The sequence below is a fragment of the Labrus bergylta genome, chromosome 21, assembly GCF_963930695.1.
Source record: "Labrus bergylta chromosome 21, fLabBer1.1, whole genome shotgun sequence".
NCBI lineage: Eukaryota > Metazoa > Chordata > Actinopteri > Labriformes > Labridae > Labrus > Labrus bergylta.
The window spans coordinates 5,729,462-5,950,980 of record NC_089215.1 but is presented as its reverse complement, the minus strand read 5'-3'; the positions used below and the strand labels follow the sequence as shown (position 1 = coordinate 5,950,980).

Genomic DNA, 221,519 nt, shown 5'->3' with positions numbered 1-221,519 from the left:
ATGTTCTTTTTTTTTATTTGATTGTAAAGAGAGAAGAAGAGACATCAAATCATGAATAGTGAAAGCATAAACATAGTTTCTGCCAGGGGAAGGAGTTCTTACATCCTCCTCCGTTTACTGAAAGCTACAAGGAGAAGTTTTTACTGGTCAAGCCTCTTTACGACCTACTAAACGTACCAAAGTATCGTAGGATCAATAATCATTCCTGTAAAATTATTTTTAACGTCATCACTTTCATTTGTTCTCATTCTGATTTAGCCATACCCGGCATGCAGACCCAAAAGAGCCTTTGATCATATATTCCCTGGCAAAGTTCAGCATTGAGTAAAAAGTTATACAAAGTCAGGAGGAGGGGAGAATTCACTGAAATGCAAATAAACTTTTTTCAGTAGACGGGGAAAAATTGGGGAAACAGGAGTAAGTGTTCGGTCACTAATCAGGATTCAAAACATGTCCTGAGTTTTCCCTTCGTCCTTAAGAAAAGGTATAAAGGATTGAAAGACACCATTGGCAGGTCTATCTATCTAAAGACCTTTATCAGTTGTTTCACTACCTTTTGACTTCTGCAGATGTGATCAATCGCTCCAACAACTGGGCCAAAAGGAACACGATCATCTGTTATCAACTCCTTCCATCACCGAGACATTATTTAAAGATGCTTTTTTTGGGGCCTTTTTTTTTAAGCCTTTATTGATGGAACAGCTGATAAGAGACAGAAAATGTGTGGAGGAGAGAGAGGGGTGGACTTTCTTCTAGGGGTGAACTGTAGCCTCTGGATATGGAGCACCTGCCCTGCAATGCATCATGGGATACAATGGGTATCATCGACTACATCCATGCTTACTCAGAATTCAAAACGACGCTACATCCTCGCTCTTTATGCTAGGTCCCGTAACTTCCTCTAATGCCTTGTTCCTCCCGTAACTCCTAAACATGGTCTCTCCACAATCAGCTGACTTGAAGGTAAATTAGAGCCCGACTACCTCACAAGATGCTCCAGATGACAACTCATTACGGCTGGTGTGTTACAGTATAGGATGTCTTCAAAATCTTATCCTGTGATTCTGAGGCGCTAGCTTGACACATGTAGACAAACAGCGTCCATTGTGATTGACAATATATATTCAGAACCTGGCTCAGGCGGAGTGATACAAGGAGTTAAAAGTCTGTTATACGCTGCATCCGAACCCATGGAATACTTCTTGTCCAATCAGAGCTGCTCAGACACCTTGGTCAGAACTAACCGTGGTACAACAGAATTGAATCTATTTCATTTTCTGACCAGCTAAACCTGATCCAAGTTTCCCCCTGTGCAAACACTGAATCTGTTATGCTTTCGTCTTCAGGTGGCTGAAGTGGCACAGATCCTGGACTTCCTCTCCACTCAGACAGCTCTGCCCATCGTAGGCATCAGCGGCGGCTCTGCAGTCGTCATACCATTCAAGGTACCGTCAAAATAATGAGCCCAGGCCCCCTCAATGACACTGGAGCTGAAGTCTGAAGTTGTCTGCCTCTTGCTTAGCCATGGTCATGGCACCAAGGCTCAGATGTGTTGATAAAACATTTTCTGTGACGAGTCGTTGAAGTAGCAAAAGGAAAAGACTGTAGTAAGAAGATGAACCTGTAATGTAAACCCTGTCACCAGCAGCAGCAGCAGCAGCAGCAGCAGCTCCTCTTCTTAGTCTCCTGTCTTAGTCAGAACTCTTCCTCACTGGCGTCATTCAGCTTAAAACAACTTAAGTAGGTCAGAGCGGTGAAACCTACCCGGCAAGCAACTCTCTGCATGCAAATATTTGGGAATGAGCCATACAGATGGGTGAATTATCAGCCATCGACCCTCATCAGCTCCTCTAATCCCGGGCTGGGAAAAAAAAAGTCAGAGTCATGCGGAGGAAAACTCTGCTAAGGGCGATCTGCATCTCAATCAATCATCCCCCAGCAGCACTTTAGGAGCAGCAGGTTTTTTTTTTTTTTTTTTTTTTCCTGCTATGATTTAGCATTTATCTCATTGATGAATAGAGATGAAGAGCAGTGAGCTGTGCCGTTAGATTGTAAAGAGATTGATGACAGCAGAAGGATTCTTAATCTATAATTTTTCTCTACTTAGCTGCAAAATGGCTCCCGTCCCCTTCTCCCCCCCCCCCCCCCCCCCCCCCCCGAACGCTCCGTGCACGTCTTCCCCACCTCTTTCTTTTAATAGCTTATCTCCCATCATCAACACCTCGTATTTATAGACGCAACTCTCACACATAGAAACGCACATGCAAATGAACACGGTCACACGTTACATTGTGCCCAACACACACATACACAGCGTAATGGGTGCATCCCAACACTTTTCCACTACAGGCAGCATCCAAAGCGAAGAAGAAAAGTAAGTCTGCGAGTTGTGGCTTTCACCTTCAAGCGATGTTTTTTTCTTTTTTTTCATTTTAAAACCATGGCATGTTGTCTTTATCAGCTCCTGCTAATCAAAAGGTATCTGCAGATGTCTCGTCATAGATGAGTTTTTTAAAACAGGAGGAGTTGTAGCTGAAGGAGGGCGATTGATTCGCCGTGTTTTGATGGCAGAGCGTAAAAAAGGGGGAAGAGTGAGTTAGTGAAAGACAGCGAGAGGAGGAAAGATGCTTCGATGAGACTCGGCTGACAGCTGCCTCGAGGCGATGTTTTACTGTTTCCATTCCTTCCTTTAAGTCAGATAGTTATTCTTGTTTTTTTTTTTTTTTTATACTTCTTTCTTTTCATTTCCATTTCAATTCTGCTTCTTTTTTTTGACTTCCCCTCATCTTTTCATCTCGTCTCATTTCCCCCCCTTCCATCGTTCCCTCCATCACCCGTAATTCTTTGACACATTTGGAATCCAGTTTTTTTGGGGGGGGGAGGGCTCTGTTGTGCTCCGGCTGAATCCATTAAGGTTGTGGCTTGAAGCGAGAGGCCTGCACTCCTTTCTGCTCTCCAGAGCTCCAGGACCCCATTAAACTGTTAATTAGATCCTTCAGGAGTCTGACACCCCCCCACAGCTCCTATCTTTCATCCCAAAATCAAAACCTCCTCACTCTTCTCATCCTTCTATTGTGCTCTCTGTACCTTTCGTAACCTTCTTTTCTTTCAGTTGCTTTTTCACCCCAAATTTATAAAGAGGAGTTCAGATTTCTGCAGATTTTGCTGTTTGATAATTATTATTTAAGCAGTAGCTTTTCCATCCAGTTTGTGATCTGGGGGAGCTATATGAAGAGCTGGATAGTTTATGGCATGTGCTTATACATTTTGATACAACAACCATGACAGATACTACGACTGAAAAATTATATTAAGATATCCTCAATAAACTTAATGTACAATGCAAAAACAATTAATTCACCCCAGTAATTTTGAACTAAACAAATGCGAACAAAAAGTTTTTGTCATCAACCAAAAAAAACAGCATTGAAATCAAAGACTCCACCAAAGGCATTTTAAAAAATGTTTCAGCTGTGAGAAAAACTGACTGTGGCGTTGAGTTGAATACTCAGAGATTAGGCAGGTGCATCTACAGGTAACCACAACTTTTGCCCTCGCTAGCCAGCAGCTGCCTGCCGGCTCTAGCTCACGTCGGCCTCATAGGCACCCAGCGCATGACAGAAGTAGTTTGTTTTAAGCTCACTACACTTGCTAACACTTTTAAAAAAGGTGCTGTGGTAACAGTGGTTAGTGCGCGTGCCCCATGTATTGAGGCTGTAGTCCTCAAAGCGGACGGCCCAGGTTCAAATCCAACCTGTGGCTCCATTCCCGCATGACATTCCCCACTCCCTCTCTCCCTGATTTCCTTCTCTATCCACAGGACGTCTCTCCATTAAAGGCACAAAAAGCCCAAAAATAAAACTTCACTCACTTTCACTCAAAAAAGAAGCCCTCCTCTTCATTTTCCTCATTAACTTTAATTTAGGACAATATAAAATCCAGTGTTTAAGATGCACTTTTGATACCGATTTTATCATGATGGTGCATTTAAAGCAAACGGTAGTATTCTGTTCAGCAAATAAACCTTGTGTAGTGGTATTCTGATTGAAAGACTCCCATTTTAACATCAATGAGTGACCATAGAAGGTAGGCAGAGAGACTCACGATTATCACCGCAGGCAGCTCAACTACCGTACTGTAGCTAGTAGGAGTGCAGCATCCACAAGTCTAAATCAAATGGTTATAAAAGAGCGACACAGCTGCACAGACTCTGCCCGTTGTGGACTCTCTCTCTGAACACAATAGAAATCGTCACGCAGGAAGACAGTGCAAACCTTTGTCCTCTCTGGGGGACCCCCACAATCAGACTCTTTCTTATATACCGGTGCAAACTATATTTTATTGTAATTAGCAGCAAGTGAGCTGCTTATTACGAGCAATTCCCGTAATAATAGAATGAAGGGATTAGCTGTAACACATTTGAATGTACAAACTTTTAAAGTATTGAATTTTATGCCGTTTCAGACATTTTTCCCGTTCTTACACGATTCTTATTTTCATGACAAAGCTGAGAGTTGGGTCTTTGGGAGGATGTCTTGGAGACGGTTTTAAGGCCTGCTCCGCCCGAGACCTTCATGACTTATCATCCGTCTCTGGTTTTTTTAACAGGCAGACCTGATCAGCCATGGTTTAAAGTTATTTAACCTCTCTGGTTGACAGTGAAATGCACAGATCAAAGGTTATCTATCGGACTAAGCGGCCGTTTGTTTTACACACCCATAGCACTGAGTGACAGTTCTCTGTATAACACAAAGAGTAAAGCACTCTCCTCTGAGGTCTGCCTGTCGAAAGGCCTCACTCAGCCCTCCTCTTCACTCTCCCCCTCGGCCTCTTCCTCTCTCTTATGCCCTTTTTTTGTTGTCAGCCAGGAGGGGGGGAAAAAAAGCTTGTCAGAGGTGTCTGGCACAATGGGACAGGTGGATTGGATGGAAAAAGACTTATGTGTGATTCTCTGAGGTGATAAAAGAGCTCAATAGTGCTTGATTATCAATAGCCTGATGATGATGATAATGACAATCTTTGATGGCGGTTTTTTAAAAAGAAGCAGCACCCGCCCGGGCTGCCTATTTCTGGTTCCTGTCTCAGTGATCTCTCTATGGCAAACAACGAGGAAGGAGGGAACGAGGCGAAGATGAAAAGACCGAAGGGAAGAGAGGAAGTGTGTCTTTTGTCAGACAGAACACACATCAAGCGAAGGCGAAGAGGAGGAAATGAGAGAGAGAGAGAGAGAGAGCGAGCGAAGAACGGCGGAGACAAAAAGGCGTAAAGACTGTTGAATGGGGCCTGCGAGGGAAACAGGAAAAATATTGCAACGTGTCTCTCGGAGGAGTTTGAAATCAGAGGTTCAGTGTGTTTTGTCTTAATGTATGTGTGTGTGTGTGTGTGTGTGTGTGTGTGTGTGTGTGTGTGTGTGTGTGTGTGTGTGTTCTTGGCTGGCTGGTTGTGAGTCACTGCAGTGTGCTGGGTGATCATTAGAGGGTGCTGCATCCAGATGTTGAGTCATGGGAGTAGTAGAGCAGGATGAAGAGGGAGGAGGATGAGAGGAGTTGGGGGGGGGAGGGGGGGGGGGGGTATGCTCTCCTCAGAAACAACAAGAGCTTTACTGATAACAGAACTTTAAATTATTCTGCACTTTATTTTACTATCTGATGAACGACTTTTCCTGTTATGATAACAAGAAACGATGATGATTAGAATCCTTCTCAACGTTTGCAGAAACTCTGCATGGACTCGTGTGTTGGCTCTCCCCCCTTTTTTTTTTTTGATTGGTCAGTGAGGGAGAAGTGTGACAATGACGTGCAGCAGTTTTCCAAAAGTTGAACTATCTTCAGCTGAGAGCGCTGTGAGTGCAGCGACGAACACCAGCGGTGGGGTTGTTTTTCTTAGGGCCAATAAACGGCATTGGTGGCCCTTAAAGGCGTCACAGGGCCTGTTCTCAGGAGGTAACACCTGAAAAACGTCAATCAGTGTGAAAAGGCTGCTTGGAGACTAACAATAACTTGAACTTTCTGTGTGAGTCTGACTTGAAAGAAGTGGTGAAGATCATTTCTACTGGCAGCAGGGGCTTTACCCTAACCCTAACCCTAACCCAGATCCACAGAAAACACTTTCAAAACACGCTGGACTGTCTTACAAATAACATACAACCAAAAGCTAGAACATATGACTGAGTGTTTGAAAAAAAATGGTGGTTTAACGGTTAAATAAATGTGCCTCGCATTTGTTAAAACAAAACTGCTGTTAATGAATGAGGGTTAAGTCAAAACCGCTCCAAATGAAGAACGGGAAAAATAAAAGACTTTGGGGATCCGTCACTTTGATTCAGTAGAGACTGAATGTTTGGATCACTCACGAGACGGCTCTTATTCTTCAAAGGTTACTGACATGAAGTGATGAGTGTTTGTGGTTGTGGATGATGATAAAGTCTGGAGTAAACAAAGCTGACAGATTTACGTGTTTACCAGTAAACATGGAGCACCTGAGTTTCTCTTTTTAAATGTGCAGATTATGATGATGGATTTTTTTTTTTGAAGCTGAAGGAAATGATGAGCTGGAATATTCCAGCACACAACATCGTTTATTACGGTTTGACGCTGTCATTAGAGGATTATGTTTCAGGAGTTATAGTCTCGACTCAGACTTTGTAAAATTGGACAGATTTGATGCAATAAGCCAGTGGTTTTTTTTAATTTTTTTTATTTCTCTGCCTGACTGACCTGAATTCTCTGTTTTCTCCTTCTGCACTTCTCTGGCACACCCCACCCCCCCTCCCCCCGACCCCCCACTCTTCACGTCTGTCACGCTCTTCAGGCCTTGTGGTCTAGAAACTCCACAAACAGGTCATGATTGCTGGGAATGAAAGCACCCTTGTGGCCTCCTCCCAGCTTCACATTACGGACAAATAATTTGGGCAGTCGCTCAACCTTACCAAATGCTTTTGAGTTAAATGTCAAAATTAACTCAGGTTATATACCTGCTGCTGCCTTCCAACCCTCCACGGTTGAAAATGAATCCCTTCTGCGACTGTTAGCTTTGACCTATGCTAAAATCTGGATTGTTTTTAAGGGTCACTATCCACACAGCCATAGAAATTATTGTCTCCAGATATTAAATCAACACTTTAGCAAAGATCCACAGTAATGTACAGCTGCTTTCTGAAGCAGTTAGATTAACTTTTTCTAAAGATGACGCACAGCCTTTTTCTTTACACAAAACATATATTACGTTTCTGGATTGTGTCTTTGTACGCAGATCCTAAATACACAAAGTAAGTTTTGAAACAAGAAATGTGCTCGTCAATAAAAATAGTTAGACCAGAAGCATCAAGCAGCAGAAAGCGTCAATACTTAAACGTTAACTTCTTTAAAATGCTGCTTATGAGCTGTACGTCCCTCCACAAGAGACCGAAGTTCCCGTTTGTCGACTTCACCACAGAAATGTGAAACGACACACTCTGCACACACACACAGATAGACGTATATCGAATTCTATTTGTGAGCGAGCATCTGTGTGTGCGACCTGCTTCCTGTTTGACCCACACTTTTTGTCTCTCAGCACGGAGGGGGGGAGTGGGGGGGGCGGTTGCAAGCGCTGTTCTTCACCCCCCCTGTGGGAGCCGAGCAACAACCGTGTCCGTCGTCTCCCTGTCACATTACCATACGCTCCTGCAGCGGGACTGCTAATTACGCCTGTGCGTGTGACAGCCGCACCGCCAAGGTGGTGCGAACAAGAGAGGCGAGGAAGGAGCGGACCGGAACGGAGGGGGAGGGGTTAACTCTGTTTGATTTCAGTGGAGAAAAGTAGGAAAGTCAATGAAGGTTTTTAATCAAATTGAGTCAATGTTGATGGCTGATGAAACATGCGTTGAACTTTTTAGAAATCGGCATCGTGATGAAGACGTTTGCAAGACCTTCATCGCAGCTAAACTACAGCAACGTCTGTGTGTTTTGGGTTTGTGACACTGAAGTGAGCCAGATTTCAGCTTGAGCTTTGACAAAAACGAGTATCAGACAAAGAGCAACTATATCCCCAACCAGAGCTGCCAATCCAGAGCCATCTTTTATTTATTCACTGTCAGCCTGACATGCTTTTGTACTGCTATTTTTATAGCTCTTCTGGTGAGCAGCCCAGTCAGTGGTCTATGAGAGTTTCAGCCTGCGGAGGTGAGTCTCTCTCTCTCTCTCTCTCAAACGGGCTCAGGCGGAGATAAAAACCGGTTAAAGTGAGTGAAGGAGAGAAGCGGCTGTGATATTCCTGTGGTACTCCTCGGGCTGAACGTCTCTCTGGGGCTTTGCGGGGACTCTGAGCAACAGGAAGGAGGGATGACAGTCAGTCACCTCAGAGACTAGAGGATCCAAAACCTGGTCCCAAGAGGCTCCTGACAGTTTAACACTATCTCCTCGTCTCTCTCTCTCTCTCTATATCTCTCACACTCTCATCTATCATGCATGACTTTTCCATCTTCATACATGTGTGACGATTGAGATTTCACAGATTTTCTCCATCCACTTAGTGAAGTGTGCTGCGGACATATTACCCTGATCATCACCCTCTTGCACCAGCTCCATGTCCATTAATAAATGCAATTAAAAGATTTCTACATCTGGTGAAGGCCTGCATGGTCTTACTCCTGCTTACATCACTCATTCAGAAATACAGGTCCTTTACATTTCCCTTTTAATGCATCCAGTTTTACACAATTCCAACTTAAAAGGCATGACCAGGAAATCCTGACGGCACAATAAATTTGGTGAAATGTTGAATAGTTTTCGAGTTTTGCTTTTGAGTGCAGCCTATGTTTACTATGTGTACTGTCCTTATGCAGTATGTGCACATAAGGTACTGGTGTTCCTGTGTGAAATGAAAGGTTTTGGTCATTTAAAGGCCCAAAATTGTATTTGAAAGCCTCCTTTAGACCCATAACCAGCATTTAAATGACTTGATTTCAACATGTTGTTATAGTCTATTAATAAGATTAAAGACATCCATATGAAGACCATTGTAACAACATCATAGTTACAACTCATTTTCAATTCAAACCAAATTTTACCCAGTTACTTTATGTCATCAAAGTCTTTTCCTGTCAGTGACTCAAACATCACGCGGTGTAACTTTTACTCCTTGATAAAAATGTATTGTGTTGCTGACAATGCTAGCTGACCCTCCCAGTTGAAGAAGGCTGATGGTTACGGCTAACCAACACAACTATTTAGATTTTTCTTTCTCAAATAATTTTCTCACAGCGTCTGTATCTGGCCCTCTCACTCATCACTAGACCACCCCCCCTTCCCCATCCCCCCACAATCATTGTAGCCTACTTTTTTCGAATGCTGTATGAAGGACGCGGGTTCAGCAGGCTGTGATAACTTCCATCTTATCTGTCAGCCAACAAGAACACACAGTATGCAAATGTATGCCCACACACACACACGCGCGCGCGCACACACACACACACACTGTACATCACTGGTCCTCCCCTTCTTGACAGAAAGAGAGCAGCAGGACTGAGTCTTTGCAGTTTGAAGACACTTGCACCAGCAGATCGAGGATGAATAAGGACAATCAGAGCTACATTGTGACATGTGAGAGACAGTAAAGGTGATAACTGGGATATAAATATTCATCAGCACATTTTCTTGTGGGACACATCACTCTGCATGTCTAGGTATTGTTGTAGGGAATAAGAGTGTTTTGGAAAGCTGCAGCAATGTTGTTCATTTTGTCCATTTTTCAACTCTCAGTGCTTTAAAGGACAAAGCAGATATTCATGAGGATTTTTTAAACATTGCATAAAGCCAATTTAGCTGCAGATTTCCCAGCGTAGCTCACGGAAAATGTATTCCTTTGCTTTTTTTTCCCCCTTTGTCACTTCTCATCAACTTAATTGGTGGCGGTTCCGCTGCGTTGCTTCATGACTTTTAACAGAGATGTTTTTTTTTTTTTTTAAGTAAAAAAGTATGCTTATAGAACAAGTGGACAAATTATTATGAAAGTGTACTGTCCTTGCAGTGGCAAAGTTTTATTCAAATTCCAATGCTCTGCAGCAGTAACAATGTTAGAGCAGCAGACTAGTCAACCTGAAGAACCCTCGTGGCTGTTAGCTTCTATCGTTTCAGAAAGTTGAACAGTGAATTTTGGTCAGCGGATTTGTCCCTGATATTTTACCTGACCTCATTCTTAAAAGAGAGAAATACTTTACCACAGTTTTTGACAGCTGTATAATGAAATTCGTTGTTTTTACGATGTTGAAACTCAAGAAGGCAGCTACTGTAACAGCAAACATCCATTCTGCTGACTCATCGTTGAGTCAAACCGGCTCTGCAGAAGTTTTTTTATCCACCTTTCCCCATGAAAAGACTTCCCTTAGAATCCCTAAATATGTCTCTCTCTCTTTCTTTCTGTCTACAGTCGGAGGGGTCGTCCTTCTTGCAGATGGGAGCGTCTCTGGAGCAGCAGGTTATTTGTATGTTCAAGGTAAAGAAACATGTCTACAGTGTCACAGTACCAAACCTCGATTGAACAATGTTTCAGGTCAATCCTACCAACTGGGACTCCTCAAGCAGATCGGCAACATGTAGGGACATCTTAATAATCAGTAGGATACCTGATCTGAAGGACCAGATTCACACAAAGAAAATCTGTTTTTGTTAGTGTGCCAATTACGAGATCAGGGGAATTTTAGTTATTGATGCTTTGGGAGTCAATATGAGAATCTGAGTTAAATCTGTTGTACTTCATTGTGTAGTGGATACCTTGACAGAAACACCCAGTGGGAAGTTGGAAGGAATATGTTTTTTTCATTGATTCCTCTTAATGCACTTGGCGGAGGTTCAGAGGGACCGAAACATTATGACATTTCTTTTCTGGTAGGTTGGTGATGCCTAGCAAGAGCAGTGTGCGGGATGGTTCAATGTCCTACGCACCTACTTCATACGAAAGTTGGATGTGTGAACACCTCCTTTAAAACATGAATCCCTCTTAAAAAGGCGGAGTTCGTGCAGCCCGTGTACAGTACGGAGGAGGCAGTCCTTGAAGTGGGCGCCCCAGGTTCCACTCAGACCCTCGGCTCCTTTCCTGCCCGTCATCCCCCACTCTCTCTCTCCCCCACTCTCTCTCCCTCGCTCTCTCTCAAGTGCAATGTTCAAAGACGTAGTTCAAATATCCTAAAACCTTTCGGCAACAATTAAAATATTTGATTTTAACATTTATGCCTGCAGAATAAATTTGTAGACATAATATCACAACAATTTGTCCTCTCATGACGTCCATGTGTCAGACTTAAGCGACTGGTTTCCTCCTGTTTCTGCTCTTAATGCTAAGCTAAAAGTGACCGCGGAAGCCGGATGTTGAAGTCTTATCATCACCAGTCCTTAACAATATATATTTTGTGCCCACCTTTTATAACCAAACTACCTTGGGTACCTTTTGATTTGACTTCCTACTTCCTGTTTCAGCTCATGGAGGAGTACGACTGGGGCGAGTTTGCGGTGATCACCAGCTTGCTGCCAGGCTACGACACCTTTGTGGATATCGTTGAGTCCTACACGGATACCTCTTATTTCCTGTGGAATTTCCAGGATGTCATGTCTCTGGAAATGTCGGTCGGGGCAAATGACGTGAGGACCAGGCGCATGCTTCAGCAGGTGCAATAAGACATAGAATCCTTGGGTTTTTGTCGAACCAGCTATTCTCTAATTCATCTTTTAGTTGAAGTTCAAAAGCAAACAATTCTATCTAATAGCTGATTTCAAACAAGCTCTTTAAAAAGTTGTGTTTCACAATAAAAGCTTTAAAAAAAAACAGATGTTCTGACTGAAGCTATGCAGTTACAGCAGTTTAGCATCACTAACTTTATAACTGTCAGGCCCCAAACATATTTCTCACATAACAATCAACAATCATTTCTAAAATAAATGTTTGACTCCGATGTTTTTATAGTTGTCTACATGGGTAAACGTGTTTTATCTTCATTAGCTTTCTGACAAAGATTATGCTAGCACGGTCATGTTTTCATTCTGTAATGGTGTGTATTTTACAAAAAAATCTATTTTAAATCTTCCAGCTTTAAATGCTTGAAGGTAAAACGGAGTTGTCAATGTAATGACACACATGTCCATCAAAATACATAGTTTACAGTTTTATCTCGACAGGAAGTTCCGGTTAGCTACGTCATTTTGTCCAGAAAACAGTTAAGCTAGCAGTTACTTAACGTTATTTTCTTTCTTTTTTTAAATGACTTAGGTCGAAGTAAGGACTGGTGTGTGTGAAAGACGGTATCAATTTAGTGTTTAAATTGTTTTATTTTAAATCTGGTGTTAGCAAAAACATCAGAACTAGCCCTGAGTGTGAACTGAGAAACAGCTAGTGTTTTCCTGCTCCTGATAATCTACAACTTCTGTTCATGTTTGCGTTGAGTTTTTTGCCTCTCTCTTTCCTGTGAGTCATCACTGACAAAAACTTTCCTGTCTGCAGGTGGACTCTCAGGTACTCTTGGCGTACTGCTCCTACGAGGAGGCGCAGTACTTGTTCCGTCAGGCGGGTGAGGTGGGCCTGCTGGGGCCGGGCTACATCTGGATCCTCCCTAGCCCGGCCGTCGGCAACCCCGACAGCCCCCCACCTGCCAGCTTCCCTATCGGAGTTATCGGCGTCATTACGGACCAGTGGAGGAAGAGCTTGCGGCAGCGGGTGAGGGAGGGCGTCGCCATCGTAGCGAAAGGAGCCGAGAGCTTCAAGAAGCAGTACGGATATATTCCTGAGGGACACGGAGACTGCAACAAACCGTCGAAACAATCTGTCAACATCACCCTGTTCAGGTGAGGGCTTTTGTTTTGTCGGCCTCAACACAACTCGTTATTGAGTTATTGTTGCTGATGCATGGAAAGAAGAGCACTTTCATGCGATCTCACGACCACAAAGCATCCAGTTTTAAGTTTCAACGTTTCAGGCGGACGTGATCTGAGAGCAAATGAAGTTGGATTAATTATGTACAGCCAAATCTGTCATGGCTGTATATCGTAACAGCCAGAAAATCACTCAGCAGGAACACGTTGCCCTCCACCAATCAGCCGCCTCAATCATTCCCTAATGAGCTTCTTCTTGTCTCCCACGTTACCCCCCCCCCCCCCCCCCCCCCTCCCCTCCCAGGGGAGCTTTAGGCTTAATTAGGAGGTGATCATTGTGTGTGTTTATCTGTGTAAATGAATATGCTAATTCTCTTGTCCTTGGTGGCATATTTTGCATGACTTTATGTTTCTATGGGGAATCAGGCACATGCTGAACGTGACGTGGGAAAGAAGAGATCTGTCATTCAACAACCAAGGCTTCCTGTCCAACCCGGCCATGATCCTCGTCGCTTTGGACCGGGAGAGACTCTGGGACAAGGTAATGAGCGACCGGAAACTGAATAACAAAAAAAAAACCACAAAAACAATACTGGCTCTGATGGCACGGGACAAAGAGATGTTTGATCTCGTGTATGCTGGCTCACTGCATGACACAGAGTACAGAGTAGTAACAACTGTACAGAGGACTGGCATGAGCTGAGACGATCAACCACAGCATAATAAATCTGACAAAGATCAAATGCATGAAATCCATTACGGACTCCCAGATAACTGACGCTGTTGGCTGCATTTGCAAAAAAAATATTCCAACACAACCCAGTAATCTCACGAATCTAGCCTTACATATGTCCATGAATCAAAGAGTAAAACCTGGAATTTTAACTTAAAACAAAGCTGACCTGACTTTTAGTAACAATTTACCTTTGAAGATTCTGAAAACCTGTTTACTCCTCCAACTAGCTGCCTTAGACTATATACGTGATATGACTTACGACTCAGAAGTGGAGTATGTTATTTTGATCAATATTACTACAACCCTGCGCTAAGGCTTTAAAGGACCTTAACTGATTCACTTAGCTGTGAGTCACATCGTTCGCTGCAGCGCCAGCTGTGCAGTCTGTGTTGGTTGATGTCCAAAATCAGCAGGACAAACTACAATGACTAACTTCCCGTTGTTTCTAAATCACCGGCATGCCCTTGTCGTCTCTCTTACCTCACAAATCATGTTTTGTCTCGCACCTCCGCTCTGGAAGCACGGAGCTTACGCCTGTTGCAATGGAGGTGTCGAGATGCATTCAAGTTGGGGGGAAAAAAAGGCGAGAAACAAAGTGGATTAAAAATGTTACAATTGATCATTAAACAAATCCTATCATACTCTGAACACTGTAGATATCATTTCAAATCAATAACATTGTTTGTCTGTGTTTCCGTTGACGCAGCAGCTTCCACTTCCTCCCATTTCATCATCAGGGTGCCGTGCAATTTTCTTCAGCATTTTCAGCCCCCCTGCACACACACGCACACACACACACACACACACACACTCACACACTTTTCAACGCCTGAGGCTGTGTTGAAAAAAGTGCGCCTAAACAGAGGGACCTGAATGTAATCTCACAGCTACAGTTGAACTCATTTATTTCTACCCTGCAAAGACCAACCTACTTCATCAATGTCGCCTCCTGGATGCTGTGTATGTATAAATGTGTGTATGAATGCGGACATGTAATTGTGCTGAAGTGGGGTTCAGGTTTGGATGTGTGTGTTGATCTTACAGCCACAAGCCAACCTCACAATCACCTAATCCATACATTATGTATTCATGACTTACAGACTGGGTGTGGATGTGTTGCTGTTGCTTCCACTCAATTTTAGCAATCAGGCCCCGTGTCCACCTGGCGTTCTTTCCGGGCAGAAAAGCGCTGACTGTGCGCTTGGGAGCTCTCGTATGAAGCGTTTGTGCCCTGAGAATAAAAGTGCTGGGCGTCCGTGCCGTCTCTATGACAACAGTCTGTTGACGACGGCTGCTGTATGACCGACACGGCTCCGTTGCTTTTTACTGCATGTGTTATATTTGAGATTGTTTTTCTCACGATCAGACACGGAGCAAAGAGGATGTGGGTACAAGACACGATCAGTAGGAGGCTAAAATATGGGGAATATCTTCTATTTTGAAAAGAGTGCTGGTGAGGTCAACAGCGCCTTTTCTGAAAATATTTTTTTAAACTCGAAACGCTCAGAGCGGGCGCACAAAAAAGGCAAAGAGCTGCGCTTTTTTTCAGGTGGCCGACAGCTGCTTCAAACACTCTGTATTTATATAAAAACTATTGAAAAAAAAACAGGGCCTAAGACACCACTTATACGTAGAAAGATACTCCTGAGCGTGCTCCATTACGACCTGCTCAGTCATCATTGTCCTCCTCCTTTTCTTCAAGATGTGTCTCATCATAGTGAAGACAGGAACTGGTCTATCTGCTCTTTTCATGTGTCTCTCCTCCTTTGTGCCACTGACAGTTTAACATGATGTTGTTTCTTATCACTGTCTGAAGAGGCTTTTGGGTGACAGTCTGGAAAGTAAAGGTCCCTTTTTCTGCTTGGCCACTTGGGTCTTTTCTCCTTTTTTCACTTTGACGTACCTCAGCTCTCCCACCTGTGGATTAGACACAGAGAACGGTTTCTTAAATGGGGCTGCTGTGGCTCAGTGGTTGAGTTAGTCGTCTGTCGATTCCCAGCTCATGCAACCACGTGTCCAATGTGTCCTTGGGCAAGACACTTAATCCCAAGTTGCTCCTGCTGCTTTGTCAGAGGCGTGTGCATATTTATGGATGGGATTTTAGTTACTGATGGTCACTTTACAAAGCAACCTCTGCCATCAGTGTGTGAATGGGTAGGTGAGACCTCTCAAGTCAGAAGACTAGAACATAATTTTACAAGCTCAAGTCCATTTACTGTGTAAAGCTGCAGTCAACAATGTTGAAAACATTCAGACGATCAGACGATGGTGTACCATGTGCTTGTCATGAGGAAGCTACAAAGATGTATCACCTGTCTCTGCATCTCTGTCCCTCTTAATTGAGTATAGATTTGACCAGAGAGTTTCTTTAAAACTCTTCTGCCAGAGCATCAAAGCAACCAATGATCAAGTATTTGGTTGTTTTGGCTTTCTGCTAATTTGGGTGTCTACGTGTGCTTTCACTACTCTGATTAACCTCATTTCCAGCAGGAGCTCACAGCAGTTTTCAGAGAAAAAAAACAAAAAACAGACTCTGATAAAGTGTCTGCATGCTGATTGCCCAGCACCAGACAGCAGACAGACAAAATGAACGACTTGTCTGTGAACGTGGTGAAGCATGGAGTGCCAGATATTTGCCCGGTGAATTGATGGAGACCAAAAGCAGAGCTAAAAGAAGAATCTGATTTAGATTCTTCATGTGGACAGAAAAATCACTTTTAACGCTGATGTTGCAATCAGTGTCATAAATGAATGAATTTCCACAACCAGAACTGTGATATGACATTGCAGATGACATATATTTAAAAAGATTGACAGGATTTTCTCTTTAAGTTTATGGAAACAGACAAATAAAACAAATAAATGGCTCTATGTTAAGTTTTGACCTTTGCTCATCATCAGTCAGAAGTTGCTTGACAAAGTTATATTTAATTGCAAAGTGGTGACAGCAGCAGCAAGTATCTCAAAACATCACAAACAGAAATCAGCTTCTTAGCTTCATAGGAGGGGGAATCACTCTTTCCATTGGGCCTTCATGAGAGAAAATGGGTGCTGAGCTCGGTCCTGTTGTTCCAGGTGCTGGCAAAATGATGGAATTTAATCTATAGAAATTCAATTCAATTCAAATAACGTTATTGATCTGTTAGGAACTTCAGTTGTTAAAAGGTATCGGTGTGCACGCAGCTCATATGAATGACAGCACAGCACAAAAACAACAACATATGACATCAACATTCAAAGTGCAAAGAGTCCTGAGTGAGTGAAGCTTATAGATCTATGAGTTTTTGCAGATTGTCAGACGTTGCTCAGCATTTTTATTTACATTATGAGAAGGATTTGGCAGGTCTAACAGTTATCATGCTGAAGGTTTCTATGTAGCATCCTTTAGTGTTCATGGATTTGTTTGTGAATCCAGAAGTGGACTTTGATTGTTTATGTGTGCTGCTGCGTCAACTCTCTCAAGACGAGTTTCTCCCAAAGGAGACACTTATGGCCAATTTGATGTAATCACTGTTATCCACCAAGAGTTTGCTCTGGCTCTGCTGCCACACATGAAGGCAAATGCTGAGTCAGGTTCGGCTATTTGCTCGACAGCCGGGTTGTTTGTTCTGTCTCAGAGCCGCCTGAGTTGCTATCATTGCTACCTTTACAAAGAGGAATGATTGAATAATGGGTCTTCTGTTTTCTGCCCCGACTCGGTCCAATTCCACTGGTTTGTCATCAGGAGGTTTCAGATTGTATTCTATATTCAATTGTGTTCAAGGAGAATTACGAGAGGTGCATTCGAAACATGTAGGAGCAAGAGCGTAATGTCATCAATGAAGTCAGAGTGTCATCGTTGAAAATATTTTCAGTTTTTTGAGCAAAGCTGTTGAGGTGAAGTCTGAACAAGTGTCTCTGTAGCTCATGGTAGTGATTTGGCTGTACTGACTTCAGCTTGGAGCTCATTTATCCAATGTGACGCCAGAACAGAGGAGAGCATTGACCGAGAAGGAGCAACCACAGGTTCGTCTGAGTATTTTGACAGCTAAAAGTCTGAAGGCAGAAGAACTCAGTGGTGGTAGCCGTGGTGTAGAGGGTTTAATTATACCTTGGAGGTATGAGGCAGTTCACCCATGGTCAGTGGCGATTCTAGAGTCTGTTGGGGTCCCAGGCAAGACATATTTGGGTTGGTCCTACAACCTGCATTTATTACCATTATATCTGCCATTGTCCCCATGCTCACTCTGCTTCCTCTTTCTTCCTGTTTCTGTTTTCTCTCCTATCGACGGATAACTCCTCTACATTTTCCACTTTCACAGCAATGCTGCATGCAACGCTTAGCAAGGCAACAAGAGTGAGTGCTTTCAAATGGGGCCTTAGGGATCAGGCAGGAATAAAGACAACAATGTGAAAACGACAGGCTACCTCGCCTTTCCGAGTTGATTTGCTGTTCATTTGGTGTCTTGTCTTGATATACTGCGATGGGTTACACCATCAGGAGTCTGTACGATTTGTGTTTAATCTTTAAATTGACAGGATTACCCGTCCGAGTCGATCTCCTCTGTTGAAAAAAATAGACTGGCCATGTATTTAGAGTGGAGCGGCACTTCTGGCCATCCCAGAGACAGACTACGACACCTGCAGTGGAAACACAAGCATTTACTAGAGAGGCCACGATGTCTCCATGTTGTAGCTGTTTACAGAATTATGCGGCGGGGCTGTTTTTACTGACAGGTTTACCACAACTTTACCTCTTTGCCTGTTTCTAGATCCATCACAAGTTAGGTTGTACACTGTATTACCAACCAATTTTCAAGAATGCATAACAATTTGACACCTACCAAACAGTGTGTTAAGTTTGACCATATCCGGTAGATGACGGTGTCTGCTCAACATGCTCTGTGAGAGAAAAAGAAAAACTGTGAGAATCCCATAAAAGACAGATTGAAATGCACGATGATTCACATCTCTGTGTCTTCAGTCTGTCACAGAAACAAATCATCGCCTCACACTTCATACTGTACCTTCATGCTGTCGTCTGAACCATCCAAGTATGACAAAGTTAGAGCGCTAGTGTAAGTGAGCAGCAGAACAAATCACCAGTCGATGTGAAAAAAGAGGTTCTCATGATGCTGTGAGGGAGCGAGTTTTACATGCAGTAAGTCGGCGCTGGCTGAGCTCAGTGTGGCTCATTAGGTTCGGCTGACGTGACGAACAGCGCTGGCTCTCACACAGAGTTTCGCTGAGCTTGGTGGCAACATCGAGGGGATTACTCCTTGTGTGGAGTGACATTACTCAGTGCTTCTGGTCCGAAGTAGCTAATTCTGACATGAAAACAAAATAAAAAATACTAATAATCAAATTACTAACCAACATTTTGAAGCAGCGTTTATTTCAAATGCACACGCACACAAGGAAAACAAAGTAGCACTGATCACATGAGCAGTTTCTATTTATGAACAGTGACATTTCAATTTGTCTAATCAGTTGAAAAAAGAAAATGAATAATTGAATAATCAACAACACATGCTTGGATGTATAATTAAATCGATGCTGTCAGTTTCCCTCTTTGTTTAGTCCATGGCTTTTTTTTTTTGTCTCACTCAAAGACTTTTCCGTCTCCTCAGTATGCATAAATCAACTCTGCTGCTCTTTGATCTTCTAATCCTCTTCATCCAGGTCAGCACATGCTAATCTTCACAAAATAAAAAAAAAACGTCTCCCTGTAAAGTGTGTACGGACGAGACAGGTGAAGCGAGAGAGGGTTGACATGCGGGAGGATATCAAAGCTGAGAGTTTAACACTGATGCCATTGTGAAGGAAATGTTTAGATATGATACTGAAGTAAAAGTTGTCAAACAGCAGGGATGATGTAGTAGGTTAGAAGAGAAAGTGTTGCTTTAAAAACCTCACAGTAGGAGGCGTAAAATGTTGCTTTTATGTGTTTGTAACTGATAGCATCCCTGTTGAAGGTGGAGCTAAAATCATTTAAAGGTCACATATTATCCACCTCCAACAAGTTTGAAGTAGTCTCAGAGCTCCCAAAAACATGTCTGTGAAGTGTCTTGTTCTAAATCCACTCTGATCCTATATTTGATCATGCCTATAAACCCCTTTATTTCAGCCCTGCTCTGAACAGGCTGTTTCTGTGTCTGTACCTTTAAATGCAAATGAGCTGTGTCTGACCACGCCCCTCTAAAAGGGGATGCGGCTTAGACGTTCTTGGACCATGCCAGATTGGTTACAGTGAGTAGGCACATTTAGAGAGCAGATCAAACACATAGTTTTAGGAGTGTCACCCACCTAGGGGAGGGGTTACTGCCCTTTGTGATGTCACAAAGGGAAAATCTCCAAACGACATGTAAAAACTAAATTACTGACTGCAAAAATGACTACTCAAACTTTGTATCATTTCTTACCTTTCCTCTCCAGGTGGGTACGTATGCTCGAGGGATCCTTCAGGTTCGTTACCCGGTCTGGCCTCGTTACGGCAACTTCCTGGAACAGGTGTCAGATGACCGGCACCTGACTGTGGCCACGCTGGAGGAGCGTCCCTTCGTCATAGTGGAGAACGTGGACCCGGACACCGGCACGTGTGTCCGCAACACGGTTCCCTGCAGGCGCCAGTCCAATCAAACAGAGAGGTACAGACGGCAACACAAATACATGTCCATCTCGATTCATCTGCACATATAGACGAGGGTGGAACATAAGAACCAACATTCAGAAGGAGATCCGGCTGTAACACCGACCATTTCAAACAGTCAACGACCCAAAGCCAGCAGGAACTGTTGGTCAGGTTTATTATCGTATCCAAATATTAGCCGTCAAAAGGATTTCAAAAGACCATTTAAGAGTCTAAATAAAATCACTGTGATGTCAAGCAAACAACAACAATCCCTTCCAGACGATACTCCATGCTTAAGTGGAACACTTGTTTATTTATTTCTGTTGTTATGTTCATACATAACTATAACATTAGCGATATAACGTAAAAAAAAACATGGCTCAGCCTATCAGACATTTCTGCTATGCTTCTGTAGCTGTAACCACAACTCACCACTGGTTAAACTAAATGCAGCAGCCATGAAATAAGATAAAGTAAAAATAAGGATTAGGTTGGATGATTGATCTTAAATTAAGATGGATGGATGGATGGATAAGTGGGTGGATGGATATGGATAGATAGATATGTAGATAACATATAGATATAGCTATAGATATAGATATAGATATCGATATAGCTATAGATATAGATGGGGGTAATTCAAGTTAAATACTCAGCTGAGAGTCAGTGGTGCTGATATGTAACATTTACTTGACATCTCCTCTAAAAGTTGCGTATTATACCTTTAAACACTCTTTATTAAACCATAGGGTCTCTGCTTTTCAAGTTCCACTTATGTTTCCACTCAGCTGTGGCTTGCCGGCCTCTATGCTAATGCTATGCTAGTAACATTAGCCTAGCTGGCTTTGAGTGTGCTGGAATCTGAAAACCTGAATGTAGCTACCTGGAATGCTCACGTACAGTACTATCCCAGTCAACTCAGAAATGACTGTTTTTGCCATCCAGAGACTAAAGTTGAGTTAAGACGTTTCTGTAAGGGGTTGAACAGTCAAATGGGGCACGACGTCTGAGAGGGCGCCGGTGGGTGAATGGTTAGCTTTGCCTCCCATGTACAGAGGCTGCAGTCCTCGAGGCGGTAAGCCCAGGTTTGAATCTGACCTGCGGCTACCTTCATGCATGTCATTCCTAACTCTCTCTCTCTCTCTCTCTCTCTCTCTCTCTCTCTGCTCCATCCACTGTCCTGTTTCTCTAAAGGCAGACAAAGCCCAAAAATAATTCTTCAAAAGACATGCCTGTCTGAGTGTTTCAGCCTTTCCTGGAGCTTGAGCATTTTTCATTTCAAAAGACGAGCCCTTTTCGACTTAACGTGGTATTGCTATCAGTCCTGCTGCAAAGAAAAACCTTTTGTAATTGAAGCGACATAATAAATTAGGTCACCTTAATTTGTGTTTACTTATTAATAAGCGAGACGGTGAAATCAGGACAGTCATAGAACTTTTCCCAGTCGTTGTAAAAACACCTCTCCTGTGTGGAGTTGATAAAGCTGAGCTAACAAAGAGCTAGTACAAAGAGGATACTAGTTCCATAGGTGGGCACATTTATGTAAGACTTTTACCTCTATTGTCTGTGTGTAATTTGAACATAATGAAGACGTTGTGCATCCCTGACTAGCACCAGTTGTAGGTAGACAGAGTTAATAGCTGTTTAATGGCTGTTTTCCGCCATGCTGCGATCTGTGTTTGACACCGGAGGTGTGTTTTTAAAGTGCTTAGACACTCAGCACACACAATTACGGCGTGTTTAATGAAGTGTGGAGGTTTGCAGAGACTACTCAGTTCTAAACTAGGGCAGAGAAACGGAGAGGGAGGGGGCAGATGTCTGTTTGCAGGACTGAATATCATATCACATTTTCCCACAGCTAAGTTTTTGTACCCATACAAAAATGTTACCTCACTTTATTTATATAGAAGTGACTAAGTATGATGCCTTTTTTAAAGGTTTATTTTTGGGCTTTTTATGCCTTTATTTAAGAGACAGGATAGTGGACAGAGTCAGAAGTTGAGGAGAGAGAGAGTGGGGAACAACACGAGGGGAAGGAGCCACAGGTCCGACCTGAACCCAGGCCGCCCGCCTGGAGGACGGCAGCCTCTATTATGCACTTTATAGACTATTTGGTTTGTTTCTCAACAGCAGACAAAGCTCTGAAAAAGTGTTGTCAACATTAACAGCACAACAACTGTAGCTTATGAAATCTGTCTAACATGAGCCCCTTTTCCACTATTTAAGAGGACACAACACAACAACATGCTCTTCAGGCCTGTGTCATCACTTAAACCAAAGCTTCTCTTTGCATGGACCTTAAGCTGGCTGTTTGACCTCTGCTGTTTTTGATTCAAGAACTAATTGTCGAGCTCAACTTTTAGGTTGAACTAAGTTTGCTGATGAAATGCTGATATTCATACAAGAAAAACACAGCCTTCCATATATCTAATGATCTATTAAATAATCTGTTAATTGAAAGTTGAGGACATACACATGTATTTCAACAAATAAAAAGATCCTAAAAGACTCACATTAACATATAAAATAATTTGTTGCTTGTTCCGCACATGTTAAACTGGTTTTGGAAGAAAGTCAGACATCATGTTTTGATGTTTCGTCTGTCAGTGACTGACAGCTTACCTGCCACACCCACCGCACCTCGTCTCTGACTTTGTCACTTATTTAAAGGTCTTCAGGTTCACATTTGCTCTGTATGCTCGAGTTTTGATGTTGTTGCTGTTGGCAAAAAGACTCCTTCACCTCAGACTTCACCTGCAGTTGCTCCTCTCTGCACTCAGGAGGTTTTTTTTTTTTAACCAAAATTCTCCCTGGAGGATTTCCTCTCTCAGCCATGTTGATGATTATGTGGCTACATATTCATTTTGCTGTGTCGTTGACCTGCAGCGACGAGCCTCTCCAAAAGTAAAATAACACACTCTTTAAAGCCACAGTAGGATCCTCCTGACTTTATTGCAAAGAAAATGGCGTTACAGTTACACATCACAGATCCCTTTACTTATTTAACAAAAAAATAATCTGCCTGCAAGCACCCCCCCCAAATCTCATTGGTTTCAATATATTTCCTTGAATCTTTTCAAATACAAAAGACACACAAGTTAAATAGCTGTTTCCCCTTGTTTCCAGTTCTGATCAATCAATCAATCAATCTTTATTTCTACAGCACATTTAAAACAACTTTGATTGACCAAAGTGCTGTACAAGCATAAAAAACACAATATAAAAACAACAAGTAAAATAACATATAGAATTAAGCACAATAAAAACACAATAAATAGGAGAATTAATAATATGTCAAAATGTCAAGCTCAAATTGCATAAAAAGTTTTGATGCTAAGCTAGGCTAACTTTCTGTTGGTCTGCTTTTAGCTAACATAATTAATTTCTCCGCAACAAAACAAACTAATAAACATCAACTCCAACAATGTGGAACCACTATATTAATCAAACTGTTTATACAGTATTTGGCCAAGCTCAAAGTCTACAAGCGCCACTGTTACTTGTAAATTCATTAGCATACATAAATTATAGATCGTTGTGCTTCAATTAATTAGCTATCATCAACGGGAAAACAGAAAACGAACAATACAGCAATTAATGCCATGTTCGCATTCACTCTATTAACACTGTGTGTGTGTGTGTGTGTGTGTGTGTGTGTGTGTGTGTTTGTCTGTAGTTATGTATCTGCTCTGCAGATTGCAGAGATGACCATGGCTGCCACATTAATTAGGGTGATATGTAGCAGCCGTTGTTGGGTGCGATGGCACATTGATTGCCAGTAAAGAAGATTTATCTCTGGGACATGGGGACATCTGTTATAGCATGGCACAGTGTTATCCTGTCCTACCCTCTCTCTGTTTCTCTTAAACAATTTCTCTCTCCGGCTGGCATGTCGCATTATTTGGACTCTGACCAACACTGGGGGGGGGGGCGTAAAGAGGGAGAGAAGTCTGCCGCTGTATAAATCAGTTAATCTTGGTGTGTGGTCGGAGCAGCTTCCATGCTGAGCAGATGTTTAGCATGATTAAAACTTGTTGTGTGGCTCATTAAAAACCTGTTCTTTGGACGGATGATGACTTCTTCTGAGTGAGCATCTATCTATGCGGAACAAATCCGCACTGAAACCCAATATTAAAATGGTTGGCTGTTCGATTAAGCAGTACAACATACGCTGAACACATGCTGTCCGTTCCAAATGTACTGAACTGGGTACAATGGCGTATAAAGTGGAACAAATTGCAAAAAGACCAGAAACATAATGAGCTGCTCTCATTGGATGCTTTTAAGAGGATCTTAAATGACGTATGTGCGGCTGCTCTTTGTTTGTCAGGAACTGTTAATTCTTCTGCTATCTGGCTTGGCCAAGTCACTCTTGAAAAAGAGATTTTTAATCTCACCAAGTTTTTATTCTTTTTTTATAAAAATGATGATGAATCCATACAATTGTTAAAACAATCTGAGGTATTTCCTTCTGGTTGTTAAATATTTTTGTTTTTGTTAAAGGTCACATATTAGCCTCCTTTTCAACAACTTTAAATAAGTGTCAGAGCTCCCCTAAACATATCTGTGAACTTTCTTGCCAAGAATCCATCAATCCATGTCTATAAACCCCTCTATGTCAAACCCTGCTCAGAACAGGCTGTTTCTGTGTCTGTAGCTTTAAATGCAAATGAGCTGTGTCTGACCACGCCCCCTCTGGAAGGACGTAGGTGGTTTGGGCTTTGCACCATGACCAATTGTTTACAGTGAGAAGTCAGACTCAGAGGACAGGACAAACACCTAGCTGTGGGAGTATCACCCACCTGGGGGAGGGGCTACTGCCCTTTGTGATGTCATGAAGGGATGCATCGCCAAACAGCCTGTTTGAGCACACATTTTCTGAAAAGTGGAGCAGGAAAAAGACGGAGATGATGGACTTTTCTCATAATTGGGGGGTTTGTAGACGGACTAGGGACACATATTAGTGTCATGTTAAACTGTATTTTTCACAATATGTGACCTTTAACCCGCTATTTGGCAAATGGATGGAGACATATTTATTGTCCAGAATTTATAAGTAGAATATTGATGTTGTAAGATAATTTACAAAGCCCTTTTTTTAAAATATTCATATTCTGGATATAATTGGAAACACTGTTACTGGGGTTAAGATAAGGAAAATAGCTTTGTTGATGGCATGTTAGTGATGTACAAATCCAACCAATGACCTACCGTGGTCCACAAGTTCCTGCAAAATTCCCATTAGATTATGTGCTGAAGTTTCATCCAGTATCAGGGTAATTAAAGGGGATACCGTGCTGGTTTTATTTGTGTGCACTTCATGCTCCAGGGCTGTTTTGAAAGGTTTGGGTCCATTTGGATTAATTAAAGTAAAATATCAAGTTACAGCTCATAAGTATTCATAAGTATTATTTAAACAAAAGCTTTCTTGTATCTCTGGCACTGGTTGTGGGTTTTTTTTCTTCACAAAGCATGTCCTTTAAGGTTTTAGAGTTTTCTTCAGTGGACTCCACAGAGTCCTGACCTCAGCCCTTTTTAGCACTTTTGGATTGAACTATGAGTCAGACTTGATCGCCCGAGATCAGTGACAGACCGCACTAATGCTCCTTTTGCTGAACAGGAGTAAAATACCTGCCACTTGGTTCTAAAGCCTGAAACCACAAGATCAGAGGCCGTATTAGATTGCTGAGGTTGTGACGTTATGTCTCTGTCGGCCTCTGTTCACCAGCTCCTGTGAGTCACTACAATCTCTCATTCAGCATTTCTTTGATTGACAAACTTGAGCATGTCTTTGGGTTTGCTTTGCATATTTAAAGATACATTGGAATCAACTGAAAGACATGGAACATTAATACAACATTTCTGGATTACAATAAAATCACAAAACAATGATTTTAAATCCTCAAAGAAAAACTACATCTCCCATGAGAACTGGAGTGCACGTACTTATAAATCATCCTTACTTGATTCATCTTTATCCATAAAAATTCACAATGTAAAATTATTCACAGACATTCTCCTATTCCCCTGCGGTCTTATTTAGAGCATAATGTTTTCTAAATTGAAGGGCTTATGGGAACTGGAGTTCATATACTGTAGGTCAATAAATAAACCAAAATATTATATAACTCAATGGTATTTTCTATAACAATTCCATCTATCTATCCATCCATCCATTATCTAGACCGCTTTTTCCTGTTCTGGGTTGTTGGGAGGCTGGAGCTGATCCCAGCAGTTATTGGGTGAAAGGCGGGATACACCCTGGACTGCTCGCCAGTCAATCACAGAGCTTCTCTAACAAATAATTTCCCCAATTTTGCAAAGGAACCCAGATGTTGTGCTTTTACTTTGGTTTTCTGGCAGCCTTTTAATGCCCAAGCTTTGGAATAACATGTACACCAATGAGATACTGTCCCAATCTTTTAGTGATCACATACAGCTTTCTTTGGGTTGGGATTTTTAACACATAGATTTAAAATAGTTCCTGACAGCAAATGTTGCTCAGTGGCTGATACTAACATCCCAGTGCTCATGATCACAGTGGTGATCATAAATGTTATCCCCCTCCTCTTCCTCCTCGTCCTCTTCTCCTTTTTCTTCCTCCTCCATCTGTTCAGCTTTTTTTTCTCCTGCCCTCCTTTCCCTCCAATCTGAAGCTGCAGCCCTGTCAGGCCTCGTCTTGTTGTTCGCCGTGTGTTTCCTGTCTGCCGTTCACCTGAGAATCCTCCTCTCTCTCTCTCTCTCTCTCTCTCTCTCTCTCTAATTCGCTCTCTCTGGTCTAAATCCCTCATGGTGCTTCCCTCCACGCTGCACTAGTTTCTGGGCATTTTGTGAAGAACACACACCACACCACACCACACCACACAACTGCTGCTTATCCTCTAAGGATACTGTACTATATGTGTGCATGTGTTTGTGTGTGCGGCGGAGGGAGACGGCCCAGTTTAAGTGTGCTTGAGTGTGTGTGTGTGTGTGTGTGTGTGTGTGTGTGTGTGTGTGTGTATTGTCAGTGGAGAGTGTATAATGACGACAGGTGGCCGGCTCCTGCAGCAATTAATTAACGCTGCGTTTATCGGAGCTATTGACTCCTATGAAAGAAGCGAGGCTTTCAGAAACGCTTAAAATTCCCCTAAAATGAAGTGTTGGATAAATGATTAACTTGAATGTTAATTACTCACTTGACTTCTTTCCATTCAATCTCCTGCTCATTTATTCACTCACATGCTCTTTTTTTTTTTTTTTTTTTTTTCCATCACGTGTCGGCTTATATGCTGACTCATTGACATACTGCAGTTATCTCAATCACACACCCACAAGCGCACGCTCACACGCAGACGCAGCCCCTGTAGATTTCAGGCCTCCAGCTGCATAAATTGAAATAGTTTTACTTAAAAAAAAGTTTCTTGACTTCATTTTCAATCTGTTTGCGTTTGCCTTCGCTGTCCTATGTTGCTGCGTCTTCTTCACCGCTCCCCGCCCCTCCCGTCTTCTACACCCCATTAGTCAGCGAGGCCACGCACAGGAAGTGATCGTCCCTCACATGCTACACACCTTAATGGCCTTTTATTAGAGGCCATCACAGTCGCTCAACCATCTACTGTCACACAGCCTCTTTATGTAAGTGTGTGTGTGTGTGTGTGTGTGTGTGTGTGTGTTGCTCTTTCTAGTCATCTCCTCCGTCTCCCTGACAGCCGCCTTGTTAACACACATTGATTTTAGTTAATGAAGCGGCCATCGCCTGCCCTTCACTCTTCTGCTGTAGACGATGGCCACTGTGAGCGTGACAGATATTTAGCACTCACTCCCTGAAACAACAACTTAAATCCAAAAATAACAACAGTCCCAGAGGGCTGAGTAGAGAGGGTTTACTGTATTATAGTCGCTTCTTTTTTCCTTCCTTTCACGCAGCATAATCGGCCACTCGGAGTCCTACACCAAACTCTGCTGCAAGGGCTTTTGCATCGACATCCTGAAGAAGCTCTCCCGCACCATCAAGTTCTCCTACGACCTCTACCTGGTCACCAACGGGAAACACGGCAAGCTTGTCCGGGGGACTTGGAACGGCATGATTGGGGAGGTGAGACCGACGGTTGAGTTATTCAAAGAAGGATAAGTCCCTGAATGCAGCAGCTGGTGATGCTGTGTCGGCCAACTGGAGACCATGTTTTTGAATAATGTTTACAAATATTCATCCACAGATCTTATTTAAACGAGTGTTAGCTTTGGGCTTTTTTCAGCCCCCTAATCACATAAATGGTTATTTTTGTGAATCATGCTGCTGAAATGAATGCTCAGTTCAGTGTTACAAGCTGCATTCAGTGACTATTTTTAATTCTCTGTTCAGTGTATTTAAATCAATGCAAGCAAGGTTAGGAATTAATTAAAAAGGGGGGAATTAAATCACCTATTTTTTTAAGACGAGTAATCTACTGTATTAAAAAAAGACATAATTAAAAGATGTATTACAGAAAACATTTAGGATATAACCCATGAGTTAGAAAAGCGACACAATTCACTATATTTACATTTGGCAAGCTCAAGAATGTAACTACAATGCTTCTGTTTTTGCTCGGTTTGGTTCTCCACCAACTCCTGAGAGAAATCTATGGATGTTAGCATGAAAATGCTCCAATCTGTTACCAAGTTAGTCCCATATGCTGTGCAGTGCTGGGTTGGTAAGGTCCAGTGAACTGAGACAGTAAAGTTATTAAACCAAAACAAAGAGCTGAAAGACGCTAACACACTTTATGTAGCTAAGAGGAACGTACAAGGTTGGCTAATGATTCTCTTTGTCATGACTTAAAATGAAACCTTCAACATTCTCATCTGATGTAACCGTGACGACCAATTCCCAAATGAGAGTTATTCCTGTCTGTCTTAGTTTATTTTTGATTTCAAAGAGATTATAAACAGCTGATTGACGTGCCTCAGGATGCTACAAAAAATCAGACTAACAAAACATGACGTAGCAGTTAGCTGCTAGGCTAGGTAGCCAGTTTTAGAGTTGAATTCTGATGAGATCTAGGAAAACAAATAACAAAGAAGTTTGGCTTGACATGATTTAGGAACAACCACTGTATGTAGGTAAACTGAACTCCTGCACTGTTCATTTTGTTGACAAGTGAAAGTGTTAGCGGGTAGCCAAACAGCCAACGTGGTTGTTAACCACTACTTTGCTCTTCTATCAAAACAGACCTTCATTTGATAAAACACAGTTTCCAACCTGAATAACAGCGAAATGTAAAAGCAATCTGAGTGTGACTGGGGCCAGACGCATCTGCCAGACCAAATATAAAAATGTCTAATAACCTAAAAAAAAAAAAAAAACGGAGGAAAAAAAGTGTTTATGCAAATGCTCCTGAATGAAAGAGTCAAACATGAAACTTCAATAACAACAAAACTGCCTCCACCAGATCCTTCAGTTTAATTTCACAGAGAGCAGCCTCCAAATCTTTTAATTAGTTTCAGATCATGACTCATCAAAAGGATATAGCGTGAAAACTAGTTTTTGTTTTTATACGTTTCGGATCAGTCAAAGAATAATTTACTCCGTTTCCTACTCGGTTCTTTGACTCTTCAAATCAATGCTACTCAAACATGGCTGTGTTCTCCTTGAGTTCCCAACTGATGTGAAATAAGCTTTTAATCCATTGACAGTTCCATTTTATCACCCTATCTCATTTTTTAAATGTAAAATATAAAGTCCTTCCAACAACTGACTGACATAATAGTCTGAGTATCCCAAAGCTGATCAGAAGGCGGGCTCTTCAGTACATCCCTCTTTAACTCGTCAACAGTTTGGTGCATATTGTCTTAAGTGGCACTAACATTGCGTGGCAGGTCGAGTTTCTTTGACGGGCGCTTTTCTAGGTCAGTGGTGTGGGGCCATGCATATACATATGGAGCTAATAAACAGTTTCCTCCCACACACGCAGCCACATCAAACACATGCTGCATCTCAAAGTAAAACGACCCCAACAGGTGTTCCTCAGGAGAGGCCTTCGAGCTTGTGTTTCTGTGCCTGCAGGCGCTTTGCCTTGTCTGTAGCCCAGTGTGTGTGTGTGTGTGTGTGTGTGTATGTGTGTGTGCTCTATTTATTAAAAAAAACCTCTCTGCAAAATTCCTGCTTCTCAGAAAGGCATGCTTGGATATGAGCACTCCTGAGATGCAGCTTTCTCTCTCGCTGGATGCTCCTAATGATGAGAAAAATATGTTTCCTCATCTCTGCAGACAGCCATTATTAGAGTCATGCGTTACGATAGCGCTTGCTGCGTTGTGACATCAATGTTGAAAAAATAATTTGCGCTCAGCCTTTCCTTGGGGACACTGGGAAGCAGATTTTGTTGTTCCAAAATACACCCATTCAGGTCTACTTTGAAGGATTCTACAGAACCCCCAAAAAATATCTGGGTCGAAATGCAGGACAGGATGTGTTTACACTTCTTTACAATCAATGCGTCACTGTGCTTGTACTGTACTTAACTCTATCGTCTGTCTTTCATCTCCCAGGTTGTGTATAGGCGAGCCGACATGGCCATCGGCTCTCTTACTATCAATGAGGAGCGTTCGGAAATCATCGACTTCTCTGTGCCGTTTGTAGAGACGGGCATCAGCGTCATGGTCGCCCGCAGCAATGGGACGGTTTCCCCATCTGCCTTTCTTGGTGAGAAAAAAAAAACAACAGCTTTCTCTTCATCCATTTCGGTTCGATATCTGGTCGTACTAAATCCATCATCCTGGAGTTGGATGTACAGTAATTCGGCCATGTTTCCATCTACTTTCTCACCGCTTTCCCCCCCAGGATGGCCTACTTAAACAAGTTCCATCTCTGCAGACGCTTCAGGAAACTTCCCATTAAGCTTTCATCCCGTCGATAACCGTGGCCTACAACAAAATCCCTTTACTCGCAGCAAACACACACACACACACACCTAAATCTCCTTTTCCAAACCCCCAAACAAGAAAATTCAGCACAAAATCCCAAACAGTGAATTTTCTGTCTTTGCATTTTCTCATCAGTCGCCTCTCCTTCTTCTTCTTCCGTCCTGCTGCTATCCTCCTGCCACATATGGCGACTCTCATCACAGGCTGAGGTTTAAAAGCAGAGAGCACAAAAGAGACTAACTTTAATCCCTCATGTTTGTTCCTTCTCTTCTCTCTTTCTTCTCCAGAGCCCTACAGCCCAGCAGTGTGGGTCATGATGTTTGTGATGTGCCTGACTGTGGTGGCAGTGACGGTGTTTGTGTTTGAGTACTTCAGTCCTGTCGGCTACAACCGCAGTCTGGTCAGCGCCAAAAGTGAGTTCCTAACCGCTTTGTTTCACTATAACTGCTAGAGCTGATCCTTCTTCATTAAAGTGAATAGTTTAGGAGTGAATAATCAAAGAGGAATGGATAAGAAATTGGACATACTCCAGTAAAGTCCATCTTTTTTTGCGCTTGGGAGCTCTTGTATGAAGCGTTTGTCTGCGGCACGTCTGTCCTGTCTCTATGACAACAGACTGTTAACAACGGTCGCTGTATGACCGACAGTGCTCTGTTACTTTTTACTGTATGTAAAGAAAAGAGGAGGCGGGTACAAGACACGATCCGTAGTCGGCAAAAATACGGGGAATATCATACATTTTAAAAAGAGCGCTGGTGACGTCAACAACGCTTTCCTAAAAAAAGATTTTTAACTTGAGCACTCAGAGCAGCTGCGCATAAAGAGGTGGAGCGCTCAGAAAAAAAAGACACTGGGCGCTGCGCTCTTTGCCCGGGCAGCCGCCTGCCTCTTTTCTCATTGAAAACAATTGGAGAAAAAAAAAGCGCTAGGTGGACAACGGGGCCTTTCTCAAAAACAAATGAAGTTCATGCTTTTACATTAACTTGCATCATGAGATTCCTGGGAATACCGGTTGCTGTATTTTGTGTCACTTCTTAATGTTTCAATATGAAACAGTACATTTTGCTCCTGTTATTTCCATTTCCATCTATATTAAAAAGGCAATCATCTTCTGAAAAGGTAAAGGGGTACTAATGGATTTGAAGTGTCTAAAAATGTCAATTCTGGTTGGCGTTTTTTGTTTTGGATTTTGAAAATTTCAAAAAATCAGAGAATCGAAAAAGACCCAAGTACTTTGAGTTTTCTGTTGTATCTTTCATCACAAGAAATACACTGATTTACACAAGTCTGGTTATTTTTTCTATCGACATTTGTACCATTTTTTTGATACTCAGTAAAGACACTCTCTGGTTTCTGAAGAAGCGTTATGAAGCCCAACGTGTTCTCCATATTGGAAATGCTATCGCCACCTAACTTTCGATCAGTTTAGTACCAGGGACCTTGAGCCTCATGGCAAGCAGCTACAATGTGATCACAAGTCAGTCAACTCAGCCATCACCCTAATTATCCAAAATGTGCAAAACTCTTTGCCTTATTATAAATAAACAGATGAGTTTTACTAAAAATTCTCCCCATGTATATTTTTTCAACCAAGCTGAGCTATAGAGACCAAGCGGTTGAACCAGGCTGTAAACATACTTATATCGGATGCAGACACTGGCATCTATAATGGGACCTGATGGGGATTCATTGGCTTTTGGAGATAAAGCCCCTTCTGATCATTTTGAGGAACTGCAGATTTTTGCGCTTCCATGTTGGCATGGAGGTTGCTGCTTGATCAGAACATTTTTTTTTTTGTATTCCCACCAAAGTGAGTTTCTAATTTTGAAGACACAGTTCTGATATTTATCACACAGACTCTTGTTAGTATCACATTTTGTCATCCCTAAATATTTTGCCATGTAACAATGCAACAAAAATGAATAAATACTTGTTTTATTTGATGAATAAAACAGCCACAAGGTTTGAAATTAAAGACCCATGAAAGGTCCTTCGTTAGCATTTTATATAAAGCTCCCCTCACATTGAGCCCATGTGCGTGCCGCTAAATCCACACGTTCTGCTACGTTTTGAGTTCCGCAACAGGATTTTGGGGAGAGGGCTAATCAATCCCAGAAAGCTCGTGCTGACAGAGCGTGCCTCGTCGCCGGGTCCTAAAGGTCATTTTCCTGTTTTAATTAGCAGTCGTCGCTGTGCTAATCGAAGTGTGATTGATGTCGGCGGCACCCACCGCTGCTGCACATGAGCAGACGGTGGCAGAGAGCGATTGGAACGGAAGTGAAGATGTGAAGCTGTTGTTTGGAAGGCAAGAAATAAATGAAACGCTGAAAAAACAGGGTGACCTTATTTCACTTTTAAAAAAACCCCAAAGCTATTCACATCAAGCACATCTCAAACAAAAATTGTTTGTGCAATTTTAGACGGCGTCACCTCCTCTGCTCTCTGAGTCTATCAGAGGCATGCATGTAACTTTTGCTACTTTATGACGTCCTCAGCTCCTGGCGGTCCAACGTTCACCATCGGCAAGTCGGTGTGGCTGCTGTGGGGCATCGTCTTCAATAACTCGGTCCCCATCGAGAACCCTAAAGGAACCACCAGTAAGATCATGGTCCTGATCTGGGCTTTCTTCGCTGTCATCTTCCTGGCGTCTTACACTGCCAACCTGGCCGCCTTCATGATCCAGGAGCAATACATCGACACCGTTTCTGGGCTCTCCGACAAGAAGGTAAAAGACTGCAAAAACATCTCTTTGTACTTTGAAGAATAACATGATTATAACGTTATTGAAAGCCGGCTCGGACATAAAGAGAGCGGGCTGTTTTTTGTGTTGCTGCGAGATATGGAGGAAAAAAAACGTCTCTGCGTTTGAATCCAGCTCACGTCGTCTCGTCTTCACTCTCTCTCCATCGACTATTAAACCTCCGAGAGGAGACAGACAAAAGACTCGCGGAAAGCTTTTAAAGTGAAGTCAAGTAAAAGGACTTTGCGGTGAACATCTTTGTCCTTTTCCTATCAGCAGGGGGGGGGGGGAGGGGGGGGAGCTCGGTGGCATGAGTGACTGATCGATCCCTTCGCTCCGTCGATACAGATGCTGTCTGAGTCTCGACTCGGTCCGTCAGTATTTCAGTCCGTCCATCAATATTACTCCTGCGCCGTCTCAATCTTTCCTCTCGCTCGCACTGTTAAAACAAGATCGACAAATGTCAAATGATTCAAAACAACGTCAAGCCACAGAAGAAAACAGCACCCACGCTTTCCCTTCACACACACACACTCATTCAACCTGCAAACAGGGCCTCAAAGGAGCTTTAGACGAAGCCATTTCATTCGTCAAAAACAACCCCCCGGCAGGGATCAACGGAGCCACACCAGTGATCTATGGTTGAATTAACTGATTATATTAACTTTATGCAGATGCATTATGTCCCAGCAATATAAATTAGCCTGCACAACCTCAGCTGCCCCTGAATTCTGAGCCATGTGACAGAGGATGAGGTGGGTTCAGGACGTAAGCTGGCTGAGGTCACACATCGCTGCTTTGTATATATACTGTTTAAAATGGGTCATAGACTGCTGTGAATTGGCTAATACGATTTAGGAAATCAACCAACCAGAGTAAAAAACGTCTATCGGGTCGTCGGCCCTATGCCCCGTTAATGGTGGGGAGCTACAGACACATTTACATCATCAATGTCCGTTTTGATTATTGTGCACTGTCCAACATGAAAACACTCCTAGAATGAATTTGATTCTGAACGAGGGCCAACGTTAACTTTCAACTCTCACTGGATTTATTTTGGATCAAGTCTGCACGTTTGATGAACTGTTCACGTTTCTTCCAAAGTGATAAATACAAGAAGCTATTGGAGAGGTTACAGGACAACCCTCATTTTTTTGAGTTTCCTCAGTGATGTGGGGTTTGGCTTTCAAACAGCTGATTACTAAAAAGAGAAACTTTGCGTTGCATCTCAAGCCGAATCCATTCCGGTTGCAGCTGAAGACTGATGTTATTTACACACACGCACTCACTCCCACTCACATGCTCACATTTTGATTGGCCCATTCATTTCCGCTCGTCTCAGAAGGTCAGTGCCGTGACCAAGATGAATGGGCCTTTTTCCTGTTTCCAGTCTAATTGAGCTCTAACGGACGTTTTTTTTCTGCTTCGTTCTGCATTACGACGTCAGCGCGTGCAGTGTGATCTTCGATCGGCACAGATTTAAACTGGATCAGGATCATCTGTGGGAAGTGAAATGATCAAATTATCACGTTCAATCAAAAACTGAGGGGAAGCAGAGCGGTCCACTCGCACAGCGTGAAGTGTTGAGGAAGTCATTCCAGTGTAAAAAAAATGTATTTCTTTTAATTGTGAAGCTCTTGGTCCTCGTTTCAACCTCATTTCTCCATTATGGTCCCATTTTTCTCCTTACTTCAATTACTTCTGCTCTTCTTCTTCTTTCTCCTCCATTATTTGTGTTCTTTCTCTTACATTTCCTTTCTCTTTACTCTATTTGTTCCTGTCTCTACAAATTCTCCCATTTGTTTTCCTTCATCTTTTTTTTACCTTTCCTTTCCTCTTTTCTCTTTTGTTTTTTCTCTTCTTTCCTTTTCCTTTTTCCTTCATCATCTTCCCTTTACTCTCATTTCCTCCCCCTTCCTAACATTTCTTCCATTTCTCCCCGTTTGTCTTACCCACCTCTCTCCACTTACTTCCCCTTTCCTTCCCCTCCACTTGTATCTTCATATTCTCCTGTCCTTTTACACTTTTCATTTCATTCCAATATTCGTTCCCCATCACCTCCCATCTCTCCTATCCCTTTCTCTTCTTGCCCCTCTTCTTTCTGTCTACTCCTCATCTCTTTTCCCTCCTCTCAGTCCATCCCCTCTCCTTACCTTTTTGTTCTTTTCTCCCTTTTCTCTCTCCCCACGTCTGCTAAACCAAACCTCTGCTTTTCTTGTCTTCCTCTCCTCATCTCTCATATCTTCTCCCCGCCTTTCTCTTCCTCTCCTCCTCCTCTCTCTCCCCACAGTTCCAGAAACCGCACGAGCATTACCCCCCTTTCCGCTTCGGGACGGTCCCAAACGGGAGCACGGAGAGGAACATCCGCAGCAATTACCCGGACATGCACACACACATGATGAAATACAACCAGAAGGGGGTGGAAGAAGCGCTAGAGAGCCTCAAAACCGGGTACAGTTTTATTTGACATTTAGACTATATTACACGATTATATAACCGGTTGATTTCAACAGATCCTCCTGTCAGTGAAGACATAAAACAGCATAGTAACAATGATCATATTTTGGGTGATGCAGCAGAGATTTGATACTCTTTGTGTTGCAGCTTCTATTTGTGATTTAGGCCGACATGACGGCAGTATTTTTAGATGAAAACACGTCTATTGTAGCTCAATTTGTAAAGAGAAAAGGGCTGTCAAACATCCGTGCTTTAAAAAAGAACCAGGCTCAAAATACCTGAGTTAATTTTGCACATTTTTAAACTTCAAACTGGGTTTAGTTTAAATCTGAGTTGTGCCAGTGCAGATTAAAAATAACTTTTCAGAGACCTGAAACTTGTCTAGGGCAGTTACACCATCAGTGTTTATGACCTTCATTTAACTCAGCAGCCTGGCTCTTGAAGGTGACGTTTGGATCAGACTGAAATAACTCAACTAATATTACATCAAGTGGGGGCACTGGTGGCTTAGTGGTTAGTTTGTGCGCCCCATGTACAGAGAATACAGTCCTCAGAGCATGTCATTCCCCACTCTCTCTCGCTCCCTGATTTCCAGCTCTATCCACCGTCCTATCTCTGTTTTTAAAGGCATAAAACGCCCCAAAACAAAATACAAAATATTAGATCAAGTGAAGGAAAAGATGGTGATGGCGTCCACGTTCACCAGAGGATGAATTCTGCTAATTAGAAGATTACATTTTGATACTTCTACCTTTAGATATATCTTGTCCACAAAATGGATTTGCACAGAATCATTGACTCATGAGGGTTTGAATTTGCTCACAATTTTGTTTGGTGTAATAGTTTTTTAAATCACCCAATCACAGCTTTACTTGGGAACCTTTTCAAAACTCCTTCTGATAGGATTAAATACTACTCTGTTTACAAAGGATACTATAACATGATATCTAACTCTGATGAGAAATTTAAAAAACTAACTGTCCGCTTTGATTGATTAAATTGACAAAAAAAAAAAGCTGTTTAACAAAGTATTTATTTTGTAATCCATTTGTATGTAGGAAGCTGGACGCCTTCATCTACGATGCTGCTGTTTTGAATTACATGGCGGGGAAGGACGAAGGCTGCAAGCTGGTGACCATCGGCAGCGGGAAAGTGTTTGCCACCACAGGATACGGCATCGCTCTGCAGAAAGACTCCCGCTGGAAACGGCTTATAGACCTGGCACTGCTGCAGTTCCTCGGAGACGGTGGGCATTCCCCCCCAAAAAATATCTGATTTCATCAGACACACAAACCACACCTGGACACACACTGTTGAACCTTCTTCTGTTTTATATGTTTGTGTGAATGGCATGTGGACCAGGAAACTGGCAACAGTCCAGTTCAGCGTGTGCTGCATCAGCAGGGAAGTGGGATTACAGGGAAGAGTTAATATCCTGCAGGACAGCAGGGAGTGTTAAGGATGTGATTATCTCCATCACCCACTCACAAATCCATCCTACCTATACACACACTAACACACTCGCCATGACGGCCGCCGGTGTGGAGTTAATATCCTCTCGCCTCTGAGAGCTTAAGAGCATACCCTCACCACACACCCACACTCACACCTACGCACAAACACACACACACACACACACTCTGGGCTCTCCATGATGATGTAATAAATAGTGTGTTTGTGGGCAACATACGGTAACTGAGTGATAAAACACGCCGTGCTCCCTGGAGGCGAAGCAGCTCAAGAGGTGGCCACCTGTTCAGAGGCCTGGAGGTGTAGCTTGTGTGGTAATGATAGCTGAGGAGGGTCCTTAAGAACTGTAAATTCTTCTCAATCAAACGAGGCTCTCTTGGCATACAGAAAAACGTAACATCACATTGAACTGCATGCATACCGCAGCTATGAAAATGAAGTCATGTCCACATAATGCATGAAACTTTCAAGAGAAAGCAAACATCACAAAAAAGCTTGCAAAAGGTTGATGCCAAGATACGCAAGGCTCGGTTTCTATCATCGTTCGGTTAAATGGTGACCTCACCTGTGCATTTCAAGAAATGGGTCATGAGGAAACTGGGAATATTGAGTCTGTCAACATCCTTCTCCCTGGTGGGTAACATTTTCTACTGTTATTTAAAGCTCATATGAGGAACTTTTAAGTTTGATTTCGGTGTCTCCTGTGGACAAAAGGTAACATTACATCTCTTTGCTGATCTTTCATTGTACATGCGTAAGTAGTGTACTGACAAAAAACTGTCAACCTGCTGTCAGTCTGTTAACAGTCAAACATATGACTTCCCTTTGAAAAATAGAAAGTCTGATTTTTGGCATTCTGTAAATCACTTTGATTTAAAGGGGGATTTAAGAACTCACTTTCTTATGAAGAAAAAAGTTATTTGGCACACCTCCACTAAAGGCCTTTAATACAAAGCACCACACTTCTGTTTCTCTACCTTCAAAACAAAAGCACCAGATGCTTAACAATTTGCAAGGGGAACTTGAAATTCAAGGATCAGAAAAATTAAGAATTAATGGATGTAGACGGCGAGCGTCTGTTGCTCTGTGATACAGAGTGATATGACACGATGTCGTTGTTACACCCAACATCAGTTCATAAATGTCCTTTTCCTCCACCTCCGTTCTTCCAGGAGACACCCAGCGCTTGGAGACGGTTTGGTTGTCGGGCATCTGCCAGAACGAGAAGAATGAAGTGATGAGCAGTAAGCTGGACATTGACAACATGGCGGGCGTCTTCTACATGCTGCTCGTGGCGATGGGCCTCAGCCTGCTGGTCTTTGCCTGGGAACATTTGCTGTATTGGAAACTACGACACTCTGTCAATAAGTCCCGCAAACTGGAGTTCATGTTGGCCATCAGTAGGGTGAGATGCACTAATAAGTCATTTGATTGTTTTGTGTCCATGTTTGGAATGCTCATTAGATCATTCGTTTGATTACTGATTGCTTGGTTTACAGAAGTGGCTTTTTGCTTCACTGGTTTGTACATTGGTTACATTGATTTTTGAGTTAGATGACTGGTTGGCTGGCTGTAATTGGATTAGTTAAGTTGCCTCTTGGTTGAATGATTGCAGGATTGGCTGCTCATTTGACTCTAAGTGGTTCATTTTCAGTGCATTATGCTGTTTTACATGAAGCACGTTGCTTTTATGAGATGAGAAATTAATACAAATTGGTGTGTACTTGCATGTCATTAACTTAAAGGGCCTTTTTGTATGTGAAGCTTTAATGGCAGTGCATTCTTTTTAAGCGTGAGAGGAGAGATAACAGGAAAAAGGAGCACTGATTCTGGTGTTTAACTTTGATTGCTTAATGTTCATTTACAATTAGCCTAAATCAGTACCCAGCTTGTTGATGCTGTTGTGTAGGAATGTGGCTATTGAACCTAGAGCCAGTGAGGTGTCTCTGGACTGCAGCCTCTGTGCACTTCAGCTGGGTAATTACAGCACCGCGCCTGCATGTGGGTTTTTATCAGATTAAGGGCTAAATGACCTAATCTAATCATTAATCCGTGTGGGACGGCCCCAAGGGCCAAATTAAATTTGGCTCTTTCAGGATCTCTCAGCCGACTGTAAGGAGAGAACCGTCATGGGATTTAGTGTGTTTGTCCAAACAGTTTGAGACGGTTCTACTGCGGCAGACTTGAGGCGCGAGTGTGTCCATTTATTGGGGCAATCCTCTCAGCTTAAACAGTTTTTCTTTGAGTCCCGGGAGAATGCATAATGAATTGGTGACTAAGTCTTGCCTCAGTGATGAAATGAGATATTAATGAAATCAGTTTTTTTTACTTAACTGCCTGTGGGCTTTTTTATTAGTACAGAGGTAGATCGTCTCCTTGAGATTCACAAATGGGTTGTAATCTCATCTATGAAATTGTCCCTTAAGGACCCATTGAGGTTGATTCCAGGTTAAACAGTTTATGGGTAACTATTGATCTAATTACAAATGATTAAGTACTTCATACTCGACTCCTCTTCTACCATTACTAATTCTCTGTTCATTCTTCTTTTGTCTTCCTCCTTCCATTTCTCAGGGTATTTACAGTTGTTTCAATGGAGTGCAAGACACTGGACACAAATCAGGTCTGGCTAAACCCGATCTGACCTCAAACTACGCTCAAGCAAACATGCTAAAGATGCTTCGCACTGCCAAGGGCCTGGTCTCCACCGCCAATGTCGAGACTTCTCTGGACCACGCCACCAAGACCATAGAGCAGTTGAGTCGTCATGGTGGGAGTTTGCCTGTCCGCATTCCACAAATGGCGATGGAAACTGTACCCGGAGGATTTGCGTACATCACAGAGAATCACTGCCCCCTTCCCCAGCGTTCCCTAACCCCTCCTCTGAGTGCTGTGAACTCTCTGAAAGTGCAGCGAGGGATGACCAGGCCGACGCCGCTGCGCTACACGCTACCGACTCATTCGTCCTCCTGTCTGTATGATCGGCAACTTCCTGTGTCCAGTCTCAGCAGCCCTCACCTCGCTGTAAGTGAACCGCTTCCGCATCAGCACCCGCACAACTACCAGACCACTGGGAGACTCTATGTGGACACTCACTCACCCTTCATCCCTTACAACGACCTACAACTTCCTGACATCTACACGTCTCACCCGGTCTCCTCGTCTCAGAACCACAACGTACATCCCGGCTTCTCCAGACGGAAACGGAGGTCCAAGAGTTTCCAGTATGACGAGGGGGATTCAGAGAGGAGATCACACAGGGACCAGGACAAGAGTGACAGGAGTCCGGTCTTTTTGAGTGAGCTCACAGCAAACCACCTCCAAGAAAACCACATCTCTACCCAAAGCAGTGAAAACATCTACCCCGGAGAGGGGGTGTGTCCTCGGGTAGAGAACTATGGCTCTTGGCCTCCAGAGGACCTCGCGGTACGAGGGAGACGCAGGCACCGCCGTCCCTCTTTCCTTAAAGCGACTTGGGGCAACGAGCAGATGCGCCAGCTCGATGAATCCCAGTCATCCTTGTCCAGCCAGTCACCATCAACCCTGCCAGACCTGTTCCCGTGCATTATCACACCGACCACAGCTACAAAGCCCTATAACCCTGCCCACCTTCGAAACAACCTGTGCCTCCCACGGAACCAGGCCTACCTCCACATAAGGGAGGACCAGAGGAGGTCCAGTGGGCGTAAGGGCCAGAAGCTGCGCTACTCCCACTCCACCTACCTCCCCACATACGGGGAAGCGGTGCGACAGGGGACAGGGTTAGGACGGGGGATGGTACGTAGAGCCACAAGCTTGCTCAGCAGACAGTACGCCCACTACCTGAACTCATACCCTGGACTACCTTTCTACCATGGTCCCTTGGACCTACAGCACCACAGCCAGGCTACTAACAACCCAGTGTGCCAGCTGCTGGCTTGTGGTGGAGGGGGATGCGGAAGTCAGCGGGCTCTGTTGTACCAGGACAGTGTCTATGGGGGCTACGGGGTCTATCAGGGATCCCAGACTGGATCAGAGGTCCAGTCAGGTCAGGGAGCAGGGGTACAGCCAGGGAGCCCCTGCGTACTCCGCCCCTGGCGACGGGTGTCCAGTCTTGAGTCTGAGGTCTGACAGAGAACCAAAGGGACCTTGTAGGACTGATACTGTGGAGTAAACATGAAAAGACTTTTGAGAGGGATTAGTGGTTAGATTTATGTAAGGGGGATAAGTTATGACTTGAAGTAATTGTGGAATTTCTGTGACTTTGTGCAGTGAAGATGAGACATTTGGGTCTACCAACTTACTGACTTATTTGATGTACACTACGGTATGAAAATGACTTCACTGTTATCTTGGGTTAAGCTGTGGAAAGCTAGAGTTTGCAGGTTTTACTCACTTGCTACTTTCCTACGACAACGCCTGTCTGTTTGTTGTGCTTTAACGTGCACTACGATTTACAGCGGTCCACGGTGTCGGCGCATGGTTAAACTATAACCAGAGTTTTCAAGCTGTGTGTTTTTGTGTATATTTAATTATGGATTGGTCGGAAATTCAGTCGTGGGTGTTGTGGAGTAGTGAAACGTTTACAGCTTGGGAGAAATAGTGAAGGAATCTGGGTTCGTGTCCTTACGAACAGCCACCAAAAAACTAGTAGCAACTGTAGCAAGACGTGTACAGACAGCTGTGACGTACAAGAGAAGAGTTTAATTCCAAAACGAGACATTCAATATTAAAACACGTTGTCTCCAGATACAGAAAGAGCAGCAGTTTTTTTTTTTTTAGGATGAAATTTTGAGACATCTGTTAATGAATTTCAGGTATCTTCTTTAAAGATTTACAATGTTTTGGAGCTAAACCCTTCAAGTCTTGGTAATTAAGTGATGAGTCAGAGGAAGCAGAGACTTTGGGAAAGGAGTCCATATGAACACAATCTGCAAAATGATGAAAGTATTGGAGCAGCACTGTCCAGCACAAGGTGTCTTAATCCATGGATTCTTGTTCCTCCCTGGGTCTCGGTATGAGGCCACAGTACAGCACAAACATCACACAGGGCCTCACATTCATCCAACTCTGCATCTTAAAACTATATCGATATAGAAAAATGTGTTACTTCAGGCTGGTTAGTGTCATATTCATGTATTCTGCATATGATAAGAATTTATAGTCACTTAAAGTTTTCTAATCACACTTCATGCACATTTCTCTTTTTCTGTTAAGCTGTTGCGGATTTACTGAAACATGTGTTATTACGCTATTAGCTCAGAAAGATTGGCCTATATTCAGATGGCCTATATACAATTTTCAACACTTTCTCTTTTCCACTCTTTTATATTCCCTCCCCATTCCTTTTCTGTTCAATGATCAAAACTAAATGAGGTAATTGAAAGCTATTCTAGTATCTATATTACCCGACTCCCTCACCCTGTAATAAATCACTTAGATCAATTAAAGAGCCTTTTTGGATGAACCTGCACGTGTGTCTCTTTTTTCTTTTTTTTTTAAAAATCTTTTCATCAAAACCGTCTTTGAAGCAATAAAAGTGATTTGATTTTTTAAAACTACTGATGTAACAAGTTCAAACATTTTAAGAAATACACTGTTTGCCTTTTTATTACCAAGAGTTTGGGTCTCTTTTGGAGCCAAGTGGCCACACAAGGAACTGCAATGTTTGCGCTTTTCCATTGGCTTAATTTTTTCAAGCATTTATTTATTTTAACTGCATTTATTTAATTCTTAGAAAACCCAAAGTTTAGACAGTTACTTATATAGTTATGGTTTATCAGGATATGTATAAGAAAACGCCTCTGAGAGGTGTGGGGGTCTTTTTGTTTTGCTACAGATTAAAATTCAGGTACAATATTTGTTACTCATTGATCTTAGAAGATGCTGTTAGTTGCATTTCGTTGTGGTAAGCTCAGAAGCCTTGATTTAATTCATTATGTTTAGCTAATAGGCTGTACCTCCATATACTGCACGCATGTGAGGGTGGTATTGATCTGTTAACTAGATAAGAATATTTCAGACGGCTAAACTTTTCTTTTGTTGATGGGAATAGAGGAGATAGACAGGGGGAGCAGCATGGGAGATGAAGACGACAATTTGGTTCCTGATCAAAACCTCGCTCTCTGATCTTGTCATATGGAGGTCAGTCATCTGCTGTGGCATCCTGGAGGAATATCCTTCTGGTGTCTGGGTCACATGTCATCTGGTGACTGACACAAATACACTGCAGAAGAGAGACTCGTGTCAAGTGGAAGTGATTTCATTCTCCCGATGTAAACGTGCGGTCACAGTCTTAAACTTGTCTTTAGATTCCCTGCAGCGTTTGCCTGAAACAACTTTTAGGTAGCGATAAACTACTCTCACTGAAGGTGACCTGTTGCCATGGCAATTACTCTCTCTTTCGCTCTCGCTCTCTGTGCTGTTGTCATGACCAGATAAGACTCCATTCAGGAGGCCAGATGAGTAATGTTGGAGAGCCCAAACACTGAGAGCTTTGATTTTTCCATTACTCTCTGCTTTGTAACTGGAGCGTCACCTTAGATTGGACCGTAATATTGATTTAATCCTCAGCGCGGCTACAGATCACATATTTTTGGAAGTCAAGGTAATTTGACTTCTTTTCAGCCCTGAAGAGCAGAAAAGGGCTCAGCATGCCTCGGTAATTATGTAATTAGGACACGCTTGTTGGCCTTACATAGAGCGCAGTAAAAGGTGGACAAGATGTTTTGTAGTTTTTTTTTACAAGTACCTTCTAATTTGTACAAAATAGAAATAAGAAGTTTTTTCTCCATCTACGTAACAAAGCTGTTTTTATGAAAGTAAACTGGGACATCATTACTGACGTTCCCTTTTTGTGTAAAGTGTAAAGAACAAAGACTAACAGCAAATCAATAGGAACTGTTTTTAAACCTGCTATTTATAGAGAGCTACAAATAAATATGTCAAACTGAATGTGACGAGACTAACGTTGCACTCAACATTTTATTTTTGGAAGAAAACATTTTCCAAAATAACTATGGGGCCCAACTTTCCCCAAGAGTCACATACATCTTTAACTTTGCCTTTTTTAAATTCAGTTTAAACTGGGGCTGCCAAAGATAACATTTTTGATTTCAATTTATCGCCAAATTTCAATAACTAATAGTGATTAATCGCATGTTTTATATGTCATTATTTGATCATTTAAAAGAAGAATGTTTGGGCTTTTATTTTGAATGTTTGTACTGTCTTAGGCTGAGACTACTTCACTTGCTGTTTGAAATCAACCACGCTTTTATTCTGAAATAAAGTAACTTCCTAATTAATAATTCAGGTAGATTAAAGGTTACAACATCGACTTGTTGAACTTACGCCTGAAGTTACACCTTGAATTCTAAATGAAAACAGCTCAAAGGAACGGTTTAAAGTGAAATATTTGATGTCATAAAGTGGATATTAGACTCTTCGGCTGAGCTGTGTAGGAGGGTTTTTTTTGTAAAAGAGACATTTAAAGATGCAGAAGTGTCGTTCTTTTCCATCACTGTGACTACAGGGAGACACTGCGGAGGCTTATCTACGGTGCGCCTGAAAGGACAAATAGCATGCGATTAATCGATTAATTAAAAAAATGTCAAAACCCCTGCTTGCTGACATCAAAACTTGATGTCAATAACCAAAGTCTAGTTGATGACAAAACACAAAATCTTCTCAGTGACAAAACGCATAGGTTTTTTTTTTTTGTTGCACTTTTTATGCTTTTATTTGAGACACAGGACAGTGGATAGAGTCTGAAATCAGAGAGAGAGAGAGAGTGGGGAAAGACATTCGAACCTGGGCCGCACGCTACGAGGTCCACAGCCTCTGTACATGCGGCAAGTGAACTAACCACTAGGCTACAGGCGTGCCATCAACATGCATAGTTGACATACTCAGATAACATCTATGTGAAGTAAAACCCAAACTCCTGTTGACATCAAAACCCAAGGCCTACTTGATGTCCAAATCTAACAGCTAGTTGATGTCAAGACTGGACGTCTAAAAGGCATCAAAACTCGATGTCCAGTTGGCGTCCAAACCCACTGTCTTTGTGACATCAAAACACAAACTGTGAAGTCAAATGATCAAAGAAACGACTCCTGCACGTCAATAGAGCACCTGCGACAGGTTGCAAACAGGACAAACACAGAGAAGCGTGCACATAGGAGTAATCCGTCTCTAACACGGTCCACCTTCAAACATACAAACTCAAACAAAGTCTCAAACTCAGACAAAGACAAAGGAGGTGGAAAGCAAATGAGATGAAGAACAATTAGTCCCCTTTAGCAGCGTGGGGATTTAATATTCATGTCAGGAGGACACAGGAGTCTATGAGGACCACCCTCCAAGCTGAAACATTATTCATTTATTCACTCAGGCACACGTCCCTTTATCATTTCCCACCAGGGGTATTCAACCCTTTAATCCAAAGTGTGCATCTGCCGGTTGAACTTTTAATAAGATTTAAAAAAAAAATAATCCAAACTAGTGCTCCAACTGGTTTGTGAGCACACGGATGCTGTTCATGTGTGTGTAAACAACAACCTTCACAGGGTCGTCGACCGGCAACATTGTCTGGAGTCACCAGAGGGCCAGAGTCCAGTCTCCTCACACCTCCCGCCTGCGAATAAATTGCTTCACATATCGCCGCTACGGCTCCAGATGCTCCGAGTCACCTTGAGACAAAAAGGCCGGCCCGTCTGCCCTCCCTGATAGGTGAGAGAGGGAGAAAGGAGGGCGGCGATAAGAAGACAAAAAAAAAAAAAGAAATGTGAGGAGAAGTCAAGAGGAGGAGGAGGAGGAGGAGGAAAAATATGTGGGACAATTGTTGAGGAGGCGATAGTGATGGCCGAGAATCGTTAAGGGAGGAGAGAGAGTTACAGGAGAGGAGGAGGAATGCAGATGAGAAGGCTTTGAGAAGAGATAAAGAGAAGAAGAGAAGGAAGGAGGAGGGAAAGAGAAGCGGTAGCGGCAGGAACATATTAGGACAGATTTGAGAACAGGTAGGAAGAGCGGGGTGGATTTTTGTGTGTGTGAAAAAAGGATTATAATATGCACTGCAGGAAAGCCAGGAAAATATCAGGGAAATAACAAGTGACTATCTGACTGAAAGCCTTATTAAACGGAGATACACAAACCAAAAGACAACATCATTACTATTTCACCGACATGCATGCAGAAACGTGACGTAAATGACAGCCACTCTACTTGTTTTGACTTCTATTATCACATTAACTAAATCATCAAAGCAGCGCGGCATCCTGAGCGTGACAGCTGTCTGTGCATACGAGGACACATTTCATTGTACGCAATTAAACTTTGAATTTGAGATTCTGTTGTGTGTGTGTGTGTGTGTGTGTGTGTGTGTGTGTGTGTGTGTGTGTGTGTGTGTGTGTGTGTGTGTGTGTGTGTGTGTGCATGCAGCTCCTTTTCCTATCCGAGAGCAGACGATTGGATCTGCCAGCCAGCAGGAACGTTAATTACTTCGCCAATCTTCAGGCTCACTTCCCACAATCACTAGCATCTCAGCGAGGGGAATGAGCTTGGCCATTCAGGAAGCCCGAATCCAGAACCACGGCTCCGATTCAAATCAGTTTTGGAGGGAAGAAAGGAAATCAAACAGGCAGAACAATACAGATGGAGTCCAGAGCTTGTTCGCTCAGGGAGAGTTCTTCTTCTTCTTGCTCTTAAAAAAAAAAATGAATTTCCCTTTTGGCTTTCCTAAACAGCTGGGACAATGCTGGATGATAAATGCTTTTATGTAAATGATTTGTTCTGGGTGTAAAGTGAAACATTTCGGCTGTCAGGATTTTTTAACCAGAAGCTAAGTGACTTAATGAGACAGATTGTATCTTAATTAACAAGTCGATGCTTTTGTCAATGCTTTTGCATTTAAGCAAGAAAAACAATACTTTTTCTGTTCCTTGTTTAAACAATTTAATCAGAACCAAACTCCTATGGCATTACTCTGAAACAATTTTTGAGGTTTTCAAAAGGGGAACTAGAAGGTGTGCGGTATCACACTACTCAGAATACAGGGAGATTTTTTTTCCCCCAGGAAAAAGCCGACTTTTGAACATCAGGTAAAGAAAAAATAAAATCACAATCTTTACTGGCTGTGGAACAGCGGACTCACGTTCTACCCATGTAGGTTTGCAGATTCAGAGAAGGCCTGCGTTGGTGTCCTTCTCAGAGTCCTGTGCAGGTAACTGAGCGAGTTTGGGGTACAGGTTCTATTACAATGAGACATCTAATCCTTTTACAACCAAAGTGAGAGCTGTGGATGTGTTCTTGGTGGATGCTGACCTCAGCCCCGTGATCTCTTATCACCAATTCTGTCTGTGGTTTTCATGGACAGGATCACAGGGCACAAACTGTGGGGAGGAAAGTGCCCGGTCTGGCCACCTGAGAGTTGCATCTTGAAGTGATTGGGGTGAGGGTCGGCACTTGCAGGTCTGAGGTCATCTCAACTGTTTTTTTTGTCAGCCATAAAAATTGGGTAAGGAGCTCAGACATCCTCAGTTACTGCATCTACCTCTTGAAGTCCCTTGTTGAAATTTCGGCATCTGACCAGGAGACTCTTGATGGCCTTTCTTTGGTGGTTTTTGCAGACATTTCCAAATGGAACTTGGAGAACCTTAGTTCAAAACATCTTGGAGGGATTATATATCTTGTCTGGTTTGGGATTGCATCAGCCTAAAGCAGAATGAGCTAGAAAATCTTGTTGGGCAGTAGGAAATCTGAGCCAACTGGCTGAGTCTGCTGCAACAGTGACATGGCCCTAAAAGCCTGTATGGAACAGGATGGATGCATGGTGTTTAAAAAGGGCAAATGACTGAAGAATCGAACCGGGTCTCCTACAAATCATCTTAATGTACCACAAATTTGTGAGAGAAAATCTATCTAGCATATGAATGCTGAATTTACAGCTGGGGGACAAAGGAAGCGTTTTGGTTTGTATTAAGGGTATAGTCCAATGGTAGCCAATCACCTTTGAGCAGGTCAGATCATACTTTAACTCAACAAGGCTCAAATCCTTAAATATCACATCTTGACCCTATACAAGATGTCTGGCCAAATGACTCAGTTTCCGACCCCGTCCTGTGTATGGTATGAAAATGTTGTAATTTTCTTTGCAAAAAAAAAAAAAAAAGCTGAAAATTATATGATTCTCAAAATTCACCTTTGCATCATTCCCTTGACTTCAGGTTGATAAGCCATGTTTGTCATTCCTTTCAGACTATCACATACCTGTTAGACCACTGACTACCTGTTAGACCACTGACTCCAATCCAGAGACACGGGTTTCCATGGTGTAATTTCAATGTAGCTCAAGATGGTCTGTGTTGGGTGCACACATCTTATATGTCATCAGTCTAAGGACGCAGAGGAAACTAGAAACACAGAGGACCCAAGTCATTTCCCACTTTGCCTGGCTTTAGAAAGTCTTCATCTCTGCGTGAGAACAGGCTGTAGGTTGTTAAATGAAACTTGGAGCTGTGATTAGCATGTGTCGTCCCTCTGACGTTCTGTGAGCGACACCGTAAAGCTCACGCAGCTGCCTCTTCTCTTGTCCTTCCAAGGTGACGGCTCCAAGGGGGTTTTTGGCAATGATTACTTTGACAAATTAACAGAACCACACGATAAAACAAAGCCATGGCACACATATACACACACACACACACCATATTGTCACAGAGAGTGAACAGACATCCTCCGGGCTGCCAAACAGACACATACACACATGCATACAAACACATTGTATGCTACTGATGCCAACACCATAGCCCTCTAATTAACCAGACCCACCCTACTGACCCAGTAGCCAAGAGCAGCCGTATTATCTGCCAGATCTTCAGCCCGTCCTGAGTCGTTTCCTGCCCAGTTTAAAATGACTTTTGAGCCCTCTGATATCGTAACAGAAGAACACCAAATGGGAAGAGAACAGAGACAGTTGTTATTTAGGATGTTATAAAGGGAGACCTGTTGTTTTCAGAGTTGTTGACCTGTTTTAGCACATCAGTGGGTGATGGATTCTCAGTTGGAAATGGAGCAGCTTTAGCAGCAGAGTTTGCAGACTGACTTTATTTATTTTAGTATTCACAATTATGAGTATAGACAACTGGAAGGGTTTGCTTCTTAGTTGGCACCTTGCTGTGGGGGAGGAAGTCCAGTGTTCCAATGAGCAGTGTCATGCCCCCCCCAATCCCCCAGCCCGAGAAGTACTGTGTGATATATACAGGCACATCAGCGTATCCACGTTAAAAAAAAGAATTATGAGACTGCAGGGCAAAAGACAAAATTAAGTTGTTTGTGAGAATACACTAAATTAAGTTGAGAATTACTGAAAAGTTTCAAATTAATTTAAAGACATTTTTGTCTTTCAGATTTAATCTGAGTTACGATGGTTAATCACCCAGAACAGAAAAAAAGCTGTCAGCTACAGTCTGCAACTATATAGCTGATGACCATGGTTGTATAACGTCTTGTCCAACTCCTTTAGTCATGTATAGGCTATATAATCATTTAATCATTTCCTGTTTTATTTTGTGTCACTCACCTCACTTCCTGCACTTTTTACCTGTGTGTTGTCTGCCTGTAATTTGTTTCACCTGTGTATTGTTAGCTCACCTTGCCTGTATACTTCCCCTGTGTTTGATTATTTTCTAGTCCACTTTTTCTTTGTCCTCCATTTCAAATCTTCTAGTAGTTTCTATAAAAGTTAGTGGTCTAGCTAGTTTTCATGATCTCGGCCGGCTTTTGGTCTCACCCTTTGGAATTGTGTGTTTTGGATTTGCTGTCTGGTTCCACCCTTGTCTTCCTCACCGTTCGGTAAGCTTTGTGTCACTACTATTTTCAGTGAACCCATAGAACTTCACCAACTCTGTAATGCTGTTACAGTGTGCTTTTGTTTCCTCGCCCGTGTTGTTTTCACCATATGTGAAATCACAAACTGGCCTGTAAAGGACCCAGTCGCTCCATGTTTTGATGAACTATTAAAAACTGATTTCAGGCCTTATATGCACGAAAATGTGAAGGTATTTGAATATTTGCGCAAAAAGCTATTCGTCTGACTTGGGCACAGTAGAACATTTTTCTCTTAGTAATGATTCAAGTTACCTTAGCCTGTGTCCCCGTCCTAGTAGCCTCCAGTCTGATGGCTCCCAATCAGCCAGAGCAGTTAGCATCAGCTTGCTAGTTTCCAGTTCGTACCTCAGCCTTCTAGCATCCAATCTCACCTACAATACAGCTTGATATCGTTCTTTCTGCACCTCAGCCTGCTGGCATTGATCCTGTTATCAATCCTGTTAAAAAAATAATAATAATAATAATAATAAATAATAATAAAAAAAATAAAAAAATAAAAAAATAAATAAAAATAATAATAATAATTAAAAAATAATAATAATAATAATAATAATTAAAAAAAAATAATAATAATAATACATTTATTTTTTATATGTAAATACATGCTGCTGTTTTTATCCTGCACTACAATGGGCCAAATGCAACGAAATTTCGTTCTTATCTAAGTTTGAATGACAATAAAGAAAGTCTAAGTCTAAGTCTAAGTCTAAGTGTTAGCTCTTTGTCACTAGCCTTCAGCTTGCTAGCCTCATGCTCTCTACTCAGTTTGTATAATTTTCCCTTCGATAGCTATCCTGCTAGCTAGCTGTTCTGTCTTCTTTCCCCTTAATCTCTTTATTTCTTTCCCTTTTAGCAGTAAATTAATTGTCTGTTAAGCTACAGTGACGTCTAGCAGTCAGATTTCACATACCTGACTAGCCTAAACTATGTTTTGTATTTGTATTTTTGTTTCTCTCCTTGTGCTAGCATGTCTGTGTTGCGTGTCTCAAATATTCCAAGAGTTTCTTTGTGTTTGTGTTCCCTATATATTATTATCTCTTTGCTTGCGTGTCTGGATCTGCTTATTGGTGTGACCAACCCTTGCCTGCTGTTTTCCTTTTCTTCTTCTTCTTCTGTGGTTTAATCTGAATTGTACAGACTCAGTCGTTGCCGTCTGCTTTCGGCGAAAAAATTTTGTGACTACTTTGGTGTGTAGGTTAGCACAGACCCTCGCTATCTCAATGTATAGATTGATACATGCCTGTCTTTTGTGGCCCAGAAGTGACCAACAAATATATTATTGCAGCTTAAAGTATCATATACGAGGACAGTGTTGGAGCAAGAAAAAAAGAAACAATGAAATCCATTGACCCAGTAGAAGAAAATTGTGGGTGCAGTCAACAGGCAGATGATGAATTGTGTTCGCAGACAAACTATACGAGTCTGGTGAGGCGGCGCTTAAAGAGTACCGATAGATCAGAGAAGAAAATAGTAAGAAGAAAAAAAGTCCTGATATATTCTGAGTTGAGAAAAGTCCATTTCAGTTTTTTCACCCAAGGAAACAAGCATGGAAGCAGCGACTATTAGAAATTTGGAATGATGATTCCAACCCAGTGGGTACCTGGACGCAGCGACCTTCATCGCACACACACACACACTGATACACTCTCTCTACTCGTCCTTATTCTTGATAGGTTTTTCAGGTATCAGTCAATAAAAGGCAGGGGGAAATCTGTTGGGTTGTTTTCTTGCTGAAACCGACACAGAAGCTCAAAATACAAACTCCGGCGTTTCAGCGGGTCTAAAATCAACCTAAAACACTCTTAACCTCCGGGTTTGACGTTGATTTTTCTGTTGCACTATGTGTTCCTCAGGACACCAGGATTCATACTCTTAAAAATATAACACAAAGAGTGGTTATGAAATTCTTCCCTCATGTATCAATGTTAAGTGCACACAGTCCACCACAGGGGTCATTCTCTGCTGCAGAGACCTGTGACTTTTCACATACATTCTCACCGTGCAGCCTCCCTAATGTGTTGATTCATCATATACTCTGTGAAAGTGTTAAACTGCCCTGTGAGAATATTAAGGTGGACCTCACATTCAATCTATTTGCAGCTTTTGAAATCCTGGTCAAAACGTATAAAGATGTAGGCTGTACTTTTACCAAATTACCTCATCTTGCAAATAAAAAGCCTACGTCAAACCTTTTTTCTTGACGACAGTAACCTAAAAAAGTATAGAGTGAAGCTCACTGTTTCTTTTTTTTTCATTTGTTTTGCGATTTGGCCGGCTCAGTGTGGACTTGAACCAGCTGACCTGATTCAAACTAAGTTGCAGGAGTGTGTCTGTGTGTGGTTTAAAGACAAACTGAGAAGGAGGGAGAGGTGGTGTTCAAACCACAGGCCTGAAACTCACTCTGGAAAAATAACCTGTCTCTTAAAGCAGTGATACTATCTTACCTCTCTATCTCACCTCTCACTACACACACACACACGCACGCACGCACACACACACACACACACACACACACACACACACACACAGTCACAGGTTGAAAATTCTATCTGTGTTGTCAGAGGTGGTTTGTGCTGACTCAGATAAGGTACCGTCTTATCGGCTCCCTTTAAGTGCAAACTTGTCTCCATTTATCGAGTCTGCTCTGATATCTCTCTCTCCCACAGTCACACACACACACAATCACACACATACAGTCACACACACATACAGTCATACACACAATCACACACATACAGTCTTACACATACAGTCATACACACAGTAACACACACAGTCACACACACATACATTCATACACACTATCACACACACACATACAGTCATACACACAGTAACACACACATACAGCCACACACACATACAGTCTTACACACAATCACACACATACAGTCACACACACATACAGTCTTACACATACAGTCATACACACAGTAACACACACATACAGCCACGCACACATACAGTCTTACACACAATCACACACATACAGTCACACACACATACAGTCATACACATACAGTCATACACACAGTAACACACACATAGTCACACACATACAGTCATACACACTATCACACACACACACATATAGTCATACACACAGTAACACACACATACAGCCACACACATACAGTCATACACACTATCACACACTCACACACACAGTCATACACATAGTCATACACATACAGTCATACACACTACCACACACATACAGTCACACACATACAGTCATACAGAGTCACACACAGTAACACACACATACAGTCATACACACAATCACACACATACACACAGTCAGTCACATATAGTCACATATACAGTCATACACACACATACATACACAGTCACTCACACACACACACACACACTCACACTCATATAGTCAAACACACATTCAAACACTCATGCTTGTGTAAGAATTGACCTCTTCTTATCACCTCTTATGTACTGAAAGCTGTCATGTCTGGATGTGGTGTGTATGTGACTTAAGGGGATTTTGGAGCCAGTCTCAAGTGGACACTCGACAAACTGCAGGACTTTGCACTTCCACATCAGCGACAAGCAACACCAGAGGTTGCTGCTTGTTGTCAGATGAAGTGATTTACAGCGTCTTTCTGAAACAGCCTTTTTTACGTCATCCACAGAACAGATTCTCAGTTGATAATATATTTAACTAACACTGAGTGATAATTTACCAAATTCCAAAGCACTCCACATTGATCTGTAATTCAAACCAAATTTAACTTTGAAGTTGCTGGAACAAAACGTCTGACGTCTCACTTGTTTCCCTTGAAGATAGACACTACAGGTCATTTAGTTGCACAGATAATTGTACAAGATTAAAAAATGCAAGCGATGATGTTTGATTTATCAGCGTGGCATCTTCTGTGATTCTGAAGGATGATGCTTTGCTGTGTTGCAAATCATTTTTTTTTTTTCCGGGTGAGCCTCTGTATCGGCGTCCCTGCTGTGCAAACACAGAGGCCTCATACAAATGAATGAGGAAGCTGTGTGTTCTCATGCAGCGCTATTGTCAGGCTCACTGCGAAAGGAAGGTCGAAACACAGACAGCCAGACACATTTTCGGATTTAAGCAGCGTAGTGAGGTCAGTTTCAACAGGTGCTCTACTTCATATATGCAGACTTTTTGTTCCTTAACAAGGACACGTACTGATGTGTAAAAAAAAAAAAAAAAATCTACTTTACTCCACGTTCAATTTCCTTTGAGTCATTAAAAGAGACGTAGACTCAAGTCATTTTGTGTCTTTGTCCCTCCTGGTTAGGCTTTAATCTCTCTAACACACAGAAGTTGTTTTTTTACTTTCCTTACACTCACATGTCCGCATGTTCTCACCTATTCACTTGCATGGTTTGGTTCCCCTCTCTGTTTATCTAAGCTCGTTCATTCACAGAGGGAAGAAGACTCTCTGATTACTCTGTCTGAGTCGTCGGGGCGAGGCGAGGACGTGAGTACCTGTCAGCGCTCGGGGGAGAGAGATCACCATCAGGAGAGCACACACTTGTTCAGGTGTAATAAGAGGAGAGGAAACAAGGACTGGAAAGGTGGTAGAGAGAGGGGGAACGCTCAGGCTGGAAGAGAGGGAGAATATGAGAAAAGGTGAAAAAGAAAAGAGGAGCACAGACAATGGGGAGTGTCTAGGTCTAGGACTTAAAAAAGGAAAATGGAGGAGGGATGGAGTGAGATTGAAAAAGGGGAAAGGAACAAGTTTTAATAAGAAGAAAGAAGGAAAAACATATGTGGATGATGAATGAAAGGCAGAGAGGAGGACAAAATGAGAGGAAAGAAGGGAGGAAGGTAACAAGAATACATGAGGAAGGAGAAAGGACAGAAGCATACAATAGGGAAGGAAAGGAAGAAGAAAGTAAAGAAGAGAAAAGGAAATGAATGAAAAAACGAGCAGAAAGCAAATTAAAATAAAGAAAATGAAAGGAAAAATGAAAAGGGACAGGTAAGGAGATAAAGGAAAAGGAAATAAAATAAATAAAGAAAGGTGAAAATAAAGAGAGAAGAAAAAATATAAAGTAGAAAGAATGAAGGGGACGGCAGTGAAAGCAAAAAGATGAGAGGAGGAAGGTGGAGAGAGAGACAGCTGTACACATGTCGTCTGTGACGCACTGACAGATCAACACACTCCTCTGTAGAAGTGCACACTTTCACAGCCTTTCATATGTCTAAATGCCTTTGACTGTGTGCATGCGTCTGCCTGATATCACTGGTGTGTGTATTTCTGCAGAGGGACTGTCTGCACTGTCCAATCAGCCATGCTTCATTAGTCCCTTTGCATGCTTTTTGAATCTGTTTATGCCTGAATTAGCAGCGCCCAGTGATCCGTGCCCGAATCGCCGCCTCCGCCAGGACTCCATTCATCCTTACCTGTCTGCTGTCACCTCACACCAATCGACCGCTAACCTGATACAACAACACGCTGATAACAGGGGCCGATTAGAAACAACAGGGGATAGAGAGAGAGAGAGAGGGCGAGCGGACAGAGGGGGACTTCAAGTGGATCAAACTCGCTGAAGAAGGAAAGCAAACAGAACAAAAGAGAGACATACAGTGAATGAACGGAGAATGTTGGTGAGCAATTGAGAGTGAAAAAGACTTTAAAACCCCAACCAGACAAACGCACAAAGCGATTTTTCTCATCTGAAATCGCTCATCGTCTGCTGCCCTTCTCTTGTTAATCAACAGTGGATCGAAAAAATGGATGCTGCTTCTATCGATTAATGTCCCGCGAGCAGGCTTTTGTCATTTTTTGGCAACCCGACTCCACTTCCCTGTCGCCTGATTTATTCATGCTGATTTTATTTCTGATGAGAGAGCCATTCGCTTCGCTGCGTTTTAAATAAATCCTGATATATTCATCTATTACAAAGACTCGCACAGTAAGGGAGTAATTGCAGCACAGCATTTAATACTCTTTAATTCACTGTAATCACATTATTCACTGCGGCTATGTCTGGGGATCTTTCAGAGGCCGTCTTCTTGTTTATTTCCTCTGACTTTTTTTTACTTCTTCCCAAGGAATTAAGTAAAGAAAAGACTTATCCAGAAATCTTATTTATATGGGTTTATATCTCTGTTGTTTGACAGATGTTGACAGCTTTATTTTTTCTGTGGGCGTCTAATTGAGACCTGCATTTTTTTTGGCAAAACGTGTGGTAGCACCAGGCTTGTGAAAGGGACTGGGCCTTCAATTGGAATGTGCTTCTATTTGAAGTTTTACAGTAATCAAAATGACTTCTCACATCAACCCAATCACCAAAGATCCACAGACCATCAGCTCTCAAATTTTTTTTTAAAAAGCTCTCACAGAAGCACTGTACCTAGGTAGGCTACCAAACAGTAGAGCACATTAAAGAGCTGAACATTTTCCCCAGCAGTCTGTCTGTAGGGACCAAACAGAGCTAAAAGAAGATTGGAATTTCAGGTGTGTGTTTTGCTTTTCCCCCCCCTAAAAAGGAAGAGAGGGTCAAGAAAAAGAGAGAGAAACAGCAACAGCACCACCTCATTAAAACTGCTCTAAAACAGATTGAAGAGAAAACATCTCTGTAGTTTTGCCAACATGTAACTTATGGTGGTATAGTTATGCAACTTCATGCTGTGGTGGAGACGAGTTTGAATCTGACTTTAAACGGGTTAGGCCAATTCCACTCATATTATATTTGGCACGATTGCATACAGTTGAGGCATTTTCATCAACAACCAAGATGACTGCTGCTGCTGATTAAAATGCTGAATCTGCAAGTTAACTGAACAAAAAGACAGAAGTTCAACAATTTCTCGTAAGGACAAATATCCAGCCCTTAAAAATATTTCAAGACACACAATTATTAAAGTCAAATAATCAAACTTGTGCTGTATTCATATTTAATTCAGCTTACCTCTGTACAAACAGCAGGAATACATGTTGTTTCTGTGAGAGAGTAGATGGTAGTAGGAGAGGAAATGAATATCTCTGTGAGCTTTGTAGACTGTCAGTGAGACTCCCAAACCCACTTTAATGGCTTCATGCTCTACATCCCTCCACCATCTCTTGTGCCCTCCAACCTCAGGAACAAAAAGGAAAAAAAAATAGGTCTGTGCAATAGCTAGAAAATGAAAGTCAAACTAAACCCTGCCCAGGAGGGTTCCTATGATACACCTGGACATTTCTGTATAAGATTATGTATGTGCATGTGTGTGCGCTTTCTTTAGAGTTATTATAACCAGTTGTCTGGGGACAGCATGTCTAATTGGGTACAAAATCAGTGTCCCCATTTGAATTTGACTGCTGCTACATTCAGCAGAATGTAAAGTGGTTTCTGTCTTAATTGTCAGGTTAAGGTTAGTAATTGGGGTTAAGTTCAGGTTAACAGTCCAGGGAGAGAATAAACGTCAGTGCCTTAAAAGTATGTTAAACCAAAGTGTGTGTATGTGTGTTTGTGTGTCCTCGTTTGTTGTGATGTTTTTTTGGGCATGAAAAACTAAAGGCTGTGGCTCTGTCGTGGAGCTGGTTCTCTCTCAAGCTGTAGGTTGGGGGTTCTGTCCCCAGCTCCTGCAATCACATGTTGAAGTGTCCTTGGGCAAGACCAAAGCCAGCACTGTGAGAATGCAAATGTATGAAATAGTACTGGTAGGCAATTGGGCACGTCAAGTATAGCAGCCTCTGCCATCAGTATGTGAATGGGTGAATGTGAAATGTAGTGTAAAAAGCTTTGAGAGGTGAGAAAAGTAGAGAAGCGCGATACAAGTCCAGGTCCATTTACCATTAGCCATCATTCCTTTAAAGCAAGCTGAAATCTAATGATAAGTTAAGTCCAACATGGCAGTAGAGAACAATCATTGAGATCAATTAAATATATATTGAAGACTAAACAAAGATTGTCAAAGATTAAAATAATCACTCAATTTGTCCATTATTTACCACTATTTAAGTATTGGAAATTAAATGTTTGGCTAAAGTTTTAAACTTTTGGATTGCATAAGTAACACAAATGTTGCATGTCGGCTTTATGCAGATGACATTGTGATGTTTGCCTCATTAGACTGGGACCTTTAGGAATGTAGGAGTTGGACTGCACCTTTGTGATGAAGCTGAGCCAAAAGGAAAAGCTTCAAATTCATCCATTGATCTGAGTTCCAACCCTCACATAGGATCATTAGCTTTGAGTGTAGTAACTAATAATGCACGGGGAAAAAATCCTATAAATATAAAATAAATATTGGAGATGCTTTTAAAAAATGGACAGAGGTTAGAAAGCAGAGAGGTTTCAAGACCGATGTAGTGCTGGCTAAACACTGAAGCTTCATTGTCTGCGACATGGCAACCTGTGTGTGCACAGGCAGGAGGTTCTACTATAGGTAGGAGTGTTTTGAATTTGGATTGCAGTACCCATTTTAAACACTACATGTCAGAGTTACATATTGCTCCTTTAAACATTGGCTTCACAAAAATGTCTAGCTCCATCCACCAGATAGTTTCGAACTACGGAGGAGAAGTGAAATGTCTCCAAGACCTTCAGCTAGTCCAGTCATCTTTGGATCAAGCTTCACAACAGAAGTTTTTTTTTTTTTTGACCCACACTCATCAGTGATGAAATAAAAACACATTTTATTTGCCCCACATTGTTCCTGCTGTAGTTTTGTTTTTTGAGCTTATCACACAATCTGAACTATTTCTGATGATCACCCTTTGGTCTCTTTTTTTAACAAGTCTTTATGTCTACATTGTTTTTCATTTATGCTTTGACAAGGCCATGAAAGTGAGTCATTCAACAGATCCACTTACTACAAACGGAAATAAACATTTCTGCATAATTGCCTCTAAAAATAATAAATGGTTTGAAGCTGTTTGACCTCGACACCTCCCGCTTTAAAAGCGCTGTCTGCACACTGACTGACTGACATGGAAAGCCTTTTTTTTTTTCTTCATGAATACGATCCACTCTCAGGTGTATGTGGCCCCTCAAGAGCTACTTGTCAAGCCAATCAGAAAGGTTTGACAGTATCGCTTGAATCGTCGTCCTTCAAGACGCCTTTCATCTGTCTTCCAGTCGTGTCTCGTCTCTGAACGGGATATCAGAGATGTGAGAAAAAAGGCAATTAATTTCTCACCCGCAGGAGATTTGGATCACATTTTTCTAGCAGACTCATAACATAAAAAAACAATAAATTCCTACACCTGCTTGAAGACATTAACTGTACTGTACATGGAGTGTGTGAAATGAAATGTTCCTCTTATTTTCTAATGTTTCCTCCTCTGGGCAGACCCAAACTATTAGTACTCACCTCTTCTCGTCCCTTCACAAATGTACAGTGGTCTATTACAGCTTTTCTATTCTCCTCCAGGGCTCAAATGAACAGAGTAGTAATGGGAACATCAGTCGTCCATCCTTCTCCTCTTCCTCTCTTTCTTTCAGGGGGGGGGGAGCTAACTGGCTGTCCTGTTACATCAACATTATCTGAACACAATAAAGAACACTTTTGGTGTTAAAGAAAACAGTTTAGTATCAATAAAGCATCAAGAGTATCTTCAAAACATTCATTTAAATAAATGAAATTGAAATGATACAAACGTCATTGTGTCTTCAGAAAGCCTGCAGAGAATATTCAGAGTCTGCACAGAGGAGAGAGTTATAAAACATCTGCTTCAGTTTACACCTCGACCAATTGTAAAAAGACCTCAAATATCCTGTTTGTGAGCAAACGTGTCCAAAAGTTATAATTACAGATAATTATTATGTGAGAATCTGTCATTTGTTCAGAGTGCTTATTAAACTGGGACTTGCACCTGCATAGATGCCTGGTGTTGTGGTAACAGATGCAGTGATAGCCAAAGTTTAGCAGAATTTGGAAGGTTCGGGAGTGTTGATGTTTTTGTACCCTGATTGGTAACACTGTATCTGGACTCTTTAATGAAATATTTCACATCTGTATTATTTCTGGCAAAAACGATTACTGTTGAGTTTATGTGGAAAATCTGTCAGAAGTTAACTATGGTCAGTGGCAGAGAGTAAGTGTTTGAATTTGAATGAAATAAATATTAGTATGATGACATTGGTTCACAGGTCTAAAAACCTTGATGAAGAAATATTTTTAATCCAATAGACTTTTGAGTCAGCAAGTTGTTTGTCAAATACTTTGGTGCAAACTGAAAATTTTGCCACTTTTCATGGATTGCAAAGAAATTTGGTCGAACTTTTTTCTTTTTTATCCAATAGTTTAAGTTCTGTATGTAAGCTTTAATATCATCCAATGTCAGGAAAGCTTGGCTGTTCAGTCTCAGCTGACTTGGTGTCAGATATCTTATTGAAGAATAGTTTTGTATTCATGTTAACTGGTTCTGCTCTTGCCCTGAGACTGACTTGAGAACAGTTCAGGGTGTACCCCGGCTCTCAACCAATGACAGCTGGGATCAGCTCCAGCCCCCCCCTCGCAATCTCAAACGGGAAAAGCGGTATAGATAATATAATATATAAGTAACACATAGGTGTAAACGAAAACTTAAAGCGCAATGAATGAAGTAAATGAAGTCCTGCTGAAATATACTAAATCCAACACAGTGTAGTCGACAGCTTAATAAGCATCACACATTAGTGCAGTTATTAAGGTTACACTAAGCAATTATTTTTTATATTAAATACATATTTTCATGAATAAAAAAATACTCCTTAAGAACTAAAGCATAATAACTCTTTACAAAATCTCAGTTCAAAATAGGTGTGAGGTCTGCCTAGACATAGAGGCAGTGGTAAAGTCAAGACAGGTGTTGACTTAAGCTCCACAGAGGGTCAGACACATTTATAACGTGTGGATGAACTGCCACAGGGTAGCACTGCAGGGACAGCGTCTATGTTTGCAGGAACAGGATTGAAGCAAGATCACAAAGAGATCACAGGCTGGCAGGCTGATGTGAGAGACGATGATGATTTTCAGTGTAAGAGAAAAGAGAAGCTGTGGGGAGGAAGAAGGTGGAGGTGAAGATGGGTTATTTATAACCCAGCCGTTTGGATTTCATGAAGGATAAGAGTTATTCATAAAAAAGGCCCATGGCTGATCTGACTCAGTGTAGCTGTTTATCAAAGACCCGCCTTAGTTGCAGCTTTGCCTGTTGTTTGGCTGATTCAGGTGATAGGTTGAGACAGCATTCCCAATATGGGGACCACCATCCATGGGCTTCAAGCGCCCTTTAGTAACCAATGGGTGACGTCACCGAGGCTTTGTCAGTGTTTATTTACAGTCAAAACATAGTCTGTAAAAACAATGCACAGCACAAGAGCTGCTAAGAAGTGAAGCCAAAAGTTTTGAAGCTCCCCCTGCTGAATGGCTGCAGTACAGGTCATAAATGCATCCTACATTTCAACAGATGGGACATGGGTCAAACTATAGAATTAAAAAAATAGGTCAAATACATTTTTCTCAAACATGTTTTCTGTCATTATCATGCTAATTTTTGACCAAATGTTAACTTTTCTGAGAAGTCTAGTCTTTAAATTAATTAAATTAAATTTGAAAAACAACATGATTGACAGTTCTGTTGACGAATGGGGCTCCTGCATAGTTCTTTACCAGATTAGCAGAGTAGAGTAAGGCGTTTGGGATCTTTGATATTTTATCGACAAGCTAAATGTCGCAGGAAAGGGCGGGGCCTCATTTCTGCGGCTCCAACAGATCCCTTCTGTGTGTGCCTTGACTTCCAACGAAGTCACCAGCGCAATATGTCAGCCCCTGTCGGAGGGGTATTTTGGCTTCATTTTATTTTTACAGGACATGGAGACGGAGATGTGTTGTCCATATTCATATAGAGTCTATGGGTACAAACCACACCATCCTCACCTAGCAATCAAAGACAGCAGAGACGAGACAGTGTGTTGCCAGCTGCCCAGCTTTTCTCTTTGGCAGATCTGCTTTCTACAGACTGCTTAAAGCCAAAACATTTCCTGTGCTGCCAAATATTAGAACTCTGAGACTGCTCACCAAGTACACAAAAAAAAAACATGTTCGCACACAAAGTATGTGTAGCGTTGTTAGTTGTACCGAGAGGTGAGAGAAAAAGGCTTATCACCAGTTGTCATGGGTTGGCTTGCAATAGAGGTCTCTCAATTCACAATTCACAATTCTTCTGCTTCTGGGTAACAAAAGCTGTACAGGATCTGCTCCCAAGGGGGGCTTTAAACCGGATGGATGTGAAAAAGGTATGAGAACAGCAAGCATCTTACTTTCAATTTTCAGTCGACTCCCAAGAGTCAGTCCCTTGCGGTTGCCTTGCTTGTAGTGTGTCAAGAAAACTAAGCCGTGAGTGGCAGTGGAGAATTAGGTGATGAGAATGTATATATCAAAGGTTTTAGCCTCTTGGGAAGATGGTTAAGCTCAGCAAATGTCGTGACAAACTGCGTATTAGATTAAATATCATGTGTGAAAATGGAAAACTCTCCTGAGGTGACGCAAGAGGGAAACTAATGAGTGAACCAAACTTTAAAGGGTGTTCTACCAGAGAGAAACAAACGGGGTACTCTATTTCCTGAATTTGTGTCACATTGGTGATGATGACATTAAGTCTATTGACTGGAAAGGAGGAAGTTATTGGGAGCACAGTTGTGACCAATTTTTATCCCATTGTCCCACTTATCTCCTGAACATCCTGACATGATATTGTATTTTTCAGACGGAACAATAGGTATATCATTGTCTCGTCAAGATCGTCACCACATATTTATCTATTTCAAAGAGAGGTCCTGCAATCAATGAACCTTCAGTGCAGACAATGTCTTTTTCCAATTGGAGAGAAAGAAATGTTGAGGGATTTGTAATTAAAACCCTGAGTCAAAAGTTAAAACATTATAAAAACAATTCTTTGCTCAACAAAATAATTATTCATATTGCTTGTTATGAGTCAGATTTTATAGAGTGTCTTTGTTTCCTCCATTTTGGGAACAATTTTAACAGATAGGGCAACCTAGACCATTTTCTGAGTACAACCTATGGCAAGGGATGCTTTAGGGACTATTTTTGTTTGAGTGGAAAATTTGGCAAATAGTTGTTTTTTTTTTGTCTTTAAATATTTATGTTTGGCCTTTGCGTTTATTTAAAATAACAGCTGAAGAGAGACAGGAAGAGAAAGTGGGAAGGACATGCATCAAAGAGCCAAGGAATCAAACCCAGCAAAGAGACGTCCTTCTCAACTTTAGTGGAACCCAAAAAAATGGACCCAAAGACAAAAAACAAACAAAGTTCTTTCAGGACTTACACAGGGTCATATACAGTACGTTTCTCCTTGGCTTCATGCAGTGCGATGGAGTGTCAGTCCCGTTTAGGTGCTGTGAACGGAGAACAGGCGCAGTAATCATTCTCCCCTGCCTCCTAAATAAAACACAATATACCTCAAATATGAACCTTCTGTGCACTTGCTTTCCCCTCTACTGCTATACTCTTAAAAACTACCACGTAAAAGTCGTAAACGTAAATGAACTTCTTAATAACGTCTCAAAGTAATCTCTGCTTTTGGTTAGACTCTGTTAAGACCTTGGTTTTATTTTACCATAAGGGATACAAAAGGTTACAATAATCTATTACAGTTTTTAAAAATGATATTTCCTAAACTCATTTTGAATAAAATGAACTGATCACAAACAAGCAGTACTGTCTAAATGGAAACTTGGGCCAGGTCAAAGATCAGAAGGATTTGAGTATTTCTAACGTCAGCACCTCTTAATGGTTGCCCTGATTTTTACATTTTTTTTTTTTTTTTTTTACTTTTTTCATTTATTTGGACAAGCCAGCTGTAGATGGAGTGGAAATTTGTGAGAGAGAGAGTGGGGGATGACTTTCATCAAATGGCGCCATGATCAGGAGTCAAACCTGCACTTATAGGAACTGGCACCTTGAGCTCCTCTCTCTCTCTCTCTTCTCTCTCTCTCTCTCTCTCTCTCTCTCTCTCTCTCTCTCTCTCTCTCTGTGCATATACAGTACATCATATTACTGCATGTATCTATCTGTAACTCTCAGTCACTAACCACCTACTTTCCTGGGAGCTCTTGAGCTCTCTTAGGCTCCTCAAGATCGTTGGTTGACGGCCTGCCAGTACAACCCCCCCCCCCCCCTGTGGCCTGCTGGCCAGGCCTGTGTAGGGGATCCGGCCAAAGATTTCTGCCTTTTAATAAGGCAGTTTTTTCTTACCACTTTAACTTTTGCTGCTTTGCTAAAGTGCTCATGATGGATAGGCCGGATCTTTGTAACATAGCAATAAGTAAGGTCTTTTACCTGCTCTTTTGTAATGTTAACAGACAAAGAGTAAGGTATTTTACCTGCTTTTGTAACATAACAATGAGTAAGGTCTTTTACCTGCTTTTGTAACATAACAATGAGTAAGGTCTTTTTACCTGCTCTTTTGTAATGTTAACAGACAAAGAGTAAGGTATTTTATCTGCTTTTTGTAAAGTGTCTTGAGATAACACTTGTTATGAGTTGACGCTAAACAAATAAAATTGAATTGAATTGAATTGAATAGGGCCTGTGACCACATACTTTCCTTTTTTAAAGTGTTGAACCCAACTCGCTGCATGGTGGAGCGCTAGCATGTTCTCCCTGTGCATGTGTTGGTTCTATCCAAGTACTCTGGCTTCCTCCTTCAGTCCAAAGACATGCTCGTTAGGTTAATTGGTCAGCCCTGTGATTGACTTGAATAGTCTAGGATGTACCCTGCCTCTCGCCAAATGACAGCTTGGATTGGCTCCAGCCCCCGGCAGTCTAGATAAAGGATGGTTGGATGATCCCAACTCCTCCACTTTAATCCAACGGGTCAAAAGGAAACTCAAATTATGAATTGATCCCTCAGTTTTTTATTTCTGTATGTCATTTTCTTGACATGTTAGATCTTGAACTAACTTAAAAGTAATGTGAAAGTCCTTGTTTATAACATTTTTTTAACAGATAAAAGGGTTATTCATGCATACATGTGGTATGTTGTTGTTTCTTTTCCCGATCTTTCGACAACCAGTGATATTTTTAGCAGCTTTGGAACTGGTTATATTGGGGATTATGTTTACATATAGTACACACAGTCAGACACTCATTGGTCAAACAGATGGAAACCCAAAAGGGGTCTCCATGAAACAGAATCCCCACTGACTGTCCTTATACATGACCTCCAACCTGGAGCGCACCACAGGGCCAATGACTGATTGAAGCAGATGGGAGAGCTTTAAATGACCATACTGGTGATTTAGCATGTTCCAGTCCAATGACCACAAAATGACATGCTAAGCTATGCCACTGCATTACCTTGTGGTTATTTATGTTCATGCCGGCATTTTGTCCTACATGTAGACATTTTCCCCCATCTTGTGTCATCCACTGACTGTACAAGGCAGGGCGGGGCTGCTCTGTGTGACCCAAAGGCAAACAGGTCAAAATGTACGTCTATCATACAATGCACCCCAAGGGCGGACAGTCATAAAGTAAATCTCTCACTTTCTCCTTGTCCTTTCATACATGACACTATAAAGTGATTAATGTCAACTTCAAGATCAGACACCAAATCTTGCGGTCCCCAGTGGCCGAACAAAACATCGACACTCTATCACACATGGATACAGCTCGAAGCACAAACAATAACAGCCAAAGAAACACTCACCGGCAAGGTGAAAATGACTGTTTCCTGTTTATAGGACAGGACGGAGAAGAACGCCTATACAGACAAAACAGTGATAAAAAACAACAACAATAAAAGCCATAACAGAGAAGGGCTGCTCATCCCAGAGGACAAGACTCAATCATTCAAACTGTCACATATTGCCTCACTGACCTTGTTTGGTTGCTTATGTACAAGTTCTAATGCACCAACGTTTAAAGTCCTGACTGACATTTGTCACCATATTTCATGTCATCTATCAGTGATACAAAGAACATAAGCGTTTTCTATTGGACACCAATATGGTTCGGCTTGGCTTTTAAAAAAAAAGAAATATTGTTATATAGTATAAGCAGTGTGAATATTGTTCTTTAATATTGAAAAGTAGAAAATGGAGGTAGTTATACGCACATCACGTAGGTGTAGGTTCAAAAACAGCAGATTGAGGGAGAAGATATGTCCGCACATTCGCTCCAATGCCACCAAACGTTTTGATTCATCACAATCACAACATTTCGACCAGAGGTCTTCTTCAGATTTTTTAGATCTCAGACAATTTCAAAGTTAGGACACCCTCTGTTCACTGTAATTACACACTGGACTCGTAATTATCCACGAGTGATCTTAATCAGTGTTCTTCTTGCTCTGTAGTCTACACTCACAGCATCAAGGTTCGACCCCACTGTCAGACAGATGGGAATCCAAAGAGGGAGGTCTTCTAAGAACAGCACCCCCTGTCTACCCCCACCTGTCCTGATACATGACCTGCAACTGGAGCTCACTAGGGCTGACGAGTGGCTCTGAGACCACTGAGATCAGGATGAAGGAGGTGTAGAAAGGAGGTTAAAGCAACAACTCGGCCAGTTTTGCATATTTAAGCACAAAATTAAAAAAGAATGTGCATCTGATATTTAACTTCTGTGCAGGCTGTGGTTTCACTTCCAACAGCACAGGACTGAAATCTGCATACAGAGTCCTGAGAAATGCTTTAAGGTTGACTTTCACACAGGGAGTTATTATGTTGTGTGTTTTTCATATGGTAATCCATTCGTGTCCGAGGGCTATTTTTCCAATTCTTGCTTTTTTTTTTAATTCACCAAAGCTCTACCATTACATATTCAAAGCTACTTTGTTTGTTTTTTGGCCACTAGAAGCAGGAACATTTTTCAAAACAAGCTGACTGATACATATCCCCAAAACTTACATTAGATTTCTATGGTGAACATACATTTACGCATCCCCAAGACATGAAGCAATATTAGCCTCAATACTGAGTTGTATTCTCTCTGCAAACAGTGGATTCTCCCCCTGCTGGTCATTAGAAGATATGCAGGTTACAGGCACTTTGACACTGGCTTCACTTTTGAAACTAGAGTTCCACTTCTTATGGACACTAAATGTAAATCCTAAAACGTATTGTGTGATCACTTTTGAAAAAAATGAAATCAACAGTGGGGTAAGTCAAAAAGATTTAGCAATGAACTGGTAAAAACATACGAAAAGATTTGTGCTTTAAGGAAGATATGTGGGCAGCAGATTGTTCAAGAAAGAAGCAAGAAGATGAACCTTGATAAGTGTGGTTGGAGGGGCGATCATGCATGACAGATGTTTGACACTTGTTGTCATATAGGTCATCCAGCAGAACGATGACTGACTGCAGCCATTCATACATGCTGAAAAGGGGCATCTTCCATGTGTGCACTCATTTACTCTCACAGATGAGACCAAGCTGTCAATTCATTCTAAAAGTGAACAGGAAATAAGCCTCTGCTCTATTAGCTACGACACCTCTGCAGCTTCTATTACACAGCTCTCCGTACAGGTGTCCCACAACCAGCCGTCAGACAAACGGCCTCATCGGACGCACGGCGAAGGTCAGAGTGTGACAGCAGGAGATGAGGTGTTGATCAAAGTGACAGAGTTAAGTAGAGTAAGATAATAGGGTAGTAGTCCATGAACAGGGAGCCACAAAAGGTGTTTCTCGAGTTAATTTACCACCAACTAAACCATGGCTGTCTTTTTTAGTCTTAATTTACTCACAATAAGGTTATCAAGACCAGTATACAAAAGTCAATTAAAGGCTGATTTAAATTGGATGATTAGTCATGTAGTCATATTTGATCTTAGTATTATCAGTCATATTTGGTCAGATTTTTTTGTACAGATTGTTTTGAGCGGTTTCTTGTGTATTTGTTGTTGATTTGGACGTATTTTAAAAAGCCGAACAAGGAACGGGCATTGCAAATGAGCCTAGGCGGTATACAAATTAAGGAGAGTCAGAAGTCAAAGACTGAACATGTAGGTGTGGTAGTTCTTAGAAACAGGCGGTGCATAATAGTAAGGGTGCTCCATTTTCCAAGTCTGATATTGATTGTTTAGCTCCAGTTTTTACAACAGATACGTAGTAAAACTAGGCGTATATTGGGGATGCTTCTGAAAATGGACAGAAGTTAAAACGCAGAAAGGTTTCAAGACCAGTGCAGAGCTGGCTAAACACTGAAGCTTCAGTGTCCGCGAAACGGCCACCAGCATGAGCATTGTCTCCATGGAGGAGGGGGCGGGGGAGTAGATCGCTCCAATGTTTTGAATTTGCAGTAGAACTCTATGTGTCAGAATTACACATTGCTCCTTTAAATATAAAAAGAGAAGGGCACACACGTATGAAAAATAAAATAGACACCTTTTCAAAACTTGGGTTCTCCCCCACTTCTTGCAATCCTCCTTTTTTCACTGAACGAGCTTTAGTCTGCGTCCACCAGTGACGTATTTGTTGTCCTAGAAACGACACTTTCCAGTCCATGTTAACGTCCCTCCACGTCTGCTGGATGTTTAAAAAGACAGCCAGTATAACTTCTACAACTTTAGCAGCCTAAGGTTGTGAAGTGTCACCACATTTATTTCAGCTAGTTTTCCAGCCCCAGGCACATCAGGTAATACCACCTTAACTTACTGATCTGAATATTTCTCTACCATCGTCGCACGCTACAGATATTTAAAATGTTGTTTACCTCTCAGTGCTGTGGGACAACTTTCAAACTCCTCTTCACTTTGATTTTTTTTTTTTTTTTTGTAGAGATTTTTGTTTTTGCCAAACTCTCCAACATCAAAGCATCACAACAGAACATTTACTGTAAAGTGGATCTGAGCCGAACACAAGCTGCTGCTGTTTCGACTTCACACACACCCTAAAGTGTTCTGCATATGGCTGCTGCACCACCTCAGGACATGTTACTCTTTTATGATACTGTTTGTACATGAATATTATACACAAAACATATGCTTAAGATGGCACACAGGAATAATATTCTCACTTCAACATTAATAATAAGCTGTTTTTTAGAGGTCTGCACCTGCCTCAGATGAGCTCTGTGGGCTTGTTTGGCATCTTAAAAACATCTTTTTCTGCAATTTTCTGTAAGTTATCCATATTTATTGTGTTATTATTAAAGTTGAACAGCACTTTTACTTCCATAGAACTCTACGAGTGAGTTTGAAGTTCAGTTTTTTGCACCAGATGAACCAGGAAATAATAAAGTATCATTAAACCTTCAAGGTCTAGATAAATTGTCTAAAGAAGTTGACAAATTGTCTAAAAAATGTTTTAAAAAATCAAGCCCTAGGGGTTCCTTGGTAGCCTTGTGGTAAGTGCGCATGCCCCTTGTTTCTCTAAAAAAGAAAAGGCAGCGAGCACTTGTGCTTGAAAAATGTGTTTCTTTACTATATTTGAAAGGAACATGATCCACCACTCACAAAATTATTCAATTGTATAAACATTTTCACTTTTACTTGTCACAAAAATAACTCTAGTATTGTATTCCCAACATAAACTCTGATAAATAAACGAAGCTGCCTGTGTACTAAATCAAAATCAGCCAGCTTTGCATCAGGGAATAAATATTTCATCCAGTGCTCTGTGTCTGTGTTGATATAATGAAGCAAACCGCGGACATGAATCATTTCCGTCATGGCAGGAATTACAGTTGTGAGCCTCTGGCAGTACGCCGTGATTGATAACTCTGATGATTACACCTCGCTGATGGGAGAGAGGAAGAGCAGAAGGAAGAGAGGAGAGGAAGAGGCATAATGACACTAATGATAAGTACAGAAATGGTAATACCTGAATCATTAAAGAAGTAGCTGCAGCCTAAGTCAGAAAGAAAGTCAGACATACGCTTTAATACAGCAAATATAATTTCAGTCTGATAAATATTTGATGACATTAGATCTCTGTAGGATGGATAGTGATTTACTTTCTCTGAGTGTATTTGTTCATATTTATTACTTAAAAATGAAATTGTTGCAAATTGTATATCTAACTAGCGATGTTAGTGTTTTGCTGACTAAATAATTACACATCACCTGCACTAGTCAGCACCACAATAACTCGTTGCTTAAACTAATATATTTGTATTTTCTCAGGCCCACAATCCGGGTCAAAAGTTGTGTGTAAGCTGTAACGCAGACGCCACTAGCTAGGGATGTAGCTCCTGCAGTACTGCCATACTTGCATATTGCTCTACTACCTGGATGTAAACCAGCACAGTGGACAGAATGCTCCACGTAGCCGCCGCCATTTGAGCATATTTTGTTTAAAAAAAAAAGGGAGCTACAGCTGAATTTGTCCGATTAAACTGGCATTATTATGGCACAGGAAGAGCCCAGGCTGCAATGCTAGCACTGCTAACGTTAGCCACACTTTCCATTGTTTACCTGCAGACACTGATCAGTGTTTAACAGTGTTCAATAGATTGTGTTCAATGAGTGTTTTCTTACCTTTAGGGAAGTCGATTAGTCTGAATTTAAATTTGCGTTTAATTGACAGTGAAATAACAGTAGTGGCAATGAACATTGCTACATCTAACACATCTTTATCGTAGGTTCTACAAACATAAATAATAGTAAGCAACACCTCCTGTTTCTGGTTTGCAGCATTTGCTGTCACAGTTTGTGTGGCCCGTATACAACCATGCATGTCTTTCATGTCAGCCTCCATTAGCAGGACAAATTAGCCTAATATATACAGTATATGCACCACATGTCATAGAAACATATGGCTGTTAATTTATGGATGATGCATTTTTAATGATGACAGCCCCTTCAGCTACCTGCAGCTGGACCTGTGAGGATATATTTTTTCTGCGCGATTGTGCATGCACATGTCGAGTTACTTAAAGGGATAGTTCGGTATTTTTGAAGTGGGGTTGTGTGAGGTAATTGTCGATAGTAAGTATTAGCCACAGGAGATGGCGGTCAGCGTGGCTTCTTGAAGAAGAGACTGGCCGGAGTGTTGACATGAAAGCTGTCGCTGCAGACAGATCATCAATTTTTGAGAATTCTCAGTTTTAGCATTACTTTGCCACACCACATACCTCTTCCTCCCCCTGCGGCTCACCACATATGCAGGGATGTTGTCAGCGCAGGGGAGCGGTTTGGGAAATGGATGGTAATGTCAAAAAGAAAAAGGCTTTAACGAGAGATTTATTTGTTTGTTAAATCCAAAACATGATCTTTTCATAAGACACACAAAGTACTTCTGCCTGTACCTAACCAAACAGCAATGGCTTTATTTACCAGATGCTCCAGGTCCCGTCTTACATGTGTTGATTAGACATTGAAAACTGATATTTGGTGTGGTTTAGGGGTGATGTGACGTTTTCACAAAAACAGTAGTCTGGGGAAAATTAAGGAAGTGGGGTCAAGTAGTAATTTTTTATGGGTTTGACACATTTAGCAAAGTATGACTCAAAAACCTCAGAATCATAAGAACAAGAACCTTTTTCAATATTTGTTGATTTACTGTACCTTTAATTTTTGTTCTTCGGCTGCTGTACAAACTGTAACGAGTTTGGAAAAGTGATGCCAACAGTTTTTTTCTAAATTTCGCTGCCTCATGTTGGCACCTCTGTCCCAACAGTCTGCACCTCCAGCAGCTTGCTCCTCACTCGAGCCGGGCCTGACTCTCTCAAACTACAACCCGACAGTCTTCAGTGGCACACTCAAAACTTCACGGCAGCAAAAGTATGTAAGAGAAAACCTCCGGACGGTGTTCCTAAAAGCATCTCGTTTTGTTTATCGTGTGTACGCTGGCTCCTGCGGATGTTGTCAACATGTTCAGTAAAGGTGAAAACTGCTCACCCTCAATAAGCTCATGGTTAAACATTTACCTTCTGCCTGGCTGAACGTGGACAGAGCAGGTTTGGAATGAGCAGACAAGTGTGTGTTTGTGTGTGAATGTTTTCTTAGCATATTTGTTTACAGCCTTGTTTGCATGTGTTTTACCACTGAATCAGCACTGTGAGTATTTAAGGACAAGCACCTGCATGTGTTTACTGTTGTTGCTGTTGTTGTTGTGTGTCCCTGTGTGAAAGACATGTTGCTACCTGCAGAGAGAAAGTCTGTCAGTCACAGTCCAGGGCTGATAATCACCTTCCACTTAGCCAGTCTTAGCCCCCCCACTCCGCCCCACATACACACCACACACCACACACCGATTTCATGAACATTTCATGCTACAACACACTTTTCAGAATTTTATTCCAAACTCCTGTGTCACCCAGCTTTAAGGTGTCTCCAAGAGAGAGAAAAAATATATTTTGATGCATTTTCAAGTTTGACTCAAACTGTTTTCCCTCCTGAATTTACAAAGTAAGAACAGGTACAGTATAAGTCAGCTCAACAACAACTGTAAATGTTGATTTCATTCATTTAAACAAAAAAAACAAAAAAAAACAGTTTTATCAATGTAGAAATGAGCTACAGAGACAAACAAAATTCAACATGGTTACAAACATACTTATTCCTTCTAAAAATAATTAGCATTTTATTATCAGACCTAATAGAAATAGTTTGGCTTCCAGCCTCAAGTAGACTCACTCACTTCATGCACTTCTGCAATCACTTCATTTTTCAGTCCCAGAGGTTTCTGCTTTGCTTAAAATGTCCTCCTTCTAAACATTAAAATAAGGTCTTAGAAAATGGTCAAGAAAAAATATTTTATCTCCAACCCCCCACGCACACACACACACACACACACACACATTTTACATTTAAAAAAATAAATCTATTAAGTTAAAACAGGAATCTTTTTCACCTATTTTTAATTATTAAAACTGGAGATAAACATTGAATATCAGATTTGGAAAATGGATCACCATTACTATTTTGTACCGCCTGTTTCTAAGAGCTGCCACACCTTCATGTTGAGTCTTTGACTTCTGACTCTCCTTAATTTGTATTCCAGAGGCAACCAGCTAAGACTGCAATGATAGAGGAGACAGAGAAGACAGTTTAATTCTGCAGGTATACTTTAGCACTCGTGGGTGTGCAAAACACCCGCAGCAGTCCATATTTTCACTGAGATGAATCAATAGAAAAACAGTGTTAACCCACCCACCTGTTTAAGAGGGTGAGTAGGAGGTATAAAGGGAGTAAATAATAATATGAATATATAATATAATACACATATTTGAGCAAGGAGGAAAAAGGTTTCAGAAACAGAGGTGTATAAGTGACAAGAAGATGTAAAAAGAAGAATGGAAGAGAAGAAATAGCTGAATGAATGAAGAGGATGACTGGGAAAAGAAAAAAACATTGTTAAAACAAGGTCAACAAGTGAGGTGAGCTGTGTTTTGGACCAGTTTGTGCCAGATTTTCTCCGACCAGTGCCTCTGTTTTGGCTGGCAGATGGGTCCTGTCGAGTTGCCGCCTGAAGGATGGCACGCCACAACGATGAGGTAACGCACACACACACAGTGTTCTCATTCAATTTCACTACCTTTCTTGCCAGCGTGGCCGCCGAGCTGACAGATTGAGAGCAAACAGGCAGACAGGCAATCAGCTCAGACACCTGAGAGCGCCCTGAGGACCCCCGCTCTCGCTGGCAGGCGGACGGGACTTCTGGCGACGCTGCAAAACACCAATTAAGGCCTCCATAAAAAGCTCCATTCATAGACCAATTAAGGAGTGATTAGAAAATAATGAGAAAAGTGGTACCTGTTAGCTCTGAATACCAAAGACTCAACACCTGAGCAGTGCAGGTTTATGAGACAGACACATTCGAGACGTAACGCTCGGCTTCTGAGGATGTACTGACAGCTGAACGGACCTAACAGACAGCCACAGGTTAACATGCATGTTGACCCATGACATCACATTCACTTAAAGCTGTATCCGTTCTTCAGAGGATGGCAGGTAAAGATGTCAAACCTATCCATCTGAATCATCAGTTCAAGTTTAAAGCAACTTGAAACCCAAATCCACTGAAACCTTTTAACTGTGCAGTTAAGGATCCTATATGTGCATTTAGTAAGAATCTAAATAATAATAATAAGTCCAAATACAAACGTGAATATGTTGTCTCATTAGTTTCTGTAAACTCCTGATATTGGGTTGGAATTGGGAGTGGTTATGCCCAGATGTTTATTTAGCTCATTTGTCAGTATCACAAGAGTCAACACTGCAACATCAACAGCTGGATGGTGAATGTCAGTGAGCGGTAACTGACAGCAAAAGTTAAGCGTTGTGTGTGTTGTTGACCATCTTTTATTGATGGAGAGTGTTGAGCATCATTAGAGGCAGTTTAGCTCCATAAAAATGTAGCACTAGGTTAAAAAGGATAGCAGTCATTTGTGTAGCTTTAGGAAAGAATTGGGGGATGTCAGCTAATGTAGCATGTGCATGCTAACTGCTAACAAGACAGCAAATAATTTTGCACATAGTGGTGGATTTAATGTTTAAATTTGGTTGAAAACAGGCTGGAATGGTTTCGATCCATCCAAGAAGTCTAAATAAATACGGTACCAACATCAAGATGTCAGAAAACACTCCTTTGTTTTAAAATTGTGATATTTTCTATCATTTCAGTTTTTAAAAAAAATATGAAAATGATGATTTTGAGTGGTGGTGGGTCCCATATTACTTTTCTTTAATGATTTAATGATTTCATAAAGAATATTGCACATGCACAGGTACGTAGGCTGTACAGCTCTGACTATGAAGACAGAAAGACCCCTGGGTGCTGACTTAGTTGGTGGCAAGTAGATCGGGAAATATCTCTGTGGTTGACGATGACAGTGAGCTTGCACCATGGCACCATGGGATGCCATCTGACATGTGAGCACATCTTTTTTCGGTTGGTGACTGTGATGTACCACACAGTAAAACAGCCCTTCATCTGCAGTGTAAGTGTGAATGTGAGACAAATCTGGGGACAGAAGCAGATTTCCTGGTGAAATGTGGTCTACACAAAGATGTTTAATCAACATCTTCTAGTATTCGGTGGAAAACGGTTCATTTTTAAACCAGTTTTTAGACAAAAAAAAAAATTATTATTATTAAGATTCTTGACTTTGAGATAACATATGCAATTTTTAGCTTTGAAATTTCCAGAGGCCTTTAAAGACGGCTTATAAAATGACCCATTTTGACATATAATGGACCTTATATTCAGTGGAACAAAACTGTTTCCTGCAGAACATTGATAAAGTGAGCTGCCACTGAATTCCCCTCTCAGTCGTTTAAATACAATGGACTTTATAAGGGCACGGCAAAGAGTAGTTCTTAGACCTGAAGACTGAATCGTCTAATCACTTAACTATGTGATTACTCTCCATTTCTATCCAGCGATGTGGCCTCTCTAGATGTGTGTCTGAATCCGCGTGTAGGTGTGTGTGTGTGTGTGTGTGTGTGTGTGTGTGGGAGGGAGAGAGCCCAAGACAGACGGAGACAAGTGTCCTTCTGCTTGATATCTCTGCCCCCATCAGGACCAATCAATACAATCCCTCAGAATTACTGTCACAACAGAATGGATTACTCTGTCATGCACAGAATACACAAACACACACACACACCCACACATGGACAAACACAACCTCTGTATGCCATTCACTCCTACAGCCACACACTTCCATTTAGTAAGTATTTATGCCCTAACATTTTGTCTTACTATAGTTTCATTTTATTGAACAACAAAGTAACTGAACGACAAAAGAGACCACAAAGGAAGACAAGGCTCATTAAAGGCATTTGAGGGTTTTTTTTGTTTGTTTTTTATAGCTCCGGCCAACGTCCTTACCATACGTACTAACAGTGTACTTTCCCTTTAAGTGAAATAACTGCTGCTATAACCGTATATGGTCACCTTCTTAGTACAATGATGGCCAATATCTGGTAATGCCTGGTTTAATACTTGCAATGACAATGTTAAAGGACCAACATGTATGATTTCTACTGGATTAAATTATAAAATTACCTTACTATATCATCAGACATTAAGGAGACATGCTATGTTGAAGTGCTGGCTTCTCTGACAACAACACAGCAGCCAGTATGTCCTCCTTCCAAGTTTAGATTCTGGTCTGGAATGGTCTGCATTTGCTTTGATTAGAGGAAGGTTGGCGGTTTTAAGGCACCACATGTGACCGTTTTAGGACACCCCTCTGTATGTCAGATATGAGACCAGTTATCACGGCAAACCAACAGGTGTTGTAGCAATGGAAGCGTGCAAATGGACTGGTAAAAAATGAAATAATTTTTTTTTTGCACCAGGCTGTCATCAAGTGTTTTTATTCTGTAAAAATTATATTTTTTTCATAAACTCACTTTTAGAGCTAGCCTCAAGTGGCCACTGGAAGAACTGCAATTTGTAGCACTTCTGTCTTGGCTTTCATGGGGAGGTATACGTGGTGTCTTAGTAACAATTAAAGAAGATTGTCTTGATTGTCTGAAAATGTAAACCTAATGAAGTGTTAGATGGAATACAGTAGGGAGCCAAGGACCAAGCCTTGGGGGACTCCGCATGAGAAATAAGCAGGAGTTGATAACTGTGACTGAGAAGTGCTGTCTGTTATGTTATATTCAAGCAAGGGCTTTTTCTTAGACCCTAACCCAGTGACGCAGACAGTCAATTAGTGTTGTGTGATCCACTGTGTCAAAATGCTGACATCTAAGAGGACCAAAATTGAGGAGAGGCCGCCATAAGCTAGTGCAAGAGGGACATTTGTTACTTTCAACAATGCATATTCTGTGCTGCGATGTGCTTGAATACCTTTCTGAAAAAGAAATATGTTGTCACTATTTAGGAAGGTATCTATGGACCTATTTTGTTAACTATTTAAAAATACATAAATAGATCCACAACTGTGTAAATACATATTTGGAAATGGGAAGAGATCTGTATGCATTTGTGGATCTATTCATTCATAGTTTTGCAAATATAATGGCTCAATAGCTCAGGTATGTATCAGCTGGGATTGATGTGTAGAAAATATTTCTGACATTTTGTTTTTTCTTTCTTTCTCCCCTTCCCTGTTCTCTGTCTCCACCTCTCTGTCCTTTTGAGTGAGGATCTATCCTCGTTACATGGTAGCAGATTGACTTTGGCCAGGAAATAGATACCCTCAATCCATGGGGTCACATTTGTCTTCATAGATTCCATTTTTAAGACGGAGAGAGAGAGAGGGTGAGAGAAACAGAAAGTGACACAGAGATGGTCAATAAGTAATAAATAGAGAGGACAACAAGATTGAAGGAGAGTTGAGGACAAGATAGGAAGAAACAGGCGGAGAAATAGGACACAGAAGGACGAGAGAAAAGAATTAAGGAGACGTGAAATCCAGAGACATAAAAAATGATTTCTCGGATTTTGGCTGGCTGCTGTGGGCATCTGGGATGGGAGGATGAAATGGAGGATAGGTGCGCGGTGATTAAAGTATTGTGTCGGCCTGACGAGGAGAGACAGACTTCGTATCTCCTCTCAAATTGCCTTCATCTAAAAAACGCCATTGCACACCTCCTCCTTTAGTCTTAATCCCATGAGACCACCATGAAACAGCTGGCCTCAATATCACCGGTCTGGGATCTTTGGAAGGATACAGCAAGGAGACAGATGCTGATAACTAATGGCTGTCATTATGGACGCAACATTTACTGAAGTCTAGGTGTGTAGGATTTGAAATTAAGAGCTTTATATATGCATGCTTGTTGCTTATATCACCCCCTGCAGAGAGTTGAAGTGAAACTGTGTCTTCCAGGTTTTCTCTCAAAAGAACCAGAAACCTACGTTGAAATCTGAAACATCTGCAGAACACATCTACAATCAAAAAACCTTTTTAACTGTCTCTTTATGTCAAGATAGGCTTTATGTGAAAAGATCATTTACATAGCGTTGTCTTTAATTTCTTATGTCTGCAAGCAGAAAACCATTTTCCCTATACACAGACACCATTCTGTTTGAGGTTTGCAATTTCTGACATTTTAGTGATTCCTGAATGAACAATTGAAAATGCAATTAGAGGTAAACACCTTGCCACGTTTCAAGTGAAGAAAAAAACAAAAACTTGATAAAATGGTAACAACAGCTAGCAGTTGAGTTCAAACTAATTCTAGCTAACAATCCCATTTGCTATCGAATGTATATGTTGCTAGCTTGTAGCCCTTATTTTGTAGACCAACGTGTTCCCCCTGATCCGCCTTACCTCCATGTTGTTATTGCTACTGCTATAAATATTCTTCATTACATAAAGGGAGGCGTGGGTTGTGTGGGTGGTGGTTGTATGGATGGGGGCTTTAGAGAAGATTGTGGAGCTAATTATGGTTGCACATAAAGTATGCGGCTTAATGAAATAGTTAGCTAGTCATGTTTATCTATCGGTTTCTTGTAATAAAAACGTATGATACTGTAGGTTAATAAAATGGATGCACTGACTGTATATGTTTAATTGCTTTCGTGCATGCAAACCATGAAAACATACATGCAACTAAATTTGATCAGCAGTTCATTTTCCCTCATCATTAAACAAACGTCAAATACATCCAGCAAAAAAAAACAAAAAACAACAAGCACAGACTATATAAAAGCTCAGCCACACACCACACAGACACACACAAACATTGTTATGTGAGGATACACAGACAGACCAAGGTCACTCAGAGCATCTGTGTGAGCAGCAGTGTTGAATGTTTGGACGGGAAACTGCACTTGATGCCACTTCAAACAGCACACCAAACAATTGTCATCTGTTTGTTGAGTTTACAGCTTTTTTTTTTTTGCTTTTTTTTACTTGTTGTCAGAAGAGCTGCTTTTATTGGCTGAAGACAAACTGGAGCAGTGACCAGCAGCATATTATTACCTTTGTTTACAGGAGAATACTGAGAGCAGCGGAAGAAGACAGAGTGGACAGACATGATGTAAAGGGAGGAGGAGGAGGAGGAGGAGGAGGAGGAGCATTTTGGTGAAGATAGAAGATAAACTAAGACAGTAGGGAGGGAAAGGGAAAAAGAGAAATTCAGTCAGCAAAATATATTAAGAATAACCTTGACTACAGTATGCTGCTATAAGTACATTACTCCTAAAAAAAGCAGGTCCAGACAGTCAGGAACAACAGAAATAGTGATGCATTAATGCCGTGCTACATTAACATCAGTATTTTATATGTATTGTTTCTACCTTTTAGGACTTTACTTATCTTCATAACCTTGTTGTGTAGGAAAAGGTTGGACGTGCATCTATATACAGTAAATATGACCGTGGTGGAAGGGGAAAGTACGAAAACCCTAACAGGACATGCATCCATACATTTTATTTTCCTCTGCTTTTCCAAGATAACATTTACACTTTGTTTATCTTCTCAAGCTCTAAACTAACTTGTATTTTTATCTCTGGATAACAACGATGGTTTTCCCCTGATAAGGAGTTCATTTTAGACGTTTTCTTGAGATATTGAGAAATTAACGCGTTGCTGGGAAACCAAGCATTGTTTTCTCGAGATAACGACATGAGCAAGTTCAGATCTCGAGAAAACAATCAGATGACTTCTTTTTTTTTTTTTAAAGGGAAAACTGTATGGATGCATGTCCCTTTGAGGCTTCCGTAGCATGGAGATGGAAAGAAAACAATAAGAGCAAAGTAGTAAGTATGATAACTGTTTTTTTGTACCATGTATTGTGTTAGGTGGTTTTCAGTTTTTGATCTATAGACAAATCTGTATTATCTTTCTTGACTCACATTTTACATCTTCTTTCTACCTCTTCAAATCGAGAATAATTTGACTTCGTTTTATTCGACTTCAGGCTCACACAGTTAATTTTATATAAAAACTTTTTATTTTTCAAAAGTCATGCTTCAAACAGGAGTGGGGCTACGACAGCATGAGGCATCGTTTGTAACTTCTGATTAAAGCAGAGGTGTAATTTTGAAATTCAAGGTCAAACCTCTCCCTGACTATTAAAATATTTTTAAAACCACCGGTTGTATTGCTAATGACTATGTGAGGAGGGAGGCTTTTTAATCAGCAGAGATATTCCCCTCATGCTTCCCCTGTTTGAGCAGAAATGGGGCCTCTCCTCATTTGCAGTGTGACGGCTTTGTTGCAGGGGGGTGTCCCTGCCGGCTGGAGATGACGGCTGCAGAGAGGCTGAGGAGTGACTGACGACTCGGAGATAGTCCTTCTGTCAGACAGAGTGATGGCTGGGAGACACTCTCTGACAGATCGGCCGAGACGAGGAGAAATAAAAAGGAGAGGAGGAGGAGGAGGAGGACAGGAAGGGTAGGGAAGCCTGGCAGCTTTGTCTTTCAATCGGAGGAGATATGGGAGGCTGGGGACTGCAGGGAAAACAAATTCAGAAGTGCTCAAGTGGATGAGCAGGAGGCACCTTTACTTGTTGATGATGTTTTTCAAGAGGGATCAAAGACTTGAAAAATGGGCTCCATTAAGCTCCATTAAGCTTGTATCTGTCCCATATTGTTCAATGATATCAAAGATCTCATGCTGCCGGTGTGAAAGCTCTTAACCCGGGCAGACATAATGAACAGCCTCATCAGAAGAGTCTGTAATCAGCCGGGTATCTTAATTAGGCTGAAGAGAAGCGACAGCCTGGCCTTGATCAGTCACACTTTGCCTGGAAGATGAGATTTATTCATTTTACCTTTTGATTTAAGGCTTGAAAACAGAATGTTTCCTCCAAAGCATGACGCTTCATTGGTTAAAATCACCCTTTACATGGTTCTAGGAACAAGAGGGACCCTGCCTTTTTTTGTTTGTTCAAACAGCATAAGGAGGAACAATAATAGTTGTTATATTTAATAACAATATACGTTACAATACGTTGTGATGTGTTGCGTTACGATACGATCAACAATCCACAATTAACCAGAGGAGAAAATACAACATCTTCCATCACCCAAGTGTTACTATATAGGTTGTGCTAACACCAACAAGTTAAAAAAATACTTTGAATCAATGGATGATTGTCGTAAAGGAATTTCTCTCTTTGGATAAATTTTCACTTAACCAGTTAAAAAGTTGACATGGTCAATAATGAAAATATTTGAGCTGCTACATGCTAAATAACTCCAGTTTTGTCATGCTAATTAGCCAATGCTAGTATTCTAACTCATGTCATTGCTTATGTTAATATTTCATCTGAAAGCATAGCTGTGCCTCCAGTCTTACAAAGCTAAAACCTTTCCTTAGGCGTATACTGTAAAGGTGTGCTGATATGGCACAGGTACAGTAGTTGTGTTTATGTGTAGGTGGTTGGGTAAAGGTGACCATATACTGACAGGTCAGGCAATATGGTCACCTTTAACCTAGCACGCTATATTCTGCTGCTGCCAGTCTTGGCCAGGACGTTCTTGAAAAATAGATTTTTAATCTCAACAAAACCCGTGTAGATAAATATTTAATTTAATTTAATTCACAACAGTATATAATTGAATTAAAATTGTCCGTCTATGTTCTGTGACAGTCTTACACTCTTTCAAAGCTAATTGTCCAATTTGGTCCAAGTTGAGTTTGAACCATGCACTGTGGAAAAGTTAAATGCATTAGCATATTCTTGGCTGTGGAGCAGTCAATCATCCCAGTGTCAGGCAAAGTGCTTCTCAAGGGGTCATGAGTGGGTTTTTGCTCTCAGGTTTGCCTCCTCCAGGCCCCGAGATAACCAGGACGAGGAGCAGCTCTGAGACACATATTAGCATAAACCCTGCTCCTCTCCCTCTCTCCATCTGCCCTTCACACTCTCACTAACAAATCCTGTTTCCTCCGTGTTGGAGCTAATTGGCCCCCTTCAGAACCGAGCCTTTACAGTCGATTACCTTTCCCTCCTTTAGTGTAAAATAAAAACACAGTTGGTTTTATGTGCCACAGAGCCTCTAGCTTCGGTGCTGAACTCCTGGTGAGTCATTCCTATCCCAGGAAGGACTCGATACTTCCAAAACAGATGTGTGTCAGCTGCTTTTAGTGATCAGCTGCTCTGTGTGTATTTGTCAACTGTAAGTGTGTGTTCATGAGGAATATTGTACAAGCAGGTTATCAAATAAAAAATCAATCCTTACAGGGTGATGCAGTTCTTGTCTTACTGTTAGTGGTTTATTTCTGATATGATGACCTCCTCACTGTACGTTATATTTACCAATACCAATACTTACCAGAAAGATCAGGATGGAGGAGATTTGGGGTAGCCCTGCAAGACACTTTTAAAGGTTTACTTCATTTTCAACAACCAGCTCCGAGGTCATGATTTTAAATTTGACTTTGCTCCATACTAGTGTTGTGGTTCTGAAAATTGGTCTTGGTCTCAAGACCGGTTTCGAGACTACTTTTTGAAGGTCTCGTCTCGGAATCGAAAGCATTTTTACTCTGTCTAGTTCTAGGTTCTGTCTGGGCGGACTCATGATTTTAAGTCAAGACCGGTCAAGACCACCACTGATGTCCACGTTATTAATCTGAAAAGAAAAACGTCCCTTTCCAAAACAAAAAAGAACTTCAATTCATTTGTAGCGGGATTTGGTTTCCCCCCTTGTTAAGGCCGCAACCTTCCCGGTGTTACAGTCCAAGTGAGTGACACGCCTGCTGCACACAAGATGATGATTTTTCATTGATATTTATGGCCTTGGTCTTGACTCGGTCTCGAACCCTAAATGTCTCGGAGCCCTCTGGTCTTGGGTATGTCAGTAAAGCATACTACGATGACAGCCTGTGACTACAGTTGAGACTCTGTGGGGTCTTACCTACGGTGTGCCTAAAGGGACAAAATAGCACGCGATTAAACAAATTAATGCTTTAATTTCAGACCTTAATCGCAATGGATTAACACGTTAATGCTTTCAGCCCCAATTAAAACACATTAAAATGGAAACTAGGATAAAAATGTTGCACCCAAACCTAGTCAGAGAGAGAGAGTCGAGGAGGATCGAGCCTGTCAGAGGAGCTGGCTGCTGTAATTTTGCAGCAAATTAATATCCATGCTTACTAATGCTGTCATCACAATACAGCAGAATGACAGCAGCTGATATTGCACTGCAAACACACAGGCTGCACGAAAGAGAGATTCTGTACTTTACTGAAACAGAAGGCAGAAAAGTGAGTTGAGAGACAACATTGTAAATGGAGAGAAAACAGGGGAGCTTGAAAACAAAGTTCGAGGATCATTTTGATGTTTTCTTTGTCAAAGTCTCTATTTTCACTCCGTCTCTCTGCTGCTGCTGCTGTCGTCTTTCATTCTTTTGTGTTTGTTTTGTGTGTGTGACTCATCTTACATTCTGCCTCTATCTTTGTCTTTCAGTCTCAGTCTGTAACTGTCTCTTTAGTTGTTTTCCTCCTTGTCAGCCTCCCTCACACAGACACAAACACACACACACGCACACGCTCACTCATTGCTGTCACTTTATCATTGTTTGAAGAACGTCCCAGAGGTCTCAGCCATAATAAGCTCTTAAAAATGTTTATTAAGTCTGCAGTCTGCTGCTCACAGTGCTGCCACTGCACACCTCCGCAGGTCTGCGGCGGTAAACACACACAAACAAGAACCTTTACACATGGACACACACCCTCGTCGAGATCAAAACTGAGATTCCTTCTCTTGGGACAAACATGGTACAAAGGCAGAAACTCAAACAAACCCAGAGAACCAGTTCAACAGAAAAAAAGTTGCATTGTTGGGTTATCGCAACAGAAGCTGCTCCAGGCCTCTAGGGGGCACTGATTGCAGCAGCTTGAGACATTTCAATGGGAGAAAGAAAGATCAGCTACTAAATTTAGACCCCATTAAGACCCCCATTACGGTGGACACAACTGGAGAAGAGTGCTGGGACTAGGTGTAAACAATATAACATTTAAACGTTTATGGAAAATGATTTCTAACAGCCGGATAGCCTTTCTAAAATAACCACTGCTGCCATGTGCTGTTAGCTAGTTAGCTTAGTAAGGTCTACAGCTAGCAGTACTATTAGCTTACTCTGCTAGGGGAGCGAAAATATTGCAAATCAGCCCAGGAGCTTCAACCCCAAAGAGATAGAGTTTATCAGGCACAGTGCATGATGGGAAACAGCGACCCCTGCGATTAAAAAAACATCCTAGTCCTGTTGTTCCTGCCGTCAAAGTGACCTCTGTTAGTCTCAGGAGCGATGTTGGTCCTCGCTAAGGCTTGACCTATATCAAAAAGCTCCCGGGTAAATTATAGTTTTATTAAGCGCCACCTAAAGGCCCGGTTGGACTTCTGTCGTTATGACTGGATTAGCATAGCTTTTTCTGTCGCATTAGCTTTCAGCGTTATTAGCTCTTCATTGTCGATGTATTAGCAGAGAATCAGCTGTGAACATGTTTTGGATTTTTCAGCGAGATTCTCGAACACACAGCGAGTTTTGACCCGTGATGGACTTTTCTTTTTTTTTTGGAGAGGCGTCTTTTTTTGTAATCATGAAACGTTTGGTTTTTGAATGATTTATGCTGCCTTAAGTCTGGAATACACAATCAAGTATAAAGATCGCTGATTGGTAGTTCCAACGTTTGTGCGTCACTCTCCCATCACCTAATTGACTTCCTGGTGTTCCTTCCCACGGTGATAATCTCCAATCAACCATCTGCCGTGTCATCTTTCTCGTTCTGTTTCTCCCTTCATCCCTTCACCAAGTTCCTTCCTTCCCCCCCCTGCTGATTATGGCAAAAAAAAATGCAATATTTCCTCACAAAACAAAACGGGGGGAAAGTAAAAAACAAAGTCCACAATTAGTCCTGCCCTGTTCTCTCTGACACCACCTGTAACCACAACATCTATGAGATTTCTTGTACGTGTGTTGTCTGTGGAAAGGGCCCACCTGTGATGGAGGTAATAGGCCAGGACAGATGGCCTCGTCTCCCACCGACCCGCTCACATTTACTGGCTCACACACACACACACCAGCCTGAAGTGCAGCCTCGGTGTTTGGTCGCGCTTGTTGTTGCCTGTTCCAGTACTAGCCTTATTCTGTCGCTCAGAGCAGCAGGAGAGAGATACATCTGTGCCGTGTTTGCTTTCTGATGTCGGTACAGAAATAGAAGTAAAAGCAGTCAGCGTTTGAACCGACCATTCAGCTCGGTGACATCTCCGAGTAAAAATAAGCAGTCTGTCTGGGACGAGCTGGGCTCTTTGGTGTTTGGTGTCGAGTCCAAAATCTGCCCGTCATAGCCTGGTACGCAATACGCCGTGACATGGAAAACCACAGGTGTGCCAGCAATCAGACAATCTGGATGAGATATCGACTGATTTCAGGGCTGTCATATTCAGAGGTCGAGTTCGATTTCATTTCCTTCACCGTGATCACATTTAATGTCGACATCTAAGTGGCACCATGAGCTAAAATAAATGAACTAATTCAATGTGTAATGTTATAGTAGAATTGGGATTGGCAGCACAATAAAAAAAAACAATGTTTTGTATTTAAAAAGATTTAAGCTGAAAAACTGCAGTTTGCAAACTTAAAATTATTATTTTTTGTATCCAAAAGGTATACGAGTCATCACCATGTAGGATTATAGACTCCTTTTGTTGTGCCTTCAATGACGTCTGTCTGGCCTTGTGCTATTTTCAGGAAAAAAACACAGACAGTACAGAGAGTACAGCAGGTGAATGTGATCAAAGCTTCATTCAGGTAGGCAGCCAGGAGAAAAACAACATGATGTTGCACGTCTTCATCCACCTTTAGTTCTGCTTAGTCAGTCTCAGATTTCAGGCCTTGTGTGAAGAAGGTTAAGGAAACAATGCTTCTGTTCTTTTCAAGGCAAATTGAGCGAATGATAAAAGGGATAAATGGTGCTGCTGCTTGGGAAGTTTAGTGATTAGAATTGAAATTTTGTAAGAGTATTCATTGAGGAAAGCTGAACAACTTCAGTGGTTGAAGTCCAAACAATATGAGGCATCGTCTGGCTTGGCTTAATTGAGTACGATCAATTTTAATAGAACAAGGTTTTTTTTTTTTTTTGCCAAGGAACAGATTTAATCTGCAGGAACATTTGTATTTATCAGGTTCCCCTCATGGTCAGACTTTTCAAAGTATCCAGCATGGGACAATCACAACAGTTTAGCTATCATATCTAGGGCATGTTTAAGTGCAGTTCAAGCATTTTTGTAAACAACAAAGATGGCTGCCGCTGATGGAGAACTTTCTGGATCTGTGGTTGTGTCACTATTAAACCAACAGGATTGTAGTTAATATTCTTTCCAAATAGTTGATGTTGGCTACTAAATCACGTCATGCCAAACGTCTTTGTATAGTAAAGAAGTACAATACAAACTGGATTCTTGAGCTAATGACCTAGCATAGCTGCCTATTGCTAAAGCCAGAACGGAGTACCCGGAGAGAGGACCCACGCATGCAAACTGCAACTTGCAAGTGTTCTGAAAAACAGAAAACTGTCAGTACCAGGCACATGCTGTGTTTGTATCAGCTGATCATCTTCTGTAAGTTCTGTGAAAACTACATGTGTATGAAATGCAGAATATTGTCGCCCCAAAAGGAGCCCATGAGACAAGCTGTTGATTTCACGTTCCCCTTGCTTTCCTCACAGTCTTTCCCCACTAAGGTCAAGACCACCATTGTCCTCTGCAAGGCTGGCGCACAATACAGTGGAGAGGATCGGGCCCAAACACTCAGCGGCACTTGACAAAGGCATCGATTGGTAAATGCTAATCCCGACTCCCGGCTGATGAGAGTTGCCATCGACCTGCGACAGAGGTCGGAGGTTTGGTGGACTGCAGAGAAAAAAAGTGGTGTCGAGGGGGCGCTGAGAATCAGGGGTCCATTATCTCATCTGTGTGACAATCAGAATTTAAAGCCACAGCGGGACACTCTGAGGAAAAATCTATCAGAGTGATTATATTTGGTGTTCCTTAAAATCAAACTTGTTTGTGTGTTTGTCTGTTGAATCATATCGTTCTCATGTGTTTGTGTTTTGTTTCTTTGTCCGTATCAAAAAAAAGACAAAGATTGTGTTGTGAGTCACTGAGGTAGATCACTGTTGTCTCTCGCTGGAGCACGCTACAGGCGAAGAATAATGAAGGCCACAATAGAGAAATGACGAAAAGCCGTAATTAGAGCCTGTGCGCTATGGAAATCCTAATGCAATTACATGGAGCTGTTTCTGCACAAAAACAACAAGAGGATTAAAGTTTAAATGACTCATTTGCAAAGACAAGCAATAAAAGCGTCTTCAGCCATGTTATCTGGGACTGAGGGCATATAATGCAGACTTCGTCATGCATTATTAATGAGTGTTATATTAAAAGTAATATATGCAAGCTTCCTGCGTCTCCCATTACAGAGAGGAAGTGAGGCTATTGATTAAAAACTTTGTCTGACGCATCACAGGTTTGTGCAAAGACTGAGGCAACAGATACGTCTAGAATATATTTTCTTCAGAACGTGACAGTAAGATGTCATGAGGAGTTTCTGCTTTCATACAAAGTTTAACTTTAAAGAGTTCAACAGTAAGTAAAGAGTGCACAATACTTGAAATGAAAAAAAAATGGGTTATTTGTTTTGTTCAATACAGTATGCCTAATGCAAATCTACATTTGACTTCTCATGACAATGAAGTCATCAGCAGTATTTATTTTGAGCTACTAGCCAGTCAAGCAAGTTAGCTCCGATTTTAAAGCAACAATTAAGCCGTTTTCACATCTGCACTCCAGATAATATCGAGATAATTACTGGAGGACTTCTACGGAGATTCTCCCAAACTAGCCGTTCACATATGCTCCTCACAGCAGGGGGGACTTTCCCTGTCAGAGGGGAGGGGCCGCGGGGGATTTCCCGACGTAAGACGTGACGTAAATAAACAACGCGGACGTAGCGGCCGTAGCAACAGAGTCCGCTACACGACGTTATAATGAGAATATTTGCCTTTATATCATTGCTACGTGTAGTCCAATGGAATGACAACATCCACAAAAGAGTGAAGAACAACATACTGACGAACAGAAAACATAATGCAGCCGTTTAATTACGTGCATGGAGATCGTAGTGGTCGCGGGCAGACACTTTAGCTGGTCACTATATATAAACATCATTCTCTTCCCATTTGCTCGAGGTGAGCTCGAGTTGAAATCTCCAGAGTATATTTGGCCGCGTTCAGACATCAGCTCACTCGGATATTCTGCAGATAAAACACTAGGGGTCCAGTCCGCGCTAAAAATGCGGCTGTTTGCGTTCACACATGGCCTAAAGAACCTCCGGGTAGCCAAATCTCCGGAGTTTTGCAGGAGTTTTCCGTATGTGTGAAAAGGGTTTATGTAACTTTTTTCACCTTTAAATTGCAGTTTATGAAAGAATGAAACTTTGAAACCGAGTAAAATCACAGTTTTATCGCAGTGTGTGTATAAATGAGAATGTTTGTTCAAACAAGGAATTGTTATTGGTGTCATTTGTGCTCACCAAGCCTTTGAGCTCTGCATTAACAAGCTCCTCACTTCTGGTCACTGTTTCCAGACCGACTGTCAGAAATAAACGTCACCAACTCAGATGACATCTTGTACCTTTAATTGATCAGCATCGCAGACAAATCTTATCCTCATATGTAGCAGAAAATTATTTTTTAGATTCACTAATGCATTACTCACCTCATACACCTCAGGTTAATATATATGTATGAGAGGGGGGGTTTTGCGGCTTTTTTTGCGGCTTAATTTGTAACAAATGTTTCATGTCATGTACGTCTTGTAACCTGCTACTGGATGCTTTGAATTTCCCTCGGGATCAATAAAGTATCTATCTATCTATCTATCTACAAAGCTAATTTTGACGACTGCCGCCTATAATAAGGTGGCTTACCTTTTTTTTTTTAATCGCTTACAGAAGTGCAGAACAGACTCCCCCAGAGGACAATCAGGTTAATCAGAAACAGGTGAGAGCGTCGACTTGTCTACCAGTAAATACTTCTAAAGCCTCTTCTCAATCACATGAAATATTTAAGTGGCTCCGGAGTAATAAAGTTAGGATTGATTAGACGACGAGGCCCTGCGTTGGGACGCCTCGAGCTGAATGGAACCAATAAGAGAGGTAATTAGAGGAAGAGAAATTAAAAAAAAGAAGACGGTACTCTTGTGTCTATCTTCTATTTAACAGATAAAGAGTCAAAGGGCAAGAGCTCTGTTTAAGTAAACACACTCTCACAGGTAAGGTAAACCAATGAAATCTGTTTAAATATCTTTGAATATCCACTGACATGTCAAAGCTTGTTCTGTCCATGTGTGGGCTCGTCTACAAAGTCACAATCTGGTGTTCAATGTCTTTAATATCACCATGTACAAAGACGACAGACGTTTTACAAAACACATCACTGCCATCTAGTGTTGAACTCGGGTGATTCAGGTGATTCAGCAGACAACGTGTGTGTAAGTGAAAATAAGACGGAAACATTCAGGATGTATTTGCATGTTTGTCACGTGAAGCACATTTTATAATGAATCAAGCGTTAAAGGGGCCTGTGTCCCTGTAACCTTCAGATGTTCCCTGGAGCTAGAGAAAACCAATTAAACCAGTTTACAGAGCCCAGTTAGAGGAGAGAGGGTTGTGGTGTAGGTCGGTGGTTGGCAAAGTAAGGGGTCGGGGACTATCAAAAAAACAAATACAAAATGTAAAATCATTTTTTTTTAAAAGTTGTTTTTTTAAATAAACAGAGGAGCTCAAATTCAAATGAAACCATCCTTAAGTGAAGTGTAAAAATGTGTTTCTCTGATGTACGACCACAACCACAAATAAAAAGACTGGCTGATTTATTATTTAAGGTAACTGTCAGGTAAATAAAGCCAAGTGTTCAGTATAGTTTGGAAAAGCTGAATTGGCTGTAATGGAATCTGCTGCGCTGCTTTGAAGAAAAGAACACGATCAATACTGCTGCCACGGCTGTTACTTCAAGCACTTGTGAACGAATCGACACTAATGACATCATCATGGCATTCATGTTTAAGGTTGTCATGTTTCTAATACATCATTCTCAATGATTTATAATGTGTTCCTGTAACACTTGTTCACTTATAGCTAAAGATGTGGAGAGTATCCCAAGGCATAGAAGCCCGTGATGCCTGGATCTAAGAAATGATCTGTGATCGACTGTTTTCCCTGAAGTAAAAAATCCTATTTAAGAATAAAAACTGTCCTTTTCTAACAATCAGAGTGAAAAAAATGCAAACACACATTAAACACAGATAAGATATAAGAAGATACACAAGAGGCATGAGGGGACATTTGTAGTTTGAACATTTCAGCGTGTGCATGTTCAGGTTTGTAGAGTTTAAAGAGCGCCCTGATGTTCTGGCCGTGGTGTCTCTTTAGTGAAGTTGTGTTTATAGCGGCCATGTTTGCAGAGTTTGAGCCGTCAGAGTAAAGTGTGAAACACGCGAGACCTCAGGCTTTTAGTGCGGGGGACTTTCTTCAAGGAGAACTTGATCACCTTGTAGAGATTTGAGCAGCTCCCCAGGCTGGAGAAGCGGAACCAGCTGGCCCGCTGCTTGTTCCCGTGCAGGCTCCAGAAGGAGGAGGAGCAGCGCTGGAACACCTCGATTTTGACCGCGTGCTGACCCGGCGCCCACTGAGACACGCACACCAAGATCCCCGAGGAGGCGAAACCACAGGTGTGAGGAGAGACGCCGTGGTAGACGCACTCCCCGGGCCGCACGGACGCTCCCCGCTCCCACGTCATCCCGGACTCCTCTGCCACTCCCATGCCGCTGACGTTGCACAGGGCCTGAAGGCACACCTCCTCCAGGGCCTGCTTATTGGGGAAACGGAGCAGAATGGCGACGAGGCGAGGAACCACTCCTCGACGGAGCAGCAGCTCCTGCAGCTTAGCTGGAGGAGACAGAGGGACGGACAGACGTAACAAAAAGCTGTTAAAACATCAGTACAGTGAAAGTTTATGTTACGACTATCAAGTTTCTTTTATAATACATGAATCTGGAAGAAAGCTGAGACCTTAAGCAGGACTTTTTTTTTAAAGATTTATTTTGGGGCTTTTTGTGCCTTTAATGGAGAGACAGGACAGTGGATAGAGTTGGAAATCAGGGAGACAGAGAGAGGGGAATGACATGCGGGAAAAGGAGCCACAGGTTGGATTCGATGTTCATGTGTTCGTTCTCATCCAAAATCATTTGTATGGGTTAGCTTTACTTACAGCTGTCATAAGACATGCGTGAGATTGCTCTTGCAGCGTAGATTAGAACCTCTTGGTCTTGACTGGTCAGCACAGACAGAAGAGCAGTGCCCAAACCTGCATCGCCAAAACCTTTACGGATAACAGCTGACAGAAAACACACACAAAAACACTTCAATGAATGAACACAAAGCCTCACTGTACAACTTTTTCAGCACTAAGAAACTCTTTACAGCACCTCAGAAAGTCACAGGCTCACCTCTGTTACATCCTAAATTACAAAACAAATATTTAAAGATGATATAATAACGATAAATCAACATCTGTAAGTGTGAATTACTTACATTCCTTGGCGAGTTCAGCCACCAGTTTGGTCGTCAGTACTGTGAGGGCCCCCCTGGTCCTCAGAGAGAGGGCCAGGATGGGCAGGATGCCACTGATCACCACCTGCTCAGCAGCGCCTTTATCTGGACACATGTGGAATGACACATGTTCATAAAACAGCAATACAAATTCAAGATATTGATATTTATTCATCATTTTATTTATAAACAGTGAATCACATTTTAACAATAAATCCAGATATGTGGCCCTCTATTGGGCCTTTTAGGTACTGCGTGCAGACAGTCGTTGTAGGTCATTTACTTAAATAAAATACTTAGTATATAATATAATTTTGAAGTAAAAATTAAAACATGAACTTATTTAGTTTTTTAACGAACTGCTTAGTATATATGGATTGATTATTCATTTTTCATGCTGTACCGTTGGCACACTTTCACATATTCTGTTTTTTTTAAATCACAAACTTTTGTTTCGAGTGATTTGAGTTGTGTGAAAAGAGGAAAGGACGTTTTGGTATTTCAAATTAAAACATCGCAATGTAAGTTTGGGAGTGTCTGCTTTATAAGTTCAGAGTCAAAGAAACATTTGGTTCCTATATTACGCTTTATAAATCATTGAGCAGAATGATCCTGAATTGTATATTTAGTGTGATTCAGCCTTTGCTTTTTACAAGATCTCTCTCTTTAAACCTTCTTTACCCCTCCTGCCTCCTCCATTTCCCCCCCCCTGTTGCTCTCTCACTCGGAGACACAAATGCAGCTTAGCCGTCTACAGAGGACTTACCTCTGACACACACCTGATCCCTTCACAGCCTCCCAAGCTCAAGCCCCCGCCCCCCCCACCCCTCTGGTTATACTGCAGGTTTTATCATTTAACATGGGGAGCTGTTTCAATATGCTGCAACAGGGTGTACTGTAGGAGGTCTGATGTCTTAAGGCACACTGGCATGGATACATAAATATTTAAATTGCATGTGGCAGCAGGGCTGTTAATTTGCAATTCAAATCACCACAAGTAAAAAGCAAAATATGACATAAAATATCACCCTGAAACATCTCATAACATAAATAATAGGCTTTTAATGTTGTCTAGAAGGTTGTTATAGCTGTTGATTTAGGGATATATTATTATCTATTATAGTATAGAAGGGTTGAAAGGAACTCACTCCTCTCCTTAATGTTTGTCAGCACTGTGTTCAGATGTGGTTTGAGTTCGTCCTCAATCAGTTCCAAACCAAGGACTCTGATGGCACCCAGCGCATTGTTCAGGTTGTCTGTTTGAGAAATGTGGAAAAAACACAGAGATGTTAGGAGATGTACACTAGGGTACAAATAAACCCAGCAGGTTCGGATGCTTTATGTTCTCAGGAAGTGTGAAAATCCTTTTAGTTTGGTGAAAGACAAGTGTGGGGGTAAAATCTCAGCAATCTCAACATTATGAACAGAAGTATCAACTCTTCCAAGCCTACATTAAGTTAAATATTTTGATTAAATGTGGAAAGACCATTTACGCCAAGACTACCGTAAGTAAATCATCCGGATGTTAACCTATTATTCTTCCTAGTCCAGACCATAAAGATTGTATAAAACATGGACGTAGTCTCAGTGACATCATTGGTTTATGAAGCAGAATTTTGAAGCCCATCAATGGCGGTTGCCATATTAGAAATCTGGTGTCAAACTTACTTATCGATCCACCTGTTAACGGGCAAAGAGGTGGAGCTGTTTATTCATTAAATTAACTAACTGTTACCAAATTGCACAAAAAGAAAATGTTTTTGCAATTATTTGATCATTAACCACCGTAGGAGAAATTAAATAGCTGCATCCTTATTTAGCTGTAAATGTGAAAACTTGAGGGGTACATGAATATCTGTCCCAATATTTAGTGGCAGTCACTCAACGCTACACTCAAAACCAAAAAATCAGGGGATCATCAACATCCTGGTATGACAAATGTCTAAAATGTAGTGATATCCAGTTATTAAGTTACTTTAGTGTTACCCAAAGACTGACCAATGTACAGACAGCCTAATATTGCCATCTGTCCCCTTCAACCCTTAGTAACAATTTTACAAATAAATGATCTGGATCAATAACCCTGTCTTTCATTATTGGCTCTGGGACTCATTCCAGTTATTGAATAGACATCTCCAGTGGATTTAATGAATTGATTTTATATTACAGCTGGATATGAGCTCCTGACCACAACAATATAATCCTGCCAACCTGCCATGCTCAGTGGAAGAGCTCGGGTCATCATCAAACTATCCAAATCTTTTGGGCTGTCCTTGACTCGGCCACTGGCACGTACTGATCATTTAGCCGAGGTCAATGTTTTACCAGCTTTTACTTAAGCCAATCGCGGCAAATTAACTTAAGGGAGACATTTAACAGGGAAGTTATCCCTGTAGTTGCCAATTTGCAACAAGTCATCTTAACCATCACGCAGAACCTATTTGAAAACTTATCTGCAGTATTTTGACAGACTTCAGCTTTTTTTCTTAGCCATTGTTGTCCATTCATTTCTGCAAGATACAAAAGTAACATAGAGGACTCTTCAAACCTGCCTATGTTGCTGATTTATTCCAGGTAAATGCATTTAACTTTATAGAAATCCAAACAATAAACTTGAACAGTGATTGCAACTCTGAGGTCTGCTGTAACGTACATATTGTACAGATTGTACTTGGAAACAATGACTTCCTGGAAACAGTAGGAAAAGAACGTTGAGGAATCTAAAACAATCAAGGATGCATTGAAAATATTTAGTAAGAATATCAGATTTTTTTTTCCATATAAGAAATAAGAGTCTTGCTCCGGCTTAATTGTGTACAAATTAATTGCTCAAAGATCACAAGTTGAATATCTTTGGCTGCTTTAAAAGTGTACAAAGGAAGCATTTTCCATTCATCAAAAAATGACTTCTAAGGTGCTTTCAAAACAAGACAGTTGACCCCTTGGCCTGTCGACTTAAGCTGCTCAGTGGCCGACAGTTTCCCCTTGTTAGGACGTGAGGAATCAGCAATACTTAAACCTAGTGGTTCTATGAATAATTAGAGGTACAACAGCAACAACAATGATGTACAAATTGAATAATTCACACATTATAAGACACAGATTATAACTTAGTTCCACTTACCGTTAGGTTGGTAGGGTTCCAGTCGACTAGGTTTGTGTTTTTTCTTTTGGGGATGTGTGTAAGTGTATATGAGCGGCACATTTGGGTGTCCCATTCTGCCAGGTCCTACCGTCTCCAGACAGCTGGTGGTGAAACTTTGTCAGGGACACATCTTCATGCAAAACACACAGAATATCTCTCAACTCGCCCCAGATTTCTTGAGTCATTCGCCTTAGCTTTTCAAACTCCTTCTTCAACTTCACCTGCAAACCATTTTAGGTCCACTACTGAATCCACGATCCATCCTGCACTGTGATTTTTTTTGTTGGCAAGAAAATTAACTGTTGTCTGTGTATGAACACGACTCTCTAACGTGTGCTCCAGCTGGCTCTCTTGTCTCCTCTCAAGGGGTTAATAATCCTCTAAAGCTGTTTTCTCGCTCTCTCTCTCTCTCTCTCCATTGCACGTGATTATATGCGTGTGTGTAGTAAAGGTATTACTTCTTGGCTGACTCTGCTCAAATCACTAGAATGTTCCACGATTCACCTCTGAGAAAATCCCTATCAAAACAACAACACAGACAGGTGAGCATCTGGCACACGCTTTCTTAGAAATTGTATTATTAGAAAGCATTTCATCTAAATGCTAAATGTGGAGCAGTGTTTTATCTTTGTATTTTAAATGTAAATATCAATCTCAACGTCATCATCCTATTTTCACTTTGGGGCAACTTTTGCTCCAATTGTGTCACCTAGAACACGGGTTCCCATCTTTTAAGCCGCAATGGTTTTAAGCATTTGACGTTGCGCATAGCTGCACGCATTATCCAAACCCCGGCATTAGAACAACAAAAACATGTGTCTTTGTGCATCATGTTCATTTTAGCCCAAACCTTACTGAGGGACTATGGCTTTATTTTAAATTGAACTTCAATTTTTGTATATTAGTTCACAATAATCGGTAAAATTTGCTGTTTTAATTCATTTAAAGGTTTTACTTGTTTTTTTAAAGGCATCTTGCGACCCCCCCCCCCCCCCCCCCGCGCTTCGCTCACTTTGGGAACCACTGACCTAGAATACACAAAAACCGAGTCAAAGCAGTTTTTGAAAATTACTTTTTTATACTTTACTCAACTCACAAGGTTCAAGTAAAAACAGACTTCTGACAACAATGTAGTATGGAACAACGTTGAAATGGAAATCTATATGTGAATAAATACAACGAGAAAACACCAGCAAAAATAGAATCTAGACCTCTGATATAATCTATTCTACCTTATTGGCCTGTGTAGGAAAAGATTTTCTCAGTGTTTGAATTCATACAGACAACAGTGAGGATTTGTGTGCTGGCTAAAAACAGCATAGAAAAATATACTGATCCAGTAAGACGACATTCAACATGAAACCTGCTTCTAGAGAAAAAAAGGGAGTTAGACATTGTGTGAGAAACTCTTGATTGCCTTCTTGCCAGGCTCACAGAGAGCATAGATACCACTCTTCTGTCTATACAGTAAAAACTGCAGCAGCTTGCTTTACTCAGCATACACTAGAAGACAGAAGAAAACATTTGAAACACTCTGAGGATTAAATCCAGACATCCTGTCACATCACAAGGCATGGATCACAGATTATAGAATTCTGCAAATACTGAGTGTTTCAGGTTGTCTGTGTGCAAGTCTACATCTAGACACACAGCTGCACTTGTGTGTGTCTTGATGTACGTTACCTGCTGCTGTTGGCGTCATAAAATGAACTTAGAACAGCATTAAGTTAGCAAAGGCCTTCCTTTCTGTCTACCTTTAGCTTTCATTCCTTTGTCTAACTTGGTCTAGGTTACACCGTGTCCTTACAGCATGGGATCATCCATACGTCCCGTCACGTTCAGTTAGAACATGGTGACAGCAGCTCTGCTTTGTGTGGCGGCTTGTGTCTCTAGAGTCTCCTACTTGTTTGCTAACTAAGCTGCTTTGGAGGGAACTAACAAAATGTTGATGACAATCGTTAAACTTTAAGCTCATGTGAGAAACTTTTTGGGTTGTGTGGATTTTGGCGACCCCTGTGGACAATGAATCACTTATCGAGAATCTTGATAAAATCGGCTGTTTGGTCAGCATGCCGATAATCACCTCGTCTGACATCAACCACTGGAAGCTGTTTTAGACTTTACAAATAACTTTGTGTAAACAGTCAATCTTCTTCCCTTTTTTTTTTGCTTGTGTAGGTCCTGAAGAGGAATCTGTTTCCATTTTAGTCTATTTCATGACAATCTGAAAAACTCCTCAGTAGAGCTTTAACTGCAGTGTTTGCATGAGCTAAGACTTCAACACGATGAAAAATACTAAATGTTTGAGATGACCACATCGTGCTGAAACTCATCGTTTTTATTCTGCCATTACGAACGTGTATTAATCAGTGAAAATGTTTGATTGAAGGAAATGTAACTAACATACCTACACTAACTCTGAAGTGTATTTAGAAAAAAGTCAAACTCTTCCTATGATTAGCTCTAATGTGTAACATAGTACATTGATCCTGGACTCCTACAATTCTTTTTAAAAAAGAGTTATGACCGGCTGAGTTGTGTCCTTGATCCATCGCTGAGTGTCCCTTTAAATAGGACCATGTTTGGTTCATAGACCATTCATGTGTTTCAAACAGTTCCAGTTGTGTTGAGCCCAGTGGAGACGGCTTCATATCCAACAGAAACCAGAGTGAGGACATTACTCTCCACGTCGTCCGGCTTACACTGTTCTGTATGTGTTTCCACGACACCAGTAGATCCAGTTTCCTGTCGTATCTTCTTCCTGACTCGGCGTGCTTTACCTTTAGAGATGACCTTTCCCTGTTCTTTGACCCCTCCGGACACCTTGTGAGGCTTCTCACTGTCATTCAAACGGGTCTTGCGGTGTCGCCTGCGGATACGCCGCATCGGTGGACCCGAGTCGGCCGGGTCTGACGCTGCTGCGCCCGACAGGATCCGGATCTGCTGATCTATCACCATGACAACCATGTCCAGTGCCACGTCCAGCATTCCCAGGCCGAGGCCATGCGTGACGTTATCAAACGCACCGCTGTTCACGGGGTCCCTGAAACATTTCCTCATGTCCTCCAGGTGGTTTCTGAGAGAAAGAAGACAGTGGTTATTCCTCTGTTCGTGAAGACGACTATCTTAAAAAGTCATGTTCCTGCATTACTTACTTAGTTTCAATAATTTTAGACCAGTGTTGAACTGTATTTATCTCGGGAATGAGCTGTTTTGACATGTTGCCATAGTCAATGTAGTCATGAGCAAAATCCTTCAGATCATCGCACAGAGCTCCAGTGTCGCCTAAACACACAAACAATAAGCGCACAGTTAGGTTTTCTTTAATCTCTTGCACCCGCTTTTATTGAATCACATCAAAACACTGCATGACTCAGTCAACCTTCTGTGAGTTTGGAGAAAGACGAGGACACAGAGGTGGTCGTGCTCGGTGTCAGGCCGAGGACGCTGAGCGACTCCAGGAGAGTTTTCTTGCTGGCCGGGCCTCTGCTGACCCGAGTGTAGGCCGCCAGGGAGCGCAGGGACATCTTCTCCGGGGCCTGCAGCCGCCGTTTGATCTCATCGTACGAGATGAGGTACTTCCCTACAATGAGAGAAAGATCCAAACACATAGCTGTGATAGAGTTCAGTCGCATTTCATCAGGACTGAACATTGAATTTGCTTAAAAACAAAAAAAATCTGGGTCGGTTTTTATATTTAGGTTAAACTATGAACACTTTAGCATGTTTAAAAAATAGCAAAGAAAATACATATGCAACTGAAGAAACTGAAAACCTTAAAGTTCCCATCAAATCAAAATAGATGTTTAAGATGTTTTAATCAAATATGTAATGCACCAATGAACAAAAGGGTATTTTTTGGTCTTTTGTTTCCTTTGTTAAAATTAAAACTTTTGCTCAGTGTCCATATTTCTATAACAAAACTGACACTGAGATCAGTATGCTAATTTTGCATCCAACTGTGCCCTTTCTTTAATTGCTATATCATCCCCCCCCCCCCCCCCGTGCAGCACTGGACCTCCTTTTAGCAGGTTTTTATAGGTTGCTGCTGTCTGTCTTACATCCAACACTATTGGCTGCTACTGTAATTGCCACTCAGTTAAGGTCCATCCCAAGCTTCCTGGTTTCAAAGGATACATATCAATATGCAGATTTAATTGCACTCTGCTAACTGTTTCACGGGAACTTTAATGAACGTCTTATTGCTTTTTTTTTAGTAATACATTAAGATAAGACTTACTTGCTTTCGATCCTTTCATGTTCGGATCCAGGAGTGACGACACCTCCGCAAAAGGCATCTGAGTAGCCGACTCTGTAGTTGTGCTCGAGTTCGATGGAGGGTCCTGATTCTGAGACACATTCTCTATCTGTTCTGGGGCAGATACCTGCATCTGGGTGTGAATATGGGGGTGCATATGAGTCTGTATGGTTTGCATTTCCACCTGGTTGTGGTCCAGCTGTGAGTGTCCTTGCGCTTGCGGGAGGATCAGCGTGTTTTCAGATAAAGACTGAAGGCCCATGCTGCCCTGTGCCACACCTCCTGTTTGATCTGAAGACACCTGAAAGATGCCCATTACAGGTTTTACCACAGTGAAAACCATGTTCCCCTGGGCATCCAGACCCACCACCCTGGTAGATGGGTCCATACCTTGAGTTTAACTTTTACTTGTCCAGCTGAGGGAGGAGGCTCAGGCGGCTTTAATGATCAGATCAGGTTACCTCAGAGGCCCATGTAGTGTGACTGTATACTCCTCTTTTCTTAAACGGTTTTGCCTCGAGATGACCTGACAAAAGGGAGAACGTAAGCTGACTCCCCCTCTTTGCAGCGAAGGTAAAATGCCCCACACTGCCACTGTTAGAACAGCTCACTTTCTTTGTACAGGCTCATAATGAGTCAAGACAACAGCACAGAAGAAGTTTCATTCTGAAAGAAAGACAAAACATGGATAGTAAAAAGAGTTTAGCTTCACAAGTAGTCCTCTTAACACTTAAAGTAATTTAAACACGTTTAAAAATATATTAAATACATTATTTACAATATAATACAATTGCAAACAAAGTTATAAAAACATATTAAAAAGTCGTACAAATAAAGAAATTAAATATATTGACCCTAAAGTAAAAAAAAAAAGAAATATAGCAGTACTACTGATCTCCCCTGAGAGTTACACTTGACTCATATAACAAAGGTTATAACTGCATAGCAACACATGTAGGGAAATTAAGTTAATATATTCTATTAAAACATAAGATAAGATAGGATAATCCTTTATTTTATCCTATATTGTTACAGCAGCAAAGAGCAAAGATTGAAAACAAAAAGTGAACACAGTAAAATTTAAATTAAAAAAAGAAAAATTAAGAATGTAGAAAAAAAAATAGATATTAAAAAATAGAAAAAAATAAATACTGCTGCTGCAAAACATAAAGTTTCATTCTCTGGAGCAAAAGTTGGACTGTGCCACTCAGCCAGCAGACTAACAAATGTGCAAAAACATCAGTTTACACTAATGGGAAAAATCTCAAAGTAGTTACTGGCATAAATCCAAACTGGTTTCAAGGTTTTCTCAGAGTTTAAACACAATACAATATGCTTCAACAGGCATATTTTAATGGTCTACTTTGCATATGCAGGCTTTAAATACAAAGCCTTTCCTAATGTAGACATCTGTTGTGAATTAATAAAACTTATCCATCAGGGTTTCAGGGGGGAAAAGAAACACTAGATGAAGGTGTCAACAATCACCAGTGCTGTTTTCCTGCAGTTTGGACAACACGTAGACACACAATGTCACTCTACTTCATCTAAAACAAGTGTGAAGCGTCTGTTCAATTTAATAACTACACTGTAATCAACTTGTGGTTGATTTTCAAGTGTTGCATTGAAGTTGCTACAACAACTGTGATACAAATGTATCAACACTGCTGCTTTTATCGTTAACAAACATCCATCATGGCTGCCAGGAGCGACTGTTGCTGGGTTCTTCTGTGCCAGCAGGCCTGACGCCTTTTAAAAAATTTAAAAAAACAGACAAAACCCGACAGAGGACTGACTAAAACACACCGCTAACCTTGATTCAACTAGTGACGACTGTCCCCTACTCACCGAATCGCCGTCAGATTTTTTTCCTAAAAGGACACTGATCCTAGAACGGTCCGCGTCGGGGACATCGACATTTTTCCTCCTTCGCCGCTGTTGCTTCGGCGGGTTGCAAATCAGCCGTACTTACACTACCGCCAGAGAGCTGTAATCCCTTCGCTCATTGGTCCATCGACGCGTCACTCAAGCAGGATGAGCGGTGGGTTGGTCAAGGAGGCTGGCTGTAGAGCAGAGGAGGCGGGATTTCCGGACCAGGCTTTCCCAAATACAGAGGGAGTGAAATATCGTCTTGTCTTATTTTCTTGGGATGTAGTTGGCCTTAAAGTTTTTTTTTTTTTATGAAGTGAAGTATGGGCACACAAGAGAGTGAGAGCCTTTACAGTTTTATACTCAGGTATTTAAGGCAGAGAGTAAATTGATTGCCGGGTCCAATAATATATCTTGACTAACTTAACAAAAAGTAATTAAAGGATTTAACTCCAAATATGTATTCATGCTAATGCAATTTTTATAAGGATGAGTTTGAAACATCCTTAAAAAAACATTTGAGCCTGTAATACACTCAAAGTAGTCTGAACAAAATGAGTAAGAAAGATTAAATAAACAGAATTATTATAAATATAATAATTGTTCACTATTATTGACAAACCCAACACAATTCTCGGTAACAAATCGTGTTATATATTTTGTATTTTAATGTCTTATTTTTTACTTAATGTCATATTTCTGTAATTCTTTTGGATCTTTTTTTTTTATATTTATTTTCATAATTGATCTTGATTCTTAATGGTTTGTTCAAGTGATTTAATGTCTATGTTAATGTTACTTTTTCATGTCTTGATGCTTTCAATGCAACAATTGCCTTGTTTCTGAAGTGTGCTATAAAGATAAACTTGCCATGCCTATTAAAATAATGAATCCCTCTTATATTTCTTTTTTAGCTGATATGTTGTCATTAGGGAGAAAGTCCACCAGAGGGCGTATTGTAGCTGTAGTGCTTAAAAGTGAATCATTTTATTACTGAAACGTGATCCCTGGACATCACTGAGTAAATATCAGAGATTCGACCACAGAGATGCATCATGGGAAGTTGCATGATTGGATTAGTTTTAGTTTTCAGAATGGGTCTCAAACTATGTTAACGTTAGTAGTTTAAGCGTTCATTGATGTGTGTGCACAGATGCCAAACTGTGCAAAATCGATTCCTTTTATTTAAGCCCTGAAAAGCTTTTTTTTTTTACCGCCTGCTGGGCCCTGACTGAGGTTATTTATTTAACAGTGATGATTGTGTGTATGCACAGGAAAGGAGAGACACTTTCAGCTTATCTCCTTTGAATTTATTTGAGAACAAATAAAAAAAAAGTACAAAATAAAGCATAGAAAGTATCAATTATGAAAACAAAGCCAATAAAAACAAAATAAAATAAAAGGCAACAGTTAAATAAATCCTTAAAAATACAGCAAGCTAGTCTGAAAAAGCAATCTGTGGTACTCTACATCAACGCAAAAAGACATGACCATTAACAGTCACGTGTTGGTAGGAAAAGGCAGAGACCGGGGTGTGGGAGAAGAAAGCATTCAGTTTGAATCCATGATTGCTTGACAGTCAAGACAATGGCGGATTTATGCTGAATTATTTGTGTGGGGTTTAACTGAAAAAACAAAAAATAAATTTGACAATAGGCCTTTTTTTCATACACAGTTTTTACACAGCCATTAGTGTAATATCCTCAGTGACATTCAAGGGGAAAGCTCTATCAGACAATTCCCCATAAACATCCCATATGAGCTTCTTTTTTCAGTTTCTCCCTCAGTAACAAACACTGAAAATGACCAAATTCACGGTAAAGCACAAACATTAGTACCATGTTGCATTCATGGGGGGGGGGCTTGACACCATCCTGACTTAACGATAACATAGCTCTGAACGACAGCAAGCTAAAGTGGAAACACTTGACAGGACCCAAACACTGTACATCTAACAATCTTGCCTCTTGCTCAGTGTGCACAACAAAAGCAGAGAGAGAGAGAGAGACCTGTGTGGAGGTCTCAGTCTGTTTCCCTCTCTACCATTCTGCCTCACAGTCTTGCCTGATGTCAGCCACTGAGGGGGTTCACTGTTCCATTTTAATGATGACGACTTTCCCGTGCAAGTTTGGCTGGCGTGGATGTTAAGTGCTGGTGTTGGGAGATAAAGGTGTGTAGTGGCTCAGTGTCTGCGTGTGCGCTGGCCCCCGGCGCCTGACGTGGTGATGTAGAGGAGGGGCTGTGGTTGACGCAGCTGAGGCCCTCGCTTCAGATTATTCATGTAGGCTGTGGAGGACTCTGCGTTTGAGCCTGAAAGCACGGGACAGGGGGGAAAAAAACAAACAAAGTTCAATAAAGCAATCTTTTAAAGAGGAAGGTGACTTATCCAAACAGGCAGTGACAGCTGTGTTTACCTGAATGCTGGCTGAAGTGGGGAGCCCTGACTTTGGCGAGGGGAGGGACCCCTCTGTACTGGGGGCGGAGCATGGGGGCCTGGGGAAGGGTGTTGTTGTGGAGATGGGGGTCTGATGTGCTGTCCAGAGGGCGAAACCTCTGAGCTGTGGTCGTCTTGGTTTGAGGCAGCTGGAAGTGAGACAAGGATAAAATAACTCAAACAGGTGCTGCTACCAGTCCTGGGAACCAAGGATCCATTGTTGAACTCACTACACATTGTTATATGATATACTATGACAAGTGTTGCATCACAACATGCTGCAAACACACAGCCCTGATCGATCTCTGGGCTCTGATGTCAGACTGCACGGTGACGTTCATGACAAACGGCATAATGAAAGTTTGATTTGATGACAAAAGAGCAGAACTGAAAATAGACATTAAGCAGTTCTTCTTTGTATCCTGTGTCAATAATAAGACATCTTTCAAAGAGGAATAAAAAGAAACGTGATACGCTGATTTAGTACATTTTTCTAAAATACTCACCGCTTGCCCGGTGACCTCAAAGGAGCGTGAGCGCCTCTTCTTCCGACGAGCCTCAAAGTCCACATCCCGCGGCGTCTGGTTCTTGTTGCTGACCTGGCGGTTGCGCGGCCGTGTCCAGGTCACCTGAAGGCTGGACCCCTCCCCCGTGCTGCTGGACAGGTTGTCGTCGGAGGTGGCGTGCCTGAGCTCGGGGCTGGGCTGCCTGCCGCGCCGCATCGGTAGACCTGCGGGGGGAGCCTCGCTCAGAGAGAGGCTGCTCTTCTGCTTCTTGGGGTCCAGAGGAGAGGGGGGGAGGTGCAACCGTAAGGCATCCACCTCCAGGGCTTTGGAGCGCCTACGGGCCGCTTTCACAACAATGTTCTGGACCCCCTTTAGGATCTGCTGACGCTCTTTAGAGAAACAGAGAGATGTTTGATACCTTACTTTATTCACTCTCCTTACATACTTAGATGCAGGAGATGGTAATAAAGTTAATTAAAGAGCTACTTCAGAATAAAGAGGATACTCATAACCATTATGTTGCGGTTTAAGTTGATTATAGGAGAATAATCCAACGATTATTTTTTATAATTAACTGTTTTAGTCATTCCTCTTACCGTGTCTTGAAAGAGGGATTTCAGCCCCGGCCTCGCTGCTCTCGGGCGATGAGTCCAGGTGGCTGCTCACACTGTGGCTGAGGTGGCTGTAGCTCAGGGAGCCTTCAGGAGCCAATGGCTGCAGCTACAAACACACGATGCAGAGTGCTCAACAAATAGAATCAGACATTCACTTTTAGCCAGGCTCACATTTGAGCGTCATCGTTATCAACTTTGTATTTCGTTTTTTTTTTAGGCACCCAGATCGTTTCTTAATTCTGAGTCCTACTTGTGAATGGGGTGCAATTAGAGGGAAAATCTTCATCAAAAGGCATCGATGAAGATTTAATGATGCTCTTTTACACATTTGAACACTGAAAGCTGAGCTGAATACAGCAGCTGAGCGTTACTTCGAGTCTGGAGCTGCGTGAGTTGAAAATGAAACAGCTCTAACAAAGTGAAGTATCTGGTTGAGTCATACGGCTTGAAGCACCCGACTAGACTGCATTAGCTCACAGCATGAGGCCCCCCCCCCTCTCAGGAGTACGTTTTTGAAGCACAATGAACCAGGGGGGAAAAAAAAGAGAGTCTATTAAAAATGTCCTCACCTCTCTGTTGCCCTTCCCGTTGATGTGAATCGGGGGCGGAGTCATCACAGCCGAGTTTTTCATCTGCCGGGCGTGAGGGCTGTTCTTAAACACCCTGTTGCTGTCCCTGCCACACACAGAGAGACAAAACATTGTATTATTTCTCTAAATGGATTCATATATAATGAGTATCACAAGTACAAGATGTCCTCTTACAGCTCCGGCTCAGGCAGAATGGGGGGTAAAGTGTGTCTGCGGGTTTTCGTTTGGCCTCGTCTGTTATCAGAGTGCATGTTGCGCACGCTCTCCTGGTCCGAGTCCATGTCCTGTGTGTTATCACGACCCTGACCGGGCAGAGTGATCTTGGGTAGAGAGCCCTCCTGAAGAGCAGAGTGCTTATTAGGAATGCTGTGTGGTAATATTCATACAGTTTCTGAATGTGTTTGGTCCTGCAGGGTTTACCTTGATGGTGTGTCTGGTGGTCACTTTGTCCAGGGCCATGGCTCGGTCCAGCTTCCTCTCCTCCAGCTCCCTCATGTACATATCATACAGCTCCTGCAGGTGTGGAGGCACTAACAGACTGTGATCTGCAACACAAACACATGCACACATACAAATCAGAAAACCAGAAACGCACTGTGCTTAAGGACTCATCATGTATGTCACTAACAACCCCCCCCCCCCCCCCCCCCCCCCCCACCCAGAGACCAAAAATCACATCTGCTCAACCTCACCATCAATGAACTGCCTCTGCTGCTGGATGATCTCGTCGCACAGGTGTCTGTGCTGCTCGAAGCGCTGCACCACAAAGTTTTTGTGCCTGATGACGTTGTCCTTGAGCAGCGCGTGAGACTGCATCTCTGCGTTCTCAATCTCCAGCTCGTGCACTTTACAGAGGAGACCCAGCACCTCCCGCTGCTCCTCGGAGCTCACGCGCCGAGGGAGCAGCTCCTCGAGTCGCCGGGCACGATCCCGCAGCTCCAGGAACCTGCGCTCGAGCAACGCCTTTAGGTGAGAACAGCATGGTTTTAGTTTTAAAAAGTATAAAAAACACCATGAAGAAAAAAACGTTGATGAAGAATCCTACCTTCTGTTTGTTGATTCTTTTTTGTTCAGCCATGAGGGTTACGAGGTTTTCTCGGGCCATCGCCACCTGCTGCGTCTCTGTGCTGTCCGGAGGAGACTCAGGGGAGTCCGAGTCCTTCTCGCTGTCGTCCTTGTTGACACTCTCCTTCCTCCTCTCAGCCCGCCACTTCCTCCTGCGCCTACTCTTCTCCTGCTCCCAGCTAGAAGAAGAAATACACAAAGACTTTAACTACCAGGATTATTTATAATAATACCTGTGTCTAATTAAGAGCGTGGTGCAGCTTTGCTTTAATCTATGTCTTCTATCAAATTGTTTATTTTTTGAAGTCAGTCAAACACACGGTAAGGTCAATTAGCAGACAATCTGAAGAACTGTTACTAAGATAATACACCTTAAACACTTCTTTAGATTTGACGCTGCTTAAGCTTTTGCTTGGATGGTATAATGAATCCTCTCAGACTCATTTGAGTTTCACAAACAAAGATGTTCATTTAAAAGCATCTTGTCAACAAACTGGATCATTGAGTGTTATCCAAAGGATTACAGATTACTGTGAGTGTGCTATCAGATCGGAGAGGAAAGATATATTTTAATGTAAACACTGACTCTGCAATGGTGAGCAGGTGTTTTGAGGTGTCGATCTGGATCTCCATGTTGCTGTTTTCCAGCTCCATCAGGCTCCTCCTGATCTCCATCTGTTGGCGGAAAGCATCCAGGAGCTGCTCCCGCAACTGGTCCATCTCCGCCCGGCTCTGCTGGCTGGAGTGAGCCTGGACCTCAGCTACCAGAGGAGAATAAAGGGAATATTAATTACAATAAAAAAGTAGAACATAAATACGAAGACGCGGCTTCATTTGGCAGATTTTTTTACGGGAGGAGGAGGTGTGGATGAGGGTTTACCCTGAACATGTCGGATGTCAGTGCGGTCAGAGTTGAGCTGGCGGCTCGCCTGATCCGCGATCTTCTGCTTGAGCCGCTGGATCTCGCTGCGCAGGTCTGAGATGATGTTTGTGTACTGAGCAATGTGGTACGACACATTTATCAGGTTCTTCTTCACCTGGAGCACAAAGTGAGGAGACGGAGAGAAGAATATCCAGATATTTGATATTTAAAAGCTGCTCCACAAAACCATCAAAAGAGTTTTGGATCTGCTTTCATTGACAGCAAAGTCCAAACAATTTGTAGAATGAATCACACACAGTTTATTTTTTCTGATAAAGAAATATTTGCGGTTAAAGCTACAATAACAAAACAAAATGTAAATTCACTGCCATGTGCATATAATGTAATAAAATATCTCGTTTCATCATAATCTGTCTATTTCAGTTCTAAACAGAGACAGATAAGAGGATTTAAGATGAAGTGTGATCTGAGCTTACCCGTGTACGGATGCTTTTGGCACGGTCGGCATACGTCAGCGTGTTACGAGACTCCTCAAACGCCATAGAGGCGGGGCTAATGTGGGCGATCATGACCGTCCGGCTGTTCCCGCCTAACGAGTCCTGTCAGTCAAGGTCATTAGAGTGAAAATAGCGCATTAATAACACCTCATTTATAAAGTACAGTACGTTCATGCAGAGCCAGTATACACTCTGAAGTTGTTTCACCTTTAGTAGTCGAGTCAACTTGCTGTCCCGGTAGTTGACGTACTTGTTGCCGTTTTTTTCGCTCAGGGCATTGATGCAGTTTCCCAAAGCGAGGAGGGAGCGGTTGATGTGAGCCCCCTCTTTTAACCGCTGACCCCGATTCTGAGTCTGAACACAAAACAAACACAAGACATGAGTGAGAAAAGTAGTCAACAATAGACAGCTGAGACTGCAGAAGTAAGGAAATGTAGAGAACGGGAAGGGTCGGAAAAAATTGTGTACAGCTCCTTTACAGACACTGCTGCAACTGAGCGACCAATCAGTGGAGAGCATCGCCGTCATCACAGCCTTCAGACCGGGAGCTAAAAAAGGAAAGAGTCCTCTTTCTATTTTCCTTGTTTATTCATTTGCTCAGCACTATTCTGCCCTTTTTTAGTTTGCCTCACTTTTGTTATTGTTTCACTGTTTTACTTTTTTGTGAATAAATAACTTTATTTAACCAAAAACTTCATGTGTGATGTTACTCCTCCTTCCCTAATGAGCTGGGTCGTAACAAACACAAATGAATGTGCTTGGCTTATATTCCGTGGTAGTTGTCGAGTTTTCCATTTGTCCAGCAGATGGCGCTGCCCCCCCACCTTTTGGTCTATTGACATTAGTGTGAACTAAATCATCTTGAACAGACCCCCTTTCACTCCTCAAATGTCACCTGCTGCCTCTCTGTTGGCTCTGTGTTCTGCTGGATTCCTAACCGAGGCCATGCAGTATGTTTGCTGTTTATCAGTAGTTTGAGTGTGAAACCTTACAAACTGTCTCCGTGGTAAATAAATGCTCTCACTCATTGACTGCATGTTGCTCGTGTTCACGTGGTCGACAATGACAAAGCTGCTCCGCTTGACAGAGAGAAAAGACTGAACTGTCACAAGTTGCTGCAACAATCTGGACAAAGGCTTTTCAAAACACGCACTTGCCTGATTCCAAAAAAGATGTTCAAAGTAATAAAAACAAACGTGCATAGAGTGTTCTCTTTCTGTCTGTTGTACAGCCCTGCTGTTCTTCACATTAGTATTGACTAAGCCGGCGTGATACTGGAGACAATGTTCCAAACAGAGCGGCTAACAGCGTGTAACTGGCTCTGTTGTTGCACCATTTAATGGGTTATTATGAAACTGCTTTTTATCTTCATGCTTTTACCATTTTGAGTTCTTGTTTCTTAGTGAAGGGTTTGATGTTTGAAGCCCTTTATATTTCATGTTTTTTTTGATTGTCTTTCTTTTCATTGTTCCTTTCATGCTGGTCCGAAGCTCGTGAAAGGTGAAGCCAGCACAGTATCCATACAAAAATGAAGTATTATAGAACTGTTTCTTATTCTGATTCGGTCTCTTCAAGAGATCAAGCTCAACATGTTTTAAGGTTCATTTTTGGGCTTTTAATGCCTTTTATTTTTTAGAGGTTCAAACCTGGGCCGCCCACCTGGAGGACCGCAGCCTCCGTATATTAGGCGTGCACACTAACCACTTCCCTACATGCGCCCCTCAACATGGTTTTTTTTGCATGTAAAACTCTTTCACTTGACAGGATACCAAAGCTGTCAAAAACAAGTGAAGGAGAGTAAGTCGTAGCATAGACACTCAAGTAAAGTGAAGCTACTCTTCTCCATGTCAGTGTCTCACCTTCGACCTCTCTTTAGTGAAGCTACAAAGAGTTGTGTTGCACAATGAGATGATCCTATTTACCAAAAGGTTGCTGTATTTCTTTAATAAGCTGCACAGTGTGCTATAATAGCAGATATAAAGAGGCTTTCATTAAAGTGTCGGCATGTTTATGAGAGCCTCAATCCTCCGGTCTGTTGTAAAGATTCTCTGCCAAGCATCCCCAGTGAGCCAGCAGCTGAGTGCAGACACACTCACAGAGCAGAGCATTGTATTTCTGAGTCTATTCATGTGTAGCGTTTGGGTAGAGGCTGAAAAAAACTGGCGTGGTTAGCCAAGTGTTTGAGCTTGAAGTTGAGTTTGTCAGAAAACTAGTTCAGTAGTGTCAAACTATCAATCAAACATCATTCCTGCCATTTGAAATACAGCAGAGCAGCTACACACACACACACACACACACACACACACACCTGTGCTGCTCGCTCGGAGCCGGCGAGGTCGATCATGAAGAGGCGTGCGAAGCGGACCTCCTGCAGGACTTCTCGACACCGGCTCTGCTGCTTGACGGCCACCTGCAGCACGGCGTGGGAGCGAGATGACGTCTGATTGGCAGCTGTCGGCTCCTGAGTGCGCTGTTTATTGCCCCTCATGAGTAATTCCATGATCTAAAAAAAAAAAAAGTTTATGATATCACAATCATCTAATATTAAATTCTTTAGATGCGATTTTTTTTGATCCAGCACATGTCGCATGAAACCAAAACGACTCGCGCTGCATTGTTGTGTTAGCATGCTAATGTTAGCGATCTTTATTATGCTCGTATCTTCACACTGCATGTAAATTTACCTGAAATGAGCGTGATCTAGAAACACAGTTAAGCAGTGAGTACAGTATGTTATTCTTCTTTTCTCTAGTCCCTCAATTAAACAACTTTTATACACAAGGGGAGGAGCCGGCCGGCCGGCCGGGCGATGTAAACAAACTGAAGATAGGACTCGGAAAACTCATCACAGACAGCGGGACTCGGATTTTACACCCGTTGTAGACAGTCATGACTCACAGAGTTATTCTCAGAGGATGTACTTGATTTATATTATATTTAAGTGTGAAAAATCACATAAAAAGCCTTTAAACGAGAAAGAAGTCTTTCCCGGTTAGGCAGCTTGTCTTACCTCTTGTGCATTGATGGTAGAAACTTCTGTGATGCCGGCAACCTGGATAACACCTTTGGAGTCTTCTCTCAGGTCCAAGAAACCAGACGACGGGTTTAGCAAGTCCCTGATCATCTCGTTGTAGATCTAAAAGACACAGATATACATTTAAAAACACCAGAAAAAGCTTGTAAATAGAGTGGAAGCCGGACAGAAGCAACAATCCATGTATCTTCTTCGTATCCTAAATTGTTGCCACTTGGAGAAGCTGACATGAGCCAACTTGGAAACGCTTTATGAGCATTCAAAAGGCTCCATTCAGTTTTTTCAGGCCACCTACACAGGCCCGAACATGGTACAAAAACAAAGTTCTATATTTTCAGCAACCTGTCATTTAGAAACCACAGCTAGCTGGGTGGTGGCGGTCATCAGTAGGTGTAAGTGCTCCTCTTTCTCTAGAAGAAAACTCAGCAGTTTTGACTTAGACATAGAAGCTCAGAGCAGGAAGTGACACCTGGAAAAGTGACCACTGGACGACAAACCCACAGGGAGGTTTTGAGCCTTCATGACAGTTTTTTTTTACTTTTCAAGCGGACTTCAGCCACAGACCCTGAAAAGGGAGGAAGCTTTTACAAACACTGACAGAGGGATATTTGTTTTTCCATTTTTACTCTTTCATGCGTGGAGAGAGTTTCAATGAGGCCTCTGTGTCCAAATATGCGTTCTAACAATCTCTATTTTGAGTGCAACAGTAGGTTGACAATCATGGAAACATGTTTATTTCTCCACTGAACGGAAGAAGCTGTCACATGTTGCCATCATCACATTTCTGGTAAATGTGTACCAGCCCTGGTGCACACCATACAGTCACACACTGATGGTCGAGGCTGCCACTTAATGTAACCATCAGTATCAGCTTATCCCATTCATATACATTCACACGGTGGTGAAGCAACTTGGAGGTTAAGTGTCTTGCCCACATCAGACAGGTGACTGCAGGAGCTGAGAATCGAACCTCGACCTTCTGAGAGACGACGACTCCAGCTGTTATCTGTCATAATCGTCTGAAGGTTATCGAACAGCAGAGAGACATTCCCATCATGGAAGGAGAAACAGTTGTAGCTCCTGTTCACTAGCGTCCATGAAGGCTAAATGTATTAGAGGTGTTTGTTTTATAAGTACAGTGCATTTCTGTTTGTGTGTCTGTGCGTGTGTTTAAAGAGACCGACACACATGAATGAGAGTTTTATTTGAAACAGCAAACGAGCAGATGTGCACCCATGGCTCAGTCAGGCTGTAAAATGGAGTTTAACCTCTTTGTGGCGAGGCGGCGGTGGCAACTGATTACTCCTTGGAAACAGCAAACACACACTTCACACACAGCCTGGTGTCGGGACTCTTCCTGAACGCAAGCCAGAGAGCTGCAGCGCTCTTTGATAGGCAATTTAATAAGAAAATGTTCCTCCCACCTACAGAGCCATTAAAGAGTAAGGCTTTAATGACATTGTCAATCACTGAACATAATTATAGGGTTGTGAAATGTAATTTTATCGTCTGATGTTAGCCCTTCTCTCTCTTTGTACCCTAAAAGTGTCTTTTTCAGTCGGAGATTGAATCCGCTTTTCATAATAAGCCTTTTTTTTTTCAGGTTTTTCATCGATCGTCCGCCTCTTTCCTTCCCTCTTCATCTCTGTCTTCTATTTCTCTTCATTTCCGTCTCGTTTCCTCTCCTGACATGAAGTGCACTTTGAATAATTCTGACTCACTCCTCTTTATACTCACGCTGCAAAGTTTTTCAAAAGGAAGCTACGAGGGACCAAATGTTCCCCCTGAAATCATAAAACCATCCTGGATGTCGTTTCAAGGTTCATCTGATATTATTCCTGTATTCCAAAAACCAAGTGGCTCCTGGATGCAAGGCAACAATTGTAGATGGATTAACTATAAAAATATCAGAATCAGTATCGGTACATGTGTATCGGTTTGGAATTGAAAAAATTGGATCGGTGCATCTCTAGAAAAAACTGCTTCATCGATCCCTCTTACCCCACACTGACTGCAGCCAGCGCTTACATAACAGGTCAAAGACGCCAAATCATGAGCAACAAGAGGTGTTCGAGCAAAAGAACTGCCAGTTCAATATTGGTTCTTTAATAATATTATCATGACATCTCGTTTTAGACAAATATTTCCTAAAAATGTACTCTTCAAAGTTCCTGTGAGGAAGATTTGGTTTGTCTAGATTTGAATGCCCCCTGTGGCCAAAGCAGGCCCTCTGACCACTTTGCTGATTCTGTCCTTTACATGCATGAGTCATGTGTTAGGACAAAAACATCTCATCCTTAAGGCAATTATTCACTTTTGTCCAACACTTACGCAGCAGTCTGGTGTGCTTTTCTTTTCTCTGAACGATACGTTACGATTAACTTCAGGGTGTCGAATAGACAGAGGAGGTCGATTATGTACAGCACAAAAGGTGACGTGAACTCATTGTGCTTTACATGAAACACAGGGATCAGCATCGGAGCCAAACACAAAGCCTTTAAAAAACACAGACATGCACGTGTGGAATCAACGTGTTCTGCAAAGTTCGCTTGTGTTTGAGGATGCCAGCAGAGCTCATTTCGGATGGAAACGAATGCGGGCAAAAGGAAAAGGACACCAGTCGTAATCTGCCTGCAATTGGCATCAGCTAACAACCTGAGATCTTATCGGTGTAAAGAGACGGCGGGCCAAATCAGAAGATCTAATTGAGATGCTGACAGATACACAGATAGAAAAAAGAACATTTAAAAGTGAAGAAATCAGACAAATGATCAAAGCGAGCAGTAACATAAATGGCGGCTAGCTTTGAAAGATGGGGTCATCACTGTTGCATTAACCAGATGCGTTTGGAGATACTAGTGTGAAGATAAAGTTGTAGATAAAACACCGACCTCGAGATAGGACATGGAGACGCTGTACGACATGTCGTCACTTGTCTCCTCGATGGCACGGAACAGGTCGTTTAGCGTCCTGACGTAGATGCCTGGCTCCTTGTCGGTCCCCAACATGGTGTAGGTCTTCCCACAACCTGAGAAAAGAAAAGGAAATTTAGCCAAAAATAATGTTGACTGCCTGTTGTGTTTAAAAAAAGACATCAGGCTGGTTAAAGGGAGGAAAGTGAAATACCTCAACTACTCTTTGCACCTCACAGAGTGGTGTCATAACGACTTGTTTTGAGGCTCATCGTCCTATTAGCTGAAACTTGGATTAACATCTACATATATAAATCTCTAGAGTTTGGGTTGTCTTCAGCTGACCTAGAGATTGTATTCTCTGTTATTTAAAGACTGGAAGAGAAAGAAGAAAATAAGATGTTATCACTTTCTGGTTGTAAATATTAAATCTCCTGGAAAAAAAAACAAGTTTTTGCTATTTTTAATGCTAATGTACACAAGGAGTTAAAGATAGTAAACCTCAGGCTGCCCTATTTCTAAAACCAACAACCAAATGATAGCTAATTCTAAAGCTAAGAGCTAATTACATTCTGTGTTTGTAAAATTGAAATGTGCTATTTAAATTTGTTATTGGCTTTCCTTACAAAACTGACAAATAAAGACATAAACACACACACACACAAATACACGGTTTAAAGCCTGTGTTTACTTCCCCACTAGAGGAGGAGCCAATGAGCTGCGATTGTCTGAGACAGATGGACAGACAGAAGGCAGATGAAGTCAGCGAGACAGATGGGAAAGTGGACGGACAAGCAGCGTCCAACTAGTGCTTGACAATCTGTCACCGGCCACTTTTAACGAGGGAGGTGAAGCGTGACTCATTTATAATCACACCTGGACTTAAATTAGACAGCAAAGCAGATGAGAGTAAGATGTCTCACTGTTTTCCCAAAGTGTGCACATGACTCAGAAAGAGGCTAATGAGAGAGATAACACACACACACACACACACACACACACACACACACACACACTCTCACTCTCTTTCACCCACACAAACCTGTGGGTCCGTAGGCAAACACGGTGGCATTGTAGCCTGATATGAGGCCCTCGATCAGCTCTTTGGTTGTAGCTCGATACACTTCGTCCTGCGCAGGAAGGAGAAAAATACACTTTCAGAATTTGAGGGACCAACGACTTTTTAGGACAACAAATTATTTCTTTTTTTTTCTGACTGACCTGACTGACTAAGTAATCAAACGCAACGTCAAACATGTACGTCTTCTCCCGGGAGCGGTTGGCACGCAGGATGTCGTCAGGGTCCTCCATGGGGTCCATCAGAACCACCATCTGATGATGGGAGAGGAGGGAAAGAGGAAGCAGGGGAAGAGAGATTGACAATTAAAGAAGAATTACGACTTTTAGATTGACATATAAACAGCCAGTGAATTTTATCACATGATGCCTGTCATTTTCAAACAATGTGGCAGACTAAGCGAAACAGGAAACGAGCCCTTAATTCAGTGACGTATGATCAAGCCTGAAACTACGGAAAAGTAAGGGACCGAAAGAGAAGTATAAATGTTACTGGAATACAAAAAGACCCTCGTACTGATATTCCACTGACAAACTAGAACATGATACTTTCCCTCTGAGCTTCCTTTACATAATTTAGTATATTATTATATGTTTCACACACAGGGAAAAGGACAAACCCAAACTAAATTGGTGAAAAAACAGACCTCACAGCTGGAGAATCAGCTGTCAGAGATATCTAACACAAAAAGCAGATGGCTCTCCAGCTGCTGCAGAGGTTTTTTTTTTAATTAGTTTGATCATTGCAGGAAAAATCCAAACACAAGAAAAAGTTTTCGGTATCAGCTCAGAAAAATATGGAGTCAGTTATAAACTTGTGGCTGGTTGAACACTGCAGAGACTTTTATTTTGAAGTGAACAAACGGCACTGAAGCGTTTTTAGAACTCGTTAGTGCCCACCTCAAACACAATTTTGAAAAAAAGTCTCTTAAGGCGCGATGGGTTGTGCAATTGCATCCTGGTGTTTTTATCTTTTTCTTATCTTAACCTCTTATTTATGTTTTTTCAATGCAGACCTGGTGGAATATGGATAATGTGTAATATATGTTGTTTGTGGTTTATGTGCTTCTATGTTTATTATGTGGACAGTTGTTTGTCTCTACTGCTCTTATTTATTGACTCTGAGGAGATAGATTTACGAGTGCAGCACGACGAAGTCAAACAGATATTTAAAGAAGTTGATACTTTAATGTATCGGTCTCTAAATACCTGTTTACAAGCGTTTACACAATTACTATGAATGCAGGTCACATGATCTGAATCAGGTTAGTGGGGCGACAAGTTCTGTTCATTCATCTTATCGCTCCAAGTACTTAATTAGATACTGTGACAAAACACTCGAGATCAGCCTCACTGCACACTTTTGTAATCTTATTTGTGTGTTTATTTCCCCACTAGAATAAAAGATACTTCCTGTGGGAGCACTGGGATGCATCATCAGTCATGTTTCCTGGGTTCATTGGGTGTTTTGGGGTGTATGGTGTATAAATTAAGTATGTGGCTGAAATCTTACTTTTACCAATTATTACTCAGTAAGCTGTCTGGGAAACACACAACTACCTTACAGCCCAAACATTAAATAGTGAATTCCACAGCGAAGAAAAACATGAAAAACAAGCGATTCTTTGCACAATTTTGGTAAAAACAAATGTATCAAATACATTTTCTACTTTCATGTTATGTTTTACCTTCCACAATCATCATCCATAAGCTTAAAAAAAAGGAAAAAGTCAATGAAAGATGACTCTTAAAGTGCACACCAGACCGTCCTTGAGACAAGAACAGCACCGGCACAATTCATGTTTGAATGCTAATGTGAATCTACACCAGCCATCCACCATACTGTAAACATTCCTTATAGAAAAGAGTGAGCGAACCAACAGCCCACAATTCAAGGACATTCACACTGTGGCATCTGGAGAAGAGACTAAGAAGAAGCATGTAGTGAAAATGTCTGAGCAGTTAAACTCTTTGTATGTGGAAACACTGAGGGCTGAGATGACAAAGCTTCCCTGACAATCATCGATAAATTACAGCTCTCTCAGAGGAACATTTCAGGGACAAATTTTGAACGGACTGACATCAGAGGAAAGTATTATAATTGTGTTGACAAATGGCTTAATCAGAGTGGGTGAAAGCGGCTTGACAGGCTGTCAATCACTACAGGAAAATTAGTCACATAACAGAGTTGTGGGTTTACTTTTTCTTGCTAAGCATTTGACAGAAAATTACAAAAAAAAAAGTACAAAAAGAAACAAAACAGAAAAAGGAAAATGAGACAAATAAACATTCAATCCACGTCTTAAAACCAGTCCTACTTCTAGACAGAAACGGAGGGTTTGCAGATTGGTTACAGACTTCACAATTCCTTTTTGAGATAGTTCAAAACTTCCAAAAGTTTTTTTTTTCTTCCAATATTCTCAATTGGACAAGTTTAAGGCATTTATGTTTTTCAGTAAAACCATAACTTTTACTATGTAGTATTGAAAGTATCTAGAATACATACATAGAAAGTAAACTTACTGATAACATGACACTGATAGATACGGTATTTGATTCTAGCTCAGATTAAAAAGCAATTTCTTTGTCATCGTGTATACATTCAACACATTACAAAATATTGCTTCCTTGCAAGGCTTCCTCTATTTAAGGCATGTCATATCATTATTTAAAAAATGAGTTTTTCTGTGTCAAGCAGGCCCAGGTTGATTTCCTCATTGAAAATGAAGCTCCAATCCGAAAAGAAAACGATTACTTGGCTGAATATGACAGAAAAAGTCTTTATCATTGGCAAAATATCGCAAAGTTATGGCCTAAAATCAACACGTGGCTGACGGATGGGAGAACCCTGAGGTTTACATCAGATTGGACTCTACAGAAGCTTTGTTTTGGTTGTACCAAGTTCCTCCGCTGATCAGCACCGTTCAGAGCTGTGCCTGGAGAGTCCTCTGAGGCCTGAAACACTGAAGCCCCCGGCTCGTTTGATGACCCCCTCAACCAGTGAGCCGCTCACTTTGAAGCCTCTCAATTGAAATTCAAGAGAGCAGAAAGGAGGGAGGGGGAAATAAGAGAGACTGCAGAGATACTGTTAATGCAACATGTTTGTTCTTTCGTGTTAATGTGTCTGTTTTTATAAGGATTTAATCTTTGCATGCATGTTGAAGACGAGGAGCGTAGTAGCGCAGCACTCGATGCACTTTTCTATGCGCACCCCCCCTCCCATCCTCTTAACTTCCTGCTTCTCCTCTAACCCTGCATGCCTTCCAGCTTCGGTGACGTGCGACTTCTGATCGCATTTCACAGGAAAGATATTGTGAACAACCGGTTCCTTCTCTTTCTATCAGCAGCACTTGAGGTCAGAGCCACTTAAGCCACTTACACTCGGCCGTTCTATCGACCTTCAGCAACAAAAGGAGTCAGGAGAATCAGTTTGTCAAGAAGAAGCAAAGAGACAGAGTGATGTGCAAACCAATCCAAGAGTTTGTAGGCTCGCTCTGTCATGTGTGTTCTGCTATCGTCATTGTCACCTCTTACAGTGCATTTGAATTCATTTTTAAATGTCGGTATATATTTTGCTTTTATCCGTGTTATATGTGAACAAACTCCTTCAAGCTGTTCATCCCTTGGGCAAACATGGTCAGTGTATTGAGAAAACCTAAACAATGAGAAGCCTTTTAAATATATTGGTTAGACAAAAGCTCAAATTCACACCATGAAACACAAAGTTACCTTATCGTTCAAATTTCCCATATTGGATAAAAGGACAGGCTGGAGTAAGGTTTAGGTGTCTCCATTAATCTATCCAATTTAACTACAAACATACTAAAATGTTCTTGTATCTTTCAACCTTGTTAGCCACTGTTCTTCTAAATTCTGACACAAGTAAGGAACACAGCAACAAGTATACCAACAGAAGTAATGGTAAATAATGAAGACACAGAAACAAGCACTGAAAAGGTAGAGCTCAGGTTTTTGTTGATATGTTAAAAAAGGCTTTTATATCAGATTCTAGTTCTGTATCAACACAGCAGAGAGATCATGATATGTATATATGCCTAATAAATACATCTGGACCCACTATAATAAAGCAGTATGTGTCTTAACTGCTGCCTTATGACTGAACTAACAGAAGCCCTGATAGGAAGTATCAACCTTCATCTGTTAAGCAGAAACTGTTCTCTGAGCAGTTTGAGTAAAACTCTGTTACCACCTCGTGGTAATAACAGATAATCTACATGATGTCTAATATTGTGTTTCAGTGAAGCAGACATTTTTATTTCTGTGTTTTATTTGTCAGACTGTGTTAGTAATATGAAGCTATTGGATTACGGTTCAAGGTAAAGACGGTGTATGAACCTAGACGGCCATCAATTCAATATTTGATGTTGACTTTGTCCAAGGACTTCATACACATCAATACAAGCAGAGCTGGAATCAACAGAGAAGTAGAGACTTGTGATTTCTACATACCATCCAACTGTGCCTGTGAATCATGCAAAATGACTTGGTGGTCGTTTTTCTTTTTATTAATATGTCAGTGTCATATAGGACAGTAATTTGATGTAGAAAATACTCTTTATGAAAGGCTAAACCAGATAGATAATTAAGTAAGTGTGAACATCACTTGCTGCTACAGTCATACTGTTTGCGTGTGTTAATTGTGTTCCTAAAGAAAGCTGATGAGCCTGCAACACTACTCTTACATAATTGCATGTACTGTATAGTAGGTATCAAATAGTGCATGCATCCATGCACGGTTTTGTTCGTGTGAATGCACTTGGGAAAATCATTAAGGCTCGGGGGTGTTGATAACACCTCTTGTCCCATCTGTCATCTGTGTTTCTTCAGTTACAGTATGAACGTCCACACCCAGCAGCTGCTGCTTGAGGAGATTCTCTACCTCTAATTTTCTTAAAGTCTCCTGATAAGACTGTACGCTGCTGGCTCTAATGACAGCACACCGTGTTGATGTCTGGGCATGAGCCTTGGCAAGTGTTTGGATGCCAGTAATGGAGTACAGGTAAACCTCCTGACCCCACACTGTGCCAACATGGACTGTCCACTGTCTGTCTAAGTTAATTAAGAGTTCAGGTCAGTCTGAGCTGTAACGTGTTGATGTTTACTGTACAAAACAGGTCAAGGAGCATTTGGCAGTCTCATGGAAACCATTAAATCTCCCACACACCCTCTCTTCCAACAGTTGCGTGGAAACATATAGTCACATACATAGCAACTAAGAAAGCAGCGTTTCATGTCCTCTGCAACAAGTAAGTCTGTGCAGGCAGGGTGGCAGGAGGCATGACTGACCACACAAACTGAGGCCAGACTCCCACACAGCGTGCTGTGACAAAAGCATGAAAAACATTTAAGCAGCGACAACGCTCTTGATCTATACGTATACGTCGATGATAGCATGGTTTTATTCTTAAACACTGGTAAGACACGCATTGACTTTATTTACTTCAGAGTTCACACAAAGCATTTCAATATCCAAAGTACATCAGTTGTCAATAGAACTGCTTCGATAATTTGAAAGAAAATATTAACATTTTTCTTTTGATTAATTGGTTCACTTAGTTTTCGAGCAAAATTGCAAAAAAAAAAAAAGAAACAATTTTTTTTTTTTTTTAGTAGGTCCTAGATTTAGAGAATCTGTTGTTTTTAGCCTGTGTGAATGTAAATATACTCGACTAATGGTTTAACCCGGCAGCTAAGATCAAAAAAATCAGAAAATGTTTTTGATAGTAGTTCTACTGCCTCAGTTATCTTTCAAGCAAAAATGCCAAAAATGTTCACAGTTTCTAAAGTTTTGGAGAACTTGCTCATGTCTTTGACATCGTAGGACATTTATTATCTCTGGAATTTGGACCTTTGGTTGTTGACATTTTTTAAGACATTTTCTTGTATCATCTTGGGCTCTTGTCCTTTTTTAGTTGATTTGAATTCTAATCTAGACTAAACATGTAGACAGTAAAAATCTACACAATAGCTGATGGATTCACCCCTCTTATGTGCTTTACCTGAATCATGAATTAACTTGGCTGTGAGTCACAGCAACAACTCTACCAACACAAGTGGCACAAAACAGCAACCAAACAAAACCTGATAAGATTAATAAGAATAAGCGACTGCTTCTGCTTGGCTGTTTATAAAACAGTAGTGGGTAAGCCGTTACTATGCCAATGATGATTAATAACTGGAACACTGGCTTCAAAGACTCTGACTCACTCTTTTATCAGTGTATCTGTGCAGACTCTTCTTGAATATGGCCCTACATTCAATGGTAAACCTCAGATGTTAAAAGTCAGCAGGAAGACAATAGATTGATCGATAATGATGTGACTTAGCGTGAGTTTCAGACGAGTCCTCGGCATCATGTTGTTAATTCTATCTGACCTTTAGCTTCAATATCTGCTGTGCTATAAGAAAAGGAGTAGCTGGTTCACTGGTTCCTCTCCTGATCCCCCTGCGATCTGGAGGGATTAAGATATGAGTAGACAAAGAGCTCTGTAAACTATAGTCCACTTCAAAAACACATCATGCGTTAAACAATGTCACAGTCTAATTTTCCACTGGTGTCCATTGGGTCTTGTTGATCTTTCAACTGGAACCAATCAGTTAGTTTTTTAATTCATGTCAATTTTGAAACAAGCTGGACAGAAGCCCAAGAAGAACAACACGGGGTGAAAAGGAAAGCAATTTCCTGGTCGACAGCGCCTGTAAACATGGTGTCATTTTTAGCGCTTTTAATCATGCTGTCCTCTTTCACAATGGACACAACAAGCGATCGTCACTTTTCAGTTGGCTACGGGGCTCGAACCTATTCAACTTGACTCCTGGTGGCTGACAAAACAAACTGCCTCAGTGTGAATTTACACACTGCGTCTGTGAAAAAAAGGAGCCTCCTAAAATATTAATATCTGCACAAGGATCAGCCAAAGTCAAAACAACAGCTTGCTTATGCAGTGACATGAAACCAATTAGCATGATGGAGTTATCTAAACGCCATAAAAATCAGCAGGGTGTGATGGAGCACCATTGACCGCCACCTCCTTTGGCTGATGGGTTTTCTCATCAACAGGACCTGCTGGGGTGGTCGTTAAAGCAGCGGGGTTGTCTCGGTTGGCCATCTCGCTGATTATGGCGCCGCTAGCTCCCACCGTGGATCCATAATTCAAAGCCTGGATGTGGTTCTGTTTCACAAGCCAGGCCTGCCCTGTTTGGATCGGGCTGACTCGCTCCACTTCAGTGTGCCAAGTGACAAACGCTGCCAAGATGGGCAACAAAAGTCAGCAGTCCTGTAGAAATCAACTGCTTTTAGAGGTGGTGGTTTCATTTCACCTGAATAGTGGCTCATATATAAGCAATAAAATTACAAAAAATAACAATTAGACATGCTTCCGTTCATTTTCATAATCTTATACTGTAAAGGCTCTACTTTTCACCTCTCACACTGGAGGAAAAAGTAGGTGTTATCTTGTCTCAAAAGGAAGCGTTAAGACTGAAAGAGAATCTTGAATAAAGATCTTTCTTTTAAATTCAATCACAAATGGGCTCTGAATCAGAGGGATAGGGTCACTACCAACTAAAAATCCTTGCAAAACTTTGTAACTGTAAGTGACAAAAATAGAAATAGTCACTTGAAAACAGAATGAGCAGCAGCTACAAGCTAAAAAAGAAACTTAAACCGAAGAGATTGTCCTTTATTTTTTTTAAATGAAAAACTTGAATGTGGACTCAGCTCAGAGTGATAAGAGTCACACACTGGAAACATATCTTGTAAAACATTTTAAGTGTAATGAACAAAAAGATAAATTAAGTCCATAAATAGAGCCACAGCTAAATAGAAAGACTGAAAAAGAAGCGATGATCCTTTTTTTTTAACACAAACAGGCACACGGGGTCTGAATCAGAGCGATAGGGTCGAAGCACGTCACAGCACATGCACACACTGGTGTCACGTTTTATTGCTTACGTTTGTGTCCCGTCTTTATTGCTCTATAGTTTCAAAGGTCAAAAGGTGATCGAGTACCTAGGGTTGACCACACATGCATTGGAGAGATTAGGAGCACAGCTTTTATATCTTAGTGTCAAATCTAGATTGCATGTCATTCAACGAATATTGTTTTTCTCAGTCACCATCCTCACTCCAGGCTTCACGTGACATTTGTTGTTTCCATGGAGACGTGCCTCCATTCATTTTCAAATGCTTTGTGAATGAATGTGCCACTGAGGATATCCACCAAGGATTCATTAAGAATGTAAAATAATGATCATAAAACATAATGACCATTTTTTTAAGAAACCTCTGCCTTGATCTTAATTTGTATGAAAGTAAATCTGGATATTGGTGATTTGTTATTGGATGAAGAAGCACTTAACAAATATAAATTTATCTTTGGGCAAACGAGTGAACCGAAATTCCTCTACATTTTGTGTTCCTTTATTTTTTAAAGCTATCCTTGGGACTGTGTCTTGGGGAGGAGAATGTCCTTTCTTATTGTCCAGAACACCAATTTGGTCCTTACTGAAATATCTCAACAAGCATTGAAAGGATTTCCACTAAATTTGTCGCAGACTTTCATGGTCCTCGGTTGAATCCTCCTGAATTGAAGTGTACCCTGATCTTCTCTTAGCATCAAGAAGTCGACAGGTGAGCTTTATATTGAAAGCCTCAACAACAACTAGATGACTGCCATCCAATATGTCATGTCCTCCTTGAGATGAGTTGTAATAACCGTCAGATTACTGTACTATACATGATTTAAAAGAACTTCAGCATCGTCACAATGAGCCAGTTGGCATAATAATTGTAGCATTTAGCCCAAGTTATAGCAGAGCAGCTACCATGGCTATAGGTTGTAGAGATGCAACAAATCTTAATATAATATTGAATCGTCGTCTGATTGTTTTGTGTCATCCCTAATAGACTGCATGTCTTCTAAATAACCTGTTTTCCGGTAAACTGACGAACAAATAAGAAATGATACCAAGCACAATAATAATATGTAAACATGTAAAAACAAACATAGGATAGTAATGCATAATCAATAATAAGTATTCATCAAACAGTTAATCCATTATATGATTTTTGTGGCTGAACAGAAGACAGCAAATAAAGCTCAACGTCAGACAAAAATATCCTCTTACCGTATGGTCGACATGTACTGCAGTGAATTATATCAACGACTCAACAATATGTTAAGAGTCTAAAGATGAGGACCACCTACACCCGGCCTTGAATACTCTCTTTTCATTTTTCTGCAAACTTTTATCTCTAATGTAACAATCAACCTCAAAGGATCCATACAATTACAGTAGAGTGTGTAAGTGTTTGTGTGTAAAAAAAATAATAAAACAGCTTGGCTCTCTTCCCTTATCTTTAGGTTGCACACTGAGAGACGTTTAACAATGACATCAGTGTGTCGCGTCGGGAATGAAGCAAAGAACAAAGTATCAAGATCACTAAAAGAAAGCAATCAGGTCCCAGCCCTGACCTTTACGAGGCGACCTTTCAAGCTGCTCTTTCAGAAACGCAACTGAAGCTTTGGAAAAAACCAACGGGCACAATTGAGTCTGGTTATCTGATAGAAAACCTCAGAGCTGCCCTCTCTGCACCCCAACAATGCTACTGTAGATCCCCTTTCAGGGACTCTGGATGATCGCAGGTGTGTGTGTTGGATCACAGTGTACTTGATACAGGGTGCTTGATGGCAAGGCCTGCTCTTCATTTGATGTTACATAAGACGTCTGGCTGAATTGAACATCTATACAGTGAGACGAGGGTGGCTGTAATTCCGACTCCGACACCCATTGGAGCACCTGCAGGCCAAAGCACCTGTTGGTCCTTGCAATAGGAATCCTAGTCTAGTACGCAATGCAACAAGAGATCTTGAAACGTCTCTTGATGAGACCTTAAAAGATCAAAGATCGTTCTTTCTACCACCTACCACTTTTTTTTTTTTTTTTTTTTATCTCTAAGCTAATTTTCTTCACAATTTTAGCTTTTAGAACATACAGCAGCACAGATGTATATTGTTGAACAGCAAAGGCACAGATGGTTACAAATGATAAGGGGAACAATACAGCAATTTGTCATCCATGAAAGCAAGTCATTGAAGCTCCAGATCTCAGTAAAGATGTGGAGGGACTACAACACCGATATAAAGCTGCTATTATTACCCTTGTCATAAGACTGCAAAAAATATTTCAACGTCAAAGTGCTAGATTTTACACATTTTAATCAGACACTAAAACTAAAACTTTACTGTCTTTTTGTGTTTAAAATTCTCGTGGTATTATTCAAATGTTTTGTTTCTGAGATATTCAGCAAAGTAGGCAATGTGGATGTCAAAATGTTCAATAGTTTGATATTTTTAGATACCACAAGTTTTAAACGATACAATCTGTGTAATTTCACTGACCAATAGTATCGAACAGTACGCTTTATAGCTAAAGAAAACAGATGTTCAGTCATAACATTTACCAAAAGCTGCCATGAGTGAAGAAGAGAAAGCACTGTCTAGTTTGCAAAACTATGTTGGCTACATATTTGTGCAAAGTAGGAAGTGCGTGTGATCTGCTTGTAATGTTTTTGCAATTTATAAGAAGAAAGGATCAAATAACACCTGCCGAGGTCTTTTATTTTTGTTGCAGTTCTCTAAAAACTGTACTAGTCTATATCTAAGTTTAAAATTCTGTGATAACCCTATGGTGCCCCAGACAGCACCAAATGTAACAAATGTAATCAGGTCTAATACCAGCAAAGCTATTACTTATCCACTTGGCACTATCATCATCCACAAAGATCCAAGAGTAGATCAACATGCAGGGAAGCTGGATGCCAGAGGGCTGTTAAAGGTCAGGGGTAGCCTGGAGGCCAGAGGCCAGAGGCCCAGTACTACACACAAAAAGAGGACAGGCACCAATTACCCGGACAACAACACAATTTAAGGAATCAGCCGTATGTACTCTGTGGATGAACAGCTACGGGCCCGGTGTTTGGGTGCCAGAGGAACAACTTAAGAGTTCAGAGAAGTTTTCCATCTGTGTCTTTGGCATAAAAAATGAGGACAAAGAAGGAAATCTCAGGATTAAAATCAGGTCAAATGGTAAGTTGATGAGAAGCCTGAATTGTTCTGACCCATATCTTTTGGTTTCTGCTTCAAAACTAAGCCCAAAATGTAAATTATCATTTTAAAATGTCTTATCCCATGTAGGTAGTGATAATTCTATAATATTAAGGCAGTTACTCAAGAACATAGGCTTAAAGAAACCGCTTACTTTGTAGCCTCCTGTAGTTGCAGCTGTAGTTAAAGCGGGACCACCGTGATATTCACATAATGGCTGAATGCTGGTTTTATGAAGAACAAACAATCTAGGAAATGAATGATTATGTCAACTTAAAGCTCCTGTGAGGAAGCCTAACTTTGTTGATTTTCATGTTGCCCCCTGTGGCCGAAGCAGTATCTCTAATCTTTTACTGATCTTGTCCTGTACACGTCTAAGAAGTATTTTCTGATAATAATAAAAAAGTCTCCTCCTGCTCTCTTCCAAGAGAGAAATATATATCACTCAATGTGGATCTTTGCTGTGAAAAACGTCAACACCTAGCCGGTGGAACTTGTTAAAAACATTAAAAACTACTGAATTGAAATAAATCTTGTTGCTGAAGGGCATCCCCCCCCCCTTTTTAGGCCAAATAAAGCCCTCAATGTTAATTATAACCAGTTTCATAACATGCTAATGACTTCCTGTAGGAGCTTTAAAGAATAATTTTTTACTTAATTTCAATCTTTTGCGAGAATCGGCGAATAATGAAGCTCTTCTACTCTTTGAGTCATTCTTAATTCTTAAGTTATTACAACAGAGCAAGAACATGTTTTTGGATTTTTAAACCATGCATAAAAAATGGGTTGAGATGAATCATCAATATTAGATTCACTTTTTTCACACATATTTTCCTCTTTTTAAAAGAGAACAGACTGTCCTGTACTAACCCAGTTCTAGTACTTGTGAGCCGACCTAGAATCTCCTCTTTTGTTGTTCATTCCCCACTGTGTTGATCGTGCATTGACACATTATTATTAAGATTGGCTGAATCATCACAAGCTGTGCAAGGGTCCATTTCCTTTTGTGTCAAGTTACCTTCACACCCACGCTTACCTGTAATGATGACAGCCGTAATAGCAGCTATTTCAAGCGTTTTTCATCCGTTTTGCTTTCATCAGATATGACAGGGCGGGAGATGTCCCTCATGTGAAACAGGGAAGCAGCCATTAGTGTTTTTCAAGTAGTCATCTGTGAAATGAAAATACACTGACTCTACTCTGGTTTTAAGATGAAAGATGTGGTGTAAACTGTTTCAGATGAACAGACTCCAGGTAAAACTACGATCTTCATACTGACACATGTCTTTGTTTTACATCAGACAGTTTTGAGTTAAATAACATTTCCAGATGTAAAAAAAAAAATGTCTATCTGAGCCCTCTGTCTCTGATAAGGTTGGGTAAGATGACAAAGTTCCAGCTTTAACTGGTGCTGTCATTTCCTTTAAAGGCAGTCTCCAGGGCGAGCCTTAGCAGACAAACAACATGTTGGGACTGGGGTATTACGCTGAGGACGTCCTTGGAGACTTCTTCCCTCTACAGTGGAGGACATATGGGAGATGTTTTCTGTGTGAAGGACGACCTACAAATTGCTCTGTCCTCACTGAGGTCTGTCCTCGGTGCTGTTGTAGTTTGAAAGGTTGAATCATCACAGAAACACACAATCTGGACAGCAACAGGCACAAACCAATAGTTATCTAACCTCTGAATTTAGCCAGGTCTTTTCCTCTTTTCTCTCTGTCCTGAATTTCCCCCCGACCCTCGTTTATCCACCTGTTGCTCTTCTAGCTCGCCACACTCCCACATTCCCCCCCGCCCTTCATATCTCAGTGAAGAAGAAAAATGCTTGGCTTTTGACCTGGACTTTGGCTGCTGCGGGAATAAACTCTTCACCGTCTAGCTACGTTACATGTCAGTACTGTATATCCTGCCAAGAGCCAATTAAGACTACACATCGATGGCCCTCGACTGCCCGGTACTTCCTGCTTGTGTAAGAGGTATTAGGTAGCCACAGAGCAAGCGGGAACATTGTACTCCTGATTGTATTACACAAAACACACATACACAGACAAATGCTACTAATTAGCATATAATCATAATACAACTTTGAAGAACAAGGACAAGAAGAGGTTCACTTTTTCTACATAGAGCATTTTTTCAAACGGCAACACAACAACTGAAACCCACACAACAGAAAAAACACAGAAGAGAAAAGAAAGGAGGGGGATGAAAGATAAGGACTTTAAAAGAAGCTACATAAAATATAATAAAGCATTTAAAGAAAAAAAACTTCTAAATATGAGCAAAAAGTGTTGATCTGATAACTATACCAGTGTCGGTATGGATACAGCTTAACATGAAGTATCTGGTATCAGCAAGTATGCCAGTGAATGTACTGTTTCAATACTATGACCAATTAGCCAAAAACAAATATCTTCCAGTTTCTGGTAACACAGGTGTGACTATAATAACATTAAAGGAGGCAGGTTGTGTGCACATTATGTCGGTACAGGGGAATTAAATGAACAGCACCCTGCACACTTACTCAATGCCACAAACTGTTCAAAAGTGGAAACATTTCAACCCACTGGTCTCGGTCAAGTGAGATCTTAACTGTCAGGGTTTGCAAAGTCCTGTGCTGGCACAGAGCGTAACGTTAGGAAAAAGTGAGTGAAATGTCAGCTATCAGGGTTTTTCATACGAGGATATAGGCAAAAAGAGTCAAAACACTGAAAGCAATATGAAGCAATTCTGAGGTAGCTTCTTCCTTTCATGACTCGGAATCCTCCACATCATGTTGAGAACAATGGAAACCTGCTACTTTATGACTTTTATGATGCAACAGCTGGATTGCATAATAATATTTTTCAATCAAATTGCTTAATGAACTCATTGTGATTCCTCGATGCTCCTCTCAGAACAGGCCTCACAGGACAGGCCTCACAGAACACCCTGAGTGGTTCGTCTAGGGAAACGTGTGTTTACTCGAGAACTCCAATCTGTTTAGAAGAACAAACTGCCGGCCTCTTTAGCATCTAGTCTCCTTCAGAGGCCCTTTACGGCGAGCTGCCACGCCCTACCCTCCTCTCATTGAGATTAGGAGTGGGAGAGGAGGGCAGTGGGGATGGAGAGGGATCACATACAAACATGAAAAGACTGACCCACAATAGCCCTCGTTGTAAAAGAGGCTTGTGAGAAGGAGGGAGGAAGGGAGGGAGGGAGGGAGGAGGAATCAGAGAGAGTGATACTCAGAAGCCGTGAAGGAGAAGTGAAGTTGAAGTTAAACGAAGAAAGCAAAGATTATCCACTCCCAGGGGTCAGACGGTCCTATTTGCGTTGACATATTAACCTAGCTTTGCAAAAGTAGGTCTACCTTTCTGTTTGTGCGGCCTAAAATAAACTCCTGAATGCTTCTCGGCCATGTTTGTGTCTGTCTGCTGTGCTGCTGTTGTTGCCTCAGGTTCAGATCTCGCTCTTGACTCTGTATCCATGGGGAGTTAAATCTTCACAGCCAAAAAAAAAAAAGACATGACTGTTTGTAGATCTTGTCCGCCCTCTTGTCTAACTGGAGAGCTGTTTAAACACAGCCTCGTAAAAAACAACTCTGGATGGACAAAGTGTGCTCTTTCTAGGCTCCACCTCAAGATTTTCAACTTGTCCCTTATTCTAATGTGATAATGTGTTTGAGGGTTTGAGGCTTGTATTATTTCTGATGCATGTATTTGTCCCAAAAATATGCTGTTTAGTAGAGCCCGACCGATTAATTGGCCAGCCCATAGTATCAGCTGATATTTGCATATCCAGTGACTAACAATATTGGCTATTTTTTTTAGCAGATATGCAGCGATATTACCAGATTTATTCACCAGTCAAATAGCATTTCATTGGAGTTTCATTGTACTACACTAGCAGTTCTCTTTCTGGCTGTCATCGGCAGAGTGTGTTATATGGATTACAACAATATTATCACCCTCCTCAACATGATCAATTTGATTTTGTATATCTATATCTATCTATCTCTACAGTTTGAAGGTCGATGTAAGACAGATATCGGCTGATATGTCGGTACGGGCCCCAGAAATCCCATATCGGTCTGGCCCTATTGTTTAGCTAAAGAAAACAGGTTGATGGAAATAAGCCATCATGGCTCATGATCACAGCTACCTGAACTACTTTTAGTAATTCATGCCTGGAATCAGTTAAAAATGTAATGTCACTTTTTCCACTGCTTTTTAAACCTTAAACATATATATTTGTTTTGTAAGATCAAGAAAACATGTGTGATTTTGATGAAAAAAGAAACACCCATTCTGTTATTGATCAATACCAGGATGTCTGCTTGAAGTAGTCACATCGGAAATTGCCTCTACGTAAATACAGTAATTGCCCAAAATTGTTCAAAAAATGCCATTTCAAATGAGTGAATGTAATTTTGTATTGACAGAAGTTCAAACCTTGATTTAAATGACGTGGAAGTACAGCACAGTCCTCGATCATAATAGTGTGTTTTCCTGGGGGAGGTGGAGTTGCTGATTCAAGCTTACTAACATGCAGTCTCTGAGGTGAGGCCAATTTCAACCTCCTTTCACTGGCAGAGCACTGTGGAGGGCAGTGGAAACCCTACACTGAGCCCTTGAGGTGAGCTGCTTTGTAGTCCACAAAGACAGAAAATTTGCCCGTTCATGGCACACTGTGATCAAGTAGACTTGTACTTGGACCGAGCTGAATGCAGCGTATTGTTTGAAAAAGACTCGACCTTTAGAAAGGAACCAAGAGGCAGAATGCTACATCTTTGTTTGCACAGTGGTTGACATTTTCCGTCTCTGGGTCAGACTGACCCACCTGGCTCAGAGGTTGGTCTTTTTAAGGTAAAAACATAAATGAATACACTTCAGGAAACACAATTTGTTAAAGTCTCTGCTAGTTTTGTTACGAAGAAGAGCTTTTAAGCCCTCCATTATCAGCACACAACAGAAGCTTTCTCTGCAAAAGATGACCATGAAGTGCCTTCTTCACACCTTTTTGTGATACATTTATTGCCACTTTGAAAAAGCAGGCCACCCTACATTGCAGCGGCAAGCCTGCCAACAATCGAGCCGAACAACTGTTCCATCAAAGAGCGTGTTTGTAATAACCAATTCATCTGCCGACATGATAAAAAGAGAACTACCAAAAGAGGCCTCCTTGCCCTGCTGGTTTTCCCTTTTCCCTCCATAGCGCTGAGGAAGAGGAGGTAAAAAAACACACACTAAAATAACAAACAATGGCCCTGACCTTGTCTAGGTGTCTCTATGGAGACGAGGTCTCACTATAAAGCATTCCCCACTGTGTGCTGTTGACAGACCAGCCCCGTCGGAGACATGCGCAACAAGTTGTAAGGACTGAGTGAGACACTTCCTGCAGCTTATAAACACATTTCTACTTACAAAACACTACAATAAAAACATCCTTCATTACTCCACTGACTGAGTCACGACTGATATGAGATCAAAAATAGATTCTCTTGGCATAGGAAACCTAAAATCTGTTAGAGCCTGAACATGGTGTATTTAATGTAAACAACCATTTGTGTTTTTAGTCTTCTGAGCATAGAGTCATTAGTGAGATGAAATAGTGCTCTCAGGTGTTGCATAGATGGTAGAGCGAGCATCTTTAACCCTCAGGGGATAAAAATAGCATTCCCATGAGCCTGTTAAGGAGGGATGATATCACCTCCCTGGGTTTTTTACTTCAACATGTTAAAGTAAATACCGTCTGAGGCTCCTCTCACTCTGATCTGAGGTCAGTTAGGGACATGAAAAACAAATGACATGTTCCTGAATGAGCATTATCTCTACATTTTAAATGATTGACAAAAAAGCAACACTGTGAGAATATCAAGTAATCTGTGTTATTTGGATGTGAAATTAAACGTTCTTTTTGGTTTTACCGTGAATGACGTCAGGTTTGAACAGCCATCAAACTCTACCAAAATGAGTATGAGAACATAAACCTCAAGGAGCTGATATTTAAATAAAACCAAGAAGCTAGTGAATAAGGAATGTCTGGTGATAATCACCTTGTCTGACTCCGCAGCAGCAGATTTAGGGATGGAAATCAAATGTACAAAAACAGGCCATCTTCTCCTTGATAGTTTTGTTTGTTTTTGAAGGTTATAATTGCATCCGTTTTAATGAGAGCTAAGAGCACTCAGGAACAATTTGCCTCTCTGCACTTGCATTTCTTTACCAGCGTTACTGCAAACAGAGCCGGAACAAAAGCATGGCAGGCTTTAACCTTCACAAGTCCAGTTTCAAAATGACCATTCTGTGTTCCTCGTTAAAAAAGCTTTTACCCAGTGACAAGATAACAGTCAAAGTCTCCTTTTCTGCGTGATAAAAACAAACAAAAGCTGGCAAAAGTACTCAAATAAAATCTGTGTTATGTCACACAGGATGTCAGAAGGGTAGTGCAGATCAAGCAATTTTTTTAGGAAACCCAGTTTACTTTAAGGTAATTCCATAGTCATAGCATTTTTTTAGAAGCCATATTAAAAATAATCCTCCTCACGTAACCATAACAGACTGAATATAGTCACAGTTTCACTTTAGAAATCCCTGAAACTCTTTGGTGGGGCTTTGGGGGCTGCTCACTGAGCTGCTGCTGACTTCATGTCACCGTGTTGTTCTGATAACTTTAGATGAGTTCTTTCATTCCCCACTGTGAAATGATCGAGTTAGAGAGGATGGTTACGTGACTTGGAACATCACGGGTGTAGTCGGCTTATGTAGTCTGACATGTTTTAATGTCTGGCTGACAGCTACTGTCGAGTGAAATCTCTGATGAGTGTATCTCTTACAGGTGAGGTAAACGACTCACGCAGCCCGAAACAGACATCTGAGGACACTGATCAGAAAATAAGAAACGATTAGTCAAATCTTGTTATTAAACTGCCAAATCCGATTTTACACAAACAATTATAATTGGGTACAGCGTGTTCTAGTGGTCTAGTATTTGGAGCTAGAATTCAAACATATTAGGCAGGTATATTATCACATCAAACTGATACCATTTTTTTTATTGTCCATGTCCAAACAGTATCTGGACTCTCTGGGAGTTTTGTTGTTTTCTTTGTCCAAAGTGTCCAAGACAACACCAGTTTGGCCGGTTTTTTAATTTCTCCTTCCTGCGTCATTGAAAATCCGTCCGGAACAATTACTCTACCCTCAGTTTGAAGGCCTTCGTAAAGTATAAATCATAAAAAAAAAAATAATGCAGATTGAATTCTTACATGCATCAGTTTTAAAGTTAAGTTTGTATTTTGTATACAGTTTGGGGTAAAAGCTACTTTTCAATGATTGTTACACATGTTAGTTAACCTATCAGGCTATTTCATATCCCATTCATAAATCGACCACACTACACTTCTGACCTGTGTACTACTCACTCAGTAACAGGTGGTCACTGAAAGGCAGCGTCTGACTCACCCGGGACGGTCTATCTGAGGGGGGGAAGAGAGCGGAGGAGAGCAGGTGGCAGCAGGCTTAACCTGAGCTAAAACCCCTCCACTGAGCTCATCTCCTCAGGCTTAGCTAGCTCTGAGATGTCTGCTTTCTGCGGAAAGAGCCAGATCTGCAAATGCCCACCCAGTCGGCCAAGTCAGCCACCAGCGTCCTCCTAATCTGTCTGAGCGCTACCTCTTAGCCAGATGGTTGCTTGTCTGCCTTAGAAAGCTAAGTGTTAAAGTCACTGTTGCATGTGTTTATGGAGTGACTGTGTGTGAAAGGGTTTGAAGATGCTATTTGTATATGAAGTTGATTTCCTCATATCTGTACATGTACATGTTAGAATTGTTCCAATACAAATGATGATATAAGTATCGTACTGATACCAGTGCAGAACCATTATTGGTATCAATACAGATACTGGTATTGATAACAGTACCAGCATTAGTAGTGATTCAAGTGTTTTCCCACCAATATAATTCTTATTTCTTCTGAATACTCAGGTGTAGGTTTTAGAACTGGTAGCAACAGGAAGGAAAACAAGGTATCTGAAAATCTCTATTATGAACCGACCACTAACTGTATCAGCCTCTGGTACTGCCTAAAATGTGCTCTACTATCAGAGAGTTGGCCAACAGTCTGATAACCAGTAAGCACCCAAAATCACTGGTCTTACATCAAATAATGTGTTTTAATAAGAACCGACAGCATAGTGTTACGCGAGTCAAAGCTAGCAAATATAAGCCTTAAGGGTTTTACTTTCATCAAAAATATTTATATTATTTGAAAGGCACCGATATTTTCTGAGGCCAATATTTAATTCTAGGCATCCAATTGGTATCAAGAAGGAAATATAGTGTATTTCTGCATTTGTTCAGCTAGAGATGTAGGGATGCTAGTACTTCTATTGGCCTTATACCGCCTAAAACGTTGTGTTGGGTATCAGCATAAATGCCAGTCAGTGTACAGATCCCACACCATGACCAAGGAATTAGTTTCAGATTAAATATTGTTTCATAACAACAACCAGCAGCAGGTAGTGAAATGTCAGTCAAAGCTGACAAAATGTCAAAAATCATTGTTTTTCGTCAGTATTTATACAGATCAGTATCAGAGGGGTACTGATGTTTATTACTACGCTTTAAATTTGTACACAGCACTTAGTATCTGTTTTCAGTATCTGCAAAATACTAAAGGCTGGGTAGCAGGCCTGTATCGAGAAGAGAGAAAATGGTATCAGTGCATCTCTTTTATTAGTGTCTCGAGTGAATTCTAGTGTAGTATTTCTTTTCACAGGTAAACAGATTCAGCCATGCCGTGCTTCATAATCTCATCAGTGTGTTGATGTGACAGAACTCGCTTCATCCTCTGCATTCATGCAAGGGCAACCCCTCGTAAGTCCATCTCAAGACATGGGTAAACAGATTCCCTCTATCCGACTGTCTGAATAACAAGGCTGTATTGTAAGCTCTGCTGATCCCGCACGGTGAATGTGCCATAGAGAACTTTAAATAACCTCGTTCAATGATCTGCCAGTTTGTAATTGCCTCCACAGATACCACTGAGTATGCTTTTTGGAAAGACAAAGAGTTGAACGGGAAACACTGAAGCACAGTTGTTTCTGGCTGAGGTTTGGTGGAGCTGACGATAACAACAAAGTCTTGTTATGGTGGCTGTGTCAGCAACATTTCTACCTGCCTGCCGCTACGCTCTAATCCCCTGTGTTCACGCCTGCTTTAATTATGTCACGGCAGACAGAAGTGCTGATGTTGTCCTTAAGACAGGGTGTGATTAAATTACTTCTGAGAAGGCAGAAAGACGAGTGAACCCTCAGCATGGCGGGTTATCTGTTCCGGGAAGGGTCGCCTTCAGCTGCAAACGCAAACTGAACTATACACACTTTTCAATTAATACAACGTTGCTATGCCAACTGTTGCTATGCTGCCACTTTTCTCTGCTCCCATCTTTGCTAATTAAGAAAAAAGCTGCCCACTGCTGGAGCGCCCACTCCCACGTCAATCAGGAGACAGTAAGTGGGGAGACACCTCAGCAGGATGCTCATAATCATTTGCACCACCTTCATCATCATCACACTCTCACTGCCGGTCCCGCTAAATGGTCTCCAAGAGGGACCGGGAGGCCTGCATGGAAACACGGTCCTCATGGAGCTCATACTTTTGCTTGAGAGAACAACCTTAGATGCAGCTCACCAGTAGTTGTTTTCTAAGTAAGGGTCCCTGTTTATCTATTGTGTGATAGCAACCCAATGAGGAAATGTTTTTATTTTCTAGGATGTGTAAATGTTGTAGTCATCATGTGGCTATGCTCGTCAGTCTACATACATTCAGTTCAGACGCATCCCAGTCCTGCTACACTCTAACAGAGAACACTATTACCATAATAGCTGCGTTGGATGTCAGCAAGTAACGAGTAGGACCCAGTAATATTGAGAAGCTGGAACCAGAACTTTTCTGAATGTTTGCTTTAAATATCTCTCGATTTGCTTTTATGAGAGTAACACAGTTTGGATCTCTGACTGAACTGTCTGTGTCAGTGTTGCATTGTGGGTAATGTTGCCGGTACATTCAATTCCCTGGTTTTGCGTCATCAATTTTCCAATGTTGTTGAAATGACGGACGCCCATTTAACCAAAACACTGACTGAAAACTACAGCATAATTGATAGGTGAATAATTCACAACAGAAGTAATTACTACTTTCGCTCACTTGGTTACTGATTTACCCCTCAGTACTAATGTGTGAAGAGCCTTGCAGTTATGGACGTCCAATTAAACCCCAGACATTCACTACAACCAGCGAACCGTTCTGCCATGTGCCTTTGAAAAAATGCGATGCTTTCTGTGAGTGGTTAGAAAAGGTCAGTCGTTCTGCTCCAGGTCTGAGTCATCCGGCATTCATTTACAAATGAAATGTGACATTTGAGCTTTACAAACGAGTTTGTTTTTTAAAAAGAGCTGCTGAGGTCCCTGCAGATACCTTATCTGTGCAGCCTCCTGACAGGCAGGAAGAGGCTCCTGAAACAGAGACAACAGCACTCTCCTAAAGGGGCACACACTCACTGACCCCATCACTCACTCACCCACATGCATGTATACTGTATGTGCACAGAGGTAAACAGTTTACTGATATATATACACACACACACACACACACACACACACACACACACACACACACACACACACACACACACAAGGTTCTCACCTGGTCGTCTAGTCTGTGGGCCACTATTGTGGCCGCCTCCTCCTGCTCAGCATCACTGAGGGGTCGGATCCTCAAGGCAACCTGCAGCACACACAATGAGTATAATAATGAAGTGGTCCTTGGATTTAATCCACACAGAGATATTGAATTGACTGAAATTATAGGTTAGAAAATGAACTGAGCTCTGCCTTTGTGCGGTAGGAACAACTCACAGCATGATTTCCCTTACTTTGAAAAGAAATGAGTTTGTAATTATTGGATGTGTGTGGTGTGGAGTCTGACTTGACTCTTGAGGTGGCTGTATTTAGAGATGTATTTCTAATTTATAACACAATTTACAGACCATTTTCATGCAGGTGTAATTTAAAAAATTGTACGTAATTCTTGAAATTACAAGCAAATTTTGTCAAATTTGTTTTCAATTCAAACAGCGCACAACAGTCAGTCCTTATACTTCGATGCGGGTGAAGGACTATCAATGTAATGACTGTAGTAGACTGGTGAAAACCCTGCAATGGACCATTTTCTGAGTGCATGCAGTCATCTCCCTGACTGTGATGCACAGGTTTAGACAACAGATGGTTGAATACATTGATTAACATTTTCAATCCCACAATCAGCCCTTAATCACTTCACAGCCTGATTAATGATCAGTTGAGAAACAAATTAGAGCGGTGACACTTTCACCACAATCAGCAGAAACACTCAGCTCAAATGTGAAACTAAACCCTGTAGCTATAGAGGGTGAACTGTCCTTCCCTAATGAGCACTGGATAGCATTCACTAGATACCAAACCATTTATTTAAAAACAATCTCACTAGGGGTATAAAAGTAAATTTACTCCACTAGTATGTTTAAAGTGAAGCCTAGTTATCCTCCAATTATTAGGAAACTGTTGATAAAACCAGTAAATATGACATTAGTTATATAGACATCAGTGGCAGCTCAGCAAGCAGCCCCCCTCAACGGCAGCTAGTGTCTACTGAAAAGTGCTAGAAACGCTATTTCTTAATTCAGAACTGTAAACCTTTCTTTTTACTTGTTTTAACCCATTAAAGTTAACAGCAGCAGCCCTTCATGAAGCCTGTTAAAGAGCACCAATTTATTTCCTTTCTTTTTTTCTGAAACTGCTTTATTATTATGTAATATTCAGTTTTTATCTTTCCTATAATACTTTAAATGTCAAATATTGCTTTTAAAATGCCTGATAGACAACTTTGGCTTATGATGTTAAATATAAATCATAGAGGCGGTGGAAAAAAAGTTTTGAAAATTTCATTATGTTAATAGCGAATGTGCTTTTTTTTTTATTTTTAGTTGTGGAAGAGGTTGCACAATTCATTTTAAACAAGTTGCATTGCAAAAAGAAAAGAAAAGAAGGTTTTAGTGGAAATAAAGACTGAAGTGAGATGAATAGACTGAGAATGTTTTCTTATTTGACAAAACAGGTCTTGATTTAGTTTTGTGGACACAATATGCAGTTAAAAAAGATCAATCGCAATATATTGTCGCAATTTCTCAAAATAAATCGCAAATTGTTTAAAATCGCAATAACATCGTTTCGTAACTCAAGTTTGGTGATAATGTCGTAGCCTGGGTCCTCTGGTGATACCCACCCCTAAAAAAGTATGTCAAATAAATTAAATGGTGATATCTTTTGAAGTGAGTCAAATTTGGTTAAAAAAAAAAGAAAAAAAAAGACGACAACAACTACAGCAGGTCTTCAGGAGAGGAATGTATAATTCACAAATGAGTTGAAGACATTACCGCCGTGGTTCTGTAATTATAATGATAAAGTGATCCAACGTAGTTCCAGAGGGAATACATGAGTCACCCTCTCTGTCAGCACCCAGTAGAAAGTGTATTACATGCTGGACAAGAGAGGGGCCAGGAGACTGAAACAGCAACTTCAATTATTCAGTTATGAGCTGCGGCAGTGCAGGTGGCGTAAGGACAAAACAAAAAATCATATATATATATATATATATAGCAAGCACTAGTAGTGAATGCTGTCAGGATTCATGAAAAAGCATATTGCCATCTAAAAACTACCAACATATTGATGAGGTGAGCTGGTATTATCTGATGCAATCCAATACAACTCTCCTGTCTAAAATTCTGATGTTGCTGAATAGTGTTTCCCTCTCAAAGTAAAACAATAACATGTCAGTGTATCAATTCAATTAATTGGAATTCAATTTGCCTGATTGCATGAAGGTAATAGAGACAATATGGCCAAAATGTAAACAGGATAATTAGATTGAAAGTAAAACAAACACAAAAGCACAATTCATTCTATTGACATAGTGTCCTTATGCTTATTGCATTTATTTAAAATGTCAACAAATATTGAGTTTTATGGAATAAGAATGTAGCATTATAGATATTATAATGGTGTACCTAATAAAGTGACCACTTGTCTGATTTCTGGGTTTGAATCTTTGCGTCACATGCGTACTTTCCCCAAATACACGCGAAAAACACAATTAGAGTAATAACCATGCCTGCCAGTCCAGGACCAGAAAGGAACACAACTATTTAGTAAGTTGAACTCACAGTTAGTTGTTGGTCCTTTGATTCCCCCGTGTCCTTCATGGTCACTTTCCGTCCGCGTAAAGGGTAAAACGGAGCGTCAACAGCTGACGGGACACTGCACCAACCTCCTCGCTGCACCTGCCTGCATGCCTCCTGTCTTCACAAACACACCTGGAGCTATTCTGCGAACACACTTAAGGCACCTAGACCAGCCTTCTCTTAAAACAAACGCCTCTGACTGTCTCCTCGGCACCTTTTAAGGGAGCCAACCATGCGAACCGTCTCCGAGCGACTCTTGTCTATTTTTCTGTCCTTCAAAGTGCGTCGACGCTCCGCAGCTTGTTCCAGTGTTTCCGCTCAGAATATATTCAGACAGAGGTGGGTAACACCAGCAGCAGCAGCAGCAGCAGCAGCAGCAGCCCACCTGCGACGCTCACTTCCCTGGTTGTCCCTCCTCTTTCCTCTCCGCTGCCCTGCTGTATGTGTGTGTGTGTGTGTGTGCGTGTGTGCGTGCTTTGCCTTTATGTTGTCCTGGGAGACACGGTAGCATAGGTGTTGCTAATCAAACTAGCTACTGTAAAAACCACAGATATACTGTATGGCCATATATTATTTAAAGTCTATAGTAAAAACCTGTTAGAAAATGCTACTTCCATTTCTGAAGTTAAAAACTCTTAAGATTTAAACAAATAGAAATAATATAATTTAGAAGTTTTGCATATTTTACATTTTTTTTTTTTTCCAACACTGCTAAATGTAGGTAACATTATAGACGTATTGGTCAACAGTTTTTGAATTGAATATAATACAACAATAACAATGTTGTTGCATGTTGTGTGCAGTAGTAGGTTTTCCTACAGTACAGTCTCCACCTGGCAGCATTGTTTTTTTTGATGACTACACTGACATCTTGTGGAAGAATTCAAAATTGCCTTAGTGCGCTTCATACAGCAATGCTGGCCCATGTAAGGTATTACAAAATGAATTGCTGTGGTGGTGGTGGTGGTGGTGCAGGGTAACCTTGATAAAACTTGAATTGCAAAAAATAGAAATCAACGTATTTATCAAAGACTCTATAATCTTTGTCTTAGTGTAATGTGTTGAGGCTTTTATGTGCGCATGTTGGCTATAATTAATCAATTAATGTAGTTTTTTATCTAGATATCTTTTCCATTTCATTAAAACGCTTCACTAGTTAACAGACTGACTGTTATATTAATACATTATGTTTATTATGATTGAAAACCCCCATAATAATAATAATAATTTTGAAAAACTCACATTTAAAAATAGCGACTTTTTAGTTTTTAGGTGCGTGTTGCCTTTTCAAATGTATATACTTTCTCAAGCAAACATCTGGCCAAGCCATTTCTTCGGGCGGGCCTGGTTCACACAGAGAAGACGATCAACAAACAAGAAGACACATAAAGATGTACTGAAAACTGATTTATTCAACTCACAGTTAGACCTTGTTGTTTAAGGTCACACGCAAAATTAAGCACCACAGTAAGTGCCTGTACAATGCAACATGCTGAAAGAAATGACACTTAGAAAAATAATTAATGAACAAAATTTTTGTGTATTTAACACCCCTACAAGGAAAATCATTGTTAGTCAATACAAACCTGAACTGCTTGATTGGTTTGACTTGATAGAAATATTACCTGAATATTCTAAGTAATCATTGTTAGAGGAGCACAGCTTCCCAAGTTCTGAGCGAAACTACTTTCTCGTTTGTATTAGCAGGGTTAGATATGCAGAAAACGTGAATTATTTGCCCTTTAGAAAACACAAGACACAAAAATAAACAGTGATCCTATGTGACATCGACCACACAAAACTAGAAAAAAAAAAATATAAAAATGGCACGTGTTTTTTTTTATTTATTTTTTAAACCAAATGAAAATAAACCACATCAGAATGAGACACCAGTCTGTTATTGTACACTTTATACACAGAAGCCGTGGTCTCAGGGTAGTGTCATCTCCGGAAAACACAAAGCTTCACTCGAGGCATGCCTGTGTGTGAATGTAAATAAATTATACCTCAACAAAGCCTCCTCCGCCTGCTGTGTGCCGCAACTGCTGGCTTTGTGCCTCATAAATAAAAAATAAAAAAGCCTCAAGCACAGGGGCACAGAAAATACTATGTCGTGTTTACACCATCTGTCATGCTCACGTTTTTTTCTCTTTGGAGGCTCAATTTGAATTTTTAAAATAAATCTGTTCCAACAGGAGTGACAAATGATTTCCTTTTTTATTCTTGACTTCATAATAAAAAGGCTAATTGCATTACCTTGGTGAGAAATGAATACTCAAAATTGCCTCTCCCACCCCTTGAATCAAAGTCATTAATCATTGGTTTCATTTTTCATTAAAACATAAGAACTAAGGTATGAGTCAAATCTCTGCCGTGTCACCTTCTTTCCCATAGTGCTTCATCAATTGATGACTCAGCCTGTCAAGCCAAATAACACAACAAGTTAAGAGCAGGTTAGAGTTCGACGGCGAGTGTCGGAAATATTTAGCGAGGTCCTCCAGATGTGTCTTCAAACAGAAGAGTGTCGTGAATCATTTTAGAGCATACAGCGGTGCATCCATTGTCCTGACACAGCGCCGTCCTGGACCGACGACTTTGTTACACACTGTCCTCTGTGATGCTCGCTGCAGCCACACAATCTGTTTGTTTGAGTGTTTGTGTGTGTGTGTGTGTGTATGTGTGTGTGTGAGTGTATGTGTGTGTGTGAAGCTGTTTCCATCCTCGCACAGCTTAAGAAGTCTATGCTTGGAAGTCGTTCCCAAAGTGTCTTCTCTGTTCCTCGGTCATGGACAGATAGGTGGCCCTCATACTGGGGGAGTACTGCGGAGGTAGGAGGTAAACACACAGACACACCGACAGAGAATGTTACGAAGCTGATTTTCGTTTGCTAAAGGTGAGGCAGTTTACAGGTCAGGGTTGAGCCTAATCATTAGCTTAATAAAGGAAAACGAATCGTCACAGGAAGTTTACAGGAACAGTCCACGGAAAATCTCACTTAGAATCAATATCTCATCACGTGTCGGATTCTGAAAAGATTATAGCTTAGAGAGGAAGAGCAGCTGTATCAGCTTTGATTCACAGAAGTTGCAATCCCTTTCAGCGGCAACCCCCGGCAATATTAGTCCAAGGATTATTGGATTATTTTCTGTTTATGTAAACAAACTTCGACTTCCATGAACCAATACCTGCTGTTTTTTTTAAACGTATTTTAGCAGGAACTTGATTCTTTGTCAAACTGAAATAAACAATGATTGTAGAGGTTTTTTTTTTAGCATGTTAAACATGATGGTGTTTAATGTCCCAGAAAACCTCTACAGTTTCATTTAGCCACTTGTTAGCAACCCCTCTTTTTGAAGACCGTTAAAAAATTAAAAACAAGTCACACTTTACTCAAAAGGGTGCTAAATGTTTTAAGTCTAAGGCTAAATGTAAAAAGCAATAAAGCTTTTTTTTTTCCTACAGAAATGAATGATTACTAAAACGCATTGACTTTAAGATAAGGTAACAAGAGATGTGAAAAAATGCTGACTTATTTCCTGGTTTAAGGTCAAATCCTGTCGTACTCTTTGGCAGAATGGTCGTTGAACAAAGACATTGCTCATACTTGAAATACCCTTATTCATATTTTTAGTGGAGTTAGCTGAAGATTGATGATTGATGCTCTTTAGAAGTTCATTGACTAGACGTTTAGTTTAGTTCAGCTTAAAAATTGGATAACGGTAAAACAGCCGGTCATCTTTTGGTAGATTAGAAGTATAAAGAAGCATGAGATAATATCTATAATAACGTTAACACATCTGAATTTACGGTTTGACTTGATTTATCTACATATTTACTTTCGACAGATCCAAATCCAAATCCGACCTTTGGCCCCCTTCCTGTATGTCATTCCCCGATCTCTCTCACCCAGACATATGATTCTATCCACTGTCCTGAACTTTAGAGGTTTAAAGTATTATTAATTGAATGATCATTAAAGAATGGTATCAATCTTTTTATCTAGCGTCCAGGAAGTTAGAAAGAAAAGGAGGTTTGTACAAAAGGTCAAACGCCTTCCTGCCATTCCCTCCCTTTCCAGTAGTTTATCTCTGTGTGTCATGGATTTTCTGTTCCTACGCAGAGACACACTCCTAATTCCCTCATCAGCTACGCTATATTTATACTTGCCCTTACCTACATAGCTTTTCCATTGGTTATTTCACCTCCGGGTAAAGGGCAAGTATGGTTTTGTCCTTCCTGCCAAAATGTTCCAGCCTTTTTAAGTTCCTGCCTATTTGGATTTTTGCCATTTTTTGGGGTTGCAAATTTAATTCCATTCCAAATTTAATTCCATTCCAAGCTTTTTCTGCTTGTTACAAAATCATTCGGTGGATAATGCTGCAGGATTGATTCACTTTAGAAGACTTGCATGTCTCGCCTTGTGATTGCTGTGAATCTCAGCTGACCACAGTGGCAATGTGAGTGTTTTATGATCCATAGATGAGATTTTCTGCAGACTATTCCTTTAAGCCATACCAGAAAAAAGGTTAAAGGCTGCGTAAGACAAATGCAATCTTCAATATTTTTTTAAACAAATTTAAACATTAGTAATAGTTACATTTAAAGCTGACAACATGTTAAGTCAAACATTACTGTAACATCCCTCTCAATCTGTAAAATACCCAGATGGAATTAGTACAACAGAACTACACAGAGCCTGGTGCTTACACAAGCTGTCAAACTGAATGTCTAGAGTAAAAGTGCATGCTTAGGGGAGGCTAACTGTGGAACAAAAAGGGAAACCCTGAGACATGACTACAGTAGCACCCTGTGAACACCAGGGGTAGACAGACCCTCACTAACTCAGACAGACTCTCTGCAATGAAGACAAAAGGCTGTGAGTTTTAAATCCATGCCAACAAAAAGGAAAAAACCGCACAGAAACCAAACAAAGTGATATGAGGAGAAGGAGAGGTAAAGACAAGAGATGCAACAGAGGAAAAGTGAGGGAGTTAGTCCTGTTGAAAAGAGTTGAAAAGACTTACTCGGTTTCTATACTGCTGAGAGTATATCTCCAAAAGTTGATTAAAGAAAAGAGGAAATATAGAAAATGAAAAGGTACAAACAAACAAACAAACACATGACAAACGAACAAACAAACAAAAAAATACATAAAAGAAGCTGTTAGCCGCAGACTACTGCATGGTGCTGTACACTTGTAGTCATGAGGGAGAATGTCATTCAACAGTGCTGCCTGCTCTTAATTAGGAGAGAAGTCATAAGGCAGAGTGCATCACATTTCTGGTTAACTAAAGTTGGAGCTTCAGACTGAATGTTAATGAGAATGATGACCGGCTAGAAAAACACATATAATATACTGAAATTACAAATAGAAAAAATATACATTGTAAAAATGTAGGCGCATTAAAACCACTTTCTACATTTACAAATAAATACAATATTTATACATAAAGTTTCTGTATCCTGAGTTAATGATCACATATTAGCTGCGTTTCCTCTGCAAGTGGAGGAACTCAAACAGTACGTTGTAACAAGCACAGTTAAGTTTAGCTACAGCTCGATTGTGCCATTTCATTGGATTACTGTCCTCATCTCCAAATTCAAACACCGTGGAAGAATCATTTTATTGACAGAAGTATGTCTCACTCCGCGACTGAAGGTGGCGATATGCTCCCTTTGAGCTACATATTATCGAACCTTTTTCCTCTTGACCTTGCTAACAATATAGCTAAGGGCAAACTGGTTGTAAGTGGAATGGTGAAAACACTAACCAACAACTTTACAGTTCTGTACATTTTGTGCATACTCTACATTTTACTTATGGTTCAAATGCACTTCATGTTATCCCTCTAGCTAATGGTGATATTCAGACAACAATTTGACTTCTGCTAGGTATTTAGTATTTATGTTGTTCGACTGCTGAGTCTGTGGAGCCTGTGCAGAACGCCTGGGCCAATTTGGCTCCAATTGAGGCGTAAACATCCAAAAGTAAATCGATCCCCAACCGCATCATCTAGGAGTGTTGGTCCAACTTTGAGAAATTTGAATTCGGCCGATTCCAGCGGGACTACCAGCTTTCTAAAAGCAGTTTTGGGTGGACTAGCACGATAAATCAACTTGTTCTAACTGCATGTGAACATACTGAACAGGTCTCCACTGCAGAGACCAGAGTCCCTGGGACTTTGCTTGTCCCTGCTGCCAGCTTAGCACAGTTCAGACCTGTATTGTCTCTTGAAGGGACATTTGGTGTAGTGCTATCAAAAAGTACTGGGACTTTGGAGTGGGGGCTTGTAGCACTAAACATTTCTTTTTGGCCTGTCTAATCTTCACAGGTTTTTGCACCTTGGTGATAATGCAGAAAACGATAGGCTGGGGGAACCTTTTTGTCCGTAAGAAAAAGCACCTGGGACTCTTGAGAACCTGAATTATTTTGGTGGAAACACAGCTATTGTCTCTCTTTAAAAAGAAAGTTACAAAACACTGATTTGAAGTCGGTTACCGTATATTAGAAATCTTATATAATTTACTTTTTAGAGTTTTTGTGTTATTTATTCATTATATTGACAGGTACTAAAAGTATTTCACTACACATTTTACGATGTATAAGGATGTATGTGACTAAAGACATTTCTGCATAATGCATTGAATTGCTGCATTTCATCACACACTTGTGCGCCTTGCTATTTAGAGGCCGTGCACTATGAAAATTTAATCCAAATGTTTCTATTTTTAGCTCCGTGTTGTAAAGTAAGAAGACCCGAGTGACCCAGCTGGGGGCCAAATTGTTCATTGCGGAAGAAAACCTTCAGTGTCAACTCTGGAGCTTATGTGTCACGACCCGTTGTCTATTCCTCTCGGGAGTCAGGCCCAAGAGAAGCTAAATGATGTTCAGCTCATGATAAAATATTAACTTCATTACTTCTCCTCACCTTGCTTTGGTACTGTAAGTCAGCCTCCGGTAAGATATGGAAAGCAGATGAAGGCACAGTGCACAGCATCTGAGTTAAATATTTAAAATTCAAGTGTTTTAAAAAGTTGTTCTTTGGAGGTCTTTATAGAGTATGGCTTCATATCTGGGTGATATAAAGGTCAAATTGAAGGAATATAGTGAGCTCTACCACTGAGCGAAGGTTTTATTAAAATGGACTGTATTTTGTTGGCAGCCATTGACTCCGACATCATGCTCAGGGTGGGAGGCTGAACTGTTGTGATATTGACATACTGCTATGTTCAAGGATGTAAGATGAATAAATATAAGGTATATGACTGCTACTCAATTGTTTTGCAAAAGACAATGAACACTGAAAATCTACAGGGAAATGTGGCTACATCTCCAGAGGATACATTTAATACATTTATTGACACTTTAGCTACATACATAAAACCGCTAACATTAGCATCCAGCCACTTACTCAATAATATTACCATTAGACTGAAAGTGTGTGAAAGCTTAAAATTACCGTTTGGAAGTGTTACACGATGTAAAGAAAAATGCTAACATTCCTAGCTAATGAAAATGTTAGCTAGGAAAAGTTTGAATGCTAGCATTAGCTGTTGCAGCTGCTTTTACCTGTAGTGTTATAACATACACCCTACGTCCCTCTGGATTTGTACATCACCTGTCTTTTCAGTTGTCTAACCCTAACCCTAACCCTAATTGTGAAGCGGTGAAATGATTATTATAATCTTGAAATGATCAAAATGATACCTTAAATATCCATTTATTCAACCTAAAACCTTGAACATAGCAGCCTAATAGCAGTATTTTAGCTTTTAGCGCAGAGGAAAATGGCCACCAAGTGAATACTATGTATAGCAGCAGTTTTTCATAAAAGGACATTTTTCTGTACTTTCAAGGCTAAATCTGTAAATCTTTAGCACAAAAGGAAGTGACATCATAGGAAGGACTTGGCCTCTGGGACCCAACGCACCGAGGGAGGTGGAGAGCCTCGTCCTATCAGAGGCACATTCTCGTACCGTGGATTTCCCCCAAACAGAACTGTGTGGTTCCTTAAAGAAGAAAGAAAGAATTGAAGAGACTCAGGTTCAGCGATATTAAACACACATTAAATGCAGACATCTGATTTCTCTTCACTCACATGTACTCAGACATGGGGGCGTTTGTGAGAGCCGGGGCGGGCCGGTGCAGGCTGCTCTGACTGCCCATGCTGCTGCTGTAGCTGCAGAAGCTTTGCATGTTGGTGAGGTTGGGGTTCTGGGAGCTTATCCTCCTCCGAGGGTTAAATGGGTCCTCCTCGTCGATGTCGTCATAATCTCGTTCCCTAAAAAAAAAAAAAACATCAGAGGAGAGGAGCCAGATGATTAGCTTAGTCTGGAGGTGTTTAACCTGTGAGAGATTATCCCAGGGGGTGCTAACACGCAGTCTAGAGTCAAGGAAACGGTCATCAGAAAGTTAATCGTTGTAAAAAGATCCAGATTTCATTTTAGGTTCAGGGTGACTTACATTGTAACATTGTGGGCACAGAGGAACTGCAGAAAGCTAACACGACATACTAATAAGTCACACTAACATTCAAACAGAGGCAAGGCAACACTGGGTTTATGTTATTACCTACACCATTGTTTACTAAATCTATCACAAAACTGATTTGTGTCTAATGTTTTTGAGGCAGATGCACGGTGTCTGACTTCAACTCGAGATTTGAATGTTTTGCCCCTCCCCCCACATTTCATGTCACATTGCTTCCCGATAATTTTAAAATGCACGGGGGAGGTTAAAAGTTAAACTTCCTCTCTTCCAAGAAGCGATGTCTTTATTTGGAACTGTCTGAAAAGCAGCTGATTAATACATGTGATGCATCATAACTGACATTAAAAACATTTTATTTTTTGACAAATGTGTGATTGTGATATCATTGCATTGTCATATAGCTGTGAGCAGGGACTTTTCTTCAGGGAGCTTTTCTATGGGCATTGCTTATTGCATTAAAAAAAAGTCAGCTTCTGGGTAGATTACATTTGAGGTGTCAGTGCGTCGTCAGAAGAAGTTTCCAAACAGCCCCTGCTTACATCTTTATTACTACCAAATGAGAATGTTACTGACAAAGACATAAAGGTTAACGATAGCTCATTGTGATGGATAACCTTTAAAAGCAAGTCTCAAAACTCTGCATTATATTATTCATTGTTTTCTGAATCAGGGAAACACTATGCAGCTCTGAAGGACAGGGAAATGTCGTCTTAGGTATTATTAAGCGCATCGTGTTTGTCAGGTGAAAACATGTCAAATCTGCCTTAACAGTTTAGATAACTTGCTACTCGTGAAGGTATTTTGCATCCCTGCACTTACATAGTAGTATTTGTGTAGTAAAATATCTGGGCATATTTAACAAGATATCAAATTATTATGTGTTAGCTCATGGAGGACAAAACGCTGCATGGAGATGGCTGCAGGAGGAAATGAGGGCGTTTGTGCAGGCATGCAGAGAACAAACTCACCTGCAGGCCATTTGTCTCCACGCCCGGGGAATGGCACACAGCATGACAGTGAAGGCACAGGCTGCCAGGGCGGAGAAAAGGCAGAGGTAGAGCATGCCCTCCACCCCGTCGTAGCACACCCCCACCATCGCATCCAGGTAGTCCTAAAGAGGGCAAACACACACAGAACTAAATAATGCTCATTGGAAAGACTCTTGCTGTCATATTTGAATTCACAGCAGACAAAATGAAGCAAAAGATGAAATGCACTCGGAGCGGTGGAGCGTGACATCTTCAGGAAGACATGTATTTCATTCATGTCATGCACATCCAGCAGGAAGTCCCACATTATTCATATAAACTCGCAGCAGTTGTGATCTACACTGCAGAAGTTAAACAGCGCAGGAAACTAAAAAGAAAGGAAAAATACTTTAAAAAAGTTAATATCCATTTTCTGTTGAGGTTTCCCTTTGCTCTCTTCTAAGTTCCACTTTCGGTTTCATGCTGTTTTCCTGCGTGGCCCCTGTTGACCCAGTTGTGCTGCTGTGATGCCAATTAGAGAACGAACCTTGTTGAGCCCCCTGCAGTCCAGCAGGGCGGTCAGCTGGTGCAGACTTGCCTCAGAGGAGTTGAGCAAATTCTGGATACCCAGCAGGTCTCTCTGTGGAGAATTCAGCATACGTCACAGAAAGAGTGCTTATTATGGAAGCGAATCGATTTCATGCGTCTCAAAAATTTGACACTGTTCTTCTGTAGCATAAAGCCAAAGCCTGTGCGTATGTGATACCTCAGCTGTAGGAAAGAGAGGCACAGCAAACTGCAGCAGTCCCTGGATCTGGATCTGCATGGTGGTCAGGGACCTCTGGAAGATGGTTAGAGGCTGTAAACAAGAAAATGCATTTAAACTCAAACAGAGTAAAGAGCATGCAAATGAAGACAAACTGTGATCTATATGGAAATTTATACGACAAGGGCAGTACGGAAAGGCCAACGTTGAAAATAGAAAACACATTTCTTCTTTTAAATTAAGTCATATGACAGTTTCCTCGTCTTTTCACAAACTGAAAGATTAATTAATCATAGATAACAAGATACATTATGGAGCTCATTTTCAGTGGTGAATGGAGTATATTTGAAAGGGACAGATAAAGAAAACACTGTGACATATGCCAGAGCTAGCTTTGAACTGGCAAGAAACTGTTAATGTGAACAGAGACAGTGAACATGAGAAAAAAGGGTTTGAACTGTAAAAGCTGCTTAGCCCATGTGTGTCACAGGTCTATTAAACCTTAAGTACATGCTACACCCCCCCAAAACAAGAAAACAAGTCATTGTCAGATTAAATAGAAGCTGTTGTCCAGACAATCAAATAGTCAGCTAAGCTAGGCTAATAAGCTTTTAGCAGGATTAGTTCTGCTGTCTTCCTTTTTTTTTTTTGCTCCATTCTGAGTAGTTTTAGATTTATGAGAAACACAATTAGCATCTGAATTGATTTGTTCTTGTCTTTTTTCTTTTTTTTAGAAATGGTTAGTAAGTCTGCTTCAGTTTAGGCTAGCTGAGTGCAGCTTGGCTATGCTAAAGCTAATGTACCTGGCTGACTTAGTTAGTTAACTATACATTATCAGATTCTTAAAATCAGTAAACAATATAATTGCAGTCCTTGTTTGTCTGTAAAGTATTAGCCTATCCCAGAAACTGAATTTCATCCCTATCCTATGTTGGTTTAAACTCTTAACCTTAGAAGTAAATAAGCTAGCTAGAGGGCAACTTCCCAACGCAAACGCTAACATAGTCAGCAGAAATAGTTGGCTTAACTGTGGTCTCATTAAAAACTTCCTTTTGTTGAAATGGCACATTCATAGTGTATTATCTTTATTTCTATGTAATTTATACCTTAAAAACCAGATTTAAACCAAATATATCAATGATATATTATGGCTCTATTAGGGCTGTGACCTTACAAGTTTCGTCATGCCAACATGCTGTAACGGGTGTTTGTCAGAGTGGTCGAGTAGGTTGATCTTCCTACCAACAGGGGGCAAAATAAGCCCCCATATTCAGTTTAATATAGCCAACAGCACATTGATAATCGCATCTAATCTAAAAGACAGCACCTTCTGCCCCATGACTATTCTTAAATTAACATTGAGGCGTAACCATAAATGAATCAATCTGCCACATTTCAAAAGGAAAATCGTATCTTCACAGTCACCCAACCTTGGATGGAAACCCCCTGGCCTGCAGCGGAATGTTAAATTGAAACAGGATATGGTCAATTACCTCAACCATCCACAAATATAATTGCCTTCCTTTGATCTGACATTTATTTCTGGATCTGCATGACCGTCTGTGGTCAAACTGCTCGCTGCTGCTGCACAATCCAAGCGACCTGATCAGATTTTGCGTTTTATTTTAGCTTGGGTGAGCTTTTTTCTGAGCCAAATAAAGTTTTAAAAAAATAAATAAAGGGCAGAAAAGTGGATGTAGGAGTTAGAAAAAAGGGATGATGATGATAAGAATAGAAAAGAGCTGAGGAAAGGGAGCAAAGTTGACGCAAGAGTGATGCCCAGAGCGATGAGATATAAGTTAACCAAGGGTAGAAGCACAGGGCACGGCTGTGTTTCAGGCTGAGAATACACAAGAGAGGGAAAGAGAGACAGTAGAGAGGAAGCTTGTATGTTTGCAAATCTATGTGAATTCCTGTATCTGCCAGCTTGCTTGTGAACTTTGCACCTGTTGGGCGTCTACGTGGCAGAGAAAAGAGAGCTGACTTTGTTTACCAGGCGGGGTGACGGCTGTCAGACCTCTGCTGCTCTGCTCTCGTTATCCTCAGGGTATCTCTACCAGAGCCAGATAATAGGATCTGAGCTCTGCTGAGCCACAGCATGTAGAAATTGACTTTACTGCTGACTGATGTAAGCAGCAAAGTCAGTGATCTGACCCCCAATCTCGACTCTGCTTTTTCTGAACAGTAAACTAACGGAACAGATGAATTTCAAAAAATGTTGAAACCACTCTCCAGTTTTTTTGTTTTTTTTTACATTGGTCTTGGTAGGTTTTTTTTGGCTTGTTTTTTTGAGAACTACAGAAAAAGAGAAAGTAAAAAAAAGTAATGCTGACAGCCCCAGAGATTGTCTTGAAGCAATCTGCCAGACTCATAAGGTGAAATCGGGATGTGAATCAGACGGATGGGGCTGCACGGAGAGACAAAGATGAGGCTTGAAGGGCAGCATAATAAACCCTCCATTGACTGCTGATTTAGTAGCAGGTCATATAGAAGTCTTAACATTAAGGTTAAAATGAAAAAAGAATTGTGGTTGGGAAGAAAAAGTTTTAAAATGTCAAAGGTTAACAACAGAATATAAATGACTATATTTCAATATGTAGAAAAGAACTGTTCTAAATTTAAATGAACAAGGAATGTATGTAACCCTAAAGAAGGGCCTTTATTTGATGAGATGTGATACTGTACTGTACGATACGATACAAGGCAATACAAACACAAACAACATATTCAACACTGACATTTTTTTGTACAAAGGTACAGGAAAATATCCCTTTGGAACCTGGACAAATTCACTTCTCATGACCGGCAGAATATCCTACAAAAGCCTATCAGTCAATATCAGTCAACATTCAATGGGATGTCAGTTTCCTACCTGCTGGAATGGGTTGGCGACGGTCTGGTTGCAGTACATGTAGTAATGAACTATATCTGTGGAGGACACAAACAGGCACATGGTTCAATACATCTCACTTTTACTTCTCTATAGTGTGCATGTTCACGTGTTCGCATTAGCACTCACCAGCACCAATGAAACTCTTTGTTTGGCTCAAGATGAACTTGTCAGGACACTCACAGAAATCACTCGTGCCCTGAAACAAAAGAGGAGACATGTGCGAGAGCAGTGAGCAGACAACAACAATACAGCAGACAGGAATAAACAGCCCTTGAAATAATGAGGTTAAACCCAGATATTCTTAAATAAGCATTCAGAGAAGGAGCAAAGTGCTTTTCAAAATATGTTAATTATTCAAAATGTAGTTCGGAACAAGTAACCCGATGGCACAAAATGTATTCAGGGAGTGCTAGTACTGAGTATAACAGCACTGGGACTTTCAGCTGTATAATACTCTACCATTGTCACATATTTAGCTTTTTTTTTTTAAATGGGGTATTGTGAAGATTGTAGCAAAACTTTGTACTGTAAAGATAAACGTGTTACCACAAGTTATATTTGAATAAGACTTTGAAGGATTTGTAGTGTGTATATGTATATCAGGCTTTCCCAACCTTGGGGTCCAGACCCCATGTGTGGTCGCATTGGAATTTTGACATGGCTGAATAATAATGACGACTATATCATCCTCATTGTTTTGTTTTTGTCACATGGAAAAAATAAGGATGATGGGCCGCTCCGATAATCCTCTTTATCACGTCTAGACAGAAACACTTCTCCAGTCTGTCAATCAGACACTTTCCCTCCACTGCCCCGCGCTAACAAGGAACCTGTCTGGGCAAAATAACAGAAAGTGAGGAGCGGCGGTCTCCTTCGAGCTGTGCTGTGCTGAATGTTAAACGTCTCCCGGGCTCAGGGCAAACACACACTGAGTGAAGTCAAACCATCTCTGAGGGGAGCGCTAATGAGCCCCACGCACATACGAGATAAAACAGGCCGGAATCTGCTAAAAACCCGAGCTAGTCTGTATGAAACGAGGGACACCAGGAGGTCTGAGTTAGAATTCCTGATGGAAGTGCAGTGATTCTCTGAGAACGCATACCTCTGACTATCCGCTGTCTGTAATTAAGAGTTCTGCAACAGCATTGCATTTCATTATGCATTAATTCATTCTGATCTGAGGCTGTAATCTAACTGTCGCCTTCACACACACACACATGCAATTTAAAGATTCCTCTGCAGACGCACAAACATCTGCTCTCAGATATGCACATAAATATCCTACAAACACACTTGACTGCAGCCACACAAGCAGATCCTCAGACACCTCTACACACTAATTCAACACACTGGTGTGAAGTTTGTGTTGGTTGCTTGACATCGTTCTCATCTAAAGGGGGACACAGTAGTCTGGCTGCAGTACCAAATATACAATCAAAAGTCCGACCCTCGGTGATTGCAGAAGGAGTGAGGCAGGTCTGACTGTGATTTTCACACATTGGCAGATTGCAGGAGCGAGTCTGGGCTGCAAGGGAAGGCTAAGTGGCTATCAAGCCGACAAGTTCCCCAAAGGGTCTTTTTTTTTTTATCTCAGCCCGACTACAGACTGATGACTGGTCCTGTGTTTGCTCCAGTCTGTAGCTCCTGAGAAAAATGTCAGCGATGGACCACTTGTGTGTTTGTGTGAAGCGTCGAGTCAAGAGTCTGAGTTGAAGATATTATCTGGAATAAATTGGAATTAAAGTCAAGTGAATGAGAGACTTGCTTCGACTAAAGCAACAATCTTTCAGAAGCAATCCATAAAATGTACTGAAACTAGTTTTAAGTCCATTAAATAATTGGTCCATTGGTAATTGGAATAAAAATGGATTAAGCATAAAAGTAAACTGTCAGGTAAGTTAATTTATTCAATTTATTCCACTTCATCAAATGTATTGGCAGGGCTTTCTTCTATCCTCTTTTGTATAAAGATTTTGGTCGACATCATGATGTCACCCCATGATTTAAATGGTGGCTTAAAACCAGTTTTGAATGAGAGGTTTGATTCCAAAGAGAAGAAACTTTAGCAATGATCTGCAATTTCCACATAGCCTGTGAACGCTGCGTTCTGTCAGCTCCACGTCTTTGCTCCATCTGACTGCACACACCCTGCCCCACTAGTGTTGTCCTCGCTTCTGTAACGTGACGTAATGTTGATAAAGTGATGAGATAAACCTATCGGGAGTCTGTATATTTTGTTTTATTTCGAAAATTGACCAAATGCTCTTTTCGTTTCCCTGTCTGACTTCCTGTCTTGGTCGTTCTGTTCTGTTCAGATTGACGCGTGCTTGCAGAGGGCTCCGTGGTGCGTATTTGAAATGGAGCGGTGCTGTGTGGCACGTTTTAGAGGTGGACCGTGAAGGTGCTTCATGTGAGAACAGGAGCATTGACTGGTGTGGCAGCAAAGTTGCTACTTGCTGAGTTTAAACTATTTTTCAGACACACAAAGTGATTGAGAAAAAATGTCCTTGGCCACTTTTGTATATCAGCTGTGTATAGATTTAATGTAAAACACTTCAAACAGAGACAGCCTAACAGGGTTTTGTTTTCAGAGGTACGAGATCTGTTATTTGGTATTCAGCACAGTGCAGACTGCACTGAGTCACAGAGCAGTACATTTACACACACACACACACACACACACACACACACACACACACACACACACACACCGGTGACTGTTTTAACCTTCACGCCATCAGATTATTACACACGCTCCTGTCTCATTGCACCTGGCCAAAGTGCAAACAAATATCCACAAACAATCTGAGGCCCGTTCAGCTCGCATTAAAACACAACTCAGAGGGAAAACGTTCATGAAATACATCTTTGTTCATAGCTTTTTGTTTGTGTCGCTGCCTGAACAATCGTGACGCTCTGTGATGCTGTGCTCTGTTTGCTCGCAGGTAGAGGAAAGGCCAAGTGGACGTTGACCAGACAGGTTACAAAACAGGTGGAAACAGATGCAATAGTATATTTTGTAATCCACACTGAGAAGATCAAATGAGAAGACTTATTTCTGTAAATCATTTGTTTGACATTTTCTGTCCTTATCTACCCCCGTCACACAGCAGCTCACTCTGTAGGCTCTTGGGTTTCAGACCTGGTCTTGACCAAAGTTTGGAAATTGGGACTAGCTGCTGCCAAGTGCTCATGCCGGTCATTCATGTGCTCTCCTGCTCTGACTAGTGGATGTCCATATGATAACTTGTGTGCATGTGTGTGTGTGTGTGTGTGTGTGTACACTCCAGACCCTCCATTATGTGTGGATAGCATCTTCAATAACAGGGTGAGAAACCTGAATTTCCCCCTGGGGATTGATAAAGTATGTCTTCTTCTTCTTCTTCTTCTTCTGTTTCTTGTGAAATGACTCCCTGTGGGTGAGGTTTCTATATTTCTAATCGTTCCACTGACCAAGATCCAATTTTGAAAAGTTTGCCCTGAGCTATTTAACTGCATATAACAGTATATATACTCTCATTTAAGAAAGACATCTTGACAACAATCCGCAAAAAAACCATCCGTATGGATACTTACTGTCTCCAGTTGATTATTTCTAATGATTTTGATTTGTTGGTTGAACTAGTTCCCAATTTCCCCTCTGACAAATACCCGGGACATCAGAAATGGATGGCTGCAGAAAATTCCTCGTCGCCTAACGATTGATCGTTAAATCTTTGATGACCCCCAACACCATTAGCAGATCTCGATTCCCAATTTTACACAGATATGAATAAATCTAATGAACAGACTGAGATGAAAATTGTTGGAAGCCTGCATGTTTCTTTAAGGGCCTCCCCTAGCCTGACCTCCCTTCTTAGTAATGACCAAGCATGCTGGTCTTGAAAATTGAAGCCACTGGCAAAAGCCAAGGGATCCTCATTAGGTCCCATGTATACAGCAGAAATAAGCAAGTTTACAGCCTGGTTAACAAAAAAAAAAAAAAAAAGATTTGGGTCTGGACAGATCATTAATTTATTGGGGGCAAAACAAACTGTATGGGGATGGTGGGCTTTGGCGGGTGGGCTCAGCTCCTCCCTTGTTGTCTGTTTCTAGATTCACCAAAAGTTAGGTTGGAGAAGGTGAGAAAAGATTTCCAATATGGCAGCCACCACCATTCGACTCCCAATTGCCTCTTCCTGAACAAATGGGTAACATCACTGAGAATATTTCCGTGTTGTATGAAATATTGATGCAGAGGAAAAAAAAAACTTGATTTTGTCAATCAGATTGCCTCTCCTGGTGTTTTCCTAAAGCTCACAGTTCCTCCTGCACACAACATACTGTACCTCACAGTGCAGCAGGCCTTATTGAAGTGCAAATCATCTGTATGTTGTTTGTTCAAAGTTCTGTTTTGTGCAGCTCTTTGAACATTTGTGTGCTCGCAGGGGTTCTTTTGCGACTGTGCGTCCTCGCCTCGGCATCAAAAGGAATCCCGAAGGAGTTCTCCCATCGATGGAGCACATGTAGACCACAGAGATCGGACTCTTAGAAAAGGACACTTTACACCAGTAGATGAAAAGGGAGAGATGAAACCAGAGTCTAATATTTTGTAACTGTTCGCCCCTCCTCCTACTGCTTTCCACCCGATGCTAATTAACTCCAACTTAAACTCACACACATGCTATCAATCCTCTACGGCCTCCGAGTCAGAACACAACATCCAATAAGAAACAAACCCAGCCGCACACGCCTGAGGCAGGTGAGTCAAACACCGGCGCTCATCTATCCGATCGTCATTCTTTGTTAAATATCTCTTTATTCCCCCATCTTGCTCAGTGTCACACTCTACGTCATTCCAACACTTATTTGGCATATTTGTGTGTGTCACTGAGATAATTCACACATTCTGCCTGATAGGCTTTAAAAAGCTGCAACTGAATTCATTTATTTTTTCTAATCCTCGTCACTGAATCAAGTTATTCCGTCTGAATAATCTCGCTGGTGTGTGGATTTTGGTTCTTTTGTTGGTCTATTTTTAGAAGCTTGTTGTTTGACAGCAATGATTGAAAGTGCATGAGGTGACAGAAAGAAAAATAAGGGCCTGTGTCCCGCAACACTGTCTGGCTGCACCAGCTAATGCAGCTCAGTATTGTCAGCAGTCAGGGTCCTAAGCGCAAAAACACCCTCAGCGTCAGCAGTTTTTCAGTCTCTACGCTCACAGCGCGCTGAGGTACAAATGGATAAAATCCAAGTTACCTAGAGACACGCTCAGCTCCACAGCTCACTTGTTTTCAATAAAAACTTCACTCCACAAGTGTTTTTTTAAACTCAACTGTATACCACGGTTTTCTTTTAATGGATGATTTTGACATAAAGAAGGAAAAAAGCTGATAGCGTCAGGAGCCTGGCACCCGCCTTGTTGTTCAGTGAATAATCCCTGTGATACTTCATCTAAAAGACTCCTCAAGACATCAGCTGGACAGCGGAGAGGGGCTCTCAGTGAGTAGAATTTGTGCAAAATGTAATGTAATGTCACTTCTCCCTCCCCAACCAATCGAAGTCAAGAATGTTCGGGACTTCTTTTATCAACTTTGTCAACAACAATGGCGGAAGAGAGACAAATGTGACTCGTCTTTTCGGGGGGGAGCAATCTCCAAGAGCTGCTGCTAATGCCAGGACACGTTTTACTTCACATTTTTCATTCCATGTTTCTTGGTGATATTTTCTCGAACTCAAACTAATAATAAGAAAACATAAAAATGTAAGCCCTGTTACGGACACTGACGAGGGAAGCGGAAAGGCCTTGAGCCAACTTTTGTAACCTAGCAACAGTAAACGCCAGTGAGAAGAGCTCTGGAGTTGAGGTCGTGAGCGCTGCCAGCCCATAAAAAGCTGTTAGTGGACACGGGCCCTGAAGGATTGAAAAAAAATGAGAATGGGCAGTGAGAACAAGCTAAAACCTTTTTAGATGACACCGCATTAATGGAAGGTCTCAAATATATTCTGCTTAGAATAAAAAATAAACGTTGGGCTTAAATACTTAATTAAGGAAAACATGCTGAATAAGCAGATATAAAGCTAATGATTGCAATATTTTTGTGTGGATAGGCTCAATGTAAATGCAAGAAATTGCACAAACTGCACATTTTTAATGCATTATTTTCCACAGGCAGGTAGAAGCACATGGGAACATATGCAGCAGTGCATACTCATGTCCTCATGAAGACATTTCTCAAGCGCAGTGTGCGTGTAGTTAAAGCAATTTATCACCACTGACAGGGGAAATGACAAGAATGGATTAGAGACCAGTTGATACTACAGTATGGTTGTTATTGGAGAAAAATGCGGTCAGTTCAAATGTGAAGAAGAAGAAGCCAAGCAGCTCACCACAGCAGTGGCCAGGTCGGCTCCCAGAGAGGTCCAGCTCAGGACCAGCGTCAGCACGCCAAACACCATCATCCTGCAGGGACACAGAGCAGCAGGTTCACAGGACGACAATAATCAATCATGAAATGAAGATGAACACAAAGCTCGACAACTACAGAACGATGGCTCGGATGAAGCTGGCCATCCATCCAAACGAATTAAAGCCTTTCATTTCAAACACAATGATTGATAATGTGCATCAGTTGTTCCATTCTAGAGTACTTTTTTTGTTTTTTTTTGTTTTTGAGTAATTTGAATTGATTATAAATCACATCATTAGAAAACTGGCAGAGAAACGTAGGTTCCTCATTTAAACTTGCAGCGCAAAGAAATGAGAAGTAAACAAGACACAAGGACCTTTTTCAAAGTCTGGAGGGATGACTCCAACATTCATCAACCAAATGTTGCTGAGGGTGGGTTTTTTTTCCCCCCCACTAAATTGACCTAACACTTAATCTGTGTTAAAAAAACGCTCCTGCCAATAAAGCAATCAAACTGTATTGTAAACGTTTGCCAGCTGATCTTTAGATTGGCTCCAATAGTATCTGTGTTGAAATTCAAACAGGGCCTTCTTCGTTGCCGCTCCCACCCTCTGGAACTCACTCAAAAAAAAACAAAAAACATTGAAGACTCCCCCACACTGACTTCCTTCAAGAAATTCCCCCAAAACTCGCCTCCTCAACATCACCTACAAACACTAACAATCTCAACTCTCACCCTCCTTCTTCTACATGTTATCTTCATTGTATTGTTTTCGTCGTTTTGGTGTGTTTTTGTTGTTATTCATGTTAAGCGTCTTTGAGTATTTAGAAAAGAGCTATATAAGTCTAATTTGAATTATTAATTCTTATTTTCTTATGTATACCAATTTGATTTTCTTTTGTATAAGAATGTGCAATGGGAAAAAATACAATTGAATTTCATGTCAACTTTTAGGGTTTAAGGTGTAAACTTGTTGATTAGTATTAACCTCTTTCCAAAAATCTGTGTGAGCGATGAGGAAGTACCAAACTGGGAATCGTCATGCATGTATAATCTGTGGTTAAACAAACAAGAAGTCACCCAATATTGGGTGATACTGTAATCCAATACTACATTGGATTACAGTACACCCCCCCGGGTGGACGACTGTTATGTGCACCCATGTGGAAAAAGAAACATGTGGCTTTGTTTAACGGTTTGCTCCCACCCTGATGATCTCATAGCGTCTGTAAATTGCATCAGAGATGTGAGAAGAAATGGGGAGAGATTTGGGTGCTGAATTCTTGCATGCAGAGGTCTAGTGATGGGCCTTTCTATGAGCGTACAAAAAGGACTGACGGAGATCAATACCCATTAAAAGATCAACTCTGGTCCTATCAAACGTCATCTCGTGTTGGGTAATATATCCAATAAACTCCTGCTGATTTGACATCAGTGGCACTTTTCCAATAGCCCGCATACAGCATATGTTTCATTATAATCTGCATGTCCAGGCCTTTTCATCACGCCATCTTTTCCCTCTTCTTTTTTTCTGGCTTATTCATTTCAACGTGCTAAGAGGATACTCTGCTCCGAACATTTACCTTACAAGCCACCACTTGTCCTTTATCTTTTCAAAAAAAGAGAAAAATCCAGTTCTTCACTCTATCTCCCTCACCTCTCTCGCCCCCACTATCTCCTCTCTGCCTCCTGCTTCCTTCTATATCAGCTCTTGTAGTCTGTCTCCTTCCCTCTCACAGATACGGAGCCCTCACAAGCCCTAGAACTTCACAGAAAGACAGATAGCAAAGAGAGCAAGGCATGCTGCACCGAGTCCTTGTCTGGGTTTATAATCAAAAAGAGCAGAACAGATGCAAATGTTGCTCAGGTTCAACAACATCGTCTGCATACAATTTAACACAAAACAATGTCAGTATAACTGGGAAATATATATAATATATATATATATATATATATGGGACCCATTTCTGTTTTAGTTATCCATTTCTTTTGTATATCTACTTAATGTTTTCCTGAGGATCAAGATAAGATAAGATAATAAAATGGGGAAAAATGGAAAAGCTCTGGTAATTGAATATTTTCACCTTGTAAGGCTTCTAAAAATCCCCTCTCTGTTGTCGCTGGTCAACACTTGTGTCCTTCATAAGGCTGCGTTAAGGGGCACAAGCTCACATTGCTTTGGTCCTAAGCCAAAGAGTTTGGTCGCTACTGGCTTGTGTCCTCCAAGTCATGCCAATTTGACAGTTTGTGGTTTCAGCGTGTGTGACACTGGACTGTGTGTGCAAACTATGAGGCTGGTTTTATTCTCAGAGGCCTCCTCAGTGCCAGCAGGTCACATCCAAACCAAGCGAGACTGTTTTCAGTTTTGTGCTCTGGTGAGCAGAGGGGGATTCACTGAGCTATAAGGATAAGCAGGAAATCGGGTGTAAACGTAACGCACAGCAACTCAAGTGAAATAAGCCGCTGAGGCCATTGAGCAGGGCAGATGACTCTGGCAAAGTATGAAGCCTAGTCAGTCTGAATTTAGTCAGTGTGGGAAGTGATTTTCTTACTAACTATGGAACTGGACTCTTAAGCATTTAACGGCTGTTTTAAACATCTATTAAAAAAGTTGCGCTAAAATTGTTTTGTTGCTCTTCAGTACAATGACAATTGTTTCTGTCAAATTAAACTATCTAAATTAAAGTGATGTGATCCTCAAAGCTGAAATACGGATATATGAACATGACAATTAGCTTATCACAAGAACTATATGTTGTTTCTAGTTGTAATTATGGCTTATGTTCAAAAGTATGCCTTTAGTACATAGCTTTATTTTTCTGATATTCTTCTTTTTTACCTATTGCCTTACTCCTTATTAATTTTAATTAATTTCATTCATATTTCTATTGATATTCCGTATTTCCCACAGATAAATTGCGTGTTAAAGGAATTGTAACTTTCCAAAGTTCCCCCAGGGATAAATCAGTTATCTCTGATTCTTCAATGTGATTGTCAACTCAAAACACATTGAGCTTTGAAGGTGAACTCCCTTTGATAACACCTCATTAAATTGTGCTTTTTGTGTCCTGAAGAAAAACAACTTTCTGATTGATTGTGTTTTTGAAGTGAAGAATTTTTTACACTGGGTTTAGTAATGAGGGTTTCAGCTCTTCAGCTGGTTTTGACCTTTTCTTAGCTTAACTTGTTTTTTTTGTGTGCTGACCACATAAACTAGAGCTAATTAGAGCTAATTAATTCACTAGAGCTAATTGTAAACTTGTGATATCACTCTCAAGCTTCTAGCAATCTCTTTACAGTGCTTTAGTTAAATAAAGCATCAAAGAGCCAGAGTTTTTTCTTGAGTTTTTGCAAATACACAACTTGCCATGTGCTGGATTTTAAGCAGGATGGAGGCCCCCTGTCTACAAGGATTGTAGCCACTGTGCTCTATTAACCGACTTTAAGTCCTGATTTAATACATTTTAAAGAATGGTGTCATCTCCACACGTAAGGTTTCTGCACTGTATAATGTGCTGTTGTTTTTTATACTGTATAAATACTGAACTACAAAGACCTGAGTACACTTCCCTGTGGAACACCATAAATACACAGGTCTAGGTTTGCCAAGCAAAGTTTGAAGTTAAATCTTCATCTCAGTGTATTATTCCACGTTTTGTGTTTTTTAAATATTTTTTTCTGATGAACAAAATCATTTTTTGCTCAGTTTTACTGGATTTTGCAAGTCACACAAGCTGCAATCTAGCCACCTACAGCGGTATAAACCAAAAATAAACAGATTTTGCTGTGATGTCATTGCATTAAACTACATCATCATGCCCATTTGTTCATGCTTGGAAAGGCCTGTCAGCAAGATGAGACACGGAAAACAACTTTAAGATGCTTGTTTGTTGAATGGAGGTCAGAACAGATGTTTGTTTCAATTACCACACTGAAATCCTTTCACTGCGCACAACCTTCAAAATGGCAATTTGACTTGAGCTTGTATAGCCATTCTGGTAAAAGGGGAAACAATTAAACTAATCTGAAAACATGTATGATATATTGTTACATTCTAAGTTATTCCTTTTGCTGATATAGTCCTTACATCTTTCCCTTGACGCTCTGAAAAAAACTGTGTTGTTAACCATTATTGAAAGGTTTCATTCTGGTATATCATTGAAAAGTGAGAATTTCTACCAAGTGGTTCCTTTAAGCATTTTCCCCACTTCTATTTTAATAATGCTGTGATTTTTTTGGGTAGAATATTAGCACATCCTGCTCAGTTGAATTGCTTGCATGATACCGTAAAGAAGATTTATTATGTACTCATGTTTGAAACCTCAGTTTCTGACATATTTGCCACTCCAACACAAAAAAGAGTATGGAGAATGGATTTATGATGTTCAGAGCATAAACAAATTGACAAAAGAGATCAGCACTAACATTCCCCTGCAGGAACAGAAAACAGACTGAAGAAAAATCCAAATAAAAACAGCTGACAGCAAGGTCTATGGATGTGTCTGCTTTTCTCACATGTGGGTGTATCTTCTTGTCAGAGCTGTAACTGCATGTCATGCTAACACACAGCAAGCCAGATATAAACACCAGAAAAAGTCAGCAGGCCCCCAGAGTGTAATCTGCTCCCGAAAGCCTTCAACCACTTCCACTCTACTGGAAGGGAGCGCGCTTTGGGAGTGCAGACACTGTTGACACTGACTCATCTTGTGTGAGCAGAGTGGTGGGAGGCTGAAGAGGGGGGCTGGTTTGTGGTTAGTAGGGCAAGTTTAGCACTGCTCACACCCCAAAACTGACTGATTACGAGAGACATGAAGGCTGCATGAATGGAGGCCTGAGTGGATGTCATGCTTTGTGAACGATCCTTTGCAGCAGGAAGAGAGGAAGCAAAGAAATAACAAAACATCACATTCCAGTGGACACAGAGACACTTAAGCTAAATATACTGCTGGAGATTAGAAAGCGGAATCATTGACTATGATAATAAACCTATATATCTATTATTTTTGTGCTTAGATGGATCTACATATTTTAAGTAAAGTGCTATACTTTATAGATTTGTTTGCAATGTTTCAGTCATATCATCTCACAGTTTAACGTAATGATGTTTAGGAGTGTTTTATCCCGTAAGAGCTTATATCTGCTCAGCGTATTTTTATGCTTGCATTGCCCTCAATTTCATAGCACTTCTCACCACTTACTGTTTCTAGGTTACAAAGTGTGGTGGTACTTCCACCTTCCTTCGAATTGACAGTTAGGTCATTTATACTGTTCTGTATGCTTCATATTTTGTTTTACTCAAGACAATTTTACAAAGTGAATGTAAAAAAAAAGAGGGAAAGCACTCGTGACCTGACAATAGCAGCAGCTCTAGACCCTGACATTGTACCCTCGAAAAAAGTGTCTGGTTGCATGAGATAAAAAGTTGATAAGTATCTCCTCTGCCGTTTTTGTTGATTAAGTTGTTAAAGGGATTTCCCGCCCATTCTTGATTGATTTTCAATTAGACTGTGGGGGGAAAGGGATATAGGCGAGTGCGTTGGTGTTCCAAAAAGCTGAACTATTTTCGACTGACAGCAATGTGAGTGCAGCGACAAAAATAACTGAAACTGAAGGAGGTTTTGCACTGTGGATGATTATAGCTGAAAAAGCTGAACTGCATTGGTTTTATACAGAAAATAGGAAAATAGTACAGAACTTTTACATTTCATATCCTACCTCATTTTAAAATATCGCAAAGTATATTAATCATGTTACTGTTTCCCAACTAGAAGAAATTGGGTATGTTTTCCATGCACAAAGTTTGCCTCTTTTTCTTTGTAAAAAAAAGTATTATATCTAATATTTCTCAGGTGTCATATTTGTTAAATTCAATTCTACCCTGCACATGTAGTTATTTCTTCTTTTTTCATCATTCTTTCTGGTCACTCATAAAAGGTCAAATCAATAAAACATTGATCCTAAAAAAAAAGGTCTTGAAACACAAAGCTGAATAATTAATGACCTTCTACACAAGGGCCCTGAGAGGCAGTACATTGTGTCCGTTATCAAATCTCATTCTTGTCTGTGACCATTTGAAGCAGGTCAAGTGTTAAACTGGAATAACAATCTCCAGGAAGTTATATTGCAGATAACATCAAATGTCTGCGCTCCCATCTCTCCACGGCTCTCCGATCCAATTTGTAGAGCAAAGCTATCGAGACGGCAACACTGTGAGCGAGACCAGCCCACCGCTGGCAGTGCTATGGGCAAATGGTGAAATACAACAGGGCTAGCAGGGCAGTGTTTGTACAAGGACTTGTTCACAAGCAATTTCCCATGGGAAGAAAAACAAATCCTGCCTGCAGCACTCTCAGTAATACCAACTCGTACAAATTCATCTCATGTTAAAAGGAGTATTTTTTGCAGTTATGTAAAAAAAACAGAAAGGATAGATTTGGAATATTATGACAGGTAGGAGGTAGAAATTCCAAGATTTTCAGTTTCTTAAATGGAGTTGTGTTTATACCTACACAAAGATAAGTAAATGCATCTGGAAGAAACTAAAAAAAGATAGAAATGTGATCCAATCATGAAAAGGAAAAATTAATAATGCAGTGTTTGATTTGTGCACATTTAGTCCTTTATTCTAACATTTGGACAAATGGAATCTGGAGCAGCTGTTGCAGCATGAATGTGCCACAAATTAAATGAATGCATTTTGTTTTGATGTTGTCTCCCACTTAGATGTGATTTACTTAAGTGTGCTAATCTGCTCTCATATATTCTGCCCCTGGCTTTTCACTCTCCTTCTGTTGTGCAGTATAGAAAGAAATCACGTAAACAAAATGGAACAGATTGCCTCTCCTCTTTGTAAAAAAAAAACCACACTGCTCTTATCTCTGGAAAGACTTTTAGTGTTAGAGGGCGAATAAGACTCACGTGGTGAGAAGCCAGCGAGACTGCTTGGCCAGCCCCAGACAGGCCAGCAGGCAGATGATGAGGTCCACGATGAGGAGCAGTAGGTACATGAGCCACCTGCAAACAAACACAGACGGATATAGTTCAGCTGTTACAATTTTGTTAAACACATGCATGGACATTCTTTTTCAATTAATGATCTCTCAATCAAAACAACAATTAAGGACATAACTTTATGATCTCTTGAAGTGAAGTGAGACCATGGGACTTATTTATCTGTAATATTTAATAACCACCATCACTGACAGAAATCATGTTCATCCGTTATGTTAGTTGTGTATTCAATGTCCTTGTTGAGTTTTTGTCATTTTTTACAGTACAACCTCCCTTTGTTTGCATACCAGCTTGTGTTTTATTCTAAATACAGGTGACGAATACGTCTTTTAAATGATATTTTTGGTTTTGAGGATCTTTGTTGGAAACATTAAGATAGTTTATGTATAGGTCAAGTTGTTTTCAGACATTTGACTTGGGAAATGTTGCCTGTAACACATTTAAAAAGGATATTCCTGTTAGCCTATGTGAAAACAAAGCCCTGTAGGTAAAGTGTAGTCTCTTGTCTTCATACCCATCATTAACTCTCTCTAACTATTTTCATAATCTCTCCTCAAAAGAGCCCTTAAACAGTCATAGTTTATCAACTGTGCTCATGCTAGCTAGCTAACTAGCTAACTCTAACATAAGCTGCTACATTTAGCATGCTTCGCTTACTAGCTTACATATAACCTAGCATCATTTCAAAAGTCTTGTTTCTTTGCAACAAATGCATGGTGGTTTAAGAGTTAAGACCAACATTAGTAGCTATGACCAGCTTTTTATTAGCCTAGGTGTAAATGTACTTGGCATTAAAACCCGAAAACCTTTGACATGACAATTATCACTTGTATAAAACAAATGGGGGCATGAAAGGGAAAGTGTTGTGCTCATTTCTAACTCAAAAGACAGATATCTGAGATTCTTCTGTGGTTGTGTAACACCAAAGTTAGCTCATGAAGCTATAGTTAATGTCAGCTAACTTAACTGTCTAGGTACTGATAATATCACCCATTACGGATAGCTGTGGCTTTAGCCAGAAAGTTTGACAGCAGTTAAGTAAAAATGTGAATCCTGGTTTCGTCTAACCTTGTAAAAAAAATCAAGGACCTATTGTTTTAAGAACTTATGCAGAGTTGTGAGGGGTAATTTTCACCAGGATTAGGCCACTGTAACCTTTAAATCTATGGGTCATGCAAGAACAAAACAATACTTGACCGGCATAGCAACAGAAAAGGATTAGACTTAGCACAGGGTCCATTACACGACTGAGTACAATCTTACTAGTGAGGAAAAATAACTTTGGCTGGATTTTAAGTACTTTGAGCCCGTTGACTTGAGAAATATCACTCAGAGAAAACAAGTTGGAACCAGAAACCTGGAGAGGAGCGTGTCCCACTTATTTTCATCTTAAAACAAAATAGTTGTTTTCTGACGTGTGTGTATGTGTGTGTGTTGCTCGAGGGTACACTCCTGTCCGGTATTGCCTTGGTCAGTGTGTCCATCTGTTATGTGAGTGGTGGTCAGTCTTTGACCAGACAAAGAAAGCCTGTCCAGATGGTGACCAATGAATGGACTCCAATCCATATGGCTGAATGTCTTTTGTTTTGACCCTTTCATCACCTTTTCACTAATATCGATCTATATCTCATAAAAGTCATTCTCTCTTTTTTTGTCGTCAGACCTCTTTTTTTTCCCCCACCCAACTGGGTTTTCATCACTCTTCATCTTCTTTCCCACATCTCCCTCATCTCCCTCATCTTTCTGTCTTTCTCTTTTTTTACCCCTCCGCTTTTTTCTCTCTCTTTCATCTCCCTCCCCTCGGTCTCTTTGCCTTCAGCCCTCTTTCCCCAGCCTTGCCCTCCCCTCCCTCACCACCACCTCCTTAATGTTTCTTCCTCGTTTCATCTTTCCCCCTCTTGGCACGGTATGGTACAAGATGCAGGGACATCAACATGCACACGGAGGCTCTGGGGTGACATTGCCACCGTGTTTGTCTGTGTTATCTTAATGCAATTAGAGTCAAACTGAGTGCAGAATAGAGACATGTAGAGATGAGGGGGGTTGGATTTATGTATAATAGAAAAGTACATGTCCTCAAGAGCTTGTGTCTGTGATAGTGGGAAGCAGTTCCTAATGGGCTTGCTTCAGTTTAAAGGTTCATAATGACCCTTAACTCAACCTCCTCAGAGAAAGGTTGAGATTGCAGTCATCTAAAAATGCAGACATTGAAGTTTATCGTACACTATTTTGAACAATTAGTATTCTGTTTGGATTATTACCCGTCTTTTCTTGCAGCAGTTTTTCAATAACTTTTTTTTCTAAAAGCTAAAATCTCGAGGGTGGTTTATCCACAGTTTAAGTGAAATGACAGCAAATGCAAATTTACCCTTGGTACCATATCTCAACAGACAAAAGTTTCATATTTTTTAATAAAGTTGGAGATGTGGAGAGTCCAAAACCCAAAATCAAATGCAGATCTGTGACATAGCCTTGGCTTGCACATTTGAATTGGTTTCAGTCCAAAGTGAACTAGTGCTAATATTAAAAACAGTGGGAAAATGGATAGTGTCAAAAGTCAAAAGTAGAACTGATACAGGACTTATTGGACCAATGAGACAATTATTTCAGAGGAAAATTCATAATTACCAAAAAAGCAAAATAATACAGTGTGTAATTTGCACCAAAGTTCCTCACAGGGCTCAAAGTTCCGAACTCGTAATGCAGATGATGCTGAAACTAAGTTTTGTTAACATTGGTGTTGGTGTTGCTTTGCTGGGCAAACTACATGATTTCTCCATTTCTGAATAACACTAAGGCAGGGTACACACTATAACCTACTAAGACTGATTTTGGGGGCAATTCTAATGTTCCGACAATCCGGTGCCAACACCTTATTGTTTAATGCTTCCAAAGGTTATCTTGCAACATTTTCCTGTGGTGTGAGGTTCATTAAGAGCGATCCAATCTGCTTGGAAGAATGGTGCTGCACTGATTTCAAATTGTAAATACATGTTCAATATTACATATTGTCTCATGTGGGGTGAATGTGATTTTCAAATCTGTTAGGTTTTTCAAATAAAAATACGCCGATATCAGTATATCTGTTAATGGCTCATATCTCTTGATGATATCTGCTACCATATCATGCTCTGTCAAGAGTCTAATTTTTGGCTTTTTTGGCTGAGGGAAGGGAGTGTGGCACCATTGTGATTCAGTAGAGTTACACACAAGTAATACTGTGGGCAGGCTTGAAGAGTAAAATTACATTTTCTGTGATGAGTTTTTGATGATGCACAACGCAGACAGAACAACACTAAGCCTTTGATAAGTCAAATTGAAAGCATGCACAAACAGACCCACACACTAAACCACACACACAAACTATTTATTGGAGGGTGACAAGTGATAACAAGTCCATTAACAGCTTCCAATGTCTGGCTGTCTGCTCTCAATCTGCCTACTTCATTAGTGCTGAGCTATGAGGTATTGAATTATCAGCGGAGCAGAGGAGTCCCATTACAGATCAATGAAAACACACCAGCCCGTCTGTAACTGCAGACTGAGAAAGACTCATCAAACCTACACAAGGACAAAATGACAAAGGGCCTTGTTCTGCTCTATGATGCTAAGAATAGAAGTTTGATGATAATGAGACGATAAGAAGTCTCAACCCACTGTAGTTAAGATGCTTGTTTCAGTGTTGATGCAACTATTGCTAATGATTTAATCGGATAGTCCTATTTTTCAAAGTCTGCTATGGACTTCTTTTTTTTTACACAAGTGGATGATGTACACAAGCAACAACATTACCTCACCTCATCCTGTTAAATACCATGTGATATATTGAGGTCATTATGTGGCGGATTTAACTACCTACAAACAAATTATCTGCTGAACGGGAAGCTCAATTAAAGAATTATTCAGTGACTGCAGCTACAAAACAAACATGATACTGAAGATACCTTGGCATTTCTAAGAAGAAGCAAACATTTTGCAGTGTACTGCATGTTATAAAAATTGTATTCATCAGTCCTCGTTAGCCAGCATCAATATTTTACTGTGAAGACTGTCTCCTCCAAAACAAACTCCATAAACCACAGATGGCTCTGCATGAAGATGGGTCTTGTTCTCATGGTATAAATAACTGTGCTTATGAAAATGTTCTCGTCTGATTTGCATTTAGAAATGCCCGTGTACATTTTTGCCTCCCACAAAATTGTGAATGCTCCTACATCTTTGAGCATATTCATGGCAACAGCAAACAGATTTTAAAATTTGAGAGAAAATCGCATATTCTGTCCTCTCAGCTCTTCCTAGGTTCCATTTTAAGCATCCTCTCCATTAATCCATCAGTGTTGCATCACAGCATTAGCATAATGACCGTCCAGCACTGTACAAGAACAACACGTGTTTATTCTGTCTCTCACCTGTAGTACTCTACTTGTGCTGTTTGATCAGCGATGGCTGCCAGGTCCACTTTAGCGTCCTCCCAGTCGGGCAGCCCCAGCAGCTGTTTGATCACGTTGTCCGCCATCTGCTGCATGAACTGCAGGGTCTGCACGTAGTCGCCCCGCGTGGCGAAGATCTCGTCCAACCTCGCTAGGTGCATCTGCAGGCCGCTCTTCATGCTGCCCATGGTGCCAGTCACCTGGAGGGCACAAGAGGAAGAGGAAGAGGAAGGTAGAGGGTGAGATGAATGTACAAATACTGCTGCAGGTAGGACTAGAATATCAACCACAAAGGTCAGCGTAGAAGTTTGGAATCGTTGTGGAAATAATAAGAGGGAGTGCCGGAAAGAAATCAAGAAAAGACAGCAACTCATAAACTACTTCATGGAATGTCATCACATTTAGTAGACGTCCATAGTCCCCAGAGGATGTATCCTTCTGACTTTGGTGATTGCATCATCGAGTAAAAACTTGTCCAATACTACTGTTGTTGTGATACCACCAGTATTGGTATTGGACTCCTTTACAGCCTCAAATGCAGCACAAGGTATCGCCAAGTATACTCTTTCAATACTCTGTCAATGCTGAACCAAAACCATGACAAACTAATCCCAAAAAATCAATAGGTTTCAAGTTTGTCCCGTGATCATGAATCAAAACAGAATGGTACTGGAGTATCACATTGGTGAAGGCCAGCAAAATGTCGCCAATAAGTGTTTTTCCACCAATGAGGCGACGCATGTGAGCGAGTTCAGGCAGACGACTCAAGCTGCACTGATTCCACACTGACCTGTTCATTCCCCACCATCACCTCTTAATTGACAGTCTATTAAAACTGCAAGATATCCGGCCTCTCCCACTGCTCTTTCATTGCCAGCTCTGCCTTGAACCAGTACTGCTTTTGGCTTTTGGATCCACCTGTCTGGCCACCTGATGGAGATTTCATTTATTATCTCATCACCCTTTAAATTTCAGCATGTCAAATGAAACAGCGAATCAGCTGAATCATGTACTGTATATTTTTTTTGTAATTTCACTACAAATGTCGGGTTACTCAAGATCGGCCATTACTGAAGTCTAGGTATCCAAATGGATTCCAGGAGAGGAAAACAGGCATAGGATGATAACCAATTACTTGCAAAACTAATGACTGCCATCTGCTACAGCTTTGTTACATCGTTCATTGTTTCGAGCACATTTTAGCATTTTCACATGCCAATCTAAAACAGCTGACGTGCTTTGTCCAACACAAGCCTCAAGGGGTTGAGTACGTTTCTGTTTTCTAGACGCGTGTACCGTAAGCTCCGGGAACTAGTTTAAAGAGAAAATGTTTTTGTACTGAACATTTTTCCACTAAAATATCCGAGAATTACCTTGGAGTGAAATGCAGTGCAGAATTCTGCTCATGTGTGGGTGCTTTTGGTTGACTTCTCTGCCTGAGAAGCTTTCCCCCAGAAAAAGGTCTCCAGAGGTGATATTAACATGAGGCTGGTCTGTGCTGCCAATCAGCAGCAGAGTTGAGACAGGGGACAGTGTAGGAGAACTTGAATACAGAGAGTGGGTGTTGGCGAAGAGGGTCCATTTTTGAGCAAACAGTTCAGCTTGGAAAACATCCAAAACTCAAGAGCCCGGAGGTGAAATAGTAGGTTTGCTTTTGCTGGAGTTATTCATTTCATCGCTGCTGCTTATTTTTTTTGTGTGTGTGTGTGTGTGTGTGTGTGTGTGTGACTTTTATCCAAATTGATACCTCGCTAATGAATCAGAGAGTTTGTTTACTCATTTAAGCCATGTAATCACATAGCGAGTAATCCAGTCCCTGGAGGAAAGATTGGGGTTCTCTAAGGCAGACAAAAGAATACAGGCATTTATTTTTACACATCACATTTTTTTACCTTGTCGGCAAAACACAGCAAGATCAGATTATATGTTTGGAGTGAACCTCTGCTGTATGGGCTCTAACCATTTCCTTTTCTGAATTACTTGGCTGTTTTTCCTGAAGGGAGACGTTGTTTACAAGGGAATGTCATTCATTGAGATGTCCTGCTATTTGATGATCAAACAGGCTAATTAATGCTTTCATTCAGCTCTGGGTACTTGGCATTCACAGGAGAGAAAACTCATATTGTTGTTGTGTTTGTCAGGGATTGGGTTTGCTGACGCTGAGGCAAGGAGAGGTTGGGGATGGGGGGGGGAGTAATTAGTCGGGTTTGCATACAATGTGCAACACAACAAACGGCCCACGAATAAGCCTGAGAGTCTATACAGTCTCTGGAGCGCTATTCTTGGGCACAAATGTCCTTCAGCTGGCGTCACAGTGCCAAGACGCTCAAAGTGACAATGCTTAAGTTGGATGTTATTGTTAAGCAAGAAATGTTTATCAGGTCCAACTTTTAAGTTTAGTCTGTTAGCATCCACATGTTGCTAATCAGTCCTAAATAAGAAGGAATTCCATTTTGGTTTTCAACTAATTTTGGAGCCTGGGTACAAATATATTCAAATAAATGTAATGTTTTCCCACTCCTAGTGTTCAAATATTGGACAGTAAACAAACTTTGAACAGGGGGGCTTGCATGTCAAAGGGACATTTGCGTTCTAATAGGCATCCCCTCTGCGTATGGTCTGGTCGTGGTGGAGTGTATACGTATATGTTTTATAGGGCTTTAGAGAGCTTAATTCAAGTACTGTGGAACTGCACATTTTCTAAGTGTTGAAATGAACTATAATAGTCTCCACTATCAGAATTACATGAGGAACCTACACAGAGTGACTTGTATATTTTTAAAGAAAACAATAGAACCTTACAAAAGCCTCCACTGAGCTCATGCTCACAGGCCTGCGGTGCTCTGTAGTTTGCTATCTGATCACTCCGTCACTCTCACACTGAGAAGATGAAATCACAGATGAGAAATGCAGGCTCGTATCTGATATTTGCCTCCCGTGTGAGAATCTTATCTGAAAATGCCTAGGGAGACATCCAGTCCTGCTAATCTCTCCTCGTCCTCGCCTTGGTCTGATCCACATCGTGTAAGTGATCTGCACAGATCAAGAAGATACCATTCCCAGTCGCAGTCTTCCCCTTCTCTATCTCAAGTCTGATGTTTTGAGGCCATGGAGAAGCATTCTCTGCCTTATATATATATATATATTTTTTTTTTTCTGAACAAGCAGTTGAATGGGTTTTTGCATGCGGATGTTTTACAGTGGGATATTCTTTTCTTCATGCCAGAGGGTAATAAACAAACAAAAACCATGAGAAATCATGAAAAATGACTATTGTGACTAATGACAAGAAGCCTTGGGCTGAAAACATGACAGAGTTGTCAAATATCAAATGTGTATTCCAGCTTAAGGAAAGGGTAGAAGATATATATCAATGAGCATTATGTAAAGGTTCTGGTTTACACGAGCATGCATTCATTTGTAGGCAGTGTGGGAGTTGGTAAAGTCATTTAGTCTCCCATCTTTCTCCTTGCCTCATTGGCTCCATTATAAAATGATACAAATCTTATCTATAATTACACATTCAAATTTGGGATTCATTAATTCTGTCATTCTCAGAGGCTTAAAAATAATACCAATGCATAAAAAAGACCTTAGTACTGGAATGATACATGAGAACCAATTGATTTACTATAAAAACTGCATTGTAATTCACATCAGACCATATACTTCTTCTCACAGTTAATACTGCTGGACAAGGGTATGAGTCTTTGGTATCTTTTTTCTGAATGTCTTGCCCGGGAGATTATAATACTGTCTCTCAGGCTCTAGAGAATACAAAGTTTCACATCCTTCTCTGAAATTGGAGCCATTTGGGATCTGTGACATCGCCTTGGGGGGGAAATGGTGATGTTTAAAAGATGAATTTGGGAGCACGAAACAGAGATGCAAGCCTCCTAGACAGTGTCTATCTCCGAGTTGGGACATGAAACAGCTTGCCAGAGTTTCAGAGAGTTGTGATTTAATATCAGCTGTGCCAGATAACTGAACCTAATTTGGGATCTGCTAAATAGTTTATAAAAGACCAGTAAAGTCAACTGAACTCTCATCCATGTAGCAACCTCCAGTATTAAAAGATGAAGCCAAAGCAGCAGTGCAAAATTTTTATTTCGTCAATTGTCTACTTGAGGCTGGCTGAGGAACCAACAGTGGGTCCTAAATTACAGCCTGGATACAAAAATGTTTTTTTTGTCTCTATAGCTCATTTTATCATTGTTACCGGGGTTGGCTTTGGTTATATTTAGGCTAAGAGTAATTCATATATTTGCATAATTAGGGGCTTAGCTGAGTGGACTAACAGGTGGGCACATTGTAGCTGTTTGCCAAGCTTAAAGCCCACCTCAGGTTCACCGCTTTGCCTGTTTCTATTGGTCCAAAGTTAGGTGAAGATCTAATTTCCAATATGGCGTCCTCCACCTTTCAGCTTCAAAATGCCTCATCAGAAACCAATGGGTGACGTTCCTGAGACGACATCCATGTTTCACATAGTCTCAGTTATCTGTGGCTGCAACAGACCTATCACTTAACAAGTTAATTGGGGCTCATTTTAGCGGTTCAGCAAGCGTCCAATAATCACTCTCACACTACTCTGTACTCTTCTGGTAATTTCTTCATGACTGATGACCAGTGAGTGTATCTGTCAAAGTATAACAAAGGTTTGGATATAGGATTAAACTTCTTTTCCTGGTCTTAGCCCTTGTCCGTGTTTGATGGTGGAAAGCCTTTCCATAATTAAAATTGAATGTGGGAGCTAGAGCGTGAAATGGAACATGGATCTGAAGTGCCTCAGCCGCTTATTCACCGCCAAAGATAGAGACCATCTTCAACGCTGTGTAATGAAGCTCAGCAGAACATCTCTTTAAAAATATATTATTTCCCCTCTTCTTTTTTCTCTCTTGACTTTTTGATTCCCACAGAACTTTTTTTTTTTTTTTTTTTACTGCAGATGGACTTACAGGTGTTAATGGGTTTGTTGATGAAACCCATGGTCATCCATAAATCAAGACCTTTGGAAATCCGACCGCCCACACAGAGAAGATAGTTAACTAACGGAAGGAAGCGGTACTCTAAAAAAATGGTTTGCTGTAAGTACAGTAGTTCACAACCAGATGAGAGCCATTCACAGCACTTTCTATGAGAGACAGAGGTCATACTGAGGTGGAGGAAACGGAAAGTGGTTGATGACCTCAGGCCAAATGTAAGTAGTACTTTCCCTTCACCTTAACAAGGCTGTCCATCTAGCTATGTTAGAAAGTGAGGAAGTCAGCAGGAATGACCATTTCATTGCATTGCGTTTTCCAGAACAGATGCTTCAGCACACATTCAAATGTCAAAGAGATTTGTAGCCAGTGAAAGACTCAATGAGTACTTTGTTGTAAAGAGATGGAGTGTCCTTTATTGGAAAGTAACAAAATGATTAGGAATCACCAGGCTCCTAAATACACCACATTGTGGATCAGACATACTGCTACCCTGGATAGAACTCCCCATGGCTAAGGTTACTGTTGTGGAGACTTGAGAAATCAAATTAATCAATTTATCCTGCTTTGATCTGCCATGAAAGCAGATTATGTTAAGTAGCAATGAGCTTTTTCCATGCCTGCATGTGTTTGGTTGGTTTGGTTTAACTTCCTGGCTCAGCAGCCAATAGCAGAGTCGGGCCTCAGCTTAATTAAGTGGTCTTCACCAGAAGGTTTGGTTTAGTTTGCACTTCACAACGCTCCACTCATCCATACATTGCATTCATGACTGATTTATCAGACTTACATATGTAAGTTTTTTACTCTGGTTTATAATAAATGAACTAACCTTTAAACATTGTTTCATGTGTGATACTCCTTCTTTGTCACTTACTTTGAGCCGGTTTGTGACATATGTTTAGGTGTCTCACAACAGTTGAAACACCCATGTATATGTTTACATGAAAGCATCAAGGAGAAGTCCTCGTCAAATAATTTGAATCCTTCAACTGGGTCCTTCCAAGACAAAGGAACAATAGTTCCTAGTTTTGAGTCATATCCCTATTGCATTCACAGCCTCATTCTTTTGGTCACTACCCAAAGCTTATCGACAAACTATGGATGACAGTCTGAGAATAAAAAACACTGGTATGTTAGAATTGTCTTCTACAAGCTCCATGTTTACTTTGGTTTTACCGGTATTTCCAGACTGTACCTGGCCTTCCTACAGTGGCTATCAAACCTACAAAAGACATGCTTGTGACTGCTCTTCAGACAATGTTTGGCTCTTCTGTAGAAACATGTTAGTTGTGCACTCAATGGACTACTCTCAATCCTGCCATGGATATCATGTTTAATGCAATCCCAATATTTCTTATTTTCAGATTATTGTAAACTTTGGAAAATGTAAGTTTGTATTAATGCTCTGTTTTGTCAGTAACCCCTCCAATAAATGTCAAGCGTTGAACCTTTAAGCTTTAAACTTTGAGGTCACTGTAACTGACATTGGAAGAAAAAGAATGCTAAACTTAATATCAAAAAACCTTTGCCGTAGGCAACATGAGCAGAACTCCAGTTTACCTTTTGCAGCGAACACAAATTCCAAAAAAGTCCATTTGATCTGATCTCCCACTCAGTCTCTTAAGAGATGTTGTTGGGTATATTAAAGCAAAAAAAAAAAAAGTTAATGAACATAGACACACACAGCATGAGGGCTCAGTGGTTTGCACCTCACAGCAAGGAAGTCTGAACTCCGCCTGAGCTAAGTGGGACTGGTTGGATTTTAAAAGTAGGTTTTCTCCCACATGAACGAAAGGCAGGTCAAATATCAGAAAAAACTTGGAGAGCAGGATACATTAATTACCTCTCAAGTCTACCAAAATTCATTACCTCATCTACAGACAAAATATATTTCCAGCCACATTGTTCAATTAATAATTGTTCCCCCAAATAAAGAATACTTAACTAATTCAAATAATATAGACAAAGCTTATTATGTTAATGCTGTGGAAATTTGCATGTTTATAATTAGGGCGTGGGCCGACTTCCAAACCGTACTTGAGTTCCGGCCAAATGCTCAGCAACTGACCCAGACATCGACCCAGTCCGCTGGGTGACCGCTGGCTGCCAAAACTCGCTCACAACCCCCCTTTTCCAAACAATGGAGTTATTATTAGTGTGTCTAAAGACTTCAAATGTCACAACAGTCCCATTACAGCATGGATTAAATATCTCAGTTGGCCAGTTTCCAGATTTTGCAGCCCCGTTTTTTGCATCTCTGTTGAAGGTAGCGTCTCGTAATTGCACCACACTTAGTATTCAAGTGCTTCGTAAAATTCACATGAAAGACTGTGTGAGTTTCTGTGTGAAATGAATAGATGTGTGTGCGTGAACACATCATAAGAATATATTCCAGACTGTAACTAATCACGGCTCAACAGAGGCAGAGTAAAAAAGCATCTCCTGATAATGAGTCTAACAGCCTTCCTTTCCCGTCTTATACAGCGAGTCTTTAGAGCCGGACTCCCTTCTTAGCGATCTTGAATCGAGGCTAAAAGGCATTTGTGTGGGCCAAATGGCAGCGAGGCCTTCACTGTCAATGCTTTCAATGCAGATTTCAATCTCGACTCTGCCAATCAGACAGGCCAGCATTGCTGCTTGTCCTTCCCCGTCAAACGGCTTTGTCTCCTGGCCTCATGGTTGATTAGGTGGGGGGAGACTGGGAACTGTGTGTGGCACACTGGGCTCTTTGTCCCACTCAAGAACTAGACTCCTCAACAGTCCATAGATGCCTGCAATGAACTCACTCATGCACACACACCAACACTCACACACACACACACACACACACACACACACACAAATGTGGGCACTCACACACTAAAATAAAGGCCACCATGTCCAATTATGTGTTTGCATGAGTTCACACATCCTAGAGGGAAACTCTGACAAGCTTTCAAATGAGCCATAAGTTAATGATTTATTTCCTTTTGCTAATAAGACTTGAGAATTGACATGGTAAAGTGCTTTACAAGACTAAAAGGAGACAATTGTTGAATAATTCACACAATCTGGGGATGTATCTGTACCTCATAATTAAGAAAACCCAACCGTAACATGGTGGTGATACTCATTAAAAGGAGTAAATCAAAAAGAATTTTATGAACACGGTTTATGCTAGCTGGTTGATGCACGCCACAGGATAACTAATCCCAGCCGACAATCTACAGATCTCCTAACATCTGTAATTGCAGACTTCTTACATATTTCCACTGTAAATCTTTCATAAAGTGCTTCAGTCAGAGCCTGACAGCTAAGAAGTACTCGCCATGAAAATCTGAGACAGTTTTCCCTCATCATTAGCGGGTGAAGTCTTAACACAGTCCTGCAGTGAGTGTGCTGTTTGGATCTATACTCTCTCGGCAAAGTGTTTATAACTGTGGCCACGTTGAGTCACAGCAGTAAGTGGTTCACATACCGCCACATTAATCTCCATTAACACAGATGGAGACTTAATCCCCGCTCTACGACAGCAAGTTAGCCAGAGTTCCTGCCTGTGCATGACGCCATCACAGGACAAGTGTTGCTCATACATCGTGACAACATACAGCTTATGTTAGCCGATATTCAAACATGTAAACCCCATTAAACATCTTTTATTATAGTTTCAAGCGAGTCTCGAGTCATTCTATACATGTCCCAAAGTCAGCTCTCCAATTCAACTGAAAAACTCTCAGACAAGTCTCATGTTAACCTGCACTATCTGAAATTAAGTCTCTGGTGAATTACACATGTCTGAGGTCAAGACGTTGGTCAGTCAATAAAGGTATTATGCGTAACAGGTCAATTTATACACATCTTAAACCAAGTATTGAGTACAAGGTTTATCTTAAGAGACTAAAGTCAAGTTCAAAATCAGTCTCTACCAATCTCAAGTTAATCATTCGAGAACTTTAAGGTTAGTCTCATGTCAATCTGTGACGCTTTGAAGGGAAGTCCTAAATCTACATACAAAAGTCAATAATCGATTACCTGGTCAATCTATACTGGTCCAAAATGTATTTTCAACAAGTCAAAGTTGAACCTCAAATCAATGTCTACAAATCTCAAGATGATCTTTACAAGTATCAAGACAAGTCTCATGGAAGTCTGTATGTCTGAAGTCAAGTCTCATTTCAATACAAGCAAGTCTACAATTGAGTTTTAAGTCAACATATACAGGTCCAACATGAATCTTGACAAGTCTTTTGTTTGCTTTTTTGGGGGGTTATTGAGACAGGGAAGTGGACAGAGTCAGAAATCAAGGAGCCAGAGGACGGATTCAAGCCCGGTCTGCTCGACTGAAGCCTCTGTACATGGAGCACGCGAACTAACCACTTGGTTGCCCAATCCTGACAAGTCTTAATTCATCTCTCAACTCGATTTTTGGAAATTGTTTTTGACAAGTCTGAATTTGCTGGAGGCATTTTATATCCCATCTAGCCTGGGAACGCCTCGGAATCCCCCCAGGAGGAGCTGGAAAACAATTCTAGGGAGAGGGAAGTCTGGGCTGACTTAATGCGCTTGCTTCCACCTTGACTCGACTTTGGATAAGCGGAAGTCTGAAGTCCAACCTCAACTCTATCTTCACAACTCTATCTTCACAAGCTTTACAACAGGTCTCAGGTGAATCTACACAAGTCTAACGTCAAGTATTAGGCCAATCTAGGCAGATCTCGGGCAAGTTTGGAAGGACTTCTTGTGTGAATCTGTCCAATTCAAGCCAAAAATTGGGTACCAGGTACGTCAGTCTCAAATTGCACCAATAGTGCTGACATGTTAACAATTTGTGATACTACTGTAATAAAACTTTAAAATACCTTTTTTGAAAATGTTTGACAAAAACATCTAGAGGTAGAGGTAGAAAATCCCACTCCTCTTAAAGCAGAAAAACGTCTCATCATCAGTTTGAAATTTCTAACAGCGAGCTACATTTGGGGGTTTGTGTGATGTCTGTCTTTTTAAGATGACAGTGGAGGCAGATAAAAATAGAAAAAAGATCACGCACACATACTGAGCTAAAGTGAGCACAAGAGAGACACGGGACGATTCTTTGTTCTGAGGAGGCCACAGCGGGCCTGGAGAAGGGTGAGTGGGGTGAGAGAGAGAGAGACAGAGAGAGTGTGTATGTGTGTGTTGTCTGTCTGTGGGGAAAGAGTTGTTGTGTTTAGAAGCTGTCGATTTGTGTGTAGCAGTAAGAAGCCATTAAAGAACCATAAAAACATTTAAAGGCATACTAAATTGAGTCCTCGGGGCTTTCCTCCTCTGTTGTGCGTCTGTGTGCATCACAAACAGCTTTTATTTCTTTTAAAAGCGTTCACTCGGAGCTGTTTGTTTCCACCAAGATGGCTCTATAAACTCCATGTGAACTGAAAAACGTGTACATGTTGGACACATCCATCATTAGACGCTAGTGTTTTACCTACCAGACTGTCCACTCCGCCCAGAGTGTGATTGGCGTTGTACAGGGAGTAGGTCAACTGGTACACGCCATCATTGGTCTCACTGTTGCCATAGAAACCCACACCCACTGCGACGCTGCAGAGAGAGAGAGAGAGAAGAGACACGGGAGGACGGGTGAGCCCTTGTTAAATTAATGAGAGGAGCAGTGTACAGCAGCAGCCCTGCGTGGCTTGTAAATCAAATATGTACGAGGTGATGTCACCGGATTCAAAGTTTGTCAGCTTCAAATCCATTATTAGAACAACTGTTTGGGGAAAAAAGTCCATCATAACCCTATACATCAGGGTCGCTGTAATTCTTCAGTGACATTATGTCATCCTGATGTTATGATAATGCGTTAGGAGGATTCACTTCAGTGTCTTTAGTGGTAGGCGTGGTTGGTAGGAGGAGAAGCAGGGTCAGTACTGATGTCACACCTGAGGGGGGTGTGGTGGCTCTGTCTCTGTAATCTTCATTAGCAGCACCTGTTTTTCTTCTGCACCCTGGTATTTGTGGATTTCCGTTTGACAACTGCTATCAAGTCGTCCATCAAACTTGACTTTTTTGACAACCAGGAAGAAAAAACAAAGGTAATGAGGCACTTTGGAATCGTCACTATCCAAAGGCAAACATGTTTTTTTTTTTTGGTCAAGTCAATAAATATTTATCAAGGTAAACACAGTGATCCAAGCAGAATGAGTGACAGTGGATTGGACAGGCATGCTCACTCTGTCTTTACGCACAATTAAGGTTGTAGAAAGGATAAAATTGGAGTTTCAACAATTTGTTCTTCCATGAAATGTTTGTGCTGCAAATTCAAACACCATGTCAAACTCTTAGCTATAGAACAACAAGTGACTAAAAGAGAAATCTGCCTACAGCAACCGTGATAGAAATGTTCATACACCTCAACTGTGAATGGCTTTCTGCAGCAGACCAAACCAATAAACTGTAGCTTTTGAGCTGCAAGAAACTGTTTTGCTTTCTGTGCTTAATTATGCAAACTAAACTCTTTGAACCAGGAATTATACAACGCAGAGTATTGGAATGCATCATCTCAGATGTATTTTGCATATTCCCTCATCCAAGGATTTCATTTGTTCAGCTGGAGCATCGGCACCGCAGACAACAATCACCCACATAAATTCACACTCTCAAGTAGCCTCTCAGAGCTTGCCAAATGATGAAGTTTGAAAAACAGCTTCTAAATGGTTCTCAAAAGAAAAGAAAAAAAACAGCGAGGACATAAAATGCTTAGACTTGACATGTTACAACAAAATGTGAAGGTCCTGGGACTCTGGCCAGAGTAAGAGCTGAATGTCTCACTGGTAAACAAATAAACAAACAAACTTTCCCAATGCCAAATTTCCTGCCTAGAGGCTGCCTGTCCTGAAAACAGAACCCTTGGAGGAAAGTGTTACTGTTATATCAAACAGGGAGAGCAAATCCCTAAACTCCTAGGAAAAAAGGCCCCATAAGCCAACCCCTTGTCCAATCACCATCTTTCACCATTGCTTTTACCAAACCATTTGCATCACCAACAACAACCATTTCAACTTTTTAACAAGTATATTTAGCTTCCTCCTGAGTTCAGTTCACCATTCAACCATTAGGGCTGGGAATCTTTGGGTGTCTCACAATTTAATTTGATTCGATTCAGAATCTATTTTCGATTCAAATCGATTCTGGATTCATTGCTCCATGGATTCCATGGACTTTTGTTTGCTTTTGTGGGGGGTTACTGAGACAGGAAAATGGACAGAGTCAAAAATCAGGGAGACAGAGAGTGGAGAACGATAAACCGCAAAGGAGCCAGAGGTCGGATTCAAACCCGGTCTGCTCGTTTTGTGGACGGAAGCCTCTGTACATGGAGCACGCGAACTAACCACTTGGTTGCCCAATCCTGACAAGTCTTAATTCAACTCTCAACTCGATCTTTGGAAATTGTTTTTGACAAGTCTGAATTTGCTGGAGGCATTTTATATCCCGTCTAGCCTGGGAACGCCTCGGAATCCCCCCAGGAGGAGCTGGAAAACAATTCTGGGGAGAAGGGAAGTCTGGGCTGACTTAAAGCGCTTGCTTCCACCTTGACTCGACCTCGGATAAGCGGAAGAAAACGGATGGATGGATGGAAGTCTGAAGTCCAACCTCAACTCTATCTTTGTGAACCTCAAGTTCATCTTCACAAGCTTTACAACAGGTCTCAGGTGAATCTACACAAGTCTAACGTCAAGTATTAGGCCAATCTAAGCAGATCGTGGGTACATACTTGAGTACATACTTCAGGATCTACTCCAGTCATCTGTGAGACTGGCTGAATTTCTTGCTGCTCCATTTGGCATTCTACTGAGTTGAAGAGCTAGCCTTAGCACTTATCAGGGAGTGACTGATTAGCACAACAAAAAATAAAAATCAATTTTGGAAGTTATGAATTGATTTAAAATCTCAGAAGATAAGAATCTAAATTTTTACATACAGTAAAACTATTTTCCCCCACCTCCATCAACCATCTTCAGTTGCTTTTCGCTATCTAAAATTACTAAAACTATATTTCACCCATTTAGCAAATACTTTAGCTTTCCACCGTTTGTCTTACACCATTTACTGTTCAACCATGACTTCAAGCTAACCATTTTCCACTGTCTATTTTTTACTTGAACTTTCCTATTTCACCAATGTATCCATTAAGCAAACTGCTCTGATTGCTAGCTAGTTTTAATGAACTCTCAGTACATTGTGTTCATGTGTTGAAGCTAACATTAGGTAGTTTTATATTTCATTTTGTGAGTTCTAACCTATAAACTCTCCACTTATAGGCTAAACCTCAAGTGACAGTTGGGAACCCCCTCGTGGATTGCCACCGCTTTCCCATCTTTAAATGAACTCCAGATCAAGGCCAGGGCAAGTCAGGTCAGCACCAAAGGGAAAGTAAGCAGGAGTCAGCCTAATTAATACTTCGTGGAACATCTTTAACCTTGTTGACTCCTCCCTGGTGTTCTGGATCAGAGGTAAGAAGAGAGAGGCCTGCAGCTTGTATACCTGGATCCACCAGAGCTGAGAGTCAGAGTGATGCTGATCACAGGTGGTGGAGCATTAGAAAAAATTGTCTATTATACTCATTTGAACAACAAGGACACAGTCTCATTAAAAGAGCCCCTGCAGGTAAACCACCCACTTTGCAAGACATCACACCAACTCTAAGGGAGAAGCTCAGAAAAACGGAGGAATACAAACATTAAAGAAGGAGTTTTAAAAAAGAATATCGGTGTATATTGGAGACAAGAAAAGAAAATACAAACTGACCAAAGAGGACAAGCTCTCAGAGAGACGAGGACATATAGGCAGACATTGGATATGACGAAAAAAGAATAGGGAGCGAGACTTTTGAACAAAAAGGAAAAGACAGATAAAGAATTGGAAAACAACTAAGAGAAGATTTTCCTTGAGTCATGCAATCAGACTTTTAAACAACTTTTAAATTGTATTTCTTTTATGTATTTTTGTTTAATACTGAAGTCATCACCTACATAAGAAGATACACATAGAACAGGGGTTTCCCTTCTTTTATCTTTCTGAAACGCTCTCCACCTCTGAATCGCAAACACACCAGATGAATCGAGTATAACAGTAGCTGCTACAGTCGGAACTATGGCTGCACCATTCTTGCTAAAATGTGGATCATGATTTTTATCCTAATGTACTAAGATCACGATTCTTGTTTTTTCAACAAAAATGCAAATTGCGCTCAAATAGAAACATGTGCTGTCCAGGGCTCTCAACAGATAATACCTAAAATAAAAAAAACTGGACTTCAACTTTAAAGTCTCCTTACAATATATACTTTTTTCCTTTCTTATTTTGAAACACATAACATGAAAAACTTAAACGTTGTAAAGTTGTTTGGCAGCATCTGAGGCTAGTCTATGGCCTAATTGAACATGTGAATTGTTCTGAAGTGAATCGCTGTCATTTAGAAATTAGACCACATGTACGCCTGAATGGAGAAAGTGATTTTTTTTTACAAATAATCATGCAGCCCCAGTAGGAACTAAGAAGTACTTCTTTAAACCATGAAAATACTTTTAAAGCTAGAGTCTCATTAATGTGAGAAAAAAAAGGAGCCCATCATGGCGTGTGCAAATGGAGAGAATTCCTCCTCTTTTCTTCCCCTCTTTCTCTCTCGGAGCCTCCACTTCCCTCGTGCTGCTCCCTGAATTATCTACGGTCTAATTCAAAGAGAAAGGATATCATAGATTTGAGCAGGCATGTCCTGAGCAGAGGTCCAAACTGTCACGTTGATAAATGACAAAGTGGATAAAGGACGTTGAGGGGAATTCGGAAAAGGAACCAAAAGCATCAGCCTGCAGCAAAGAAAAAAAAAGAAAAAAAAAAGAAAACTGCCCGCAGCTACTTTGAATGGAATCGGACAGGTTTGAATATATTTAAGCTTTTGCCCTAAAACGGCAGCAATGACTCTCCTGAGACGACAAATATAGACACGTGAATTTTATATTCTGAATTCTCAACCAAACCAAAAAAAAATGCCATTAATATGAAACACAACTAGCTACTTTATAAATGTTTCATGGACAAGACTCCTGGAAAACTTCCAAATAAGCCTGTTTAAGGCAGACGTGCAAAAATAGACACCTGTACAAAATATTTACACGCACACAACACAAAAAATAATAATAATAATAATTTGGGGGTTAGGCTGCATGTGTGAATGCAAACAGCTGAATTTTTCCCTCCAATCTTTTTCCAGTAAAAATTATTTGTTCCAGTAAGTTTTTCACATGAAGTGAGGGTGCGATGACGTGTAAACATGGTAGCAAATATTCAAGAGAATTACACGCGAGCGAGCAGGTGAGGGGGGGATGATGGTGATTTTATCCTTCGACCGGCGTGCAACACTGTGCTTGTAATGTCACTGCATCAAGACTTTCTGTTGGCTAGTATGTTCTTTTTCGCTCATTTGTTTATACCGTGGATAAGTCGAATGACACAAAGCAATGACATGAAGTAAAAAAATCGTCATAATAACGCTACATTCTCTTGATTTGTCCTCCATTTCTGCGTTGCCCCTCACCCGGTCCAACAAGTGAAGTTTCCCGCTGTGAGGTGCATGTGTGAACAAACCCTCTCTGAAAGATTTCAGGGGTATTCTGCTTCCAACTTTCAAGAAATCTAAAAGCAGCTTTATCCGTCCTGGAAAGGAGAATAACTTCTTGAGATCGATTTGTAACTGAGGCAATGTTTCCGTCTATGTTAGTTAAGCTCCTTTCACGTTAGACTGGAGACAAATGTTTATGCCTCTTACAATGGAAATATTTTAATCTGTCAGTCCAAAGAGCGTACTCCAGGTACCTCTTAATCCAAACTGGAAAAACTGGAAACACATAAGAATCCATTGTACAGATTCAACTGAACAAGTCAACAAACACTTAAAGTGGACTTTGAGTAACTCAAACAAACAGATTTTTGTCTTAAAACCAAACTCTTCACAAAATGTGCCAGTTTGGTGTTCGACATTATTGGCCAATTGTGAACTGGCTACTAGCATGAAGCTTCGTTTCATACAAGTATTTGCATTACGATATGATCATATTGCATGATTTGTTTTGCATATGTAAAGTCAATTCTTTGTGGGATTTTGTGATTGAAAAATTTCCCCTTTGGAGATGATTGATGTGCATGCAGGTTGCCATGTCGCAGTCACTGTAGCTTCAGTGTTTAGCCAGATCTGCGTTGGTCTTGAAACTTTTCTGCATTCTTCTCTCTCTATTTTTCAGAAGAATCTCCAATATTTATCATAGTTTTACCACATTTCTGGTCGTAGACTTCATTAGAAATCTGCTGAGGCTTTTTAGGTCGAGTAGAATCAGTTATATCTGAACCAGTTTGCATGGCTGCTTCCATCGCTGCAACACCTGTTGGTTTGCAGTTTGCCTGGCAAATAGAAGGGCATCCAAAACGGCCGTGTGGGAGTGCCTTAAAACTGCCTACCTTCTCAGGTCCAAACAAATACAGACCATTGTCTACCTCAATTGAAATTTAAGAGGATATACTGGCAGCCTGAAAATAATCAGTCCCAAACTATTTTATTCATAATATAGTTAAATAAATGCATCAATGTTACAGTCTTAGATGTCCTCAGCAGGAGCAGCCAAGTCATTTAGAGTACAGTATAATCACAGTGTAATCGCACATGAATGTGCTTCACCAGGCAGCGCTCCAAACACAGCTGAGTGACATCTGTTCTGCTTTCACCAGTGTTAATTGGGAAGGACATCACAGCGAATCAGGTCCAGCTTCTGTCAAACATCATTAGAACGGAGGACGGAGAGACTTAACACAGAGGCGGAGGGAGGAGGGGAAGATGAAGGGACGTGTAGAGAGTGAGGGAGTAATAAGGGATAGAGGAAGACAGAGTTAGGGTAAAACCAGGGGAAGGATCTGGACTGATGAGATTAAAATGAAACCAGTTTTCCTTTTCCCAGGTTAAACGTAAAAAAAAAATCTGCTGGGAGATCACTCTGGTGCATCCAGTAGATTGACATAATCAAAGATGGGAATCGAATGAAGGAGAGTTAATTTCCCGCAGGATGTTTCCCGCCTACTTCTCTCGACTCTCAGTATGAAGTCTAACAACTTATCAAGTCCAACCACGTAAGCTCTTCAGATTTACTCCGGACGGCAAGGCGTCACTCTAATGGGATTTCCATCTATAAATAAACAAAACAGAAGTTTCAGATGTGAGCACATGACAAATTTTAAAGCACTGATCTTTTTTTCATTTTTTTTTTACAGAGTATAAGATGACAGAAGTTACAACCGAACGTCTGAGCTGCAACTAAGAAGAGAAAAAGAGACAGATAGAAATAATCTCATGAAGTAGGCGGGAACTTTGCAGAAGTTGACTTAAGACCAACTCTGACACTGTCAATGAAGTGAAACTAGATTTACAGTTAATTTCACCTCAAACATTGCAAAGCCTATGCAAAAATACCTAACCAAACGTCGGGGAAATTTTAACAAATTCCCCAAAAGAATTTCCAAAAGAGTGTGAAATTCAGTTTTTTTTTTCCCAGTTATATCCTGCAGTCAGCCCTACCCCTCCGAGTGCATGATGTCATCATGACAGAGTCTGACCGTCAAAGACTTATAGTATATTTATCTTTTCCTCAACTGGAAAATAAATAATTGTCCACTCTTAATTCTCTACTGTTGAAACGATAGTGTGCAGGACGATTATTTGATTTAAAGAGCTTCAATCCGACCAATAACAAACAATGTCTGAGAAAGTTTCTCATCTCTTCTTTTCATTGGACATTTAAATCAAGGACTTCCTGTAAACATCATCACCGATCTGTTAAGTCTGTTTTTGTTGAGCTTTGTAACACGTTTCTTCACGTGTTCGAACCTGTTTTTTTTTTTTTTTTTAAAAGAGTTTATTGAAAGTCAACATAAAAACAGTGGAATGGAAAATAATTATTCAGAGCACTGGTCCAATTTAAGAACATTAAATCCTATATTTATGAAGAGTTTTGTTTGTGAGTTAACATAAAGGTACAGTAGATTTTTTTTTTTTTACCTGCATGCCAATCACAGAACAAAATGGGTATAGAAATTCTGAAAGCTGTCATTTTTATTGAAACTATAATCATACCATATGGAAAGTCAGCCTGAGGCCTCGCTTTCAGCCAGCTGTTATCGTGAATTGGCGTTTATTTTAAAGCGCCCAGACATAAAGCACATTTTGTTCTTATTCACTAAAAATATTTGGAACTTAAAAACCAAAAAGCCTTAAGACTCAGACACATTTTTTCTCCAGTAGGTTTCAAATCTAATCCCCAAACAATTCACAAGGTTTTTTAAAAAGCATCCAACAATCTGTCAAAATGCCATAAGACTTCAATGTATTGTTTTTCATACAGTATGTGATTACATAACAGTGCCCACGTCCCCTCAGTCGTCAGCCAAGCAATTTCTACTCTTCTAATTTTGATCTTGCCTCTTTAATCTTTTATGCAAGGAGGACTGCCACTTCTGAGTCACTCTATGTTGTAAGACATGTAAATTATTAATTATAGCGTAATGAAGACTGGTTGGCATTGTGGGGAGCAAAAAAGCCATTTGCAGCCTGTGATGGAGAGAAAGCACTGAATAAATGTGACATCACAGTAAGTGTTTTATGACTTGTTCTTTAGTGCAGTTTTTCTGAGTATTGATTAAAATCTATTTCAAAATGTTCGTCCTCATGCTTTTAGAAGAGAGTAAAATATGTTAAATAAATCTTCTTTAAACAATACTCAGCTTTGCTTTTCATTATTTTTTATTTACACTATTAAACTTTATTTACTAGATTTGGGCAGTGGCACAAATATATGAAAAAGTTCAAATAATCCCAGTTCCATTATTGGTTATTAATTGTAGAATGAATTGAAGGAGAGGAAGGAATCCCTGTGATGTCATCCATTGGTTTGTTGACTACCTTTTTATAGCCTTGCATTTGGCACTAAGGCTCCTGCCATCTTGTTTTTGGGAGTCAAATCACCACATTTGGACGACATGAGTGGATACAAATTGCTACGTTTCTATCCTGATTGACAGGTTGCCCACTGCTAGCCTTTAGATGAAGTTTAAGGTCTTTTCTCATTGGCTTATTTTGCAGCGCACTCTTGAAACATTTCTAAAAAAAAAATCCTGAGTCTGCCACTGAAATCTTCCAAAATTGCTTATCCACAATTCAACAGTGTACAATTTTCCATGTTGAACGGTAGGGAGGAGTCTCAGCAGGAAGTAGATAACGTCAAACAGGGGCTGTGGAAATCAAAGATGGTGGACGTAAAGGTATGGGTCTGAAACTATATTTTGCCTTCATATCAAAGTTATGTGTAACAGGAGATATTCACAGTATCAATGAATGAGTGGATAAGAACTTAGTTGCAAGCAGAGAAGAGTATGAAGGGAATTTGTTACATACCCAATGGTCACATATTGGTCTCAAGAAATACATTTCATAACCCCGCTTGGGGGCTGACATGAAAAGTTTGAGTTCAGTCAGGGTGAAAAATCAGGGTTCATACATTCAGCTCATTCCTAAAGATTTTGGTTAATTTTTTTTTAGGAGTTTTGTGCATGTGTGAAAACAGCTCAAGAGTCTACACCCACAGTCTATGTGAAGAAGAAAAGCTTTAAGGATAACTTACAAAACCATGACACTGCTGTGTGCTTCCATTTAACAATGACCCTCCTCTGAAACAAGATAGATATACGATAGGCTTAATCTAATACTGCCCACCGGTTGCTAAACATGACTCGTCACATGGTTGGCAGAAGTCTCGACTCCTCTAGCTACAAACTCAATTAGCTACTTTGTGGGGGAGAGCACATCTCATTGACTGACTTAATTTATCCTAATTTGTGATGTAAGCGCTGAAGCTGCATCAGTCCGGGTATTTGGGTAGCTTTAGATCCGGCTGTGAGTGGATCTTTGCCTGTAGAGTTAAAGGGATTTACTGTATCTGTTAATGATTTTAAGTCGTATTTAAGGATCTATGTGAATGTTTGACACATCAGAATGCTGTTAACCTAGCTCAAGAAAAAGTTTGACTTGAGTAAAAGTTACGAAATCTGTGTGGCAGCTAACGGCTACAACACTGTATCGTTTATCTTTATTCCAGCTGAATATAATTTGACATCAGGATACTTTAAAGTTCAGCATAAATTTGATGAGATTCAGCAGCCTGCGGACAAAACAAATCACATCTACTGCACCGCTCCTTTAAGGGAGACACCGGGTCAGATATCATCTTAAACATCAAGAGATATTTCTCCTCCTCCAAACATTAATAAGGGTTTTATTCAATAAATGTAATTTCCTCATACACAAGACATTTTATGAGGCCTTGAAAATCCAGTCTTGTGATGGTGACACAAGATTGGCCCTAATGAGACGAGTGAAAAGTGTCATTTTCCAACCATCAGGGGGAAAAAAAAATAGTTTTTTTATTCAGCCAGCTTGGAAACACATAGGATTTTAAAGAAGCAAAATAAATAGGCTACGGTTGATAAGCTTTTTCAGCCTGTAAGCATTTAGCCGAGGGGAAATGTTATTTACAAGCGCTGCAAGTATTGGGTTTTAAAAATCCATTATAATTTCTGAGCTGTATTAGTTCAACACCTTTGCAATATCCGTCTCGTAATCCTATGGAGACTCAAAGAGTGTGTGTTCGGGTTCAGTGGCCTTTATTACTTTACGTTTTTTCAATTAAACGTTCATAATCCACTTTATAAATGAAAACTTTCCAAAAACTCACAAGGTTTCTGTTTCTTTCCCCTCTTGTTTTCTATGCTTCTGAAAGCCTGCATTAAAAAAAAAAGGAATACAGCACTGTGTCTCGAATTGATTCATTAAAAAGTTTGGCTTCATTTGGCAGACGCAGTCAGGGATTCTATCCAGAGATCCAACGTCACAAGGTGATAGGATTTGTCTGCCAGTTGGCTGTCACTGATGCAAAGTGGTAGTAGCATATTTTGTCTCTCCATTATTTCTAATGCGCTCACTACAAGGATGGTGCTGGAGAGTCAGATTGAACTTGACTGAACATGTTTAGTCAGAGCTTGTGACGTATTGGCTGATTGTGCACAATTTATTCCTCCAACTAGGGGAGGCCCAGGTGTTAACATGCATCCAAGGTGAAAAAAACAACAATCTTTGTTATCTCGCTGCGTTACTTGGGACATCCTCACTTTGCAGTATTTTTAGAATCTGGGATGAATTGCTGGTGGTCTACGGTTGTCAGCTGCAGCCAGGCGTCCCAGACCACCTTCATGTTGCAGGTGGGATCAGAACTCATAGCCTCCTCAATGCGTCTTGCATTATTAACCTGTACTTACCTGTCTGTCTGAGCAAAAATACTGAAAAACCACCCCATGTATAAAAACCAGACATATATCCAAACATGTCTGGTTTTTCAACAACTAACCGTACAGAAAGTGTACGTTACATAAAACATATTTGATCATCAATGTCGGACAAAGGTACATATTAAGTCTGAGTGCAGACTGATTTCAGAGTGAACTCATCAAAAGGAAGGAAACTAGTATGATGCAATTGTGAACCCAAACTACAAGTTTCTGCAGAACTGCAAACAGAAGCTCAGGGGCTTTCTAACGTGTGATGGACTGTCAGGCTTGTAGACCACAAATAAGAGACCTTGAACAGCTTAAGAGTACAAAACGGAGAGAGGCAGGTAAACAGACGTGCGCAAATAAACAGAAAGACGAATCACCCTGAATGAACTTATAAGTTTTGGATTTCAGGAGGGAATGCAAAAGTGCAGAGACATATTAAGAATCTTTTCTGTGAAAACGCAGTGCCATTTACGGCTGCTCCCCGTTAGGAATACTGAATGACCAATAAAGGAAATGAGAAAAACACACAGACAACAACAGAGAGTGTGTGCGCGCACTACAATCAGCAGTTAGTCATCTAGTCTACGTCTTGTCTTACTCACCATGTGATGAGTCCAGCGGCGACAGCGGACCAGGTGACGCAGCAGGAGTTGGGTCTCTTGCTCTCCTCCTCTTCTTCCTTGCGACAGCAGCACAGACAGCTCAGGTAGATGGCCAGGCAGAGCAGGTTAAGGCCAAGCCCCGCAGCTGCCACACAGCCCAGGAATATAAGAGACTGTGGAGAGACAGGGAGAGACAGGAGTGGATGAAATGACATGATGCAGTCAGAAACAAAAAGCTTCATCATGTTTTGCCTCAAGGAAAGAACAACCAATTTGACGAGGAATGAAGGGTCACTTATGACTAATGCTTTCCAGAAAGTTCATGGAAGTATACTTTTAGGGAAATGTATTCGCTGTAGCCTAAGTAAAATGACTAATTTCAAAGAAGACGGCCCCTGTGACAAGTCTCTTATATAGATATTAGTCTATCATTAGTGATGCATTAATGTGTTATCAGTTTTTATGAATGCTGACGCTGGCTCAAGGAAAGCTTTTTGCAAAGTGAAGTAGAATAGAATTAGCAGGATAGAAGTTGAACTATAAAAAAAGACAGTATTTTAGCAGTGCTTGAATAAATGAAAGGAAGTTTCAACCACTACATGACTGAAATATTAACACACATTGAAGTTCAGAAAAAACAAGAAACACACAAAATCTTCTTAACAAATTAAATCTGTAAATGTCTGGAGATAGCATTCTTGTATATATACCTATATATGCAAATAAATACAATATATATATATATACAGTTTATTTGTGTTGCCTTTTTTACCCTATCTTATATTTGTTCAGTTGTGCTCGCTTCTGACATGACAACATTAGAAAGATATTTTACAAAACTAGCTTAACTTTAGGCTAACTACGCTGCCCTCAACCAGTCATTTAAGCTAGCAAGTAAAGAACGTTTTCACTGGTGCTGGGTTTAACATAAACAGCAGACAAAGTTGTAATAAAGTCTTTTAGCCACAACAATAACGGAAAATGAATGCTAACCCTGCGCTGTGTCTGCTACATTTGTAAATAAGAAACAGTTTTACAGACATGTTCGCATGTTTCACGTGTTAGCCATAGCAATATTATGCTATTGTCTGTGTTTGATGTTAGCTTTTATTCTGCTTTTAAACGGACAAAATACATTTCAATATAACAAAACAATGACCTTAAAATATGTTTTGCTAAGTGCTAATTTGCTACATTACTAAAAAAATACAGGCTGAAAGTTTACAGGCAAAAATGTTGCACTCTATCATGTCGCAATATAGTTAAGGGCTAATTACTGATTTTTATGCATTTTCAATAGTTATGATTAGGTTATTTGACCTTAAGTCCAGACAAACTTTTTCATGTAAGAAATTTAAAAATGAAAGTTAAATAACTTAAAAAGCTGCAAAATCCGGATAGCCTAGCGGTTATGTCATGCGCTACATGTACAGAGGCTACAGTCCTCGTCAGAGTGGCCTCGGCCCTTTTCTGCAAGTCATCCCCCACTCTCTCTTCCCAATATTCCCTGACTCTCTTCAGCTGTCCTCTCCAATAAATGCAAAAATGGCGGCAAATTACTGTATATAACTAGAAAAAAACCTGCGAAAATCATTTTAAGAAGGATGGTTTGTGACCTTCCAAAAAACATTTTTCAAACTAACTTCAACAATTACTGTGAGAGGTGAAGAGATCAAGAGAGGGGACAACAAAAACATATGAATATATTTTCAGGAGCTGCAGAAACAAACTATCTCAAGCTGAAGAGCATACACCCCCTCATGCAGCTCTGCATCTTCTTCCTCTTTTTCCTCCTTTAGCCCCCTTCCCACCTTCTGTGAGAGATGGAGTGCTGTGACAAAAATAGCAACAAGACTGTCCTGACAGTCTCAAATGAATTCTGCATCCATCTGTGAGCAGATGGGTTTATTCAAGCTTGTTTTTTTTTTCTCCCCCCACCACCACCACTTACGCTTCCTTTTTAGTTTGTTTGAAATCTTCTTGGTGCTGAGCCATCTGCTCTCACGCTGTGAAGTGATGTGTCCCACAAGTCAAGTAGTGGGATTAAATTTTAGAAATGGTAGAATCTGCAGGATTATGTCAATGACCGCCATAAAGAGCAGAGTAAATTGCAAATTGAAAAAATCCTTGAGAAGCCTGAAAACAGCTGTTTATATGAGCTGACAGGGTCACAGTCCCGTCAGCTTGGCTAATAAGAGAGCAAAAATATACGCCTTCAAGAAACATAAATATCACTATAGTTGCACACTGATTTTGCACTCTTTGCACCATGAATTATTTCTTTCTCTAAACAATATTTCTTTCAGCCCTCGCTCCTCTATTTTAGCTCAATCCATTGGGAGCAATCCTCTTGTTCCATTTCATGGCTACATGCCTTTCACGGTGACAGCCGGCATCTGCTGACAAATAAAATTTTAAAAAATGGGGGGTGCAGGAGAGGTGTCAAAAGAAGGACGGGCCAATCTCCACCCATTGATCCCTGGACTTCTTCGTGTTCTCCAGGTGTGAAAATGAGAGGAAATGTTGCGCCTCATCTTAAGAGATGGGACAGTAAATGTGTTAATGGTTCTGCTCAGACAGATGGATGGCAGTGTGCACCAAGGTGAGACAAAGCGATAGAAGCTGAAGGCTGGATGGTGGGGTGATGAGTGTTGGCATAAACTGGGTGTAATTGAGGCGAGCACAGTAAATGAGATGTAGGGCGCAGGTGGATAATTTGAAAGGGGGGAAGGGTAGGGTGTGAAGACTGCCTCTGATTGCTGGACAGACGGATAAAAGAAGGGGGGGTGGGGGATCCCGCTGACAGACAAACACAAGGCCACCCAGACGCTCTTATAGTCATGGTAACATGCAGGTTAGTTGGTGCCCTTGCAATAGGGAAGGAGGCGAGTGAAAGGGCGAGATACAACAGTCTATTTGAATTCAGCAGCATGTGACAGGCCTGCTTAAATTGCTGTGCCTCTGTCTTGTGATTCTCCTGCAGCCCGGCAATGAAGTGAAAGAGGGGAATTTCAAGAAAGGGGAAAGATCCAGTCAACAGTTGTAGGGTCACGTTTTAGCTCAAATGTACCAAAGACAGAAAAAACGTACTCTTAATCTTTATAATGTTACTACGCTTTTTGGACGCCAACATACAACTAAAACACAATTGTAAAAAGACAGGGAAGGAGGGACACTCATGCTTTGGCACGGTATTGGCCAACTGGTGCCTTGTGTGAGGGCACCCTAAATTGATGGACAGAGCTAAAAGAAAACTTGATTTCCTGAATCTGCATATTGCTTATGCAACCATCTGTCTCCTGGATTTGATCACAATCAGCTTTTTGCTAGTTAGCCATAACACATTTGCTGTAGCATTAATATGCAATGATCCCCATTTGTGTTAGTTATTCTACTCCAACCCTTGATAGATTGTATGTATGCATATGGATGGAGATGGTGTTGATACCAATAGGCCAACCTGTTTAAGAAGCGCCTTTGATACAGCCATTATGCATTATCAAGGTACTAAAGGCTATTCAATGATCTGATACCAAGATGAATTTGCCTTGGGGAAAAAAATAATGTATCTTCTTGAAAACAGAATTTACTCAGAAAAAGTTAATCCAACGGCCTAAACAAGCAACAACTGTTTCAGAGCAGCAAAGACTGTTAGCGGCTGCTATAGGAGAATGTTACCTTAGCTTAAACTAGCATTACGTCACCAATAAATGTTTTTCAATTACTCATTTGAAGATTTTTATCGTGTGATAAAAAGTAAATACAGTAGAACGAGGTAAAAACCCACAAAAGAAACCAGTTTCTAGTTGGTTTCTCTTCTGCAGACACAGAACATAGTACAGACGGTGGGCTAATGCTAATGTTAGCTAGAGTTGTTTCTATGGGTGTTCAGCTTGTTTCCAGGCTAGGTTTCCTTTAGTGTACCGGTCATAAAACAGGGATAGAAATCATATCAGATCCATATAGGACTGATAGTGAAAGCTACAGTTATTAAATAATATATTTCTTCTTTGTATTGCCCTATAAGAGAGGGGTTCTCAAGGGTCAGTGGTAGATATCTGAAGGGTATCAAAAGAGGAAAGCCTAGTGATCGGTATAAAATCCTATTATTTTAAAACTGTGACTTCCTAAGGAACTGAAACATCCATTTCTTTTAGATAAAAATTATTGCAAGGTTACTTTAAAAGTAAATGTGGCCAAGACACCACTCTCCACTCTCTTCCTTTCTTTCACTCTGCCGTACTGTTCTTCTTCTTCTCAGTTGTAGTGTGCAACAATAATGGCTCCTGAATTATGTACAATCCATCCAGCGTGAGGTTGCACACAGATAGTACGTGCACAAAAAGCCACACCGCAAACCCATCACTCGCCCAAGTACTTCAACCTTCCATTACGTTTCAAAGCACCATTTATCTCTCGCCCAACCACAGTGTGCACACATTCGCTCTTTGGTAAAAAAAAAAAAATCAAAAAAAAAATCAAATCGACAGCTCTAACCACTTAACTGCTGCCTAAATTAGGTCGATGTAGCTTCCCCCACAGAAGTAGGCTCGATGTGTGAACACCCGTCTCGTTACTTACTCATTCCTAAGTCAAGAGGCCCACTCCATCCACTGTCTATGCTGTTTTGTTTCCTCTCAATTGTCCCTAAAGACGGAGTTTGGGGGGGTGGGGAAGGCTTGAGGCGATGACACGGGAAAGAGAGGAAGGAAGATCTAGCGGAGCGGAAAGAAAATCCCTGAGATGTGGAGGGAGGGAGAAAAAAAATAGAAAATAGCAAGAGAGGGTGACAGAGTGATGGGGGAAAAAAACTGTAGGGTAATGAAAACGGTGAGACAGCAGGGTATGGAGGAGAGAGTGAAGACACGAAAGAGGAAGACAAAGACCCAGCTACCTCATGGCTACCTCAAACGGCCTCTTCATTACTCAAAGTTGGCCCAGTTTCCTCCTGTTACAAGTGCATTGTAGATGTCTTCGGGCCCCGAGGCGGCAACACTGCATAATGCTACAACTTTCCCGAAATAGAGAGCAAACGTAAGAAAGCTCCCTGTTTAATGTAGGATAATGAACTGCGTGACAACACACATACAAGCCATAAGCTCTGCTCCAAAGGATGACTCATGGAATAATTCAGGTGACGTGAAGTCAGCACAGTTAACACAAAAGGAGGATTCTTCAGAGGAACTTTGGAGCCATCTGTTACTCTCAATTGCTCTTAAGTGGCCCAGGTTTGAGCAGAAAGAATCTGCCGGTTCAAGAAGTATTGAAGAGTCATCTCAAACCTGTACATTTAATTATGTTATATCTTGGTCACCAGCCATTGTCTGACGATGATAAAGCCTTTGGGAGTCATCTTTTTGGGATTTGTGGTGTAGCCAGCAGTGGCAAAAAAATGACTTTTTTAAGATTTATTTTGGGCTTTTTTGTGCCTTTCTTGTAGAGACAGGACAGTCGATAGAGTCTGAAATCAGGACGAGAGAGAGAGGATGGAACGACATGCGGGATAGGAGCCACAGCAGGCGAACTCGAACCTGGGCCGACCCCGCCCCGGAGGACCACAGCCTCCACACATGGGGCGCTGCGCACTAACCACTGCGCCACCACCTTCCTTTTCTGTGGGTTCTCTTTGTTTACAGTCTGGACTGCAAACTTGGCAAGCAAGAACGGAGATGGTGTTGAGAAACCACATCTAAGAAGGAATTATTGGCTGCACTTTTATGCAGATTTATGTTTAAAGACATTCATTTAAGATAAACGGTAGTTAGATGACGGCAGATGGGTTGCTCTCCATACTGACTGTTGTCCTGCCTACAATCAAATTGGACACTTTTACTTGGATAACAGATGCAAAACTGAACACTTCAGATACTGAAATCTAGCCTTGTGCCTGAAGAGTCTGCATATCTTCTTATTGCACCAAATCATTTAGGAACTTTTCTTCATGTATGCAAAATACACATCTATCCAGTTAAATTGTGGAGTCAGCAAAAGTATGAGAATACTGCTTGATACTGAATAAATTCTACATTTGAAAAAAACACAATAAATGCAAAATCCAAAATGCTTATCCAAACTTTAATGCATGTTTACTGTCCAGTGTAAAGCAATGGTATGCTTAAGGCAATAAATCTGACCTGAATATATTCCTCTTGATGAGCGCTGCACTGATATAAATCTACTTTATGAGAGCAGAGAGGGAATAAACAAACAAAAGACGATGAGGGATGCAAACTCACATGAGTCAAAGTGGTATATGGTTTGTGCCTTATGCGGCGCATCCATTAAAAATCTGTTTTTAATTCACAATAAGTGACCATGATTAATACATAGAGATGGAAAGCAGTCCCATCTGTTACATCACATCTGCAGAGCAGGACTGAGGTATGTATGAGTGGAATTCCACAGGCTTGGAGATGTGCTAAATGCACACTAAGCGATACGAAATGTCTTCCCCAAGCATGGCTGCTCCACAGCAGGTGGCAGACAGCTGTGCGGAGGTGGAGAAGGTCTCCAGGCGCAAGTGTGCGCACTGAAGTGCAATGTGTATGTGTGTGTGTGTGTGTGTGTGTGTGTGTGTGTGAGTGCCTGTGTGGCCTGAATGGACAGTGACATCACTCTAACATGATAGGGGTTAAACGTGTGTCAGGACAGATAGAGGAGGGAGAAGATATAGCTGAAGATGGGAGGTTTCCACCTTTTTCAGTCAAAAGTTTGGTGAACAGCAGGAGGCTCTGCCCTCTGTTTGCAATCAATAGAGAGAGATAATAGCCCAGATTAGCGACAGCACCGGCATGAAGCTCTGCCACCATTGCGCCTTTGTACTTTTATATCGATTTCACAACAGAGCCCTGGTCTCTGCACGACATGTACAAAAACAGAGGTGCTCCAACATAAACACACACTCTCACATATGCACACACAGACAGCGTTGTCTGGTTTCCAACTATTGTCATTGTCTTTTCTTAAAGGGGCATTTCAGACATTTATTATTGCATTGAAGATATGATGTGTTAAAATGATTCCTGAGTTTTTACTTTTCTATAGTTTAACAAAACCGCTGCAAGTTCATGCCATGAAGTTTCTGTAAAAATGTCGAATATTCTGGTCTAAGCTGATCCAAGGTTTAACCCCGGTGACATGAACAGAGTTTGTTTTTTTCCTCAGACGAAACTAAAAGAAAAGCTCCCGCAGAAGCAAAGCATCCAAAAAGATGCTGCTTTCTTCATGATGAGTAAGCTGAAGGCCGTGTGGGGGGAAACTGATGTATTGCACTTAAAAGCACAAAAACAAAACACAGATTCCTTTTAAAAACTGTGTTGTGAAGCAGCTACATCGTAATCCTCTGACATTGCCCTCTCTGAAGCACTTAACATACTGCGCTGTGTGAAAGATCACTTTATTTCTACAACCAGGAAAGTCTTGGATACTGCCTTGAGAAATGGCATTACAATATAAAGCTCCCCCCCCCCTTCCTCTCCACAAAGATCAATAGAGCAGTCTGACTCAGTATCTTCCCCCCCGCTGCCGCCCGTCCCCCTCTGACACTCGGGTTAACGCCCCAGGGACCGGGACTGTTTCCGGCAGAGTGCACTCGGCTGGGCCTGCTCATGTTCACAGCTGTGACGCCATTAAGTCCCAGTAAAGACACCCATGGGTTATGGATGAGAGGAGAGAAAGGGGCGTCATTGCTCAAGGATCTGCATTGCCTGGTTTCCCTCAACACTGAACCGTCACAAACTGAAGATCTCAGGAGCTTTGATGATGTGTGGAGCTTGCTTAAGATGCTAATTTTAGCTTTATTTCCATCGTACTGTTTATCCGTCATTCATTTCTTACCAGTAACCATTCTCAACAGGACATCTTTGGGGAAGAGCTCGACTGATATATTGGCTGGCTGATACTCTCAGACAGAATTAGGTCTGTTAATGTTAAGACTTGAAGCCTAAGTTTAATCGAAAGGCTTTCTTGTACATATTATTTATGATGAATCTTGGTATTTTATTCATTTATCTTCATGTCATTTAACAAATGTTTTAAGATCTTCCTGTTGTATTGTGTATCTCTTTCTATTTTATTCCGACATTGTTGTGGGCTTTTATGTTTGGTACAGCTCTTTGTAAGGCTGTTTTTTTAAGTGCTATACAAGCACACTCTGTTATTAGCATATCAGTAAAGCTGTGAATCTTTTTCCGATATGTGCTGATACAGAGTTTTTTATGAATGCAGAAAACTTTTTATAATTTTATAAACACTCTCTACTGTCTGCGGCAAATGCACCGCAGCTTGACAGCCGAGCTGATGGAGGTCAACACTAGTGTTGGTTAGACAATTTATATAGAACGCTTATATTCTCTATATCATTCATTCTCAAACTGTGGTAAAAGTACCACTGGTGGTACGCGGGATCCCTCTTGGCGTACTCTGGGAGTCTCTGATTTTTTTAAATAAAGATGTACAAATCAAACGGTTGACCAGCAAAACTGTGATGGCAAGGGGATGAAGCAAAAGTTAAAAACATTTTTGCATTTGTGGCTCCAAACGGGAGCCCTGCGCTACTGTATTTCAATGTTTGCCATAATGGTGGTACTTGGAGAGCCTAAGTCTAAGTCACTTTATCGGCTGCAGTATCTGTAAACGGTTCAAAATTAGTACCAACCACAAAAATTCAATATTGATTAGTTTTACTTTGGAGTGCACTGAAGCATGCTCTCTCCTCTTTATCTTGACACCTCCCGTGAACTCAAAGCCCCGACCCTTCCCTGAGGGGAGTCAGGGGTCGTGATTATGATGCTACACCCCCAACAACAAAAGGAACCCAACCCCCTCCCCAACCCCCAGCTTCAATGGAGGAGTAGACTTTCAGAGTTTCTGCCAGAGTGGAACGTGGCTGCGTGAGTTCCTGCCTGATCTGACCTGCTGAAGGTTCTTATTGTGTTCTTCATCACCAAATAAAACTCATAAGAAAACACAACAATCATATTGGATTGCAACAAAGTATTTGGCATTCAATGCTGTCATCTCCTGTTGCAATGTAGTTAGATCAGCAGGAGGGATGGACATATACCGCCTTATTAGTTCAGACCATGGCCATACCATCCAGCCAATCAGGTGGTGCTAATTATGACTTCAGGCGTAACGGAGACAGATTGAGGTTAATGACCTTCTGGAGAGCCAGAGGGGACAACAAGAGTGCCTCATTCTATGTATGCCTGACACAAACAAAGACTAAGTAGATGGCTTCATTAAAGCCTGTAGGAAAAATGGTGTGGAATAAATATAAATCTAATATCAAAGTTAAGAGACTCATTAAGAATTCATACAAATCTGAGGGAAACAAAACACTTTATAACTAGAACACAAAGACAAAGACATGTTGAATTTAGCCATTAAGACAACTTCTCAAGACTGTGCAGCTGTTGTAGGTGATATGTTTGATCCACATCTGCCTCGCTTCGCACACAGCAAGAGCGTTTTGACTTTCAGCACAGTGCAGAACTTAACAATTAGGTTGACTCGTCTGAATCAGAATTCAGCGTAGGAAGCAGAAACTCAACCCATGGGAAAATATTCATTCCAGAATTGCAGGATGTCTTTTAATCCATACCAAGGTTAGCAGCAGTTAGCGGCATACACAAGCAAGGTTGGCTTGGACGCCTTTATCTGTTCTCAAAAAGCTTTGAAAGAAATGATGGTCTATGTAGCTTTAGCTGTTGCAAACATTCAACACCCTCCGCCTCGGAACAAAATTAGACATTTTTCACCACAGTTGTAATTAAACGCCAGAGGCAAGAGATTCTTCTCTGGTAAACAAAGCTAATGCTGATAACGTCTGTGTTTTTATATAATTGCATCCTAGAATAAATTACAAACAAATGTCTGAACCAAAGTTGAGGGAAAGTTAAATGCCAATATTTCCATTTTGGATTGAAAACAAGGTCCAAAACTTCCTAGTTGCTAACTATTGAATACAAAAGATCCTACACAACGAGCAGGCTATTGGGGAGTTGGGTTTTCGGTGTCTTCAAAAAAATAAAGGGAATCATGACAGCTAGGCCGAGTGGAGGTGAATCCCTGTTTTAACAATACTGTTACACAGTCTTTCACTCCATCGGGGAGACGCTCGGGTCAGACAAGGAGCGTGGAAATCGAGAATAACAGCTTTAAGATTGATTTTCTTCAGGGGGAGGGAATAAGAGTTGGTCAATTTCCAATGCAATCAGAGCGCTTGCTGAACAGATAATGGATTTTCAGCCCTTTGTGCGCATAAATCTCCATTTCCCACTACACATACTTGACACAGCTTTACACAAAGACGTTTGCATTCGGTTGTTCGGATAAATCACTCAAGTTTCGCTGCCTGTTATGGCATCAACTGGTGATCAAGTGCTGAAAAGACACTATCCAATATTTTATAGCAAGACAATTACCATTTCAATTGGATTAATTCATTAAAAATTAAATCTAACAATAGTGCCACTTGCAGAAATCAATGCTGTAGTACGATCAGAAGGAGAAAATATATTGCTGAAAGGGGGGGAAAACTATTTTATCCTCAAAATTTCATTCAAATTCTCTCCGTTATCCACTCTGGAGCTTATTTTGACACAATGGCACTTCCATTTATTTTGGTACAGGATGGTCTCACATGGATGCACACAAAGGAGAAGGTGAAGAAACTGCTGATGAAGCAGAAAAAGGGGGTAAACAAAGACAACAGAAAAAAAAAAAAGAGAAAGAGGAGGAGGAGGATGCACCCGGCTGGAACGTTGTTTCAAGGGGAGCTCTGAAAGAAAAGCCACTGAGGCAGGAAGAGAGGGTGTTAGGAGTTTGCGTTTTCTCCCGTAATTGAACAGTATGACGACTATGCTTGTTCATTTATCTAGCTTCATTCAAGCGTAATGTAATAGCAAGACGACGGCTTTCAATAAAAACTCGTCTGAGCGGCAGATTAAAGTGGTGAGAAGAGGAAAGAGAGTGTTATCAATGACAAATAGTGCTGCTTTTAAGTCTTAACATATTCTTTTGCTTGGTGTTTGAAAAATGTATTTTAACGTCTGTGGTACAAGAGGTGTAAACACTACATTAATATCCATGTTCACAACATAATGACAGGCCTGTTTCTGCGTATCTAAGACTGTTAAACTGTTGAGAGACTGGAACAAGGCACATTTTTCATCTGCAATGTTAAGCCTAAAGCCCAGTGTCCAGCTAGCGTTTTTTTCCGGGGCAGAAAAGCGCTGGTTGTGCGCTCAAAGTTCTTGAAATGAAGCTGAGAATAAAAGCGCTGCATGTCGGTCCTGTTAGCTTAGCATGAAGACTGGCTAGCTTGTCTTTGTGTGTAATTAATTCTTAATTAATGAATACTTCAGATCTAGTTCATTCACACTAGAAACATAAAAAAGACAGCTTTTGGTCATTTAGGCTTCTTGGCCAGGAATACTGACTCCCTGGTATTGTGTGGGCTTAATGCTAAGCTATGCTAATCTCCTACTTGATTACTATTTAACCAAAGTTTATTAGAGTGGTAGAGATCACTACTTAAGAGTGCAAATGAAGCATATTTAATAAAATGTATGTTTCTCTGTAACAGAGAGATGGAAACATTTCAACACACTATAAAACTATTTGTCAAACTAAAAAAGGATTGGTCAATGTTTATAAACTGGAATTATTTAAGAAAGGAGCCACGTTTAACTTTGTTTTGTCTATAATTGGTTCTGATAACGGATATATATACCACAGCCTGGACCAGTAAGACTGCCGTGCACAAAATCAACAACACAAAACAAACAGAAGCACACAGGTCAGCGTAAAGCACATTTTTCCCACAACTTGTTGTCCCAGCAATATACTCCAGCACTACAATCAGCTTTTTTAGCATTTATTTTATATTCACCAGTAACATGCTACAGTGCCTGCTGGATGTGAGGGATAACCACACGTGTGATGCAACATCTAAGTAAAAACTTCTTTTGGTGAGCAGGAAGTGGAAAGTTACCCACTCATGCTTACCTACACATGATATCTGGCTCAAAACGCACACACACTTACAAGTGGGCTTGCACACAAATATAAGAACTAGGCCTTGGTCCTATTTCTGGATGAGCATCTTCAGTTTTTAGTTTATTGCCCTCTTTCCATGCTCCAGGCCTCGGGACAGGGAGACGAGCAGAGAAACACATTTGAAACGACAGAGAGACCTGGGAGAGGAGATCAGCAACCCACAGCATGCCCAGCAATTGTCCAGACAGTTTCCCCCCTCCAGAAATATCAGGAAGGCAGTGAGATGCAGTCAACAGGAGGCAATAAAGGTTATTTTTTTTAAAATATTGGGCCAACATGTGAAGTCAGTATGAACATTTTTGCCTTCAGCAGAGATCGGACGCTTACTGTAGTTTGTCTCGCACAAACAGAAACTTCTACTCGGCGTTTAGTCCGAGCTCTTAATAAGATTTTGCTAAACATGCTGAGCATAAAAAAAGAAGACTTTGCTTATTGTCAGAGAACAGAAATTACAGGAAAGACTCGAGTCAGGTGATTCAGCTGACATACATTCCATAACAGAGGATAGCAATGTCCAATAGAGGGTGAGAAATCTACTACCACACACACACACACACACACACACACACACACACACACACACACACACACACACACAAAACAAAGAACAGGGGAAGATCACAACCCCTCACATTCCATCGCACACATTCACTGGCGCACAGCCAGCAGAGGCATTCACCCGGACTGCCCACTCTACAACTCGACCAAATTACCGCTCATCTGAGACGCTTTGCAGACACGCCGAGAAGCGACAATCTATCGATTCAGCTATTCCTACACAAAAGAATGGACTCAATATGAATTCAGCGGCTTAATTATAAAGCATGAGTTTCTGCAGAGTGGTGCCCAGACTATTAGATTTGTGGTTCAATACAAAGATTTTTACCTTTTTGTTTTTTAAATAATGAAACGCCTCACCAAACAGACACCAATCAATATGAGTCTTTGTTTTACCTGCAGGATGCTTTCGTCCATTTTTACAAGTGCCGACAAACAAGCAGACATCAAAACAATAAGAACTGACTGTCCCCCATGTTTCAAGTCATGGGACCATTTTTATAAACTATATTATTTTGCCAGAAGGAGTTCAGTAAAGTAAGCGTATTTGCGCGTTGGCTTGCATTTCCTGAAAACAATGTAATGAAGATACATGACAAATACATGCATCCATACATTGTGTTTACTCCATTTTCCTGTGACAACGCGCTGATGTCCGGTTGTTTTCTCTGGATCTCGACTTATTTCTATTCCCAGAGTTAGTAGTGCAAAAGCCAAAAACAAACGTAGACACATGGTAACTAACTTCCCTAGTGTGGGCATGTTGAGGTCTGACCTTTCATAGTAAACAGCCCATTTTTTTAAGTTTTCTAGATCGACAGGAAGTGTAACCCGTCATCACGAAAAAAACAAGCTAAGCAAGTCAAGAGCTTCAGAAGACAACTAGAAATCACTCGTTATCATGGGAAAGTGAAGAAAACTCAATGTGTGTATATATTTGGGCTAAGGTTGTTTTTTTTAATGCAAAATTGCTTTATAATTTATTTCCTGGATTTTAATTGACAGATTAATTTTAGAGAGGAGGAAACCTTGATGAAAGTCTAATCCTGGAACAAATCATATCAAGCATTTTTATTTTTTTTACTTAACCCATTTTGCAAAGAAGAACATCTGATTTGATCAATTAAGCAGTTTTATTTATTTGTTCAAACAGCTCTAAATCACAAGGTTGAGTTTAGTTTGGCAGACAGGGAAGCCTCTGCAGACAATTCGGCTTTTTTACTCATGAAAATGAACACTGAAAGGTCATTTTCATACTTGGGTTTTTAAAGTTTACTCCCATGCTGCTGCTGACGTAAAGCTCTGTCTAAGCTGAAAGTGCAGATTTGATGGACAGAATGTGCTCCTGCATGGGGTCTTCTTGACTAATTATAGAAATACCTCAAATCCTTTTGAGGGGTAGCCCTTTTTTATTTACAAGAAAACACCTATTTTTTTTGCTTTGAAACATTTAAGAATAATTCCAGTCATGTGTAGACAACATCTTAGTGCTGGTTTACAACACAGTTTTCTGCAAGTTCCCAAATTCCCTGGAAAGATCTTCATTACCTCATACTACTTCCACTGAAACTACAATATGGGGGTCGTATGAAACTGACTTTTCAGTCATGAGTCACCTTATTAGCAGCATCAACACCAGCCTTAAATAATTCACAACTTAACAACTACACAAGCGCACCCAGGGGCAACAAAACACCTGTTTTGTCAGATAGCCTTCCCCTTAATGAATGCACAGCCTATTATCACTCCGACCAATGCAGCAATAACAGGATGTGTTGATCAGAATTAAGCTAGCCAGCCCACAAAGGACAGGAAATGTAATGGCCTAGATAGACCTTGCATTGGCTTGAAAATTGTGTCATTAGCTCCGGTGCTTCAAAGGAAATTGTTTCTACAAAGTGGGAGCATGAAGGGCTTGACCTATATCTGTGACAGACGCACAGAAGAGAGCAGGAGGCCCGTGGTGTTGGGAGACAAGAAAGTGCGAGTAACAGAAATAAAAGTCACAGAGGTTGGTTGATGTTTTGGGATGATGGGGGGGGGGGGGGGGGGGGGGGGGGGTTTCCCACCCCTGACTGGAGGGCCTGTCTGCCTGTGGTTGACAGTTTTCTCAGGAGGAAGCTGCTGCTCTCCCGCTGACACTCACCACCATCTTCCCCCACACACCCCGTGGCCATGACTCTATACTTCCACTGTTCTACGCAGAATGAAAACTGGCAGAATGAGAAGAGAAGAAAAGAAAAAAAAAAAAAAACTCTGCTTCACTTCGCCTCTGTCCATCTCTCCCTTTATACCAGCACATTACAAAACGGGTGTGCTCCTATCTGACATCTAGATCAGAAATGTTTCAAACTTTTCCTGTCGCTGAAGAGGTAGAAACCTTATATTCTTCACATGGTAACAGCCATTGTCTTAGTGCAGCGGTTCTCAACTCATCTAGCCTCAGGACCCACCACCAACTCCTCAGTGAAAAATCACAATCCACATTTTTCCGACCAATCAGATTTATTTACTGAAATGTTTTGCGGTTTGGACCTCAGTCGGTACAAAACATGCGACAGAAGCAAGAAACTGAACAAAACAGACATATTTTTAAAAAGTGCTTCACAGACGTTTTTTTTTTCTCTCCAGGCACCAATGAAAACGGCTCCGCGACCCACCTCTGGGTCCCGACCCACCAGTTGAGAACCACTGGCTTAGTGCATTTAGAGGCTACAGGCCAATATAGACTGGTTATGGAAAAGAAAACGTGATTGGAAACACACACACCTGTTATAGCTTCAAATCTGAGTTAAGATAATGACGCAGATTAGATTTAGTTCCCCATTGTATGCTTCCCCATCTGTACCAAAGAGCAGACCAGGTTAACCACCACTTGTCTTCAAGGTTCATGTTCTGAATGTTGACGCAAAAAAGGTTTTGCTAAGAAGCAAGCCTTGTTCCCTTTTCACAGGAAACAGAAACTACTGGAGTCTTTCTTTGACATTTTACTCATTGTGTGTGTTCCACATAAATACCTCTGCTCATGCTCTTTAGAGTCGTCCTATTCACTATTCTATTACTATATATTACTATTGGATTTGGCCTGCTGTGAGTACACACTGACTCACATGTTGGTCTGCTTTCATTGAGCCATTCTGGGAACATTTCCCACCTACTTACCCTCTCTCTCTCTTAATCTTGAAGGATGGAAATCACAACCTTTGTTCTCTGCACATTTTGCAATTTCTTTCTTTTTTTTCCCCTCACAGTCCAAACTGTGAGTGTGAAAGAAACCTTTCAGGTTTTTAGCACTTATTGAACGGAACAAAAAAAACAACACACTGGTCTTGAACTTCAAAACTTTGCAGCCCTGAAGATTTGTTTAAACTTATGGTGAAATATATTGAGTAAAAAGCCATCTATGTGGGGCACTGTGCGGTTATGTCACGTGCCCCATGTACAGAGGATATAGTCCTCATTGCAGCAGAATGTTTTTTAAAGATACATATTTAATTGATTCCCAAGTCTTTCAGCTTATCAAAGGAGTGGCTGCGTTCTTGCCATATCTTCACTGTTGACCATAAACAAAGGAGAAGGTGATTTATCTTCTATGATGCTCGTCCTGTTATCCTTCTGATTGTTACTCTTCATTAAAACTTCCAAAAGCGACTCTCTTTTCACGTCTATATTTACATTAACGCATGAACTGCACACTGCTTTAATGTAAATACTGTAAAGCTACCAATCCCATATAAACTAGGCCATCTGTTACATAATAATATGATTTATTATCATGTTTATTTCATCATATTTTGCCCTATTTTCCACTTTAGTCTTATGTTTGCTTGTGAATATGAGTTTTAATCATCATTTGTTTGGTAAAGGTTTCATGAAGGTTATCCTATTGTACGGAGAGCACACTTGATCAAAGTCATTTTCCTTATAATGAATAAAGCTGATTCTGAATCTGAAGTTTCTTTAGTGTTTTACTGCTGTGAAAACAATTATTCTGCATAGTCTGACATTTCACTTCTAAAATGATAACACCTCCACATCTTAATAAGTCTCTTTCTCTCCCTTGCACCCTGAACCCCCCCGCCCCCCTCCCCCCTCCCTCCCCTCTGACCTCACTGTGAAAACCACTGAGAATAGACACTGCAGCAATGCACTGATAATGTCATCCGTTCTCCACACCATGTACCTACCTGCACTAACAAGGAGCTGAGCTGTAAGCTTGCAAAATTAATCAAGACAAATAATAAAACATTCATAGAACTTGACATGTGTTCACATGCGGGTCATTAGTCATCCAGCGTTTAAATCCCAGCCCGCTACAAAAAACTGTGAGAAGCAGAACTGTAACCGCCTCTGGGATTAGATGGGAACTAGAGTCTGAAGTCCAGAGAGTGAAACTTGTCTATGCCAACATTCACGACTCAAGTCAGCTTGAGCGAGAACCATTGAACTGAAATGACAACAGTGTAAACAGCTCTACTCATTCACTTGTGAAATGATTGTATAAATCTCATCTATTACTGAGAGTAAAAAGCTCATCTTGTTGTTTAAATGTAACATATGGGCTACACTGTTTACTGCAACACATTGTGTTTTAAAACATTTAGTACAAATACTTTAACTCAAGGACACATGTCTACAGTGTATGAGGAAAAGAGGGGCTTCAGCTCGCATGGGTCCATTTTAATCTGTGTGAGAATTGATGAACTAATTGAGGATTAATGAACTTTTTCCCTGGCAAAGGAAACAACACACAGCATCCATTCCCTATGCGAAGACTTAGCTCCCTGATCTATATTATGATGCTGGATAAAGCCTAACTCCTTAGAGTTTTAAAGATTTGGGGGAGGCCTACTGAAGTGCACAGGATGACATTTAGAGAAGCTATTGGCCACTTCTGTCATCAATAATTGCAAAATGCGATGGCACCTGAAAGCATCATCATAATAAACGTCCTACATCCTAAGTGGAATCATCTGACTTTGATAATGCATTAAATGAAGTGATTATTCTAAGCAGAAATAAAATGATGTGCACAATAACATCGTTATAAGACCACTATTTAGGGCTCTTTTTTTTTTTTTTTTCACTTTGGTCCTTGATAGGTGATCTCCAGTCTGTTGAAGCCCCGTGTCCCCTCTCCCACTGACCTGCTGGTAGTTCGTGTCTTCAGGCTGGAAGGTGTTGTCAATGGGCTGAAACCTCAGGTTGATGTGAGGGAAATTGTGCAGCCAGTAGGTCCACCAGGGCTGAATGTACTCCACCCGAGCCGAAGACATCCCTGCCCCCGAGAGAAAAAGTTCGGGCGACAGCCTTAAATTAGCCTCGTTTTACTGAAGCGGGCTGCTTTAATCCCGTCTCATGTCAAACAAAGACAATGATAAGAGCATGCTCGTCTGTGGAAACTGCACTCTCAGCCACACATGAGGTTGGGGGGGGGGAGAAAAAAGCGTGCATGAAAGTCCTGTCGAGACGGGGAAGTTGTCGGGAAGTAAAATCCGGATGAGGGTTTTGTCATGAAAGAAGAGATAATCACAGCGCGCCGGTGAGGAGCCACAGACCCGTCCTGCAAACTGCTCCAAACGACACAGTCACAAGGCGGGGACGCGCGCAGAAGACGGGGGTAAAAGCACGGGAGCGCGCAAAGAATCTCCCGTCAGGAGTTCAGAAATACAAAGTCAGCGTGTCTGCATGAAGGTTACACTAATAACAAACAGGCATTCTCTGTGAAGTCATTCAATTGTCATATCAACATGAACGCAGCGTTGTTTAAGTTGTTTTATCAGTCTGTGTGTAGCAGCGACCGCACTGCCATCTAGTGGCCAACTGAGGTGATTACAATAAACTTCAGTCGACAGTGAGGGTGTCTTGATAGGGGACGTCCGACTCAAACATGTGCTACTTTTTTCTTCAGGAATTATAAAACAAAGACTTAGTTACATTTATCTTCAGCTTATTTTACTACTTATGTATAAATTATTATTTTAGTAGTGAAGGTAAACCACAGGGTGTTTGTGATCTGCTCAATATCAATCACATTTAGTTTTCACATCAACCACCTTTTTGGTTTGACCACAACCCCACTGTCATTTTACACTTCAAAAGCATCTTGTAATGCCATCTAAGCCACTGGTGTTGATATATTCTTATTGAGCAAAAGGACTCAGTCCATTGATTCACTTTAATACTTCAACAAAGCGTATTTCTTGTTCCAATAATAGAAAGGTTTTGGTCAAATTTACTCTGATACACACTTGAAATAAGTAACTCCACAGAAAGAATCAAGGCTTCAACTTTGAGTTGTTTACAAACTTCCCCAGAAACATGTCAAGTTCCTGAAAATTGACTATTGTTTCTTTCAATCCAGCTATGATTCATCCATGTATTACAATTTATCTTTTGCACTCAGATGATAAAGGCGGGACAAAGTTGTTTCAGGATCATTTAATAAGTCAATTTTCCACTTTGATTTAAAAGTGACAATATACTTAGTTCAACTATTCTATTTTTAAGATAGCTGCATATCATACACCTGAGATGCTAACACCACTACACGATACATTTAGAACTGTAAATGTTACGTTTTCATCACAGCATGATAAAGGACACAAAGTGTAGGATTTTCCAATTTTTATTACAATAATCTGTACATCACTGATTTACTTGAGCTCCTTCACAGCCAGACCTGAAAAAGAAAAAAAGACAAGCAGTTAGAAAAAAGATCACAGGCATCAAGTATCACAGCAGTAAAGAGTAGATGGACCCTGAACCTTACACTCATAAACCCTTCTCTTGTGAATGAAGGTAAAACACTCAAGATGTTTGAAAATCTCCAATGAAATACTCTTCACTTGACACCAGGCAAAATAACATGATAGGCTACAGTTCATCCTTTAACTAGTCACTCATTATATTACTATTTAATCAAATCATTTGAGAGGTAGGCTACGACTGAGGCTTTAGATCACTGTGTAATTATTTAGACATACTGGTTACAAATCATAAATGAAAATCGTTCCAGGACTTGTCAACTCGTGCACAATTATTTTCTTAATTTTTTTTAAGAGTTTCTCAATTGTCTGGCATTAATGTAATATGTACTCTTAACTTCCGCTGCAGTTTTAGTCCACACATAATCCTTCATCATTCAATTCAAGTGAAGTATAAGCAGTTACATACAGCTGATGATAAATCTCAAGAAAGAAAATGAATGACCAAACAGAAAATGCTTCAGTATCCAGCAGCCAAAACCCCCACATGCAACAGTTCAATCATTTTTGCGGCAGTATTTGTTTGACAGGATTCCAGCTTGGTGAGAACATCGTAAAACCAGTAAATAAACATGTACAGTGTTCCCAGTAACCACCAGTCGTTAACAAGAATAGAAATAGAATAAATCCCTCTTCGGGTCAACTTTCCTTCCCCTCAACATGAAAACTGTAAAGTAACTGCTATGGTGCAGCTCATCAGACTCTGCTTCACCTCTTTCCACGTTTAACTACGGGCTTATCCTTTTGTTGCATCACTTCACTAAACTTTATTTTTATTAATACAATGATGAAGATGGTTGGCAAGTGTATGCATGTTGTCCCTGAATGCCTCCACCAACTTAATAAGCCTTTTCTTGACTTACTGCACATATAAACAACCTGTTGGAAGTTTTCAAGCAGTTAATATTTTTCCAAAGTTTCTTGTTATTTCAACATTTACTGACTGATTTCAGGCTATTCTTAACAAATTCAGTGATTTATAGGGCTTTGAATGGAGGCTCAGTGGACCTCATAAGACCAAAGACTTGTTGTTCTAATATTTAATATATAATTACCCAGACAACAGTCAAATTGTTCTTGAAGTTGAACATTTTCTCCTTTTCCTGAATGATCTAATTGTTTCTATCCCCTCCGGAGTCTTCTGATTTGAAGCTCTACTAAGCAGCAAAGTCATTGCTGCAAATAACTACAGTTTGCATACTTGTTTTTGTTTCTTAATAATAAATATATCAGTGAAGTTGGACAAACACATTTAATGTTCTATGCTGGAGAACACTTTCAAATGTGATAAATGCTGCAATGTTTAAATCAATTCAAGTTATTTTTCAAGTGCATTATAAGCACCAAAATCCCTCATGTGTCAATAGGTTAGCATGCCATCCTGTAATTGTCATCCATGTGCATCTGATGCACAGAAACACCCAAAAAGGAGCCACTCACAGAAACATACTCTACACCACTAGATGTCTAAAACTCCACTCGGTATCTTAAAACAGGACAGAGTAACGATGCAAGCCTCCAACAGATTATTGTCTAGACTACTGTGTCTGTTTTCTTGTGTTTGTTGATCATAAAACTGACCTGGGGGAAGGGACTGCTTGAGCTTCTCTGCCTTCTCCTTGTCTGTGATGACCAGGGTGTACAGGTATCTGCTGCAGCGCACCTTGAACTTAACATTGTCCTTGTTCTTCTTGATCTTTACGGCTGGAGATGGAAGAAAAGACAAGTTAAGATTCATGAATAACACATCCTTGGATTTGAATCACACAACCAGGGAAACCAAACAGATGTATTTACTTGACAAAAATCAATTCAAGCAGTAACTATCTTCATATGCTATTGCAAACCAGTCTTTGATGACATGTATGCATGCAATTTTTTATGTTGTAACATTTTCAGCTGACTTGCATCACTTACTAATGCCTTGTTAAGACTGAGTTTGATTTCCAAGAGTTGCAAAACTACACAGATGACCCCTTCATCCATCTTCATTTCCTTTGCTAATGTCCTGTGCTTGAACCCGTCTACTCCATTTTCACCAACTATTACAGACAGATACAACAGTCAAGAGTCCAACTTACACTTGGCATCCTTCCTCCTGGCTGTCAGCAGGAAATCTTTAATTTCTCCTATCATGCGAGGCTGCAAATCAAAAACATAAGCATGACAATTATTACCATATTTCACTTATTGCAATGAGGTATGGGGCAGCATGCATGTGACCAACACTAAACCTTTGTTACAGAAAAGAGCGATCAGACTTAGAAGCAAAGTGAACGTTAGAGAACATACTAACAGACTGTTTATTAGCTCACGTGTTGAAATTTTTGGATCTAGTTCACTTGAAAACATTATCAGTCACGTTTAAAACTAGAAATAGATCATTACCCGCAAATGTACAGTAGTTGTTTGTATTTACATCTAAGGAGGAGGATTATAGACGGAGGTTTAATAATTAATAGTCCATTTTGCACACTACATAAAACAAATGTGTATCTCAGTAAACAAAGTCAAATTATGGAATTCTCTCGATAATCATTTAAAAAGCTGCTCAAGCATCATTCAATTTAAATGTTTAAAGAAAAGGTTCTGTATTGAGTTAATCTAACTGATTGTTGATCTATTTTTTGTTTTGTGAAAGAAAGAAAACAAACAGGTTAACCATCTTATTCTGATAAACAGTTTCTAATGTTATTAGGAGAGAGGCTGGTATTATAAGTTTTCTTCTTCCTGCTCCTGTTTGCTCATGAACAGTGTTTCAGCATTATGAGAAAATATCTTTTTGTTGTGTATTATGGTGTTGAAACCAGACACTGAATCACGCAAATAAATTGAGAAAGAATGTATGAAAAAAAAACTTAGCAGAAGCATAAAATAAGATAATCCTGTATTTATCCCACAATGGGGAAATTTACATTGTTACACCAGCAAATAGCAAAGAGTGAAAACAAAGTGAACACACTACAATTTAAATAAAAAAAGAAAAATTAAGAAAGCACAAAAAATAGATACTAAAAAAAAGATGTAAAAAAATAGACACTAAAAAGATAGATTAAAAAAATAAATTTAAAAAAATAGACACTAAAAAATAGATTTAAAAAATAAATTTTAAAAAATAGACACTAAAAAAAATAGATTTAAAAAATAAATTTAAAAAAATAGACACTAAAAAATAGATTTAAAAAATAAATTTAAAAAATAGACACTAAAAAAAATAGATTTAAAAAATAAACACAAAAAATAGATACTAAAAAAAATAGACACTTAAAAAAATAGATTTAAAGAAATAGATCAGCTTCAAGTCATAGGTTCACAGAAAAGCAGGTTTTTTTTTAAATGTTAAGGGACCGGTGGAACTGATGTTTCTGTTTACAACCAAAACCCAGCACTAGGTCCATCTTTACTCTTGCAAGACTGTGATGCATAACGAGCACATCAGCCTGAGATGCTTGGACGTCTTGCGGAGGGTTAAAAAAAAACCCCAAAAAAAAAAAAACACGACGAGTCAAAGTTGAAGGCATTGACACTCAGCTGCTGACGTCATAACCGTAAAGACTGCATGAACCACTATCCTACAAGTACAGCTAGGAAATGCACACTGATAAACTATATTCTACTATCACACAGGCACTTAAACAAGTCGTTAGAAACATGCAGAAACACGCTGTTGAACGTGTTTATGTGAAAACAGGCTGGAGCCACACGGCCCAAGTGAGGGGCAGGAATGCTAATGCTAAAAATGAGTGCTAACCATTTATAAAAGTGTACACAGACGGCTATAAGTCACGGATATATTCCGCATCACAGCTCATTCATAATTATTAGACACAGCAATGTTGCGATAAAGAGATTTAGTTACGGAAGCTGGTGAGAAAATCGCCCTTACCATGTTGCCGGTTCAGCGGACAGAGCGCTGCGGAAGAGCAGAGGAAGATGGAGTCAGATTATCGGTTAAAACATCGTGAATAAAAGTCTTGTTAAGGAAATAAATAACTCATTGTCGAGGTATTTGTGCGTATATGTCGGTGTTTACGGTCTAAGCTTAGTTATTATTGGTATAAACGAGGATGGATGATGATTGAAATTTGGATTTTTGTTCATCGGTAAATGTGACACTCACTCAGTCTGCCAGAGAAGGGGATGAAAGGGGTTGGACTTCCGGTTCCGAAGACATTTATACAGCGCTACGGGAAGTAGAGAGGGACAATGTTGAGGGGAAAAAAAAAAAAGCGTATTGCCATTTTTGCGTTGGAAATATTTTATATTGAATTCAGTATCTGTATTAAATTCATAGACTGTGATTGTAAATAGAGTAAACGCTGGATGAGTGCCACGTTTTTAGATTCCTTAGATATTCTTCCCTTTAAAAAGAAAACAGAGTTTGACTTTCTTTTTTGTGAAGTACTTAAGTCATGTATTTATTTCAAGAGTCTGTTATGCAAATTTGTAGTAAAATTGGATTAAATTGCTGTGAAATGTCGACATTAAGCACCCAGATAACCCAAATGTATTCTGCTAATAAAAAAAGTCTTTCTTTTTTTCAAAAATACTGTAGTGACCAATTTTAACAAACCCAATGTTGTGTAGAAAAGTCACTTGAGGGATGAATGTGGAAGCTTTCGGACGCGTGCTTAGCTTGAAGAAATTAAAACAGTCCATTGATGATTTGATTTGGATATTTCAGTCCATTTATTTTTAAACACTTCTTATGAAATAAAGGAAAATATGACGAACCACTAGTCTATAAATAAAACAAACAAATCCGCGTTGGATGCGTTTAACTCCGACAGGCTGACACGGTAAAAAAAAAAAAAAAATTGTTTGCCTCCATTCAATCACCTGTCCCACCTCACCTGGAGCCGTGCTTTAACCACAGCATCCGCCCAGGCTACACATAGTGCCCAGTAGAGGGCCAACACACACAACCACAAGGAAAATAACATGACACAAAACAAACACATCATTTGGCTCCAACAAATACAAACACAGGTCCCTCATTGCAGTTGCTGGTTTATAAAGCGCTTAATGGTTTAGGGCCAAAATACATTAGTGACCTCCTGATTAACTCCGAACCATCCGGACTGCTCAGGTCGTCTGGGACAGATCTGCTCTCTGTTCCCAGAGTCAGAACCAAACACGGAGAAGCAGCGTTCAGTTTCTATATGCTCCTTATATCTGGAACAAACTCCCAGAAAACTACAGGTGTTTACAGCTGCCTTTCATTAAACCATTTTAATAAGGTTTTACATTTTAACTCTGCACTGTAACTTTAATCTCTTTTTATATTTTTTACTTTATTTATTTAAATTAATTTAATTTTAATTATTTTTATTCAAACATATCTTCAGATTGAATAATTTCAGTGATTTATTTAAAAAATGTTCTATTTTAATGTTTCTTTATTCCTCTGTCATGATGCTTTTGATGTCTTGTGTGAAGCACTTTGAATTGTCTTGTTGTTGAAATGTGCTATATAAAAAACTTGCCTTGCCTCGTTATTGAACCAAATATTTGGGTTTTTCATTACTAACACACCAAAAAACAAACAATAAGTAGGCAATTGGGTGCTGGGGAGATTTCTTCGATGTGCCTTATAGCTTGCAGACAAACAGCTGAATATCCCTTCAGAAAAAAAAGGAGTGTAACAGTAACACATATCCCCGTCCATATAATCGTCTGTACTCACATATTGAGATGTCTATTTTGCTTTTTTTTTGCTAGTTTGCATTAAAAGTGTGGGACATCTCCTCGTCCAAAAACAATAAAGCTATTAAAACTGTAAATGTGTGGTCCCATTTAAAATATATATATATATTATGTTCTAAATGTAAGCATGTTTTGTACCTTAGCTTCTTTTTCTTTATCTTTGCCTTTGTTTTGTATTATTAATATTTTTTCGGCTATATTGTTCAACATTTATGTACCTATTTGCATTCAATCATTAAATGATTTTGCACTTGCAGCCTATCATTGATTTGTATTTTTATATTTCTACTGAAATAAAGATTATTAAAAAAAAAAAAAAAAAATACAAGCATGGGGCATATAGCCTAGTTAAAGAATGAAAGAAAAGTGAAATAACGCCACTTAGGGGAAACAGGGACTCAATGGTAAAACGAATCGGATCTCAAGCAAGTCTCAAGTAGGACTCGGTTTGATTCGTCAAAAAAAGAGTCGATAAAAAAGAGTCGAATCGTTCGCGAAATGAATACAAGACCTACTAATGAAGGTCCTGCACCTGCAGCACTGAGTGTGTTTACCTGGTCGTTATTTTCATTTTAGTAAAAAACAAAAACAAATCTTTTTAAAAATCAAGAGTTTGTTATCATTACAGTGTGTCTTAATGACGTCACATTGAGCAAGCTCTGGTTTTAAAAAGCACATGCAAGTCTGCTGTTGTCTCTTTGAATGACGTTGTTAACATGATTTTTAAAGTGTGTAAGTTAGCAAGCCGAATGCCGTCTTTCTTTCTTTCTTTGCTAAATACAACTCGGTCGCAAAGAAGAAAAAGGAGAAAGAGAAGAAACAAACTTTTTTGGCCATTTCCTATGTGCTGCGCTGGATGCCATGCTGATCCGCTGCGTTAGATTCAAACTGACAGCTGCTGGCTGAAGACATCAATGGTAGGCTAAGTTGTTCAATTGCTTGTGAAAGGTTTGTTTTAAATCCTGGCTATGTGTGATAGTAGCCTATATTTTGGATTAGTTGTTTGAGCTGGTCATGTTTCTCATTGCACTGTATGTGGCTGTATGGGCATTCAGCTTCACTTCTATTCTTGGCAAACCCACAATATTCAGCCACTTGCTGCAAAAGCTGACAGGCTTTAATATCTCTAAACAATTAATGAATGACACCCCATGAGGCAAACAACAATCCACGAACTGACCCAACAAAATCACAAAAAAAAACTTTAAACACACAAACCATATCATTAACTCAAACCCAAATAACTAAAACAAGATCAAATTAAACCAAGTCCAGGGAAAACCACCAACTCCCTGTCCAGTCCCCACTCCAAAATCCTTCACTGGGGTTTTTAAGGGATGCACGATGGGTGATTCTGATTGACAAATCTGGCTATTTCTCCCTTTATGTTGCTTCTTATGATGTAGACCGCTATGTCTGCTTGGGTGCTGAAGGGCTATTTATGAAAGGTGTATGGGTGCATCCAACTTTTGTGGATGTCTTTAAAACAAAATCTGATTTCTATCTTTGGTGGCTGTTTATTTGCATACTGACTTTTTTTCTCCTTTCCCTGAAATCCATGTGACTGACCATGAGTTTGAAATTAGGCTTTAGATATCTTTCTTCTATATGATCCCTAAATGATACTGTGGGTGGCGCTAGTAAAGCTCAAAACAACAGGAAATATGATCATCATACCCAGGAGCGTGTTGCACAGATGTTGGATTATTGTGTCCTTGTGTCTAGACTTGCAGTTTTGGCTGTATAATCTATCCATTGCACCTTTTTTGAGGGTGTGAGATTTCCCAAAGGTGCAAGTGGTTGTTCAGTTTCCTACTCAAAGTTCCTGTTTCTACAGATAGTGTGTCTTTCCCTGCCGTGAGAACAAGTGCCTTATATGGAATGTGATGCTTTTACATGCTGTATGTGGATGAAGCTGATCTTTTCTCGTCTACTTGCTTTTTTTTGTTGTTGGTTGCGCTACTTGCTAAACAGTATGGCTTCTATCCTTCTGAGGCATTAAGAACACACGCTGACAACACACAGAAAACTGACTGACGCTGGACTTTGGATAAGCAACACCCCAGCTGAAATCCTACAAAAACGTCTCTGTATTTTATCTGTTGTCACCTGCAACTCAAAAAGTACTACTCGTCTAATAATGTAACATTGATTGCTATGGATGTTAAGATCCTGAAGGTAATGGGTTTTGGTCACAAACCTTTGTCTTACCACAACTTGATGTTGTTGAATGTGAAACAGGAGTACAATGTTGGAAGACTTTGGGTTTGGTTACTGAATGCCATGAACTGAAAGAGACCAAAACATGAATGTCTGATAATAATTGTAGATTGTATGTTACCATTATGGCATCTTAAAAAAAAACGCTTCTTTTTGTGCCTCTTAATATGTCAGATCACATTGACTTGACATACAGATTATTATGATAAGAAGATGTTGGGCTTTTGTCACTTTAACAGTGGTAAAGTAAATCAAGTATCACTGATCTGAGACATAGAATATGTCCATTTCCCCTGGTATTGGTCGTGAATTTCTATTAAGCCTGGCCCATTAAAAGCTCTGCTGTTTCAAGGCCTCTGTACAGAAATATAAACCCATGTAATATGCTGTAACACTGAGCTGGTTCAAAAGTCAATAATGGCTCCCCTTGTCTGGATAATTAAACATATTCAGGAGCGATGCCTTCATAAAGAGGCTTTTGTCTGGAACATAAATGAGTGAACAGGAATGAAGGCTGCTGTGAACATAAGCTTCAGTTAGTCATAAAGTACTTTATAGTTTTTAATTAATGATTATATACACACACTAAGCAGCCAGGAGTCCTGGGGTACTCAGATTTGAAGAATGCTGTCCTACACACACTCAGTACTGATGAGGGACACACCACAGAAACATAGCGTACCACTGACGTTTTCTTATGTCAATATATGTAATTAGCAAGTGCTGGAGTACTTGATCTTAAAGTGATGGAAACACTTGAGTATTTAGATTACTGTAAATGTCCATCCTAATCTCTTGACTCAACAGACTGACCCCTGTTCACCTGCCGTTCCCATGGAGTCCTTCTCCACTTCGGCGTTTAAAGTTCTTGTTTGAATATTTGCTACTACCACTTTATCACGGTTTGTCCTGTGCTGTCGTTTGTGTGTAAAAGGAGGCCGACTCACTCACTGCAAACCAAATCTACCAACGGGTACCAATAAACTTAACTAACACAAAATATTGTCATCTATCGATCCGTCTGTCCACGATCCAACCGTCTCGCTTTCCATTTCTTTCCCAATGTATCTGCCTTTTTATGTCATTTAAGTTTTTAGTTGATCATATTTAATCTTTACTACAAACAAACACTAATGTGAATGAGACAGGTAAAATGTAATATATTTTACAATCAGTGAAAAACAAAGAGAAATGGACCAAAATGGCTGAACACCGTTTGTTCATAAACCTACATTTGCATCTGCACAAACATCACAACTATAAAACTCCTGCCCACCATTAAACAATACCTTAACAAGATGTTTAACCTCTTATATAAGCCATTAAAGGCAGAGTTGGTAATTTTCCAAAACTAGCATGATTTTGAAAGTAGCATTCCCCCAGTGCTCCGTCTGCACCCAGACCCCTCCCCTCTGTGCTCCCTCAGAAGCCACGCCCCCTCACTTAAATGCACAAGCACCGTTGGTCCAGAAGCGGACCTCAGCTCATGCTTTGAGTGTGGGCTCATGCACACAAGGGGTAGAGAACGAGCAGGGAGACAGGGAGGCGTGTGATTGGTTCATCAGGTTGGTACCTCGTGGCAGACATTGGTCAAAGTTTTTACAGACTTACAGCTGCTACAAATGACCGATTTTCTTCGTTCCTTTTTCAGAGTACATGAGTTATTAATGTCTGTCAGGACCTAAAGACAATTTCAACCAAAATCTTTAAAAGTGCATCTGGAGAAAATGACCAACCCTGCCTTTAAAGCCTTCCACTTTGCTGTGGATGATCTTTAGTCTGGTGATCGCTACAATGCAACCTGTTAAAAGCCCATTGATCCATTCAAACTGAAGTAATGGTGGATTCAGAAGGGCTCTAAACCCAGAGGTACTATTACTTACCTTCAGGATTGCTTTGCTCTGTGTTTTACTTCTTTATTTCTCCCTCCTCCCTGCACGCTATACCTTTAAATTATACCTGCTCAAAGATTTCCCCGAGACACCTCCGAGACTGCACGTAATACAAAGATATAGCT

At 40.8% G+C, this 221,519-nt stretch overlaps 5 protein-coding genes across 7 annotated transcripts; 1 reads left to right on the top strand and 4 right to left on the bottom strand.

Annotated features, from left to right (window-relative positions):
* Positions 1-1,346: 1,346 nt before the first annotated feature.
* Positions 1,347-43,182, top strand: LOC109981873 (glutamate receptor ionotropic, NMDA 2C; the record flags this gene model as incomplete). Of its 2 annotated transcripts, none has more annotated exon segments than XM_065949932.1 (14): positions 1,347-1,445; positions 10,408-10,473; positions 11,454-11,615; positions 12,472-12,812; positions 13,266-13,380; positions 19,990-20,201; positions 28,094-28,262; positions 30,695-30,848; positions 31,357-31,482; positions 33,565-33,794; positions 36,100-36,260; positions 37,325-37,512; positions 38,909-39,141; positions 40,311-43,182. In XM_065949932.1, coding segments are annotated over 14 exon segments (3,792 nt in total), but the record flags the coding sequence as incomplete, so codon positions are not given.
* A 46,584-nt stretch (positions 43,183-89,766) lies between these two features.
* si:dkey-21e13.3 (uncharacterized protein LOC100150043 homolog) lies at positions 89,767-96,102 on the bottom strand. Its single transcript, XM_020630853.3, has 5 exons — positions 95,128-96,102; positions 93,152-93,259; positions 91,986-92,108; positions 91,663-91,788; positions 89,767-91,340 (listed from the first exon to the last, which is right to left on the bottom strand). The coding sequence occupies exons 1-5, from the start codon at positions 95,219-95,221 to the stop codon at positions 90,868-90,870; spliced, it is 924 nt and encodes a 307-aa protein (XP_020486509.2). The 5' UTR covers positions 95,222-96,102; the 3' UTR covers positions 89,767-90,867.
* Positions 96,103-96,203: 101 nt separating this feature from the next.
* On the bottom strand, positions 96,204-101,391 carry si:ch73-127m5.2 (uncharacterized protein LOC561202 homolog). Its single transcript, XM_020630775.3, has 5 exons — positions 101,255-101,391; positions 99,389-100,072; positions 98,531-98,731; positions 98,304-98,433; positions 96,204-98,224 (listed from the first exon to the last, which is right to left on the bottom strand). The coding sequence occupies exons 2-5, from the start codon at positions 99,792-99,794 to the stop codon at positions 97,756-97,758; spliced, it is 1,206 nt and encodes a 401-aa protein (XP_020486431.2). The 5' UTR covers positions 99,795-100,072; positions 101,255-101,391; the 3' UTR covers positions 96,204-97,755.
* Positions 101,392-102,570: 1,179 nt separating this feature from the next.
* kif19 (kinesin family member 19) lies at positions 102,571-139,708 on the bottom strand. Its single transcript, XM_065949954.1, has 20 exons — positions 139,261-139,708; positions 136,704-136,784; positions 115,032-115,142; positions 114,853-114,940; positions 113,790-113,926; positions 110,875-111,000; positions 110,173-110,367; positions 108,072-108,218; positions 107,844-107,966; positions 107,365-107,521; positions 107,071-107,245; positions 106,465-106,663; positions 106,112-106,382; positions 105,840-105,964; positions 105,594-105,757; positions 105,399-105,504; positions 104,812-104,935; positions 104,216-104,604; positions 103,690-103,858; positions 102,571-103,585 (listed from the first exon to the last, which is right to left on the bottom strand). Exons 1-20 carry the CDS (start codon positions 139,297-139,299, stop codon positions 103,458-103,460), a joined length of 3,054 nt encoding a protein of 1,017 aa, XP_065806026.1. The 5' UTR covers positions 139,300-139,708; the 3' UTR covers positions 102,571-103,457.
* Positions 139,709-140,670: 962 nt separating this feature from the next.
* Positions 140,671-210,529, bottom strand: ttyh2 (tweety family member 2). 2 transcript variants are annotated; one of them, XM_020630817.3, is made up of 15 exons: positions 209,957-210,529; positions 192,189-192,361; positions 180,651-180,762; positions 170,207-170,427; positions 165,705-165,800; positions 158,766-158,838; positions 152,523-152,592; positions 152,376-152,431; positions 149,504-149,596; positions 149,285-149,377; positions 148,738-148,880; positions 147,378-147,560; positions 147,210-147,288; positions 144,303-144,329; positions 140,671-142,098 (listed from the first exon to the last, which is right to left on the bottom strand). In XM_020630817.3, exons 1-15 carry the CDS (start codon positions 210,083-210,085, stop codon positions 142,018-142,020), a joined length of 1,629 nt encoding a protein of 542 aa, XP_020486473.1. In that variant the 5' UTR covers positions 210,086-210,529; the 3' UTR covers positions 140,671-142,017. The 2 variants fall into 2 exon arrangements, with proteins under 2 accessions (XP_020486473.1, XP_020486474.1); XM_020630818.3 differs by lacking the exon at positions 144,303-144,329 and having other exon boundaries at positions 209,957-210,528.
* Between the last annotated feature and the right edge of the window lie 10,990 nt (positions 210,530-221,519).

Coding starts and splice junctions, on each gene's coding strand:
- si:dkey-21e13.3 (XM_020630853.3), bottom strand. CDS start 95,221: ATGGGACACCCAAATGTGCCGCTCATATACACTTACACACATCCCCAA. Junction 93,260..95,127: donor GGAACCCTACCAACCTAACG/GTAAGTGGAACT, acceptor TTTCTCAAACAG/ACAACCTGAACAATGCGCTG. Junction 91,341..91,662: donor ACGCATGTCTTATGACAGCT/GTAAGTAAAGCT, acceptor TGTCTCCTCCAG/CTAAGCTGCAGGAGCTGCTG.
- si:ch73-127m5.2 (XM_020630775.3), bottom strand. CDS start 99,794: ATGGACCCATCTACCAGGGTGGTGGGTCTGGATGCCCAGGGGAACATG. Junction 98,732..99,388: donor CATGAAAGGATCGAAAGCAA/GTAAGTCTTATC, acceptor CTCTCATTGTAG/GGAAGTACCTCATCTCGTAC. Junction 98,434..98,530: donor TTTCTCCAAACTCACAGAAG/GTTGACTGAGTC, acceptor TTGTGTGTTTAG/GCGACACTGGAGCTCTGTGC.
- kif19 (XM_065949954.1), bottom strand. CDS start 139,299: ATGAAGGACACGGGGGAATCAAAGGACCAACAACTAACT. Junction 136,785..139,260: donor CAAAGGACCAACAACTAACT/GTGAGTTCAACT, acceptor TGTGTGCTGCAG/GTTGCCTTGAGGATCCGACC. Junction 104,936..105,398: donor ACGGGAAGGGCAACAGAGAG/GTGAGGACATTT, acceptor GTGTGTTTGTAG/CTGCAGCCATTGGCTCCTGA.
- ttyh2 (XM_020630817.3), bottom strand. CDS start 210,085: ATGTCTTCGGCTCGGGTGGAGTACATTCAGCCCTGGTGGACCTACTGG. Junction 149,597..152,375: donor TCGCCAACCCATTCCAGCAG/GTAGGAAACTGA, acceptor TCTTGTTTACAG/CCTCTAACCATCTTCCAGAG. Junction 147,289..147,377: donor GCCCCCATGTCTGAGTACAT/GTGAGTGAAGAG, acceptor TTCTTCTTTAAG/GAACCACACAGTTCTGTTTG.